Source organism: Plecotus auritus (assembly GCF_963455305.1).
Source record: "Plecotus auritus genome assembly, chromosome: 4".
Lineage (NCBI taxonomy): Eukaryota > Metazoa > Chordata > Mammalia > Chiroptera > Vespertilionidae > Plecotus > Plecotus auritus.
In genome coordinates this window covers 10,591,983-10,880,340 of record NC_137775.1, presented here as the reverse complement: position 1 = coordinate 10,880,340, position 288,358 = coordinate 10,591,983, and the positions used below count along the sequence as shown (strand labels likewise).

Sequence of the window (288,358 nt, the reverse complement as noted above, 5' to 3'; positions counted from 1 at the left end):
CAGGTATTCAGCACATCCTTACACCAGGCTGTCCCCCTGAGGGCTAGGACTGCATCTTCCACCCTAATAATGAGAATGGCTCACATTTCACTTCCCTATTTCTCTGAAGCTAATCAAATTGATCTGACAAAATTTGCTTCCTCAGATAAATTGAGTCCTACTGTACATAATCTTTACAATATGGTTAACAGGTGCTTATTCCTGTGCTAGGCACTGTTCTTATTGCTTTACAAATATTCTCATGTAACCCTCATCACAACCCAGAGGTAGATGTATGCTATCCCCATTTTACAGAAGAGGAGTAGAAGCAAAGAGAGGTTAAGTCACTCACCCAAGGCCACACAGCTCTTTAGACTTGGGGCCAGAATTCAAGGTGGAGCAGTCTGACTCCAGTACGATGTGCTTGTAACCACTATGATCTTCTGCCTTCAGCCTCTCCTGGGGCCTGCAAATAGATTTTTATTTCTATTAATTCCAAGGTAGCTCATGTACGTTACCAACTCAATCTCTAAAATCATCTCCATTTGAGGAGAAGTTTTACATTTCAAGCCTTGCTACTTCCTCCTTTTGCTAGTCTTCCTACTCGTATTCTTATGTGTGAGGACAGGGTCTCTGATTTTGTTCACCACTGCATATCCTGCCCCAGTATGGGCCTGGCACATAGTAGGTGCACAACAAATTTTAAGTTACCATATAAATTTGTAATCTAGTGTAACTTTATTTTTTTGATCATTCCTCCCATAGTCAGTGTGGCAGACAACACAGGAGATAAAGCAACCACCTTAGAGAGCTTACAAGAGGGAAATCACGCACATCCCAGCAATTCTCATCCTCGGATTCCGTCGTTTGAGTTTGCCTACTCACTGCAATCATTCACGGGTTCATGGACATGCACAGCATGTGAAAACCTTGAGTCCCCTTATGCTCATGTGCCCTCTGAGGTCAAAGAGGCTGACAACATGGCCTTCTGGTTTCAGCTGCCTCTGTACACAGTGCCTTTCTTACGGTCTGTATACTGCCACGTTTTCTGCATTTCTGTACTCTTGGTTGGTGATTTTGCTGTTTAAAATGACCCCAGCCCTGCCATTGTGACTCAGTGGTTGAGCATCGACCCATGAACCAGGAGGTCACAACTCGATTCCCGGTCAGGGCACATGCCCGGGTTGTGAGCTTGAGCCCCAGTAGGGGGTGTGCAGGAGGCAGCCGATCAATGATTCTAATTATTGATGTCTCTATCTCTCTCTCCCTCTCCCTTCTCTCTGAAATTAGTAAAAATGTATATTAAAAATTTGTTTTAAAAGGAGGTCTAGGGGAGGAAACATCTGATACGATCCAATACATACCCCATCCTGATGAACAGACATGAAAAAGGCAAAGAGAAAAGCAGAAACAAAACAAGTTACCAACGGGATGCTCTCTTAGTCATTATCAGAAATAAGGTAAAACCTTGCCATATCTAACGCCAAAGACTCACAGACATCATTCCATTTGAGAACTTCCATTTTCTATACTGTTGCTAACTTGTATTTTATTTACAATTTCAAATTAGCTGTATATATACAAATTCCTCTATAATATACCACCATTTGTATCTAGTGACCAACGTTTCTGACCAATGTTCTTCTCAAACCATAACCCTGCTGAATAATGCCGGGACGCTAACTGACTGATGAGGGCCATCCTGTGTTTAGGAGAATTGTGGGGCCACCCTTTCCTCCCAGCCAGCACTGCAGCATCGGTGCCCATCAGTCCACTGTCAAGTGGCCGAGCGAGCTGTGCCACACGTCCAAGATCAGCACTCTCAGTCCTTTGGTTCTGCTAGTCCTTCCGAAGGATCATTCTTCCTCAGGAGGAGAGCCGCTGCCCTGCTCGGCCGGTGCTCACGGTCCCACGCAGCCACCACCAGGTGGGCCATAAAGGGTCCAGAGCGTCAGGCGTGGACATCCTGTGGGCACAGCCTCCGGCCTCGCACCTGCGTAGATGCTCTCAGGGGAGCGACCTATCTCTAGTGGTCCCCAGTTTTGAGTGCCTTTTCATTGAAGTTTATGTTTCATTCTCATAATTCTCTTGTATGTAATACTGATATCTCTGGTTACATTCGCTATGTAGCATCTTGTGCTGACAAATCCCAAACAATGATCAGATGTTTCTACTGCCTAGAGTTAAATTGGCATTTTGATTAAAAAAAAAAAAAAAAAAAAAAAAAGCATCCTATGTGCCAAGTGCTCTCTGGATTCTGGGGATACAACCTCAAAGAAGACCCAGTGCCACCCCTGTACCCGTCTGCTCCCAGGCCCCATGGCCTTGGACTGTCACGCCATCGACCCTGTCATGTCCCTTCTGTCAGGTTGCCTGATTGCTTTGAGGGTGGGCTTGTTACACAGTATCTTGGCTTCAGATTCTGATGTTCAAATCCAGAAGAATAAATTTCTAAATGTGAGCACACATCACCTTTGCTGAAAAACAATAAACTGTACCACTTTTCTGCTTCTGTAATGCTGTAGAGAACCTCATTAGTCAGCGGGTATTGCTGAACGCTCAAAAAACTAGCTCCCCTCACTTCAGAGCTGGTTTGCGTTGTGAAGCCGTGAGATGGGGTGGGAAGGGGAATGGGGTTATTAAAGTTTGGGGCAACCTTTGCTCTAGACACTGCACCAGGTGCGTCTCACACGTGCTGTGCTTAGCAGCCTCGGTTTTTCTTCAAGTTGGATGGGTTTCCAAGTCGGCCATCATTTCCTGTTTCTTTCCCGTGTTCTTTCTCTAAATGTCCTCTTCGGTAAGGAAGACAGCGTATCTCAAAAGGATTCCTCTCCACCTTAAACGCTGTGCTGGGGAGGGAACTGACACGTGTGGTTTCTCTCCTTGGGCTCCACTTTCTTGCTTTCTAAGCACATCCTGAGCCCTGTGTGGCTCAGCTCCTAGCTGCTGAGTCAACAGGATGGAAGTCAAGCACAAGAAAAGCAGTAATACACACAGAGGCATAATTACAAGGGACGTTTTCAAGTTGAAAACATTGCTCACCCGGAAAAAACTTTACAGAGAAAAGTTCAAGCTGTTTTCAGTTTTCTCATCAGACAGATTTTCTTACAGAGTTCATATTTCCATAGTTCAAAAAACACCATCAAGCAGAGGATTAAAGTTTTGATTGACTCTAAAAGATGACACAAGTGTGGTCCGTGGCCCGGCAGGCTTCAAATCACCTGATGGTAGGGAACCAATACCAAGCAGAGGATGGGCCATGGGGACTTCTGGGTCAAAGGAAGCGGTCAGCACCCAGACCCCCCGACACACTCACCTCTCAGCTCCACCCCAGAAGGGACAGAAAGTCCATGTGAAGCCCTCACCTGGGTGAGAAGGAAGATCTTTCTACAGCAGGCCTTTACCGACCCATGTTAGCTCTGTTAGGGACTGAAACTTGAGTAAGATCATCTCTAGCCATCTTCACAAAGCACTCATGGAAAAACACGCAGGGATCTCATGGAGGAGTCCAGCTATGCAGAGGAAACCAGGTGAGCCCAGCGGGGTGACTTCTGTGGCCCCAAAATGCCAAGCTTCAAACCCACCCCGATCCTTAACTGTGGAAAAAAAAAAGAACAATGTGCTGAATTTTCATAAAGCAAAATTGATTTTGTTTTAAAGGCTGCCTTTTATTCTAACATGTTAAACTTTTTTTTCATTCAGTACACTTATTTTGATATTCACTTTTATTTGTAGTATGATCAACAGTGCATTCATTTTTTTAAAAATATATTTTATTGATATTTTACAGAGAGGAAGGGAGAGGGATAGAGAGCTAGAAACATTGATGAGAGAGAAACCGATCAGCTGCCTCCTGCACACCTCCCACTGGGGATGTGCCCGCAACCAAGGTACATGCCCTTGACCGGAATCAAACCCGGGATCCTTCAGTCCGCAGGCCGACGCTCTATCCACTGAGCCAAACCGGTTTCGGCACATTTTTTAAAATATATTTCTATTGATTTCAGAGAGGAAGGGAGAGGGGAGAGAGAGACAGAAACATCAATGATGAAAGAATCATTGATTGGCTGCCCACAACCCAGGCATGTGCCCTTTATGGACCAGCACCCCCTTGAGAAATTCCCAGTAGAGCTTTAAAATCCAAAGAGCATCTCTGTTAGTTCACACCCTCCAGGAAGCAGACCCTGAGGCCAATTAAAGAGGCAGGAGATAAGGGGGAGCGTGGTGGGGGGAGGGGGAGAAGGAGGGGAGAGCCTGCCGGTGCTGCAGCTCTGACGCTGGGAAGAAGGGGTGGGAAACTGGGTGGATGGATCGCAGACCCCGGCACAGGTCTAAGTTCCAGCCGGAGCAGTGGGGCGTGGTGGTTGAGCTGTCCGAGGACCCTGTGTCTTCGGGGGATGGGCTTGAATTACCACCCAACCTGGGCCACTGCTGTAAGTGACCTGCAGGAAATCCCCAGGACAATGTGATGGGGCCAACTGCACTCCCACCACAGGCCCCGGGTCAGGGCTCACGCTCACAGCCCAGCCATGCACTGCACAGATGTGTCTCTGTCCACAGAGGTCCCGGGAGCAACTCCACAGGTCCCACAGGCCTCTTCCTGAGGAGGAGGTTGGTGGGAGAGACTGCAGCCCCGTCACTGCAGGGGGCCTCAGGCCACAACTGGTACCCCTCTCCCTCCTCCCTTCTAATTCCCCTGGCCCTCAGCTACCACCTCAGCAGGTCTCCAGGGCCCCTGGCAACCACAACCGTCCCAGGCCAGGGCCCGCAGATGTCTCTGAACAATTATCCTGAGGCGGGGCAGGAGCGGGAGGTGGCAGCAGGATCACCTGGGCTCACGCACACTCCTCCCTGGTATCTTTCCCGACACAGCTCCTAGGACAACGGAAACTAAGGACAAAATCAACCAACGGGACCACATCTAAATAAAAAGCTTCTGCACAGCAAAAGAAACCATCAACAAAACAATAAGAAAGCCCACTGCATGGGAGAACATTATTTGCCAATGTTATCACTGATAAAGGTTTAATCTCCAAACTTTACAGAGAACTCATACAACTTAACAAAAGGAAGATAAACAATCCAATCAAAAAATGGGCAAAGGACCTAAATAGACACTTTTCAAAAGTGGACATACAGAAGGCCAAGAGACATATGAAAACATGCTCAAAATCACTACTCATCTGAGAGATGCAAATCAAAACGACAATGAGGTACCATCTCACACCTGTCAGAATGGCTATCATCAAACAACAAACAACAAACAACAAGTGCTGGATGGAGCTGCCTTGCTGGGGGGGTTGGGGGGGGAGTAGCTGCCTTGCTCCCAGGACAGAGGGGCGGGTGGAGCTGCCTGCTGGGGGTGGGGGGTAGCTGCCTTGCTCCCGGGGCGGGTGTCCTTGAGGATGCGGGCCAGCTCAGGGGCGGGGCATGGGCCTGTGCAGACAGGTGGACGGTCAGAGGCAGGAGGAGCGAGCTTGGCCTTGGTGAGTGAGAGGCCGGGCCGGGCACTCCGCGGCCTCCAGCACTGCCTCCACGGCCACTCCATTCATCAGCCCACCGCGCCGAGGGCCGTGCGGCCTTACGCAGGTCAGGACACCTCCCGGCTCAGCTTCTTCCTCTGCTGACGTCCCGGCAGAGCCAGAACTTGGAGCTGCTGGGCCCTGGCCGGCCTGGAGGGCGTCCTGGTGGAGGAGAATCTCAGGAGTTGGGCGGGGGCGTGGGGCAGAGACAGCTGAGCCTCAAAGACGCTGCGACCGGAAGGAGCCTGGACCGCTGAGGAGCCGACCAAGTCCCGGGGCCTGGAGCCCAGAGAGCGGCGGGAGCGAGGCCTGCGCAGGCGCCGCGCGGGGAGGTGGCAGCAGAGGTCAAGTCCAGCGCTCACCCACGGGGTGGGCCCGGAGCAGCCAGGGCCGCTAACAGCGGTGCCGGGGAGCTGCCTCCCCACGGCCGTCCTGGCCACAGGTGTGGCCCAGGAGTGGGGGGCGCAGGAGCCAGGACCGCACTCCCAGCAGGCAGCTCGGGGTCGCCCGCTGAGGCGTGTGGGCCAATCAGGGGTCCTCAAACTTTTTAAACAGGGGGCCAGTTCACTGTCCCTCAGACCGTTGGAGGGCCGGACTATAGTTTAAAAAAAAACTATGAACAAATTCCTATGCGCACTGCGGCCCCAGCCGAGTGGGCTGCTAAGCAGGACAGGCAGCGGCACCCGGCGGGCCGGATAAATGTCCTCGGCGGGCCGCATGTGGCCCACGGGCCGTAGTTTGAGGACCCCTGGAAGATGCTGAGCCTCACCTGAGACCAGGAAGTGCCCACTCAGACCACCTGCCGTTCACGCCCCCCAGCCCGCAGCAGTGGAAAAGCTGTCCGAGCCTTTTTGGGGAAAATGAGCTCTGACACCTTTCAGGAGGACAAGTTTACAGAACCGAGTGAGGCTAAGGATGTGTCCACTCCGCAAGTCAACTCCCAGGAAGGGGCCCTGTGGACCCCCATCCACACGCCGCAGTCCTGAGTGTAAACGTCTGTTAGCCTGGCTTCTGATGAAAGAAGAGAAGAGAAGAGAAGGGGAGGGGAGGGGAGGGGAGGGAAGGGGAGGGGGCAATAACCTGAGTGTCCTCCCCCAATAGGGGAGTAGATGTGTGACTTGGTTTACTTTCATACCGTGGAATCTATACAGCAATTAAAATAAACTGGAGCCACCTGTGCTAACAGAGCTACATCCCAAAATATAAAGTGAAAAAAGCACATTGCAGGCAGGAGGATTATATGGCATTTGGTACCACTTATTAACATTTTAAATGCAAAGCAGTATGTATTCTCAGACTCCGATGCATGTGGCCGAAGGATAAAAGCAGAAGGGATGAGAGACCGCTGGGGAGAGAGGGGCATGACAGGACTTAGTCATAAGAGCATTGGACTCTATCCACAGCCCTCTGGTCCTTTGAAAAGTCTGAAGCGTTCAACTGCCATCATTCGCATGTATAAAATCAGAGCGGTGCGGCAGATGCATGGGTACATGTTATAACAGTTTCTGCACTTGTGTATGTTTAAAGTATTTTATTGGGCAAATTTGGGGGTGAGGGGAGAAGATCTGAGTAACCCAGGAGACAATGCCTCGGAGGAATCCCAGTGATGAAGAAAGGGCTGGTAGGGAGCAAAATGGATATCTGAGGTCCAAGTGGAGAGGGCAGGGCAGGGTGTCCCCAGCCTCGGCAGGGCCGCCAGGTGGATGGAGGAGACGCTCGGATAGAAGGGGTTGGGAGGAAGTTCATGACATCAGGTTGAACGTGTTGAGTCCCAGGCACCAGTGAGTCATCCAAGTGGAGCTGTCAGAGGGCGGCTGACCCTGAGGTGTGTTCTCACAGCAGAGGCAGCTTGCTGTCCGTGATGATCCAAGCCAGGAGTAGTATCGCCCAGGGAAAGGGAAGCGGCAGAAAGGGTGGCCCAGCCAGCACTCCCGTGCTCCACGGACAGGCAGAGCCCGACAGAGGGGCATGACAAGGAGAATCGGAAATATGTGTAAATCAAAACAGCTGTATTCTATCAAACCAACAGAGGGCATGTTCACAACAAATAAAACAGACAAAAGAATACTGTTTTCAGCATGCATAGGGTGCTTACAACTAATAAGCTCTAAGACCTTGCTCATCAAGCAGGTAAAATGCTCGCACAGACAATTCACCGAAGAAGAATCAAGCGTGTTAACAAGCACATGGAAAAAATGTTCATCAAAGATGTGACTTTTCAGCCGCCCTCCTATCAAACCACTGGTGTGGCGCTGCTGATGCTGGTGTGGGGTTCTGTTTTTAATGAATTCTTGCTGGTGGGTAGGTGATAAAGTGCAGAGTATAAATTTACATGCCTTTTTGGAAAGCAATTTGGCAATAGGCTGCTGAGGCCTTAAAATATCAGTTTCTTTGCTTGCTTCCAGTAACTCCACGCTGAGTAAATTCTGAAAGGGTGAAAATGCTTTGTGTCAACGATATTTATATTTGCAATAGCAATAAATAAATGAAGTTCAATACATTAAATAAATTGTAGCTCTCCACTGGAAAATATTACATAGTTCTAACAGATGGTGTTCACAAAGTTTGTAATAAGATGATAGAATGCTTATGTTGTAATTTAAAAAAACGATATTTTTAAATTATATGGGGAATGATCTCGCTCATACATCTGCAAACCAACAAATAATAACAACAAAACTTTACATATTGAAAACATATCAGAGGCAATACACCAAAATATTGTGTTTGATTTATTTTCTTGTCATTTTTCTGTACTGCCTGTGTTTTCTATAATGGGTATTTCTTTAAAAATGAAATACACATGCACATTATTTTTCAAAGAAAAAAATGTAATGTTAGGGCTTCTCACTCACCACGCAGGCGTGTGCAGTGTTTGGGTGCAATGAGGTGGAGTAGAACGCCCCTGCTTCTGAGAAGGAGTGTGGGGCGGCAAAGCCTGGGACGGCGGCCGTCGTGTGATTTATTCACTGCATCATCTGTAGGTTCAGCTTCAGTGGCATTTTTATATTTCCCCAGGGAAAGCAATCGTCTTGCATTCTTTATCACATTTTCTGAAGAGCCCCTTTCGTGAGGAAAGGAGAGGATATAAACTCGGAGCAACCTCACAGGCAGGCCAGAGCCAGGATCACAGCCGACTCTGTGCAGACGGCAGCCACGAGCCATGTGGCTGTCCACGTTCATAATTCAATAAAGTGAAATGTAAAGTTCAGTGCCTCGGTCACACGAGCCACATTTCAAAGGCTCCGTGGCCACCTATGTGCAGGGAGCTCTCTCTTGGACAGAGTAGAACATTTCCATCCGCACAGACACTTCCAACAGTTAGCACCAATGGAGACACTTACCTGGCTTTTTCCATCTGCAAAGATGGCTCACCATTCAAAAATTAGGGAAAAAATGCACATTAGCGGATTAAAGGGGGAAATATGATTATCCCCAGAGACGTAGACAAAGCATTCAGAGAATTCTTGATGCAGAAAGCCAAGGGCACGCAAACTTGGGAGAGTAGTCAACAGCGGAGCCCAGGTCGACACATGTTGTGTGCAACAGTGACACCTAATGGTCAGTGTAGGTACTTACATGCGCTCCTGGATCTGAAGGGCTGGGAAGCGGGGTGACCGGTTCCTCCAGCTGCTCTTAAGGGAAAGAGAAAGGATTCCGACTGGAGTGGGTTACAGTTAATGAACTCCCTTCTCAGTTCAGCTGAATCAGATGGATGCCCGTCGCCCCCCAGAAGACCTGAATTAGTTCTGAGAATTCCAGGAGTTAAGTGAGCGTCCTGAACTAGCATCAAACCCTCCAGAGTTAGTTATTCTGGGGACACATTTTCCATGTAGGTTTTTTCTCTTTTCCTAAAGAGCTTTACTAAGGTATAACTGACGTACTATAAACTGCGCCTATTTAAAATGTACGGTTGATGAGTCTGGACATTTATTTACACCCTTGAAACCACCGCTACAATCGGGATGATGACACATTTATCCCCCAAGCTTCCTCATGCCCCCTGGAAACCCCCTCCTGCCCCTTCCTTCTTCCTTGTCTGCAGGCAACCTTTTATCTGCTTTCTGGCACTAGAGCCGAGCTCACATGTTCTAGAGTTTTCTGTAAATGGAGTCATACAGTATGTACTCTGGGTTGGCTGGGTGCTTTCACTCAGCATCATTATTTTGAGGTTCACTCATGTTGCGTATACCAGTCGTTCCTTCCTTTATATTGCAGGCCCTGGCTGTGTTCAGACTCTGTGAAGAGCTAACCCATCAGAATCAATATTAATAATTCATCCATCTCTGCCTCAGGCCCCCCAGCAAGAGAGGAGCCCAGGCCGAGAAGACGAGGAGGAGGCTGGGCTGTAGGCAGCAGTCAATGGGACAGGCCTCCCTGGGGGCTTCTTAAAGGGCTACAAGCCAGAGAATGTGAGTGATGTGGCCCAGGGCATCCAAAGGACAACTGCCACTCTGTCTAAAATATGAGGCTGAGCCCCAACCAGGGTGTGAGCCCTGAGGGCAGGGCCGCGAGGTCGGTTCTGGGGCTGAAGGAACAGGGAAACCTCCTTGGCCCTGCTGCTCCTAAATCACTCTGGGTAAACAAGAGAAGGAAAACCTCCCCAGGGCCAGGCAGTGCGTTGCCAACCAACCAAAAGGCAGCAGGGTCATAAATCACTTGCATTTGCCCCAAACAGGTCATGGAGAGCTATTTTGAACATGACTTGACAAAAAAAAAAAAATCCCTGGAACTGAATCAACTTAAAAACATAAATAGAGAGAATGGGGAAATGTTCATTTCCCTCCTCTCCTGAGTGATAAGGCTGTGAGGCCGCAGGGCTGGGGTCTCCACGGGGAGGGCTGCCTCTTTTCCCCTGCGATCATGATCCTAAATGTAAGTGTTCAAGGCCCAGCATGCCACAGGGTGATGGGTCTTCCGCGGAACAGCCGCTGCAGCCAGCGGACATGGGTCTTTTGGAGGGTGAAGAGGTGGGGGTTGGGGGCCTCTCAAGATCCTCCAACTGCCCAGGAACCAGGGCCTGCCGGGAAATTCTGGCAGCACAAGCAGCAGGATGCTCGCCTGGACGGTGATGCCACTGAATCAGCCCCGGCCTGTGAGGGTTTTTTCAATTAAATATGCGTTCATGTATGCAAAGAGGTCTGGGGGGACCTAGCCTTCAATATTATCAGGTGTCCTGATGTTTCTGAAACTTTTATAATGTCTATATATTATATTATTTTTTAAAGGCAGCATTGTTTAGCAGGGAATTCTTTTCTTGTTACCAAAATTATTAACTATAGAGAAACCAAAAGGGGGAATCACCTATAATTATAATCCCACTACCCAGATATATTCTGTTATCTTTTAGAGAACTTCCACTGGTTATATTTTATAAATATAAAATATATTTTTTAACAAAAAAGAGATCATATGGTACATTCTTTGCTGGGGCTGACCAGCAGACCCCAAGTGACGGATGAATGATTGCTCTGACACACAGTTTCCGTGAAAGAGAGGCTAAGGGGCTGTTTTGCTTTAGGAGCAAATACCCTGTTCGCCCGCCTCCTTTGGCTTTTATCGTCACAACAGCTTAAACCAAAATTAACCTGTAGATACAACCAGCAGGGTAAGCATCCTTGAGCAAACACCTGCATCTGTAGTGTCTTTCAAACAAGGACGTTTTGAAGTCTAAATGTAAAGATTCTAGTAAAACACCCAGGGGCTCAGACTTGTTTGGAAAAGTCAAGGTGGGGTCAGCTGCCTTTGGCAAGGTCCCCCAGAGGCCCCTGGCCTTTCAGAGAATCCTCTTTACAGACTTTTTCAAACAAGTCCCATACTTCCCCACAATTCTTTTTTATCATCTACTTTCATACTTCATAATATATGCTCAACGTTTGTACGTCATTAACATCCTCCTCCAATATCATTTTAATAGCTTACAGGATTCCATTAAATTGATGTACTATGCTTAACTATCTCTCTCTAGTCCACCACAGGCAAATTATCATATTGCCATTTTCCCATTATGCCTGCTCTGTAGAGACGCACAGTAGGACTGCACTTTCTGGACCCTGGGAGTTGGGCGTTGCCATGGCACTAGTTCTGGCCAATGGAACGTGAGCAGTGATGCTATCCACACAGAAGCTTTAAGAGCCAATGTTCTCTTTTCCTGCCTCAGCCCAGTGCAGAGATGAAGACAGCGCCTCCCTCAGCCTGGTCTCTGCATGTGCAGCCTTAGCCAACCTCCAATGGACATGGAGCACAATGGGGCAGCAAACTCTGGTCTTGGCCACCGGGATTGGGGACTGTTTTGTTCCTGTGACATTACCTAACGGTCCTCAGGCTGATGGAGATACAAGCTCAAAGAGTCCCAGGCCTCCAAGTGTTGTGGTTTTAAGTACAAGCCTAAAATAAATACAAAGAAAGGGTTCAATGAGGAGCAGCTATTAGCCATTCAGAGCAAAGCCATGTCCAGGGAGCCACGGAGCAGTCGGACCTGGCCGGCCCTGACAGGACAGCATTGGGAAGGACAATCGAGCGGAAGGGTGGCTCACAGGGTCTGAGCAGACTTCGTGGAGGAGAACTGAAGGGCAGGTCTTTGAAGGGTGGGGACATTTAAGGGCAGGGGTGTGGAGAACAGGAGAGCTGGAGGCAGGCTCAAAGAGCGAGACAGGGGCCAGGCTGGGAGAAACCATGGCTGCACGGAGAGGAAGCTCGCCTCCGTCCGGGGCTTCCCACCCTTCCCGTGGGGCAAACGCCTCTAGAACCTGCCTGGTCAGGAACGGCAGCGCTGAAACTGCCTCCGGAGGCCGAATACGTCTTGTTTTAATCATGTGTGGGCTATTTCCAAGAGTAGGTTTTGGGGGGTGGGGGTGGCCAGGGAGAAGTCAATGGGGAAAAAAGGGGACATTTGTAATACTACATGTAATACGTTAAACAATAAAGAATTAAAAAAAGAGAGAGAGTTTGACTTCGGATAAAGTGAAAAACTATTGTGGCTTGCTAATGCTATTTAAGCATGACTCCCAACAGCCACAGGTGTAGGCCATTCTTTCAGTCTGTTAGTCCTCCAGTCGGTGTCGTCCAGTCGGTATCTGTCAGTCTGCCCACCCACCGGCCAGTGTCTCTCAGTCAGTCACAGTCAGGCAGCCCGTCAGTGTCTGCTGGTGTCTGTAGCCGGTGAACCAGTACCTGTGGGTCAGTCACTGCCCATTGTCAGCCAGGGGCTGTCAGCCAGTCGGCCGGGCCATACGCAGGGCATTCGCTGGCCCTGAGACCTGCCGTTTCCCTTCCTGTGTGCTCACCCAGCTCCTTTCCTACATCTGCACACTGACATGCGTGTGTCACTCCTCCGTGAGGACAGAGAGCTGAGGTGCTGCCTCGGGAACTCAGAACAAGGTGATGGCCACGCTGGGTCAGGCCCTCGGCCCTCCTTCCTGCCGCTCTGTCAGCTGCTGGGCCGAGCTGCTGTGATCCCCCGAGCTTCCTGGGCTCCAGAGGACATCCGGTCAGCGAGTCACAGGAAACATGGCCACCGCTGGACTCTGAAGAGACGCTGCCTCCCCTCCAGGGGCGTGTGGCAGTTTCCGCCTCGGTGCTCACCTGGGCACAGGCCCAGGGCGGACAAGATCAACACGAGGATACCTCCGGCACCACAGCAGCTGTCCCTTCCAACTTCCCCCCAGAGAGCTCCGCCGCAGACACAAGGTTCTTCCTGACTCAGGGAAAAGGGAATATACACAGCAACTCCTTTCTCAGGGAGGTCCAGAGTTGGGGATGGGATGGTGGAGCCATCCTAAACCCTGGCACAGTCCCCAGGTTTGAACATTATTGTGGGCATTTATTTTGTCTGGACACTGTCCCTTCTTTGCTGGAACTACTCACCAGCCCTATCAACCCCTGAACCACCACTGCCGCCCCCCACCTCCCCCACCCCCCGCAACTATGTGGGTGCAGGTGGGACCTGACAATCACAGTACAGCCCTCATCCTAGCCAGAGGCCTGGGCACCGACCCAGCTGTACCCATGGTAGTGCCTCACAGTGATTGGTCCAGGGGCGGGCACATGACTCAAGCCAGCCAATCAGAATTCTCCCCAGGATTTTTCTGAGGCTGCTTCTTGAGTCCTTTAGCTAGACGCATGTGTGCCCGGTCTGCCCACAGAATGGCTCTCATTATGTAGGGAAACCCTTAGAAAGAGCCTAATCTCACACGCGGGAGAAAACAGATGAGAGTCCTGACAGAGTTCAAGCCCCTAATTCCAGCCAGCCCCGCAGCTGCCTCCACTCCTCACCCCTGGCCTCCCGCCACTTGGTTTGTGAGCCAGGCTTGTAACCGAAGAGCCTTGCCTAATACAAACCAGCGTGCTTGCTGCCTGGGTAGAGCTACCCCCACCCGCATCTCACACCCTTTGGAAGTGGCCGATTCAGTGTGTGGTTTGCCCAAGCCCCTCGACTTCTCCTTTTTAGCTTCTTGCATCAGAGATGGGCAGGAAAAACCAGGGAGGCCACTCAGGGCTCTGGTGGATGCAGTGGGTATTCGGCCAGAATGGTGGGGGATTACGAATTTATTCAATCATCCGCACACCAGGTGGCTGAGCCTGGATGGCTCCAGCCCCCAGTGACGGGAGTCAGTGGCTTTTAAAGGACTTTTGGCGGGCTTTTTCTGGGCGGAGACTTCTTTGTGCATACCCGGAGGGGAGAGAATGGAATGTGGTCGCAGCAAAGGGAATGTCCTTAGTGAAATAGCCTGAAGAGCCAGTTCCCAGGGGAGGGGTATCGATTCAATTATTTGATCAGACGTAACAGTGGGTGGTCCCTGAGGGTGAGGCCCAGGGGGCCCAGCACCTGCCCTCTCCCAGCTATAAAGTGTATGTGGCTTCTCCTGGGCTCCCACTCCTGCTGTTTCGTTAGGACACACTCAGTTCGGAGAATGCTCTTGCTTGTCCAGTCGGTACCTACACACAGGGCGGCTCCATGGGCAGTGACCTGTGCGGTCCCACAGGGTCCTGCACTCAGAAGGACCCCACGTTGGTTGAAGGCTCTGCTGTCACCCTCTTGAAATTCTTGATCCCTTTTGAACAAGGGGCGTTGCATTTCCATTTGGCCTAGGCCCAGGGCCCACAGGTTATGTAGCTGGCTCTGGCTCTGTGCATTCTCTCAGGGTGGGATCTGTGATTCCAATTAATTGCTCCAGTTCCCAGAGTCGCCCTTCCCATCCCCCATTCTGTAATACCTCTTCCCCTCTCCCTCCCACCCCCACGCTCTTCTTCCCCGCAGGGGACTTCTCTCCCAGAGGCAGGGAGCCATGCCGTCACACAGGGAGCCAGCTGGCAGTCAGCTCACTGCTCCCCCTGAGTTCTCTGTAAAATCCCGAGAGCTGGGATTCATTTTCTCTGGAGCAGTGCCAACTCGAGTGGCTTCTCTGGCTTCTACCCCCGGGGCCTTGGGAAAGCTGCGTCAGCGTGACCGTGGTCCAGCACCGGGCTACTCAGATCTGAGCCATCAAGGACCCGCTGCAGGTCCACACACGAAGAGCAGCTTTTATGAGGACACTTCGTCGTTCTGTAATGAGGACTTGAAAAGTCTAGCAAACAGGTAAGCAGCCCGTGTCCTTGGGAACAGCCTGCTGAACAGCCAGCCAAGGCATGTCCTTGCCTGGGGCCTCGCTGCCTCTCCTGGAGAAGGCAGATTCCAGCCCCTCCCCCCCCCCTCCTCAGGGTGGAACAGCACTGCATAAAGCAGCCTCAGTCTTCACACCCAGTGTTTAACGTGAAAAAACAGGCGAGGGGGGCAAATGACATGGGAGAAACCCGTCTGCCATTTGACAGCGCGGAGCCCAGGTGTGGGTAAAAGTGATTTATTTGGGGAACATGTTAACAGCTATGCAACTAGGAACATTTCATTCACCCGGCCCACCCATGTTTTGTGTCACAAAGACATACCAAGACTTTGGAAAAAATTCCAAAGGGGATTACATTGAAATGTGCTGTTTCTTCACTTGTGAGTCCTGTGCTTGTCTTAATCACAGTGCGTCAAGTGAAATAGCTTTACAGCTTACTAGCACTCAAACCTGTCCTCCACGGAAGCCGCTGAAACACTTCCAGCCACAAATCAGCCATGCAGTGATGCCATGGCACGGGGCAGCCCAGGAGACAGAAGCCGCTCTAACATAAAGCTTGTCTTGTCAAAAGAAAAAACTTAAAAAGAAACACCAAAAAGATAACATGAAATAAAAAGCCCATTGCCAGAAAGAAAGACAGACCAGGAGGGAAATTCAATTTATCTAGGAAGAGTGGGTCCTCTCCAGGACTGAGGTCCCAAATGATAAGGTGCCGTGTCCTCTTTCGGAAAAAAGAGGCGAGGAACAGATCTGTCTGAAGCCAGGCTAAGAATCTGGTTTAAAGAAAAAATGGGCCCGGCCGGTGTGGCTCTGTGGTTGAGTGTTGACCTATGAACCAGGAGGTCAAGGTTTGATTCCCAGTCAGGGCACCTGCCCAGGTTGTGGGCTGGATCCCCAGTGGGGAACATGCAGGAGGCAGCCGGTCAGTGATTCTCTCTCATCATTGATGTTTCTATCCCTGCTCCTCCCTTCTTCTCTGAAATCAATGAAAACATAAAATTAAAATTGAAAAAAAAGACGAAACGGATCATAGTCAGGCACGTCACGGTACCTCCAGTGGCGGCACTGACCATGAATTAGAGGGCCAGGAGCACATTCTCCCGGGGTGCACCCTGGGCTGTGCCAACAGTGCAGCCGGTAACGCACCAAGCAGAGTGTCCCCTGCTCTTGCCAGTCTGCAGGAAGCTTGCAGGGGTGGCAGCTGGCTTTCCACTGAGAGGCGCCTCACTGCCTCTGCCATAGCCACGCCACCAAGTCCCTTTAGGAACAAATCAGCCAAGACCTGCAGAACTGGACTTGTAATCCAGAAGGTAGACACCACTCAGAGATGCCTGAGGACACAGGTCCATGCTCGGGCAGCATCATTTGCCATTGTCCTTTCTCGTCCATTGCGAATAGGTGGACCACTTGTGCCCAAAACTCAAAGCGGTGGCTGGCTGGAAAAGCAGTAACTGTGCAAGGTGGCAGTAAGCCTCCATGACTGAGGCTCATCCCAGCGCCCCGCTAACCAGCCTGGGGGCTTCTGAGCAAAAGGGCCGGGGCTGGGACGGGTGGTTTAGAAGCCTCGGCCAGTAGAGGTCCTGTGCTGGGCCACTTACCTCTGAGTCAAATGATGTGTGTGTGTACGTGTGTGTACCTGTGTGTGTCTGTGTGTGTGTGTACCTGTGTGTGTCTGTGTGTGTACCTGTGTGTGCACGCGTGCGCTGTGTGGAGGGGCTGAAGGCCCTGCAGGCTGGGGCTCAGGACAACGTGCCCCTGCCACACCTCCACAGACCAGCACACACACACACACACACACACACACACACACACACACACACACACACACACAGCTTCAGCGTGGCCAGTGGAGCCCACCATCCAGGCTAGAACTCTGTTGCCCTCATGAGGCTGTAAGAGAAACAGCTCATAGGAAAACCTCCAGATGCCAAAACCTCCGCTGGCCAGCTGACCACGTGTTTCAAACACGATTGGATGCAATGAAATTCAAGCCCATTTGCCCGGATTTCTCACCCCTATGCCATGACCCACGTTAAGTTTACCTGGGTACACAAGCACACACACAGGCCTAGCTAAGAAGCGGGTTTCCTGTGTACTTAGCCGGATTGTGTGGGGTGTGCGCCGACATTCCCTGTTCCACTCCATTGCTGGTGTGACCCCTACATGGACCTTGTGACCCATTTGTGGATCCCAACTGCAGTTTGACGAACAGCCCTGGAGTGTTCCAGACACACCCCGGGGAGCCGAGGGGCTGTAGTCTTGCAGGCAAGAGAAATCACGCCCTGCACGGAGGTAGCCGCCTTCCTGGGCAGGAGCGGACCAGCAGCCTGCATCTTCGGGAACAGTCACGAGGTGCCCCCTGAGGCTGCTGCGGTGAAGAGGCGGCTTCCCTGGCCATCTTTAACGAAGAGGGAGCCCCCCACAGGAGGGCTGGCCCAGGTGTACGGCAAAGTGGAGACACCCCCGCTCCTTAGGGGTTTCCCACGGGCGCACCGGACCTTCGGAATCTCTGGATGAGGAGGAGAAGCCTGGTGACGTCAGAGAGCGCGGGGAACAGGGCCATGACGCTGTCCACCTGGTGGGGCGGGAAGATGCTGCAAAGCTCCGTGCGCGCTCGGGCGCGTGCGTCCCCCTCGCCGGCCGCGGACCCCAAAGGACCCCAGAAGGCGCCTTCGCCCCAGCTCAACTCCGCCCAGGCCGAGCGCCCGGAACCCGGGCGGCCCCGTGCTGGAGGGACCACGGGTCGGTGGGCGGCCTTCCCTGGGGTAGCAGGTCACTCTGCGGGTCCCCGAGGCGGTCCCCAGCCCGTGGCCGAACCGGTGGGCCCGACTGGCTCTGGGGGTTTGGGAGGCCGGGCGGAGCTGGCAGAGACAGGGGAGCTGCGGGCGCCACCCAATCGGGGCAGCGTGGCCGGGGTGCGAGGCCGGGAGGGGGCCCCCCAAAAGTGCCCGGGTCGTCGCTGAGGGCGAGCCGGGAGAGGCCCCCCTCGAGGCCCGCCACGTCAGACCCCCGCCGCGCCGGGGCAGGCTGCGCGCGCCGGGCTCCCGGGGGCCGGGCCAGGCGGCGGCGGGGGCGCTCCGGGGGCCGCCCTGCTCCGCCCGGGCCCTCGGCCGCTCCTCTTCGGCTCCCGCGCCCCGCCAGGTGCGCGTTTGGGCGCGAAGCTCGTCAGCCACCGCCAGCTGCGTGTGGTGCGGCCTCTCCGGGTGGTAGAACTTGCACTTGATGCCGTAGGTGCATTTCTTGTCTGGAAGGGGCAGGGGGGAGAGAGGGCGCGGGGTGAGACCTCGGGCGGGCGGGGGAGGCTGGGTGCGGGTACGGTGGGCAGTGCCTGCCCCTCGGCTTTCTCCGGGGATATTGCTAACGGAAAGTGCCCAGGATGCAGTTAGCTGGATCGGGGCAGGACGAGGTGGGGTGAAGTGGCCGGGGGCGCAGGAGAGATGCACAGGGGGCAGCACCCGCCTCCCTGGGGTATAGGTGCTGGGCACAGTCACCCCGGTGTCCGCCAGGAGGGTGTCCGCCAGGAGGGTGTCCGCCTGGGAACTCCTCTTGGCCAGGGAGTGAGACCAAATCTCTCCATCCATGGACCTCAGAGTCCATGTTCCCAGGAACCCTGTGGACGGGGGGGGGGGGGGGGGGGGGGGGGGGGGCTCGGGAGTGGTGGGCAGGGGGTACTGCAGCTAGGCTTGCACCCCCAGGGCTGCCTCACTTTCCGCCATTTGCCCACCTTCCTGTGCTCACCATGGCCCTCGCCCTACACACTGTCCTACCAGGTGATGAAATAATGTATCACCACAACCTGGGCACCTCTGAGAGTGAAAGGGAGCAGAACGCGTCAGCCTGACTGTTTCGCCTTCATTCTAACATGAAACGACTCCCTGTCACCTACGGCTTCTTGGACTGCTCTGGGCGTACAAACCAAGGCCTGGGATATTGGATAACTTCCCAGGCACGTTAGCGAGAGCTGCCTGGGAGACTGGCGCCCTGGGGGCTCTGGATAAACCCCTAACTCTTCTTCTTAAGGTTCTTGTTTAATTTTTTATTGATTTTTAGAGAGAGGAGGGGAGAAGGAGAAGGGAGAGAATCATCCATGAGAGAAACATCAACTGGCTGCCTCCTGCCCACGCTGTCCTGGGGATCAAGCCACAGGTGCCCTGACGGGGAAGTGAACCAGGGCCTCTTGGTACGAGGGTTGAAACTCACCCACTGAGCCCAAATCCCTAGCTCTTAATGATAGCATTGACTGCAATCCGTAACGGTCCAGGGGTGGGGGGTGGGAGGCAGGATGGGACACAGCATGCCAGGTGCCAGGTGAAGGCACTGATAAACGGGAGCTTGGGGGACACAAAGCCTCCCTGCTTCCGGGACCAGCTTTGTCCTATGTGTGACCCCTGCATCCACCTCCCCCCCAAAATACTCCCATGCGACAGGCAGCCCGGATGTCAGTTCATTCCCACAATAACCCCGTCCGGAAACTGCCATCGAGACACAAGGCCCTGGACTGGGCCCAGGGGGCGCGGGGTGTCACCCACCGTATGGGCAGCGCTGCCAGGAGGGCTCTGGGGGCTTTGGCTTCCTGCTCAGGAAGTTGCTCAGGGTGGGTCCCCGGCGGCCCAGGGGGTCGTCAGGAGGCATGAACCTAGAAAGCAAGCACAGAGGGGCCACTGCAAGACCAACGGGGACTCCACAGTTCCACCCGCATGGCGAGCACCCAGCAGGAGGACGGCAGCCTCTGGCAGGACCTGGGCCAGCGCACCGGCCAGCCCTCTGCCTGCACCCAATGGTGCACAGGGTGTGAAAGCAGCACAGCCCCGTCTCGCACTGCACGCTGCGGAGCACAGCACGGATCCCTGGAGAGCAGCCCTGGGCCGCTGCCAAGTCTCTCCTGCTGAGGTTCAAGCCAGCGGGACCAGAACCATCTAGCAACTCCTTTCCAAAGGCAGGTCCCTGGCTTCCTACCAGGCGCGCTCAATCCGAATCTCAAGTTGCTCGGGAACGTGCATTTTAACAAGGCCCCGGGTGACTTTTATCCACTCAAATTGAAGCATAATTGCTCTCGACCCCCTCCACTCCGGCTCTGAAAGCGGCTCTGAGCTGCCTTCCCCTTGTCCTCAACAGAGAACGTTAGAGACCTCCGCGGGGCCACAAACAGCCCTGGTCCACGGAGTCCTTGTGGCTCAGATCCCATTCCTGCAACTGCCCCCACAGCCTGGGCATGGACATGAACGGCGAGTTTGGAACACCCGCTGGCGAGTCAGCAAAGCTGCGGATCCCAGGTGCGGCCCGCACACTCCGCCGCCGTGCAGGTCCAGCCCTCCTCTGCCAAGCCGGCTTCTGGGTGGGTTTGGTGTCAGTTCCACGTTCTCTGCCCCACCCTGCCCCGCACCTGCCCCTCCCCCTCCCCCGGCATTAAGTCTAACAAGGAAGGGAACGCATCCTCAGGGTGCTAACAGCCCAAAGGGGAAAACAACATTCCTGAGAAGGAAAACTCTGGTTTAGCGCCATCCAGTGTTTTATATGAATACTTTTGTTCCCAGGAGACACTTCCAAGTCACAGAAAGGCTCCGCTGGAGGGGCTGTGGGTTCTAAACAGAGGGCCTGTATTTACACGTGTGTGGCCCCTACGAGTCAAGGGCCATGCTGAGGTCCCATCCTGCAGACCACATCCACCAGGCCGGCCGGAGCTGGGCCATCCCCGGGCAGCTCAGATCCCAGCTACACAGCCGGCTTCTCAGAGCTGGGCCCTGACCAAGAATCCGGGGAGCGGCCCACTGCGGTTATTAAAAGTTCCCAAAGGCTTCACCTCCTGCTCCCTCCCGGCCTCGCAGCTGCTAGCTGGGCCAAGAGGGCCCTACGAACGTGCCCAGGGCACTGGGGTGGGCATCCTCGCCCACAGGCAGCGGGCAGGCCCTGCCTCTGGCAGCCAGGCAACCTTCTGGCAGACCCTTAGCAGAGGCCCGTGTGTCAAAAAAAACCTGGCCTGGGTCCCAGGCTGTCACCAGGCCAGAGGCAGCCATGATCCGTCAGACCTCAGGGAGGATTTTCTGGAACCCACAGTGACCAGACTTGCCAGATTCCTCCAGGCCTGGGCCGGAGAAAGGAGCCGCTGGCCTTGCGTATGTGGAAACGACCAGGGGGCTACTGCAGGGAGCTGCGGCGAGCATCTGCCCTGGGGCTCAGGAGGGTCCTGCCCCCCTGCGGCTGTGCCAGGTGGTAATGGGGGCAACAGCGTCCCCTGGCAGCACCGTGTCCTGGCCTGTCCTGAGAATAACGGTACAGTTCTCTCCCGTCCTCACAACCATCTCAGACATAAATCTGATTAATCCAAGTACACTAATTCAAGGTAAAGAACGTTCAGCTGAATGAAACTGAGTGATTTCCCCAGGACACACGCTCTGTAAATCGCACAGCTTCAGTTTAAAACCTCACCTCCTGGGACCCTTCAGTCCGCAGGCCAATTCCGGTCAAGGGCACATGTCTGGGTTGCAGGCTCAATCCCCCCACTGGGGATGTGCAGGAGGCAGCCAGTCAATGATTCGCTCTCATCTTTGATGTCTCTCTCTCTCCCTTTCCCTTCCTCTCTGAAATCAATAAAAATATATTTAAGAAATGTACCTCCTGCCTCCCAAAGCCCCAGATCTTCCCACCACACCGCACCACCTCCCCGGCTTCAGGCTCAGGGACTGGTCTGCCATGTGCAAGCGGGCCGGCCAGCTGACATGTTGCCTCCTCTCTCCCCATTCTCCCTTCCCCGACTGCAGCCACTACTCACTCATCTACAGCGAGCTACTGAGTGCCTGTGGCGGGAGCCCAGGCCCCTAAGATGCAGCGCCTGCCTTCACAGAGCTGGGGAGCTTGTCTCAAACCACATTCCTAAAAGCCAGTTGGAGAGCCCAGAACGAGGACTGAGCTATCATTGCCTGGAACAGAAACCGAAGGGGAGTGAAGTCCCAGCCTGCGGTGCCCTCCCCACACCATCTTGCCCTATGCTAGTCTCAGACCCACACCCACATTGCCAGGCCCCTAGCCTGTGCCCTCAGCATGCCGGAGCACATTTGCCGAGTGAGGATCAGCCATCGCTGCCGCCCCAGCTTAGTTCAGTCTGGGGGCCCTCGCTAACCTGCTAATGGGTTTGTGCCTTGTGACCCTCGTGTAGCTGGTTAGTCTAAGATGGGCCTGACCCAGAGGAACCAACCTAGGGGGTAGATGAACCAAGCAGATTCTCTTGAAAATTTCAGCCAAGAGGTACTGAGACAGAGTCAGTTCCAAGACTGTGGCAGCTGCAAGGCCATGCTGCCCACTCCCCCATGTGATTCAAAAGAACAGCAACAAAAAGATGAAAACAGTGAAAGGAAGTAGAGCAAAGTCCAGATGCCCCTGATGACTGTTCCAGTGCTCTTATTAAAATACTACACTCTTTAAGCCCTAACCGGTTTGGCTTAGTGGATGGAGCATCGGCCTGCGGACTGAAAGGTCCCATGTTCGATTCCGGTCAAGGGCATGTACCTTGGTTGCGGGCACATCCCCAGTGGAAGGTGTGTAGGAGGCAGCTGATCGATGTTTCTCTCTCATCGATGTTTCTAGCTCTCTATCCCTCTCCCTTCCTCTCTGTAAAAAAGCAATAAAATATATTTTTTAAAAAAATAAAATAAAATATTACACTCTTTAAAGAGAAAAACAAAACCGTATGGTGCCCCAAAGCCATGCTTGGCCCCCTGCTGGATGGCCCTATGCCGGGTCCGCTAGATGCGGACACGGGGACAGAAAGGCCGTGGACAGCAGGGCAAAACAGCCCTGTTGGAGAAGGTGGTCACAAAAGAGAGGCGTCGCAGAAGCGCAGAGAGACTGTGCTGCTGTGGGAGCAGAGAGGCTGCCTCAATCAGCTGTCTCCGGGCCTGGTGTCCTGTGACCTCAAACCCCGCTGGGAGTGGTGTTCTCCCCCTCACCCCAACCCACCCGTGCCAGGCCCCCGCGGCCACCACGTACCGGTCGTTGACAAAGGAGAACATGAGCAGCCTCTGCTCAATGAACCACTTCCACTCGGGGTTCTCGCTTTGCAGGTCACGGTAGTTGTCATTGGAGACGATGACGCCGTCCCGCTCGTAGGCCACTTTCACAATGTAGCGGTCGTCGTAGCAGACCACGCGCTTGCCGTTCACCTTGCGAGACGGGGTGTACACGAGCACCGCCTGGCGCTCCAGCTCCTCCAGCACATGCTGCTCTGGGGGCCACAGGGACGGGGGACGGCATGTAGCGGCTTTCTCAGAATGACTCCCTCCCCCCTGAGATCATCCTGAGATCACGGAGCACATTTGACAACTCAGGGGTCCCCTCTGAGCCAACTGCCGCCTCCCCCTCCCTCTGGCCCAGCACATCAGGAAGATCGGGGACGTCTTGAGCAGAATAAAGCAGCTGCCCCAGGTCAAGGGGCTCTTGGCTTCTGTCTGCCTGAGTCATGAGGAGTCCAGAGTAGGGTACCCAACAGAAAAGAGTCCCTTTGGACACCAGAGGCCTTTACGGGAGAAAGACGTTCACATTACAACTGGAATCCTGGCAATGCCTTCGGAGCTACTGCCCCCTCGAAGGCTGCTGCCTGGGCCCGCAGCGGAGAGCCACTGTGCAGACACGGGAACCTGCTGGGGCACCTTCAGGATGGAGCATCGCATAAGTGACAGCTCCGAGGGCCACAGGAATGTCAAGGGAAGAGTCCAGGATTAAGAATCTAGCAGGGGTCTTCAAACTACGGCCTGCGGGCCACATGCGGCCCGCCGAGGACATTTATCCGGCCCGCCGGTTGCCGCTGCCTGTCCTGCTTAGCAGCCGACTCGTCCCGGGCCCGCAGTGTGCATAGGAATTTGTTCATAGTTTTTTTTTTTAAACTATAGTCCGGCCCTCCAACGGTCTGAGGGACAGTGAACTGGCCCCCTGTTTAAAAAGTTTGAGGACCCCAGCCTGGGTTCTGGTCTTAGCTCCAGCTCTTGGGCGCCTCTCCCGTCTTTGAACCTCAGTGTTAGCCTATATGAAACGGAGATAGTAACTCTCCTGCCTCCGCGTGTCTGTGAGTCGACTGGATAAGCTCAGCACTGGCAAGGAGGGGAACGTGCACAGATGTCACAAGGTCTCATGAGGAGCTGGATTCCACGTCCTAGAAGGTCAGCTCTTTGACCTTAGTTTTGCCTTTGGAAACATACATACAAAGCAAACCCCTGCTACACAAACCAGTTGCTCCGAACTGGAAGAGCATTAGCATGTGCTTCACTAATGAACTAATGAACACAGGCTCTTCGTTTAGTGGTTTTTCTCTCAAGTTGAAGTCCTTTCCTCTGTAACATAGATTCCAGACTTTAAAAAAGGCCCATGGTGCATATAGAGGACAAAGAACCATTTATTTAAATGCCGCGTGTGAGGCACTCCCTGAGAAAGAGAACACGGCCCATGCTTTTGAGGTCCCCCTTGCCCCTCCCGGTTGGCATCTCTCTTTGGCCCCCTTAAGATAACCCAATCTTTAGAACTTCGTGTTTAGAACTTCCCTTGCTTTCACTTTTCAAAAATGCATATATATGTGTCCCCCAAAAGGACTATTTTCCATGTGATTATGAACCTCTAGACTTTACACCAGTGGACTCATGTACATAGTCTGGTGCAACTTGCTGTCTTCATTTAACATGGCGCTGGTGAGGTCTGGCCATGGCGACATGGTCACTGCTGTCAGCTTCGCACGTAAGTCTCTGGGTACAGAAACGCAAGGGTTTCTCTAGGGTGTGTCTCCAGGAGTGATATGGTTGAGTTGTAGGAAAAGGCACTATAAAGTTACTAATTATTTTGTAAAATAAGATAAAATTATATAGGAAAAAAAAGTGCCAAATTGTTTTCCAAAGTGGGTATATCAAGTTACTACTCAACAACCCAGCACAGCTTACTAAGGCAACCTTGTCAACTAGGCATTTTCAGGCTTTTGAATTTGTCAATTTGGTGGCCGTAAAGTAGCTTCTTGTGGTGGCTTTCTTTTACATTTCTCTAGTTACTAATGAGATTGAGCATCTTTTCATATGTTTATTGGCCATTTATGTTTTCTGTGAAAGCCCTATTATGCATTTGGCTTCATCTTTCTGTTGGTTCTTTGTCTTACTAATTTGGAGACATTCTCTGTAGATTCTGGGCAGTAATCCTTTATCAGGAATAGTGATGTAGAGCCTCTCCCAGTTTGAGGCTGCTCTTTTCATTTTATTGTTCTGTGGCATCCACTAATGAACACAGGCTCTTATTTTAATGTAGTCAAATTTATGAATCTTTCTCCCACACATTTGCACGTATGTGGCTTGTTTAAAAATTCCTTCCCTACCCCAAAATGATTTCCCTACGCTTCACCCAGACTCGATTTAAATATTACACAACTGTTGAAAGCCACCATTCTCCACGTTCAGACCATAAAGAAAAATAGGGGGTAACCAGTTCATGATGGAGAGCTGCACACAAGTGGTTATGCCCCTGTTTCTCATAATCCCATTGAAATGGCAGCAAAGAAGCACAGAAGGGGAGGGGATCCCCAAACACATTAAAAAATGTTCTTGGGGACAGCAGCAAAGCCAGGATTTGGACAGATTTTAGGAAGACAGAAAGCAGACTGGATCACACTGATGCAAAATGTGCCGAGGGAGCCACAGGCCAGGATGTGCACAGAAGGCTGCGTGGAGGTGGGGCTCCAGGCACGAGAGAGGGAGGGAAGTCAGGATGGCTAACGAAGGGCTGCTCATGGGGCAGCTGCATCCACCCTTTCCCTATGCCTAAGCAAAAGGAAAATGAAGCCCAGCTAGGAAGAGGAAGTTCCCCTGTGGCCTTTGACTTCCTACAGTAAGACCATCATCATTGTGGCCCAGCTGCCTGCCTGCTCGTGCAGGGTATGCTGGGTGAAATCTGCCCGTCACCATCTGAGGCCAGCCCAGCCCTTCAGGGAAAGATCCACACACTAAGAGAGAAAGCCTGTGGCAATCACAGATATAATCTGGTTTTTTATTCACAAACTAGAGGTCCAGTGCATGAAATTCATGCAGGGGGCCCTCAGTCCGGCCTGCACCCTCTCACAGTCTGGGACCCCTCAGGGGATGTCTGCCTGCCGGGGATCGGGCCTAAGCCGGCAGTCAGACATCCCTCTCGCAGTCCAGGACCCCTTGCTCCTTACTGCCCACCTGCTCGCTGCTCCTTACCACTCAGCTCGCTGCTCCTTACCACTCAGCTCGCTGCTCCTTGGTGCTGCCTGGGAGGTGGGAGCGGCTCCCACCACCACTGCTGCGCTCACCAGCCATGAGCCTGGCTTCTGGCTGAGTGGCGCTCCTCCTGTGGGAGTGCACTGACCACCAGGGGGCAGCTCCTGCATTGAGTGTCTGCCCCCTGGTGGTCAGTGGGCATCATAGCGACTGGTCGTTCTGGTCGTTCTGGTCATTCCATCATAACAATCGCTTAGGCTTCTTGTATTATATAGATAAAAACTGACAACCAAAGGATCACCAGACTTTTGAAAAGAGAGAGAGAGAGAGAGACAGAAGAGAACAAAGAGAGCTGACCACAGGAAAAACTACATATGATTTATGGAACTGAAGAGAATTTGTGACAGTCTATAGAAATAGTAAAGAATTATTAAAGATATACTGTATCCCTAAGACAAGAATAGCACTTTACTTAACAATTAAGGAGAGAATTCTTAATTAAGAGAAGTAGAAGCAATTGGTAATCGATAGAATTAAAAACAAAAGCTTTTGGGAAATAGGCTGAAAGACAAAGTCAAAGAAATCTCCCAGAATCACCAGGAGGTCAGCCCTACCATCAACTTGGCTGAAACAAGGCCAATGACTTAGCATTTGGCTTCTTGTTATAAGAAAGCCAAACAAAAACAAAGCCCTGTTTTTGTAGCTTAAAATAAACCTATATAAGAATTAAAAATGAAGAATTCCATGGGTCCAGTGTCCTTTTTTTTAAAAGTCAGAACATATGTTGTTGTGTTTTTGTGGTGTGTGTGTATGTGTGTGTGTGTGTGTGCGTGTTTATGAAGAGACAGGACTAAGGACTCAATAAATATATATCACCAGACTGAATGAATGTCTCTCTCAGATCCTACATTCTATGAGGGGTGGGATGCAGATCCAATCTTTCTGCAGAGTGTTAAAAGTTGTGAAACACAATTCTTTTTGGCACTTAATCATTCACACTAAAAGATGAAGTAATTTGTTCATTCATGTATCCAACAACCATCTAGTGAGCACCTACTCAATGCCAGGTGTCAGGGCTGTGGCAGTGAGCACACACAGTCAGTGCCTGCATGGAGCTCAGGAAGGCTTCATCAGACAAACAGCTCTGCAGATCCCTGACTGCAAACAGCAGCAGCGGGACTGCTGCGGACAGTGCAGAGTACCTGGTGAGCATGCGTCTGCTCCAGCATACCTCTGATAGGGGTGTCAGCTCTTGGTTGTTCCTTCCTCCAGGATGGGACAAAAACTTTGATGTAGGTGTGTCCTCTTTCCCTGAACCAGTCCACAGCCAGCTGGATTCCCCGGCAAGAGAAGACTTCTTTATTTCCATGGCTATAATGGGAAAACAAAGAATCTGTAGAGACACAGAAAGGGTTTCTAAAGAGTGATTTCCTCTGGGAATATCATGGATTGCAGTCTCATAATCAGAGGGAATCAGAAAAATCTATACTTTAAAAATATAGTTCATTCTTTGCACAAAATATATCTCTTCACTGGAACCACGTAGCTTCTGATAGTTTGTAGAAGGTCTCAGGCTCCAAGACATGTGCATTCCCAGGATTAATAGACCAGATTCTCTTATTAACTGAAGCTAATAAAGATCAACATAAGCTGGATGGGAGTAGTCATCTGCAGAATACTGTCACCCTAAGAGAGGGCTGTAACTATGTTATTGGGCTTCCCAGGTCTAAGCAAGGAGGCCAGCGTTCCCCAAAAATTCCACCAAAGACATCAATGGTGGCAGGAAGAACAGGGTGGTATGAGAAGAGGCTCAAGACCAGGCCGAGCCTTGCAAGCTTTATTGAAGATTTTTCTTGCTCCTAAGAGGAATGAGAAGTCATAAAAGGGTTTAAGACTGGGGGTATATGTGATGTGATATGATGTGATCCGAAGTATGTTTCAGAAAGTTCAGTCTGGCAGCACAGAGGACACTAAATTGGAAGGGGGCAAGAGTGGGTGTTGGGTACCAGTTAAGAAGCTATTGTAGTCACCAAGGCAAAATGGATGGGGACTTTGACCGAGCAGGTATTGGTGCATAAAGAAGAGTAGGTGAACTTGAGAGCTATTTAAAAGGTAAAATCTCTAAAACATGGTGATCAGATATAGGGTGACAGAGAGAAGAAGGCAGTGAGGAAGCTTCAGATCTCTGGCTTGTATGATTGGCTATTTGCTGAGACAGGGAACTCTAAAGGAATACAGAGCTTGGAGGGAAAGATCACGAGTTTGGTCGTGGACACATGCTAAGCTGGAGGAGCCTTTGTGACCTCACAGTGAAATGTTAAGTAAGTAGCTAGGGTTCAGAAGAGAGGTCTGGGTGATGAAATGTGCGGGTCCTCTGTATTTAAGCAGCAGATGAAGCCACCGCATGGAGAGAATTGCCTGATTGCCTGGGGAGAGAGAGCGGCCTAGAGCTGGAGCTGGAGGAAGTCTGGAACTCAACAGCTGGTTACAGGGAGAGGAGGACAGTCTTACAGAAGAGAGAAAGGACGTGAACCAGAAGAGAGAGAGCCGCATGGTGGAGGCCATGGGAAGGAGGCAGCCGAATGCTGCTGTGAGGGACCAATGAGGCCAAAAACAAACCTCAGGCTTAGTCGTGGAGGTCAGTGGTGCTTTGCTGGAGAGGAGATACGTGGACAGATTTGAGATACTGGGAATGCAAACCAATTAGACTTAGTTGTGATGGGACATGCCTGGCTTCAAGGTGAGATCACTCTGTGCTCCCTGCTTCCGGCTCAGCCACCTGCACTTCCTTCAGCCATTGTCCTGCCCATGCACCTTCCTCCCCTCCCACCACAGAGCCGCTCGCCAGCCATTCCTCTCCTCTCGGCCAGTCCCCTCCTCTCTTGGGGTCTCAGCTTTATATCTGCTTCCTCAGGAAAGCATCCCCTGACCTCTGAACTCCGTCAGATCCTGAGTATGAGGCCTCACAGCATCAGACTTCTCCTTCCTGGCCTTGGGTTCCAGCCTAAGTCTGCACACACCCTTCCATTGGTAAGATGAGGGATGAACCGGGTCTTCCCTTCTCTAAATCCTACGTTCCTTCTGGTCCCCATTGAATTCCCAGCGCCTAGCACAGTGCCTAATAATTGGTAAGGACTTAATAAAACGTGTTGAGTCAGTAAATGACTGTGAAGAACGGTCTTATGAGGAGCTGGAGGAGGAGCAACCAGGCAGAGGGAGGGGTTGGCTGGAAAGACCCGGCTACAGGAAAGACGTGGCATGTTTGGAGACCAAAAAGGGAGAGTGTGACTGGAGCATGTGGAGTGAGCAAAGGGGAGAGTCGTAGAAGGTAGGAGGCAGGGCTAGGTTCTTGGGGAGCCAGGGGTCACCATGACACGCACACCCTCCCCTGAGGGGCCAGGCCTGAGAAGTGCCCCGTGTCCAGATGAGGGTGACATGATGGTGCTTTCTGTGGTCCCAGGCCTCTCCTGCTATCTTCTCAGAGGGGATGAGGATAGGTTCAGGTTTGTAAAGAGGAAACGGGCGTGTTTGGAAACATGAATCACCAGTATTGGAAGTCGCCCTTTGTGGAGGCTCAGAACTCTCAGTTCTTTTAGCTCCAGTGACGACCGGGAACCAGGCCTGGCGCCCAGATCTGTGGTGTCTTCCAGGTTAGAGCAAATAGCCCTGCGGCCATTGCAGCCAAGCTGTGAGGCTTATGCAAACAGTCAGGAGAAAACATCAGTGAAGCTGTCTGGTTAAAATAATCAGTAAGAAGAGGAAGTGGAAAGCTGGCCCCTTCCTCCCAGTGGACGTTGAGAAAAGAAAGAAGAGGGAGGGAGAATGAGGAGGGGTCGTTCACAGGGGAGTCTGAGCTGACCCCCAGGGCCCCCAGACCCCCAGGCTTGTCTCTGCGGAACACAAGACCCTCATTCAGGTCTACTGCTTTGCAGGACTGACTCCCACACACCCGCTCCAACTTCCCCTCATAAGCCTTGGTCTCTTCTGAGATGTGAAGATTGTCTGTGTTTCCATCCTGGCCACATTTGTTTACCAACCTCAAAATGCCACCATGGCTGCCCTATTTCTGGCCACAGAAAGCTCTGGGCAATCGCAGGATTGATGCCATAGCAGGAGCCAGCTCCTCACATGGGGATCTGTCTCTAAGAGGAGTCAGCAGAGGCCCCAGTCAAGCAAGGAAGCCCATGGTCTCCCCGGAAGCCCACTCCCCACCTACAGAGAACAGCACCCAACCAAAGGCACCCTCCGCTGTGCTTCCTCCATCCACTCAGCATCAGTGCACGAGCATCCACTTCAGCGAGGCTCTGTGCTGGGGCTCGAGAGTGGAGCGCGGCAGGCCTCACCCTGCTTCTTGGAGCTCACTTTATATTCGTGGAGAGCCCCGTGTGCCAGGCCACATTGCACGGGAACCGCATTTAATTGTGACAACGAGCCCTTGAGGAAGTGACCTTTGTCCCGTTTTGCCCTTGAGGAAACTGAAGCAGAGCAGTGTGCCCGCTCGCTGATCTGGCGGATCTCAGAGCCTCCTTTGCTGGGCTGCAACCGCTTCCTCCCCGTCTCCATGTATTCCCTTTATCCCTGGCCCTCCCCGGCCTCTGCCCCTGAGATCCAGACCGCAGCTCCTGTGGAGCCCGAGTTACTCGCTGCTAACATCTTGCACTGGGGAGGGGGCTTGGCGCTTATTATTAGACACTGTGGACCAGTTTCTCAGGCACCACGCCGAGAGCAAGCCCTGGGAAAAGGAAATAGGAGGGTAGGTTTTGAATAAAGGGAGGGTGGTAAGGGGAAGTGGGCTGGTGCCTGAGACAAATTTTGCCTACATGACAGCCGTGCATGAGGCAGCCACAGTTAGCATGTAGCCCCGAACGGGGACAGGACCATCTAACTGGGACACCACTGTATCTTCAACTATTGCCCAGAAGGCTCCGCAGTCTCTGTGGCTCACAGCACAGGCCTTTGCGGTGTAACATGGGAAGGGCACCACTGTTTGACTGTTCGGTATTTGGGGTTAAGTTGTAAACACTCTGAACCTGGAGTTACAACCCTTCTCGCCCAGGGCTCACCCCCAGCTCAGGTCTGAAGGAAGAGGGAGGGGCAGGGGGCTGCTTGGAGCACCCTCATCTTACCAATGGGAGGGTGCATGCGGACTTAGGTCGGAACCCCAGGCCTGGGTTTGTCTGAGGGAATTGCCCCCGGCTGTGGGAACCCACTGATAGGGGCCTGACCAAGACCTGAGCTCGCTCTTAAAGATTCCTTCCTCCTAAAGAAGCCAGATCCTGCTGAGGTTTCTAACAGTTTAAAAACATAAACAGCAACACCTCAAACCAAAAGCCCTGTACCCCAAAATGAGGACACAGTCAAATGAAAGCCTTGCCTGGGGCAGTAAGAGGATGTGAAATTATCAGGTGGATTTCCCCCAAGCTGAAGTCCTTCAAATCACGCCTCTGCTAAATTTGCCTACAGAGTGAGCTTGCCGCTCGCAGTGGTTGTCACGTGAGTTCCTCCCAGTCACCACGGGCAGCTTTCAATCTGCTTTCAATGAAAGCGGCCTTCTTTTTAAAACCTGCTGGGCAGCCCTGATCGGTTTGGCTCAGTGGATAGTGTCGGCCTGCGACTGAAGGGTCCCAGGTTCGATCCCCGTCAAGGGCAGGCACCTTGGTTGCAGGCACATCCCCAATAGGGGGTGTGCAGGAGGCAGCTGATTGATGTTTCTAACTCTCTCTCCCTCTCCCTTCCTCTCTGTAAAAAAATCAATAAAATATATATATTTTTAAAACTTAATAAAAAAATAAATAAATAAAATAAAACCTGCTGGGCATTTTTCTAAAGGCCAGGTATATTGTGACTCAGGTATTCAACTCACATCTCCCGCTCTCACGTACATACACACACACACACATGCACACATACACGCCCCCTGAAGGTTGGCAGCAGCAGCAGAAGCATCCCGGGCACCAGTCCTGCAGCAAGCACCTGGGGCCCTGGGGAGGGGCTTAGCACATCCTATCTGCCGTGGACAAGTCCAAGGCCGGGACTCACCTGGGCAGGCCCTGGCCCAGGATAAAAGCCGTGGGGTCAGGGTCTCCCACCCTGAGAGCCTTTCCAAGACTGGACATGGGGAAAGGCAGAGGTACCTGGTGCTGGAGGAAATGTAGGGCTTTGGCAAGAGCATGGAATCCAGAGCCTGGCACTTAGGGCTCTGTGACCTTGGGCAAGTTACTTACTTTCTCTGAACCTCTGCCAAAGAAGAAAAATTCCTTTATTGATTAAAAAAAAAAAAAAAAAAAAGCATTCATTTCTTTCAAGCCATGCATAAAAGAATCACCTTGAATCTTAGACTGTTAGAGATGAAAAGCCGGTGAAGATTATTATGTAGTCTAACCTCTTCATTGTATACAAAGGACTCAAAGAAGGTGATTCCCACCAAGGTCACGTAGCTGGTCAGATGGAAGGCTAGGGCTGCACAGGAGGCACTCACCACATGAGGCTATTTGCACTTAAATGCAAATTAATCGAAAAAATTAAAATTCAGCTACGTGGTCACAGCAGCCACATTTCAGGTGCCAGGTAGCCACAAGCGACAAGTGGCAACCCAATGGACAGGGACAGCGCAGGTACAGAGCTTCCCAACATCACAGGGACCTCCTGGTTTTTCCACATGAAATACAAAACTATGGGGCAAGCATGAGGTCTGGCTTCTCGGTCCTGACATTGCAACTTACAACTCTCATTGAAGTTAACCTATTACTTATGAAATGCTAATGAGGCCATCAGTCCTGCTTGTAAGAGCCAAATGGAATCCCTTGGCTGTTACATTGAGGAGATGAAAGGTGGTGTGGATCTATTTAAATGACTTGAGGATAGTATGTGTTTTGTGAAACAGGCCAGGCTCTCATGTGCTTTGAGCAAATACATTCCCACTTTTTAAAAAAGCACCTGGGGTGGGGGGAAGCACTTGGGGCCAGCATGGGCATGGCTCAGTGGTTGAGCATTGACCTATGGACTAGGAGGTCATGGTTTGATCCCCAGTAGGGGGTGTGCAGGAGGCAGCCAATCAATAATTCTCTCTTATCATTGATGTTTCTATCTTTCTCTCCCTCTTCCTTTTTCTCTGAAATATATTTATATATCCATAATAATAAAAGGGTAATATGCTAATTAGACCGGACATCTTCCGGATGTCCGGACATCCTTCCTGACCAAGCCGGGGCCGGAGGGAGGCCAGCCCCGGTCCCAGGTTCCTGCCGGTGGCCAGAGGAGGAAAGCCAGGGTCCCGGGTGCCGGAGGGAAGCCAGTGCCGGCACCCGGGGGGAAAGAAGGCCTACTCTTGCACGAATTTTCATACATCGGGCCTCTAGTATATTTATAAAACCTACAGCTTTAAAAAATAAATAAATAAAAAATATATTTTAAAATACAGATTTCTACTTAGGTAACTAAAAAAAAAAACCTCACACCCACACACAGAATGACAAGGTCTGCAATACTACAAAACCTCAGTAAAGGAGAATTTTGAGAAACCATGTTTCTGAGGTTAACTGAGTTTTGAGGTCAAGAGATAATAACTAGACACCGCGTTGGGTTTCAGCCATCCGCTCCCTCTGAAGGGCAAGCCCCACGCTGGGATCTGTCCTGAGGATCTGCCAGGGCCTGGGGCCTAGTCCTGCTGAAAGTCTGGTTGGAGGACACACTGGGCATCATTGTAAGAGAGGGAGCTGCACCTCAGACCCCACTCTCCCCCAGACTTGCCTTAGACCAGGTCAAGTCCCACCTGCCCGGTGGTGGCTGTGCAATGTGTCCTTTGTTTCCTAGCTAGTGAGATGCAGGGAGTCGGGGATGTGTGTGCATGTGTAGACCTGTGTGTGTGCATACATGTACGTACACACGCTGAGAACACACACAGATGCATGTGTTCCGGTTCACTGGGGTGATTTTCAGGCAGCACGTGTCTGACACATTTTAATTGATAGCCTGAGAGGTGGTTTGCATTTGTAACTCGAAGACTGAGCTTGAAGGGATTAAACTGCCACAACTGGAGGGCCGAGGGTGGGACTAAATGGATGTAGCCAGGACACATCATGGTCACGTGCAAATAGAGGACGTGGTTCCAATTTGAATTCCAAGCAGTAACAGAGACTTCCATGAAAAGAAAACCCTCCACCACCCGCCTATCAGAACAATTCCTAAAACACGTCCGGTCCCGGAGAGAGATGCCTGCACTTCCCTGCGGCCCCTGAAGGCTTTGTGTCCCACAGCCTTTCTGCTCCTTTCATCTGGACGCTCGGGGCTCACAAAATCTTCCGCCTGGAAAGTCTGCGATGTACGTGATGTCATCTTGTATTTCTATTGATGCCCAAAGGGAGCGGGGCCTGATCAGAAGGAGGCCAGGGTCCCCTCTCACCACCCCTTAGGCTTTCTTTCTAGGACCCTCAGAACCTACTGGATTCCTAAAAATCCCATAACTCCCCAGAGCTCTTGCATTAAACAGGATTTCACAGGCTCGCTGGGAGCCTGCGGGGAAAATGTAATAGACACCCCCCCTCCCACGCCCCGCGAGGACCAGCCCCTGAGCCCTGGAGAAAGGGCTCCATTACCCTCTCTGATCTAATCGAGTCTAGGAAGCCCCCCTCCAGCTACAGCTTGACCTCCCACACACCAGGCAGGGCATGCAGGAGCGGCCCCTGAGGCCCGGCCGTCTTGGCTTGAGCCATTCCAAGCTTGGGTCCTGCGGTTCCAAATGCCAAGGGAGACCAAGGCCCCAGGGAAAGCCCCCCCGGCCTGTCAGCCAAAGGGTGCGCTGTTGCCACCCAGCGCTGCTGATAGCACAGTCTTTCTCCATCCCCTCCCGCAGCTCGGCCTCAGAAAAGGGAAGCCTATCTATTTGCAGCTGTGAGGGACTGATTTCCTATGGCTCTGCCCTTTGCCCCGCTGTCACCAAGCCAAGCAGTAGGATAATGCACTTGTGTGGACAATGCCTCCTCCTCGCCCAGGCCAGCGGGGAGTGTGGGGGAGGCTGCAGAGACTCTCTCACAGCTGAACTTGGCCTCACCAGGAACAACAACAAGGCGGGGCCTGTCGCCCTCATCACCGAAACGGAAGGTGCCAATACCCAGGTATTAACAACCATGTCCGCAGCCTGGGGCCATGAGCTCACCTCTCACACGGAGCTAGGGAACCACACCCCACCCCATAGCCCCAGCAGAGGGCTTCCAACGAAGTTCAAGTTCATTTTCCCATCTGATTCTCACACCCTCGAGGGAAGCAGAAGAGGAAACGAGAAACACGGCTTCCCCAGAATCACACAACTGGTTTGGGACAGATTCCCGAGAAGAAGCCGCTCATCCCCCATTACCCACAGCCTTCCTCACAAGAGGGCCCTCTCGGGGTCAATGTGATAACAGCGGCCAATTGTTGAACCCTTGCTGCGTGTCAGGTACTGTCCTCAGCATTTCATGCAGCTCCCTTCTAGGGTGGTTTCATACATTACAGATGGAAAAAGTGAGGCTCAGAGAGGGTAAGTGACTTACTTAAGGCCACACAGCCACTAAGCGATGGAAAAGGATTCAAAGCCCCATCCATGGGCTCTAAACTGTTTGGACCAAACCACTGAAAAGAGGGACAGTTCTCCCACCCAATCCCGTCACCCCTACTACAGAATGAGGGAAGCTACCTCATTGCCACGTTGCTGCCGTCGATCACGATAGGTCTCAAGGAGCTGGCTGGGTCTCCGCACTCTTCCTCGGGATCGGCCCCCAGCCCGCGCTGGATGGAGTCCGGGGTCCCACAGGAGCCCCTGGGGACCAGCAGGGGCGCAGCACTGCTCTGCTGGGCTCCGGGGCGGCTGCCAGTCTGGATCAGCTCCTGCAGCACGTCGTTGACCAGGGCGTCCTGGCCCAGCTTGGCCAGTACCCGGACCACATCCTCCCGGTCGTAGCCTAGCTTCTGGAAAAACTCCATCTTGCTTGAGTGCTCCATGCTGTGCCAGCCAGGCCCCTGGCAAGGGTCCTGCCCCCGGCTTTCTCCTGGCAGAGCCCCACCGGCATGAGCTAAAGAGAAAAGGCATCCATCAGGCGTTTTCTGGGCAGCCTGGCTGGCTGTCAGGTTACTGAGGGCAAATGAACTACACTCCCTCCGCGCCTTATCTGTCAGGAAATCGTGTTGAGGACGCCTGGCCCCCTTGGGGATTTTCAGTTGCTTGGTGTGGTTGGGGAGCCACAGATGCAATCACACTGCTCAAGGCCCCACACAGCACCCCGGCAAGGATCCCCAGCCAGAGGCACCCGGGGCCGCTGAGAAAGCCCCCAGGACCGGGGACACTGGCACACAGGCCAAAGAAATGCTTCTGAGGCTTGGTCATGGGGTGAACTGGGTCCATGCCAATTCATATTTTGAAGCCCTAGCCCCAATACCTGAAAATGTGACTAAATTTGGAGATGGGGGTCTTTAAAAAGGTAATTAAGTTAAAAAGAGGCCCTTGATCCAATATGACTGGCGTCCTTGTAAGAAGAGGAGATTTGGACACAGATGGCTACAGAAGGAAGATGATGTGAAGACACAAAGAGAAGGCAGCCATCCTCAAGGTACGGAGGGAGGTCTCAGGAGAACCAACCCTGCCCACACCTTGATCTCAGACTTCTAGCCTCCAGCACTGACACAATCATCATAATAAATAAAATATTATATAATAGCATATATTATTACATAAAATATTATTGTAATATATAACACATAACATGTATAATGTATATATAATCAAGAGCACCTGATCTGTGGTATTTTCTTATGGCAGTTCTGGTAAACTAATACAGCTCCTGAGCTTAAACAAGGAAAAATCCCCCTGGCAAATTCTATGCCCAGCAAGTGCACCCAAACTCAACTCTATGCACTGGCTCGGCTTTCCCTAGCAATTAATTCAGACCATACCGAACCTCTAAAAGGTCCTAATCCAATGTGATCCTTTCCCCCCAAGCGTGCCTTACACCTCTCTGGGGAGGGGTGTGCTGGTGGGGGCCTGCAGCCAGATGTTTACAAAAAGATGATTAAACCAATAGGACACTCTGGACAGACTGGGTCCCTCTCTCATCTACTCACAAAGACAGACATCTTTCAAAAAACATCTTAGAATACAGACATAATCCTGAAAATAAATTAACCGTGAAAAGGTGAAACAATGCAGAAGTGTAAGAATAAAAAGATACACTGTCTCTTCGTACACACCCCAAATCCCACTTGCCTCTCCTGCTGAGTATTTGTTTGCGCTCTTCCAGCATTTTTTCTATGCATTTACTTGCATATCTAATAGACACACAGATGTATTGTCCTGGGAGGATGTTTTTAGCATAAATAGTGCATACTGTATGTAATGTTCAACAATTTGCTTTTCTTATTAAAAATGAGTTATGGAAATCTTTCCATGCCTGCTTATCTGTTCTGCTTCCCACTGCATCTCCAGCATTTTGAACGGGGGCCTGGCACAGCTGAACCTTGATGCATATTTGTTGGATGGATGCATAGATGGATGGATGAATGAATGAAGGAAGGAATGGTGTTTAACCATATGCCAAATGATGACATTTAAATTGCCTTCCATTTTTTCCCGTTACAAATCACGCTCAATGGAACCTTCCTGCCTGTTGATTTTGGTCTTGACCTTCGGTTTAGTCTCCCACAGGAGTCCCCTGCAGGATCCACATCTCTCTTCTAGTTTCCCAGCTCAGCTTCTCATTCTCATGCTAGGCCTCTCCCTGTAGTGCTGGAACCCGAACAGAACCAACAGTGACAGGGTCTGGCAGGTGAAGGGCATTTTCCAGCCAGACTCCTGGACAGAGAGGCCTCTGCTGCGCCCATTTGTCACATCACCCCCCTGCCTGGGCCCATATCACCCTCTGATTATAAATATCCTCCGACCTCCTGTTGACTACAAGAAAGGCACTGGATTCTTGAGCAGGCTGCTGAGCTGTCACTTGTCGACCTCACCACCCACCACTGGCCCACCAGCTCTTTCTCTAGAGCCACGCTGAACCCCTCCCGGCTCCCCAACTATTCCAGAACATTCACATCACCGTGTATGCTTTCCTCTCCACCTGGAATGCCGTTTGGTTTGACAAACGTCAAGATTCAGCTCAAATGCACTCAAAGCGGTCACCCTTAACTCCACAGACAGAATGAGAGGCTGGTCATCTCATCCACTAGGCACTTTGCTCACACCTGTCATGACACACTGAATTCTTTAACTATTTCTCAGGAATCTGCGAACTGCACTCTGATCTATTTGTCTCAGAATCACCAATACCCGGCATAGTGCCTACTCCACCTGAGTTTAATAGATTTTCCTTTAATAAATGTCAAAAGCTGAAAATATCTTCTCTCCACATGTTGTTTTTTTTTTTTCCTGGTTCTGAATCTCATTGAATGGCTTCTCCCAGAGGCCCAAAGAAGAATCTCAGCCACCTTTAACTCTTCCCTTTCTCTCACATCTACATTCAAATGCCATTACTTCTACTTCCTGGACATTTTCCATAACCATCCTCTCTTTTACACTCACAGCACCACCACTCTAGTGCGTTCATTTACTCATTCATTCATTCATTCATTCATTCATTCATTCATGTAGCAAACACTGATCACCTACTGTGCTGCAACCCAGTTCTATGAAAACAAAATAAAACACAGTTTAACTTCAATTCATTCAGAACCTATTCAGGAAAACAGACAACAAATGTAAGCAATAAGCCCTAAATCATGATGATAAACACAATAGTTTTGATTAGAAAAATGTGTTTTAAAAATACAGGTGAGGAATGACTCATCTTCCTCTGAGGGAAAGGAGAGACCAGAAGGGCCCTCACAGACCCGGAGGACAAAGGAAGAACGGGCCTTTCCCAGTCAGAGCCGGCCCAGTTGTCTCTCCCAGGGGCTCCTCTCCAACCTGTCACCCACAGCTCCAATCAAGTGAGTGCACTGACTAAAGACTTCCTGGATCTTCTCCAACACGTCTGTGTGCCTCCGTCCTGTACAGAGCAAACGTCAAAACTCTGCAGCATGAGCCTAAAAGCCCTTCCCCACTGGCCAGGCCCACCTTCCAATATGCTTGGTCATGTACCTCTAGTCCAGCCCCTCCTTCTACTCTTAACTAGTGACCAGTCCCCTCTCAGGACGGCTGTTCCCTTGGGCTGGGGTCCAATCTCCATGGAGGAGGAGGGCACTCACCCAGCCTGGCAGCCCAGCCTCACTCACACCAGGAGCCGCTCACTGTCCCTGAAAGGCCCTAGTCTCCCAGGCCAGCAGGCCTTCTCTCCGCTCTTCCCTAGCCTGCAGCACCCGCCCCTCCACCAGGCCCAACCCCGCTGTCACATCCTCTAAGGAGCCTTACCAGTCCCAATAGCTCCAGTTCCAGTCCCACCCCAGCCCTCCCTGCTAATGCATGCACTGTAGCACTTACTTTGGTTTGGAAGAAAGAGAGAAATGGAAGAGAGAGGAGGAGGAGAGAAAGATTAGCAGGGTGGGACTAAAGTCAGAGAGAAGAGAAGAAAGACAGAAACAAGCAACACGAACATAAAAGTCCTTTTCACGTAGCTCCTCATTGTTTCCACATCACTTTCACGTAGAGGCTCTTGCTCGAACTTTCCATGATCTCTGGTGGGGGGGGGCGGTAGATGACAGTACTCTCTTTGCCTAGGTGAAGAAACTGAGGCTCAGAGGGGCACTGAGTAAAGGGTACAAAGCTCATAAATGGCAGAGACTGATCACAGGTACATGCTGTGTTCAGGGCGGAGGCAACACCTTGTTACTGCAGAGGGGGAAACCCAACGATGACAGGTCAGGTGACCTCTCTGGCCACAAGTAATAGCTACGAGGAGAGTCCGTGTGAGCTTTGTAACCTTGCATTCTGGAATGACAGAAACTTGAACATTTTCAAGATAAAAAACCTCGGGGCTCTCACCCCCGGGGGGACGAGGGGGAGTGAGTGGCCACGCGAGGCCCTGCCCCCAGCAGCTCTCTGCAGAGCTCTCAGGTCCCCACACAGCTGCTTTCTGAAGAGGCTTAACTGAAACATCTGCCCACTTAGAGGCTTTTTCCCCCTTGAGACTTTAAAATCAATTTCATTTCCTTTGAAAATTTCCAAATAAGGAGAAACCTGGGCTGGGTGCTGTTCTCGGGCCCTCGGGTCCCAACGCTCCCTTCAGATGGGACGGTCTTTGAGCTGCAACACGGCTGGCTTCTCTTCCTTCCTATTTTTCAGACCTGAAAGTGTGAACGAGTTCACTTGAGCTTTCTTCCTCAATCTTGACTGGAAGTCACAAACAGCACCGCTGATAGTAACACTGACAATCTCCCACGTCTCCTCAGGAGCTCCCACAAGGGTCAGCACCGCGACCCTTTCATGCGGTGAGCAGTGCGGTGACTGTTGCTCGGGTAGAAGCCCAAGTCAGCGGTGACCCAACTAAACTGTGGAAGGAAGGGGGGACGTGGGACCTCACAGGTGGGAAATGGGAGTCAGATCAGACCTGGCCCTTCTAGAATCAACCAATCCATCCCAGTGGTCGGGAAGGGCCCCTGCGGACAGGAATGAAGGGGAAACTTGAGGAGGAAATGAGGGGGAAGACCTGTGGTGAACCAGTAGCTCACAGTGTTTTATAGTTAGAAGGCGCTTCCTTGTGTATTATCTTTGGAAAGGCTAACATGCCTGGGAGGTAGAAAGGGCTGCTCATGTTGCAGGTGAGAAAGCGGAGGAGGAGAGAGATATTGCTGACTTACCCAAGATCCCGCAGCTAATAAGTGGGAGAGAGAGACCAGACTCCCAAGAGCACTGATTCCCACCATCTCCCAGGTCAGAGGCTGCTCCCCAGGGCTGCTCAGGGCCTCAGGGCAGAGTTGAACCCACACATCGGCCCCAGAGTGAGCACATCCAACACACAGCCTCAGACCCCCAAGTCCATCCCTGGTCACCTCTGCCAGCTCCACTGTGATGGGGAGAAAGTTTTTGTGGGAGCCCAGGCGGAAGTTGCCCAGTTCAGCTCAGCTCTAGAGCTCTCAGTGGAGTCAGTTAGATTTTGGGGAAGTCACAGAGAGGCAAGGACTTCAGCCCAGGCCTGGCCACCCCCCCTTTTTTTAAGGGAGTTACAGTTTTTTTAACTGTGGTGAAATATACATAAAATTTATCATCTTAACCATTTTTAAGAGTGCAGTTCAGTAGAATTAAGCAAGCATCACTACCATCCATCTCCAGAACTTTTCCGTTTTCCCCAGTGGAAACTATACCAATTAAACACTAACTCCCTCTCCCCTTCTCTCACCCCTGGCAAACACACTTCTACTTTGGGTCTCTCATGGAATCACAGCATTTGTCCTTCTATGATGGCTTATTTCACTCAGCACAATGTCCTCAAGGTTCACCTTTGTTGTAACATGTGTCAGAATGTCCCTCCATTTTAAGTTTGAATAATATTTTATTGTGTGTATGTCCTGCATTCTGTTTAGCCTTTCATCGGACAGTGGACACTTGGGTTGCTGCCACCTTTCGGCTGCTGTGAATTGCTGCTGTGAGTGTGGGTAGACTGGCCTGGCCCTTCGTTATCTCCTTGAACTTGTCTCTTGCTACAGGCTACTATGGGTGTACATGTGAGTATGTACAGCCCTGATCCATAGCCCAGGGCAACTCGGAAGCAACGTTTCAAAAAAACAAAACCCTCTCCTATCCTCCACTCCCAGCCTCTTCACATGTCAGGTGTTGGCACTCCCGAGCTGGCCTCCCTGGGCCTTGGAGAAAACTTTATAGTCTTGGGGGCATGGCTGAGGCTTCTAATGGGGGCAGAGAATTAGCCAACATTGTCTTCACTGCCGTCAGATTAAAATGCATTTCAGCGTCCTCATAGGCTTCTGGAAGCCCACAGAGCCACCCTCCAGAGGAGACGGTGTTTGAGCTGCTGCCTTCTGTCCCTGGTCGGCCAGGAAACTGACACCCACACATCAGTCTCCAATCTAGAAGATGCCTCCCAGAGCGTGGCACAGGTTTAAAATGTGTCCGCGATCCTGATCCTTCTGATTTCATAAAATTAAAACCCTCCCAAAGACTACAGCAGAAGTTTTTACTGAAACCAAGGAGCTTCCTCTGATTCATCTTTCTCCCACAAAAACCATCCTGAAATCAAAGACAATTTTGCTGAAATAAACAAAGGTTTCACCCAAAGGAAATTGAAAATGCTTACCTTTTTTTTCCCCCATCTGAGTACTTACAATGATTTAAGGTGTGAGAAAATAGATTCCTCATCCAAGAACTGCTCTCCAACCTGTGCCCCCTCCCACCCCTTATGCTCGGTCACTCTCCACACAAGGCTGCGCGGTGTCTGTGACCGACTGCCAGCCAGGGGCCGTCACTCACCAGCACAGCCTGTCGCTGCGGTCTTCGCAGTGGACTCCAGGGGCCTCCGTTCCTTAGGCTGTCCAGCTGTCACACTGCCCTCTTCTCCCCGCGACCCAGGTGTCACTGAGGCCACGTGGCTGTTGGGAGACTTCTTATGCCCGAGCACCACTTCCTGGATGCCACGGTCCCGCTCAGCTGCAAAGGTACTTTTGCTTTGGTTAAAAAAAAAAAAAAACAAGGAAAGGAAGAAAGCAATCAAATGAGGGAGGCATTCAAGCCTGAGCCTCAGCATGAGTCACGAATCAAAGTTTAACAACCACATGCAAAAGAGCTCTGGGTGAGGGCCCTGGCCGGCAGCACGGGAAAACCAGGAGGGACTGGGGCGGCAGAGGCGCTAATGGGTTGGGGGGGAACTTCCGCTCCAAGTTCCCACCCAGGCTGCAGCTGAGCCCACAGGCTCCAGAGACCAGTCAGGGCTCACAGCTTTACACAGAGAACTACAGCACACAGAAATGGCTGTGCAGATGGGGTGCACAGGGGCCATGGGCCTGGGGAAGGACCCTGTCCCTTCCGTCACAGAGTCCCAAGGAAGTCCCCACGTCCTATGGGCTGGGGGACCAGGCTACTTGCCTCTGTCGGGGATATGACCCTGGGCGCAGGTCCCTGCAGCCCTGCAAGGGGTGGGAGACTGCTTCTCTGTCACTGAGGCTTGGGAGCCTGACCCCAGACCCCCCTGACCACAGCATTCTGCTGCCTCAGTGGATATGGGCAAACAGGCCCCAAACTCTGCGTTTATTTCCTGCACTTGGGGAAGCCCATCAGGGATCAGATTAAGACAAAGAACAGGATCAAACCACACAGTAGCCCACCTCCCGACAAAACACAATGCCTCTGCAGTGCCCAAGACCAGAGAGGCTGGCCATTCCATCCCTACCTCGAGAGTTTATCAAGGGACCTTTCGAGGAGCATCATGGCAAGATGAAGGAACATCCTCCTTCCCGTGTGGCAGGCACTAAAGAATGATCTAGAACAGAGCAGGTACTGGGCGTGACCCGCCCCAGATAGGGGCAAAATGCCTTACGTACTTGCCTGGGTAGGGCAATGGCCTGTCCCAGGAACCAGCACGCCTGGCTGGGGCACAGGTGAGGGGTCGATCAGACAGTCCCCGAGGGGATGTACAGGCGGCAACCTCTGTTTTGGCCCTGAGCTAGCAGGGCCCCTGCAGCAGACACATCATGGGACAGACTCTCCTCCAGGGTGACCAGGCCAAGGACGCGCAGTCAGCCAGTGGGTCGGGCTGGGTTAGAACCTGGGAGCGGTGCTGAGGAAGGAAGAAAGGCACATGGTAACTGGGATTCGCCTCTCTTCTTTACTTACTCCCCATTTGTCTCCCAGAGAAGAGTTGAGGCCATCTAGGAGATTAAAACACATACAGAATGGGACTGTTGGCATGGAAATTGAAAGTACCATCTGAAACCAATAGAAAAAGGGACATTTTGCTAGGAACCTAGATTAAGATAGTCACCTGGAGCACTAATTCGAGCTTCAATGGATTTTCTAACAGCAGCTACCATTTGTCAACGTAATAATGAAACATAACTTTCAAATGCATTCCTGCCGTCTGCTGAGGCTGCAGAATTTGCGAGACCAGTTTTCCACTCGGGAGGTGCCCTCCACGTGCCAGACGAGGGCCTGTTCTCAGGACCGCAGGCCAGCCCTCGCCACACTTCCTACAACGCAGGGTAAGGGGAGCACCACCAACGAGCCAGTCTTCATTCTGACCCTACACCATGTCAGAGTTTTCCTAAAAGCATGTCCATCCATGACCAAGATATCTGCATTACTTCCTATAATGCCCAATGAGTGATTATGTAGCAAAGATAGCAACACGTTAAAGTTTTTTATTGTTGTGGTGCGCGTTCCACCTTCTAGTTCTGCAGCAACGTGGCTACCAGTGCACAAGGTTTCAGCTTCCACATCATCGCCCCTGGGAAGCCGGCTTTGATAGGACTCTGGATTGGGGCTAGCCACAGAGAGTGAATGAATGCAAGGCAATGCCATCTGAGAACTGAGGGCTGGCCCTTGGGGAAGAGCTTGTATACAACCCCCAGAGTAACTTTTCTCAGCTCCCCAATGCCACCCATATCTTTTCCCAGGAATATGGTCTCCTTTCCTGCCGCCTGGAAAAGCAAACCCATGCTTCTCAGCTCTGCATTCAGGGCACGCCCTTCCCTAATTTCCTCCTCCCCTCCGACGCTCACCACTCTTCCGTCCTCTCTTCAGTCACACCATCACATTGTTCTTCTTTCCATCTTGCCCCTGCTCTTGACTCACGTTTTCTGACTCAGAATCCCAAGCTCTGTCCACCAGACCGAGCTGCCCTTGGAGAAACAAAACAAAACAAAACTCTTCTCTTTTTCAAGAACCACAGGTGAGTGTGGTCTTATTCTAGATCCACGACAACAAAGCCACACTTTCCTAAGTTCTCTTTTTATACAAGCTCTCTTGCTAGTGCGTTGCCACATTTGCAATCCTTTAGGTGTCTCGAGCTTCCTAGTGTCCTAAGCAAAATAAAATAATAGCAATACAACTTTTTAACTGCACATAAAACACCTCTCAAAACCCCTGCCCATCTGCCCATTCAATACACAAGGAATAGGAGAGGTGGCCAACAATATTAACCCTAATTAGCAGTCCGCTATGGGGTAAGCTCGGGTAAGAATAAAGATTGCCCCAGTAGCAAGAATTGAGATTACTTGCTTAAAAAAAGAGAGAATTTTTTTGAAAATTAAGGGGATCTCCATATTCTATCGTTTAATAACAGGAAGCACAAGCTTCTCTGAAATTTCCCATCAAAACAGTTTCATAGCAACAGCCGCTGAAAGGTAAGGCCTCTGTGATTTCGATTTTACTATCTATTATGCATTCTTTGTGACTCAGTCTAGATGGGTAAGAAATGTCAAACTTGAGATTAAAATTTTTTATGATCAGTGGAAAACAGATATGAAATATATTTCAATAACTAAAAAGAAACAAATATATTTAAAAACATTTGTGTGAGTATAAACTTAAAGTTTCTCTACTTTGAGCCTTTAATAGTTCAGACCAAAATCTTTCAAATTTCAACTGGTAAAAGAGATTAACCCAGCCCGGCCGGCATGTCTCAGTGGTCAAGCATCAATCTATGAACCAGATCATGGTTTGATTCCCGGTCAGGGCACATGCCCAGGTTGCAGGCTCAAGCCCCACTGTGGGGCATGGAGGAGGCTGCTGATCAATTATTATCTCTCATCATTTATGTTTCTATCTCTCTCTCTCCCCCTTCATCTCTAAAATTAATTTAAAATATTTTTTAAAGAGATCAACCTGAAACCTTGCAGCGAGTTATAATTAGTGAGCAATTTTAATTTCAAAATCACATGGTCACTTTAACTTAGATGTTAATAATAGTAACAGAGCACCAGACTGCCCTGTAAGTAAGTCAAGGGTGCCTGATGGACACTGTGGTTAGAAGCCATCGCCATTAAAATCACTTCCTGTTAACAGAACTTTGTTTCCATACATACATCTCTTGTTAAAACGGCAGTTTTTCATACCTAAAATGTCAGCTTTTGCAATTAAGGACAATTTTTCCTTGAAATGCTAGGTACAGAAATTTTTACTATTTTTATTTTTCCCACTAAACCTACTGAATTCAAGTTTCAGAAATCAGTAAGTTATTTCTTCTCACTACTTCTATTGCATTCAACCATTATTTCTCCCTTGCTCATTGTTTAAGGCCACATTTTAGAGTCTTCTGTATGGACAATGTTTATCTTTCTCTATTGAGGGAAATATATTTTTTAATATATTTTTATTGATTTTTAGAGAGAGAGGGAGAGGAATAGAGAGATAGAAACATCGATGAGAATTACTAATTGGCTGCCTCCTGCATGGCCCCCACTGGGGATGGAGCCCATAACCTGGGCATGTGTCCTGATCAGGAATCGAACCCGCAACCTCTTAGTTCCTGGGTCGATGTTCAACCGCTGAGCCACACCAGCCTGGTGGGGGTGATAGTTTCTTATGTAATGTCATTACCATTTTCTCTATTGATGGCTCAGAATTATGTACAGAACAGAGGTTGGGGGCTAAAGGCCTCAGGCCAACAGTGAGGAGGGATGCTGATGAAGACTACGCTTGGGGCCTGAAAGAGTTGGGAAGCTGAGTCTAAAATCTTCACATAAGCCCTGGCCAGTGTGGCTCAGTTGGTTGAGCATCATCCTGTGCACCAAAAGGTCGCCAGTTCAATTCCCGGTCAGGGCTCATACCTACATTGCAGGTGCATGAGGGAAGCAACCAATCAATGTTTCTCTCTCACATGGATTTTTTTTCTCTCTCCCTCTCCCTTCCTCTAAAATCAAAATATATTATTAAAAAAAATTTTTTTAAATAGAACCTTCATATACAGCCAGGTGACTAGAAGGGCTAACCTCAGAGAAAGACTGGGCTAGAATAAAACATCTGCAGGCACCTTCCCAGCTCTGCAATGATGGAGGTCTTAAAAGTAGACTTGTTTTCCCTGATATTTTTACCCTGTGCATGTATACGTTTTTTAATAAATTTTAAAATAATGAAGAAAAATATTATTTGCAGATATTATTTATCGCTCACATAAAAGACCCCCCAAAACCTTACAGGTTTTAAATTTAGTAAAATGGGTGGATGTAAGAACAGTAATGAAAAATATAACTCACTTCAGCAGCACAAATACTAAAATTGGTATGCTACAAAGACGATTAGCATGGCCCCTGCACAGGATGTTACACACACTTTTATTTTTTTAACCCTTTTGAAAATCTAAAATTATCTCAAAATAAAAAGTTAAAAATATATATGTAACTTCATAGATCAGGAAAGAGAAAATCATATTTTTAAGTGATACTATTTATAATAGAACATAAGGATATGGAAACCAGGAGTAAATTTAACAAAGAAAGTTCAAAAGCTTTATAAAGGAAATTCTACGAATTTAAATAACTAAATAGAAGGCTATGCTATCTTTATGAACAGGAAAATTCAGTATTATGAAGATTTACCCCCCACAAAATGATCAACCATTTGAATGCAAAGGTAATCAGTCCCAAGAGAATTCTTTGGAAAACCTGAGAAGTTGGTTTCACAACTGCCCAGAACAAAAGGTAAAGGCATTCCTAATGAAACAGGTGGGGGATTTGTGTAAATACTTTCTATAAAGCTACAGAAATGTAGATGTTTGGTATTGGCAGTAGGATAAACAATAAACCAATGGAATAGAGAGCCCATAAAACAAAACCCAAACATATATAGAAACATATATGAGAGAAATAGAACTGTAGGTCAACCAGGAATAGATACACCAGTCATTAATGGGGTTTGGACAGTTGGACTACCCATATGTTAAAAAAAAAAAAAAAAGTGAATTTGGATCTCGATATCACACCATACACACACACACACACACACACACACACACACACACACACACAATTTAATGAGGATTAAATATTTAAATGTAAAAAAACAAAGCTTTATTTATACCTTTTAAAATATAGAATATCTTTATTAAGGATTTCTTAAACAAAATACAAAAGGCCCAAAACACACAGAGAAAAGCAAATAAATTTGACATTAAACTAAAAAATTTCTGCCTAAAATATAAAACCCAATTCTAATCAGACACCTAGTCCTAACTTCCAGTTTACAGGAAATAAAGAGGTTAGAAGACACCATGATGCTACCATCAATTCCAGAAGTGGAACATTTTACAAAACAACTGGCCTGAACTCTTCAAAAAGTCAATGTCAAAGGGGACACCTGTAATACTTTCAACAATAAATTTAAACATATGTCAACATCATTATAAAGAAGGGAGGTGGAGATGGATGGATGGGTAGGAAACTCTTATAGATTAACATAATAAACTGACAAGAACAACATGCAGTGCGTGAACTTTGATTGAGTTTATATTAAAAAACAAACCAACACCTAAAAGTGACATTCTTGACACAATCAGAGAGTTCATACAGGGCTTAGAATAGCTTTCATTCCCAACAGCCAGAATGGAGAAACCTCATACCAGACCAGGCACAGGGCAGATTATACAGAAAGGTTATTACCTAAGGCTTATCTGGAATTAGCCCTAACTAAAGGCTTTTCTAGTCTTACCTCATTAAGCTTAACAGGAAGCTATGAAAGGATCAAACTGCTTCCAAGTAACTTAATTATGTCCCAGAATAAATCTCAACATATTTAAAGGAATATAAAAAAACTCCAGCACCTAACAACACAAAATTTAAAAATCAGGCATGTAGAGGAGATTATAATCCAATGAGGGGGCAGAGGGGAATCAACCAACAGAAACAAACCAAAAATGACAAGATGACAGAATGCACAAGAACATTAAAACACCTATTACAAAGATACTCCAGATGTTCAAAAGATAAAACAATGCACAAGCATGTTAAGGAAAGACATCCTATCTAATAAAAGAGTATTATGCAAATTGACCATCACTCCAAGACACAAGATGGCTGCCCCCATGTGGTCAAAGATGGCTGCCCCCATGTGGACACAAGATGGCCTGCAGGGGAGGGCAGTTGTGGGCAGGTAGGGGTGACCAGGACAGCAGAGGAGGGCAGTTCGGGGAGACCAGCAAGGGTGGGCAGTTGGGGGGGGGGGCAGGCCTGCAGGGGAGGGCAGTTGTGGGCAATCAGGCCAGCAGGGAGGGCAGTTAGGGGTGACCGGGCCAGCAGAGGAGGGCAATTGGGGGAGACCAGGCCAGCAGGGGGGAGGGCAGTGGCGTGGGGCCAGGCCTACAGGGGAGGACAGTTAGGGGCGACCAGACTGGCAGGGGAGGACAGTTAGGGGTGACCAGGCCCAGGAGGGGAGGGCAGTTAGGGGCAATCAGGCTGGCCGGGGAGCAGTTAGGCATCTATCAGGCTGGCAGGGGAGTGGTTAGGAGGTGATCAGGCTGGCAGGCAGAAGCGGTTAGGGGCAATCAGGCAGAGGCAGGCGAGCGATTGGGAGCCAGCAGTCCTGGATTGTGCGAGGGATGTCTGACCACCCTCAAGGGGTCCCAGATTGGAGAGGGTGCAGACTGGGCTGAGGGACCCCCCCCCTTGCATGAATTTTGTGCACCGGGCCTCTAGTGGTAGATATAAAATAATAAAATGAGCCCTAGCTGGTTTGGTTCAGTGGATAGAGCATTAGTCTGCAGACTGAGGGGTCCTGAGTTTGATTCCAGTCAAAGGCACATGCCTGGGTTGCGGGCTTGACCCCCATTGGGGGAGGTACAAGAAGCAGCCAATCAATGATTCTCTCTCATCATTGATGTTTCTGTCTCTCTTTCCCTCTCCCTTCCTCTCTGAAATCAATAAAGATATTTAAAAATAAAAAATAAAAAAAAAAAATGAAACTTCTAAAAATATTAAAAATATAATGTCAGCCCTAGCCGATTTGGCTCAGTAGATAGAGCATTGGCCTGTGGACTAAAGGGTCCCAGCTTTGATTCCAGTCAAGGGCACATACCTCAGTTACAGGCTCGATCCCTGGCCTTGGTTGAACCTGTGATATATCTCTCTCACATCAATGTTTCTCTCTCTCTGTCTCTCCCCCTCCCTTCCACGCATAGGCCACCAAGGAGACAGAACTGAACCTCAAATCACCCTGCTTGGCCCCGGAGGATGGCTGGTTAGCCAGAGATTGGTAAGATTCCTTAGGGAAGGAACAACCTAAGACAGAAACAGTCGCAGAGGAGCCATCAGGAGAGAACTTGGGAGTCAACAGAAGTGGGGCACAGACCCTCACCCCCCCAACTTTGCAGGGGACTGAACCCTCACCCCTTCTGAGGGAGGTCTCCTACCCCCATGGCTGCTTCGCTTCCCATGCCCAGCTCAAATCAGGACCCAGGTAACAGACAGAGACTTGGCTGACAGCAGCTGCCCTCTCACTGCAACAAGACTTATTTGAGTTGTCTTGTACCCATGGTGTGGGGAAGTGGATTTTTGATATCTAAATCCAGCCTAGCACCAGGAATGCTCAGGGCCTACTCAAGAAGGCAAATAATCCTTCCCACTAATATTTACAGGGTAAAATAAGATTGTTGATAGAATATTAAATTTGACAGTAAAATAGTAGTCAAGTTCTCAGACTAATTTAAATTGGTTAAGTGAAATAAGTGAATATTCTAGAAAAATTAATGGTACTGGACAAAAAGCTGTTCCTAAAGTGTTAACTAAAATTTTTATTGGTAGTTCATCTCATGGTAAAATTGCGTAACATGTAATGAACCTAAAGCAGTTATATTTTAGTGCAAAAAAATTAAAATTTAAAAGCTATCAAGACTACATTATAAAATTTCCAAAAGCCTCCTAATATTTAAATTAAAAAAGGGGGGACAGTAGAAGAATATCATGTAAGGAAAAATATCCTGTAAGTAAATTACATCTAGAAAATTTTTACTTTAGAAAATTAACTTTCATTTGTAAAGCTAACAGCAAGACACCCATGAAAAACACACATGGTGTCAAAACAAGCCAAAGGAAAATCGTTTGGGCAAAAAAATGAAAAAGGATCCCAAGTCAAATTTATAGAAAAGATTCCTTTATTAACTTTTTGTCGAGAATATGTTTGTATATTTTCAGAAAACAACTCCAAGACCATGTGGATTCCTGCAACAGAGAGGAATTTCTCCAGCCATGAAGACAGAAGAGAAACAGTCCAGAGATGGAAGACGCTGATGACGCCTTGCCATACCAGCAGTCAGCAGCTGTGCGTCATTGAAGGTTGCCCAGGACCAAACCAGAGAGGGTCGGACCTGCATTACCACCATTTGTCCACCATCCAGAACTGAAATATCATTGCTGACATGTACACATAAGGAACTGTTTGACATTGAAATTGGGACTCAAAAGAACTGTTGGCCCAGAAAGAAACTCACTACAGACTGATTCATTTGCCTCTCAGCATAACCATTATTGCTTGTCCCATTTTCGGTTCTTATAAGTGTATTTCTAGTATCACATGATCTCACTCATCTAGGGGAAATAATGAACAACATAAACTGATGAACAAAAACAGACCCGTAGACAGAGAAGCATCGATCAGACTGTTAAACCTCAGGGAAGGTAGGGGAGGGTAGGGGTAAGGGGGAGAAATCAACCAAAGGACTTGTATGCATGCATATAAGCCTAACCAGTGGTCACAGACAACAGGGGGTGGGGGCATGCGTGGGGAAGGGTTTGGGAGGGGAATGGGGGGATGAGCACAAATATGTGATACCTTAATCAATAAAGAAATTTTTAAAAAAATCAATGGAAAAATATCCTCAGGTGAGGATTAACAAAAAAATGTTTAAAAATGTAATGTCCAAGGTAAAAAATACACTGAATGGGATTAACAAGACATTAGATACTTCAGGAGAAAAAATTAATGAATTTGAGGACATAATGGAAAATGTCTGACTTGGCATACAAACAGAAAAGACTTTAAAAAAACCCACCAGACTATGAAACAATTTAATGTGGCCTAACATACAATTGGAGTCCCAGAGGGAAAGCAGTGAGAGGACAGGAAAGACAATAATAATAATAATAATAATAATAATAATAATAATAATAATAGAAGAAGAAATTATAGCCAAAAATGTTCCAAATTTTATGAAAACCATAAAACCACAGGTAAAGAGCCCCAGCAAAAGAAACATGAAAAAAAAACTACTCCAAGCACATCATAATCAAACTGCTTAAAACTCAAAAAGGTAAAAGCAGGCACATTACACATAGAAGAACAAAGATAGGAATAATAGTGCTCTTGCTGGACACCATAGAAGAACAAAGATAGGAGTAATAGTGCTCTTGCTGGACACCACAATAAGATGCCATTTAACCTCCACGAGACTGGCAAAACGAAAAGGCCTAGAATTAAGAAGTGTTGGAGAAAATGTGAAAGAAAGGTAACTCACATAGTGCTGGGAGGGCATAAACTGGTACAGCCACGCAGAAGAGTTGCATTATCTTGTAAAATGAAGACTTCCATACCACATGGCCAAGCAGTGTCCCTCCTAGATATACAATATTCATAGCAGCATTGTCTGCAATAGCAAAAACAAAACCAACAAAACCCAAACATCCCTCCGCAGCAGAATGGATATGCTGTGGTCTATTCATAGAACTATACGGCAATAAAAATGAGTAACCCCCAAAAAGTACTAAGTCAAAAAAAGCAAGTCATAGAACTGAGCATACATTATGCCATTTATATAAAATTCAAAAACATACAAAACTTAACATTTCATTTGGGATACATATATTGTAAAACTAGAACAAGTGAGAGAATAACAAACACAAAATTCATAATAATTACTTGAGAAGGAGAGGGACTTCCAAAATGCAGGTAATACTCATTTCCTAACCTGGCTGATAGGTACAAAGATAATTATTTTTAATACCTTATATATACATGTGTGTGTTTTTGTAGGTATGAAATACTTCATTTTTAAAAAGTGGAAAATGTGAAAGACTTGAAAAATGAAGACTACTATTTATGTTTAACAATAAAATTAGTGTAAAAAAATATACAAAGAAAATGTTCAATTCTTTATTGTCTTTCTGTGCCCCACACAATCAATATTAATCTATAAAGGGGACACTTAGAATATAGGAAAAAACCAAGCAGAGTCTTTAACTGTTTTGACACAAAATCTGAACATCTATTACTCTAGTTAGACAAGAGTAAGTATTTTAGCCACTCATGTCTGATTCTTCATGTTTCATCTGTACTTAGATTTTTCTTTATCTTTGGATTTCCTGGGACTCCTGCTTCGGTCTCTCTTCCTACTCCTTTCTCTTTCATAGGGATCTGTTTGGTATTTGGATCTGTGGCTATTACTGTAGTGACCATCCCTTTCTCGAGATCGGCTACGACTTCGGTTTTGAGGTCGGTCCTTCTTTTCACTCTTTTGTTTCTCCCAACAGCTTTCTTCTTCTTCATAGTGACCGAACCCCATTTCTCTGTAGATATCCTGTCAAAGGAATAAAGAGAATTACAAGTGAATTCATAAAATCACTGTCAGTTAATAAAACTTACAGACAAGCCCATCATTAGCAGGCAGTTGTAATGGCTCAAGTTTGAACACTACCACTAATGCCAGACATTTTGTAAATTAAAAAGCAAAAATAATTCAGAAAAAGATTTGACCATTTTTCTAATCAGTCTCATTGGTTTGTATCTATTTCAGCCAAACTGAAGGAACAGAACCAAAAACAAAAAACTGAAATTGCCCAATTGAAATTAGAACAGGTCTTTAGAGCAAAACTGCAATACTAAAAATTCTGGTTATGTACGGTTACCTCTCCACCTCCCCCTTCTCTACTCCCCCAAAATGTTCTATTCTTCATATTGAGTAGCAGTAGTACTTTTCCCATATAGGAGAGGGCTAATTATAATTCTATTTCTGCTTGTATTCTGCCCTTAATTAAAATGAGTTCTCTCAACAAGAGGCTGAAATCTAAAGTGACCAGAGCCAAAGCTCTTTCAAGAGATAGTGTGTAAAATTCAACTTTCTTAAAAGATTTCTCAGAGGAAAGGCAAATCCTAAGGATTGAACTCCCAAGGGTCTCGCCTCTATCACCATAGATATTATTAAAGTAGATGTAAATGTCAAGGTTCAAAATCTACAGTATACCCCTGGTTAAAGACTGAATTTTAAGCAAATGACTCATAGTTATTCCATAGCTGTCTAGAGACTGTACATTATGCCTGGCATGGAGATTGCAGTATGTAAATGGAGATCTAATATGATCACTATAATCAGTGTTTATGAAATACATTATAAACCAATTCATCATTTCCCACACAATCCCTATGGTTCTTATCATGAATCGGTATTTGGTTTAACCCTTTACTAATTATTTCCTAACAAAATATTCCATCCTTAGGTAAAAGAATTTTTGTGCTTCCTATAACATATACAAAATGTAGCCATGTACAATTCTGTCTGTACACCTATTTTCTGAATTGGTTGAGACAATAAACTTTTAACATAAAGAGACAGCTGATGTATAACTCTGTAAAACCTCTAGCACATTATTACATACTAGAGATCCAGTGCACGAAATTCGTGTCCCTCAGCCCAGCCTGCACCCACTCCAATCTGGGACTCCTCTCACAATCCAGGACTGCTGGCTCCCAACCGCTCGCCTGCCTGCCTGCCTGATTGCCCCTAACTGCTTCTGCCTGCCAGCCTGATCACCCCTTAACCACTCCCGTGCCAGCCTGATCAATGCCTAACTGCTCCTCTGCTTGCCCGATTGCCCCTAACTGCCCTCCCCTGCTGTCCTGGTCACCCCTAACCGTCCTCCCCTGCAGGCCTGGTTTCCCCCAATTGCCCTCCCCTGCAGGCCTGGTCACCCCTAACTGCTCTCCCCTGCTGGCCTGGTTCCCCCCAATTGCCCTCCCCTGCAGGCCTGGTTGCCCCTAACTGCCCTCCCCTGCAGGCCTGGACCCTCCCAACTGCCCTCCCCTGCTGGCCTGACTGCCCTCAACTGCCCTCCCCTGCTGGCCACCTTGTGTCCACATGGGGGAAGCCATCTTTGACCACATGGGGGCGACCATCTCGTGTGTTTGAGTGGTCAATTTGCATATTACTCTTTTATTAGATAGGATATTGGCACTTAAATGCTTTAAGAGTTTAAAATGAGAGAAAGAGAGGGGGGGTATGTAGTACTTAATTTTTTGAAAAAATTGAGGAACCTGAAAATCTGAAATGGACTGAAATCTTAAAACCTCTCCAACTTGGAGTAATTTCAAAGCTACACAAGCTTTGAAGTCACGCAGCTTTAGGTTCCGATGGTCTTTGTCATTTTTTGAGATTAGGTTTATCAGAGAAGGTTTTATAGAAAAGTTAGAACTTGAGATGAGCCTCAAAGATTAAGAGGGTTTGGGTTGGATTGGCAGTGAGAAGGCTAATGCAAGCAGTGTCGGTGAAAACTGAAAAGCAAGGAAGAATCAGCACTGAGAGCATGAAGGAGAAAAGTGCAGGTGCCTGGAAGAAGCCACATTAGAACAGGTCCTCGAAGTACGGGCTAGCACAGTGCTAAGTGCTTTTGGAGTATAAGACTGTCCTCATTCCGGAAATAAGAAAACTGACACTTGAGGTCTGTCCAGGTTGGAAGTAATGATTTAATTGATCAATAATTGGAATATAAAATTGAAATGGGGGTGATAAAGAAAAAATGAAGACAACCCACACCTGACTGAATCAAAATAAACATTAAACTTCCAGCTTTCCCACTAAGCTATAAGGTCCATGGCCTGTGGGGCCAGGCTCTCATATCTAAGGTGAAGGAAATGAATTAGATGAGCTCTAAGTCCTTTCTAGTACAGACTTTAAACAATTCTATCATTTTATACGTTTAAGACATAAGACAAGATGATTAAACTAGCATGTGGCTAAAAAGAAAAGAAAACATAAAGTGACCAATTTAAAGTAACCAACCAATCCATGATTTCAAAGTAAAAAAAAAAAAAAAAAAAAAAAAAAGTCTAATCTAACTAAAAATTATCCTTGCTCTGGTCACTGGAATTAAATCAAAGATTTAGCTAAATCTAAATCACTAAAATAACATTAAAGGATTAAAATGACAGTAAAAATAGAGTCCGAAATTATAAGACTTCTAAACACCTATGAAAACCACAGAGGACTGACAACCAGTATGAATATATCTGAGTCAGGCAACCCACAGCTGAAGACTCATTTCCTGTAAGTCTAGCAAAACCCAAACCTCAACAACACAGAAACCACCTTGGAATTAAGACACAGGTGGAAAATTTAAATAGAGAAGTTTTCAAATTGAACAATAAGGTTGTCACTAAATAAAAAACAAAGAACTTGAAGAAATACGTTAAAACATTCTTAGGAAATGAAGCTCACCAAGCAAAATGGCAACAAATAGAAAAAGTTGAGCTATACACATAAATTACCTAGTATTGAAAATTCCCTTTAATGATTATATATTTTTTTTAAATATATTTTATTGATATTTTACAGAGAGGAAGGGAGAGGGAATAGAGAGCTAGAAACATCGATGAGAGAGAAACATCGATCAGCTGCCTCCTGCACACCTCCCACTGGGGATGTGCCCGCAACCAAGGTACATGCCCTTGACCGGAATCGAACCCGGGACCCTTCAGTCCGCAGGCCGACGCTCTATCCACTGAGCCAAACCGGTTTCGGCAATGATTATATTTTTGAGACTGAAATCAAAAGGATGAGAATCAGAGTAATAGAAAAAATTGGGGCCCACTTAAATCTTAAATATGGATGTTGTTTTATTATAAAAAATAGTAAGAAAAAGTTAGTATAGCTATATTATTATATGAAAATATAAAATAAAAAACATTTACTGTAACTCAAAGATACAGACAACAGATTACCAGAGGGGTAGGGGGTGGTGGGGGGCAAAATTGGTAAAGGGAGTCAAACTTACGGTGACGACTAGAAACTAGACTGGTGAGCCCACTATAGTGTACACAGATAGCAAATTACAATGTTGTACACCTGAAATTTAAATAATGTTATTAACCAATGTTACCTCAATTAAAAAACACGCATCTGCTTTAATACACTTTAAAGGAAGAATAAAGTTAGGAGATTACTATTTGGAATTTAACAATTTTATAGTTGGCAACTACCTTAATATTCTCTAAAAAACAACAACAGTATTCCCCCAAAATATCACTTGATGCTTTTTACTCTGTGCCAAATGAGGATATTTGCTAATGTAAAGTCTTAAGTGAAACAGCAGGATAGAAAAGATTCATAAGCCCTGGCCGGGTGGCTCAGTTGGGTGAAGCGTTGTCTCATACACCAAAAAGGTTTCAGGCTCAATTACTGCTCAGGGCATAGATCTAGGTTGTGGGTTCAATCCCCAGGTGGGCACCTACAGGAGGCAACTGATCCATGTTTCTTTCTCTCTCCCCTCCTCCCCACCCCCCCCCCCCAACCTTCATTTCTCTCTCTAAAATCAATAAGCATATCCTTGGGTGAAAATTTAAAAAAAAGATTCATAATAAGGGGAAGAAATAACAGACTTAAAATGCAGCCTGTCTTTGGATTTTCTTTAAACCTCATCTCAGACACACCAGTGTGTATCTCAGGCCTAGATTCATTGACGATTCCATGTACAAGTGCAGGATGGTGAGCTGTAGCTGAAGGATACATGGGGTGGGAGCGATAATTAAGGGTTTTTAGTGAAAAACATTACATATTCATAGAAATATGATATAGCCACCATTTAAAAAGCTAAGTAGCCTGGCCAGTGTGGCTCAATGGTTGAGCCTCGACCTATATTTGGGCTTGATCCCGAGCGAGTTGGGGGTGGCAGGAGGCAGCCCATCAATGATTCTCTCTCATCATTGATGTTTCTCTCTTCCTCTCTAAAATCAATAAAAATATATTAACAAAGAAAGCTAAATTTATTAACAGAGTACAAACATTAGGAGGGAGATGTTCCTATTAGATCACACTAAAATATTACGCTATGGGACAAATTATATTAGACTAACAGTAAGATTTAGAAAAGAAAACTGACAAATACTAGTATATTCTAGGTAAGAAGAGCAGCAGTAGAGTTGTGAGGAGTACAAGTCTGAATTGAAATTGTGCTCCACTATTTATTAGCTGTAAAACTATGGGCAAGCTGCTTCACCTCTTCCGTGTTCACTGTCTGTATTGTGAAATGGGGCCAACAGTATCCACCTGACTGTAAAGACTCTGAAGATGTTAGCGATTACTGATTCATGTGTGGATCATTTAAAGGACTGACAAAGGTGTAACTTAAAAACAGAAGCCAGGGCATGAAGGAAGGCAAGCTTTAAATAGCTAAAGGGCTGTGGAAAGGAGAAGGTATACCTCTGGTTAGACAACAGCAAAGAATAAGAATATCTGCTATCTAGAAAATAGGGGGCTAAGAATATATATAAAATATATGCTTGCTGAAAAATTTTTAAATGAATAAAACACATTAAAATGGTTAACTACAAGTGGGGAGGAGAAAAGGTAGAGAAGGCAGGGATAGAAGCTCAATTCTGTGCATGTACCATTTTGTAGATTTTATTTTGGAACCATATAAATGATTTTTAAAACTAACAAAAAATTTTAAAGCAATCCTTAAAAAAAATTTGTGACATGAATCCAATTAATGGCATTACCACAGAGAAAGTACTCCAACTGATTTAAAACATAGAAATTTGACTATATAAGTAGTAACAAAAGCCAGTGTCGAAAATGATTGCACACACATTTTTCTCACTTAGTCTGAAGAACATGCCTGTGAAATAAGTATTATCTCCATTTCACAGAGAGGAAACTGTGGTTCAGAAAGGTAAGTAACTTGTTGAGGTCACATCAATGACGAGCAGTGTGGAAAGTTAAACCTGGCTTCTCTGCCAACCATACTGCATCTCTCCATAGTGTCTCTGCCTGACATCCTCCCCATCTTGAGTTCCTTCTCACCTGGGCCTAGGACACCTCCTCCTCCACCAGGGCCCAGATGCCTTCACACGGTAAAACAAAAGCAGGAGCTGTAGTGTAATTTGTTTTTCATTTAACTAAAAGCCAAAATGCAGGTTGGAAATGCTTTCTTCTCTTTATAATCAATTTTCTTTGGGGAATTTTTACTATTATTGTCTTAGAAAATGCATTGTTAAAGAAAGCTTTCGGATGCTCAATTATGAGTACTGTTTTCATATCATATATACAATACAAAAGGGAATAAACGTTTTACAGATCCTAAACCCTCAAGAGTTTTAAGTGGCCCTGGCTGGTTTGGCTCAGTGGATAGAGCGTCAGCCACTGAAGGGTCCCAGGTTCGATTCCGGTCAAGGGCATGTACGTTGGTTGTGGGCACATCCCCAGTAGGGGGTGTGCAGGAGGCAGCTGATCTATGTTTCTAACTCTCTATCCCTCTCCCTTCCTCTCTGTAAAAAATCAATAAAACATTTTTTTTAAAAAAGAGTTTTAGGTGCAGCACACAACACTTGGTGATAAAACGGTAAGTGAGAACTGTTTGAGCACAACCACACTTACTTTCATGGGAACAAAGGAGTGTCCACAGGTGGTATGGAAATCACTCGCTCCACAATGGGAAGCTACATACTAAGTTAATTCAAAAGCAATCTTTATAATTTGTGATATATATTCTTGAAAATTAAAGTTCATTGCCCAGTGAAACCATTCTACACTTTAGACTTAGAACATGCTCATCACTACGATGTAATTTATAAAGGGATAAAATATTTACTTCTCCACAGCTGAGTCTGGACATTAGCAGTACCTGATTAGTATTTTTGATTGGCATGTAGTTCTCGTCTTCTTTTTCTTCAGAGCAGTGACGGGTTTTCTTCTTGTGTTTTTTACTTGTGTGTGAGTGACTTGATTTTGAGTCTTCTGACTGCTCCTCTAATATAAGATCATACTTTGCACTGCAGCAGCTAGTTAAGGACAAGCGTGAGAACGAATACTGGTAATACATCAAAACCTAAGAATCTGGTGAACAAAGGAGACCAAGAAGTTAAAGATAACTTTTTAAAATAAAAGCATCTTACAAGTATAGTTTATTTCTAAAATAAAATGGATTCATTTTTTTTTCATTACATAGAAAAAAATGGAAAAAACCCTGATTGTACATAGGCAGTTAGCAATTGTAAATGGGCAAAAAATATGGAGGGGGACATAAAATATCCACAAATTAAAATATGAGCATCTAAAAAATAAGGAAACATTTGTCAATAATGAGAAAACCTAAACTTAGAAAATGAGGCACATGTTTAACTAGAAAAAATTAAGATAATACAAACTCCAAAGCCAGAAAAGCTACGTAAGATAAAAGGTACATTCATGTAACTCTTCTTCTGAGGAGCAAATTAGCTCACCTGCTAGGAGGAAATTTAGCAGTGCATGTCAACAGTTACTATGCTTAAATTCAAATAAGAATTTATAAAAATTCTGTGGCATTTCAGAGGGAAGGAGGGGGTGGGTGGAAAGAGAGCAAGCAAATAACTTGTATGCATATATGCATAACCTATGGACACAGACAGTAGGGTGGTGAAGGCCTGGAGTGGGGGACTGGGGCGAGTAGGAGAGGTTAATGGGAGGAAAGGGGGAACATATGTAATACTTTCAACAATAAAGATTTAATGTAAAAAATTAAATAACAAGTCAAATGAACAAAGGTATACATAATAGGATTATTTTTAATGATAAACTAGGAACAACAAATAGCCTAGTAATAACTATAGATTCAATTATATTGTAGTACTTCAACATGATATTTTATAAAAGAAGTTATTAACAATGATAAACTAATGCTATGAAAAACCTGGGAAAGTGTTTCTGAAAAATTAAAAGTGAAAAAAGCTCAAAGCAAAAACGATATATACCATACAGTGATTATAAGTTTACAAAGATCAAATCTTGAAGGAACAAGGGAAAATAAATATCATTTGTCTAGATGGTAGAACAATGACTGAATTTGTTAAAATTCTACATAAATATGTTATAAAAATAGTGGTAATGTTTTAATTCAGTGATAGGTATTTTCTCTAATATAAATAAAACTAACCCATGTCTTACAATAAGAGAAAATATAAAACTACTACAACCTCTGCTGAAAATAATCTCAATTTCTAAAACAGATTTTGAGGAAGGCTAGAAGAGTGGTTTTCAAAAGAAAGCTTATGAGGAAGCCCCGCACGCAGAGCTGTTTTAGCGGCATGTGGGCCTAGAGCAATCGCAGACACACTTCCCTAGGGACCAGAGTGTCCTATCTGTTTCCACAATGCCACAATCTATGCCAGGGGTGGGCAAACTTTTTGACTCGAGGGCCACAATGGGTTCTTAAACTGGACCGGAGGGCCGGAACAAAAGCATGGATGGAGTGTTTGTGTGAACTAATATAAATTCAAAGTAAAGGAGCGGAGGGGAGAGCAAGAGAACCGGATAGAACAGCCGGATCCAGCCCGCGGGCCGTAGTTTGCCCAAGGCTGATATGCTTTCCTCCGTGATGACTCACGTCTACCTCAGATTAACCAGGAAACCACTGCACCTTTTCACTTTCATAAGATGGCTAGTCAGCCTGTACTGTCCTATTATTACTCTATTATGTCTAACTTCTTTTCTCCTTTATACTATGGCACACCATATCACACGGTTTCCAGGATACCTTCTGGATCTTCTCCTTTTTCAGATACAAATTCAATAGCCCTTGCCTATGATTTCATCTTAGCGTGTAGCTTTTCACATGTTTCTCCCTCTGTCCAAAAGGCTTTAGAGAGATGTTTTTCAAAATGCTGGTCATGATCCAGTAATGGAGTGCAAAGTCCATTTAGTGGGTCACAGCCAGCATTGTTTTAGTAACAGAATAGGAAATAGAGTGCAGGGTCAGACTCATGAATTTCCTTTTTCTTGTTCAATATTCCGATTGAGGATAATTAGCAGTGGTTTACACCAGGACATGTCTGTCTTTTCCATCAACTTCAAAAGCCTAAAGCAGGTGCTGTTCACTGTAATTGTTTATATTTAAATTCATTAAACACGTGGTTAGTAGCTATATAAGGCAGTGGAGATATAGTAGGTTTCCATCACTGTACAAAGTCTTATTGGACAGGACTGGACTAGAGGTTTATTCTCAAACATGCCTCGTTTCCTTTCTTCACTCTTAGTAATCTATCATCTTCAATTCAAAACACTGTAATACTACATACTCTTTCTTCTGAGCCTGAGCTAATTCTATGGAGGAAGACACCTGCTTCTACTTTATACTCTATGACTGTACTTCCTTTGATTTGTCCTACACACTCCTCTTCTTGCAGCTGCAGTTACTAGTATTTATCCTAAAATTAACTATAGTTAATTTTAAAGATTTGATAAATAAATCTCAACTGTATTTCATCCATACCTTTTATGATTTTAAGATTTCAACCATATCCTCTCTGATGTTTATCTTTTCAGACTAAATCTTAGCTTACTGTTTGGTCTGTTTGCAAGTGAAAGCCTCTCCTCATGCTGATTATGTCGGCATACATACTGCAGACTTTACCCACTCTAACCCCTAGAATGCTTTATGTATTGTAAACAATCAACACTGCTTTAAAAATCTATCCTCCTAGCCGAAACCGGTTTGGCTCAGTGGATAGAGCGTCGGCCTGCGGACTGAAGGGTCCCGGGTTCGATTCCGGTCAAGGGCATGTACCTTGGTTGCGGGCACATCCCCGGTGGGAGGTGTGCAGGAGGCAGCTGATCGATGTTTCTCTCTCATCGATGTTTCTAGCTTTCTATCCCTCTCCTTTCCTCTATGTAAAATATCAATAAAATATATTTAAAAAAAAAAAAAAATCTATCCTCCTATATAATAAAAGGGTAATATGCAAATTGACCCTAATGGCAGAATGACTAGGAATGATCGGTCACTATGACACGCACTGACCACCAGGGGGAAAATATTCAACGCAGGAGCTTCCCCCTGGTGGTCAGTGTGCTTCCACGGAGGACCATTGCTCAGCCAGAAGCTGGCTCATGACTGGCCAGCGCAGCGATGGTGATGAGAGCCTCTCCTGCTTCCGCGGCAGCGCTAGGGATGTCCAACTAATGGCTTAGGTCTGCTCCCTGCAGGCCTAAGCCATTAGTCGGACATCCCCCGAGGGCTCCCAGGCTGCCAGAGGGATATCTGACTGCTGGCTTAGGCTTAATCCCCCGGGGAGAGGGCCTAAGCCATCAGTCGGAAATCCCCCAAGGGGTCCCAGACTGTGAGAGGGTGCAGGCCAGGCTGAGGGACCCCCCACAAGTGCACGAATTTTCATGCACCAGGCCTCTAGCCTATAATAATAAAAGTGTAATATGCTAATTAGACTGGATATCCTTCTGGATGACCTTCCGGACGAAGCTGGGGCTGCGAGGGAAGCCCAGGTCCCGGGTGCCTGCCAGCAGCTGGAGGGAATGACCAGATGACTGGCTGGTAGCTATGACGTGCACTGACCCAGACCTTGCTGCTGGGGCCCTGACATTCCCGAATCTGGTTCACCTGCACCCCGGACCCAGACAGGAGGGAGGAGGGAGCCCGATTATTCACAGAATTGGCCGTTGATTAGCTTGCTGCTGGGGCCCTGACAGCCACGAATCTTGTTCACCCGCACCCCAGACCCAGACAGGAGGGAGGAGGGAGCCCTATTCCTCACAGAATTGGTTAGCTTGCTGCTGGGGCCAAATCTCCCACGGTCCCACCCCCCAGCCAGCTGGCTTCCCCAATCAACCCCAATGTGGGGGGTGCCAGCCAGCCAACCTCCTGCAGTGCCTTCCCCGGCCGGCTGCCCCCCACCCCCCCATTGGCCCCAATTGCTGGCCACGCCGAGGGACCCCTCCCGTGCATGAATTCGTGCACCAGGCCTCTAGTAAGTACTTAACAGTCAGCCCAAAATTCATCTTTCCTTGATGACTACTTGGAAAAGAAATGTTCCATGTACGTATGGGAAAAGAGAACCCCTAAAACAGCAACAGAAACTAGAAAACAAAGAAACCATTTAAAGAAAGAATCATAAAAGAAGTAAGCTTTACAATGTGTGGAGTGATAAATTTATAATAAGAACATCAATGAAAAATTAAAATGACATAATATGAACAGTATGTTTCATTGCTCCTTACTTGTCTCAACCTAAAACTTGGAAAAACCTAAATAAAATGGTCAAGTCAATGAATTTCTTTAATCCTATAAAAGTCAACTCTTGCACACAAGAGAAGCCCAACAGTATTTGTTGCTAGACTGACAATGTACTAAGCAGAAAGAAGCAGCCTAATTATGTAAAGGAACAACAGGATTTTGCTGTCTACATATTTACCATCTCCAAAGTTAAACATACGAGGAAGGTTAGCACAAAGGGTTTGGTTAGCTATAATAAAGAAATTTCTGACTATGAAGAATTTGAAATATTGCAATTATATAGAGAATATATGAATCTTACCTGAAGATCTTCTGCGAATAAGTATTAACTTTAACCTAAGAGTAGGGAGGGAAAAGAAAGCTAAAGATTTGTTTCAACCCTAACTTTCTCCACATAATAGAGAATACACTGAAAAAGCAAAGTATATATAAGACAGTGAAAAGAGATAAACATAATGACTCCTTCACAAACCATCTGGCTTAGGGACATTTCTACGACCTTTGTGACCTTTTATAACATATCGCAGAGTACTCTACACAGAGTGCATGGTCAACACATATTGACTAACTGCTTCCTGTGAAGGATACTCCTGTTTGGGCTTTACTTTATCTTTCAGAACCAAATTAGATGATTTATCCTGTTCCTTTTCATACTCCTTGAAATCACTCTTGGTATATCTTCCACCTATTTATTAAAAAAATAAGAAAAAACTTAGTAAGAAAAATCCCCTAATTAATCAATAACAGAAATTACTTTATAAGAGGTATAACATACAAGAGCGATTTTATAAGTGGCAGATACACTGAGTGGCCAAATTATTATGATCTCTGAACACATAATCTGGCCACTCAGTGTGTGTGTGTGTGTGTGTGTGTGTGTGTGTGTGTGTGTGTATACATACATATATATATATATATATATATATTAGAGGCCCGGTGCATGAATTTGTGCATGGGTGAGGTCCGGCCAGCCTGGCCAGGGAAAAGGGACATGGGCGGTTGGCCGCCCTGCCTGCTGGTCGAACTCCTGGTCGAGGGGACAATTTGCATATTAGCCTTTTATTATATAGGATATACACTGAGTGGCCAGATTATTATGTGTTCAGAGATCATAATAATCTGGCCACTCAGTGTATATCAGGGGCTAGAAAAAGGCTGAGAAGAGAACAAAAGAATCATAATAATTCATTCTCCATTACTATTTTAACTGGTAGCCATATGCTGCCACCTAATGAAATACATGAATATTACAACACCATACTGTCAAATTCTAAACGACACAGTGCATACATAAGTTCACTGGAAAATAATGCAGTGTTTAAGTGAAGCCATTATATCCATGAGAACATTAGATCCAAGGGAAACTAAGAGTTTGGGACTTGAGTCTGAGATGCAAGAAACTTACAAGTTTGGAAGAAGTGAGGCTTTAAAGACCTGTGATCTGTCAAAAGAAACATTGTCCCCTGCCGAAACCAGTTTGGCTCAGTGGATAGAGCGTCGGCCTGCGGACTGAAGGGTCCCGGGTTCGATTCCGGTCAAGGGCATGTACCTTGGTTGCGGGCACATCCCCAGTGGGAGGTGTGCAGGAGGCAGCTGATTGATGTTTCTCTCTCATCGATGTTTCTAGCTCTCTATCCCTCTCCCTTCCTCTCTGTAAAAATATCAATAAAATATATTTAAAAAAAAAAAAAAGAAACATTGTCCCCAAATCTCAACAGAGCACCTAGCAGACAGGGGACAGCAGGATGTGTGTAGAAGTTTGCTGAGAGATGCGAGATGGGAGGGTTGGTGTCTCTGCTTTAAAATTTTTGCTTAAGAGCACCTTTATTCCTCAACAATGATCTCTTCAGAAAAACAGGACCTATTATTAAATCCTGACTGGCCTACAGTGGCAGGGCAGGAAAGGAGAGAGCATTCCATACAGCCTCTCTACTCTCAAGCCTAGTCTCCTGCCAGATGAGGATTCAGTTCCTACCCATGGCCCAGACCTGCTGCTGCCCTGCCTTTCCTGTCTCCTCCACACAAATGAGGAAATGCTCCTAGTGCAGTGGTCGGCAAACTCATTGGTCAATAGAGCCAAATATCAACAGTACAACGATTGAAATTTCTTTTGAGAGCCAAATTTTTTAAACTTAAACTTCTTCTAACGCCACTTCTTCAAAACAGACTCGCCCAGGCCGTGGTATTTTGTGGAAGAGCCACACTCAAGGGGCCAAAGAGCTGCATGTGGCTCGCGAGCCGCAGTTTGCTGACCAATGTCCTAGTGGGAGGGCTTCCTACAGAAGGGCCCAAGACTGAATGTACAAGTAAAGTAAACTGGAGGTACACAGGGAGGTGTTCTGATTGTATATAAAATATATACAGGGAAAGACATGAAATGAAAGGAAATTCTAAACATAAAACAAACTTTAGGCAAAACGTATTAAGGGTTTTGCATCTAGAAGAACCAAGCCACCACAAACATAATAATTACTTTGGAAAAATGTCATGCCTGCAGTGGGTAATTACAAGTAATTTATAATATAGTCAAACATAGAAAATATATTAATCATCAGTTTAAAATACACACACACACACACACACACACACACACACAGCACGGAAAACAGAACAGAAAAAAAGAAAAGAAATAAACCAACATACCTTTTCCTTTCCATTTAACCTTTGCAACAGACTGGCTAAAATCCACGTGTATTCTTCTGTCATCTATAAGTACATTGTCCATTTTGAAGAATGCTTTCTCACAATCTTCTTCCTATAGTTATAAAAACTAAGCATAAATGTTCCTGTGCATTGGGATCCCGGCTTTAAAAAAATACTGATACCTGAGTTCCTTTTTTCCTTCTCGATCTCAATGTAATTGGTCTGGGGTGCACATCTGGGCATCAGGATTTTTCAAAGCCCTCCAGGTAGTTCAAATAAGCTAGAGCTACTGCTTTATATACCACACTTGGTGCTAAGCTGATCTTGTATCTTGTGTGGTTATCATCATTTTCACACATGTTCTGTGTCCCCAACATGAATGTATTTTATATGTCAGCTTTCTTTCCAGGGTGCTTTCTAAGCACCCAGTAAACATTTTCTGTGACTGCTGCTGTCGAAAATGATGGTTTAGTCGGTCTGCAGTGGGGCTCAGGTATCGGTATTTTTGAAAAAGAGCCTCATGTGACCTTACTGTGCTATCAAGGTTGAACATCACTGGGTTGGCTCCTACAGCTCCAGCTGACGGTTGCTATGGAGAAATTGGGGTGGGAGTGCCAAATGTTCTGATTTTGGCAGAAGAAACTTAAAACCCAGGTTTTTATAAAGTGTTGTCAATAAATTTAGATTTTTGAAAAAACTGTGTGCAAACAAAATAAACCACATCTGCAGGCAAAAAACAAACAAACAAACAAAAAACTAAGCATAAATCTTTATGAAAAATTTTCACAATACTGAAAATACAAAATGTTGTTACAAAATGAAGATTTGAATGCTTACTACAACCAAATGCTATTAAATGATTTGTATCTATTACCTCAATTAACTCTGATGACAACTGTATGAGGTACTATCTATTATTACCTTACATTTTCTCAAAGAGAAAAGAGAAGTTTACAAAGGTACCGAAGTTGCCAAAGGTCACACAGTTGGCAAGGGTGAGCCCAAGATTTGAACTGAGGCAGTTCAATTGTAGTGGACATACATATACTTACCAATTGTCTTTTTTTTAAACATTTTTTTTTATTGATTTCAGAGAGAGGGATAGAAACATCAATGATGACAGAGAATCATTGATTGGCTGCCTCCTGCACACCCACTATGGGGGATCGAGCCCACAACCCAGGCATGTGCCCTGACCAGGAATTGAACGGTGCATGACCTCCTGGCTCATGGGTTGATGCTCAACCAGAGCCTCACCTGCCAGGCACCAATTGTCTTATCCAAATCCACAAGCCCTTTTAGTCAAAACCCATAAATATCCTGAAAATTTAAAGTTGTTTTTATAAATTTTGGTGTTAAAATCCATTTGACAGCAAAACCTGACCTAATGGGAGGCCTTGGCCTTAAGTTATCCCACTTATATGACTATTCATTTGTTTCAATGAAGAACTATTTTTGTGATTGATTATGGATGCTGACCTAGAGGAGTATTCTATAATTCACAGATTGTGTCAAACACACACACACACATTTATTACAATAAAACACCATATGTCAATAAAAATTAACCAAAAATGTTAAAACTACATGCAGTAACATATATAAATCTTGCAAATATAACACTGAGCAAATAAAGCTGAATACAAAAATACATACGTGTTGACATTTATATCACGTTTAAAATTAGACAAAACCAACCTATGCTGTCAGAAGTAGCAGTGATGGAGAAATTATCTGCAGGGGACACAAAGAGGGCTTCTGGGATCCCGATAATTTTTTTCTGCTAATGTTTTATTTCTTGACCTGAGTGATGGTTCTACATCGGTACAATAACTGCGGTAATTTGTCAAGCTGTTTACCCATGAGCTATACATTTTCTGTATGTGTTTTACTCTTCAGTTTAAAAAATTGGGGGATCAGATTATCCAAAACATATAGAACTTTCCGTACATGCAAAAATACAAACTAAATGATGAACACTTACAAAAAGGCTACGGGCCATGAGAAATTATGAAGCAGAATGATGTAGCTTAATCTGATTTTCAAGAAATGAAAAAGGTCACAAAAGATCCACCTCAAAAATGGAAATGCTGAATCATGATAAAGAACTCATAGATTCTATAAAGTTGAACTGCACTACATATTCATGGAAAATGGTATATTTGCAGAACACTGAAAAACATAGGCAGTCAATAGTCTATGTGCTATAAATGAGCCCTAAGCGGTTTGGCTCAGTGGATAGAGTGTCGGCCTGTGGACTGAAGGGTCCCAGGTTCAATTCTGGTCAAGGGCATGTACCTTGGTTGCGGGCACATCCCCAGTAGGGAGTGTGCGAGAGGCAGCTGAATCGATTTTCTCTCTCATTGATGTTTCTAACTCTCTATCCTCCTTTCCTCTCTGTAAAAAAAATCAATAAAATATATTTTTAAAAAAATAGTCTATGTGCTATAAATGAAATGAAATTATGTGAGTAAATAAATAATATATCCTATAGTTTCAATGATGGAATGACACTGTCAGGTCTATAAGAAGTATCCATAGCAAACCAAACCACCAATGTACCTGGTAGATACCATTTCTGGTACACCCGACAATATCTAGGTAAAATTTGTTAGGTGCCTGTCTTCCCAACCCTCCATTATTCATCTTGTAGTCCTAGGACTTATCACACTGATATATAAAAGGGGTTCAATAAATACTTTGGGATAACTATAATTTAGAATGAGTTACTATTGGACACACATCAGTTCAAAGCTGCATAAAAAAATAGCCTCACCTAACATAGTGGCAAAAAGCAATGTGAACTTATTTAAGTTCACACATATGTAAGTTCAGATCCCAGGTATGACATGATTTTAAATCCCAGGTATCACTATGTGTCTCAATTTACTTATTTGGAAAAGGAGGACAGTACCTATCTCACAGATTAAATGTAAAGATTAAATGCATGTCAGGTAGTATAATGCCTGGCTAAAAGAAAGTTATTTGAGTAACCTAAGTTATCATTATTATTTTAGACCAAGAAGGTACCATCTAATCCAATACACAAGCTTTATTTATAAAGACGTTAACACCTGGAAATAAGAGTTCTAAACCGCCAAACGTCATACAATAGCTGGTCAGTGACAAAGCTCATATTAATATCTAGAACTTAACACTCAGTCCAGTTCTCTTTCTTTACTCGATTATATCTATCTATCTAAAAACACTGAAAAATCATTCATAGAGTGTGAAGGACTTTACCTAAAACTTTGAAGTTTTCAAGATTCATGAACACAGACTGCACCTGAATCTAATGTAAAGGCACATATATTAACATCAACAAATGTTGAATTTATCACCTATCCCAGTGGTCGGCAAACTCATTAGTCAACAGAGCCAAATATCAAAAGTACAACGATTGAAATTTCTTTTGAGAGCCAAATTTTTTAAACTTAAACTTCTTCTAACGCCACTTCTTCAAAATAGACTTGCCCAGGCCGTGGTATTTTGTGGAAGAGCCACACTCAAGGGGCCAAAGAGCCACATGTGGCTTGCGAGCAGCAATTTGCTGACCACGGACCTATCCTATCTAATAAAGAGGGAATATGCTAACTGGCCATCACTCCGTCACAAAGATGGCTGCACCCACAGCTGAGGCCAAGTTCCCATAAGGAGCCTTAACAAGCAATCAGCAGGGACCTGAGGCTATGCCCTCCCCCGCCCCTGTGGGGCTTGACAGGGGACCTCAGGCCGTGTCCCCCACCTGGCAGGGCTTGACAGGGGATCTCAGGCCTCACCCCCCACCTGGAAGGGCTTGACAGGGGACCTCAAGGTGCGCTTCCCATCCTGTTGCTGGGCTAGGGAACCTCAGGCTGCTCCCCCCGCCCTAGCGCCAGGCCAGGGGACCTCAGGCCATGCCCCCCACCAGGTGGGGCTTGACAGGGGACTTCAGGCTGCGCCCCTGACCCCGGCACCAGGCCTGGGGACCTCAGGCCATGCCCCCGACTCGGGGGTGCTTGACGGGAACCTCAGGCCTCGCCCCCTGCCCTGGCGCCAGGCCAGGGGACCTCAGGCTGCAACCCCTGCCCCTGTGCCAGGCCAGGGGACCTGAGGCCATGCCCCCAACCTAGCGGGGCTTGATGGGGACCTCAAGGTGCGCTTCCCGTCCTGGTACTGGGCTAGGGGACCTGGCTGTGCCCCCTGCCTGGCAGGGCTTGACAGGGGACCTCAGGCCATGCTCCCCACCCAGCAGGGCTTGATGGGGGTTCTCAAGGTGCACCCCCAGTGCTGGGTCGGGGGAACTCAGGCCGCGCCCCCCACCCAGCGGGGCTTGACGGGGGACCTGAGGCTGCACCCCCCCTGCCAGTGGGGCTTGATGGGGAACCTGAGGCTATGCCCCCCTCCCAGGGTTGGGCCGGGGGACCTGAGGCTGCGCCCCCGCCTGGCGGGGCTTGACGGGGAACCTCAGGCCATGCCCCCCCACCCAGCGGGGCTTGACAGGATTTCAGGCCATGTCCCCCACCTGGTGGTGCTTGATGGAGGACCTCAAGGCACCCCCCCCAGGTCTGGGCTGGGGGACCTCAGGCCACACCCCCTGTCCTGGCGCCGGGCCAGGGGACCTGAGGCTACGTCCCCTGCCCGGCAGGGCTTGACAAAGGTGGGACTGGCTGGATCTGGATCTAGCCCAATGGGGGGGGTGCCGGCCGGGTCTGGGTCTCAAGTGATTTTGAGGCGCATGTGGGTGGGCGGGGACTTGACTCTGGGTCCCGAAGTGCACCCCAGACTCTGACAGGAGGAAGGTTTTCATATACATTTTACTAATTTTCTTTCATATCTGACACTTCTATTATAGAGAAAGGGCAAATAGCAATATTAAATTATTTCCTCTAATTAATCCCCTTTTAATGTGCACAAATTTCGGGCACCAGGCCACTAGTTTGACTATAATACAGTTAGTTTTTGTTGGTGCCTAAAGAAAGGGCACAATCATTTCCTAATCTTAGGGACTAGAATGAGTTCTATAATTTTCACATTTTAAAACCATATAAGAACAAAAAAATACCAAACTTAATAGATCTATATTATGACCTACCTTTTCAAATTCAATAAAAGCATAACAGAGGGATTCTCCTGTCTTCCAATCTCGAATAACTTCACAACTGAAAGAAAGTTTGGGAGAAGTGACTTTTTAAAAAAGCATTCACTCTCACACTTCATAAGCGAAGAACAAAATAAGACAGTTATTAAAAGACAAAGTTAAATTTTCCAATAACAATTTTTTTTAACTAGTTCACCAGCCTAGTAATCACATAATCTAATTCTACTCTAAATGCCCTATATAGGCCTGCAGCCCTAAATTCCCGAAGAACTGAAGGAAGAATAAGATAAAAATACTTAATTTGCCTGTAGCAAAAGTAAACTACTGCTAAAATGTTTTTAAAATCATAATTCATTTCTAGTCCCTATATGTAAATTATAGAATATCTAATGTTACTGTTAGAATAATGTATGCACATTCATACATATATAGCACATGTTTAGTAAGTTTATGCTTTGGAGTTTTTGAATTTTAATATAAAACAAGCTCAAATTTAACCCCACAAGTATAGCTAGTCTATAGAACTAATCCACCTTAACAACCAAGAGAAAGAGCTAATAAGGTTGAGCTGAAACGACTGGCTTGTCCTTTTCCTAACATATCCTAAGTATCATTTTACATTAAATGAAACAAGAAAATAAAACACTGTGAGAAAAAGGAAAAATAATCACATTAAAGAAAACGGTTCAGCTGTTACAGTAGTTACATACACATTAAAATGTAAATATTGAACAATGACCTAACCAAAATTATGACATAACCAAAGTAGTTGGAAGAAAGAATGAACATGGGAAATTAGTAATAGAGTTAAAATCTCCATCTTGCTTAGCAGGAAGTCAGCATATGTCTAAAATTGAAAAATAAAAAGCAGCAGTATAGGAATATTTTTTATAAATATGATATATTGTAAGTAGGTGAAGGAATAAATTGGGTAGTCATTTACAGAAAGATTTTTATTTCAACAGAAAGAATTAAGAATGGCTTCAAGGGAGAAAATCATGAAATGAAATTCTAAACATAATAATAATTTTTTAAAATTGATTTTAGAGAGAGAGAGAAAGTGAGAGAGAGAAACATCGCTGTGAGAGAAAAACATCAATTGGTTGCCTCCTGTACGCATCTAACTGGGATCTAACCCGCAGTCTTTTGGTGTATGAGACGATGCTCCAACCAACTGAGCCACCCTGCCAGGGCCATAAAATAATACTTTATAATTAATTATAAAATATTTCCCTTTCTCACAGGAACACTAACTTAGTAGACTTTTGCATTAACAATGCAGAGGAAATTAGCCAAAAGAATATCTGGAAAAATTTAGATTCAAATTAATTTTGATACAGATTGCTGGTAATTCTAAGGAGAATATAAATGAGATAAAACGTTTTCAATACTAGATTTAAACTGTTCCATCCACCTCCAGTGAAAATGTGTTGTAAAATCACTAAATTATATATATACACTGAGTGGCCAGATTATTATGATCTCTGAACGCATAATAATCTGGCCACTCAGTGTGTGTGTGTGTGTGTGTGTGTGTGTGTATGTATATGTATGTATATATGTATGTATATAAATGTGTGTGTGTGTGTGTGTGTGTGTATATATATATATATATATATATATATATATATATATGAGGTCCGTTGCATGAATTCGTGCATGGGTGGGGTCTGGCCAGGGGGAGGGGACATGGGCGGTTGGCTGGCCTGCCTGCTGGTCGAACTCCTGGTTGAGGGGACAATTTGCATATTAGCCTTTTATTATATAGGATACACACTGAGTGGCCAGATTATTATGTGTTCAGAGATCATAATCTGGCCATTCAGTGTGTGTGTGTGTGTGTATGTATGTACGTATATATATATATATATATTTTTTTAAATATATTTTATTGATTTTTTACAGAGAGAAAGGGAGAGGGAGAGAGAGTTAGAAACATCGATGAGAGAGAAACATCAATCAGCTGCCTCCTGCACACCCCCTACTGGGGATGTGCCCGCAACCAAGGTACATGCCCTTGACTGGAATCGAACCTGGAACCCTTGAGTCTGCAGGCTGACGCTCTATCCACTGAGCCAAACCAGTTAGGGCTATATGTATATATTCTTATACAGTATATACTCACACATACATACATTATTTTCTTCCCTCTGTCCCAAAGATTCAACTGTAAAATTCACCTGTACAAAATTCACCTAGATTCATAGCTTCATCAGAAATATGTCATTAGAAAGCCACAAATTAATACCTAGTTTTACTAAAATCTTTCACTAATTCTAGAGATTACCTTCTTATTGGCCCAAATCTTGAGAATATTATCTCCAAATCCTCATCTGTGGTCACTGGATTCAATTTACACACAAACAGGACATTTTCTGGAGGTTTAATATCTGCATCAGGTAAGTCTCCCACCTAAATTATAAACAAACAAAAATATAAATCAATTCCTTTACTTATTTTCCATTCTAAATACTTTACCCACATCAAAATGCCAAATTTCCTAAAACATCTAAATTTACATTATAAACTGCAGGATCAGAAAAAGAAATCTAAATAAGACCTCAAAATTCATTACTGACAATTCTTAAAATAATGCTTAAAATAATAATCCATTTTGTCAAAGTGAAATTCAAAAAGGTTAAATAACTAACTTGCCCAAAGCCACACAATGATAAGCAACTGAGTTGGGATTTGACTCCCAAGTTTATTTGGGTTTTATCTTCACTTTTTCCTATTTGATATATTAAAACAGAATTTATGTAAAGTATATCTAAGTTATGAAACATAAACATAAAAAACAGCCATGATGACAATAGCTAAGAACTAAAATGTCTCCTGATCCCATTATCCCTCTGCCTCGCTTACCAGATATAATGATACCCTGCTTCTTGTTTTTCCTTTTTGGCCATCCCCTTGCATATCTTTAGAGTTTTACCAGATAGGTATGTATTCCTGAGCAATATATTATTTAGTTTTGCTTGATTTTAAGCTTTTGAAAAATATTATCTTACTAAATCTAGCCTTATGTGATTAGTAATACCAGTTCTTTCCACATTATTGTTCAATATGAACAGCAATAATTCCTGAATAGTGTTTCTAGCTTTTTACTCTCACCCTCACTATCATCTCCTTCAGTCACATTGAGTCAACTTCACAGTCAACCACTGCACTGAGCAGAGCATTCCACTTCTCACTGAAGAAGCAGTGAGGGCAACAGTGAGAGAAAACCATGGTGGTGTTGGTTTCATTGTGGGAAAATTATTTTCCCATGGCCTTTAGATGGGGAAAACAATATTCCTTCATTCAAAAACTCTCAGAGATGATTTCTTATAACATTATCACATAAAGCATCTCCTTTTCAATAAACATGCTAAAACAAAAAGAAGTCATGAAAATCAGAAACAGCAAGAAGAAACACCACCAATAATATCTGCTCAATGTCTTCAAAGCCTATTAAAAACAAGCACCACCTATGTCCAGTAAGAAGTATCACAGAACATTTGGGGAAGAGCAAATCAGTAAAATTGCCAAAAGCACCTACAGTACAGAAATATCACATATCAAGGAAGCACAAATAAAAAAATTTAATGTTAGGAAAATACTTACTATACTACTTGTCAAAAATAACAAGGAAATTTAAAATACTCTTAACAGTTATGAAGTTCAAAACACTGGTTGATAATGCAAAACACTAGTTGAATTATCATTATATTACTTACACACAAGTAAGTAAGAGAAACGATGTGCTTAGAAAATAGAAGATAATAGCGAGGACCAAAAAGGACAGGCTCATGTATTAGAATGGTTAAAATCCAAAACACTGACACCACCACATGCTGGAAATGAGACAGAGCAACAGGAACTCTCATTTATTGCTAGTTTGGCAGTTTCTCACAAAGCTAAACCATACAACCCAGCAATTGCACTCCTAGGTATTTATCGAAATGAGTTAAAAAATGTCCACACAAAAATATACACACAAATGTTTACAGCACTTTATTCATACTTGCTAGAACTTAGAAGCAACTGGTATTTTAATAGGTAAATGGATAAACAAACTGTGGTACACTAACAATCGAAAGACATGGAAGAACCTTAAATACATAATGCTAAATGAAAGAAGCCAGTCTGAAAGTAACATACTGTATGATTCCAATTATAAAACATTCTGAAAAAAGGCAAAAATAATGCAGTCAGAAAAGATCGGTAGTTATCAAAGGTTGTGGGAGATAGGGATGAAGAGGTGGAACGAAGAAGATTTAGGGGAGTAATGAAACTATTCGGTGTGATACTATAATGGTGGATACATGGCATCTGTCAAAATCCACAGAATGTACAACACAAAGAGTTCATCCTAATGTAAATTATAGACTTTAGTTAATAATAATGGGCTTTATACCAATATATAAATTCCACAAAGGCAAATCTTTTTTTCACTGATGTATCCCATTAAACACAAAGATATGCATCACCCTTCTGGGCTTGACAGGTTTTGAAAGTTGGATTCTAGACTGGGGAGGGGTGGGGAGAGGTAGAGCTATAAAGAATATTACCGAAATAACTGACAAGATTGGAGCATGAACTGCAATTTCTATCAATATTTAATTTCCTGATTTCAATAACTGTACAGTGAATATGTAGAATAATATTGTTGCTCTCAGGAAATACATAGTGAGGAAGTTTGCAATTTAATTTCAAATGGTCCAGAAAAAATAGTAAGTGCATGTACATATATCATCAGAAACATAAAGAAGGAGAGAACAGAGAGAAAGAGAGAGGAGAGAGAGGAGGGAGAGGAGAGGAAGAGGAGAGAGAATGAATGATCAGGCAGATGTGACAAATTTAAAAATTGGTAAGTCTGGGTAAAAAGTATATAGAAGTTCTCTATACTATATTTTTATAAATTTTCCATAAATTTATCTGCAAATAAAAATTAAAAAACACATTAGCCCATTTTCTTCAGGCATGAACTTTTTATACTTTTGCTGCTGAAAATTCTGATGATAATCTAATGTTCTTTCCCTTATATGTCACTTACTCTTGTTGCCCAGTTTTTATAATTTTTCTTATAATTTGACTTGGTGTTGATTGTTCTGGGTCAATGTTCTCTGACACTGTGTGCTCATTAAAATGTATTATTTTCCATTTTTTTAATTCAATAAAGTTATTACTGAATTATAGTCTTTAATACTTATTCCTTCAGACTGATGATGCTATATGAATTTTACAATAGACTATGAGCCCTGGCCGGGTGGCTCAGTTGGTTGGAGCATCGCCCCATGTACCAAAAGGTTTTGGATATGATTCCTGGTCAGGGCACAAATCTAGGTTTCTGGTTCGATCCTGGTCAGGGCCGAGGCAAGCAACGTTTGTCTCATATCGATGTTTCTCTCTTTCTCTCTCTCAGTTCTACGCAGGTTTATTTTATCCTGTAACTACTATTCTAATATTTAATCTCAATACTTGAGTTGTACAAAAAATTATTTGTTAATATATGTAAAATTTAATCAAGAAACACTTTTAAAATGATGAGTATAACAATTAAAATTTATAAATATTTGTAAGTTGGATATCCATTACCCATTTTTTAAAAAGGCACTTGGCACTTTATTAATAGTGGAATCAAATTTGTTTACTTTCATGTGTTATTATTTTACACAAAATCTAATCCAGAAAAATACTCTTAGCTAAATTTTTATATTTTAAGACTGTCAAAAAGCCAGAAATAGATAAACCAACAGTAAGCATGTATTAAATATATTACTGAACAACTATTTGAACAAAGAAAATTACTTACCATTTCTAATAAAATAGCTTGAGTTTTGGCCTCTTTTTCTGCCTTTATTTCTTCTACTTCTTCAGCTGATCTTCCTTTGAAATCATCTATTTCTTCATCTGCTCCTATTCGACCACTCTGTAAGACAAAAGTTTATCTTATACTAGTATATGTGTATATATAATTTTAAAAAACAGAAAAATCTGGGACATTACGCTTTATTCTTAGTTCCATCAAATGCATTAGAATAGATTAACTTCATTTGTTTCACGTATGTGAAACTTACCTCTGAAAATTGATGTAAATTAATTCAATAATATTAGCCAGACTAATCTTCTAATTTATTGTTACTTCAAAATAAACATTTACATAGAAACTATCTGTATCCAACTAAGTGTTGAATGCAGAAGACAAATGATGTTAGAAACTAAGCATCAAATCCAATTATAAAGATAAAGTTAGCTTTAAGGGAAGTCTCATAAGCAGAAATTTATACTTTAAAATATCTGAGGAAAAAGTGTGCATTATTCCACAGAAATTTCTGGGTTCTAGCCTGGATTCAGAATATGTCCCAGTTGAAAAATTATTTTAAAGGATGATAGTTTAATTTAGCCTAAAATTCTTGAAATTTTAGTGAGGATATTAAAAAAAAAACAAAAACATTTTCCCAAAGTAATCATATAAGCTTCCAGAGCTAAGGCTCTTCTGGTGGAACAGAAACTAAAGAAAGAATATTATCACAAAAACATAGCTAGAAAAATGAATTGCCTCCATAGAAAAGAAAAAGAACTCTACACTTATCCTAGAATAACTGATCAAGCAAGATAGGCATTCTGAAGAAATGTTTTAATAGGCTAAAAAGCAAAAGCTATGCAAAGCATTAATATGCATGGACAGTCAATCACAAAAGGACTCAACTTGCCGAAACTGGTTTGGCTCAGTGGATAGAGCGTCAGCCTACGGACTGAAGGGTCCCAGGTTCGATTCCAGTCAAGGGCATGTACCTTGGTTGCAGGCACATCCCCAGTGGGAGGTGTGCAGGAGGCAGCTGATCGATGTTTCTCTCTCATCGATGTTTCTAACTCTCTATCCCTCTCCCTTCCTCTCCGTAAAATATCAATAAAATATATTTTAAAAAAACCAAAAACAAAAACAAAAGGACTCAACTTACATCTAGTTGTTCCCTGGTAGGTTCTGGTGATCGATCAGGAATTAATAAATCCGGAGGGTCATCAAATGGATCATCTAAAATCACTGTATGATTAATCCTTACAAAATAAATCCATGTCAAATGTTACGGTTACATTGCTTCAGAATCTATGTTTTACTTTTTACAAATATTTTAACAAATGTCTACGTATCCCTAGAGCCAAAAAACCATAAGCTCCTAAATTTTATTGCACCAGGATGGTAACTAGAGTACACTGTCACAATTAGTGTTACTGTTTTTGATTGTTTGATATTATATTTATTACTCTGCATTACTCTAAAATAATATGTCTAATTCTTAGTACTTTTGCCATATTTCTCAATAATCTGCATTTTTAAATACTAAATTAAAGGCTTAATAATTCCTCCCAGCATATGCAATTATAAATAATTAGTACAAGTGTAAAAACATAAAAGCGTAAAAACATAAAGATTCTTATAGTCTTGTATTAATTCACATTTATTCAAAAAAAGTCTTTCACATAACATCACCCCTACCATGTCAAACATCACAGTATTAAAACATGCTAGTACATTCAGATAGTAAATTGTAACCACACCTGATATCTTGATATGGTACAAAATCCTTGTCAACAAAGGTCTCATTAATTTTCTTAATTATGTCCATGCCTTCTGTCACCTCACCAAACACTGTATGAACACCATCAAGGTAATCTAGATTATCTCCTGTAGTAATAAGAAACTATAAAGAAAAACACAGAACACAAATGCATATATATATATATATATATATATATATATACACAATTCAAACTGAAATTAGTTAACAGACTGACAAAAAATACACAAAGGATTCTACATTAACTGCATGGATTCTTACCCACTTGTTACTAGTACTAAAATGTCAACAAATACATAGATGTTGCTCTGATTGTTTAAAACACTTGGCCAAAGCAAAGCTCAGTTTCTTCACATGTAAACTGTGAGGGGGAAAAAGCATCCTCCCCAAATGGGGTTTCAGTGAGGATTAAAGAAAGCAAAGAATGAAAAGTGCTCAACATGGCCTGTTTTGAAATAAGTAATAAATACAGAAAGGAAACGGGCCACAATGTTATCGCAGTCTTGGTCTTTCTCTGCTGCTGTTAGGGTTCAAAATATCTGGAGAAGGGGCTGCTGTAAATTAATCAAGAGACTAGAAATATAAATTTGTAATCCGTGGGGGAGGCAGAGGAGCTTAGCTATAGGAACCAAGTTCTGTCTGTCTCAGGACCCCTTGGCTCTTTATTAACACAAATTGTCCTAAAGCAAAGTAGATATACATATCAAAGGCCAAGGTTTAGTATACGGAGGCATTGTTGGATTGGGGGAACTGCCTTTGGCTGTTCAGATGTTTGGCCAGCAGGAGGCAATAACATGTAGATTAAAATGCCCTCAGCTCTCTGGTAACAGGCAATAATATATGCAAATCTTTAGGTGTGGGGGAATGCCCTTCAGCCAGTACAGTAGGTAATAATGTGTATTCAGCCCTGCTGAATCCCCAAATTCCATCAACCTTTTGATGAAACTTCTTGCATTTATGACATGCTGGAATTAGCTTCTGGCACAATGTGAACAGTGATGATCCATGAATGGTGGGATTGGGGGTAATGTTATTTTCTTCTTTGTACTTTTCAGTGTTTTCTAAATTTCTCACAATGAACATGCCTTGCATTTAAAAGAACAAAATAATTTTTTCTTTTTTTGTGATGTCATATCATTTTTGTTATAAAGAGAAAAGAGTGTAATATTTTCCCTTAACAAATATCTTTGATTGAAATGTTCTCCTTACTGGGTAATTCTAACTTTGTAGGATCCTTACAGTCCCTCATTTTAAAGCAAAACTCATCTTTTCACCCACTTCCTAACCTGAGATCCATGCTGATCACTGCCATTGTTCACCATGGACACAGTGCCTTTCTTCTTGTGCTTAATTCTTGGCACTTTTTCTGCATCGAAAAACCTTGCTTGATCACCATACAGTTGACTGAAAATACATACAATAAGTAATAAAATATAAGTATTCTCACCATGAAATATAGAAGTACTAGTAACATATATGGTTGCCATTTCTTTATAGAAATATCAGTATGATTCAAAATATTCCTCATTTCCAGCAGTTGCCAACCAGTGGTCCGTGAGGTCTGAAAGGTTGGAGACCACTGCAGGAACTTGGAAAAACTCTAATTTGAACCATATTTTAAAATGCAGATTGAAATAAGCTAGTTAAATGCTATAAAGAGGCAATTCTATTTTACTCATTTTAAATAAAAGAACTTACCCAAAAACAGACTCTCCTCCACGGCCAGTCCCTGTAGGATCACCAGTTTGGATGATAAAATCTCTCTATAATATATAGGATATTTTATTAATTCACATAATTTGCTTGATGGTTCCAATAACAAATAACATGACTAGTATCCACCAACTCACCTGTACATTGTGAATAAGGCAATAATTGTAATATTTTATTTTGCACAACTTCAGGAAATTCAAACAGGCTGAAAGAAAACAAATAATAAACGTATCACAGTAGTTCACAAATACACTTTAAGTAAAAGCACAGTTGGTATAATTTAATTTCTAAATTACTATACAAAACCTCCCCCAAATGGTCAAATATCCAAAGCCATAAAAAAAGGCAGTGAGCTTAAAAAAGAGCAATATATTTTAAATTATCTTTTTATTCTCTTTTTCTTAGGGTTTCTTGGGCAGGTGAGCTAATGCAGGAAACTGACACATCTGAGATAAGCAATCATTTATTAATTGATTTTATAAGAGAAAAAAAAGTTACAATACTGCCCATATCTGAAAATACCATTTCTGCCACTTAAATAGTAAAATAGTAAAATGTGGGTTAAAAAAATGCCACAAGAGTTCAAAAGAGGGATTGTTTCTGGCTAGAGAAATTAGAAGACCTTGTGGAGGCTTTTAAAAGAACTGGATTGGCAGAGAACAAAGAATGTACAACATGTACAATGTTACAGCCTATATAATAAAACCCTAATATGCAAATCAACCGAACAGCTAACGACAGGTCGCTATGACGTGCAATGACCACCAGGGGGCAGAAGCTCAATGCAGGACTGCCCCTGGTGGTCAGTGTGCTCCTACAGGGGGAGCACCACTCAGCCAGAAGCCAGGCTCATGTATCTTTTATGATACAAATTGAAGTAATTACAGATTAAATAAATCCCACATTAAGAATTTATTACAAAAAAATCCAATGGAGGAGGATGTATAAATGAAACAATCTTGGTTACGTGTTTTTTTTTTTAATACATATTTTTATTGATTTTTTACAGAGAAGAAGGGAAAGGGATAGAGAGTCAGAAACATCGATGAGAAACACCGATCAGCTTCCTCCTGCACACCCCCTACTGGGGATGTGCCCGCAGTCAAGGTACATGCCCTTGACCGGAATTGAACCCGGGACCCTTCAGTCCCCAGGCCTACGCTCTGTCCACTGAGCCAAACCAGTTAGGCCTTGGTTACATATTGACAACTGTTAAATGAAGATAGTCATCGGCACATGAGGGTTCATTTACATGATTCTACTTCTGTATATGTCTTAAATTTTTTATAATAAAAAGTAAAAAAGTAAAGAAAAAGAAGGGAGGGGGAAAAGGAGGAAGAAAAATAAATCTGGATATGTTTACTATGGATTGATTAGTTATACATATAAATAGATATCCAATCACATGCTTACAAATAAATATAAACAGAGTTGGCTTATGTTTTTAGTGTCCCAAGTATCTTTACAGAACCCACGCTTGTCTGTTCTGTATGTGTTAGTTAGGTGGAGTAACCCTATCTCTCCTTAGTTCCTCATAGCTCTGGGGAAAGAGGCCCACTCATTTGCTAGGTGCTGCTCCATGTGAAAATTGGCAACCAAACTCAAAGGAAAGCAAAACCAAAATATGACAAATACAATTCCCTATAACATCCTTTGATTCCCCTGGATCCCACCATCCTTATAGCCAAGCTTACTCCAGTAACACAAGACAATCAATTATTTTCTTTCAGCCAGTTCGTGTTGAATTTCTACCACTTGCACAAAAAGTCCTAATACAACACACGTATATAGGTTAGTCAATATAATGAACCTTCAACCCTAACCGGTTTGGCTCAGTGGATAGAGCGTCTGCCTGCAGACTGAAGGGTCCCAGGTTCGATTCCGGTCAAGGGCATGTACCTTAGTTGCGGGCACATTCCCAGTAAGGGGTGTGCAGGAGGCAGTTGATCGATGTTTCTAACTCTCTTTGACCTGAGCTCTGAACAGGAAGCAGGAAGTCTGCCAAAAGGACAGGAGAGAATGTGGGGTTTAGCCATGGGTATACGGTTGAGTACTTAGTGGTGGGGGTGGGGGAGACAGCCGAGTGTGGGAGTTTCATCCTCTCTGGTAGACTCTGCAATCATGGGGGCAGGACCCTGACTGTAATAATCTCCCCTGGCCTCCAGATGGCCCTTATTCTGATACATTCTCCACACTGCTGCCTATTACCTTCCTAAAACAAGTTTGCCATGCCTCAATCCTGTTTTTTAAAACCTTCGAAAACTCTGGTCATCCGTAGTGCTCACAAGACCATTCACGATCTCACGTATACCACCAGACTCGCAGTCTGCCATTCCATGTCACATACCATTCCTTCAAGCCACGCCAGACTACTTGCTGTTTCCAGGAAATTCCAAACGAACTCCAAGGAACCTTCATCTCCACTCATCTTTGAAGAGCGAGTTCAAGTGTTCTGCATTCTTTGCTTGCTTCACTTCTCCCCGCCCCCAACCAGAAAGAATTACTCTGGTTTCCATAGCAACTCACACAATCTTCCTCTACACTTAAAAGTTCACTGGGTTCCAGCGTAGATCGCCCCCCGCCCCCCATAGAAAATTACACCCTCACGGGAAGGCGCGTATCCCAAGGCTTGGCAAAATCTTGCCTAGTAGGCGATCAATGAGCGTTTGCTAAGGCTCCAGGCACACCTCCGGACAGCCCTTCCGCCATCCAAGCAAGATGTCCACGCCCACTTACCGGAGCACACCCTCGCTGCTTTCACCGAGACTTACAGATTACACACCAAGGAAGACTGGTTGTGCTCCTGTCACCAGTAAAGCGCAGTAAAGCCGCTAAAACTTTGTGGGCACTGGGTATGCGCCCCCCTCGGATATGCCACACACACAAACACACACACACACACACACATTGAAAGACCACAAGCACCCGCCACCCGACTGGCCAGCACCAGACAGCGGAGAAGGGCTGCGCCTCATAAAAACTTCTCTAACCAAGGCCCGCTAATCAGAGCCGGGTCGCGGGCACCAGCAACCCAGACACGGCGACGTCGGGGACCAGACGGCAAAGGGAGAGTGGAGAAAGGACATCGCCGCCCGGCGAGAGGTGAGCGGGGCGGGCCTCACCGCGCGGCCGCTCCTCGGTGTACAGGTCGATGACGACGTCGCCCAGAGTAGTCTCCAGCAGAACCGCCATGGCGCCCGCTCCTCCCCCGCAGCCAGCCCCGCGGTGACAAGCGCAGTCCGCGTTGTCCACGCCACGCGTCACCCTCGGCGCGACGCCTTATGACGTCATCCCTTCGGCGACACCGCCCCCTTCGGGCAGCACTGGAGGCCTGCCCCTCCCGTGAGCCCCGCCCCCGGCGCGGCCCTTTTTGAAAAATCTTACGTCCCTTGGCTGCGACGGAATCCTGTCCCTCAAAAGGGCCTCTGTAAAGGATTTGGCGTCCTATTTATGTCCATCTCAAGAACGGGGCGGGCCTCCAAGCGACCCTTTCCTGCCCCTCAGGCCGCCTCCGTCGTAGCGGGCCACCGCGGTGCCACCTACTTCCGCGTTCTGGTAGGGGCCGACGACTCGGGATTTCCTAATCAGTGTCAAGTTGTCCCTCTGAATAAAAAACTTTAGGCATTAAACGTACAATTTGCTACTCAGAAAGATGGTTAACAGGAAGTTCTTTCCTGTCTGATCGTGTCTATGTCAGAGACTACACTTGTTCCAGCAGCAGATGGTGGATCCTTAGTGCCACAAGCTGAAAACGTAGGCTTCACGCCCGGCAGGTGTGGCTCAGTGGCTGCGCATAAACTTAGGAACCAGGAGATCACGCTTCCCAAACGGCACGTGCCGGCGGGCTGGATCCTTAGGGGATGTGCAGGAGACAGCCAATCAATGATTCTCTCTCATCATTTATGTTTCTATCTCCCTCTCCCTCTCCCTTCCTCTCTGAAATCAATAAAAATATATATTTGGGGAGAAAAAACAACACGTAGGCTTCAGCCCCAAATGTCTACTGATATTGTCAATAATCTTTAACTTAGAAGACATACAAACTACTTTTGGCCTCTGTAGAGAGTTTCTATGCAAAGCTTATTCCCCAAACTCCCCTCTACAAGCTGATCACTCTATTTATGCGATTTTTTACATACTTATAACCTCCAATAACGTCATACCTGACAATGGAACTGATGCAAATACGCTGGTACTCATGCAGCTTGCTATACTGTAATAAATGATTGGCTCTGACCCAGGGGTCTCATATCTTACACCAGCACCCATGAAACTGGCAAGCTAATTTGTTAATTTGAAAATAGGTGAAAATCTCAGACTTTTCACGGTTTCTGACAATCATTTCCTAAATTCCTGTCATTATCTTACTTACATTATTTCGTTTTTTAAAAAATATATTTTATTGATATTTTACAGAGAGGAAGGGAGAGGGATAGAGAGCTAGAAACATCGATCAGCTGCCTCCTGCACACCTCCCACTGGGGATGTGCCCGCAACCAAGGTACATGCCCTTGCCCGGAATCGAACCTGGGACCCTTCAGTCCGCAGGCCGATGCTCTATCCGCTGAGCCAAACCGGTTTCAGCACATTAACATCTTATTAACATCTTATAGCATTTTTCTCAGACACTAATTTACAATATGCTTTTTAACAACCTTGGGTACAGATGTCTTCTTGCTTTTAGAAACTTGGTGGCCTGGAAAACCCCAGACAGTAATTTTTAAAATTGCCCCAGGCGATTCCCCATGTACAGCTAAGGGTGAGAACTGCCGACTTGATAAAATTTCCCCGCTAAACGTGATATATCTTCTTTTTAGTGTATAATAGTGTTCTGATATACGGCAGTTATTTTCACTTCATAGACATGGGTAAATACATATACACACAGAGATATAGCTATGTGCATATACAGTATAATACTAACTTTAAAATAATGGCAACGAAAATGCTTACCCTCAGTAGGTGGAGAAATCCTCCAATCCAGAGCGCCCGTCTAATGACGCCATAGGACCTTCTCTGACTTGACTCCGCCCCTCGGCATTGTGCGGCGACGCGCGTGCGTGGTCCACTCTTCCCGAGCCGTCGGAGTCCCGCCTCTACCTTGCCCCGCCCCCAAGCTCCACCCCGCCCAGCCCTCCTCGCACCTCGCCGGCCGTCGTTGGCCAGTCCAAAATGGAGGGCGCTCCGCTGGCGCCATTCGCACTCCGTCTGCTCTTGCTCGCGACATTGCCGGCCGCAGGATGGCTGAAGACGGGCACTCCTGAGCCGTCGCCGCCCGGAGCTCCGAAGGTAGAACAGGGCGGGCGCAGCTTGGCCGCTTCTGCGTCTGGACCTTCCGGGGAGGCCAGGGCCGGTGGACCGCGGTGTCCGCAAAGACGTATTCCACCTCAGGCCGGCTGGCCGTGGACTGCGGTCCTCACTCCCAAAGGAGGAATGGGGAGAAGCACCCAAGGAAATGGAAGGGGCGTGGAGGGGGTAGTGAGAGAGCGAACGGGGCTCTTGAATGTGTGGTTAAGCCTCGCAACGCGACACTTGGGGATCTTACGCAGTCTGAACTGCTGCCATCTCGATGGGGTTTCGCCGTCGAAAATACGTGGTCGCTAGTGACCCCAGCCTTTGTAATGGCTCCTCTCTCCGTAGAGCCGGGCTCTGGGGCAGGGCAGTGTTTCTGTGCTCGGGAAATTTGCGAGTTGCTCAATAAGAGAGAGCGCCAGAGCGATTCCAGGTACTGTTTACCCGGCCGGCGGCGGGGATCGCCTCCCCCGTGCGCCGGGGCCGCGGAAGGAGAGATGAAGACCCTGCCGCGTCCCTTTGGCAGATGATGTTAGCAAAGTGGTTCTTGGTGGGACCAGCTGCCCCAACATCCCCTAGGGGACCTAGTAGAGATGCACGAATCAGACACTGCGGGGGGGGGGGGGGGCAAATCTGTTTCAGTGAGTGATTTTGTAGGTCAGCTCCAGTGTGAGAACCCCCGCATCCTTGTATTAAAGGGTGTTTGGTTCCCACGTTGTTGTTGTTTTTTGGGGTGTGTGTGTGTGTGTGTGTGTTTTGCCCTAGAGTCATGCTGAACTAAACCAGTATTTGCCTTTCATCAATTGAATGTAGGTTGGGAAAAGTTTTCCCAGAATGGAAAGATACAATACTGTACACCTTTTCTTACTAGTCAGGGTTTGAATACTCTGAATTCAGAGACAACTGACACTATGTCACTTTTAATTAATTTTTTGGAGTTATGATATTACTCTCCCCGGTACAAACATATCTCAGTTTCAGTTCTGCTGCGGCATTCCGAAAAGCCACCACACTGCAAGCCCGGAGAACCCCTTACAGCTGAAAGTATATGTGGACCACAGTTGCAACTGGTCAAAAATATGAATGTGGTGGGCGATCACTAAGACAATACATAAAAGTGAAATAATTTCTGAAGTTCAAATAAGACATTGTTGTCCCCCTTTCCCAATTTTAAAGATTATAGTCACTTTTGAACCCAAAAGACATTTGAGTCTTCGCTATAATCGGAGAAAAATGCATTTTGACTGCAAGCTGAAAATACTCCATACTGTGGTCTCTTAGTTAGTTCATCATTTCAGTTCTCTATTACTACCCACCCCTTCATTCCAGTTTTGGAAAGTTCATACCTAAACTTAGAATTTTGTAGCTTAAATGAATGTGGAATCGCTAGAAGGAGAATCTCATTCTGTGGAAATGTTTATATGGGAAGCTGACATCTGTTGACCTAAACGTTTTCATTGTTTTATTCACCGGGAATCAAACCCTCGACCCTTTGGTCTGCAGGCCGACGCTCTAACCACTGATTAAACTGGCCAGGGTTTCGATGTTTTATTGTAAAAAATTTCAAATGTACAAAACATTTGAAAAAATTTTACAGTGGTCACCCATATTACCTTGTGCAATGATGGTGTATGGTCTGTTTCCCCATGACAGTAGCCATTGGACTACTGTGGCTATTGAGTATTTGAAATGTGGCCAATGAAACCGAGAAAACAAGTTTTAAAATTTTTACTTATTTAGTTTTGATTTAAATGAAGAAAGCTACATGTGGTTAGTGGGTGCCATATTGAATAGTATAAACTTAGACTACCATTAAGGTTTTACTATACTTTATCACATATTTGCTCATCTCTTCACTTTTGTGTCCACCCTGACCTAAATGTAAGAAAATTTGTTGGGGAGTGGGAGTGGGCGGGGAGAGGTTAATGGGGGAAAAAGGAGATATATGTAATACTTTCAACAATGAAGAATTTTAAAAAATTAAGATAAAAGAAAATTTGTTAAAGTCAGGAATATTTTCCCTATTTCCCCTCAGTGATTCAGATTTACTGGATTATAAACACTTCTGTTTATATATGCAGTTGTCAGAAGTTGAGGTTAAATAGATTATAAAACTAATAACATTTTTTATAGTATATTCTTCTAATATTAAAATACATGGTCACCAAAAAGAGGCATCCAGAGGACACTTATTTTCTTATATGTGTTAATATTTATTTTATGTATTTCCCTCAAGAGTTACTCATTTATTTTAAACTAGGTATCTATTATCTTGGTTCTTAGGAAGTGGTTATGTCCCTGAGGACTATCCTACATAGTAAAAGCCTAATATGCTAAGTGTCCGGTCATCTGTTCAACCAATCAAAGCGTAATATGCTCATGATATGCTAAGGCCCCTCAACCGCTCGCTATGATGTGCACTGACCACCAGGGGGCAGACACTCAATGCAAGAGCTGCCCCCTGATGGTCAGTGCGTTCCCACAGCCAACCTCCCATGGCCAGCCAACCTCCCCTGGTCCCTCCCTCCAGCCAGCAAACCTCCTGTGGTCTCTCCCGCCCTGTCCAACAGGCCCTGTCTGGCAGTCAGCAGGCCCTCAGGCCCCAGCCAGCAACTCCAGCAGCCCCGCCCAATGGGACTGGGTGAGACAGTCCCCTATAGGCCCTGATCTCTGGCCAGGCCCAGGGAGGGACCCCACCTGTGCACAAATTTTGTGCACCAGGCCTCTAGTCTTGTGAATAAAGAAATTAGAGGAAGAGTTGAAAATGGGTGAGGAGAAATTTCAGTTCTGCCACCCACTTTCTTTTTTATAATAGACTAGAGGCCCAGTGCACAAAAATTTGTGCACTTGGGGGGGGGGTCCCTCAGCCCGGCCTTCGCCCTCTCTCAGTCCAAGAGCCCTCAGGGGATGTCTGACCACTCCTGGCCTCCCTCTGCGGGAGGCGACTGGGTGGGCCAATCAGGGGATGGCACCAGCTGCTTGCCATCGCCCCCCCATCGCCCCTCCGCCATTGGTCGTCCCCCCCATCGCCCCTCCACCACCAATCGCCGCTGCCCCATGATCGCCATCCCCTCCCTCTGCCTGGCCGGCCCCACCCCCCACCAGCCCCACTCCCCGCTGACTGGTCATTCCGAGATTCGGTCGATTTGCATATTACACTTTTATTATAAAGGATTTTTATTGATTTTTTTAGAGAAAGAGGAAGGAGAAGGATAGAGAGATAGAAACATTGATGAGAAAGAAACATCATCTATTGGCTGCCTCCTGCACGCCCCTGGGCATGTGCCCTCTGCCACCCACTTTCTAAGTATACACCACTCTGGCTGGTAAACCTGAACTTCCAGTTCAGTTAGGTTCTCAGGAAGAGTAACAAATATGACCTAGCTCTGAACTTTGCCTCAGGAGGCAATAAGGGATTAGAATCTCTTCTGAAATGTAATCATTCAGAAGAACCCCCAAAATTGAACTTGGTTCTTTAAAAATACACTATGCTAGTGTCTGTTAATTGTCTTTTACAAATCCCATCGTTTACTAGGCAAGTGATATATGTAAGTGCAGTTAATTATTAACAATACAGTGTATGTTCACTACTGAAAGGCAGGAGCTATAAAACAGTTTCTTAGATCATCATCATTGGAGAGTTATCTTTGGGCTATAAGAAGAACAACAGTCTACAGTTAACAGGTCCTCTAGTTTGAAAACAAATTTTTTACTAGAATTGTACATATACAAAACAGTATAGCCATTAACTTGATGGCTTATTGATTATTGGTTTGTTATAGAGATGAGTTTATTGATTCTAGCTTAATTCTAGTGTAGGGTGGGTTAAGAGAAAGCTGGGCTGATTCTGAGGAATCACTAGTACAAAAGCTTCCTAGGTTCCAATGGGAGTTGGGACGTATACCAAAGTCAGCTTTAGTGTATGGTGTGGGCCTTACCATGTTAAAATCCTGTTCTGCTATTGGAATCAACTCAACCTCTTAAAATCACTTCAGTCTTATTTGTTGGAAATATAGGAAGTATTGGGGACAGTCACAGTACTAAGAAATATATATTACTTTGATATTTAAAGAATTTTCTTATTTTCAAAGTTAAGAATACCTCAAGTAAAAAGTATTTTAGAGGAGTATTGTATAGGATAGCAATATGAATAAACTTAGAGAAGAGTATGATTTACAAATGAGAAATTGTAATTCCTGTGGCCAGTGGTGAATACTTCTTATAATATTGCTTTCTTATTATAGAAAGCATGTCATTAATATACTTAACTATTGGCGTAGACTGCTTTTGAGCATATCTTGGGAGGCACTAAAACTGATTGTACACTACACATACTTGTCCACGGGTAAGGGACAATTTTAAAAGGGTTAGAGAACTTTGTTTATGAAAACAAAAAGTTGGAAACAATTCAAATGTCCATTGATAGTGGAATAAATAAGTAGCGTTGTAATCATTTGATGGAATATTATGCAGCACTGTAAATAACACTACATCTGCATTCATCAACAGTTTTAAATAGGTCAATATCTCTGATGAACATAGGTGCTAAAATCCTCAACAAAATATTAGCAAACGAGATCCAATAATACATTAAAAAGATCATACACCATGATCAAGTGGGATTTTTTTCTGGGGATGCAAGGTTGATACAATACCCACAAATCAATAAATGTAATAACATCACATAAACAAAATGAAGGATAAATATCACATGATCATATCAGTAGATGAGGAAAAAGCTTTTGATGAAATCCAGCACCCATCTATACTAATAAAAGGTAATAAGCTAATTAGACCGGGAGACATTCCAGACGTCCTTCTGGACAAAGCCATGGTGGCGGGGCCAAGGCAGAGGCGGTTAGCAATCAGGCCAGGAGGGGAGGGCAGTTAGGGGTAATCAGGCCAGCAGGGGGAGCAGTTTTGGGCAAGCAGGCTGGCAAGGGGGGCAGTTGGGGGTGAGCAGGCCAGCAGGGGGGGCAGTTGGGGGCGAGCAGGCTGGCAGGCAGAGTGGTTAGGGGCGATCAGGCAGGCAGGCAGGTGAGTGGTTAGGAGCCAGCGGTTCTGGATTGCAAGGGGGATGTCCGACTGCCGGTTTAGGCCCATTCCCTGGGATCGGGCCTAAACCAGCAGTCAGACATCCCCCGAAGGGTCCCAGATTGGAGAGTGTGCAGGCTGGGCTGAGGGACACCCCCCGCCCAATACATGAATTTCATACACCGGGCCACTAATGTACGATAAAAACTATCAGCAAAGTGGGAATAGAGGGAACATACTTCTATGTAATAAAGGCTATATATCACAAACCCACAGCCAACATCATCCTCGATAGGCTGTCAGAGGGGAGGGGGTTGAGCGCAGAGTGAAAAAGGTGAAGGGATTAAGCAAAAAATAAACCCTCATAGACACAGACAGCAGTGGGGTGATTATCAGAGGAAAAGAGGGGTGCAGAGAGCAGAGGAGGGTTTAGGGAGGATAAATGGTGACGTAAGAAGACTTGACTTGGGATGGTGAACATACAATACACTATACAGATCTTTTATTATAGAACTAACAGCCCGGTGCATGAATTTGTGCATGGGTGGGGGCTGGCCAGGGGGAGGGGACACGGGCAGTTGGCTGGTCAGCCCCGCCCCCTGGTCGAACTCCCAGTCCAACTCCTGGTCGAGGGGACAATTTGCATATTAGCCTTTTGTTATATAGGATTGCACACCTGAGACCTATATAATTTTATGTCACCCCAATAAATTCATAAAAATAGAAATATTTTTAAAATGTTATGTTATGGTCCAGCTGGTGTGGCTCAGTTAGATGAGCATTGGCCCATGCACTAGGAGGTCGCTGGTTAAATTCTTGGTCAGGGCATATACCTGGGTTGCAGGCTCTATCCCCAGTAAGGAGTGTGCAGGAGGCAGCCAATGTTTCTCATTGATGTTTCTATCTCTCCCTCTCCCTTCTCTCTCTGATATCAATAAAAACATTTAAAATAAATAAAATGTTATTTTATGAAAAAATAAAAATGCCAGGTGTAAAATTGAAGAAGAAAAGGTATATAGATTTGAAAAATTGGAATTATAAATAAAAAAGGCAGTAAAATGAAAATGATGTGTTTTTACAAATGTTGTTTTAATGTTATCATAAGTGACTATACCATAAATATAATTGAGGGGGGGAAAAAACAGTTAATTTCATTTTGTGAAATGCATACCTATTCAATTTATATCATATTTGATTTTCAGAACAGCATCAGAATTAATGTAACTACCCTGAAAGATGATGGGGAGGTTTCTAAAGAACAGGTTTGTCCCCTTTGATTGTTTTTAATATATCACTTAGCTAAATATTATACAGCCTATTTTAACTTAAATAATGTATTTCTTATATGAAGAGTTGTTGTCATTTATAAACCATATGTATATGCTGCTTTATTTTAAGGTTGTTCTTAACATAACCTATGAGAGTGGACAAGTATATGTAAATGACTTCCCTGTAAATAGTGGTGTAACCCGAATAAGCTGTCAGACTTTGATAGGTGAGTACTACTAAATTATTTCCATAATTTTGCTGTTTTTAATAATTGTAAATTAGTAAAACACAGTTCTTTGATATATATTTTCATTTTTAATAATATACATTATTACTAATGTGTTTTAACACTGTTTTCAGTTTACATTGGTTATTTCTGGCATATTCAGATTTTTTCATGAGATTGGCATTGATGGAACTGCATTTGTAGTAGGTTGATAGCATGTAAGAATGTCCATAGAGGTAGTAAATGGAAATTTATAAACAAGAGGCAAAATCTGGATAAGTGGCTTTTCACAGTTGTGAAAAAGAAAAATTGATTCTTTAGTTTTCACTTTCTTCTACTCCTATGCCTGCATAACGTTTTTCTTTTTAACTTTTAAATTCTTTGAGTTGTTGAAAGACAAAATTTGTTACATTGGAATGTACCATATTATTTGAATGAAATAAAAAATATGAGAAATATGTATATGTATATTTAAATGTATGCATTTAAGATAGTAAGTTTTTCTCTGAGCACTTATAGCCTGTACTTGTTATAAATTTTTATTATCATTTAGTTTGTAGTGTTTTCTAAATTATTTGTTTTGGTATTTTCTTGTTCTATGAATCATTACAGAAATAGATTGCTTAATTTCCAAATACTTGGGGTTTTTTTCATTATTCTCCTTCATCTGATTGGTTTTTATAATAATTTACTGTTCTTTTAATGGTTACCCTTGAGATCAGTAAACTAGTACTTTTCTCATTTCCCAAACAATGCAAGAACCTTAGAATACTTAAACTCCATTTATTCTCTTTTTGGTTTTGTGGTGTCATTGTCATGCATTTTAACTCTGTGTACAACATCATGATTGCTGTTGTTTCCTATGGTCCAGTACTCATTTATGTTTACCCTCACAGTTACCCTTTCCATCGCTCATGCCTTCCTGAATCTCTGTGTTCCCCTCTGGGGTAATTTTCCCTTTGCCTAAAGAATTCCCCTTACTAGTTTTTTTAGTGCAGATTTGTTAGCAATGTAAACTTTTGTTTGTCAGAAAACTTCTTTACTTTGCCTTTAGGAAATATTTTTAGGGGATATGGAAGCATAGCTTATAGCAGCACATCAAAGACTAAGTTCCGTTGTCATCTTCTGTAATTTCTGCTGAGACTCAGTGTGTCATTGCTCCATTGAGGATAATATTATTTTTCTGTTTTTTCCTGGTTACTTTAAATATTATTTTTCTTTGTCTTTGATTTTCAGTAGTTTTACTATGATGTGCCCAAGTGTGGGTTTTTTAATCTGTGACTTACCAGTAATGTCTCTTGTCAGTTTGTAGAAGTGTGGGGCCATTATCTTTTCAACAAATGAAACAGCAAAGTCAGTGAGGAAGTTTTATGAAGACTTAGTCAGACTGAGCTAAAATGCCAGGTTCTCAATAGAAATGTCTGCACCTATTTAAAAAATTTACAAAAGTGGGTCTATACCATCTAGAGATTTTGATTTAGTAAGATTGAGATAAGGTTCTGTTACCCTACTGTTCAAGGTGTTTCTGATGCATAGTTAGAATTTAGAACCAGACCAGGTGTTTGAACATTTATATTTACTTTAAATTAAGTGTTTATAATTGTGAATGGAGTCACTGTTTAACAAAAGCTATAGAACAAAAAGCTTGATGCATACTCCCAAGGAATTTAGCCTAGTCCCGGAGGCAGGTTTATAAGCAAAGAGCTACCATTAATGCTTTAAAAATCAGAAAAGGTATGAACTCAGCATTGTAGGGATACAGTGCTAGAACTTCCTAAGTTGGAATTTATGTTTAAAATGTGTTTGGGGGAGAGTGAGAAGTACAGAGCATTCCAGATAAAGGGAATGGCCCTCTAAAGGCACAGAATCAGTTTAAACCACTGGGTCTGCATTTAAAATAACCTTCTGTGTTACTTTTTGGCAAATAATCCTCAGATGGTAACATTTGAGGGACAGAAACTAAATGTTCATTTGCGCCAGTTTCATTGGTATCTGTTGATTTATCCTTTTTGAAGCACTTCCTGCCTTAGTAAGGTAGCCACAAGCTCTGTAAACTAGCTACAACTGCCACACCCCATCTCTACTTGGGCAGGAGTGGGGTTCTTAGCTAGAGAGGAACATGGTCAATAGCTAATCCTATCCTGTCATCCATTAATAGGGAGCAGTTACAGGGCCTTCCTACTTTCTTCCCCTTTCCTTCCCTTTCCAACAGTAACATTGTCTTTATTGTCTGAGCCCTGTCTATTACTGGATTTTGTGAGTGAATGAATGAATGAATGTGCTTACTTTGTACATGCATTGACTGTGTCTTCTGACCTGCTTTGTAAATAGTTATGCCATGTTGGTTAGGAAGGATGTTGCCAGTGTGGTGTTTCCTACAAAATCTACAGACCATCAAGCAGTTTCCCCTTTCAAATTACTGTAAGCATTGTAATGATCCTCCAGGTCGTCTTTGTTTTCATAAATCTGAAATATCAATGAGGTCAGAGATGAAGAGAGCCTAAGAAATCAGCTTACAACTGTCTTGTTCCATGTAAATGTTATCAAAATAATCAAATTCAATAGCAGATTTATAGGCATTTTTTGTTCAAAGCTGTCACTTTTTTTTTTATATAGTGAAGAATGAAAATCTAGAAAATTTGAATGAAAAAGAATATTTTGGAATTGTCAGTGTAAGGATTTTAGTTCGAGAGTGGCCTATGACATCTGGTTCCAGTTTGCGACTAATTGTCATTCAAGAAGAGGTAGTAGAGATTGATGGAAAACAAGTAAGATAATATGCTTATTAATTGAGAATTAAATTGTAAAGATTTGTGCTAGTTTTTATGCATGTGTTCAATTATTTTATTTTTTATTTCTGACTTCATAGAAAGAAAGGTACCCTTAATGTTGCCTATATCCAATGTTAGAATTTTTTATTTGTTTTAGCATTTACTTATTTAGTATTTTGAAATCTTAATTTTTTAAAAAATGACCATATTCATACATGTCTATATCACTTTAAAAACATTATAAACAGAGCAAGTAAGTAAAGAGATTGAATTTGGCTCAGAACTGCTACCATTTCCTCTGGCTAAGTCCTTCTAAGTAAATGAAATAGAACTAAAAGCAAGCATATATTAATGAGTGCTACAGCACACAAGAGTATGATTAAAGTTGCAAATTAAATGCTTCAGAGTGGGGGGGAGGGTTAGGTTAATAAAAAGAAATTGTGTGAATATGACAAGTTTCTTAATTACAGAAATTAGGAGGTAAATTTCAGTTTTGAATTGTTAGGGGATTGTACCATTATTTAAAATAAAGAGTAATTGCTTTTTTTTTTTTTTTTTTTTTTTTTTTATAGGCTCAACAAAAGGATGTTACTGAAATTGATCTTTTAGTTAAGAACCAGGGAATACTCAGACATTCAAACTACACGCTACCTTTGGAAAAAAGCATGCTGTACTCCATTTCCAGAGATGATGACATTTTATTTACCCTTCCGAACCTTTCCAAAAAAGGTACTTTAAAAGGCCATTATTGATTTCTTTAGTTGGTAGCTTTTAAATCATAGTTAATATGTTTGAAATAATCTTCTTTCAGAAATGCTTTATAACATGTATTACTTTATATATCCATTTGATGACTGTTTTAAGTCTTGATAGTGTATTATCAATGCTGATTGTATAGGGATATTTTGCTGTAATTATTTACTCTTACTCTGGATAATCATATAACATGTAATAAGATTATAGTTTATTTAAAGGAAGAAGTACTCATTTTTTCCAATGAAGTGGAACTTTTAAAAATTTGACTATGTGACAGAATCATAACTGCTATAGTTTCCTTTTAATGGTCTTAGTTTATGGCTCCTTTCTTGTATTTAAATCTGAGTAACCAAATATGTTTATTTTTCTCCCATGGAAAGATTTATATTCTTGCTATCTAAATGTTATCGGCATAGCAATCTTAGGACTGGTAGGAGAGACACCAGCATGCACCTAGCATTTTGGTAACTTGGCTCTTCCTCCTCAGTAGAAAGTGTTAGTTCACTGCAGACCACCAGCCAGTATCTTCTCAGGAATGTGGAAACCACCGTAGATGGCGATGCTTTACCTGGCAAATTACCTGAAACTCCTCTCAGAGCAGAGGCTCCATCTTCCTATAAGGTAAAGTAGGTATTTTGGATTATCTTCACATTATAAACGCTTATGGTTTTTAAGAAAAGAGCATAATGAGATGAAAAGCATGTGGATTGGAACCATGGGACAGGGTTAATAATGAACTCATAACTGTTTTAATGTGGTATTTTTAGGTACTTGTTCTTTTTCAAGTTTCATTTAATAATAATATAGTCAGATGATTATCAAAGCACTGGATTTCATTTTGTTTTGGATTTTCAGTTCCTGCCTTTCTCACATCCCCATTTGTCTGTTTATTTTATGACTCCCACCTTGCTGCACACACATGCACGGTGCCCTCAGGATCTTGCGCAGTGACTAAGCACACTTGGGTAAGAGTGCACTTTCTGGAGTCAGACTGCCTAGGTTTGAATTCTGGTTCTGCCTGCCACTTACTAGTTGTGTGATCTTGGACAAGCCTGGTCTCTGTTTATCTGTGCAATGGGACACCACTTAAGCAGTGCCTATTTGATGCAACTGTTGAAAGGATTAATAAATGGGTAGATGTAAATATGCATTGGCACCTACTAAGTACTCATATATTACAAATGACATTCTGCTGATTGGGAAATATTCAGGGTTCAGAGAGAGTATCCTGATATCTCTGTATATATATGGTCTAGGTCCTTTACTCAAAATAATTTCCATTTAAATGAGCAGGGTCTGTGGTTAGTCTTAGGATTCCCGAGATGATTATTGGAAGTTCTCCCTCAAGATTGGGGTTGCTGAAAAAACCCAGGTCACTTTTTGCTGCCTGAACTCTTATGTAGTATCTTTACCCTGCCTACCTCACTTCCCTCAGAACAAGATAGCCCAAGAACAGACTGCTTTCAAAGCCCAGGCCATTGGTGCTGCCTTAGTATCTTTTATCTTCTCTCACTCTTTACTATAGCAACATGTTTTGCACACAACAGATTCCCCATGTGTTCCAAGAGCTAATACTGTGATTCTCTTTCCTTTTCTCTTTTCCTTTTCTTGTCCTCCAACTATTGAAAACACATAGTTGACTCCAGTCCATTTTGTATAAAGTAGACTAGCCTAACCTCTGGTTAGTTAAAGGATAGCAATATTTCTGTGTCTTAGAATTTTAATTTTAAAAATTATAAATAACTTCACTGAGGTAAGTTTAAAATGAAACACACTCATTAAAAAGAACAGTTAAGTTTGACAAGTGTAGACATCCATGTAACCACTACCACAATCAAGATACAGAATATTATCACCTCAAAACTAGAATATGATTTTTAAAGTTTCTTAGAACTCAAATGAAACTTGCATATCTAATCAAAAGTCTTCTTTTAGGTGATGTGTCAGTGGATGGAAAAGTTCAGAAAAGATCTGTGCAGGTTCTGGAACAGTGTTTTCCCAGTATTCTTTATGTTTTTGAACGTCATGGTGGTCGGAATTATAGGAGCAGCTGTGGTAATAACCATCTTAAAGGTGCTTTTCCCAGTTTGTGAATACAAGTAAGTATTTTTTACTTTTGAAACATTAGTATTTTTAGTGATTAATAACTGAGTTGTAGCTACTGTATTTTTCAATTACAGTTGACATTCAATTTCAGGTGTACTGCACAATGATTAGACTTTTATGTAGCTTGCAAGGTGATCCTCCCAGTAAGTCTAGTACCCACCTGACACCATACATAGTTATTACAGTATCATTTACTATATTCCCTAGGCTGTACTTTACATCCCTGAAACTATTCTGTAACTCCCAATTTGTACTTCTTAATCCCTTCACCTTTTTCACCCATCCTCCCCAAAGTCTCTCCCTTCTGGCAACCATCAGTTTTTTCTCTGTATCAGTTTGTTTCTGTTTTAATCATAGTATTTTTACATTGCACATGTAAGTGAAATCATACAATATTTGTCTTTCTCTGTCTGGCTTATTTCACTTAGTGTAATACCTTCTAGGTCCATCCATGCTATTGCAAATGGTAAGGTTTCATTTTTATGGTTGAGTACTATTCTGTTGTATAAATGTACCCCATCTTCTTTATCCATTTGTCTATCAGTGGACACTTAGGTTGCTTCCATACCTTGGCTATTATAAATAATGCTACAGTGAACATAGGGAAGCATTTATTTTTTTGAATTTGTGTTTTGGAGTTCTTTGGATAAATACCCAGAAGTTGGATTGCTGGGTCATATGGTAATTCTACTTGTAAATTTTTGAGGAACCTCCATACTGTTCTACATAGTGGCAGTATCAGTTTACATCCCCACTAACAGTGCATGAGGGGTTCCCTTTTCTCCACCACCTCATCTACACTTGTTGAGTTATTGATGATAGCCATTTATCAGGTGTGAGGTGATGATCTCATTTTGCATTTCTCTGACTAGTGATGTTGAGCATCTTTTCATATGTCTATTGGCTATCCATCTGTATGTCCTCTTTGGAGAAATGTCTGTTCAGATCCTGTGCCCATTTTTTAATCAGGGTGTTTGGGTTTTGGTGGGGGTTTTTTGGTGTTAAGTTCTATGAGTACTTAAATGTATTTTGGATATTAACCCCTTATCGGATGTGTCATCGGCAAATATCTTCTTCCATTCATGTTATTTCCAATACTGTAGTGTTCATTCGTTAATGTACATGTATATCTTTGCACATGTGTATTTATGTGGATTAGATTCCTAAAAATGAAATTACTAGATGAAAGAGTGTATGTAATTAACACTTCCTCAACACTGGTAATAATTTTTGTTTTTGCTGTGTGGCCAAAAATATAACCTAATTTTAATTTGCATTTTCTTCTTTTTTTAAAAATATATTTTTATTGATTTCAGAGAGGAAGGGAGAGGGAGAAAGAGAGAAACATCAATGAGCCCTAGCAAGTTTGGCTCAGTGGAGAAGAGAGCGTCAACTTGCGGACCAAAGGGTCCTGGGTTCGATTATGGTCAAGGGCACGTGCCTTGGTTGCAAGCTCCTCCCTGGCCTGGGCCCTGGTCAGGGCGCATGTAGGAGGCAACCAATCAATGTGTTTCTCTCACATCCATGTTTCTCTGTCTTTCCCTCTCTTCCACTCTCCCTAAAAATCAATGGAACAATATCCTTGGGTGAGGACTAACAACAACAACAAAATAGAAATATCAATGATTAGTATTATTGATTGGCTGTCTCAGACATGCCCCCTACTGTGGATCAAGCCACAACCCAGGCATGTGCCCTCACCAGTAATTGAATTGTGACCTTCTGGATCATAGGTGGATGCTCAACCACTGAGCCACACCGGGCAGGCTGCATTTTCTTTCTTTTTTTTAAAAAAAAAATATATTTTATTGATTTTTTACAGAGAGGAAAGGAGAGAGAAAGTTAGAAACATCGATGAGAGAGAAACATTGATCAGCTGCCTCCTGCACACTCCCTACTGGCATGTGCCTGCAACCAAGGTACATGCCCTTGACCGGAATCCTGGGACCCTTGAGTCCGCAAGCCGACACTCTATCCACTGAGCCAAACCGATTAGGGCCAGGCTGCATTTTCTTAATAGCGTCTTTGCTAGTCTAGGTGTAGGTAAATCTAGCATCTTTGTGATAATTAGCTATATATATATTCCTCCTGTGATATGCCTGTTTATAGCATTTGCCTGTTTTTTCAATTGTATTGCCTTTTATAATCATTAATATGTAGGGGTTCCTTTGTCTGTTATACATCCATAATATGTATTGCAGAAATATCTTTTTTTTAAATCCCAGACTACAATTTGTCTTTTGCTCTTGTGTATGGTATCTGTATCATATGGAAGTTTTAAATTGGGAGTGAAAGCAATTCATGTTTTTCCTTTGTGACTTCTAGGGTTTTTAATGTTCCTGAGTAGACCTTTCCTATCTTAAAAGAACATGTTTTCTTAACACTTATTTTTTTACCATCACTTTTGTGTATAGTTTAAGCTAGAGTAGTAATTTGCCTATTACTTGGAATATTAACTTATTATGAACTAAATTCCGATATACATTAGTCTTGTTTCTGGACTCTCTTCCACTGATCTATTTAACTATTCCTATGACCATGGCACAGTTGTTATAATGGTTTTTTTCTTTGTTCTTATGATTCTGCACTCTCTTATTTTTTTATTTATTGATAGTATTACAGATGTCCCCCATATTCCCCCCTTCCCCCCCGCCTCAGCCCCCATAATTATTATATTTCAATAAAATCTTTGTTAGCTGTTTAGGGCAGCTGTTTCTTCTCTCCACTGTTCTGTCTAAAAAATTGTTACAGCAGTTCTTGCAGTTTCTCTCCTGTGAACTTTATAATCAGCTTGTTCAGTTTTACTAACTAACTTCTGTTGATGGTTTGATTAGGATGACATTGAACTTGCAGTACACAGGGTCTTGGATCCAATGCAAAGATCTCCCTTCTGGTCAGGGATGTTAGTAGCAAAAGGAGAAATGCTGTCTAAAGACCTAAGGTTCCATTCAAGCAGTGAGTACTGTTTAGAAAGCTGCTTGGGCCTAGTCTTTTTGCCCAACTTGTGCAAGTCTAGGGCTCTAACTACCTGTCTTGGAGATCTATTCTTTATCCTTTCCTTTCCTACAGTACCAAGTAAGGGACTTCCTCTTAGACCTTTATATTTTCTCAATTTGCTTAAAGTGAACTTTGGACTCAAGAGTTTGTACAATCATTATAAACTAGATAAAATGAAGCAAAGCACCTAACCCCAGGTGTATATCTTACCTAATAATAGACAGACATGTAAATTGACCGTACCTCCGCTACACCCACAGCCAATCAGAGTGAGTATGAAAATCAACCCAACAAAGATGGTGGGTTAACTTGCATATGCAGGCTATGAGGGGGAGTGGGGGTGGCGGAGGGAGCTACAGGAGCGGTGCTCCGGACAGAAGCAAGGACTTGCCAGCTCCCGGGCGGGCCTGGAGCGGGGATGTGCCGGCTCCCGGGCGGCTGGGAGTGAAGCCAGGAGAAGGAAAGACTATTCTTGCACGAATATCATGCAACAGGCCTCTAGTTTCATTATAGCCTTTAAGTTGCCCTATCTTACTACCAATTTTAATTTTTGTATTTCAGAGGAATTCTTCAGTTGGATAAAGTTAATATTATACCTGTGGCAGCTGTCAACTTATATGCAGATGGTCCTGAGAAAACAGCAGAAATCCTTGAAGATAAAACATGTATTTGAAACACCACCTCAAATCATGGACTCTGAATTAGTCTATTGGCTCTAAATTTGCCACTTGAATGTTTCTTTAAATCATTAAGAATCAGTTTACACACTAGAGAAATTGCTCAACTTCTAAAACAGCCTAAAACTTGACCTTTAAAATGTCAAGTTAAAGTTCACCTTATTCTTTAACAGGGCTGGCTATTCAGATGATGAATTGTTAAGGAAATTTTAAATAAGGTGGAAGAGAAGACAAGTGAAGAAAACTTTGAAATTACCAAAAAGGGGGAAAAAATGGGCAAGACAAAATGCCATGTGCCAATACTTTACAAGGTGCCTTTGTTAAGGAAGTTATATCCACTTAATTACTATAATATATAAGACTTTATGAAAAGCACTTTATGAAATTCTAATTTAAAAGCTCAAGAACTTAACACTTATTTTTTTATTCAGTAAAATGTGCCTTTATATTGTCTGTGACTCAGTATAAAAATCACTGAAGTGTATCATGATTTCATTGTACCAAGTCCACTTGCCTTGAATGCACTAGGATTTAAAAATAATAGTGACATGTTCTCACTCTAAAATAAACTTCTTTTGAGGAAAAAATAGTCTTTTTGGCATAAAAACTTTACCCAAGTGAGAATTACTTCTGTATAATAGCTGCTTTCATGTACACTGGCTGAAACCAACGTTCACGTCAGTTAAAAGGACCATCAGTATCATGGAATTAGAATAGACCTTATGGTTCCAAATATAGTGCTATTTATCCTACAGTAATGTTTGGCCTTTTTTTTCTTTTCTTGGTCTTTTTTTAACCATTACCCTATTGACTTATATTTTACTGTGTGACCTAGTACACAGTATTTATCTTTACTCCATGTGATAGATACCTTCTATTCTGTTTTATCAATAAGGTTTTTATTGCAACCCATCATTTTAAACACATTGTCCCAAGAAAGTTACGGCAGGTTTTTAAAGCCACTTCATGTTTACACTAAATAGATATGGATGTATGGGAGAAGCATGGCAGGTAGAGAGTGAAGGAGTGTTGCTTCATTTTGCCTGTTTTTAATAAGGAATAACAGCCCTGTGAAATGTACTATCTCCATATTATAAATAATAGCATATAATTTAGACCCTAAAGTCACCCAGTTGGTCACACTATTTTTTTTCTGTCCTTCCTCACTAAGTTGCTAGAAATCACCAATTCTGACTCCAAATGATGACGGTCTTATTTCATCCATTCAGCATAAGCTTGTAGACTCTGGTGAGAACAATGTAGAAGGCTACGTGGCCAATTGGCGTGTACAGGCTTTGCAGTCAGTAGATCCCTATCCTGCCTTTTCTCCTTACCAGTGAGAAGGACCACAACAAGGCACTCAGGATTCTTGAGGCTCTGTTTTCTTTGGGATGATACAGTAAGTTTTTTGGGTTTTTTATAAGTAATCATAGAAATATTAAAATTTTATACCATTAACTTGTATTTCACTTAACTTTTACTTACATCATCAACTGTTAATTATGCTTAGTATCCTGAGTTAATGAGTTTCATTAGAATACAGTGAGCAGCATAGGCTTAGAAGTATCTACTTGCTTAATAGTGCAGTCTCTTATGTAGGCAGAATAATGTCAGGCAAGGCTGTATATAGATATATGTTTTTTCATTTTAAATGCATAGTGAAATGAGATCTTTAAAGATCTCCCAGGAAATGGAGGGAAGGTACCATAACACAGGCAGGAAGGCACACTGGGCTTGGTTCATGTTTCAATTAGCTACTTGTGTAAAAATGTTCTGGAATTTTCAGTTTTCCACTGGCACCCGAGGAGCTAGAGCCAGTCTTACTACCTAGAAGAAAGAGCAGCCATGGACGTGGAAGGTGCTATACTTAGAAGTGCACATAAAGACAGTTTTCCAAACTAAGTAACAGCGTCTGTCTTACACAACATTTGTAGTAAGTGAAAGAAATCAGGCAATGCTAAAGTAAAATAAATTGCTTACAGCTTTAAAAAATTGCCTTTATTCAGAATCATATGGTTTTTTAAAAAAAATCTTACCATTATGAAAGTTTAAAAAAATATAGCACTCCGTGCAATGAAATACTACATTTAATTATTCAAATACTTAAGGCAGGTTTCTCACAGTTTACATGTGAGAATTAGCATGATCCAAATTCTAATATCCATTTCTCATATCTTTCAATGTCTGCAGCAGATACTGACTTAGAAACCTTTTTTAAAGCCATTTCAAAATCCTCCATGGTTGTGGGCATGTGCATTTCTTCTCTTGAAAGATTTCGGATTTCTTCTGGGGTCAAACCTTCAATGCGCCTTCTCATTGCCATCAAGGATGCATCCCTAGGTTTAAAAATTTTTTTAAGTGATATTTTGATTGAATGAAAACCTATTAACTAGAAAAATATATTTCCTACATGTTCAGGAAAAGCTACCTGATCCAATTAGGTGGTTTCTCCTTTCCCCCTCGTATTTTGTGGAGAAACTTTAGATTCAAGCCCCTCTTTCCTATCACCAAGTTTTATTCTTAATAGCAGCCACCACTTACGCAAAGGGATGGCAACATATGGCTTTTACACACATTATCACTAATCCTCACAAGAGCCCTAACCTGACAGGCTCACTTCTGAGAGGAGGAAACTAAATCAAGCACCTTGCTAAATCATCTGAGTTAATACTTGGACTAGAATAAAATTTATGAATAAGCTGGGTTAGAGGCAGTCTTTTCTCTTTTTTACTGCTATTCCTGTCACATTTAGGACATTTTCACTGAAACTGAGATTGTACTCTACTTCGGTATGCCAAGTCAATTTATTTCACAATTCTATTTCCTTCATGACAGTATACTAAACAACTGCACCAACATCATTTTAATCCAAGACAATTACAGATTTTCTATTTTACACTCACTGTTCTAACATTAGCTTCTTGAACCTGTAGTTTTCAAATGAACTGTAGACTTGACCTGTAAGATATACCAGTATTTTACCAGCACCTGCTAACACTAACTAAATACCAGAACTTGTGTCTTTGACTGTAGACTATAAAGTGTGTCTTTATCTTGGCATAAACACGTCATAAGTTTAGACCCACAAAAACCTATGCTTCCAAAATAATTCATACCTGCACACGTTGGTAATGTCCGCACCTGAATAACCTTCCATGTTTTCTGCTATACGTGCAAGGTCAACATCATCAGCCAATTCCAGCTCACGGAGACTTATTCGTAACAGCTCCTCTCTGCCTTTTGCTAGTGGTAGAAACAAATTTAAAAATATAAGCCTTCCACATAAACAGTGTATTATTTTTCTTCAAGTCCACTTTGTATGAGAAGTTGTTTACCAACTCTTAGAGCTCATTTGCTTAAAAACTTAAGAGCTATTACTCACTGAATTTTACATTTCCTAATACCAAGGCTTTCAGGCTCTAGATATAGCCAAGCCAGTTAATATAAGGAAAAACATCCCACTTTTGTCTCTTGAAAGTTAATACCAAATTTTAAAATTCCTAAGAAAAAGAGTTAACATGAGCTTTCTGATAAGATTCACATGAAGATACCTGATGGTAATGGAATATAGATTCTTTTTTCAAGACGTCGTCTTAAAGCCTCATCAATATCCCAGGGAAAATTAGTAGCTGCCAGAACCATAACCATTTTGGAAGGGTCATCATTTTCAGAAGCACCTCCAACACCTAAAAGAAGGGTGAAGGGAGAGTAAAAAGATAACTCAGATATATAAAATAAAGTTCAATTACTTAAAGATCATCAAATATTTAGCACAACGTTACAAGGTAGTATAATGGTCAAGCCTCTTTAAAACTTCTAAAATAAACTGGTATATATGTAAACTTTGGTCCAAGAAAAATAAGTTCCTGTGGTATGCAAACAATATGACTCAAAATATTCAATCAAAAGACCAGCTCAACTACATACCTATTTTTTTATTTTATTTCAAAAGCATACATACCCCTCTCAGGCAAATTTACCTGCATTTATTTCAATTGCATGGCTAAAAATAAGAGAACAGCATATATGCCAAAGGGTGCCTGTGAAGAGCCATCATTTCTGGCATGACTCCTCTGTCAGTGTACCAACTTAATGCTGTCACACTGCAGCCCCCTCTCGTCATGGGGAGTTGTATGGGCTAGCACCACGAGCAGAGCTTGGTCAACTCGCGCATATACACATGCCTACCATCCATTTGAACCAGCAGCTCGGCTTTCACCCTCCTGCTTGCTTCGTGCTCTTCAGAAGTCCCTCTGCGACTACAGATGGAATCAATCTCATCAATAAATATGGTGGCTGGAGAATAAAATCGAGCCTAAAGAAAGAAACCATGCAACACCAGGTTCTTATTTCATTTAAAAGTAATTTATAGTTTAGCAACCACAAAATGGCTGAGGAGTCTGTCACACTGTGTATCTTTCCCTCTTGTCCTAATATTGGGGGAGAGGATAAAACTGGAACAGCTAAAATATAGTTTCTAATACAGACTTAGTTACTCAAATATTATACGGCAAACTTTTTTGCCATTCAATACTATAACGATACATATTTACTTAGGAGTGATATAAATACAGGATTGTCCTGTGTACTACAAAAATATTAACTGGTGGGAAAATATTTACCGATACTGGTTAAGGGTTCTAAAGTTCTAGAAAAAAGTTGGTTAAAGAGAATCATTATCTTAAGTAAAATTACATAGATCCCCTCTAAGGAATTCTAATTGCCATTTTTTATTTGACAAGTACTTTTTAAAATCCTCTTTAGTGAACTAGAAGAGTAAATTTATATGGCCCAAGTTTTTTTGTTAGAGATAAAAATTCATATAAAATTTACCATTTAAACCACTTTAAATTGTACAATTTAGTATATTCGCAATGTTGTGTAACAATCACCGCTATCAAATACCAGAATATTTTCATCGACCCAAAAAAACAGCCCTATTTCCCTTACCCCAACTTGCAATCACTAATCTGTTTTCTGTCTCTATCCATTTGCCTATTCTGGACATTTCTAATAAATGGGATCATACAGTATGTGGTCTTTTGTATCTGGCTTCTTTCACATAGCACAATGTTTTCAATGTTCATCTATACCAGTGGTCGGCAAACTCATTAGTCAACAGAGCCAAATATCAACAGTACTATTATTGGCCTCTTCTTATACTAGTAAATGAAGTAACTGAAGATCAGGAAAGGAATTTGCCCACAGTTAGCCAGCTAGGAAAGTGACAGTGGTGGGATCTGAACCCATGCCATCCGACTCTAACGACCCCCACGTTTAGTCATTCACTCCTTGTAACATTTTTAAAGGCCTGGTTATTCTGGAATACTGGCAATATAATTTCCCCCACCACCCTGCCCCAGAAGCTAAGGGAAAACTAATTTTCCAAAATGATCTCAGAGGTTCATTAGATTCCTACTGTGGAATGGGCTATTAGTAAGCCATTGAGAACTTCTTAGAATTTGCATCCTGCCTAATAGATTTTCAAAATTGAAGAAAAAATAAAACAGGAATTGAAAACAGAAGAAGCCTTTATAAGAAAATAACCTGAAATTATGAGGATGTTTGCTGTTTTGTTTTATTCTGAGCCTAGGAAGGAAGATCTGGTATAATATTAGCATGGTCCCAGGTTCTGTCCACCAAGAGTAAAAATGCAAGTCTTTGTCACTATCTACAAATAAGAATGTGTCCTCATACTTATAGCAGCACCACTTCTTAAATGCGGCAAGACTGAAATAGTCAGTAAAGCTTAGCAAAGTCTACTGAATTCAATCCAGAAGCTGTTAAATTACATTTCTCCTACTGATACTAGATTAGTGGGAGTGGAAGAACATAAAAGAAACTCAAAGTATGGAGCAAAGACCTTAAGCCAAAGACTGGGTCATTAAACCTGGGATATTTGGTATATCTCACAGATTGGAGGTCATCTAAGTTCCACAACTACTTATGGTTTTCACCTTTTTGCATTAACATACTGCATTTACCATGTTATGACTAAGCCTACTGATTTTAAAACCACCATTTCAAATTCCTATAGCAGATTAGTAAGGCAGATCCCATAATGTGAGCATGCCCATAAGCTAACAGAGGTGGCTTTTCCTGCAGAGGAAAGGGAATGAATTAGAGCAACTCGTTATTCACATCAGTAAAGGATTCTAGCTTCAGGGGCACAGGAATCATACTCTGGGCACAATGTCATTCTTCCTAGCTATTCTACACACTGGAGACAGTGACAACTCACTTTCTCCCCTTTTAGAGGTAAAGAATCAGAGTTGTCTCAAACATTCACCATTTCGAACAGAAGGCGAACAAGCTTCTCAGACTCTCCTCTGTATTTAGAAGTCAGCGTTGATGAAGAGACATTGAAGAATGTTGTCTTGCATTCTGTAGCTACTGCTTTAGCAAGGAGGGTCTTTCCCGTGCCAGGTGGGCCAACCATCAACACTCCCTGTTGGGAATGTAACAGCGTAAATGAAGGATTTATCTGTCATTGTTCTAATTCATAAGAATTCCATTACTAAGGATCACTTTTCAACCAACTTACACATAATATTAAGACAAAAGACAAATAGAAAGGTAAACAAGTATAATTTATCACAAATTTATTTTATCTATTACAAAAGTATAATAGCATTATTTAAAATATGTAACTCAGAACTGAGAAAAAATATAATCAATATTATAATACTGATATTACAATATATCCTACCACAGGTATTGTTATAGTATCTGGATGTATTTTCTGCTACTTTTTTTGCTCAAATAAATTAGTTGTTGTTTTTTACATATTTATACTCAAAGAATGTTTATAATTTTTATCTTGCTACCATTTCACATTTAAAAACTTAAAATTGCCCAGCCGGCCTGGCTCAGTGGTTGAGCGTCAACCTATGAACCCGGAGGTCACCGGCGATTACCCGTCAGGGCACATGCCTAGGGTTGCAGGCTGGATCTCCAGTGTGGTGTTTGTGGGAAGCAGCCAATCAATGATTCTCTCTCATCATTGATGTTTCTATCTCTTTCTCCCTCTCCCTTCCTCTCTGAAATCAATAAAAATAAGTAAGTAAATAAATAATAAAGACTTAAAATTAGTGCTTAGCTATTAGCATATTTTCCAAATCTAAGAGTTTTTTGACAGTCTCTTTTCAGATCGACCCATGACCTTAAAAAGTGCTTATTAGATATAGATATGTCTCATTTCTTAAGAAAAATATCCTCAATAGATTCAAATATGTCTTAATTTCTTAAGAATAGGATACAAGTTTGCAACATGACACATAAAATAGTGTTTTTACATTAGGCAACTTGTTTACATTTGCAAATACAAGCTCATTCTAAATCTGCCATGTGTCCAACTTTCTAAGATCATATTGTACTTATTATTCTGAGAACCTAGAAATAGCTTTTGGTCTAAACCAGTGGTTGGCAAACTCATTAGTCAACAGAGCCAAATATCAACAGTACAACGATTGAAATTTCTTTTGAGAGCCAAATTTTTTAAACTTAAACTTCTTCTAACGCCACTTCTTCAAAATACTCGCCCAGGCTGTGGTATTTTGTGGAAGAGCCACACTCAAGGGGCCAAAGAGCCGCATGTGACTCGTGAGCCGCGGTTTGCCGACCACTGGTCTAAACAAAATTCTGAATAACACAACATACTGTTTTTAATTTAAATTTTCTTTACTACTCTACTACTTTCTCTCCTCATCTCACCTAAAACAGATAAATATTGACTTTCTATAGCAATGTACTGGCCATTCACTTTGACCATGCCATAATAAACTTACTTTCCACGGTCTCCTGATGCCCTTAAAGAATTCTGGCATCCACATTGGTAATACCACGGCTTCCTTAAGCAACTTTTTAGCTTCTACCAAATCAGCAATATCATCCCTGAAACAGAAGATATTTTATAAACCACCTTTTAGAGTATATATTTAACTCTATGGAGTCGTTCTTGAGAACCCCTGGAAGCTCGGGATTTGACATTGCTGACAGAATGCTCTCCTTTGGCTCTAGTGAACTAAGACACTGTAGTGAGGCCATGCCCACCATATAAAGAGCACAATCTACTTTCAGTTTTTGTCAGTGATGATTCTCAGCATGGCGAATGAGAACACAGGTCGACAGGCCCACTCAAGTGTTATTATGTCATCTCATTTTAAATTCTTGCTCTTACTGATGCTCATTCCATAAACTTCATGATTTAAAAACAATGAGCCCATTAGAAAAAAACCATAAAAAATAAAAAGGTCATAAAGCAGAGAAAGGTTGCAATACTGCTGCTTTGCCCCCAACCCTATTAAGAGGTAGTTACCAAGGATAAAGGGTATCATAGAAATTGCTATGAAGTTGCAACCACAACATTACCACCACCTCTACTACACACATAGTATTTTTTGTAATATATTTTTATTGATTTTAGACAGGAAGGGAGAGGGAGAGATAGAAACATCAATGATGCGAATCATCGATTGGCTGCCTCCTGCAACACCCGCTACTGGGGATCCAGCCCACAACCCAGGCATGTGCCCCGACCAGGAATTGAACAGTGACCTCCTGGTTCATGGGTTGAGGCTCAACCATTGAGCCACACCAGCCGGGTCACACATATTTTGAATGAAATTTCTGTGATCTTATTCCCATTTTGTAATTAAGATTTTTTATTTAATAAAAATTATTATTTTATTATTTTTTATTAAAAAGTCTCAGATAGCCCTGACCGGTTTGGCTCAGTGGATAGAGCGTCGGCCTGTGGACTGAAGGGTCCCAGGTTCGATTCCGGTCAAGGGCATGTACCTGGGTTGCGGGCACATCCCCAGTAGGGGGCGTGCAGGAGGCAACTGATGGATGTCTCTCTCTCATCGATGTTTCTGACTCTCTATCCCTCTCTCTTCCTCTCTGTAAAAAATCAATAAAATATATTAAAAAAAAAAAAAAAAGTCTCAGATAAAAACTTGGGACAGCCTGAACTGGAGTTTTGCATTATATGTAACACTCTCATTGCATGGACTCTGGTTCTATTCCCAAAAACTGATCTTCAGTGCATGCCCACATCTGCTCCATTTTCTATCCCAAAAAGCATCAACAGCACACCCAATTATTATAACTTACCATCGAACATTGGGATTCTGAGAAATTATATCTCTTTCCAAAGCTTCTACTAAGTCCTTATCATATCCAGTACTATCAAATTTATTGGTCTCTGGTTCTGTAACTGCGGCAGGTGATTTGTTCTACATCGGGACAAAAAAACAAGAGCTTTTGATTGACTCAAAAATTGTATTTTGTTTCTGTGAGTCAGAAAAAAAGATTGGAGTCAAGTGATATTTTTATTTTTATTTATTTTTATTTTTTTTAATATATTTTATTGACTTTTTACAGAGAGGAAGGGAGAGGGAGAGAGAGTTAGAAACATCGATGAGAGAGAAACACCAATCAGCTGCCTCCTGCACATCCCCTACTGGGGATGTGCCCGCAACCAAGGTACATGCCCTTGACCGGAATTGAACCCGGGACCCTTGAGTCCGCAGGCAGACGCTCTATCCACTGAGCCAAACCAGCCAGGGCTCAAGTGATATTTTTAAAAAAGCTAATGTAATAGTACAAGTAATAAGGGCAGAATCAAAGACTAGAAGTCATCCTTCTACATCAGAGTTTCATCCTCAATATTTAATTTTTATACAAAAAGTATGACAATGGTGTTAAAAACAAAAAGATTATGCACATGAACTGATGAAAATAAAATATTAATAGTGAGATTAACTGTGGTCACTAGTGAACATCAGATATGTGTGATATTCGTCTCAAAGCTTCAGAGGAGATAAGGTTAAAGACAGATGGATTATTCAACTAAGACTATGGCTCAGTCTTTAACCAGTCCTCGTTAATGTTCCTTAACACGTTAAGTGCCCAGCTTGTTTTGTCTTCTGGATGGAAAGTACAGTGTCAGTCACCGGTGACTCCCACCCACCCTCCAAAAGAGACATCTCAGTCCTTAGGTGAGATCCGCTCCCATCCTGTGATGTCAGTCTTTAGGGCCATAGATCCAAAACATATACTAAAGTATTCCAGGGTACGATGGCAAACTCATAGGGCACTTGAAAGATAATGAAAACAAAAATGTTTAAGTTGTTGACTGTATTACAGATGCCCCCACTTGATATTTTAAATTTTTGAGGGAAGCATGGCAACAACTGTTGAACACTGGATGAACTATCAACTCAAAGTAGTTCAGTTTTCTACATGAAGACCACTACATTCCTTTCAGAAATGCCATATTTTAGAAAGCTAGGTTTTTGACTATAGCTGTGATAAGAGATATAATGGGAAAAAATCGATGTGGAAGAGGAATAGCAATGTCTACTCTGCCTCCAGGGTCTGAGAACTCGACAGTGTCCAATAGGTGTTGATAGGACATAAACAAAGTTCTTTGAACCTAACCCCCTCATAAATAGTAGGTATTCTTTTTGTCCTAGGAGTGCTGTGAAAAAAATTATTGAGACACTCATGAATTTTATGAACCAAAAATTTATGAAGCTCTGCATTAGTGTAAATAATCATTTACTCGATCTTGTATTAGGATTATTATCCCATCTCCATAACATTTCATTGCCCATAACATGATGATTTGTCAGTGATGCTCTCTACAGTCAACATTAATGTCTAGACTTAATCCATATTTATGATATTCATAGTCTTACACTAGATGATTAAATAAGTCTGTTGCACAATTTACAGACTATTCAGTATCCAATACTAACATAAAAGGTATAAGGAAAGCATTGTTTAACATTTAAAAGAGGAGGTTATTTTTTCTTCTAAGTATTTATGAAGTTGTTATTCACTCAGAGATTATCTACCAAGAATCTGTTCTGTGCTAGCAGCTGTGGGGGTAGAAAGAAGACACTGTCCCTGACTATTGGAAAAGTACACGGTAAGCCCAGGAAGATACATATGGAAGACACTTTCTAGTTCTCACTTTCTTTTCTCCCACAGAACACAGTGCTGAGGGAATGTTTGTAGCCAAAGCAAAACAAATTTAAGCTAAGGAGAAACAATTTTATAATAGGTCAGGAAAGAGAAGTTATGGCATTTCAAATTTTGACATTTTTAAATGGATTTAGCTGAACTAGTACAATTCTCTCTAAGTATACACCTATGCAATAACTTGCTCTAAATTAACATACTAACAGCTACCAGGAGGTAAAAGAAAGCAGCAGAGAGATTTTAAAAAATGTAGACTCCTTTTGGATGCTCAAAATGAAGTTGAAGATGGCCAATTAACCAGGATATAAGTCCCTGGGTTTAAAAACAATTATTTTAAAAGCTGACAAAATTATAGACACAAAATCCAAATCCACTGTCTCAATTAAAAGAGTTAATTAATCTGGAGAGTGCCTGGAAGCTCTGTGTCCCTTCCCTCATTCCTCGCCCCATGCATCTCTTCCATCCAGCTGCTCCTGAGCAGCATCCTTTTAATAAACCAGCAATCTAGTAAGTGAACTGTTTTCCTAAGTTCTGTGAGCTCTCTAGTGAATTATCAGGTTCAAGGAAAGAGCTGCCATAGTCTGGCAGTTTTAATGACTGAAAATTATTAAAATCTGTACAGTCATCATTTTTAAAGTTAAAAAATAACTTTTTCATTTATGAAAATCAGTAACATTTACCTTTTCCTCTCTTCCTTTATTCTGTTCTTTCTTTTCCCGGCAACGCACAGCTTTCCCTCTGTCATTTTGAAGATTGTGTGCAGATGGACGGTGAACTCTGACAGTTGTACTTGGACGGTTACTGTGTGCTTTAGGGTCACTGTTTTGAGAAGACTGGCGTTTTCTAGGACCTGGTGAGGGTCTAATCAAACACAAGATCATGAAAATCATCATCAACCCCTGGAGTTGGTCCAAATAGAGATGAACACAAATAGTGTATAAGAGTCCATGAACTGAAGAAGCCAAGGAATAACTGCATACAAGATAGGAGTGAATTCCCCCCGACCCCCCCGCAAAAGGCATGCCTTTCTTAAAAGATCTCTACTTACCTTCGTTCAACAGGTACAGGCAAGGACCAGACTTCTCCCTCAGAAGCTGGAAGCTCATGCTGTGCAGCTTTCAATGGAGAGCTGTCTAATTTAAAGCTCTCTAGTGTTTTCATGATATCCTTAACATGCTTAGCTTCCACATTTATTTCCTGCCACACCTGATGAAAGGATAATACATCTATTTATATTTTTATAACTAATAAATCACTGTCAAGATTAAACTAGTGCCTTTTATTAGAGATGTCAGAAACCTCCACTTTTGCCCTGGTCGGTGTGGCTCGGTTGGTTGGAGATGATTCAGTACACCAGAAAGTGGTGGGTTTGATTGCCGGTCAGGGCACATACCCAGGTTGCAGGTTTGATATCCAGTCAGGACACATGCAGAGGTGGTCGATCGATGTTTCTCTCTTTCTCTCTCTCTCCCTCCCTTCCTCTCTCTAAATATCAATTTTTAAAAAAGAAACCTCCATTTTGACATCAAATATTCAATAAATCACACCAAGATATTCTGTTAAGATTTTAATAATGGTTCATTAATTCTTTGTTTTCAATTGCAGAATTAATTCTGATGAAATGAATTAAATATTCTGGCTAATTAAGCCATGTTACTGACTTACGGCTTTTATTCAAATTGCATAACAAATTAAAAAGTTAGATGTAACTTTAAAGTTTGGTAAAATAATATTTTTGTAAGCTGTACTTTGATGGGTTTTTGATGCTATTTGACAATTTTTAAATGCTGATTAGAACCCACTAATTTCATAACTCACTAGTGGATTGCAATTTGGCTTCAGAAGATAAATGGCTTGATTCACATATAACCAAGATGTTTTTTAAAAGCAATCTTGACTCAATTTAAAACCTATACATACATACATATATATATATATATATATATATATATATATATGTATATATATACATATATATATATATATATATGTAAAACGCTGAAATGAAGTTGGTAATGTTTTGTCTTAAAACTAAATGACTTAAGTATCTTTACAAAAAAGCTTAGACTTTTAAAGTAAAAGTATCTGGCCTAAGAACAAAAGTTCTTACAAGTCTTTCAGTGACAAGCAAAACTCCTTATGAAATACTTTGCCCTTCCAGTAACGTCAGAGATATGCAGAGGCAGATTTAGGAAAAGAGGTTACATTTTTAAAAGTAGGATATTTTCTCTTTTAAAGAAATTAAGGACAAATATGGAATACTATAAAAAAAAAAGCAGTTCAGTAGAGTCCAAGGAATACTATTCTACCTAGAAGACCAGCTCAAAAATACTATTAATTTCTGTAACATTTCTTTCCTCTGTGACATAGTTGAACCTTATTATAAATGCCACCTTCAACTGTACCTATAAGTTCTACAGTTTCCACCTGTGAATTTCTATTGGTCTTCAGTGACTAATGTTCCTCAAATGGAATTCAAATATGGTCTGTTTTATCCTGTTCTATAGAAAATATGGTATCCATGAGATTCAGGTGTCATCTGCAGTTTTGAAAATGGCTTAATAAAGTCAACTCTAATTTTACCAGATAAAAACATGATCTAGGAAAAAAACTGAAAACTATTACTTAAAAAAATATTAGATTCCAACAATTAAAATAATTAAATAGAGCTTATAATACTGATGATGGTGAATATATACTATTACTAATATAATAAGGTTTCAAGTAACATTATATACAAATCCATGTAACAAATGATATACTCTCAATGTGTAACTGCAAAAAGCACTGATAAATGAAATCTCCTGAGTTCTTAAACCATTTAAAAGATACATAAGTCGTGATTCTCACCTGTTGCCATTTCTGCTGGAGGTACGTATCTTTGACTGAGTATAGATACTTGTTCATTTGGTCAAGAACTCCCTGATAATAGACCATCGCAGAGTCATAGTTTCCCAGCAATGCATATTCACGAGCCAATTTTACATTCTCACTAATCATAAGAAGACTCATGCTCACATGTAAGCTAAAAAAAAAATAAAGAAAAAGAAACATTTGATATTATATGTCTCTTAAAAGTAAGTATTACAAAGAATTTTTTTAAAGTATACTTTCTAGGGCTCCCTCCAGAAGCTCACAAGCTCACTGCACTTTCCATCTCTATACATCTGCTCATGCTATTTTCAATCCTTCAAAGAAATTCCTTAGTTCCCAAAGCCAAACCCTACCTATGTGTCAAAGCCCAGGTGAGATGGCAGTTGTCCCTGTATGTCTACCTCTGAAATTCTCCGTTCAACATAAACCCTCCCCCTTCTAAAGTCTCCTGGCACTTTTTTGGGACATTCATCTCAAGGCACTTGTCTACTTTGAATTATAGTTACTGATATGTCTAATCTCTACTAGACCGTTTTTGGGAGTAGGATTAGCATCTGGAAGGTGTGAGGCTGTATCCTCGGTGTACGGCAAATAAGTATTATTGAATATCTGTAGAATAAATGTAGAATGTTAGATAGTTTTTGGAAGGCAATGTAGAACAGCAGAAAACGTGTGTTTTGAAGTTAGAAAAATGTTGGTTCCAATTCTAATTCTGTCAACTTGGTCAAATCAGTGGTTGAGCATTGACCCATGAACCAGGAGGTCACAGTTCAATTCCTGGTCTGGGCACATGCCCAGATTGCCGGCTCGATCCCTAGTGTGGGGAGTGCAGGAGGCAGCCACTCAATGATTCTCTCTCATCAATGATGTTTCTCTCTTTCTCTCTCTCTCCCTTCTTCTCTGAAATCAATAAAAAGAAAAAAAAATTTTTTAAGCAAGATTAATGGGAAATGTTGGTGGGTAGAAGAGCTAAAAATCAGCAATGCCATACTAGAGAAGAAGGGAGTGGGTTCTATGCTCCTTAGAACAGAGATTAGAGTGAGATGGGATCACAATAACCCCAGGGAGAAGTAGGGATGTCAAAATTACGGCAACCACCTCAGGCTTCTATTTTCTGCCAGTCTTTGATATTTCTCATTCTTTAAACAATTGTTGTTCCTTTACCCAGTTAGACTTGATTAATACCTGTCACGTATTATGTATTAGGATATGTATTAGGAACTTCAAACTCAAATATCTTTAATCTCAGCTATTAGGTTCAATTCCGAAATATAAGGCAAGACAGATGCCAAGATAACTAGTGGCCCCCTTCCTGAAAACCAATCCTAGAAGATTAACAATTACTTCACAGAAGGATGATGGGTCCCAGAATTAAACATAAAATTCTGAAAAACAACTGATCTGACAGATGGTGATGGGGTCTTGGTGTGTGGGAGGTCCAAGGCAGCCCACAGGTAAACAGGGCCAGGTGAGAGTTTTCTAGCTGAGCCCTTTCTGACTTGCACTGTCCTGGCCAATCCTTGCTCACCCTTGCAAGTGCAAGTCCAGCACCCTTTTCTTGTTCTCTAAGTGCATAGAAAAGGAAATTTTATTAAAAGACCTCCCCCTTTAAAAAGCTCCAGGCCCAGAGGGATTTTTTTTTTTTTTTTATGGGCGGGCTTTTACCTACCTTCTAAATAGAAAAGATAATTCCAATCACATAAAAGTTGATCCATAAAAAAAAGAGAAAAACTGACCAACTCTTTTTTCTGAGGCTGGGATCACCTCAATTTCAAAACTGAGTAAGAATACAAAGACCATTTCAATTATGTATGAAGAAGTGGGAATCTATATTTATCTTACCTAACAATAGACAAACATGTAAACTGACCGTACCTCTGCTACGCCCACTGCCAATCAGTGAGTATGCAAATTAGAAGGCCAAAAATGGCAGCCTCCCAGCTGCTCCAGGTGCAGAGTGGCCAGGTGGGGCAGGACGCCTGCTATGAGAGGGAGGGCGCGGGGCGAAGGGATCTACAGGAGCGGAGTGCCGCAGCAAAGATAAAACTGCAGACTCTGGAGTCTGCAGTGAAGACAAAGGTGGCAGACTCTGGCTGGAGTCTGCAGCGAAGCAGCAAAGACGACGATGGCAGACTCCGGCTGGAGTCTGCAGCGAAGACGACGATGGCAGACTCCGGATGGAGTCTACAGCGAAGACGAAGATGGCAGACTCCAGTCGGAGTCTGCAGCGAAGACGAAGATGGCAGACTCCGGCCTGAGTCTGCAGCAAAGACAAAGAAGGCAGACTCTGGCCAGAGTGAAGGCCTGGGTTGCCGGAGGAAAACCGGTGCTGGAAGCCAAGGGAAGGAAGGCCTATTGCACGAATCTCTTCATGCAACAGGCCTCTAGTATATATAAAAGGCTAATATGCAAAGTGTCCCCTCAGGAGTTCAATCGCTCACTATGACCACCAGGGGATGGCACGAAACGAAGGAAGGCCCGGGCCAGCAGCCAGGGAAGGAAGGCCCTGGCCGGCAGCCAGGGAAGGAAGGCCCTGGCTGGCAGCCAGGGAAGGAAGGCCCTGGCTGGCAGCCAGAAGGCCCCAACTGGCCCTGATCACCGGCCAAGTCTAGGGACCCTACCTATGCATGAATTTTGTGCACCTGGCCTCTAGTTCTAAATAAAATGTTAGCTAACAGTGTCAACTAACTCTTTTCCCCTCCCTCCTCCCTTCCCTCCCTCTCTTTTTCTTCCTCCTCTTCCCCTTCTCCATGATCAGGAAGATTTATCCCAGGAATTCAAGAATAACTTAAGATCAGAAAATCCATCCTTACAATTCCTCACACTAATGGACAAAGGGACTTCACACAAGAATGGGTAGAGAGCATTAAGGACAATTCACAGAAGGGAAAACTCAAGCTGGCTAAGAAGTACAGATACTAGTAACAGATGAATGCAAATAAGAACAAGAAGACACCCCTTTTACATTTACCAGATTTAAAAAAATAACAATAAATCCAATAATATTCAGTATTTCCAAGGATTTGGGGGGGGGGGGAATCCCTGCACATATAATTTGTGGGTATAAACTGATACAGTCATTTTGGAGAGCAATCTGGCAGTACTAAGGAGAATTATGTATGCATACATCCGATTGCCCTGCAATCCCACTCTTCTGTAAATATCACAGAGAGAAAGTCTCACACAGATCCAGTAAGGGACTTGTTTGGGGATGTTAATGACATTAATTGTTTGGGAAATCAAGGAGTTGGAGGCAATCTACCTAGGGAAATGGATTAAAAAAAAAGTGGTGGATACATGCAATGGAATACCACATAGCAGATGGAAGTAAATTTTACAAATAGCATCATGGATAATTCATCAAAATACAAGGTTGGACAGAAAAAAATCTCAGACATAGAACAAGATGTAAATTCTAATACATTTTATAAATTAAAAATAAGCTACATCTGCCCTGGCTAGGTGGCTCAGTTGGTTGAAGAAGTGTCCCGAAAACCAAAGGGTTGCGGGTTCAATTCCCAGTCAGGGTACATACCTGGGTTGAGAGTTTAATCCCCAGTCAGAGTGTGTATGGGAGGCAGCCCAGCGATATTTCTTTTTTCACATGGATGTTTCTCTTTCTCTCTCCCCCTTCCTCTCTCTCTAAAATAAAAAATCCATGGGTGAGGATTTTTAAAAACACTATTATTTACTTATATGTGCTATATAAAACACTTTTTTAAAGGCTACATACACATCTGAGAATATATATATATTAAGTATATATTAAGTATATAGTGTCTGTGAAGGATAAGATAGGGAAATGTGAGTGGAGAAAGAAGATGAAGAGTAGGAAAGAAAAAATAAATAAATACAACAAGAGAAGAGCCTTCTATCCATTGATCATCACAGAAAGCCTCTGAAATGGTTCGCAAGGACCTCTGCCTCCCAGTATCCATACCCATGTGTAATCACCTCCCCTTGAATGTGAGCTTATAAAAAACAGAACATGCAAAAATAACAGAATGTCATTTCTGAGATTAGACTGTGACTTCCATTTTGCTCTCTTGCTGTCTCTTGCTCTCTTGCTGGACCACTCTAAGGGAAACCAGTTACCTTGCTGAGAGCTGCCCCGTGCAGAGGCTCTACATGGCAAAGAACTGAAGGAGGGCCCAGGCCATCAGCCAGTGAGGCATTGAGGGCCTCACTCCAGTAGCCCAGAGGAACTGAATCCTGCCAAGTACTACGCGCCGGGAGCCTGGAAACGGATCCTCCCCATTGAGCTTTGAGATGACTACAGCCCAGATACCTTGATTACAGCTCGTGAAAGACTCTATATCAGAAGTACCCAGCTAAGCAGGCCCAGAGCCTGACCAAGGAAACCATGAGTAATAAATGTTTGTTTTAAATCACTAGGTTTAGGGTAATTTGCTGTACAGCTATGAAATGAGGTCTATAAGTAACTCAAGATTGGGCATCTGAGATCCAAAAGAAAAAGAAAAAAACCCCATGACCTAAATAACAACTCTCTGGAGTCATTTAGGTAATATTCTATCTTAATAAAAGCTCCATGACCAATGATCACGGCTTTCTGTTACCTCTGCTTGGCACACAGCAGATAATTAATCTTTAAATGACTGAATAGTGCCAAGTTTTTGTCTTAACTATTAAAACTTCCTACCTTTGTCCAGCTCTTTACCCTCAGCACTGGCATTCCTTGACCCTCAAATCAGCCCTGTCAGAGCTGTGACTGCCTCTGCCCTGAAACTACATGCCCTACAGTGACACCTGGTCTAGGCAACAGATAGAGGCCAGCTGAGGCCAGCTGCACAGATCTGGATGAGCTTGTCTATCAGGCTTCTCATGCCTTTTCTCTGCTCCCTCCCTCTTTCCCTTCATAGACTTTCTCCTGATCTTTCTTCCCTTTCCCCATTTAAAATAATAAAAATCTAAATTAAGTTGTTACTTATATATGAGTGGTCCTCATTTTTTTTTTTTTTTTTAGGGCCATGAGTCAATGGCCTAAAACACACAAACGCACTCCAGGCCTTCTCTGAAGGTTCTCAGTGTTGTGAATATTTCCTTCTAGTCAGATAAAATTCCTTAGGAGCCAATGAATTGACTCTTTCTCCCAAACAAAAATGAAAAGTCAATCCAAGGCCACATTAACAAATGACCTGAAAAATTCTTGGTTATCAAAGAAACAACATGTTTACTGAAAACAGTATCTAAATATCCTTAGTTGACTAAATGTTAGACAAAAATAATTCTCCCTGTTCTTTTAGTAGTCTCTAATCCAAAGACGTTATTCTTCTCAAATAAATATCAGCACTGTAAATTTAAGATTCTCCAACTTTCAAGAATATATCCTTATCATTACTAAAATTACACTCAGGAGGACAGAAATTGGGTCTAACGAGCACAATATCTGGTAATAAATGAATTAATATATTTCAAGAAAAGCCTATAGACCAAAATTTAATCACCATGAACTGTAAACACTACCTACTGGTTCAATTAATAAAACACTTATAAAAATGAGACTGCCCAGCCCTAGCTGGTTTGGCTCAGCAGATAGAGTGTCAGCCTGCGGACTGAAAGGTCCCAGGTTCAATCCAGTCAAGGGCACATGCCTGGATTGCAGGCTCGATCCCCAGTGGGGGGCGTGCAGGAGGCAGCCGATCAATGATTCTCTCTCCTCACTGATGTTTCTATCTCTCTCTCTCTCCCTTCCTCTCTAAAATCAATAAAAAGAACATTTTTTAAAAAAATGAGATTGTCCAAAAATTGAGACTCTTGATTTACAGAGGTCATTAAAGAGAAAAATAACCTTAAGTGGTGATGCCTGGTTTATCTCACAACAAACTTTTCCTTTATATAATTCTATCAGAACCACCCTTTTTCTTACATGACTTGAGTATTTATGATTCAGCTAAACTCATTTTTTTTAACTAAGTACGATGCACCATAAAATTTTAATTCAAGTAATAGAGTCAAATTTTTAAAAATTAAACACTCACTGCAAAATTTCTAGCAAACTTAATTCTGATGTGGTATAGTGTCTCCACAAAGAGACTTAAAGTGTCTTTTTCTCCTCTAGGATTAGGGAAAAGAAGTGATCAAAGACAATGAAAAACAGGCAATAGACCCAAATATTTAAATTCTAAGATTTCTCTTCTCTTCCAAAACAACAAACTCAGGGCCTTCCCTATTTCACATCTAAAAAGGATACCTTAATAATAAAGATCAGAGCAGAAATAAATGACACAGAGACTAAAAAAAAAAAAAAAAAAATGTAAAAGATCAATAAAAAGGATACCTTATTCACTTAATCTTTAAAGGAATCTTAGACAGGGCTCCACTTATACTGTAGTTTTTACCATAATGTGCATAGGTCATTCAAGAAATATTTACAGAGCACCTACTGAATTGCAAGGAATTTAACTGAAGACAAAAATAAGACGAAATGAGACCCTTACATCCTTGTAGTTTAGTGAAAGAGGTATCATTTTATTTACTCTAGGTGTTTTTTCTTTGCTTAGCACAGATTTTAAAAATCAGTATCAATTTTAAAAATATCTGCCTAAAATAAAAACAGATAAAGTTCAATCATGTATTTTCCTAAGGCATTTCAGTGAACCAAATGTATGTTAACTTTAAATGTGACAATACAATATTAAGCAATTTTCAGTATGTTCATGCCTAGAATATGAAAGCAACCTAATTGCTAATTGACACTCAGTCACTGATGATTATGAATAAGCAATAAATGAGCAACCCATGACCAATTATAGCATGACATACATTTTTCTTACTCTTATAATCATCATATGATAAATACCCAAGAAGCACAAGAAAGTTTTTGGTATATAAAAAAAGCACTGAAGCCCTAACCGATTTGGCTCAGTAGATAGAGCGTCGGCCTGCGGACTGAAAGGTCCCAGGTTCGATTCCAGTCAAGGGCATGTACCTTGGTTGCGGGCACATCCCCAGTAGGAGGTGTGCAGGAGGCAGCTGATCAATGTTTCTCTCTCATTGATGTTTCTAACTCTCTATCCCCCTTCCTCTCTGTAAAAAATCAATAAAATATTTTTTTTAAAAAAAGCACTGAAAAACAACCTGCTCAGAAAAAAATACCTATATTAGATACGTATTTAGTAAACTCTCTTTACATTTACCTTGAACAATGCAAAAATAAATCAGTAAACATAATTTTAAAATGTAATTTAAAAGCCATATCAATAAACAATACCAGCATAATCTATTTAGCATATTATCAACACTGACCATTTTGATCTGATACACTATATTTGTTTGTTTGTCTGTTAATCCTCACCTGAGGATTTTTTCCATTGATTTTTTTTTTCCAAAGAGAGTAGAAGGGAGGAAGAGAGGGAAGGAAGGAGGAACATCTATATGAGAGAGACACATCCAGTGGTTGCCTGCCCTGCATGCGCCCTAACTGGGTCTGAGAATTAAAATGATACACTATCGTTTTAACCAGTTAAGTAGCTAAGAAAAAAAAAAAAAAGGAAGAAGCAAACATGGTTGTACACAGAAATTCAACAGTTAATATAGTAAATTCTACAAGATTCTCTAATCCCGGGTACTTGTCAGAATTGTGATACCAGGTTCAAAATGAGATGCAGACTACACAGTATGTCTAGTACTGAATCTACAAAAGGCAAGCGCTTCTTGAATAACCAATGCCATAAAGGAACTTGATGAAGCTTTTCATAGCCTAGGATTGTTGGAAAGTTGATGGGCACTGCCTTTTGTTTAAAGCCATAAAACGGGCCAAGAGTTACTAGTATTAATACAAGAAAAAGAATGTTGCTGCTATTTCTGTGTGAGAACTCTCTGATTACAAAGAAAGCAGGGCTGCATTGACACCCGTAGGCATGCATGAACACTGCATGAACACTGCGAGAATCTTTCTTGACACCTTAGTGTTCTAGCATTGTTACTATGTGGCAGCGATCTATGGCACATTCCAAAACGCTTAGGAATGTTTTCAGCAGCGATGAAAGGTCTGATTTCAAAGAGGAAGACATAAATAAGTCTTTCAAGAGAGAAGGATGTAATACTGTGCTGCTGGAATTTAGTAACTGACATAAAATTGGCACTTCGCAGTTCAAAGGGAAAATTACTGTAGATCAAATAAGGGCTTGAGAGTAAGGCACTTACCGATCCACGTTTATCTCTAACTTCGACGTCGTCATGTACGATACTATATGAACCAAATGTTTCGAGGGATAACATTTTTAAAAGATACCAACTCTAAACAAAAAGGGCTATGATCTTCCCCGGCTCCGGGATAAACTAAGTAAGAAATAACCATCTCAACGATGTCACACCAACCTATTCGCAGTTTTTCTAGGGTGAGGATTTCGGGGACGGGAGCGTGGACGGATTCGGGAGAGGATCCGTCAACAAGAGAATAAAAACATGTTCTCCTGGCCAGAGACTCTCTAATGGCACAGGTCTAGAGATGGGATCCTCAGGAGCGCCCCGAGTCCCTGCTGGACAGAAGTGCTCAGGTGAGGGGACCGTCACCTAAGCCACAGGTGTCAACGACAACAGCAAGGACCTAAGACCTCCGTGCAGACAAGGGCTGGCTCACAGCAGGATGCGCAGCGGTCTCGCACCCAAGCCCCGAAGTCCCTCACCGACTCTGCCCCAGGGGTCGGGGGTCCCCACAGCACCAGGCGAGCGAACACTCACCTGTGGAGGCCGAGGCTCCTGGGAAACCGCCCACCGACAGGTGGAGGGACAGGGTGGAGCGGGGCTCCGGGCGAGGAAGGAGGGCCCTGCCCAGCCCCAACCACTCTGATCGGTGCTCACCGTCCCAGCAGCGCCGGGTCCAACCGTCGACAGCCCCCTGCGAAGCTTCAGCTAACCAAGAATTTGAAGGCAAACTCGCCAGGGTCACTTCCGGTGCCAGGGGTGGCCTCGGCGACTTCAGCGCACGCGGGGCGACGCCCCGGGAGCGAGGACGCCGGGCGGCGTGCGCGCGCCGGGCGCGGAATGGGCGTGGCCGACGGAGGCGGGGGCGGGGGCGGGACGCGCCTGCGCAGTCCTCGTCGCCTCCTCCCGGCGGGGTTGGGATGACAGGTGGGATGGTAATGGCTTAAGCAAGTACCACGTCGCGTACTTTTTCTGAAGTATTTGCTCATTTTTCCTCCCATTTGATTTTCATCATATTCCTCAGAAAGTAAGAAGTCAAAGTGTCTTTTTTTGCGGGTGAGTGTCTAAGGTCATACAATTCGTTTGTGACAAATTCTGTTTTAGAACCAAATACTCAGAATTTGGCTGGGGCGCTTGTCACGACATAACATGGATAAAATAGGGAGTAGGTAAACAAATATTCAGACACGCTGCTTGGTGGAATTTTATTCTCGTGGTTTTTTTTTTTGGTCAACGTTTTTAAATTATGATGTTTCACGATTTACAGATACGCACTGGACAGAACTGTGCTTCCTCCAATTTGTCTCCTGTTACGATAGGTTTCCTTTAGGAGTGCCTGGAAATTAAAAGTCTAATTTTAAAACATCCCAGTAATTTAACAGACTTAAAGGCGATTCAGTCTGCCAATATTTGAACAATTACTATGTGCCAGGCACTGTTGTAGGAACGGGTATATAGTAGTCAGCAACATGCTGTATTTTGTTTTTAAAGTCTTATAAAATTATCAACTAAGTAGAAAATAATAGTTTTGCTATGGTGGATATGACCTCTATTGTAATGGAGCACAATACATTATAATTAATATATTTTTGAAATAAAAAGCATTTCACGGAGGTACAAATGAGGGTATCAATAAAATTAGTAACAAACAATGGGGATGAAGATGATGGATTAGAGAAAAATGTATAAGATAAAAATAGCTGAATTTCATGACTGATTGCATGGGAGATAGTCAAAGTACAAAATGACCTCCTTAAATTGATTTGCGAATTAAACACTGGTACATATTATACACTCTATTAGTTAGGGTAAGGTTCAGCAGCGGTAACAAATGGGTTTAGTGTTTGTTTTTTTTCTCTAACATTCTGCGGTTGAGATTAGGCTGGACAGACAGCTCTGATTCACACAATCTTGCAGGTAAGCGGGTTCTATTCATTTTGTTGATCTACCACCACTATGGTGTTTTCCTAGTTTTTATGGTCAACATGAAGTCCCAACTCTGTTCTTGTTCCATCCTGTGGGAAGAGGGAAAGGACAAGTGGAGGGCAAGCAATATCAACTTTAAGTGTACAGAACAGAATTTGCACACATCACGTCTGCTCATATCCCAATGGCGAAAACCTGTACTGTGGCCACACCCTTTCCACCAAATTTAACCTTTCTCCAGGAAAAATAACTCAAAGTCCCAAGGAGATTCTGAATCTAGCAAATCGTTTAGGATCTCTAGGTGACTCTAAGGAAGGAAGGAAAGACTGAATACTAGGGAGGACAATAACTATGTTTCAAATACAAATTTAACATCCTCCCTCTACCCTTCGCACACATAAGCAGATATATTGTTTTGCTTTGGCATAACAAGGTATAGTCACAACTTTAAGCATGCCCAACTTTGGTCCCCACGGTAGTAAAATGCATCATAAAAATAATGCAGTTTCCATCAGCTATACAATGCTCATGGAGACCAAATATAATTTTACAAGGGAATGCAAACAAGAGGATAAAAAGAATGATGGTAATGCTTAAAGAAAAACCCTAAATATCTGTTCCTTGGTGTAAAGTTAACTTAAAATATAACAACATATATATTTTCTTGTAGGCAATTCATATAATAAAGGATTATTAAAACAGATTAGGCCCTGGCTGGGTGGCTCAGTTGGTTGGAGCATCATTCCATTCACTAAAACGTTGAGGGTTCAATTCCCAGTTAGAACACATGCCTAGTTTTTTTTTTGTTTTTTTTTAAAATATATTTTTTATTGATATTTTACAGAGAGGAAAGGAGAGTGATAGAGAGCTAGAAACATTGATGAGAGAGAAACATCGATCAGCTGCCTCCTGCACACCTCCCACTGGGGATGTGCCCACAACCAAGGTACATGCCCTTAACCGGAATCGAACCCGGGACCCTTCAGTCCGCAGGCCGACGCTCCATCCACTGAGCCAAACCGGTTTCGGCCACATGCCTAGTTTTGATTCAGTCCCCTGTGGGGAAATGTAGGGGAGGCAACTGATTGATGTCTCTCAAATCAATAAAAATAAAAACACATTAGCCAACAACTTCATATTTTTAAAACTGGACTCAAATGATACTAAATGCAGATTAATAATTAAAAAGGTTTAAATTTGTGTTCTAAAGGAAGCCTTTAACATGGAATATTGTATTTATGAAGCCATTTTACTGGCTCATACTAACTCTGTTCAGTTTGCCTTAACCTAACTAGGTATTATTAGTTTTATATATTTCTTTAATTCTAAAGCATAAAATTTCTAATGATAAATTTTCTGAGAATAAAATGATGAAAATAAACTTTTGAATAAAAATAACAACATACTTAAGTGGCTTAAAAGTTAGCTTTCCAAACATAATTGAAAGATTTAAATTTTGTTTTTTTTTATTATCCCAGCAAATGTTACACTAGATAAAATGATTGGGGAAATACAAATAGATTCATTAAAAACACAGGCTGATTATTCATATCTACTACATTTAAAAGTATGCAAAACAATTTATATTGCAAAGCTGTAATTCCTTTTCCTAACAAAGCTTTATTTTATAAAATTGTAGTGTTGTACTGATTCAATTTTAATACAAAATACTTATATACACAATACAATATAAAAGTAAACTGTGGTACAATGCCTTCCACGAAGGGATATATTAAGGCGCTTTACAAATATACTAATAGGTTGACCCACATTACTTTAGATTAAAACAAATAGGCTATTGTTTCACTTTAAATACCAAATGGATTTTTATTTTTGTTTATTAAAGAAATTGTCTAAAAGTACCTTAGGTAACAGCAGCAGCAATATCTAAAAATCCTCCCATTGTATTTTCTAATTTCTAACATATTATTAAGTCAGAATAAAACATTTCCACTCACAGTTTTGCACTTTGCAACAGCAGAAGGTAATCACTTTTTTAAAAAGTCAATCTCAAAGTGACTTCTTAGTCATACATTCTATAGTTTCTATTACAAATAAGATAGAAAAAGATACAGCAATAGGGCCTGCCTTAGGATGTCACGGAACAATACATAACAGTATCTACAATTACATAATTATAGAACACTTTATAAATACTATTGATATGCATAAAAGTGTTAAGTATAACAAAAACAGATTTTAATGAGTGGGAAAATTTTTAAAAAAGAAAACATGTATAACCAATGTTTTCACTCCATTTCAATTGAAAGCATATAGAATTTTGATGTTGTTCTCATCTTTTTGGTCAGGAAGCACCAGATTCTATACTGGAAGAACTGGATATAATTTGGGAATAAGATAACTAATCAGTATATCCAAACTATTAAAACTACAGATACTAAAGGTTTGTACATGGCTTCGGATAAACACAAACAGTTTATTCTGTTAGGAAATTTCAAAAGAATATAAAATTTGTAGTGTCTGTTACATTTGAGAAATAAGGGCAAACCGATTTTGTGGGCAAAGAGGGGAAGGAGACAGCACCTTAGTTTTCCTATTACATAAATTTAACAAAGTTGGTTTTGTACTGTATTACACCATAGTAAAACAACTAAGTGGAAATTTAAATGTGACTGAGAAAGCCCAAGAGCAAGAGGGATGTCTTAAAATTTTGAGTACTGAGCTAAAAATTCTTGAACTATTTTGTTTTTATAGAACTAATCAAATGTTCCATGAAATGCAGACCGCCACCTCATAGTGCATTTTCTTACAATTGTCTGATTAGAAGTCCTTCGGAAATATTTCTATGTCAAGTCTGTAGAGCCAACCATGTCAGTGCCCTTAAAAGGGTGTGTTTAAAATGTCTCAGTGCTGTACCAGGCATTCATAGGGTTATCTTATCACATGGTATAGACCTCTTCCATCACAAATTATCAGTGTTTATACAAGATGTGCTAATCTGAACACTAACCAGTAAATTTAAAGCAAAGTTCTTAGTTTAATATATCAGTGTTCTTATAGGGCAGAGGTCTTTAACCAAGAGTTTATGGTATGTTTCAACATGTCCAGAGCCCCTAAAACTGCACACATTTTATGCATTATGTGTTGATGTCCATTATTCTGGAAAAGAGTCCACAGCTTTCATCACATTTTCAAAAGATCAAAATGATCCCCAAAGACCCATCCATTACATAGCGTGTTGTGCAGTGGTTTACAAGCTGAGCTGAGAAAGCTACCTATAGAAAGATGAGAACTGTGAGCTAATAAATCTTCTTTGCCCTCCCCAGTTCAAATGGAATAGCTTTGACTTGATTTTACTTACGTATATGATTTCTATTAGCTTTCATATAAAAAAAGCTAAAAAGTCTGAAAATCACTAAAATTATGCCTCTTATCCACAATTATTGTTTTGATAAAATTCCTTATCAGTGGAGCTTAAGAAAAAGAAAATATAAATTTTACTAATATAAGAATAGAACCCTTTTCCCCATCCTAAAAGATAAGTTAAATATATTTTGGTATGAGAGCACAAGTCTCCTTGTAACCTAAGCCTATATAATAGGAATGTTGAAAAACATATTATTTAACCTTAAAATAGGTTAGGAGGACTTGAATTTCTACTAGGACCATTATGTAACTTTCTCTAATTACTAATGGCCCCTAAATTAAGAGTTAAGTAATTTTTTCATCAATCAATAGCCCATAGGGAAAATATTGCCAAATAGCCAGCTTTTCCTTTGCCAATAAACAATCCATATATGCAGCACTGTTCTGAAAGAGGAAACCTGCAACATTAGTGATGACATAATCAAAACTGTCACAATATAGAAAAAGTACCATCCTAGTGAGTATCCATAATTTCTAATCAGTTTCATATGAAGCTGAAAATCTCTGCTTAGGATGGTAGAAATTACTTTTAAAATTTCAAAGCAAAAATATGGAAAATCTTAGCTTTTAGTATAAGAAATTTTGATTCATGGCAGCTTTGTTCCCCTTTTAAAACTGGAAGCAGCACAAACAGCAAATGTTGTAATTTTTAATAAATAGATGCAAATAGACATGTAGTAAATAAGATGAAAAGAACAGCCCTCATACTTAATGAAAATATATATCCACAAATATAGTCAGGCTCCTTTTCTAGCAACATATTGATGTCTTTTCCAAGATAACAATGGATAGACTGCAGAAGAATATGCTCCTGTTAGTGGTTTTAATTTCAATAGCAAACTAATTTCTGAATATAAAGAAAGAAGACCAAAAAGTCTTCTAAGAGTAGTAATCTAAGATGTACAGGAATCTCCAGAACAAGAAGAAAAAAAAAAATTCAAGGACTGGTATTCTGTGAAATAACCTTCTGACTGTAATCATGTAATACATCAACCCAAATAATAAAAATTTCATATAAGGCAAAAAACAAACCAAAACACCCACCTGGAAGCAGCATTAAAATTACCAATATGTAAGAAAAACGGTAGTGCTTTGTTTCCTTTAATGACAATAATTCTTGAGAAACAAATGCTAGATTAAATATTCCACAGTGGGAAGTAAATGAAGTTTATCTATTTTTCCCTTCTGATGAGCATCCTGTTTCAACCCTGTCTCCCTGTATTTCTTAGTTCCAAGACGTGAATTATACAAATTATCATTAGCCTAGGAACACTCACCACCATGATGGCTTAATTTGTACCAAAAACAAGGTTATGGGAGTGGGGAAGGGGGGGACTTTGTAAATGTGGGGTATATTTCATATTTGGTTAAAGCAAAATAAAACTAAAACTGTCTTTCCAAAAATTTTCAAAAACTCTTGTCTTTTAAAATGATTTAGCATATGTACAAATAGATACCAGGCTTCTCCTTTTAAACAAAGCAGACTATTTTTATTATTTTCAGTACTTTAAGTACCAAGAACTGACTATACTATTCAGTTCATAATTTACTTTACAACCATTTTTTTCTAAATTACTGATTATAAAGGCTGGAATAAATTAACATTTTAAAAGGATTTTCCATAATTTAGGAACATAAAATATTGTGCAGAGCACACACACACACAGCTCTGTCACATTTGCATAATTTTACACTCAGAGCCTCAAAACTCCCTGCATTTCAGGCCTTTTTGCAAATCCTCATTACAGTGATTTCCTAGTGTGTTAAACATACACTAGATCACGATTTTTGATCTCTGAGCCTGTGTGCTGATCATCTTCATCTGACTGTTGCCCTGAGCCTTGCGAATTAATATATTCATATTCAATAGGCTTTGGATAATTATATGGGTAGCCATTGTCATCAAAAAACCTCCTAAAGGTAAATTCATAGAAAGCATGTTCGGGGTGCTTTCCATTTTTATACCATCCGTTGAGAGTGTCATTCACATTTTCTTCCTCTTTATCATCACTCCATAATTTGTCAGGATCAACAGGATCAAAATTTGATGTGTCTGTTGGGTGTGTGATTTTAGGAATATATGAAGCAGGTTGTTGTCTCAGGTCACTGGAGAAATCAATTGTTTTAAAAAATGGATGAGCTTTTATTTCATCAGCACCATTCTTGCCTAAGCGATCATCTGGTCCTCGGCAAAGTTTGATTATAAGATCAGAAGCTTCAGGACTCAATTTAGCTTGAGGAGGAATGTGAAGAGATGTTTGCCAGTTGATAACCTTTAAAGAAGATTTTTAAAAATTAGAAGGGAAAAGGTAAATAAGAAGTCCAAAATTTTCTCAAAATTTTATACCAAAAGTCTTACCAAACTATATGTAAATTTTTTAAAAAAATATATTCTTATTGATTTCAGAGAAGAAGTAGAAACATCAATGATGAGGGAAAATCCTCAGGGGGTCAAGCCTGCAACCAGGGCATGTGCACTGACTGGGAATTGAACCCAGGACCCTTCAGCCTGCAGACCAATGCTCTATCCACTGAGCAAAACTGGCCAGGGCCTATTTGTAAAATTTTACAATAAATTGCTTGGTACTTAACCTGCCTTACCTTTAATAATGAATCATTGGTGGGAAATAACCTTTCCTTTCATCCCCTCCTTTTCAGGCAACTTCATATTAGAAGACTCACTGTAAGTTTTAGCACTACTTGTAGAAATGACTTTCTATTGTGTCTCCCCTGTTCTATATATATTTACTTGTATCATAACATCTCTAATACTCTGTGGTACCTATTTATGCCTGTGCTCTTCTACTACAGTATAAAATTCCATAAGGCTATATAGAGCATAGCCTTTGTATTTGTATTTGTCTTTGTATTTCCTAGTGCTTGGCAAATTGCCTGGCACATAATAGATGTTCAGTAAATACTTATTATGGTTTTGAAGAAACAAGAATGAGGAAGGAAGGAAATGAGGAAAAGAAGGAGGGAGAGAAGTGTGAGGAGGAAGGAAGGGAAGAAAGGTAAATAATTATCTGTTAAATAAATGAACCCCATTCTTCCTTATTTATATAGGACTTTATCAACTAGTGAAGAAGGAAGAAAAATAAATAACCTCTACTAGTGTCTGTTAATCTTAAAGTTTTCTCCTAGGTTAGAAAAAGGAGATGCCTCAAGTAATAAAATGTCTTCTAATTTTTTTGAGAAAAAAAAAGCATGATGCAGTAGTAGTTATTATGCCTGGTTCCATAATGTACTTCAAATAAGGGAAATTAATATATATAAGCAGCTGGACAAGTACTTCGCTTTAAAGTTACATTCAGGATTATTTATTTTTTTAAAAATATATTTTATTGATTTTTTACAGAGAGGAAGGGAGAGGGATATAGAGTTAGGAACATCAATGAGAGATGGGTATGTGCCCGCAACCAAGGTACATGCCCTTGACCGGATTCGAACCTGGGACCCTTGAGTCTTCAGGCCTACGCTCTATCCACTGAGCCAAACCAGTTAGGGCACATTCAGGATTATTTAGTTGAAGGTAAAAAAAAAAAAAAGACTAGATATAGCAAAAAAAACCAAAAAACGTTAATTCCAAGATTGGTCAATAGAAATTAATATAAACTGAAGCACAGAAAGAAAAAATGGAATAAAATAAAGCATGACACATGTAAGACAGTATCAAATGTCTACTATATGTATGAATACGAAACTAAGCAGAGTCCCAGAAGGAGAGACGAAAGCAGAAGAAATCTTCAAAGAGTAATAACAGGGAATTTTCCAAACTTGATGAAGGTCACACGAGTACATAATGGTGAAATTGCATAAAACCAAAGTGACAGAGAAAAAATTCTAAAAGCAGCCAGAGAGAAAGGTTCCAGTTCCGAATAAAATGTAATAGGAAAACTCCACCCTGTCTTTCCTACTGAATGCAGCTATACAACCTGTGCAGAATGCATGGAGCAGCTACTTAGGTCCCTGTAAAGGGTAACAGGCAGACTGAGGAAGATGATAAGAATTTGAAGTACCAATGAAATGATGGTGAGTTTACCATTTTTTTCCATCTAGAATCCCCTGGACTAGACTCAAGAATCCCAAATCCTGAAGATGTGTAATACAGAGTGAGCTCTAAGAAAAGTCCTTCTAGTTCAGGCCCAGGGATTGGGAAAGGGGTTTCCTGACCATAACAGAGTTGCAATAAGAGTCACCTGAAACTCTGAGAGAAGGGACCCTTCCTCTTCAATTGGAAATTAAAGCATGTAGTTGCAAGAAGACAGATGGAATCCCTGGTGCTTTTTCTCTCTGGTGTGCTCTTGCTACCCTATCATGAGATGTGTGTGGCAGAGTAGGATAGTCTCCCTTTCTAGTCAAGGAACTGAAAAAGGAAACCCGAAGGAAATGAAGAGGAGGAGAAGATAGTAAAGTTATTTACAAACAGCTGGGCTCACCTCCCATCTGTACCTGTATGGATCTAATCCTAAAGAACACATCGAAGTCTGAGAACTGAACTAAGTAGAAGACCACAGCTGCTTTGACAATGAAACTGACACTGGAGTCACAAGCCACAGAAGGCTGGTTAGAACTTGTGGACTGAATCCAACCAGGTTTAATGCCAAAACAATATCAACATTCTCCATAACTTTTAAACAAAACCCTAAGTCTCATAACATAAAATGTCCTGGATATAATCCAAAGTTACTTGGCATACAAGAACCACGAAAGTGTCAACCCAAATAGTAAAAGAAAATCAACAGTGTTGAGATAACATAGATTTTAGAATTACCTGGCAAACACTTTAAAGTAGGCATTATTAAAATGTTCTAAATAAGGCCCGCTGGTTTGGCTCAGTGGACAGAGCGTCAGCCTGCAGACTGAAGGGTCCCAGGTTTGATTCCGGCCAAGGGCACATGCCCGAGTTGTAGGCTCGATCCCCAGTAGGGGGCATGCAGGAGGCAGCCGATCAATGATTCTCTCTCATCATTGATGTTTCTCTCTCTCCCTCTCCCTTCCTCTCTGAAATCAATAAAGAAATATATTTTTAAAAAATTTTTTAAAATAAAGTAAAATGTTCTAAATAAGGCCCTAACCCAGTGGTTGGCAAACTGTGGCTCGCGAGCCACATGCGGCTCTTTGGCCCCTTGAGTGTGGCTCTTCCACAAAATACCACGTGCGGGCACACAAGTACAGTGCAATTGAAACTTCGTGACCCATGCGCAGAAGTCGGTTTTCGTCTCTCAAAAGAAATCTCAATCGTTGTACTGTTGATATTTGGCTCTGTTGACTAATGAATTTGTGGACCACTTCCCAATCCAGTTTGGCTCAGTGGATAGAGCGTAGGCCTGCGGACTCAAAGGTCCCAGGTTCAATTCTGGTCTAAGGCATGTACCTTGGTTGCGGGCACATACCCAGTAGAGAATGTGCAGGAGGCAGCTGATCGATGTTTCTGGCTCTCTATCCCTCTCCCTTCCTCTCTGTAAAAAATCAATAAAATATATTTAAAATGTTCTAAATAAGGATGAATACTCTTAATTAAATGAAGACAAAGTCTCAGAAAAGAAATTGAAGATATGAAGAGGTACTAAATATACATTTTAGAACTGAAGAATGCTACAACCAAAATAAAAAACTCAGTGGGTGGGCTCAATCAAATGGAGATGTCAGAGGAAAGTGAACTTAAAGACAGATAGAAATTATGCAACCTGAACAAAGACAATAAAGAGTTTAAAAATAGCGCCCCCGGTAATCTGTGGTGCTTTACCAAAGGTTTAACATTGGTGTCATTAGAGTTCCAAGGGGAAAAGTATGTGCTATAGCAAAAATATCTGAAGAAATTGTGGCTGAAAACTCCCCAAATTTGACAACAGATAAATTCAAAAAGCTCAGTGAACACCAAACAGGATAAACTTCAAGAAATCCATGCCCAGACATTCCATAATTACAACACGGAAAGCAGCCAGTGAAATGATGCATTCTTAATGGAACAATGATTTGAATTGAATGACTGTAGATTTCTCATCAGAAACTATGGAGAACAAAAAGAAATGGCTATTTTAAAGTGCTGTTAGAACTGAAACCCAGACTTCCATACCAATGCTTTTTTTTTTATTTTTATTGCTTTCAGAGAGGAAGTGAGAGGGAGAGAAATAGAAACATCAATGATGAGAGTCACTGATTAGCTGCCACCTGCACGCCTAGCCTGTGCCCTCTCGTAATCCGGGACCCCTCAAGGGATGTAGCAGTGCACCAAGCCGCAGGCGGCCAGGGAGGAGTCAGGCCAGGTGCCCTGCTTGTGCTCATCCTACTGTGCCTGCTGCTGCCTCTTGGTAACGCTGCTGCGGCAGCTGCACTTGCCAGCCCAGCCATGAGCCCAGCTTCTGGCTGAGCGGCGCTCCCCCTGTGGGAGCACACTGACCACCAGGGGGCAGCTCCTGTGTTGAGCATCTGCCCCCTGGTGGTCAGTGCGTGTCATTGCGACTGGTCGACCGGTCATTCAGTCCTAAGGGTCACTTAGGCTTTTATATATATAGATAGTAAGTCTTAAAATCATGTAGTTGATTCCTCTTTGTTTTTTTTATTATTATTATTATTTTTAATAAATCTTTATTGTTAGATTATTACAGGTGTTCCTCTTTTTTTCCCCCATAGCTCCCCTCCACCTGATTCCCCACCCCACCCCACGCCCTTACCCCCGCCACTGTCTTCATCCATAGGTGTACGCTTTTTGTCCAGTCTCTTCCTGCACCCCTCACACCCCCTCCCCCCTGAGAATTGTCAGTCCACTCCCTTTCTATGTCCCTGATTCTATTATATTCACCAGTCCATTCTGTTCTTCAGATTTTTTATTCACTTGATTTTTAGATTCACTTGTTGGTAGGTATGTATTTGATGTCATTTTGTTGTTCATAATTTTTATCTTTACCTTTTTCTTCTTCCTCTTCTTAAAGAACACCCTTCAGCATTTCATGTAATCCTGGTTTGGTGGTGATGAACTCCTTTAGCTTTTTCTTGTCTGTGAAGCTCTTTATCTGACCTTCAACTCTGAATGATAGCTTTGCTGGGTAGAGTAATCTTGGTTGTAGGTTCTTGCTGTTCATCACTTTGAATATTTCTTGCCACTCCCTTCTGGCCTGCATAGTTTCTGCCGAGAAATCAGCTGACAGTCGTATGGGTGCTCCCTTGTAGGTAACTAACCGTTTTTCTCTTGCTGCTTTCAAGATTCTCTCTTTGTCTTTTGCCCTTGGCATTTTAATTATGATGTGTCTTGGTGTGGTCCTCTTTGGATTCCTCTTGTATGGGGTTCTGTGTGCTTCCTGAACTTGTAAATCTATTTCTTTCACCAGGTAGGGAAAGTTTTCTGTCATTATTTCTTCTAATAGGTTTTCAATATTTTGCTCTCTCTCTTCTTCTGGCACCCCAAAAATTCGGATGTTGGTACGCTTAAAGTTGTCCCAGAGGCTCCTTACACTATCTTCATATTTTTGGATTCTTTTTTCTTCTTGTTTTTCTGGTTGGGTGTCTTTTGTTTCCTCATATTTCAGATCTTTGGCTTGATTCTTGGGGTACGTTGATCTACAGTGGAGTTTCTGTATATTCTTTATTTCAGACAGTGTATGCTTAATTTCTAACTGGTCCTTTTCCATTTTTTTTGGCATTCTCATTAAGATCCTTAAAGGTCTCACTAAGTTCCTCAGCGGTTTTCAGAAGATTCTTGAGTAACCTTATAAATGTGGTTCTGAACTCTATGTCATCCAGTAGTTTGCTTTCCTCCATTTCTCTCATTCGTGACATGTTTCTTTGTCTCCGCATTTTGTTGCTTCCTTGTGTTGATGGAGTGGATTTGTGTGGTAGGTGACCTATAGGGGCCAGTAGCTCAGCCTCCCCAATCACTTGAGGTGGACGCCTTTGATACACCCCTTTGTGGGCTGAGTGCAAAGTCTTGGTGTAGTTAAGCCTTGATTGCTGTTGGTACACTGGGAGGAATTGACCTCCAGGCCAATTGGCTGTGAGGACCCGCTGTGTCTATAATGGAAGAACTGCTGCGCTGGAGACATGCTTATGGTGCAGGACTTGTTTCAGTGGGGCTTTGGTGCTCACTGAGTCTGCCTCTTGAATGTGTCACTTATGGATGTGAGGAGTTGAAATCTGGTGTCTCACACTGACCACTAGGTACACTGGCTTCTGGATCTCCAGTGGGGTGCAGGTCAGCTACTGTCTGAGGCCACCCAGCAGGCGCTACAGCAAGAACTACAGTTTTCTCCTCTTTGCTTGGGGTTTGGAGGTTTTGGAGCTGTTTGACCTGGGCTGCAAGTTTGCTAGGTTAAGCTGCGATAAGGCAGGTCATTCATATGCTAAAGCCACTGCTTGGAGCTTGGGTGGGTTTGTAGATTGTGCAGGGCGGGGTCTCAGGGCGTGACTAGGCTAGGGCGTGGCAAACAGCGATGGCTGCCAGTAAGCTGGCTCTGAGTCTCCGACCGTGTCCCGTGTCCTGCGCCCCAGCACAGAAAACAATTATTCCTGCCCTCAGCCCTGCAAGCAAGCCACCCTCACTTTCCGACCCCACGGCAGACAGTCCAGCTTCTCCCCATAGGAGTTTGGGTCCCCCACGTCTCCCCAGAAACTGGAGTTCAGAGTAATCGGGAGCTTATCTCCCTTCAGGTTGAAAACAGCAGCGCTCCCAGTCACCCGTCGCTAGCCCGTTTCGCGTCTCCGTACCTCAGCTTTTCAGCGCTTGTGCACCCCTCAATGCTGTTTTTCTTTCCTTCTAGTTGTTGAACTTCCACTCAGCCAGCTTTCCTGTGGTTCTGGGTGATAGACGTTCTGTCTTTCAGTTGTAGTTTTGAAATTGTTGTGCGAGGCAGCAGTTTAGGTGTTTACCTATGCCGCCATCTTGGATCCTCCGATTCCTCTTTGTTTTTTTTAAAAACTGTTTTCTTTGTCCAAGTTCTTTTGTCCACCCATATAAATTTTAGAATAAGCTGATCTATAGCTACAAAAATTCCTGTTGGAAATTTTTATTGCAATTGAGATAAATATATAGATTGGGGGAGGGGGATTGATAGCTTTACTATGTTGAGTCTTCTAATCCATCAACACAGTGTGTATCTTCATTTATTAAGATTTTCCTTTCATCAATTTATAGCTTTCAGCATACAGATCTTATTTGTGTTCTATTAGATTCATACCTAAGTATTTCATTTTGGGGAAGCTATTGCAAATGGTAGTTTTAAAATTTCAGTTTCTGATTAAATACAGGAATACAATAGATTTTTATGTATTTTCCTTATATCCTACAATCTTGCCAAACTCATTAATTCTATGAGTTTTTCCTGGGATTCTCTATATAGAAAATTGTGTTATCTTTTGAGTAGGGGAAATTTTTATTTCTTTCTAATCTATATGCCTTTTATTTATTTTTGTTACTGCATAGCACTGGCTAAGACTTCCTGAACTATGTTGAATAAGACTGGTGATAACAGACATCCTTGCCTTTATCTTGATCTTAGAAAGCTTTCAATTTTTCACACACATATACACACTTACTTATATATATACATATTAAAATGAAGTTAAAATAAAGACATTTTTAGACAAACAAAGCTGACACAAACCTGAGAGAATGCATTACCAATAGCTATACTAAAAGAAATTCTAAAGAAAAATTTAAAAATAATATATTAAATGCAATGACAGAAGTAGTTACAACTTGGTGGGGAGTATTATAGAACAGATGATATCTCAAGACACTCTCAAAGAATGATTAAAAACAATCAGAAAATATAAACAAAACCACAACCAAGAATTAACCAAGCTTCAGAAAGAGGGGAGAGCTGTGGCAGATAGGAGAGAAAGGGCATTTCAGACAAAGGGAATGGTGTGAACAAAGGTGCAGAGGAAAAAGTGGACTTTAACCATGAACAAAGGAACCACTACAGGATTTTTAATGGGACAGTTTATGGTAAAAATTGTGGGAAACTTCTCATTTAAGTGCCAGAGGTAATTTCAAGTGGAGGTATAGTACTCCCCTCTTATTTGTGGGGGATATGTTCCAAGACCCCCAGTGGATGCAAGAAACCATGGATAGTACTGAACCCTACATATACTATGGTTTTTCCTATCCATACATACCTTTTCTCTTATAGGAAGCACTTTACAGCTCCTCTTTGTTGTATCTGAATTGCCAACATCACTACACTTGCACTTGGGGACCATTACTAAGTAAAATAAAGGTTATTTGAATGCAAGTACTGAGATACAACAGTTGCTCTGGTTACTGAAAAGGCTACTAAGTAACAAGTGGGTAGCATATACAGCATGGATATGCTAGACAAAGGGATAATTCATGTCCCAGGTGGGACAAAACAGGACAGCACAAGATTTCATCATGCTCCTCAGTATGGGGCACAATTTAAACCTTACCAATTGTTTGTTTCTGAAATTTCCATTTAATATATTCTTACTGTGGCTGACTGCAGGTAACTGAAACCTCTGAAAGTGAAACAGTGAATAAAGAGCAACTACTTTATAGACATTTGTTTGTAGTGTGGGACTAGAATGTGCATGGAAGGAAACAAAGCCAGAAACCAACAGGTAACAAAGAGTAAACTGAAATAAATCTTCAAAAGATACTAAAGAGCCCAGCAGGTGTGGCTCTGTGGTTGAGCATCAACATATAAACCAGAAGATCACACTTCAGTTCCCGGTCAGGGCACATGCCCAGGTTGTGGGCTCCATCCCCAATAGGGGGCATGCAGGAGGCAGCTGATTGATGATTTTCTCTCATCATTGATATTTCTCTCCCTCTCCCTCTCTCTGAAATCAATAAAAACTTTTAAAAAGGTACTAAAGATTTTGATGAGAATGAAATATGAGTATAGTTTATAAATGAGGGAGAATATAAGAGTGTGATGAGGGGATGAAGGAGATTAGAGTTCATGTATAGAATCTTAGTGGGTTCCTATATCCTTTCAAGTTCATTCACTTAAAAAATTTTAATTGATTTTAGAGAGAGTAAAAGGAGAGAAAGAGAGAAAGAAAGACATCAATTTGTTGTTCCACTTATTTATGTAGTCATTGGTTGACTCTTGTATTTGCCCTGACCAGAGATCAAACCTGCTTGGCATATCAGGACGATGCTCTAACCCAGTGGTCGGCAAACTCATTAGTCAACAGAGCCAAGTATCAACAGTACAACGATTAAAATTTCTTTTGAGAGCCAAATTTTTTAAACTTAAACTTCTTCTAACGCCACTTCTTCAAAATAGACTTGCCCAGGCCATGGTATTTTGTGGAAGAGCCACACTCAAGGGGCCAAAGAGCCACATGTGGCTCACGAGCCGTAGTTTGCCGACCACGGCTCTAACCAACTGAGCTACCTGGCCAGGGCCAAGTTCGTTCTTTAATTCCAGAATAAGATGCTCTATGTAAAGGACTGATAAACATATGTAATGTAAAGGACTTTGTGACAATTCTTTTGGTATAGATTCTATACCTTACCTTCATTTGTGTTTCTAATGGTGTTTGTGCCAAAAAAGGAGGCTGTCCCACCAACATTTCAAAAAGAATTACACCAACACTCCACCAATCACATAACTGTGTATAGCCTAAAATAAGATACCAAAGTTATAGTTATTTATAAGCACTTTAATATAATCATAATATTAAGCCACCAATTATACTATAAAATTAAGTTTTATTATAAACCTGAACACTAAGCTATATTCTAATCAAGTTTCAGCTGGAGATTGTTTATAAAACAAATATTTTACCTGTTCGTAACAACACTTCAGGTGCAATATAATTGGGAGTTCCAACCAAAGAATGTGCTAGACATCGCTGGTGCTGGCGTGCAGCTCTGCGTTCTAGTGGCTTCAGTCTATCTCCACATCGACAGTTAGAAGGGTCACCCCATTCATTACTGAAATCCATGCTATCTTGCCGTGAATGGTCACCTATAAAGTAAAAAGAAATAAAAGCAATAAGAACAAGAGTAAACCAAGAGTCTGTTTAATTTTTTGACATCATGGTTTATAGTTAACAACACTCGTCCCTTATGACAAGCTAAGATACAATATATATCAAATCACTGATGGTGTTTATTAATGACTGCAGCTTGTGATCCGCGGTATCAATAGGACAAATGTTACACTAAGAAAAATTAGCCCAAGATTCAGAAATGTATTCAATGTTAAATGATGACAAAGTCAGGAGTAGGTAGGATTAAGAATTTGTTACTCAGACTGCTCCTCATTACTATTCTGGACCAAGTTCTAAACAAATTAGATCAGTGTTTCATTCATTCAACAAGTGATAATGATAAGAAAGACAGGGTTGTTCTCTCAGGCAGCTTCTCTGTAGGGAAGAAACACAATGAACAAATACATATGTAAGAAACAGGGCTTCTGGTCAAGATGGCGGCATAGGTAAACGGTACTCGCCTCCCACAACCACGTCATAATTTATAACTAAAATACAGAACAGCCATCATTCAGAACCACCTGAAATCTACCTGAATGAAAGTCCTACAACTAGGGAATTAAAGAAGGAGCACATCAAGACTGGTAGGAGGGCCCTAACCGGTGTTGCTCAGTGGATAGAGCGTAGGCCTGCGGACTCAAGGGTCCCAGGTTTGATTCCGGTCAAGGGCATGTACCTTGGTTGCGGGCACATACCCAGTAGGGAGTGTGCAGGAGGCAGCTGATCGATGTTTCTCTCTCATCAATGTTTCTAACTCTCTATCCCTCTCCCTTCCTCTCTGTAAAAAATAAAATATATATTTTTTAAAAAGACTGGTAGGAGGGGCAGAGATGTGAGGAGGAATCTCGGGAATCCTGCTGGTCCCACATCCATGTGTGGAGGTTTAAAATTGGGAGGGATATCTTGGCTTTAGAGGCTTCCCTGAGGACCATGGGGTCCCTGCCCCATACCGGCTAGGTTCCAGTACCAGGAAGAGAAACTACCACAACTTCTGGCTATAAAATCCAGCAGTGATTGTGGCTGAGTGACATGGAGACTGCAGGAGTCCCAGGCAGTTCCTTTTAAAGGAAATAGCATGGGATTTACTCAGTCTCACTCCCTCTGAACTCCAACACTGGGGCAGCAGCTTGAAAAGAACATGGGACATTCAGGGAGGAACTAACTTGACTCGAATCAGGTTAAGAGATGGAGGGACAGTTTTCTCCCAGGCAGAAGTGTTCCTTTGCTCAGTCCTTCCTACCACAGAGGTGACAGGCTGTGCTATATCTGAACCTCCATCATACTAGCTTACACTTTTCGCCCCACCTGGTGATTCTGAGACCCTGCCCCTCCCTACTTGCAAGCTCATCCAAGGCATTTCCAGTGGCTTTACCATACAACTGGCCTCTCTTCCATCAGGCTTTGGACTTTCCTAAAATCTCTCAAACAAACAGCAGCTGGCATCAGCGTACCCAGTCTCTCTCGATAAATGGCCCCAGGCTCAGCACTAGCAGCAGCCTACCCTGGTTCACAGCTTGGCATCTCCTGGGCACCTCCAAGCTCAACACAAGTAGCAGCCATCTGCAGATTGCTTTGTAGCTCATGCTGGGTATCTCCAGGCACAGGCAGAGGCTGACTTTGCACCTCCTGGGAGGCCCCAGAGCCAGTGCACCCAATGGTCAACTTCAACCATGCCACATTACAACCCTACCACATCCACAAGTAACACATTCAAGGGGAGGACTCAGTGAGCACCAAAGCTCCACTGAAGCAAGTCCTGCTCCATAGGGTTGGCTCCTGCACAGCAGCTCTTCCACTATAGTCACAGCTGGTCCACAGAGCTGATTGGCCTGGGGGTAAATCCCTCCCAGTGACACCAATATCAATCAAAGCTCAACTACAATAGGAGAGTGCACGTAGCTCACACAGGGGCTCATCTGGAGTGTCCAGCTCAGGTGACTGGAGAGGCTGAGACATACCAGATTCTACCAAGTCTGGAGACATACCAGATTTACCTAATACAGAGAAACAACACAGGGAAGCAACCAAAATGCAGAGACAAAGAAACAGGAGAATGAAAGAACAGGAGAAATCTCCAGAAAAAGAACTGAATGAAATGGAAGCAATAAAACCACCAGATACAGAATTCAAAGCAATGGTTATAAAGATGCTCAAGGAACTTATGAAAACTTCAAAAAACTTAGTAAGAATTTCAAAGAAATTAGTGAGAACAGCAACAACATAAAAAAGGACCAGACAGAAATGACATGTACACTAACTGAAATAAAGAATAATTTACAGGGGATCAACAGTAGAGTAGAGGATGCCAAAATCAAACCAAGAGTTTTGTATACAAGGAAGCAAAGAACACCCAATCAGAACAGCAAAAAGAAAAAAATCCCAAAATATGAAGCTAGTGTAAAGAGACTCTGGGATAACTTCAAGTGTACCGACATTCACATCATGGGAGTACCGGAAGAAGAGAGGGAGCAAGAAATAAAACATCTATTTTAAAAAAGAATGACAGAAAATTTCCCTTACCTGGTGAAAGAAATAGACATACAAGTCCAGGAAACCAACTGTCAGCTGGTTTTTCAACAGAAACTTTGTAGGCCAGAAGGAAGTGGCAAGAAATATTCAAAGTGATGAAAAGCAAGGACCTACAAGATTACTCTAGAACAGTGGTCGGCAAACTGCGGCTCGCAAGCCACATGTGGCTCTTTGGCCCCTTGAGTGTGGCTCTTCCACAAAATACCACAGCCTGGGTGAGTCTATTTTGAAGAAGTGGCGTTAGAAGAAGTTTAAGTTTAAAAAATTTGGCTCTCAAAAGAAATTTCAATCGTTATACTGGTGATATTTGGCTCTGTTGACTAATGAGTTTGCCGACCACTGCTCTAGAAGGTCACAGGACTTTAGAACTGAAGGTCAGATAAAGACAAGGAAAAGCTAAAAGAGTTCATCACTACCAAACCAGTATTACATGATATGTTAAAGGGTCTTCTTTAAGAAGAAATGAAAGATCAAAAATTTGAAAAATGGCCCTAGCTGGTCTGGCTCCCTAGATAGAGCGTAGGCCTGAGGACTGAAGGGTCCCAGATTCAATTCTGGCCAGGGTCACATGCCTGGGTTGCGGGCTCGATCCCCAGTGGGGGGCGTGTGGGAGGCAGCTGATCGGTGATTCTCTCTCATCATTGATGTTTCTATCTCTCTCTCCTCCCTTCCTCTCTGGAATCAATAAAAATATATTTTTAAAAAATTATAAGAAAAATGGCAATAAATGCTTATCAACAATTGAATCTAAAAATCAAAATAAATGAACAAGGAATCTAATGAACAAAATAAACTGATGAATAAAATAGAGCCAGAGGCATGGAACATGGAACAGACTGACGAATCTCAGAGGGAAGGGGGGAGAGGGCCCAGAAGAGATTAACCACATAACTTATATGCACATACGCATTACCTATTGAACACAGACAATAGAGTGGTGAACGCCTGGGAAGAGGTGGGATCTGGGTGGAGGAAAGCAATGGGGTGGAAAAAGGGGGACATCTGTAATACTCTCAACAATAAAGGTTTAAAAATAAATTAATTAAAAAAAGAAACATAGTGATGCATCCCATACTGAGAATCAACTGGGGTGATGTGACAAATTGAAGTGACATATGTAAAAAACAAATGGGCCGAAACCGGTTTGGCTCAGTGGATAGAGCGTCGGCCTGGGGACTAAAAGGTCCCGGGTTCGATTCCAGTCAAGGGCATGTACCTTGGTTGTGGGCACATCCCCAGTGGGAGGTGTGCAGGAGGCAGCTGATCGATGTTTCTCATCGATGTTTCTAGCTCTCTATCCCTCTCCCTTCCTCTCTGTAAAATATCAATAAAATATATTAGAAAAAAAAAATTAAAAAACAAAAACAAATGGGAATCAACCATTTAAAAACTAGGGCAAGGCATTGTATATAGAAACAACATTAATAGAGAAAAGACCAGTGTAATTAGAAAAGAGGAGAACGATAGGAAATGGGAGTGGGAACCAGTGCACATGGATTTTTTTTTTTAAATATATTTTATTGATTTTTTACAGAGAGGAAGGGAGAGGGATAGAGAGTTAGAAACATCGATGAGAGAGAAACATCAATCAGCTGCCTCCTGCACACCCCCCACTGGGGACGTGCCCGCAACCAAGGTACATGCCCTTGACCAGAATCGAACCTGGGACCCTTCAGTCCGCAGGCTGACGCTCTATCCATTAAGCCAAACCAGTTTCAGCAGTGCACATGGATTTTGTAAGCAAAAGACGTGGTTTGCCTTTTATTCCAAGCACAGTGAGAAGACATTGGAGAGTATGAAGCAAAAAAAAAAAAAAAATGACAAGATTTGATTTACATTTAAACAGATAATGGAGGACAAAAGTGAAAAGAAACCAGTTAAGAGGCTATTACCCCAAGTATATAGCTTAACATACAAGTTAAGCTTGGTGACTGGGGAGGCTGAGCCCAGTCACTGATGGTAATAGTGGTGATGGAGAAAATTTCAGGGTATATTTATAGGTGGAGTAAGCAGGACTTACTGATGAATTACATGTAGAGGGTATGGGAAAAAAGAGTCATGGTAGCCGAAACCGGTTTGGCTCAGTGGATAGAGCGTCGGCCTGTGGACTGAAGGGTCCCGGGTTCGATTCCAGTCAAGGGCATGTAACTTGGTTGTGGGCACATCCCCAGTGGGAGGTGTGCAGGAGGCAGCTGATCGGTGTTTCTCTCTCATCGATGTTTCTAACTCTCTATCCCTCTCCCTTCCTCTCTGTAAAAATATCAATAAAATATATTAAAAAAAAAAAAAAAAAGAGTCATGGTAATGTTAAGTTTGAAAGGTCTATTAGAAATCCATGTGAAAGGGAGACACCAGCCGAAACCGGTTTGGCTCAGTGGATAGAGCGTCGGCCTGCAGACTGAAAGGTCCCGGGTTCGATTCCGGTCAAGGGCATGTACCTTAGTTTCGGGCACATCCCCAGTGGGAGGTGTGCAGGAGGCAGCTGATCGATGTTTCTCTCTAATCGATGTTTCTGGCTCTCTATCCCTCTCCCTTCCTCTCTGTGAAATATCAATAAAATATATTTTTTTAAAAAAGGAGGAGACACCATTTCTGGAGAGATTTGAAAGTCACTGACATGGAGATGGTATTTAAAGCCATGATTAGATGATATCACGTAGAAAAATGTATCTAAAATTAACCTAGCTGGCCCTAGCCCGTTTGGCTCAGTGGATAGAGCGTCGGCCTGGGGACTGAAAGGTCCCAGGTTCGATTCCGGTCAAGGGCATGTACCTTGGTTGCGGGCACACCACCAGTAGGAGGTGTGCAGGAGGCAGCTGATGGATGTTTCTAACTCTCTATCCCTCTCCCTTCCTCTCTGTAAAAAGTCAATAAAATATATTTTTAAAAAAATAAAAATAAAATAAAATTAACCTAGCTGTAATAATCATCTGGGATGTTTGATTAAAACACAATTTGTATACTCTGAAGATTTTCAACCAGTAGACTGGAATAGAGTCTAAAAATCGTATTTTTTAGACAAACCCCAAGTAATTCAGGTGAATCTGGAAGACATTATATTACATTAAGCTGAACATTAAAGTAGATACAGGTGTCCCAGTTCTATCCATTTACTGTCAATCTACTCTTGTTCACAGAAGGCTAATATTACTTACCTCAGAGGATTGCTCTAAGCATTAAATTAGGATATTATGTAAAGCACCTAGTCATAGTAAGTATTCAACAAATGTCAGATCGACTTACACTTCCATTAGCACTTGAAGGGATCTTGGTGAGGCACTGTGGTGTAGTAGAAATAACATGGGCCCTGTAATCAGACAAACCTGGGTTCAAAGCCTAGCCCTTACACTTATTTTCTGTGTGACCTTGGGGAAGTTACTTCATCTAATTCAGCCTTTGTTTCTTTATTGTCTTACTAGAGGCCCGGTGCACGAATTCGTGTACAGGTGGGGTCCAGCTGGCCCACCCCAATCAGAGCCCATCGGGCCGGACCAACCGGGGGGAGGGGCTGAGGGCCGTTGGCCAGCCCTACCCCCAATTGGGATGTTGGTGGCCGATTGGGGGCGGGACCTGCCGGGGCGGGGGAGGGGGGAAGCGCGGTGATCAGGGCCCAGATCAGGCTGGTTGGCTGCCACAGTGCATGTCATAGCCACTGGTCATTCTGGTCGTTATGCCTTCCCAGTCGCTGGGCTTACATATATAGATTGCATTAATAAATCATATTAATATATACAAATTTTTATGATTTTACTCACCACTCTGGTAGTACTTAGAATCATGTGTCCATCTGAAGCCAGTGCAGAGGCCGAAGTCAGTCAATTTAATATGACCATCACGATCAATCAAAATGTTATCAGGTTTAATATCTCTATGAATAAAACCCATTTTATGAACACTTTCAACTGCACAGGTAAGTTCTGCTATGTAGAATCGTGCCAGATTTTCTGGAAAGATGCCCATTCTAATTAGTAGGCTCATCATATCACCCCCAGGAATGTAGTCCATTACAAAATATAAATTGTCCTTATCTTGGAATGAATAATATAGACGAACTACCCATTCATTGTCAGCTTCGGCCAGGATATCTCTCTCAGCTTTAACATGAGCAACCTGATTTCGAAGTAGAACATCTTTCTTTCGAAGAGTTTTTGTTGCATATAATGCCTTAGTATCTACTTTTCTTGCTAGACAGACTTCACCAAATGCTCCTATTCCTAGTGTCTTTATCTTCACAAACATAGACTTGTCCATTTTAGCCCTCTTAAGACGGATGTAATTAGACTCTTTTTGGCAAAGCATCTTTCTCATTTGATCCTGGGCTTCTTGAGATAATCCAACCTAGGTAAATAAACTGTATGTTAAATGAAGAATTATTTTCTATACAAAATATTAAAAAATAGCTTGGAAAAATTCAAGCATATATTTAAAGGTTAAGTGCATACTTTTTAATAAAGCATGTTAGAAATCTAAAATATATTTCAGAGAAAAATCAATTATCAAAAGTGCAACTTAAGGGATAGTTAAGAGGATATACAAGGTGAGTATAAGATCCTACTATGGAGAGCAAGAAGATGATACCAATGGTCAGCTTTCTACTCCTCTCTAATGTACTCAAAAAAATGTTCCCAATGTGCAATAACCAAACATCTGTTCACATGCATCCTCATCTATCTTTTTATGCATATTCATTCCAAATTACATGATTACTTTGCGTTTAATATATGCTTCTCTTTGAAAATACCTGGTCCTCAAATATCCTCCTCCCATTTTACCCTTCATGAAAAGAAATTCTATTTCAAGTTCATTTATTCTAAAAAACTGATGTATCAAGAACAGAAGAATATCTTCTCTAACCTAACTATTCATTAATAGTATTTTCTTTATTTTTCTCAAAGCATTAGAATTAAGGGTAGGACTCACAGCCATAACTAACACAAAATGCAAAGAGTTTCTCCTACTTTATTTTTCTTTCCTATTTTGTTTTAAACTAACAACTTGTGTGATTACAGGGTAGCTTTAAGATATTTTGGGCCCTAACTGGTTTGGCTCATTGGATAGAGCGTCGGCCTGCGGACTGAAAGTTCCCAGGTTCGATTCCGGTCAAGGGCATGTACCTTGGTTGCGGGCACATCCCCAGTAGGAGGTGTGCAGGAGGCAGCTGATCGATGTTTCTAACTCTCTATCCCTCTCCCTTCCTCTCTGTAAAAAATCAATAAAATACATTTAAAAAATAAAATAAAATTTTTTTTAAAAAAAAAGATATTTTGGAACATTTCAAAGAATAGTCAGTGTGACTTATTAAGATACACAGGTCAAAACCAACTTCTAACTAGATATGAAGTACCTAATTTAGAAGGAAAAGTTTATTTTTGGCTAGCTAATAACTAATGAAAAGTAAAGTCTAATTCTAGAAATGTAAGACTAATTAAAATATAGCAACCTCATGCTTCTGTTAGGATGTGTATTTGCATGCAAAATATTTTAAGAAGGGTGGCATGCCAGTAGTATAGAACTGTTTCTCTTAAAATCTTACTTGCCTACACAGTAATGGAGGCTACAGAAGTCAGCAAAGCTTCCAACACCATAAAAGTTTAAATCAGCTATTAGTGAAAGTGAAGAGGAAAAAGGAAAAATAAACTAAGAAAATACATATAGACAGACTTTAGTAAGAAATCTTAAGAGCTAAAATATGGATAAATCATATAACCATGGTATTTATCTAACAAAATTCAATTTATAGCAGGAATAACAACACTGTGAAATCAGATTTAGAGAAATAATTTTAAAAGAATGGCTTTCTTAGATTGTGTGAGGAAATTTCATTACAAATTTAAGCCTCTTGGACTTTGAGCGATAGATGTAAGATTAAGAGTCAAACCTTTGAACTGTAAACACATGATAAAAATAATAGTACCACTATATCTAGTGAAGGCATCTATATGGAATCACAATAGAGATTAAATTTATTCTGATCTCCTTTTAAGTGGACTTTGATTTAATAATTTCAGCACATTTATCCAGTACATTATAATAATGAAATTAGATGGGTAAATAACTGGAGGAAGATGTCTCTGACACTCTCAAATAAGACCACAACCTGGTGAATAAAAACACAAGCTCAAAATTACTAAGTAAAGGGGGGCATGGCGGGCTAGAAGGGCTCAATGGGGGAAAAAAGGAACATATGTAATACTTTGAACAATAAAGATTTTTTAAAATTACTAATTAAAAATGAACTTTTCATAAATGTAACAAGAGATGAGACCCAGATCATTTTAGCTCATTTAAAAAAGTTGTAAGATAACTTTTGTAAAACCTAAAAAATAACCTGTTTCAATTTCCAATTACACCTAAACCGTAAATTATATTTTTAACTCATTAGAAGAACTTTATTACAGGAATTCAGAGTAAATCTTAAAATACTAAAATGAAATGCTATAATTAAAATACTTTAATGTTTACTGACTTAAATAGCTGATATTCTGCTACAAAAAGAAAGAAAAATACTGAACCACAGTATTTTAAAATAAACGCCAAGGAAATAGATGATCAAGTATAAAAATGGACATTTTAAAAAGTTTTACCCGCATCATTTCATTCTCTAATTGTTTTTTACGATGTAGACGTTGCTGATGAGATTTGAGAACATTTTCTACATGTTGCTCCATAAAGAATTTAAATGCCTGAGGAGAATAACTTTGAATACGAGATTCCCTTCGCTCTTCATCTTTCTTGTTTTTCCTAACGGTGATAGGTGAAGTTGTAATCTGTTTCTTTTCTTTATCCCCACTATCAACATTTTCATAACTTTTTTCACCCTCATCTTCCTTGGGCACAGCTGACTGATCCTCTTTGTTAGATTTATTGATTGATTCATATGGAGGAACAGACGGGTTTTGGTGTAGCAGATGTTTTGGATAAGGTGGTGGTGGACCTTGATAGTTTGGAGCTTCAGCAACAGGCGACATAACAGTCATATTTGAAGTGGTACCCTCAGAAAAAGGACTAGGTTGAACAGTTTGAATTGGCTGTGGTATCCAAGAAGGATGAGTAGGTGCTAAAGCAGTCTGTAGCTCTGGTTTTAACACGCGTATGCTTTTCACAGGTTGTTGTATTGGAGCTGGTGTAATTGCAGTGACTGTTGTGGCTGAAGGCTGAGAATTAGCAGAATGACTTGTTCTATTTCCTAGTGGGTTATTAAAAGAATTTGACCTCACTGGTATGTTAGGTTGCCAAGTAGGGATTTCATGTCCAATGCTTGGGGATGACTGGGCTGGAGCTGAAGACGACTGAGGCCAAGTTGTTTGAAGTCCAGGAACACTAATGTTATAAAGTTCCATATTATGACTATTTCTATTTGGCACCATCATAGATTGAGGAATATTTCCATTTGTATATGATGAAGGAGCAGCAGATCCCCCTGTTTGTAAAGCAGAAGGGCTTTGTCCATTAGTTGGGGTCAGAGGATATGGAGGGGGTGGCTGCCGATTCACTGCACCAGTAGGGACATTTTGGTGTATCATAAAATCAGTTTGACCACTACCATTCTGAATTCCGGGTCTCCCTGGTGGGTAGTTAAATTTGTTAGAACTCTGCATGATGATTGGTTGTCTGCCAACAGGAACAGAACTAATGACTCTCTGTCCCTGATTAGGAGGATTCATTGGGGACATGTTCAAAGGTGGTGGAGGATAGCCCTCCTGCCAGGCTCCAGGTGGAACAGGAGAGATTCGAGAGATTACATATTCCATATTCCCAGAATAGCGCTTTGTTTGAGAGTTTGGTTCCCATGAGGGGGGAGGTGGAGTTGTACCTCTTGGAGGAGGAGTCTGGCCTCTTGGGGGTGGTGGAGGAGTGACACTCCTTACTTGAGGAGGTGGTGGGGGGTTCACTCTCTGTCCGTTGCTAGGGTGAGCTTGAGCAAATGCTGTGATACCAGATCCTGACAAAGGTTTTCCTACATCTGTTTGTGAGTTGGGACTTTCGGAACGATAGGCCCCACTTTCTCCTAGTGGTGGGCCATGTCTCTGAGGAACTAAGGATTCTTTAGAACCTTTCCAGCTTTGTCTGCGGTTAACTGATTGTTGCACACTCCCTATGATCATAAAACAGAGGGGGAAAACATTTTTAACTTCTTATTTTTGAAAAATTTAGCTTGGAATTCTGACACTACTAAATGATAATTCTCTTTCAAGAATCATACAAATCAGGGAGGCAAAGGGGGGAATATGGAGAACATCTGTAATAGAGTCAACAATAAAAAAAGAATTATAAAAATCAAATTTCAGTAAGTGGTTTTATTTTACCTTTTAAAATTTTATTTTTGACTAGGCAATATATTATAACTCAAAATTCAAAAGGTACAAAGGAATACCCACTTCTGTCCATAGCCAACCAGTTTCCTTCCTTGAAGGTAACCAATCTCGTCAAATATTTTAGGGATACACAAGTAAACAGTATACTTCCTATATATAATATAGTACCTTGCTCTTTTCATTAAAAAATTGAAGATTCTGCCCTAGCCGGTTTTGTCTCAGTGGATAGAGCGTTGGCCTGTGAACTGAAAGGTTCAATTCCAGTTAAGGGCACATGCCCCGGTTGTGGGCTCAATCCCCAGTATGGGGCTTGGAGGAGGCAGCTGATCAATGATTCTCTCTCATCATTGCTGTTTCTATCTCTCTCTCCCCCTCTTCCTTCCTCTCTGAAATAAAAATGTATTTTTAAAAAATTGAAGATTCTGTATCAGTATATAAAGTGTTTCCTTACTTTTAAAAATGTTATCGATTTTTTTACTGTATAGATATATCCAAATTTATTTAATCAGTTCCTTTATTGATGGATATTAAGGTTGTTCCTAGTCTGTTGCTTTACAAAGAAAAAAAGCCATGAAAAAATTTCACTTCAGCCTCACAGGTTTGGCTCAGTACACCAAGTGGTTGTTTGCTACGGCACATGCCCAGCAGAGGGCGTGCAGGAGGCAGCCAATCTATGTTGATATTCTCTCTCATCAATGTTTCTATCTCTCTCTCCTTCTCCCTTCCTCTCCAAAATCAATAAAAACACATTTATTAAAAAATTTCATTTCATGCCCTAGACGGTTTGCTCAGTGGATACAGCATGGACCTGCGAACTGAAGAGTCCCAGGTTCGATTCTGGTTGCGGGCTCAATCCCTAGTAGGGGACGTGCAGGAGGCAGCGGATCAATGATTCTTATCAATGTTTTTATCTCCCTTCCTCTCTGAAATCAATTTTTAAAAAAATAACATTAAAAATTTTTTCATTTTATAAACTATTAGAAGTGGCATTAGTGAGCCAAACATGTCCATTTGTAATTTTATTAGATACAATAACTAATTTTAAATACATTTCAATATGGCTTTTAAAACAAACAAAAAACCCAGCAGGGCATTATTAGCTGAACACTAAATAAAGTATGGATTTAACAGAATCTCTCTTTAATGGAATTTCCAAATAAATGAAGTAGGCAAGAAAAAATATGTTACAAGAAAAAGGGACTTAAAATAGTCTGGTTACTTGGCAAAAGATATATATATTTTATATATAAAGAGAGTTGTATAAAAAATAATATAAATTAATACAATCCAGAATAATTAAACATTTAAGTGTTAAAGATGAAAAAAAAACAAATACTAGGAAAAAACAAGTGATCACTGAATAATATTGGGATACCTCTTTGGAAGGTCTTCCCAAGTATGACAAAGGTAGCGAGCATACAGTAAAATACTAACAGATGTAAACATATAAAACACTTATCACCATTAAAACAAACAGAAACGTCCACAAATTTGAAAGGTTATCATCATCCTGGGAGAAAACATATCTAATAACACATGAGAAAAAAGTAGTAAATGTTCAGAATGTACAGTTTATTTCATCTAGGCCGGCCAGCATCTTGGGTCTATGACTTCAGGAGAAGTCATCACTCTGGGCAAGCTAGGTAAGTCCTCTGGCCACCTTCCTCAGATAACCAGCTGAGGCTAAATATACCACATCACTCACACAGCTTTTACCAATTAAAATGTAAGACACTGCAACCCTCAAGTAGACTACCATCCCTGTTATTCTGTACCTCCCATAAAGCTCTGTGCTCTCCCACCTCCCAAACCCTGCCACACAACTGCCCTCTAGACATGTTCTGCTTTACAACCAAATGCTCCTATATCCCTAACCTCTTTTCCAAACTTTCCTACCACTCCTTACAGCTGGTTATCTTCTGACACCACTTTCCTTTCAGCCCTTTGCAATTAAGGTTTTCATTAAAAGTAAATTGGCTAAAATGTGGAATTCTACGTCTTTGCTCTCCAATTATGCTTCCAAATCATCACTTTCCTTTATATTCTTTTTTTTTTTTAAAGCCAGCTCTTTGGAAATTCACGCCATCTAGGAGGCCAAGTTCATTTCTCTTCATGAACTCTTGCTTGCTCGCCCCCAATCACCCGTAACTTTGGTCTACCTACGCCTTGCCAACATTCTATAACATCCACATGGACAAATCATCCATAAACCCTCACCTCTGTTTCTCCATTCAACCTCAAATATCACTCCCAAGATCACATTTCTAATTTTGATACCATCCATGTTTCTTTTTCAAAATCACTAATTTAAGGTTTATACTCTTAGACAACTTCTGTTTATTCCTACTGCAAATGTTCTTCAACCTAATCAAGACCTATTAACCTCCTACATCATCAGTCCTCCTCTTTCCTTTTTTTAAACGTATTTTTATTGATTTCAGAGAGGAAGGGAGAGGGAGAGAGCGAAAGAAACATCAATGAAGAAAGAGAATCATTGATTGGCTGCCTCCTGCACGCCCCCACTGGGGATCGAGCCTGCAATCCAGGCATGTGCCCTGCTGACCAGGAAGTCTGAGAGTAATGAAGCCATGGAGAGGAGTTTGGAAGGAATGAGAAGCCACTAAAGGCAGAGAAACAATGTGCTCTGATTAAGGAATTAAATTACCCTTCGGCAATATCCTGAACTCCCTTTATCTCTCTTACTTATTTTGTACTTGTTTAGTAAAGCTCCAGTTATGAATTATTCCTTCCTAGAGAAGGTGATGTCAAGAGCAGATTGATTCTACCATAAATTCATGATCAGCATTATCAACTAAATGGCTCAGCATTGCCAGGAAATCCTGTTTCCTTTGGTCTCCCCTATGACTCTTGCCAGTCTCCTCAAATTGCCTGCCCCATTCCTCACCCATCACTCTTAGCAGATGATCTGATTTTTCTACTTCAGAGAAAACTAAAGACATTGGAAAGTAATTCCCTGATCTTACCTACATAACCTAAGCCAATTTGCCCATTAGAGCTAAAGGGTTGTTTCGCTAATAAGCTCTCATTCCATGCTTTAGATCCTTTCTTCTGGATTCTCAAGAATCCTACCTGATCCTTCTCTCTTGAACATTTAATGTCTTTATATATATTGATTTCAGGGAGAGAGAGAGATACAAATATCAATGACAAATGGGAATCATTGATTGGCTGCCTCCTGCACATCCCCACTGGGGATTGAGCGCACACCCAGGCATGTGCCCTGACCGGGAATCGAACTGTGACCTCCTGATTCATAGGTTGACACTCAACCACTGAGCCAGGTCAGTCAGGCTTAAGTACTTAATTTCATCCTCTTAACTGGAATCTTCTAATTATCTTTTAAACTTGCCTAAGTCATTGGTACTAAGAAAAATAATAATAAGGCTCTCCATCCACTCCAATATAGACCACTTCCTCAAAGTGTTATTTGGTGCTGGTTCACAAACTGATATTGACATGATAGAAGGTAAGTATGGAAGCTGAGAATAAGAATTTAGAGACTTACAGAAATTTGACAAAGTAATTTTATGTCTGTTAAAATGTGGTAATGAAATATTTGGACTTGTATTTGGCATGTCATTTAAAATTTTCATTTTTCTAATAATTCATTGGTAATGTATTTTATAAAATTACTAATCCATAATAAAATTAAAAATGAACAAATAAAAAGATCTTCATCACAGATAGGAAGCACTATTCTTCCTAATGTCCTCTCTACCTTCATAGAAAAACTTCTCAGAAAATTGTTTATACTTGAGTTCTTTTTACTTCATATCCATTTATTACTCAACTCACACCAATCTGAATTATGCTCCTATGACTAAACAAAATAAGTTACTCATGTCTTACGAGCTGCATTGTGCCCCCCTAAAATTCAGTAAGTTCTGGTAAGCCTTAATCAAGTATGACTGGGAACTTATAAGGAAATCTGGACACAGAGAAAGGCACCAGACACATGTGCATGCAGAGGGACGACCATGTAAAGACCCAGTAAAGATGGTCATCTGCAAGCCATGGAAGGAAAAACCAAATCTGCTCTCTTTGACCTCAGACTTCTGGCCTCCAGAACTGTTAGAGAATATGGCTATTATTTAAGCCACCCAGTCTTTGGTATTTTGTTATAACAGTCCTAGCAAATTAATATACCATGTCATTAAAGCCAACAAGGTACTTTCTAGTTCTCACCTTGGTCAACCTCTTTCCCTCTATTCCTTCCCCTTCTTTAACATGCTCTTCCGTAGGCTTTCAAGATACTAGAAACCATATTGGTTTTTTAACTCCTTTTTAGCTAAATTTTCTGTCTTCTTTGCAGGCTTATCCTCTCCTATCAGCTACGAAGCAGTAAGCTTGGTTATAGTCTATATTATCACTTTTGTCTATGTTACCTCCTTTAGGTGACCTATGTAAGGCTAATACAAGAAATGTATATATCTAACTAGCTTCCTACTTGACATCTTCACTTTGAGCTTAACTCAAACGCATGTCTACAACCAGACTTATGATCTTTCTCCCCCAAATCCTATTCTCTTAGTATTCTCTTTCATAACGTAATGTATCACCATGCGTTTCCACACCAAAAGCCCAAGAGTCATCCCTCTCTAGTATCATCGCCCATATGCAATTACCAATCCTTGTCAATTTTACTCTTCCCATCTCTCTTAATTCATTCACTTTTCTCCACTGCCATTGCCCCAGTCCAGAATACTTCCATTTCCTGTGAACAGTCTCTTATCAAGTCTATCCAGATACCATCTCTTGCTCTCTCTAATCTGTTCTTCGTCCCCTGCAGCCATGTTTTAAAAACACAAATCTAATCTTGTCATCACCCTACTTGAAATGTTTCCTTAACTGCCTACTGCTCTTACGATAAAATCAATACAGTCCTTCTCCAGTCATATCTCATACTTTTGTTGTCAGTGCTCTAACCACTTTCATTTCTTCGAATGTGGTATCAAACCTGTCAAACAGGCCATGCATATGCATAAGGATATTCTTCCTCACTAAAGCCATTCCCTTGTCTTTCTTCAGATATTGGCTCTATTAATAATTAGTTTCACAGGAAGGTTTTCTCTGATCTCCTTGATTACATAAAAAAAAAAAAAATCACTCTATTATATGAGTCCATAGTACCATGGAACTCTCTCTACCCTCTTCATTCACACTTATGCAGTTACTAGAGGCCCAGTGCATGAAAATTCATGCACTGGAGTGGGGGGGGTCCCTCAGCCCGGCCTGCCCCCTCTCACAGTCTGGGAGCCCTCAGGGGCGGGAGGCAACCTGGCGATCAGGGGAAGGCAATGCCCTCATCACACCCTTGCTGCTGCCACTGCCAGCAGCGCAAGCCTCGGGCCAGCCCTGGGCGGCTGAGGGTTGAGGGGATTCCGGAGGCAAGTGCGAGGAGCAGCCGGACCCGCCTGGGGGGGCGAGCCCGGCCGTGCCACATGCCTGCCTTCCCAGCGGGGCTGAGGGGACTGGGTGCCGCCATCTTGTGGCTGTGAGTGCCACCATCTTTGTGAGGGCAATTATGGTCAATGAGCATATTCCCTCTTTATTAGATAAGATAATTCCACATGTATTTGATCTTCCTTACTAGAATGGCAACGCCATAAAAGGGCAAGAACTTTATACCCAATGCCCAGCAAAGGGCATGAAACAGTTGTTGATTAATAAAAATGTGCTGAATGAAAGAAAAAATGAATAATAAGGCCTCTTATCTATATATATATAAAAAGCCAGAGACCGGAATGCAATAACAACCAGAATGACCGGTCACTATGACGCCCACTGTAGCCAGCGAACCAGCCTGATCAGGAGGTGGGGCCAGCAGCCAACCTCCTGCGGCCCCTCCCCCCAGCCAACCCGGCCCTGATCAGGCCCCAAGTGGGGCAGGCCGGCCAGCCAACCTCCTGCCATCTCCTCCTCCCGACAGGCCCGGCCCCAATCCACCCCGACTGGGGCTGGACCTGCCCAACCCCACCCATGCACGAATTCGTGCACTGAGCCTCTAGTAAATTAATTTAAAAAAAAAAACAAGATTAACAAAGAATTAAAATGCCAATTCAAAAATAACCTATAAACAATGTAAAATGAGATAGTATTTCCACAGCCATTAAATATACAAAAATGAGCCCTGACTGGTTTGGCTCAGTGGATAGAGCGTCGGCCTGGGGACTGAAGGGTCCCAGGTTCAATTCCGGTCAAGGGCATGTACCTTGGTTGCGGGCACATCCCCAGTGGGAGGTGTGCAGGAGGCAGCTGATCGATGTTTCTCTCTCATCAATGTTTCTAACTCTCTTTCTCTCTCCCTTCCTCTCCATAAAGAAAATCAATAAAATAATATTTTTTAAATAAATAAATATACAAAAATGATAATATTGCCCTGCCAGTGTGGCTCAGTGGTTAAGTGTTGACCTATGAACCAGGAGGTCATGGTTCAATTCCCAGTCAGGGCACATGCCCAGGTTGCGTGTTTGATCCCCAGTGAGGGGTGTGCAGGAGGCAGCCAATCAATGATTCTCTCTCATCATTGTTGTTTCTATCTATCCCTCCCTCTTTCTGAAATTAATAAAGATATATTAAAAAACAACAAAAACCAACAACAAAAAATCCTCCATTTAAATAAAACAATTTGGACAGCCCATCGAGTTCATATTCTTTTTAAAAATAATACCTAGGATTTACAAATATAGGAATTCTCATATTAAACTGATTGGGAGAATATAAGTTGGTAACATCTTTCTGACAGCAAAATCTAAGAGAAACCTTAAATTTTTGCAAGTTTTAAAAAATTTAACAAAATCATCAGGAATGTACAAATATTTAGGAACAATGCATTTATAATGGCAAAAAAAGGGAAACAAGATAAATGTCAAAATTGAGAGACTGGTTAAATAAAGTATGTGATAAATCTATTTTAATGTAGCTATTAAAATCATTCCATTTAATAACAAGAAAAGTTATGCATGGTATATTAAATGAATGAAGTAGGTTTCAGTATGACCCATTTTGCTTAAACAAAAGAATCAAAATACACATGTATAAACCTACCCAAGTTTTCCACAGGAAAAAAAGACTAAGAAACAAAACACAACAAAATCTGGTGAGTATAAATAGTGTTTTCTTTTTGCTTAATACTTTCTACATATTCTATGATAAACATGTTTTTACTCTTATAATAAAAAATAGTTTGAGTTATATTTGTGGTTAAAAAGAAATATCTCAGTTGCAATATAACTAATTAAGTAGTTCTTAACTACTGCTGCCTATCAGAATTACCTATGGAACTTTAGGGCCCATCCTCTCATTCATTTTGGTCCAGTGTAACACTGTAACGTTGTTACCCTAATTTGAGACTTTCACTTACTGTGATGCTTTTACCAACTTCTGAGACTAAAGATTTGATATACTTATATTTTAAAACAATGCTATAAAATAAAAGAGTAGGGGAAAAGTGTGATTAATCACCTGGTTTCAAACTGGCATTAATAGGTCTGGCAGCTGCTGTAACCATCTGTTCCCGTCGAGGATCTTGGTAACTCATTTTACTAATGAATTCAATTGCAGCTTCTATACTTCTGTTATTAGTTTTCTGAAGAGCTTGTATAACCATATCCTGACATGAAATTTAAAAAAAAAGAAACAAAATTTAAACCTTATAATTAATCAGAGGGAAAGAGCACTATGAGTTCCACTAAAAAATCCAATTATGAAGAACAGGACCCCAAATCATAATATTCATGTCCTATTTGTAAAACTACTATAAAAATCCATACATTTTCAAATTACTAAAGAAAACAAAACAAACCCTCAAATCCTCCAACTATTTAATATTTTCACCTCTCTGTAACAATTAGTTGGGTTTTATTTTCTAGGCTTAACTTCTTCCAGGTAAAATCATAGCAATATGATTCTGATTATTTCTCATTCTTTTTTTTTTTTTTAATATTTAGAGAGAGAGAAAGGGAGAGGGAGAGAGAGAAACATTGGTGGGAGCGAAATATTGATGTGCTGCCTCCTGTATGGCCCCCCCGCCCCAATCAGGAATCGAGCCTACAACCTGGGCATGTGCCTGACCAGCAACCTTTTGGTGCACAGGATGTCACCCAACCAAGCTACACCAGCCAGGGCTATTTCTCATTCTTTTTTTATTTTTTTTTAAATATATTTTATTGATTTTTTACAGAGAGGAAGGGAGAGGAATAGAGAGTTAGAAACATCAATGAGAGAGAAACATCGATCAGCTGCCTCCTGCACACCCCCTACTGGGGATGTGCCCGCAACCAAAGTACATGCCCTTGACCGGAATCGAACCTGGGACCCTTCAGTCCACAGGCCGACGCTCTATCCACTGAGCCAAAAGCGGTCAGGGCCTTTTTTTATTTTTATTATTATTTTTTTAAAATATATTTTTATTGATTTCAGAAACAAGAGAGGGAGAGAGAGACAGAAACATCAATGATGTGAATCACTGATCAGCTGCCTCATGCATGCTCCCTAGCCCCACAATGGGATCGAGCCCAAAACCTGGGCATATGCCTCCACCAGGAATTAAACTGTGAAATTGTGAACATTCTACGCTGATACAATACACAAATTTGTATACATATTAAAAGAAACATTTAGGCAGGAAGTCAGTAAAAATGTGTAAGAAAAATCTTTTGTTTTTAAAAGTACTTACCTCATCAAATCCAGCAGCTTGTAAATCTTGAAGCATTTGTGGATTAACCTCTAAAGTACTCCGACTTGTTTCATTTGCGAATGGCTGTAGAGAGTTTCGAATTTCCAGCAAGGCTTTATGATGAGTCCCAAATTTGGGTGGATTTCTGACTTGTCGAGGATCTTCAATTGACATTTTACTTACGTTATGCTCAGCCTTTGCAGCATCGGATGGTTTGGATAAATTCCTAAGGGATTCCCGAATTTCTTGCAACATTTGCCGGCTGCTGCCAGTATAGTTACTGGCAGGAAAGGTCTTAGGCCTCATTTGTCTATATCCTTCTGGCTTTTCACTTCTCTTCATGAAAACATCTATATGTATAACCCACACAAAGTACTTTAAGGGCCACTTGACAGATTCAGCGCCTTCTCTTGAGAAAAACTGAAAAAGGTCCTTTGCAGAAGTACCCAGGAATGTTAAACTTCTTTACAATTTAGATAATTAACCCTATAAAAGAAAAATAAGTAAAAGCTATAAAGTGATTTACTGATAAAGCAGTACCCTGAATTAGGGAAGGAGGGGGAAGGGAGGACACACTGATTTAGGAGGTAGAGTCCTAGGTTATAGTTCTGGCTCTACTATGGATTACTGCATGATCAGGACAAATTTAGTTAACTTCTCCATGCCTATGTCTTAATCTATAAAATTACATAAAGTAGTGGTTATAATGATAAAAAATAATTTTAAGAGTGCTTTAGTGCCGTAGCCAGTTTGGTTCAGGCGATGTGGCTCAGTTGGTTGGGGTGTCATCCCATACACCTAAAGGTCGCAGGTTCGGTTCAATTCCCGGTCCCGGCACATACCCAGGTTTCAAGTTCAATCCCAGTTGGCACATACTAGAGGCAACTGATTGATGTTTCTCTCTCTCTCTCTAAAAATCAATAAACATGTCCTTGGCTGAGGATTAGTTTATATAAAAAATATAACTGACCAGATGAGTTAATGGATTAAGAGAGGTAAGGTGGCCTGCCTAGGGTCATGTAGCCAGTTGAAGATCATACTAGGAATCGACTCCACACATCCTGAACCAGCCCAGTGTTGTTCTCATTATACCTACATTTTGAGTTTCCTAAAAGCAGGGATTAAGACTCTCTCATTCTTTGAAGAGGTACATATATTGGTTAGAGTGAATAGACAAAACTTCAATTTCTTTAAAAGTTCAAACCTTCATCAATTATGCAAATATCAGTAAATCCAAACAAATACTGTTGATATTTTGTCCAACTTAAGAAAAAATAGGTATCATGACCTAAAGAGATTTTGGAGTGTTACCTTGGGTTGAATTAGGTTTATAAAAATTATGGCCTATCTCAATGCTGGGACTAAAATCAATTATAAGAATAACAACAGTCATATGTTCCGTTTCTTTCTTTGCAGCATAGTCTTAGTTGTTTAATCAGCAATATTCAAGAATCTCTGCATAATGATAGCATTTCTTTCAATTAGCTTTCTAAGAATTAACTAATCAAAAGTGAAGAGAATCACTATAATTTACCTTCATGCTGAAAAATTACTGCCATTTCTACTCAATAAAAAAGTTGTTCAATGACTAAATAACTGTTGTGGTCTACAAAAATCCCCCACTAATCTAAATCTAACATTTAGAATGAAAACTAAATAACCAGAGCTGGAACAGTTCCAAGGCTATGTTTATATAAAACATCAAGGACTAGCATTTAAAAAATAAATAAAAACTCAATCTATAGAAGGAAATCTAGATATCATACCAAAAAAAAATGTAGCAGTATTTTTTGTATTTGCTTTTAGAGATTCACAAGGCATGTTCAATAAATACTCAGGCATGGAAAGACTGCACTTTTCCCAGCATGTACCATGATCTAGTTTCTGGCAGTAGCAGCTGATCAGAGGAACACAATGCTACTTCTTTTGCTGTTCAATCAAATTCTTCCACTTGCCCATTTTACCTGTCAACTTATTAAAGGAAAAGAAATGAACTTAGTAAAATCACAAATGTAGATACCTTAGCAGAGAACATTCATTCTCATTATAATTTACTCTTCCTGGAGGAAATGTGATTAAAAAAAATTTAAACTTCATAAATAATCCACAAATCCTGGCAAACTTCATGATCTCAGGCATTCAAATCCGTCTCCCAAACTGGACTGATACAATATTACTTGTGTGTGCAACTATACTTATTTCTCACTAGGTTTTCGAATCACTTGTACACAATGACATCTTTTAAGTCATATTAACATATGGGTCAACAAACTTTAAACTTTGTTCCCTTGGAAAATAACTTTCAATTGGAGACGTCAGAGAATAGAGTTAAATCAAGTCGGCTGAGAGCCATTCTTTAACATTCAAGTTCTTCTTGAAGTTAAAATAAACAATGTTCCTTAATTTTCTTTCCTTCATTTTCTGTATTTACACCTACTCTCACTACGTAAAGATCGCTCCATCTCTCCCACTCCTTGTGACTATGAACAGCAACCTAGCCTTACAGTGGACTGTAAATTGGAATTCCCAGGATTTCTCCCAGGTGTATCCGGGATCCGGTCCCTCTAGGTTGCCAAGAACTGCAGCTCTTTCACTGCAGTTTTCCTTCAGAACCACTTTCGCTTTCCATCCTTCCTAACCACCGCTGACCCGTGCGTGTTGCGGGGACGACAGTGGAGGTGAGAGGCAGTCGCCGCAAGGCCTCCAGCAAAGCAGGCTCATCCCAGCCTAACCTGCACCTCCAAGGCCGCAAAGCCTGGGGCTCTCCCTCCAGCCCCGGGCGCGGCCAACCCTCGCTTCCCCAAGGCCGGGCTCAGCTCGGGTCCCTGCCACCAGCCCCGTCGGCCGGCCACCCGCCGGTCCGCAGCAGCCCCTGGAGCCCCGCCAGCCGGGATGGGCGTGGGCCCGGCGGCCACCGCCCCGCCAACTCCGGCTCCGAAGGAGAAAGTGCGCCCCTCCCGCTACACCAGCCCCGACCTACCTGCGAGGGAATGCGGGGCTCCTGGACAGCGGCCGCGGGCCGAAGGCGGGCGCCGAGGCGGCCGGAACCCCTCCCAGGGACCCCAAGTATGCCGGGTGGGGCAGGGCGGGGAGAGACGCCAGGGGGCTGCCGCGGGCCAGCCCGGCCCGTCCCGAGGGTCGCGGGGACCTGGCTCTCCCCTTAGCACCAGGCCATTGCCGCCGCCGCCGCCATTTTGCCTTCCACTCGGTGTCGCTGCCGCCGTACTCCGCCGCAGGTTTCCCGGATGTGGGCATTTCCCGGCGTCGCTTGCGCGGGGGCCGAGGACTGGGGGCTTCTGCCAGCCCGGCCGCCTGCAGAGAGCGCCGCCCGCGGCCTCCCGCCCTCCGCCCTCTGCCCTCCGCCCGCTCCCCTGCTTGGCGGCCAGCGTAGCCCCGCGCCGCCCCCGCCCAGCCTGCTCAGGTGACTCGCCCCGGCTCGGCTCGTGGGACCGAGCTCTTGCTCGCCAAAGCCCGCGCGTGGCCTTCAGCCTCACGTTTCTTTTTTCAGTTGAGCTCTTTCTAAGGGCGAGTATAGAATAAAGATGCGCCTCTCCAGGAGCTTTATTCTCAGAAGGAAACAGCAGTGAGTTGCTCTCTGAAACCTCGCTGTGGACATCAGGATTCGGGATTTTTAAAGGCTTTGAAATAAAATGATTTTTGCTTTTTTATTTTTTAGGTCTCGTTTCCCCGGTAAATCCGTGAATTTAAGTATTTTCCAAAACATATTCCAAAATATATTCTTGAACCAAGGAAGATTAACAGAGTTGCGATATTTTTATGTCAACCAACTCAGCAGAAAAGTCTTTATTGCCATAAAGGGAATAACAATGACTGTGAGGTTTTATTTTCTGTTAAATTGGAAATTTGGGATTGAATCATTGGGCATATGTTTGAAAGTACCGTTTGTAGACCGCCTTTGCCAGTTCTGCCTCTTGAAAATGTATGCAAGCTGGTGTTTTTAAATTCCCTTTCATCATTTTTTTACTAGAGTTTACAAGACTTCTAGAAGAAGTCTAGAGTTTTAAGACTTCTGCCCTAGCCGGTTTGGCTCAGTGGATAGAGCATCGACCTGCGGACTAAAGGGTCCCAGGTTGGATTCCAGCCAAGGGCACATGCCTAGGTTTCCGGCTCCATCCCCAGTAGGGGGCGTGCAGGAGGCAGCGGATCAATGATTCTCTCATCATTGATGTTTCTGTCTCTTCATCTCTCTTCCTCTCTGAAATCAGTAAATTAAAAAAAAAATTAAGACTTCTTTCTCTGGTGTTAGTTACTGGCTACTGTATCCAAAAAATTCAAATGTGAAAAGAAAAGATTATATTAAAAGATTACATTCTAAGAGCACTTGGTTGAAAATCAAGGTTCCAGCCAAAGCCAGTTTGGCTCAGTGGATAGAGCGTTTGCCTTGGAACTGAAGGTCTCCGTGCGATTCCAGTCAGGGACACATGCCCAGGTTGCCGGTTTGATCCCCAGTAGGGGTGTGCAGGAGACAGCCGATAAATGATTTCATCACTGATGTTTCTCTCTCTCCCTCCCTCTCTGCATTAAATGAAAATATATTTTTAAAAAGGAAAGAAAATCAATGTTTCACAAACACAGAGTTTGTACAAGGCAGAGGATTTGACCCAAGGTGGTCACTCAATAATACTAGTTTTTACTTTCTTCTACTGGAGGACGAAATAATCTCTAGGTCCCTTTCAGCCTCCACATTATATGAATCTATGTTCACAGGCCGGCCTGTGTTTGGAAGAGTGTACTACCCACAGTTTTGTCACCTGTCATCAACTCATGGAACTTCTTTTTTTTTTATATATATATTTTATTGATTTTTTACAGAGAGGAAAGGAGAGGGATAGAGAGTTAGAAACATCGATGAGAGAGAAACATCGATCAGCTGCCTCCGGCACACCTCCTACTGGGGATGTGCCTGCAACCAAGGTACATGCCCTTGACCGGAATCGAACCTGGGACCCTTCAGTCCGCAGGCCGACGCTCTATCCACTGAGCCAAACCGGTTAGGGCAACTCATGGAACTTCTTCATTTAGTTTCTAAATTCTCTCTGAGCATAAAGACAAGTATCTCCATAGACTACTGTCCTTGGGAAAATTCCTCAATAATTCACAGAGGTGGGTGAATTGCTCTAAAACTAGGAGATTGACTGTATGAAGTAGCGGGACAGAAGAGCAGGGAAAGGAGGAGTGATCCAGAGAGAACTTATAGGATTAAAAGTGGCTGAGACTGCAGGTGGGAGTGGGGGTGAAGGTGAAAGACCAGGAAAATGCTTACCAGGGGTGCTGGATGTCTGCGAGTGGCAGTATCGGCCTTCATTTGAAGGTCTTTGCGTTGCTGTAATGGAAAACCCTTGGTCCAGCCAATGGTTTCAATGCTTCATGGAAGTGGCAATTTTATTTTTCATTTTTTAATAGGGGCCAAATTTCATATTTGGATGAATGTAGGAACTGGGCATCAGGAAGTCTGGAGACCAGTTGTGGTCCTGAGAGAATCAGCCCTCCTAGGAATTCAGTCTTAGGGGAAGGCTATGAGCAGCCTCCTTGAGGGCAGAGAATCTGTATAAATTATTTGGAATTCTGATCAGATTGGTCTCTTCTTCCCCATTTGTTTATTCCAGCATTTACTTATAGTATTGTGGACTCATAGGTATTTTATATTTTGGGTATTTTATTTTGTTGAGCAATTGTTCCAACTTTGGCTATTGGGAACTTTTCCAGTTGGTTTCTGTGTCCCTTTGACCTACTCCCATTATTTTTTGTTGTTACTATTTTAGAATTTCCTTACTTTCTGGCACTACAAGGTGCTGCAAACTAACTTGTATTATTTCCAAATCCTCCAAGTAGCCCTAGTTCCTTTTATTGGAAAATTGTATTAGAAACCAAATCTGGGGTCTGAGTGTGCTCATTGCTACGGTACTAGGGTATCATTGCTTGTATGACCTCTCTGGTAGAAGTTTTTAAATTTAAGTTCATTCCATACTATGTGTAGGGGTAAAAACTGTTTGGATTTGTTATGGCTATTATTTTTTTTTATATGGCTATTATTTTAAGAGTCTAGTATTAATTACAGTTTAGCTTCATACATCTATGGCCTGCACAAAAATTGTTTTGACAGTGAATTCATTTCTGGTGGCTTTGTTAAGCTAGACAGCTACTGTCCTCCAAAGTTGTCATGACACTTTGGAATTGAACATTAGATTATTTTTAATTAATTAAAAAATTTTAATTAGTGATCAGCTAGATTCTAGTCTTTCTCCTTTTTCACCATGCCCATCCCTCCATGGCTTCTTCCCTCTATGTATACCTCTATTTTAGTGAAATGTTGGAAATTACTTTGATGCTAAGATGACTGCAGTCCAGGATGTAGCTGCTAGTTGTTCTACATTGCCACTAAATACTAGTCATGGTTTAGAATGATGCCAATGAAATAGTTTAAACAGTTGCATGTCATAGTTTGGAGCCCCCTAGGTTTCAGATCTATAAAATAAGAGCACTGCTATTGCTTCAGACCATCTAATTCATTGAGCGAGATAGCACACTGAAACCACAAGCTTAAATGATACAAACTATGTAATAGTGAATTTACACACTTCTTGGACAAGATTCTAGAATGGATAATCCATTCTTGAAAGGATATTTCCACAGTACTATGAAACAGAAGTGTAATTCACCAAGGACAGAGTGTTTCAATTATGCCAATTTTTGATTGGATAGCTATAGCAGAGATGTTTTCTCAAAATAGTCTTGTGAACAAGAGAAATGGGGCAGAATGTCAACAAATTAGGTTGGTTTATAAATATTTCAGTGACTGTAACCAAATACCAGTGATTCATGTGTCACCGATGATTGAGAGGACTCTAGGAGTGGGACGAAGCACTTCAGTCCATTTAACCTATTTCCTAACCAATGGGATGAGAGTACAGAAAGCATGCTGGGTAATTCTGAAAATAATTTGTTTCTCAAGAAAAGATTCCAAGGGGATCGTTAATTCTTTCCTATATTGAAGTCAAATTTGTCTTCTTAGAACACGAAGGATGGACCCATAGCAAGGATCAAAACCACCTGCATTAACTCAATATGGGAAGTATGGCTTAAGCATATCATGTGTAAAAACTTAAGGGTTTAAGTTCAATAGTCAGCAGTCTAATTGAACAAATGTCAGAATTATTCAAATAAACTCACACAGCATTACAAAAGAGTACTGTGCCCAAAATCAGGATAAGATTTCTATCATATTCTCAGGTGAGGCAGACACTCCCTGGAAAAGTATTCATTTTAGAAGTCTCACTTTAAAGCTGGCCTTTGGAAAATGGGAGTATTTTTTTTAAAAAGGAAAACAAGATTAGGATTTAGTTCAGTTTGCACTGAGGCAATACTTACTATGGGCCAGACATGGTATTAAATATTGTCAATGTAACACCCAAACATGGGTTCTGCTCGTAAGCTTGTGGTCCAGCAGAGGGAGAAAGGCTGCTTAGCACACTGCTCTAAGCACAATGGGCTTTAGAAATAGAGTACAATTTAGCCCACATTGTCAGAGGTCAGGGAAGGCTTTCTTGAGAAAATGACACCTAAAAGGAGTCCAGAAGAGTAAGCAGGATCTAGCCAACTAGGGCAAGAAAGGCTGGGAAGGGAACCTTGCCCTCAAGAAACCAATGAAGGGGTAGATTAAGAAGTTTCACCCTAAAGTAGCTATAGTATGTAGCTACTTGAATATGAGAAGAATTAAAATTTTTGTGGCTCCTGAGGAAAGAAGACAAATGGAAGCCTATTTCAATTCAGTATATGAAAAATCATTTATTTAATGAAACCTTATGGTAAAGTACCCCAACATAATGCAAATTCAATAAATGGATTGGTGATGGGCTTTGTCTCATAGCAGGTTCACATGATCATTTTATTAACCCACAATAACATTCTACCTTTTTTTTATAGGACCATTTTGAGTCCCACTCACACACTAAAACCCTGCCATCATGGCTGGATCAAATAGAGCTGTCCAAATGGTGAGAGGCTGCACAGAGTATTTTCAAATATATGGATGAGAATTTGTTGGGACTGCTGTGGAAGGGATGATTAGATGTAGACTGGAGATAGATGTAGACTGGAGATGCCCTAAAGAGCCTCCCACCTCTGAGACCCAGCAGTCCTCAAAAAAACCATTTTATAGCTTCATACTAGTAAAAGGCAGTAAGTGACAAAGAGCAAATTCATATATTAGTGTTTAATTTATATTACATAAAACTTGTTTCTTATTAAATGTATCGAATGTAATACTATTCAAATGTACTTTCTTTTACATACGGTTATAAATATCCTTAAATCACAGCAAAGCTTGAAACTTAAAAATGTTTCCAGTCCAAGCAAAGCAAAGCTTGAAATTTAAAACCGTTTCCAATCCCAGCTAATATTTTAAGCCTAGACGTCTGGCTCCTTCCCTCTACCATCATTCACTATAATGACCCAGTGAAATTGTATACATTGCTGCTGGAAACTGAGAAGAGTGCTAACATGTATGAAACGTTCAGACTTTACAGCAGCAGGTAATACAGGTGAAAGCAGAGGCACAACAAGTGTGCCGTTTACTGTGCATGGAAAATGTGCCACCAGAGAGCTAGCTAGGGTCTTCGTCTCAGAGCGAGGTTAGCCTCCTGCCCTAGCTGGTTTGGCTCAGTGGATAGAGCGTCCGCCTGTGGACTGAAGGATCCTGGGTTCAATTCTGATCAAGGGCACATACCCAGGTTGCAGGCTTGATCTCCAGTAGGGGGCGTGCAGGAAGCAGCCAATCGACGATTCTCTCTTATCAATGATATTTCTATCTTTTTCTCCCTCTCCCTTCCTCTCTGAAATCAATTAAAAAAAAATATATATATATATATATATATATATTTCAAAGGAGGTTAGCCTACTAACTGTAAAGGCAGGGTGCTTGTACTGGGTAAAGAGGGACAATGTAGCTTAGGCTGCAGCACGACATTCATACAAATGGAAATAAAAAGTCAAAGGAAAATTCATAGCTATGTTTATATGATTGAACCCATGTGTTTACTGGTAGGGAATGTGCATCTATAAATATGTATTTCATTTTTACAAAACAAATTATATACATTGATGAATAAAAGGAATATAAAAGACTATTAATTGAGGTTCTAAGTATTTAAAATGTTTTTCTGTAATGAATTGCTTTTGTAATAACAAATTTTTAAAAATTGATCCCAGCAATAACATTATAAACAGATTAAAAATTCCTATCAGCAACATTTTCTTTCCTTGTATTTCCTTGGAATTCAGTCACTAATTATCTTTAATGAAACATTTTTGAGCCAAATATATATAAAAAAGCAGATTCATATACATATTCCATTTTTAAATACTGACAAAGAAACAAAAATAAAAAAACCCTGAGATAAGGTAGCATAAAATTTTTTGAAAATATTGAGAAAAGCAAAACTTTACCATAATTACTATTATTGGAATTATAAATTACATGAACACACTTCAATAATGCATTTAATCTAACAAATTATGGAAAGACAATGTCATACTACTGTCTTAAAACACTACGGAAGGTCATCATTAGCATTTCAAATAAGGATAAAGACAGCAAAATTCTTTACTCTTACCACACTATCACACTAGTCTCATACATGTTACCTACCAAATTTTAGTTTCAAAGTCGGCTCACTTATCAATGTGAAATTCTATTTTAAATCATAATGTCCAGTTCAGTAATTTTCAACTACACTATGAAACTAAACAAAAGCAAAAATCCTTAGGGAAAATGCATTTTCTTTTTTCTTTTCAAGAAAAATAAAGTTGCCGAAACCGGTTTGGCTCAGTGGATAGAGCGTCGGCCTGCGGACTGAAGGGTCCTGGGTTCGATTCCGGTCAAGGGCATGTACCTTGGTTGCGGGCACATCCCCAGTGGGAGGTGTGCAGGAGGCAGCTGATCGATGTTTCTCTCTCATCGATGTTTCTAGCTCTCTATCCCTCTCCCTTCCTCTCTGTAAAATATCAATAAAAATATTTAAAAAAAAAAAAAGGAGGGAATTCCACCTCACCCCATTTAAAAAAAAAAACAAAAAAAAAAAGAAAAAGAAAAATAAATTTGGGTATAAGCAGTTGACAGAGTTCTGTTCAAACATACTCTATTAAAGGAACCTGTCAAAACATTTTCCCCTTTAAAAAAAATTTGTCAGTTTTTTGTTCTACTCAATTCTTTCTGGAAAAGTTTATTAAAATTATTAAAGAAATAAAATGTGAAAGGACTGAAGAAAACATTTGCAATAAAAAGAATTAACGTTAACACTGGCTAATGCCACATACTGCTGATAAAAAGGATAGGAACCCGTCGGTGATTTGACAGCTCACATCAGAAATGAAGAGCAGCTTCCACGAGCTGTCCAGGAGGGTGTTTGAAGGCAGTGTACTCTTCAACACAAGGATCCCTCTGACATTCTTCCATAAGTTCCTGTTCTTGTGCCATCAGTCACCTAACAGATTCTGCAACTGTTAGAAGAATAGCCAACTAACAAAATCCAAACCTGGGCATTGCCATTAATGACAGTTTACTACAAATGTCACATATTTCAATAATAAAAGTTTGCATAGAAGTTGGAATTTGAAAAGCTATTTGTATGTTTTTACCTGATATCTTATAATTACAGTATTTTCATGAAAAAAGTTGTCTAGTAACATAAATTGCTTCTGAATCAGTTCCACAAACAAGACAAGGACCTAAAACATCCAAACTGTTCACAGACAAAGTCCTGTTGGGAAGCAAGCTTGTGATCTCAATCCGGTCTCTCGCAGGATCAGTGCTGAGCCAGGAGCTTATAAGAGACTGGTGAACATTAGCCTGGTTACTAATGCTATGAGACAAAAACGTACTATTTCTTCCTCCTGGGAGAAAAAAAATAGGGGGAGGGAAATCTTTCAAGACTAATTTTACTAGTATATTAGTGAACATCCAAAATTCTAGTGATATTTTTTAAAGGCGATGACTTAAACTTGTTTAATTCTCAGAATAACAGGTTGATTATTCATGATTACACATCACCATTTTTTACCAAAGGCCTATTCCGTGACATTAAAACTCAAATATCCGTGGGATAATATGGACATCAAACTTTAGGCAAAGCAGATTTATGTGGACCCTGTCTTTCTGTTCATTCTTTAATGGAAAGTGTCAGAAATGTAGCAAAATGGCCAGAAGAAACATAGAATAAATAAGGAAAAAAACAAAATATAGTCAACTTACTTTAGTTTTTTATTACCCTTTATTTTAGGTAATTTCTCTTAAAAGCAGAATTTTAGAACATTACCAGATTATAAACTTTTATCTCTAATAGTGCTCTGTATTTAATATAGAAGTGAAGCGGTATATTTCAGTTTAAGCCATTATTTGAAATTTTCTTTCCTCTCAACTTTTTGCCTAATCAAATAAAGACAGATTTCATTTATTCAAAACGTGGCCGAGTAAACACTACGTGCCAGGCTCTGTGCTTGAGTGTGAGGAATACAAGGCCAAGTCCCTGATGTCTTCAAGCTTAATGACTAGTAAGGTTTAAATCTTGCTGATTCTTTTTTAAAATTATTTTTAAAATATATTTTTACTGATTTCAGAGAGGATGGGAGAGGAAGAAAGGGATAGAAACATCAATGATGAGAGAGAATCATTGATCGGCTGCCTCCTGCACAACCCACCCTGGGGATCAAGCCTGCAACCTGGGCATGTGCCCTGACCAGGAATCAAACCTGTGACTTCCTGGTTCATAGGTCGACGCTCAACCACTAACCACGGACCAGCAAAATCTTGCTGATTCCTGAAAGCCCAGTCAACTTCCTTCTCTAAGCTTTTGAAGGCAACACTAGTTCATGCTTCTCTCTTCCTTCCAGGAACCCTCAGCACTGTATGTACACCACCAATTTACTAGTTATAGTATTTCTTATGATTTAACTTCCCATGCTCCTGTCTCTATAAGTATTTTCAATAGGTTGCACAGATTATATGTTTTACCCTTTCACGGTGTCTAATACTGTGCCCTGCAATACTAGACACAGAATATAGTAAATTATTTTATTTCTAGCCTAACAAAGGTTCTTCAAACAGTGAAATTTCAAATGTTAGATAGTGGGGGCAGAGGAGGAAGTAAGTAAAAACCAAGTGCTTAGTTAATCCTTAGTTATTTTTCTCCATAAATAAAGTTAGCACAAACATGCTAAATGTTGGGAGGAGGGCGGAGGGGGTTGATGTGGGGGCGGGGGGCAGGAAGGGATATCTGTAATACTTTCAATAATAATGATAAATTTAAAACAAACAAACAAAAAACCAACACTACATGATCTACACAATCCATACTTCTCCACATTTTTTTTTCTGGAGAAGTTTTAGATTTCCCCTTGGTTTTTTTGTCTTTTACTGCTCCTATATTTTACATCAAACTTGAATGCTGTGAAATTAACATTAGAATCACTGTGATAAATCTCCTACCTGGTCTCCCTGCCTCCACTTTTACCATCCCTCTCCCCATAGTCCATTTTCCATACAATAGCCACAGTGACCCTGGCTGGTGTGGCTCAATTAGTTGGAGCATCTTCCCATACACTGAGAGGTCACAGGTTCCATCCCAGGACTAGGTGGAGGCAACCAATCCATGTTTCTCTTTGACATCAATGTTTCTTTCTCTCTTCTCCCTTCCCCCCCTCTCCCGCCCCTCCCGTCTCCTCCCCTCCCTCCCTCTAAACCTCTCTCCTTCCCTCTCTCTCTAAAACCAATAGAACCTGCCCTGGCTGGTGTTACTCATTGATTAGAGCATCGCTCCCCGCCCCCCCCCCCCCCCCCCAATTCCTGGTCAAGCACATGCACCTGGGTTTCAGGGTTCAATCCCTGTTCCCAGTCAGGGTGAGTGTGGGAGGCAACCAATCGATGTGTCTCTTTCACAGTGATGTTTCTCTCCCCTCCCCTCCGCCCCCTACTTCTACTCTCACTAAAAATCAATGGGGAAAAAATATCCTTGAGTGAGGATAAACAAAAAAAAAACAAAAACTTTTTACCCTGGTGGAAGAGTGATGATTTTTCAGGTACATCTGTGGAGGCATCCCAGTGCCACAGGGATCCATCTTCAGAACAGGTAAATAGATGATCTGGGTTGGATGGGTGAAAGTGAACTTCCCACACTAAAAGATAAGAACCAAGAAGCTTATGCTGTGCAGATTAAACAAACATTAAAAAAGCCCTATCTATAGGCATCATCTTCCATTAATCTTCATCACACACCTTCGAACCCCAAATCTGTGAAAAAAATCAAAGGCTTCAGAATTAAGCCATACTATAACTCTTCATACTATAGATAGGATAAAGAAGCCAAGTAGATCTACATGTGTATCGGGCCAGCAAAAGAATGAAAATATGTGCTCATCATTTGACCTATTACATTTTTTTTAAATGTAAAAGTATGGCAATGGGATAATTCTGAAAAAAATTTTCTAAAAATTAGTTTAGGTTCTCTTATTTCAGTTCCTGTGTCATTAACGTGTGCAGGTTATATTACTAGAAAGACTGAGAGAGAAGACCTAAAAGTAATATACAAATGAAATTCAAAGAGGCAGATTCCAATCTGGTGCATGCCAGGACTCTGAACACTTTTCTTCTGTATCCCAGAAATAGCTACTAGCTCCCAGCAAACCAAAACCTGGAAATACTCTAAGAATCTGGGGTCCAGTTTCAGATGGAAGGCTTTTAAGAGGCCAATTTGGGACTGAGGACTCCTCAAGCTCTAAACTTTATGAGAACATTGTGTGCCCATAGACATCTGGGAGCCAATGTCTGGCCAGGGTGCCTTATGAAGTTCTCTGCAGCATGCAGATAAAACAGGTAGTCTGTGGACACGGGTTTTGTGATTCTGGGTCAGATGACCTTGAAAAGGCAGCATATAAACAAAATTTTAAAAAGCCCTTCCCCCACAAAAAAAAAAAGGGCAGCATAGAAAGTGCCTGAGGTATGACATAAAAAGTACAAGGCACATGTTTGCAAGTTGGCAGTTTTCATTCTGACATTTACCACAATTAAACATCATGTCACAAACCATAAAAAGGTCACCTTCCTTAGCAGGAAAGGAATGTGTTCTGGGTGAGTTCCTGTATAAAGTGCATTAATACTGCTTCATTAAAGTGAAACAAAACAACCCATAGAGCCACAAACAAATGGCCAAATATAGATTCTTTTGTTTTAAAAAAAATATGGAACGCTTCACAAATTTTCGTGTCCTCCTTGCGCAGGGGCCATGCTAATCTTCTCTGTATCGTTCCAAAATTTTAGTATATGTGCTGCTGAAGCGAGCACCAAATATAGACTCTTAAGTATTTATTTATTTTCAAATTAGAAAACAAAGCTCCACAAAACATCTACTTCATTTCTAGCCAAGAGTCAGGATGAATTTGAGGTAATACATTACAATACACTACACTTGTATGTTTATTGCCTAACAATATAGTTAAAAAGGGGCTAAGTTATAAGGGCCTGTTAAGTCAAATAACAGTTAAAACGGGACTGGTAAGAAGAGATCTGAAAATTTGTAATTCTACTACTACTGTGTTAGCCAACATCAGACTCTATGAGGGCATACCCTATTACTTTTTATTCATTTTCCTGGGCACAACTATAAATGGAAGAGACAAAAACTTTTCTATCCTTTTATTTGCTTTATTTTAAATATAATCTTAAAAGCCATTTATCTTTCCAAGGTAATAAGGTGAAACTTATTAAACAGAAATCACAATACTAGTATATCGTTTGTCCTTTCGTACTTTTATTCAGGTGTTAATACAGCTGACTGAAGCACAGTCCACACACCAAAAAGGTTGCAGGTTTGATTCCCAGTCAGGGTGCATAAGGGAGGCAACTGATTGATGTTTCCCTCTCATATTTAGGTTTCTCTCTCTCTCCCTCCCTTCCTCTCTCTACAATCAATAAAACATATCCTTGGGTAAGGATTAAAAACAAGATTTCTGTTCAGCCTAAAAAACGCCCCCATCAATTTTCATTCTGACAGTTACCACAATTAAACATGTCTCTCCTCCTCCCTTTCATTCTGTCTAAAAGTCAATGGGAAAAATATCCTCGCGTGAGGATTAACAAAAAATTAAAATAAAATCAATAAAAACATACTTTAAAAAAATTATCATAAAAAATAAGTACATAAAGATGAACAAAAGCAGGCTAATCACTGGTTTTGGATATAATAATGAAACATATTAAAGAACTTAAGTGTCAAATAAAAATAGATAAGTTAATTATTACATATTTATATAATTCAGCAAAAGCTATAATGCAAAACAATCCATATGTACCATTGGAGAGCTGTTTACAGTGTATCATATAACTCACCCAACAAAAACTTACGTATCTCCATAATACTTACTTTCAGCTTCATGAGCCTTCAGCAGAGACACAGGCATAGTACCTTGTCTAACATCCCAAATACTCAACATTCCATCCTGGCCACCAGTAGCTACAACATGCTGCTGGTTGGGATGTCTATCCACACAGTGGAGTGGCACTCGGTCACCAGTCCTTTTATGGGAGATACAATAAAATCAAATGTTGTAAAGGATACTTACTTTGTATAACCCAAGAAATATGTTTTATTCTAGTAACTAAATGATAATTTTGTGGCTAGAGCTGCTGGCTGAATTTAAATCATGTCCAAAACCCGACTACATTAAAATATACTTCTGCCCTAGCTGGTGTGGCTCAGTGGATAGAGGGTCGGCCTGCCAACCAAAGGGTTCTGGGTTCGATTCCAGTCAAGGGCACGTACCTTGGTTGCAGGCTTCTCCCTGGCCCAGGCCCTGGTCGGGACATGTGCAGGAGGCAACCAATTGATGTTTCTCTCACATTGATGTTTCTGTCTTTCCCCCTCTCTTCCACTCTCTCTAAAAAATCAATGGAAAAATATTTTTGGGTGAGGATTAACCAAAAAAATAAATAAATGAATTATATATATATATATATATATATATACACACACACACACACACACACACACACACATACATACATATATATATATAAACTATTAGAAATTGGGGGAGGGGATGTTTAAAGGCCGAAGTTACTCATTCTCTCTTCAATTTGAGAGGCATAGGGAGCAAGATAATCTGATGGAATGATGTGCAAAACACATTTCCATTTCTTGGCTTTTAAAAAACATTATAGCATAGGCCTGTGTGGTGCAGTTGGTTGAAGTCGTCTTGTACATCAAACAGTCTCAGATTTGATTCCCAGTCAGGGCACAATTGTGGGCTCAATCCCTGGGTCAAGGCAACTGATCGATGTTTTTCTCTCACATTGATGTTCATTTCTCTCTCTCTCTCTCTTCCCCTCTCTCCAAAATCAATAAAATACATCTCCTCAGGTGAAGATTAAAAGAAAACAAAAACCTGGGATTTTTCTCCCAATCATAGCTAGAGTATTATACTATTTTTTAAAAATATTTTATCAATTTTTTTACAGAGAGGAAGGATAGAGTTAGAAACATCGATGAGAGAGAAACATCTATCAGCTGCCTCCTGCACACCTCCTACTGGGAATATGCCCGCAACCAACGTACATGCCCTTGACCGGAATGGAACCTGGGACCCTTCAGTCCGCAGGCCGCGCTCTATCCACTGAGCCAAACCGGTTAGGGCTATACTCACTATTAATAGAATCATTTGATGAGCAAAAATAAATTCCCCATTAAATAATATAAACTTCAAGGAGATAAAGACTCTGAATCAAGATACCAAATACTAAACGCAGCATGGCAGTATCAAACCCATCAAATTATACTTGTTTTATCAAATTTAAATGGGGATTATTCTCTTAAAATGCAATATGGTTTAAAGTCAATTGCTATAAATGACTGAACAAATTAATTTTACATTACACTAATTTGAAATTACAAATCAAAACTTACAGTGATAATATTTGAGAAGGCTCATTTCCTTGTTGTCTGAAATCCCATATTTTTAATTGTCCAATTGAATTTACTGTAAGAATCTCAGGAGTTCGAAGGAAGGTTACAGCATGCAGTGTACTGCTATCTGCATTGTCTACAAATTAAGAAAACAGCAGTGTGTGTTAATGGGTCCCCGTGCCATGAAAATCTTAAATCATGTTCTTTTTCAAAATTATTATTTTTCTATTTTTTAAATAGCATTCTTTTTATGGAAATATTACATAGGTCTAATGAAATTTTAAATAGGTCAGTTTCATTTCTATAAAAAATGTACAGTCTTATTCTGCTGACTCAAATTCATCTTTCCTCATCAACTAATTCTCATCTCTGTGAAGCCCTTCCTGATTGTTATATGGTCCTTTCCTTCTTCCTACAGTATTTAAGCTTAAGCCATATAATACAGCATATACTTATAAACTTTGTCACACTCCTCCAAACTGCCACCAGGCAGTGGTTCTTAAACAAGTGGTGCTTCTCAGAACTAAAATTGATCATAAACCAGCTAAAACGCTGATTCATGAGCACAATCCATAGAGCAGTGGTTCTCAACCTTTCTAATGCCGCGACCCTTTAATACAGTTCCTCGTGTTGTGGTGACCCCCAACCATAAAATTATTTTCGTTGCTACTTCGTAGCTGTAATTTTGCTAATGTTAATGAATCGTAATGTAAATATCTGTGTTTACTGATGGTCTTAGGCTACCCTGCTAGCGACCCACAGGTTGAGAACCGCTGCTGTAGAGCCTAAGACCATCAGTAAACACAGATATTTACATTACGATTCATTAACAGTAGCAAAATTACAGCTACGAAGTAGCAACGAAAATAATTTTATGGTTGGGGGTCACCACAACACGAGGAACTGTATTAAAGGGTCGCGGCATTAGAAAGGTTGAGAACCACTGTCATAGAGGTTCTGATTCAGGTCTAGGTTGGTGGGCTATTAAAAATCTCCTCAGGCAAGTCTTTGTGAAACATAGAGAACTACTACACTAGAATAATCCTTCTAAAGCACAATAGGGAGTATATCACCAGCTTACTCAAACATTTTCACCAGCTCCTTAGTTGTCCACCCAACAAAATGTAACCTCAATGGCTATGCATTAGACTCTTCACAACCTGGCCACAATATCCCTTCCTTGCTTTCTCTCTCACCTCTCCTACATAAATATATAGTCAAACACTCTTTCTGTCATTCTCTAAATGGCCCTATCAAGCCTCCACACTATTCCCCTTGTCTGGTGTGCCATCTTTTAGTTATTTATGGTCTAGAACCTTGATTAAATTATCTGCCACTTGCCCCTCAATTCTTTATCCAATAACCCACTCCAGCCAAATATCCTCATAAAGGGATTCTGCTTTGTACGTTTCTATATCCCTGAAACGCCTAGCAGTGTACCTACTTAGCACAAGATGGGTGCTCAATTTTTCTTACCTATAGTTCTCACAGCTTCCTTGTGATCAACTCTGAAGAGATTTATTCGACCATCTTCTCCAACTGTGACAATCTCCGGGCTGTTGCACACAACACCTGTGCATGGTGCACTGCTATAGGAAGGACTGCCTGGACCCGTGTGGTAGTGAGCTGTGGTCCACTGCTGGCTGACTGACAGAGTCTAGGAGTCAGAAATGAAGATATAATCCATCAAAGCAAAGTTCTAAAAAACTAGCACTTTTTCCCAACTAAAGAGTGTTTTAAAATTTTCTAACACTCTTCTAGGAAATAACTCTCTCCTTTTTCCTTTGTATTTCCAAATACGAAAGTCTAGAACCTACTTCCATCAAAACTCGGTATACAATGGATTAGGTTCTAAAGGAACACTGTCCAAAAATATCCCAAACTTATTTCAAACTAAAGAAATGATTTTTAGGTATCTGGTAGTAGTGTGTTCAAAAGCAACTTTAAATTCTTTTTAATTATTATTTTTATTGATTTCAGAGAGGAAGTGAGAAATAGAAACATCAATTATGAGAATCACTGATCAGCTGCCTCCTGCAGACCCCCTACTGGGGATGAGCCCACAACCTGGGCAGGTGGCCTGACCAGGAATGGAACTGTGGTTCATAAGTCAAAGCTCAACCACTGAGCCACACCTGCTAAGCAAAGCAACTTTAAATTCTTTAGGGCATTAGCCTAAGAAATAAATCTCTATAGAGCTTTCTAAATTGTTCCATTAAGAAAAACAGTAAGAGCTTGGTCTTATACTTACTAGGCATGCTTATAAGGAAGGTGACCTTTATTAATTCCAAAATCTAAATAAGCACTCTCTTACAGGAACTTAAAACTGTTACTAAAAGCGAGGCCATTGTAAAGGATTGCCCTCACCACTATGCAGTGAAGATCAGCATTCTTGGGCTTTAGTACACAAGAAAGACATGGATAAAATGTCAGTGGTGATGGAAGGAGACTTGGCTTGGGGTGATGAACACACAATAGAATGTACAAATGATGTACTGTAGAACTATACCCCTGAAACCTGTATAATTTTATTAACCAATGTCACCCCAATAAATTCAATTTTTAAAAAGGGAAAAAAAGGAAAAAAATGTTAAGTCTTCATACAGTGTATCCTCTCTTCTAATTAAAATCGAGATTCTAGCCACAGAAGCAAAGTAGCTGTTCCTGTTCTAATTCATGATACCTGACCTAGAAGGTTCTCTTTCTTCAAAGTCCAGAGTAAGAACTTAAAAGAGAATTACAGAAAAGTGACTTGCCAGATACTATATTGTAGAACCAAACGAACAGAATTTAAGACTATCCAATTTCAATAAAAATTCAAGCAAACATGCCGAAACCGGTTTGGCTCAGTGGATAGAGCGTCAGCCTGCCGACTGAAAGGTCCCAGGTTCGATTCCGGTCAAGGGCACATGCCTCGGTTGCGGGCTCGGTCCAACATGCAGGAGGCAGCCAATCAATGATTCCCTCTCATCATTGATGTTTCTCTCTCCTCCTCTCCCTTCCTCTCGGAAATCAATAAAAATATATTTAAAAAAAAAAAAAAAAATTCAAGCAAACATAGCTCTAGAGTTAATCTACTAAAAGATGGTTAATGTAACAATTTTTCTCCTGAATGTTTTGAGATTTTAAAATCTTATTATTTGTGTCATTATTAAGTACAGTCTTCTTTAAGCCTTCCTAAAAGTAATTAAAATACAAATTCAGTTTCAAAGAGCATTTCTTTACCTGGTTGTTGGGATGGTGAAGGAAAACTGTTACACAGCCTGTTGACGAAGCAGCTACGATTCTTTCCTGGTCGAAAAACTAAGTAGAAAATTCCTGCTTGTTAACAGATTCAGAAATATCAATAGGGAGAAAGCTCATTTGTTTATCTTAATTAGCAGTGATAACAACTTTAAGATGCAAAGAGCCTGTCAATGCTAAGCAAATAAAATGTGATGATAAATCTGAAAGTCAAAACTCCTATTCAAATAGAAGTATTTTTGTGAAGAAAAAATAAACTATTTCCTCCCCCTAAACTCATTAATCTATAATTGATTTAATTAATTTTGGACCACTACCATAAAGCTTTAGAAAAGGACCATTCCCACGGTTAGGCAACCTTCTATAGAAGAAAACGCAGGGACTTAAAGTCACGCAGACCCAGGATTTGAACACTTAAGTCCATCCCACCGCTTATTAATTGCCTCGAGACCTTAGCCAAGTTAAACTTTCTAAGCTCAGGTACACCTTTACAAGGGGAGAACGAATGCCTACTAAGGAGGTTGTGAGAATTCAAAGAGCAAAAAACACGTAGATTCCCTTTCAGAGCATTCCTCATATAGTATGTGTTCAAAAGATCTTCGTGTCAGTTTTCTCATTGATAAAACAGGTAACAATACTTGATTCACAAGCAAACAATGAGAATGAACTTATGTGAAATTCCCAAAACAGTGCTTGGCACACAGAAGATAGTTAATTAACTTTTTAAAGCTAAGATTAAAAACTAATATTAAATCCACATCCCCTGCCCCAGTCCTGATTCTGTCATCGAGCAGTAGGCTGTATGCTCGCAAATAATAACCTATAGAGAATTCAGTTTCCTGTGAACCCGGGGTGAGGCTAGCTAGACACACTTTAAGGCTCTTTGCATCTCTACATGTATTCCTCTCCGTTTTTAAACACTTTGCTTTTGGATACTACACAGACTTACTTGTAAATCCATAACGTCACCATAGTGCCCGGTACCGCACAATAACTGATGGTCTCCTTCAAACCCTCCATCAGAGTCCAAGTTCCCCAAATCTCCAATAGACCACAATAAAACACGATTTTCCTGTAAAGCAGGAAGTTTTATCTGGAGATGTATACGTTAAACTCTCGAAAATTAAAACCTGCATTGCCTTCCAGCAATCGTGCTTTAAAAGCAGCTCAGAATAACGAGGGCAGTTTGAGCACACCATTGATGGTTCGGAGACACAGGGCAACCGAGCCCGAGACGGGGACTCGGGGGACGGAGAAAGGTGACGGGATCCAGAAGGCGAGAGAATTCGCGGCGGGGGCCGGGAGGGAGGGAGGGAGGAAGGGAGGCAGGGGCTCCCTGGCCCGGGGGGTGCGCTACCTCGTTGTCCCAAGAGCCCGTAGCGAAGGTCTCCGCGGTCTGCAAACTCCCCGAAGGTACCGGTCGCCAGCGGGTTTTGCTGATTTTCTGAGACACAAACTTGGCATAAATTTCCTCCATGCCGAAGTCACCCGCAATACAGCAAGCAGCACAGCGCGCGCCACTCAATCCCGCCTCTTCCCGCGGAGCCCTGATTGGGCGGACCTTACGGTGGCTGCGGAGGGCCAATTCTCTTCCGCCGCAGGGCGGACACCACCAGCCCTCCCTCTCCTAGGAGTTTATGAGCAGGTCCTCGTACTGTACGATCTGCTCCTAATCTGCAAAATCAGGTAGGAACACTGACTCAATGCATTTGTGCAAAAATTGTGCAATGTAAAACAAATTTAAGAGCAAAAACAAAACAAAATCAAGTAAGAGAAACCACTTGGTAGCTACGTCTGAGCATTGTTTTACATTTCAGGGTGCATAGAAGAGTCCGAATCCTTAAATTCTCACGGAAGTACATTCCATTAGCATACTAACTTCCTATTCTAAACTTCTCCCTCTTTGTTTCCCAAATAAATCCTTTGCTTTAAAGTTAACACACACTGTCAGTGTCTACAGTTGGAATTCTGAAGACTCCAGTTCTAATTTCAACGACCATTGCCTAGTTATGTAACATTCTTCAATTCATTTATGTATATAATATGTATATAATTAATAATGAGTTTGATAGGTAGCGTTGATGCCCAGAAGTCTGTGCTGTAGGTTCCTCCTATACTTTTGATTACACCTTTAATAGCCTTTTATTCCTCTCTTCTCAGAATCCTACCCCTTTCCAGGACCAGTTCCTTCCCATATCTTTTCCTGATTAGTTCATGATCTATCTAAATAAAAGAGAACTTTATATTTAGACCAACAGCACTTAAGTTTTGCCCTCTGTTGCTAGTTTTCTTTTGATGCAGATCCCCAATTGGAATGTAGATCCTATTGCATACAAGAGGTATGACTTATTCATCTTTTTTTAAAAAAAAAAATCTCCTTTATACAGTACTCATAATGGTGTGTTGGTTGTCAGCTTTAGAGAGATACCAGGTCTTATTGAACATTGAGACTGGTTTTGTTTTGTTTTAAATGGAAGACCATCAGGAAATCACAGAAATGAAATGGTAACTATTAGTCCCAAACTGACCATTTTATTCCTAATATTGAAGTAAAGAACACTGTTTTGAGTGTGGTTTCATTTATGGTCATAGAATCCCAGAAAATAGGTAATGTATATTTCGGATTGGAAGTAGGCTATCACATATGACAAAACCTCGTAAGAATTAGAATTTGAAAATTGCTGACGCAATAGCATAAATGTCTTGACATAGCTTTTTCTTCCTTAAAAGTTTGTTGGGCTAAATGATGATTGGATTCTGTCAGTCTCAGTTCTGATTAGGAGTCAGCAAGTTCCCTTAAGGGTTCTCGCTCATCGTCTTGCACAGCTGACAGCTATAAAGCTGGTGTCTAGCGGTAGAATTTGTGAGGCTTAATTTGCTGAAAACGCACACTTGTGTTGGGAGAATAACACATTCCACATAGGATACTGTGGTATTTTTAACCATTTACATTGTTCTAACAAAGCATTCCCTACGTGCCCCCCTATCCCACCCCCTCACCCCCCACACACCCATATGTCCCGGTATTCTTCCACTCTCTGAATTTGTGCTTTAGGATCTCAAAAGTCTCTGCTAACCAAACACTGATGTACTTGTCACAAAGCCAGAGGCTGGAGAACTCGGGTTGAAGGGAGCCTTTGCTCTCCGGTGCTTCAATTAAGATTATTCAGGCTCCACCACAGGGAACTCGGACTCGAATCAACCTAAATATTAGTCAACAGGGTTGGGTGAGGCAGGATGGAGAAAGCCCACCATCCAACAATCTGAACAGCTATAGGAGCAGACCCGCGGCTCGCAACAGCTGACCCATCGGCGACTGCAGAGCCACCAGCAGCGGAGGAACCAGATCGGCCCCGCCATCCCGCCACCGCGCGGGGTGAGCGCAGCCTCAGCCAGGCACGCGCCGGGGCCCACCCTGCCTGGCCGCGGGGCAAACCCAGCAGGGAGGCGGCATGCAGCCCGGGGCCTCATAAAGGGACACACTGCAGCGGCGGCCGCGCTGACCCTGCCTAGCAGCCTCGGGTCCCCGGGAGCCGCAGCAGCCACCGGTGCGGGCGGCGCAGCTCCAAGCCGCCCCCGCCCGCGGCCCCACCCAGCCGCACCCAAGACCGCGCTGCATCACAGAGCGCATGCGTGTCGCGGGGCATGCCGGGAGCGCGCAGTGGCGGCAGCGGTGGCGACGGCACTCACAGCGGCGGCAACAACGGGGACGCGAGTGGGGCGGTGACCGTGTGGGAGGTGGTCTCACTCTTGGGGAAGCTGCTGGGCACCGTCGCCGCGCTGAAGGTGGTCCTGTACCTGCTCCGGGTGTGCTTAGCGATGGCCTGGAAATCCGGCGGCGCCAGCCACTCGGAGCTAATCCACAATCTTCGCAGTAAGTGCCACCCCCGCCGGGTGTGGGGCAACTGGGGCAGGCCAGGCCTCGACCCGGTTCCCCCGGGCCGTCGGGAATGTGTCCCCCGCCTTGCCCGCTGGAGGGCTTCCGCGCAGGGTTGCACCAGTAGTCCCGAACGGCATGCGCTTGCGATCGCGTCCCCCGGGACCTGTCACTCATCGGCGACGTGGACTGGAAGGAGAGGGAGAGAGAGAGAGAGCTCCCAGCCGCTGCCGGCGGGGCCAGGGCCAGCGTCTCCCCGGAAGCCTGGGGGAGGGGGCGCAGTACAGGTGGTGGGGCTGTCACTCGAGTCCACCCACTGGTTGTTCGGAGGGGCGTGCACTTAGGGTGGGGGGATGTTAGCTAGGCCTCCAAGAGACGGAGGGAACTCCACCCTGGCCCCTCGCGTCTTCTCATCTACCTCCTCCATGACCGACCTCGCTGCAAGCTCTCTCCTAGCCTTCCTCCCCCGCCCTCCGTTTTTTCCTGTGGAGGGAGATGCCGCGGTCTGATACAGGCCAGGGGAGGGAGGGGAAGAGGAGAGTATTGTCATTGCGGATGCTGGGAGAAATTCCTGGGGCGGCTGTCCAGTGGAAAGCTTCGTGGGGGGCAGAGGAGGAACTAATCAGGGGTTGCTGTTCCTGAGAGACCGGTATTTCAGGAGCCTTTAGAGATCCCGGGGTTTTTAGAGACTATTGTGTGTGTGTAATGTTCTAACTTCTTTCAGGACTACCATATGCTTTGAAAGCCTTGTGTGGAAGTTTTCTGTATATCATTCTCTTTAGTTATTGTATTCCTTCCTCTGATGGTAATTTTAGGGTGGGACGGGTGCTGTGTCACTTTCTTTTTTTAAATATAGTGTTGCCTTGGCTCAGTGGTTGAGCGTCGACCTATGAACCTGGAGGTCAGGGATCAATTCCGTTCGCAGCACATGCCCGGGTTGTGGGCTTGATCCCCAGTGTGGGGCGTGCAGGAAGCAGCCCATCATGATTCTCTTTCTTCCTCTTCCTTCCTCTCTGAAATAAAGAATTTTTTTTTTTTTTAAAGAGAGGAGTAAAAAGTTAACCTTAAAAAAAACCCACAAGAAATACAGTGTCGTCGTCTGGTCGGGAGATCTGGATGGAGGACTCTCACTCTAGTTAGAATTTATTTCACTCTCTTTGCCACTAACTTTGCAAATAATCATATCCTGATATGTGGTATTTTTAATTGTCATAGGTTATTTAGCTTATTATGTATTTGTCATGTTTCCTAATTCAATTTGTAACCTCTGGGACTTTTAAAAATATATATCTGAATCCACTCAAAGAACTTAATACTAATTTCTTTTTTTCCAATTAAATGTACATTATATGCTTGGATTTGTGCTGGAAATACCAGGATGAGTGAGAGAAATAACACTAGCTGGCACACGGTTAGTACTTAATATTAGCCATTTGACGTTTAAAAAAAAACATTTTTTTATTGATTCCTAGGGAGAGGGAGAGGGAGAGGGAGAGATAGAAACATCAATGGGAGAGAAACATGGATTGGCTGCCTCCTGCATATCTCCTACTGGGGATGGGGCCTGCACCTGACATGTGCCCTGACGGGAAATTGAAACAGTGACCTCCTGGTTTATGGGTGAACCCTCAACCACTGGGCCACACCAGCTGGGTAGCCATTTGACTTTTTAAAAAAAGAGTATTTAAAATTTGGAAATTGTGGCCTTAGTGTTTAGTAATGGAGAATGTTTAGATTTTAAAACTCTGCCAAGCATTGTCAGTATTCACTTTATGGAAGAATATTTGATTGAAAGTGGACATTTACATGCTGAGGCAGTATTAAGTGTGATTTAAGTTCCCCATGCACATAAGTTCAATATATTGTAAATGTTTTTGTAAAATTTCTTAAAATGATCTGCTTGCTATTGCAATATATACACCTGAAACATTCTGTATACAAATTGTGTTTAAGTAATTTTCCACTGGTAAGTTATCTTAGTAGACACTTGGCTGTGGCAGAAATTTGTAATCAATCAGGCTTTTAATGTCTCTCCTTTTTGGGCCACATTTGCAGTAAGCCAAGACTAGATCTTTTCCCAGAGGTTTTATCATCACTTTAATGTATTGCATTGCTCTTCTTAGTTGAAATTTCTGAAGATGTTTTTCTATCAGCAAATTTGGTAAAATATTTAATATACAAATTAAATGTTGCAAAGATTTAGTTTTATATTAGGTCTATGGTAAGAAAATTAGAGTAATGTAATAGCTTAGCCTTTGTGTAACACTTGTGTAACTTTAGTTTCAGCTTCTTGCTGAAGTAATTCTAGCTAATGGATTTTCTTTTTTCATATTAATTTGTTATAAAAGTAATAGTTGCTTATGCAAAAATTTCAAATCGCATAAAATTTGGAAATGTCTCCCTTTTTCCTGGTTATTCCACTGTTGTGTATTCTAATTAAATTTTTAGAAAAAGACTAAAATGTGATTATATTAATAGGGAGTGAAAAGGGATCGGCAAACTGGAAGAGGAAGCAAATTACAGTGTTGATTTTTTTAAAGAAATGAAGTTCATGGATTGGTTTTGTCTTAATATGATAATTGAAAATGCTGAATTTTTCTTTCATAAGATGTGCTAGAAACATGATTGTGTACGAGTTCATAGTTGACATACCATTTATAGGTTAGACTGTAATGGCGTATCTCATCATTAATGTTGTGATGGCAGCTGCTCTTAAGTAACTTAGAACAGTGGTCTAGAACCTAAGCATGCTTCACAATCTCCTGGGTCACCGGAGAGCTCATTAAAAACCAATTAAGGCAGATTGCTGAGGCTCTCAAGAATTTGTACAGCTGACCCGTGAACAACACGGGTTTGAAATGAATGGGTCGACTTATAAATGGATTTTTTTTCTCCAGCAAATATACAAGCAGCCCTTCGTATCCCAGATTTGGCATTTTCAGATCCCTGATTGAAAGCAGTATTTCCCATCCGTGGTTGTGAATCCGAGGATGCGGAGGGCTGTGTGCATTATTTTCCGTCATTTTATATAAGGCACTCAAGCAAAACATCCACGGATTTTGGTATCTGAAGGGGTTTCTGGAATTAATCCCCTGACCATACTGAGGGACAACTGTAGTTACGTTTTGGGGGAATCAAAAGTTATATACAGATTTTCAGCCAGGGGTGGGGGTGGGGTAGGGGGCGGTATCAGTGCGCCTAACCGCCACGCTGTTGTAGGGTCAACTGTATTTCTAACGCGTTCTTAAGTAATGCTGCTGCTGGTCAGGGACTGACCACATTTTGAAACTCTCTGGCGTGGAGAATTTGTGTGTAGAGAATTGAAAATTACAAGATTAAACTCCGCCAATATTTCAGTTGAATCAAAGTTTTATACTTGAATAAAATAAAATTTTAAAAAACGTCTATAGCAGTCCTGCCCAATTGAGTTCTCTGTCCTGACTGTTTCTTTTCTGTTCAGTACTGTAGCCACTAGCTACATGTGGCATTGAGTATTTGAAATGCGGTCAGTACAACTGAAGAACTGGATTTTCGTGTTATTTAAATTAACAAATAGTCACGTGTTAATGGTTACCATACTAGACAGTGCAAGTCTGTAGAAATGAAAAATATAGTTATTTTATAATTATGGGCTAAAAATGTGCTCATGAAACAAATCGATGTAAAACAGCTGTAAGCGTGTTTAATCTAGAGAATGTGACAATTTAATGTTTATGTTAGTTTGTTTTCTATTTTATGGGGATAATTTCAAGCTATGGTAAAAATGAGGAAGAGAGAAGGGGGCAGGACTGGATGAGGTTGAGAGAGAGGTGGTCTCCTAAAGCAGGTCTCCAAGCCAGAATGTTTGTGGAAGGTTAACTCTCCCCGCCCCGGACTGACATGTAGAGCAGTGAATCACTGGGGGAGAGACTTTTCAGCGTCCCCACTGAAGACCCAGGGTATCCTCTGTTAGGGATTATATTAATGAAGGTATGTGTGGGGAGTAGGAAAACCCAAGAAAAGGTGCGGGAACCGCAGCTAGACACAGCTGACTCCAGCCAGGTGTTACTAAGCCCTTACAGCTGAGAGATTGTGCCTGCTGAGGACCCGGGGGAATAACGCCCCTGCCCTCTCCTTTTAACCCTGGCAACTGCCTGCCAATCATGTTGTTTGTAGACATTTGATTTTTATCACACTCATCATCTCCATCTCCCCCCAAGCTTCTTAAGCCCCCAACATATAACTTCCATAGAGCCTAGCATTCTCCCGAGGGTTTGGGAACATTTTACCCAAGTTTGCTTTTGTGTCTCATTTTGAACAGCATTACGTCCAACACACCTGCATAACGGTTACCAGTTTGCAAGAGCTAGAGGTTGGTGCTTTAGTTTTACGTCCAAATTAGTATGTCCATCAAATAAATGCTCTGGGGGTGAACTTAAAGTTGTCACACCTGCTCTTAACCACAGTCCCATTAAGGTCTGATTATTAAACCCAGGCTTCTCAAAACAGTCACAGCCCCACTTGTTTTGCATTTCTGTTTTGTAAATCACATCACTTTGTACAAAGACAACATTTCTAGGGTCCTTTTTATTTCACAAACTCCCTTCACATCATTGCTTCTTGATTGATTGCATTTGCATTGCTGAGTCATCCATTGGAGCATCTACCATGTGCCAGGAATACACTCCAGACAAAAATCAGGGAAGGGAGTATCAGAAGTGTTTGCAAGGGCTAGAAGGTTGTGATTTAAAATAAGGTAGTCAGGGTAGGTGATGTTTGTCAAGAAATTGTTGACACTTGAGCACTTAAGTAGTTTTGGACACATAATTCCAGGTAGAGAACAGTTGTCACAGAGGCCCTGGGGCAGGAACAACTAGGGTAGTGTTTCCTGGAGCACCAAGGTAACCTTGCAGGAGAAAAGCAAGTAGAGAGGGTACAGCTGAGGGTAGAGGGAAAGTATAGATGGAGTCTGAGAATCCCTGAGACTTACCAAAGGCCAGGTAGGCCATTTCAGGAACTTTAAGCTTTTCCTTTGAGTCTTGGGAGTTCCTGTAGGTTTTAAGCTGAGAACAGTGAGAGATGATTTTCAACCTCTAAAACACATACTCAGGCTGCAATCTGGAAAACAGACTAAAATGCAGGTGGTGGTCAGGGGCCAGGAGTACAAGCCAAGAGATCAAATTGGACACACCCGCAATCAATAACCCAGAACTTGCTTCTGCAGAAGTAATAGCCAAGGGGAGACAAAGAATGATTAACTTGGGTACATGTTGAAAAATAGAGCCAACTGAATTTCCGTTAGATTAGAAAGTCAAGGGCCACTCAAACGTTTTAAGCCCAAACTAGAAAACAGTTAAGTACTTTACATATTCTCATTTACCCTCTCTCCCAACTCTGAGTGAAAGACAGTAACACTCCCCATCCCCGCCCCCCCCCCCCCCCCCGGAACACACACACACACACACACACAAATATACATCCACAGGTGAGGCTCATAGTAGCACACCTCAGAGTCCTTGTTTTTCCCCTATAAGCCCCCAAAGCTTCAGCAAAGACCAGCCTGGAGCAGCCCACCCTTCCTTCTCCCTGCAGCTCTGCAGCCCTTGCCTTCCAGCTCCCAGAAAAATTTGGATGGGAAGGTTAACTCGTAACTAACAGACTTCAAATGCTGTACTAGCCACTTAAAACAATGCTAACAATTGTTCTACCTAAAAAATTTCAATCCACTGCTCTAACAGTTATTTTTACTTTATTTCCTTTACATCCTGATTGTGTCATTTTGTGCATATACTGTAATGTATTAGAGTTTGTCATTCAGCCAACTGTTTGACTGTCTTACTGTAAGCCAGGCACTAGGCATGCAGCAGTGAACAAATCAAACATCCATTCTCTCCTGTAGCTTACTTCTAATGGAGCAGACAAGTAAAATATACGTCACATGGTAAGTGATAAAGGGGAGGAGAATAGGGAGTGTGGCATATTAGGCTTGCAGTTGTAGGGGAGAAGGCCTCACTACAGTGTCATTTGAGCAAAGATTTGGTGGAGGGGAAGAAATTCAAGCCATGCACATAGAGCTGGGAGCTGAGCATTCCAGGCAGAGAAAATAGCAAGTGCTAGATTTGGATTTGGGGTGTAGGAGAAAGATTGGAGTCAAGGATATGACACCAAGGTTTCAGGCCTGGGCAACTTAGAGTGATTAGCCATTTTCTGAGTTGGAAATAATAAGTGGGCAGCAGGGAGAGTGTGTGTGTGTGTGTGTGTGTGTGTGTGTAGGGAGGAGGTGCAAGGAAGTGTGGGAAAGCAGTTTATTTTGGGGAATGTTCCGTTTGAGATACTTATAAGACATTTAAGTGGATACCTTTAGTAGGTATTTGAATATGTAAGAATTATGATAACTTGTATCTATTTCTGAAAATAAATTGTAATTTAAAATTCTAGTTAGAGTATCATGTGCTAGCTACTAGTAGCAAAACTATGGAAAAGAGAATATTCTGTTAGTTTTATCATGTGCATCCAAGGGCCAACTCTAGCCAGCTAATAAAATTCTAAGGGACTGTTTTCAGAAATTGGAGCCTCATTTAGAATCCAGAAGATACTTCCTCATTTTAACTCACCTGAGGATATGTTTCATTGATTTTTATAGAGAGGGGCAAGGAGAGAGAATGAAACAATGATCGGTTGACTCCCGTACATGCCCCAACTGAGCATCGAAACCACAGCCTATCCCAAGTAAACTCTTATATTCCCCCAACTCACACTTGACTTATGATGACATGGCTGAGGAGGGCCTGGCATGGATGGACCTTATTGATGGTACTCTGTGGTCTCCGGTTGTGTGGGGGTCTGGGTGGGCAGTCCTGGGGAGGCCGGTCTTCTGCCTGAATTTGTGCCCACAGCCCCTCTGATGGGGTAAGTGTCGACGGAAGGTCCTAGAAGGTCGAAGAAGTTTGTTGGTATACGTGGCTATTCCAGACAGTTTTAAAAGTGTTATGTCATTCCTAGATGTTTGACCCTTCCTATGTTTGGGCTATTTAAAAAGATAAAATTATGCACAAGTTTTCTTGTTATTTTAGATATACATAGATGGTTGGGGTATTTTAACATTATCAAAGAAGATCATTGAATTGATATTTTTATATAGTTATGGTATAATGAGCCTTGATTTCATAATTCAAAGGAATCAATAAAGCAAAGTCTAAAAAAAAAAAAAATAATAATAATAAATAAACCACAGCCTAGGTGTGTGCCCTGACTGAGAATCGAACTGGTGACCCTTCGGTACATGGGATGATGCCCAACCAACTGAGCCACATCAACCAGGGCTGAACTATACATATATTTAAGAAAGATTAATAAAAACAAGTAAGATCTCCCTGGCTGAGTAGCTCAGTTGGTTAGAGCATCATCTCAATATGCCAAGATTATGAGTTCAATCCCTCACCAGGGCACTTACAAGAGTCAACCAATGAATGCATAAATAAGTGGAACAACAAATCGATGTTTCATTTTTCCTCTCCCCCTCTCCCTCTGCCTCTCTCTTTCTAAAAATCAATAAAAACTTATAACAGTAGCTTGAACAAAATCAGTTTCTGTCTCCTGTAACAATCCAAGTGTAAGCAGTTCAGGGCTAATCTGGTGGTTCCATGGTGTTGAGGACCTGGGCGCCTTCTGTCTTGTTGCACTTCCTAAGGTCTTTCCCTCAACTGCAAGGTTGAAGATGGTTTACCTCTATCATTTCTATGTTCCAGCTGGTGGGGAGAAAAATGAGAAAATTCCCCCCATTTCTTTGAAGGGCATGATATGGAAGTTGTATACATAACTTCTGCATATGGTCCCTTGGCAAGAACTTAATTAATTATAAGGCAACACATAAGTAGATAATGCACCCAATTAAGGTTCTACTGTGAAAGAAAAGGAGTCCCTGCCACACCTACATTTTGCTAAATGGAGAACACTCACACACGTGCGCATACGCACCCTGTAATACATTTATATAACTACATACTATCTGTGATAAGATTAGGAGAATTTAAAAGATGTTTAGTTAAGTAATATGGTTAAAAGACAATACAGAAGGGCTTATGATGAATAATAATGGTTAATGCTGTGTTCCACCCCCTGACTCATTGTCTAGAGTGAACCATTTTTAACTGTTTTTGATTCTTGTAATTATCTTCATGTCTCTAAATCATATGCTTAAACTGCTCTTTGTTTTATCAACTTTAGACATCATTTTACTGACCTCTCCTGCTAAGATGATGAGTATTTTTACCCTATCAGCCTACCCTTTCCTCATATAGTTAACATTCGTCCTCTTTTGTGGTTACTTTTGTAACTTTGAGTAATATACTTTAACCTCGGTTTCTTGTTGCGTAATTTATAAACTGACACTGCTTCTTAACCCTTCCACCTTGTAGAAAGGATATTAGGGATCGCTCATCTCATTTTCCAACTAATTAGCAGCTTTAACATGGTCAAAGTTAACATTTACATTTTGTTCTGAGTAGTAAATCTTTTGTACTTTGTTGATTTTTAAGTGTTGAAAATCAATAACCATCATTTTTTATTTTTTATTTATCTATTTTTTTAAATAAATCTTTATTCAGATTATTACAATTATTTCTCCTTTTTCCCCCCATAGCTCCCCTCCACCCATTTCCCACCCCACCTTCTGCCCTTACCTCCCCCCCACTGTCCTCATCCATAGGTGTATGATTTTTGTCCATTCTCTTCATGAACCCCCCATACCCCTTTCCCCCTGAGAATTATCAGTCCACTCCCTTTCTATGCCCCTGATTCTATTATATTCACCAGATTATTCTGTTCCTCAGGTTTTTAATTCACTTGATTTTTAGGTTTGCTTGTTGATAGATATGTATTTGTTGTTCATAATTTTTCTCTTTACTTTTTTCTTCTTCCTCTTCTTTAAGAATACCTTTCAGCATTTCATATAATACTGGTTTGGTGGTGATGAACTCCTTCAGCTTTTCCTTATCTGTGAAGCTCTTTATCTGCCCTTCAATTCTGAATGATAGCTTTGCTGGGTAGAGTAATCTTGGTTGTAGGTTCTTGCTATTCATCACTTTGAAAATTTCTTGCCACTCCCGTCTGGCCTGCATAGTTTCTGTTGAGAAGTCAGCTGACAGTCGTATGGGTGCTCCCTTGTAGGTAATTAACTGTTTTTCTCTTGCTGCTTTTAATATTCTCTCTTTGTCTTTTGCTCTTGGCATTTTAATTATGATGTGTCTTGGTGTGGTCCTCTTTGGATTCCTTTTGTTTGGGGTTCTGTGGGCTTCCTGGAGTTGTAAGTCTATTTCTTTCACCAGGTGGGGGAAGTTTTCGGTCATTATTTCTTCAAATAGGTTTTCAGTATCTTGCTCTCTCTCTTCTTCTGGCACCCCCATAATTCTGATGTTGGTACGCTTGAAGTTGTCCCAGAGTCTTCTTACATTATCTTCAACTTTTTGGATTTTTTTTTTGCTTTTTGCTTTTTCGGTTGAGTGTTTTTTGCTTCTTTGTATTTCAATTCTTTGACTTGATTCTTGTGTTCCTCTATTCTGTTTTTGGGTCTCTGTATAATATTTTTTATTTCAGTCAGTGTATGTTTAATTTCTAGTTGGTCCTTTTTCATATCTTCGAGGGTCTTGTTATATTTATCGGCCTTTTCTAGGATATTCTTAAAAAGCCTTATAACCGTGGTTTTGAATTCTATATCCAGTCGTTTGTTTTCCTCCATTTCTTTCGTTTGTGATCTGATTCTTTGACGCCGCATTTTCACTGCTTCCCTGAGTTGGTAAGGTAGATATTTGTGCTAGGTTTCCAATATGGCCCAGTGGGTCTGCCTCCCCAATTAACCTGAAGTGGACACTCTTGGTGCACCCCTTTGTGGACTGTGTGTACAGCCTTGTTGTAATTAAGTCTTTATTGTTGTTGGTATCACTGGGAAGAATTGACCTCCGGGCCAGTTGGCTGTAAGGATCAGCTGTGTCTATGCTGGGAGAAGTTCGGTGCTGGAGACAGCCTTATAGGATTAGACTTGCCAAATTGCAATAGCCTCTGTGCTCAGCTTGGATGGGGTGGAGTCTCAGTCTTGGCTTCCTGTCAGCCTTGCCCTTGCGCACATGTGCGCTTTCAGTCCTCCGCCTTCCCCAGCTCGAGTCTCCGCCTGGGAGTCCAGACTCCCCCCACAAGAGCGTGGGTCCCCAGGGGCTCGCCTGGAACTGGGGTTCACTGCAGTCAGAACTGGGGCTCAGTGCCGTCAGGAGCCGCTGACTCCCTTCCACTAGGGAAAGCCTGTGGCAACCTCCACAGCCTTTGTGTGCACTGGCACACGCGCACGCTTTCAGTCCTCCGCCTTCCCCGGCTCCCGAGTCTCCGCCTGAGAGTCCAGACTCCCCCCACAAGAGCTTGGGTCCCCAGGGGCTCGCCTGGAACTGGGGCTCACTGCAGTCAGAACTGGGGCTCACTGCAGTCAGGATCCTCTGACTCCCTTCCACTAGGGAAAGCCTGTGGCAACCTCCGCAGCCTTTGTGCGCACTGGCCCGCGCGCGCCTTCAGACTTCTGCCTTTCCCAGCTCGAGTCTCCGCCCGAGAGTCCAGACTCCCCCCGTAAGAGCGTGGGTCCCCAGGGGTTCGCCCTAACTGGGTTAAGTGCAGTCAGAACTGGGGTTCAGTGTGGTCGAAGGCTTCCTTCTCCCTTCCACCAGAGAAAGTCAGCCAGGCTCTCAGCCGCCCTTCCTCTCTGCGCGCACAAAGCCCCTTTGCCGTACCTCCAATTCTCTGTGAACTTTTCTCTTTCCTTCTAGTTGTAGAATTTTCACTCAGCCAGCTTTCCTGTGGTTCTGGATGGTGTCCGTTCTGTCTTTTAGTTGTAGTTTTGAAATTGTTGTGCGAGGCAGCAGTTTAGGTGTTTACCTATGCCGCCATCTTGGTTTCTCCAATAACCATCATTTTTTATATGACTATGTTAGCACTTTGTTGAGCTATATAATGTGCTATGTGTTTGTTTATTCCCTGCTATTGTCTAATACCACAGATTCATTTATTGTTGAAGAGGAATAGTCAGAATTTTCCCCCCTTTTTTACACTTCCTCAGTTGCTTGAAATTGTGCCATTTTTAATTTTCTTCATATCTAAATAATGACTCTTGTGTAGTGTGTTTTTGTTTTTTTTCTTGGAATTAATCTTCTGTACCCTTCCTCGCCCCTCAAGTAAGAGAAACAGATACCTTCTTAATGTGGCTCTATTTTTTTAGGATTTTTACTAGAGGCCCAGTGCATGAAATTCATGCACTGGGGTGGGGGCAGCGTCCCCTCAGCCTGGCCTGCGCCCTCTCGCAGTCTGAGACCCCTCACTCCTTACCACTCACACACTCGCTGCTCCTTACTGCTCGGCTCTCTGCTCCTTAGCGTTGCCTCGGAGGTGGGAGAGGCTCCTGCCACTGCTGCTGCGCTCACCACCAGCCAGGAGCCTGACTTCTGGCTGAGTGGTGCTCCTGGGTTAAGCGTCTGCCCCCTGGTGGTCAGTACACATCATAGCGACCAGTCGTTTCGCTGGTCATTCTGCTGTTTGGTCGATTTGCATATTAGGATTTTATTATATAGGATTATATGGCTTATAGCTTGCATTTGATTGCATTCTCCTTTTGAATCTTACTAACTTCTCATCTGGATCAATCACATATTTGAGCCAACAGTAGCCATTGTTATAATTATTTAATTAGAGTCCTTGGTCTCTAGGGTGCAGGAAGATTGGGTATGTATGGTTCTAAAGCTGTTCACTATTTCAGAAAACCTAGTAGTAATTGCACGTTTCCTCATAATTAAGGCTATACACTCAGAGTGAAACATTAAATTACTTTGCTGTTTGCCAGAAATATTTCAGGGCATTGGCAGTTGTATATGTCAGATTACCAAAAATGGGAAAATTATTTAATAACTTAGTAAATGTAGCTTGGTTTAGGCATCTTTCAAAATATGGAATTGTGGGCAAAAATAAATAATAAGAACATTGTGGTGAAATTTTTGGAAAACCCCTGATAATGGCCTATTGAAGCTTATTCTGAGCCATAATGTGTTCAAACTTTTTCATAAATAACTTGTGACATGCTTTTAAAAACCATTTAGGGCCCTGACCGGTTTGGCTCAGTGGATAGAGCGTCGGCCTGCGGACTCAAGGGTCCCAGGTTCGATTCCGATCAAGGGCATGTACCTTGGTTGCGGGCACATCCCCAGTAGGGGGTGTGCAGGAGGCAGCTGATCGGTGTTTCTCTCTCATCGATGTTTCTAACTCTCTATCCCTCTCCCTTCCTCCCTGTAAAAAATCAATAAAATATATTTTAAAAAATAAAAACCATTTAGGGTTTTTAGTAAATTCTATATTCCTCTATAGATTGAGGAAGCAGCCAAAGAAACTCACATGAGTTTGGTAGAAATATATTAACTAGCTTAAGGGAAGTAATATCTTTAATTTACTTTTATTTTTAGAATATGTGTGGAGCAATATGTTTGATTTTAGATGTCACACTACAAGTACCCATCTAGAGAAAAATGAATAAGTGAATATGATGATGGTTTTAAAAACTGATGGATAATTGGAATTATTGAGTGAGGCTGCTTAACATGAAAAAGATAAGGCTTGAAGTGATCCTGATAGGTCTTTAGATGAACATTGGCTGGATAGAAAATTCAATATATTCTTTGTGGCCTCAGAAAAAGAGAGTAGCACTGAGGGTTCATGTAAGTGAGTTATAAAGAGGGAGATTTCATCTTAATGCAGAAAAGTGTTCTGATAATTAGAGTGGTCTGAAGGGCTGTATCACATTAGTGGAACTCTTCAAGTAGAGATCCTGGTATTGATTTATGAAGTTAGACTTGATGGCTTCTAAGGCCTCTATGACCTGGAAAGTCCATGAATCACCTCTCTAGAATTTGAATTGCATTCAGGGCTAATGAGCCACTCAAGAATTATTTTGGGCCCTGGCTGGTTTGGTTCAGTGGATAGAGCGTAGGCCTGCGGACTGAAGGGTCCCGGGTTTGATTCTAGTCAAGGGCATGTACCTTGGTTGCGGGCACATACCCAGTGGGGGGTGTGCAAGAGGCATCTGATCCATGTTTCTCTCTCATCGATATTTCTAACTTTCTACCCCTCTCCCTTCCTCTCTGTAAAAAATCAATAAAATATTTTTTTTAAAAAGAGAATTATTTTGGGAAATGAATTAGAAGTCACTAAGCTATTTGAACATGTCAGTAGCAGAACAGTAAAGTGGTCAGTAAGAACCTAATATCTCATTTTGAATGGCCATACCCCTTATTTGCTCTGTTATTTTGAACAACTTAGTTTATTTTTGTGTGTGTGTCATATTTGTATTGATTTCAGAGAGGGAGAGAGAGATGGAAACATCAATAATGAGAGAGAACCATTGATTGGCTGCCTCCTGCATGCCCCTCACTGGGGGTCAAGCTTGCAATCTGGGCATGTGCCCTTGACAGGAATCAAACCCGGCACCCTTCAGTCCACAGGCTGATGCTCTATTCACTGAGCCAAACCAGCTAGGGCTCACAGTTGTTGTTTTTTTGTTTGTTTGTTTTAAATATATTTAGTTTTATAACTCAATCAGTGTAGTACTCTTTTAAAAATATATATATTTTTATTGATTTCAGAGAGGAAGGGAGAGGGAGAGAGAGATAGAAACATTAATGATAAGAGAGAATCATTGATCAGCTGCCTCGTAGAGGTCCCCTACTGGGGACGGAGCCTGCAACCCGGACATGTGCCCTTGACTGGAATTGAACCTAGGACCTTCCAGTCTGCAGGCTGACGCTCTATCCACCCAGCCAAAGCAGCTAGGGCTCACTGTTTTATTTTATTTTATTTTATTTTATTTTATTTTATTTTATTTAAAAAATATATTTTTATTGATTTCAGAGAGGAAGGGAGAGGGAGAGGAAGAGAGAGAGATAGAAACATCAATGATGAGAGGGAATCATTGATTGGCTGCCTCCTGCACGTTGGACCGAGCCTGCAACCCAGGCATGTGCCCTTGACCAGAATTGCAACTGGGACCCTTCGGTCCGCAGACCGACGCTCTATCCACTGAGCCAAACCAGCCAGGGCTCACTGTTTTATTTTAGTAACCTTTCAGGTAGCTTGCTTAAGCTCATTTGTGTAGAAATACTTTCTATTTGAGTTACTTTATCCAAAACTTATAATATTTTAAAATGAAGAGATGATATGTGTGTCTGTTTACAATGTTTCTCTATTTGGTGTGCCTACATTGTTTGTAAATTTTTATTTTATTTATTTATATATTTTTTTATATTTTATTGATTTTTTACAGAGAGGAAGGAAGAGGGATAGAGAGTTAGAAACATTTGATGAGAGAGAAACATTGATCAGCTGCCTCCTGCACGCCCCCCACTGGGGATGTGCCTGCAACCAAGGTACATGCCCTTGACCAGAATCGAACCTGGGACCTTTTAGTCCCCAGGCCGACGCTCTATCCACTGAGCCAAACCGGTTAGGGCTGTTTGTAAATTTTTAAAATTACTCTGTTATTTGGAGGATTTGTATTTATACCTTTTATAGTATCACTTTAACCTCCTTTTTCTTGTTTACCACCTGGTCAATCAATAGTAAATGGCAACCTTTGATTCCTTCCATTACCTATATGACAGTGATCTAATTCTACTTTTGCCCTTTTTTCTCCTTCCATTGTTGTTGTTATTGTTGTTTTTTTAATCCTTACCTGAAGATTTTTTTTCATTGATTCTAGAGAGAGAACAAAACATTGACGGGAGAGAGACACATCAATTGGTTGCCTCCCACACCCATCCTCACTAGGCCTGGGGAACCTGCAATCCAAACTGGAAATTGAACCCGCCACTCTATGGTCTGCGGGCTGACACCAACCACTGAGAAAAACTGGCCAGGGCCTCCCATTGTTTTTCATTGCATTCTTTCTACTTTTAAGTATTACTATTTTACCCATGTCTCCCCCTTATTTTAGTTTTTACTGTACAATTGCATATATGTCCTTTGCTCCTGTATCTCCGGTTATCGGTTGGTTAGATGGCACACATCTTCCAGAATATTCCTTAGGAAAGGCTTGTGTGTACAGCATTCCCTGAGTTCTTGCACATGCAAAATGTTTTTCTTTTTATAACCTTGATATTTGAAGGACAGCTTGGCTGGGTATGAAATCCTTGGCTTACATTATTAAAAAATCAGCTTTAGCCCTAACCGGTTTGGCTCAGTGGATAGAGCGTTGGCCTGTGGACTCAAGGGTCCCAGGTTCAATTCCGGTCAAGGGCATGTACCTTGGTTGTGGGCACATCCCCAGTGGGAGGTGTGCAGGAGGCAGTTGATCAATGTTTCTCTCTCATCGATGTTTCTAACTCTCTGTCCCTCTCCCTTCCTCTCTGTAAAAGAAATCGATAAAAATATTTTTAAAAATCAGCTTTATTGAGGTAGAATTTATATGAAAATTCACCAAATATTAAGGTTACGATATTAAAAATTTGACGAACAAATATAGTCTTAACTACCACCCTAATGGTTATAGGACAAAGGGTCAGCAAACTACAACCCACAAGCCAAATTGGCCTGCTGTCTCTTTTGGAAATAAAGATTATTTTAACACAGCCATGTCCTTTCATCAGTGTTGTCTGTGCTGTTCTTACGGTACGGTGGCAGAGTTGAGTAGTTGCAGTGAAGACTATCTGGCCTGCAAAGCCTAAAATATTTACTATTTGGACCTTTACAGACATTTGCTGATATTTGATATAGAAAATTTCTTTCACTCACCAAGTTCCCTCATGCCCCTTTGCAGATAATCTCTTTTTGCCCCCAATACCTAGCAACCACAGGTTGGCCTTCTGCCACTAGAGTTTTGACTTTTATAGAATTTGATATAATTGGAATCGTATAGTGTGAGTTTTGACTTTTATAGAATTTGATATAATTGGAATTGTATAGTGTATAGTCTTATCTGGCTTCTTCACTGAGATTAGAGCTCTTGAGATTCATCCATGTTGTTGGATGTATCAGTCGTTTGCTCCTTTTAATTGTGGACTTGCACTTTCCTTAAATTTCTTGAAAATGCAGCTTCATTCTTGTTTTTCTTTGTATGTTCGTGGTTGAAACCTTAAGAAACCTGACTGCCTAAAATTTTTTTTTACCCCTATTAGGTAATTTAATCTTTTGCTTTGAAGTTCTGAAGATATTTTTTCTTGCCCTTAAAGTCTGATAGTTTTATTGGTGGATGTCTTGGTGTTGTTTCTGGTAATACTTTTATTCACTTTCTGCTAAGCTTTCTTAGAACATAGTTTTAAATATTAGATTCTGTTAAATCAGCTGAAATGTTTTTATTTGCCTTTGGTTTCCCATAGATTTGAATGGAGTTTTTTCTTTTTCCTATTTTTACAATCAAGAGCAACTTTTGTCAGTATGGTAACTTGCAGTTTCTTTAATGACTGATGATGATATTGATAGTAGTAGTGGGAAAAGGATAGGAGTTGGCGGATCTTGCTCTTTTGTTTCTACAGGATCCTTAATTTTCTTGCTTCTTTCATTTCATTACCACTTCGAGAGGCACCATCCTTTCCCTGCTTACCAGATTGTCCCCCAGAAATAATGCTTCTCCTGGTTGCTACCTTTAGTCCCACTAATTTTTTTAAACAACTTTTCTAAAGTATAATTCCATACCATATCATTCACCCATTAAAATTTTTAAATTTAGTGGTTTTCAGCAAAACCTGTTTTGGTTAAAAAATTTTATTTCTGGATTATTAAAATCAAGTCTTATAGATTTTATATCTGTGAGTACAGGGATGATGCTATGTTATTTATTCTTACTAGAGGCCCAGTACACAAAATTTGTGCGGGGGGGGGGGGGGGCCTCAGCCTCACCTGAACCCTCTGGCAATCGGGACTGCTGGCTCCTAACCACTTGCCTCCCTGATCGCCCCTAACTCCCCTGCCTGCCTGATCGCCCCTAACCACCTCTGCCTTGGCCCCTGCCACCATGGCTTTGTCCAGAAGGATGTCCGGAAGACATCCAGTCTAATTAGCATATTACCCTTTTGTTAGTATAGATAATCCTAAGCATGTCTGTGTCTGGTGTGTACTAGATAGTCAATAAACATATTGAGTTAATAAGGGCTTTATTGAAATGTTAACTATGTGCATGCTACCATGAGGGTTATTGAAGTTTAACATACTATATATTTAACCTTAAAGAATTGATACGTGGGGGAGACAAATATATATTACTAACCTTGCTTTACTTTTTGAAAATTTTGTTTCTCTTGGATTCTGTATTTTATCTGCTTGATTTTTATCCACCTCTGTGGTTGCTCTTTGTCATAATCTTTGAAGGCTCCACTTCCTTTGCATTTCTCTTAAATGTTTACATTCGTTTTTCTTCTCTGTGTGATCTCTTCTGGCCACTTTAGTTCACTTCCATTGCTTCAGTTGCTGTCTATATAATTAGAAATCTATATCTCTCCTGGATCTCCTTCCTGAGCTCTAGATCCATGTGTTCAACTGACCATTGAATATCTCCATTTGTGTGGTCCATAGCCCCTAACTGTATAAATCAGTTATCCTTTTCCTCCTTAACTCTGGTCCTTCTCCCGGATTTCTCAAATCAATATATGACAATATCTAAACCACTTTTCCCTCCCCCTTTTCCAAATTTAGTCAGTCATTTGTGTGTGTGTGTGTGTGTGTGTGTGTGTGTGTGTGTGTACGGTGGGGTAAAAGAAGGTTTACAGTTGTGAGTACAGGAAACAGAGTTTATTCTTATATTATTATTTCTTGATTATCTTCCATATAACAATTGGAAACCTACCTTTGCCCACCCTATTACCTTCCAAATATGACTCAAATCCTTCTACATTCTTACTGTTGTCATTGAAGACCAGGTTGTGATTACTGGACCATTGCAATAACTTCCAATCTTGTTCTCTTCCAATTCAGCCTCTACAGTGCAGCCAAAATAATTATTCTAAAATACATCTGATCATCTTTTTTTAAAATATATTTTTATTGATTTCAGAGAGGAACAGAGAGGGAGAGAGCAATAGAAACATCAATAATAAGAGAATCATTGATAACCTTTCTCCTGCACACCCAGTGCAACCTGGGCATATGCCCTGACCTGGAATTGAACCGTGACTTCCTGGTTCATAGGTCGACTCTCAACCACTGATCCACACCAGCTGAGCACATCTGATCATCCTATTTCCAGCTTTAAATATTTGCCTCATTCATTTCAGAAAATGGAATCATCAAGACAGATAAAGTATTTGAAGTAATGCTGGCTACAGACCGTGCCCACTATGCAAAATGTAACCCTTATATGGATTCTCCACAATCAATAGGTAAGCTTTGAATTTCTGAAAATGTCAGTTTTTACTCATTTACTCTATAATTTTTGTAAGTAAAAATAGACTAGGACACAGGTATTTATTATTGCCTGGCTGGTTTGATTTTTATGCCTTTATAATAAAGTATTACATGTTTATGAAACATCTTTTCTATTTTCTCAAATGTATAATATATGTAGAGAATTTTAAAAACAATTTTTCTGAAAATATACTTTTAATGAAAATTTATGCGATTAAGCTGAGTGCTGGGTTGTCTTTAGGGGCCTTAATGTTGACTAAGGTGTTTTTTTCCCATTAGCATCAATTTTAAAAATTAATACTAAAGATGAGTGTACTTAAGTTATCATTGACTTCTCTGCTTCACTTTCCCTGAATTTTTTGACTTGTGCTTGATTTTAGAAAGTTCCATATTTAATTCCTTCTCCTGAAGCAGGTTTTTTGCTGAACTGCTGAGCCTTGGCAGTGGGCGCCTTTGAGGCTTAGAAGTGCCTCAGGATTCTGTCGGCCAGCTGCCATGCTTTCTTCTTTTGAAGCACTATGACAGTCAGCAGAGAAGATCCTGGGGGCTTCTGAACCCGAAGGCACCTGCTACCACCGCTCAGTGAAAATTGCTTCAGAGGCAGAAGCAGGTAAATACATTTTGCGAAAGCAGTCCCGGAAGAAACAAATTGAAAGCTGAAAACTAAGAAAAGATTGTGTGAATTTACATCAGGTGATGGTATAAGAGTAAGCTGAAATAGTTTATTAGTCTCTTAAGCCACTTTTCTGGTTGCTCTAGTTTATTTTTAAGTTGCCAGAAATATGAAGCAGTTTAATTTTGCAAAGATTTTGCATACCTATTATATATAGAAGCTTATTTTATTTTTATAAGTCTGAAGAGAAAACAAGTTATAAACTTACCGACTCAACTTACTGAAATTCTTCCTTTCTTAGCCAGGAGAAGAAATCTTTAAAAATAGTGGGCCTGTTGTATTAGAAGAGCACAGTAGCGTTTGGCATGATTGGATTTCCTAATTTTAACTGCTGCATGACAAAGTACAAAATAAAAGTTTTGTTCTCTTGTGATCATAAAAATGAAAATTATTCTGAAAACTAACTTATGTTAGGTTAGGAATTACATGGAGTATTTGGTATGATTGTACAGCCGAATGTATCAGTAGTTCTCCTCTTTTTTTGCAGGTTTCCAAGCAACAATCAGTGCTCCACACATGGTAAGTTAACTTTGGTCATTTTGACTAACCAAGTCATTTCACTCTCTAATCAAGCAAAAGAGCAGAGTGAAGCCACTGATTGACAGTTATATACCAGATTTTCTAAGAGTTTACCAAATAACACTAAATAGAAGTAAAAGATCAATTAATTGTTACTTTTATCTTTATAAATGACTATGAAGTACCTTAAAGATTAACGGCAACAAGTCATTGTGCGGTAATGGTTGACTTTTTTTAATGTAAACAGTATACATTTCATTTGTAAATCCTTTAGAATTTATAAAGTACTTTTTTAATGCATCATGACTTTTATTCACAATGATACTTCTGTGGAGAAGGCAGGATAGGAACAACTGTTTTTCTCTCCATATTAATGATATGGAAACTGAGGAACAATGAGCTAAAAATAATTCCAATGTCATGGGACTAATAAATTCAGAACCAGTAGAATCCAGTACTTATGGCATTTAATCTAGAAGTCTTTTTCATAGTACTGGTTGTTGTCAGTCTTTTTTTAAAAAATATATATTTTTATTTATTTCAGAGAGGAAGGAAAGAGGGAGAGAGAGATAGAAACATCAATGATGAGAGAGAATTATTGATCGAGCAGGGGATCGAGCCTGCAACCCAGGCATGTGCCCTTGACCGGAATCGAACCTAGGACCCTTCAGTCCGCAGGCCAATGCTCTATCCACCGAGCTAAACTAGCTAGAGCTGTTTTCACTCTTTAGACAAGAATATTTGCAAAAGATTCTATATGATTTCTTTTTGCTGAACCATTTTAAAGCAAATTTTAAACATAATATTTCACCCCTAGATACTTTAGTATAAATATGAAAAACTTTAAAAGCACAGCTACAATTCCACATCATACCCAACAATATTCCTTAATATTATCTTAACTGGTAGTATTGGTTGTCTTTAGGGAGTGAAACTGGTTGGGGATGGGGATGGGGATGGTTCGAACAGGGCTGTGATAGAGATTTCACTATAAGTCCTGTTGTAACTTTTGACTTTGAAGTAATTACATTTTAAAATCCACACACTGGAGATAAAAAGTTACTGAAACATTTTAAATAAATGGAAGAATTTAATCAGTGAGAATTTTCTTAAGTAATTCCTGTGTAGATATAACTACTGTATGTTTTCATTGTCTTGATAGATGACATAGTAGTAACATTGGTATGAAGTTGGCAACTTTATTCATATGCCATGGTATATACACATTATATTCTTTTTAAAAATATATATATATTTTTTATTGATCTCAGAGAGGAAGGGGGAGGGAGAGAGAGATAGAAACATCAATGATGAGAGAGAATCATTGATCAGCTGCCTCCTGCATGCTCCCCATAGGGGATCAAGCCCACAACCTGGGCATGTGCCCTTGACAGGAATCAATCCTGGGACCCTTCAGTCTGCAGGCCGACGCTCTATCCACTGAGCCAAACCAGCTAGGGCATCCTATATAATAAAAGAGTAATATGCAAATTAACCATCACTCTGCTACACCCACAAGCCACACCCACAAGCTAATCAGGAACGAATATGCAAATAAACCCAACCAAGATGGCTAGGGCCACAGAGAGCAGGAGGGAGGCTTGGGTTTCCCCGGCAATGGAGGAAGCCAAGCTTTCTGCCTGCCCTTGCAGGCCCAGGCCTCCACTCAAGGCTACAAAGTTTCAGTGATAGAAGATAAATAAATCCAAACAGAAATGGCGGCAGTCATGGAGCTGGAAAGAGCAGGAGGCTAGGGTTTCCCCCAATGATGGAGGAAACCAAGCTTCTGCAGCCCTGGCCGGCCCAGGCCTCTGCTTAAGGCTACAAAGTTTCAATTATAGAAGATACATAAATTCCAACAGAAATGGCTGCCGCCTTGGAGCAAGCAGAAGGCTTGGCTCTGCTCCAGGCTACAAAGTTTCAATTGTAGAAGATAAATAAACCCCAGATACCAGGGCCTCTGCTTGGGTCGCTGGGGGGCGTGGCTGGCCTGCAAACCACCACAGGCCCCTTGCCCAGGCCGCCCCACGCCCCAAGGGAACAACCACCCTGATCCGGGACACCCTTCAGGGCAAACCAGCTGGCCCCCACCCGTGCACCAGGCCTCTATCCTATCTAATAAAAGAGTAATATGCAGATTGACCATCACTCCAACACACAAGATGGCTGCCCCCATGTGGACACAAGATGGCCACCACAAGATGGCCAGCAAGGGAGGGCAGTTGGGAGGGACCAGGCCTGCAGAAGAGGGAAGTTGGGGGCGACCAGGCCTGCAGGGAAAGGCAGTTGGGAGGGATCCAGGCCGGCAGGGGAGAGCAGTTGGGGGAGACCAGGCCTGCAGGGGAGGGCAGTTAGGGGTGACCAGGCCTGCAGGGGAGGGCAGTTAGGGGAAAACAGGCTGGCAGGGGAGCAGTTAGGCATCAATCAGGTTGGCAGGGGAGTGGTTAGGGGGTGATCAGGCTGGCAGGCCAAAGCGGTTAGGGGCAATCAGGAAGGCAGGCAGGTGAGCAGTTGGGAGCCAGCAGTCCTGGATTGTGAGAGGGATGTCCGACTGCCCGTTTAGGCCCGATCCCACTGGGTCCAGATTGGAGAGGGTGCAGGCTGGGCTGAGAGACACCCCCCCCCCCCAGTGCATGAATTTCATGCACCGGGCCTCTAGCATACTTTATATTCTTGAAAAAAAATGAATGTTTGTTTTCTTTTGGCAGCATGCATATGCACTAGAACTTTTATTTGATCAACTGCATGAAGGAGCTAAAGCTCTTGATGTAGGATCTGGAAGTGGAATCCTTTCTGCATGTTTTGCACGTATGGTAAGACCTTTATTTTTCATTCTGGCCCCAACAGAAGCATAGTTCCACATGTCCTACTTATGATTTTACTGTATATTTTTTTCATTACCAGTTTCTCAAGGTTTTTTTTAAAAGAAATTCTGCCGAGAAAGCAGTTGAAATATATATCACTAGGATTTTTTTATTGTTCTTGCAAGTGACAGAACATTCTATCTAAAGTGGCAGAACTAAAAGGGAATTTATTTGGTTTATATCATGGCTTCTTGTGTGGCTGGATTCAGATAAGATATTGTTTTGACAGTGATTTTCTCTGTGGTTCTTGGTTTGGCTTTCCTTTTCTCCACATGTTGGCTTCATTATCAGACCTGCTCTTCTCTTGTGGTCAAAGATGGTATGGTAACCAGCAGTTCCCAGACTACATTCTTCCAAGTTTTTCGTGTTTTTTTTAAAATATATTTTATTGATTTTTTTACAGAGAGGAAGGGAGAGGGACAGAGAGTCAGAAACATCGATGAGAGAGAAACATCGATCAGCTGCCTCCTGCACACCCCCTACAGGGGATGTGCCCGCAACCAAAGTACATGCCCTTGACCGGAATCGAACCTGGAACCCCTTAGTCCACAGGCCGACGCTCTATCCACTGAGCCAAACTGGTCAGGGCTCTTCCAAGTTTTCATCTGGCAGAAAATAAACACTCCTACAGGTTTATTAGGAATGGGGTAGAGATTCCTTTACAGTAAGAAAAATACTCTTAGAAAAATGCCTTGTTTATTATACTTCATTATTCACCAGAGGCTTATCTGGTAAATGACCACCAGAGTGTAAGTCTGGAGGTCCATTCACACACCTTGAGGAAGAGTTCATCTGCACTCAGATAATCAAATCAAGTTAATTATGGAAATCTTGTCCCTGGAGGCCAGATTGGAAGTTTCTGGTTTAGTTAAGTTGGGATTTATGGATTCATCTTGGACTAGAATCCATTTCACTTGCTATAAATGTATAATCAGCAGACCACTAGCATGTAAGTTCCAGGGAGCTGGTAGTTTTGTCTGGTTTTTCTCCTTGGCGTATCTTAAGCATCCAGAACAGTCTCTTGTACATAATAAGGATTCAGATAGTTCAGTATTTTTAACTTATTTTGTAGAAGTTAAGCATCACCAATGGGATGTAAGGGACTATTTTTTTTAAAAAGCTTAGGAATATTTAGTGAGATATTTTCTATATTTGACATATTTATGGTTTCAGAGGAAAATTTATCTTTTTTAAATCATTACATTTTTGAGTTTCCTTTTTAATAATGATATTAATTTAAGTTAATGATTTTTGCACATTTAGGACGTGCTAGTCAGTGTTCTAAATCCTTTTCTTATATTCTTTTATTCAATCCTCACATCATTTATGAGCTATGTATCTTTTACTTCTCATTTTACAAAGCTGAGGAACCTGATTCATAGAATCACTTGCCAAGGTTATACACTTGTAAGTAATGAAACTTAGATGTGAACTCAGGTAGTCTGACATCAGTCTTTATTATGTTAAAATTTTTTAATAATTTTTATATTGGGGCCTTTTTATAATTTTTTATGTATTTTATACTTTCCACAAAATGGCAGTAGAATCAGGTATAAAAATCCCTATTAAAATTACTTAAATCCCTATAAAATGTCATGTAACATTTATATATATTTTAATATGTATATATTTTAACCCTCACAGGAGGATATGTTTATTGATTTTAGAGAGAGGAAGAGAGAAACATCAATCAGTTGCCTCCCATACTCACCCTGACAGGGGATCGAACCCACAACCTTTTCGGTATATAGGACAACGCTCCAACCATCTGAGCCACCTGGCCAGAGCTGTAATTTTAATATTTAAAGTCACACTTCTAGATTTATTATGAGTAAAAATGATTGCATTAACTACTATTTAATATTGGCAGTTAAGTCTTCCATCATGGTGCAGGATTTAAAGATTATAAATTGAAGAATGATAGCATTTTTCTTAGTATTATAATTAAAATTTATTCTAGCTTTTTAATTACTGAAATATAATTATTCATTTGTGAGTTATAGTTGAGAAGGTTGTAATAGCTAAATAATTTATAATAAACCGAATTGTCTTCATTTCTCATTGCACAATATAACTTTACATTAGGAAGCTATTTAATGACATTTAGAACGACAAATTTAGACCAGTGAACTATGAATTATTCTCATTTCCAGGTTGGAGCTAGTGGAAAAGTCGTAGGAATTGACCACATTAAAGAGTTAGTAGACGACTCAATAAATAATGTCAGAAAGGACGATCCAACACTTTTGTCTTCAGGGAGAGTGCAACTGGTTGGTGAGTATCAGAAAACTTAAAAAATTCCCTCTCTGCAGAATTTTTATTTTCAGATGTTCCCAATGCAAACTAAATAACAGAGCTAATCATTTTTAAAACATTTACTTCAAAGTACTAAGTAAGAAAAACAGTTACTTGAAAATATTATGCTAGTTCTACCTTGACCATGGGTGACATGACTGTTAAGTGTTTCAGAAAGTGCCATGTTGAGTTCTTTCTTCACTGCTTTTTAAGAAGTAATGCCAAAGTAACAAATGTTTATTATAAAAAAATGTAAACAGTGCAGAGATGTGTAAGATAAAAAAGAAAACCCCTGCTTTTCCCTTTTAAGTTTTCTAGACATATAAATATATGTATGAATAAATTGCACACACACAGTTTTCTTTAACTCATACATATTGACCTATAGTTTGCTTTTTTCCATTCAGCAATATGCAATGGACATATTTACATAGGAGCACATTTTGTATTGTGAAAAATAAAAAAACATTTAAAATGTATAAAGCATAAATGTGAAGCTTAATATTTGTTAAATCGCCACACTAATCAAGAAATGGAACATATCCTCAACTTCCTTTTTTCCTCACCATAACTCCCTTCCTTCTCCCTATTGGTAACCAATATTATTATTATTTCCATGCATTTGCTACCTAATTGTATATCCAAAAAAAAGAAATGTTTCCTTTAATTTTGAACTTTAGACAAATGGAATCATGCAGTTTACATTCTATGATGGATGACTTCTTTCATTCAGTATTATGTATGTAAGATATACTTACCTTTTTGCATACAGTTCATTTTTATTACTATACAGCATTCCATTTTAAGAACATCACCAAAATTTGTTAATTCTACGTAGATGTGTATTTTAGTTGTTTCTAACTTGGGGATATTCACTATGCTGCTGTGACCACATGTATACCTAAGTCCAGATTTTATATACTCATTATACAGCACTCATTTCTATAGGAGTGTTATGGTATGTCCATAGGGTTCCCATAGATATTGCAAAACTGTATTTTAAAGTGATTGAACCAATTTACATTCCCACCAGCAATGTATCAGGGTTTCTATTGCTCTACAACACTTGGCATTACTAGGTTTTTCTTTTTGCCTACTTAGTGAGTGTATAGCAATATCTCTGTGATTTTAATTTTGTATTTTCCTATTAACCAGTGAGGTTGAACACTTTTTCATATGTTTGGCCATTTAGATTTTCGTTTTTGGGAACTGCCTATTCAGATACTGAGTTGTTTATATTTTTCTTTGAGTTGTAGGACTTCTAGAGACTAACTCTTTGTCTATTTGTGCATATTATAAATCTCTTCTCCCACTATGTGGCATTCCTTTTCACTCTCGTATTGGTACTTTTTTGATAAATAGAAATCTTAATTTTAATGTAGCCAGACTTAACAATTTTTTCCATTGCTTCCTGTGTCCTGCTTAAGGCTACTCTGAAATCATGAAAACATTCTTCTATATCATTTTTCAAAAGCTTTGTTATTTTAGCTTTTCACACTTAGGTATTTGATCTTCCTGACATTGTTTTTGTGTATGTATGAGGTGTAGGGGTACAAGTATATAGTTTTTCCATATGCACATTCATTTGTCCAGCATTATTTATTTAAAGAAACAAAAAACCCAAAACAAACAAAAATTGTTTGTTTAAAAACAAACAAAAACTATCCTTTCCTGCTGTAAAATCTTCACACAAAGTCGTTCTATCTGAACAGGTATTGAAAGCATAATGTTTTTCTTTCAGTCGGGGATGGAAGAATGGGATATGCTGAAGAAGCCCCTTATGATGCTATTCACGTAGGCGCTGCAGCCCCCGTTGTGCCCCAGGCAGTGAGTTGTTTCTGTGTTTGTGTGCTTTATTCAACTAAAACTCTCAAAGATTTATAAATGACTTGTAGACAATGTTAAAAACATAGACTTTTATGTCATGCATTTTAGTTACAGTTAGTAGATAATACTTTTTCCATATGCAAATCCTATATAATAAAGAGGTAATATGCAAGTTGACCATCACTCCAATGCACAAGATGGTCGCCCCCATGTGGTCAAAGATGGCCGCCACAAGATGGCTGGCAGGGGAGGGCAGTTGTGGGCCATCAGGCCAGCAGGGAGGGCAGTTGGGAGGGACCAGACCTGCAGAAGAGGGCAGTTGGGGGTGACCAGGCCTGCAGGGTAGGGCAATTGGGGGCAACCAGGCCTGCAGGGGAGGGCAGTTATGGGTGACCAGGTCGGTAGGGGAGGGCAGTTAGGGGCAATCGGGCTGGCAGGGGAGCAGTTAAGCATCTATCAGGCTGGCAGGGGAGTGGTTAGGGGGTGATCAGGCTGGCAGGCAGAAGCAGTTAGGGGCAATCAGGAAGGCAGGCAGGCGAGCGGTTGGGAGCCAGCAGTCCTGGATTGTAAGAGGGATGTCTGACTGCCCGTTTAGGCCCGATCTCGGGCCTAAATGGGCAGTCGGACATCCCTTGAGGGGTCCCAAATTGGAGAGGGTGCAGGCTGGGCTGAGAGACACCCCCCCCTTGTGCACGAATTTCGTGCACTGGGCCTCTAGTAGTTGTATAAATGACATCAAGGTTACTAAACCCCAGCTCATGGCTGTCTTTTGAAACAGTATTTGATCCAGCAAAGAACTAGTCTGCCAGTGGAATTGGGAAAATACCTTTGGAGTTCATGACCTGATAATCACTTGGCATTTATTAAATACCAGAATATGAAAGATTATTAGGTGCCTGGGAGAGACCAGGAGTATTTGTCATACATTTTACCCTCACAAAGCTTTTTATCCTAGAAGAGATGTGTCATACATGTAACAGGGAGATTCGTGATGTGATAGCATATCATTAGCATGTGACATATATTGAATGAAAAACAAAATCCTACTGTAGGAGTTCAAGGTAGGAAAAAGAATTTGCATAGAGTGGTCAAGGAGACTTCATACAGGAATGGAACTTGAACAGATCTTCAGAATGGGAGAATTTGCATTGCTGCAATGAGAGGGAAGGATATTGCAGTATTGTATATTACAGTATAGTCAAGGAAATATTTAAGTACAAAATTGACTTTTCATTTTCTAAGACTCTGATAAGCTTGTATCAGCCCTTAATAATTCTTGGTTAAGCTCACTGAAATCTTAGGTTTCTATTACGTAGGAGTTTTACATAGTTCTTGACTAGATAACTAGTCACATTGTCTTTTCTGCCCGGTCTCATCCACTCTCCAACCTGGAAAGGGTTCTTTTTGTATGTTTATATCAGTTATGAGAAGCTAAAAACTGGAGAATTTATTCTAATCATTGACTTCTACTTACTGGCTAAATGACTGGGAAAATCACTTATTCTCTCTGGCTCTGTCATCTGTTTTTTGTGTGTGTTGTGTTTTTTTAAGGCAAAACCAGTGGATTTTAAACACATTTTAATTGAAATAGTAACAGTGTAGAAAAGTATACAAGTCAAAAAAAACACACTATACATCATAAATGAATAGCTCAAAGAATTTTTATATATGAACACACATGATCAGTAGTTTGATTTTTTTAACTTAAAAAAGAATATCAGCTGCCTGGTACAAACAATTAAAATCTCAAATAGAAATGTGTTTAAATGAAGGGGCTTGGGTACAGGACTCATGTTCTCTACTAAGACCCTGAGATGATCTCAGGACGTTTCTAGCTTTATCGCAATATGATTTTAAACACAGTAGCACTTGTGAGTATTATAAGGATCTTTTATACATGCTGAAGGGGCTTTCCAGTTTTAAGATAACAGAGTAAAGATGTTTATGCTCCTTTTGGATGTCACCCCAAAACAACAACAGGAACATAAATTTTATGTTCAACTATCTAGGAGAGTATACTTGCAGTCCTGAACTCTGAAATGCGTGAAGATAGAAAAGAAATGGAGTAATACTTGACCCAGGAAGGTGGAGGAAGTGAAACCAAAGAGGCAGCAGTGGGCTGTCAATGCCGAAGTAGTTTGCTCTGCAGACCTCGGAAGAAGCTTAGAAATTGGAGACAGTGGTACCTGGGAAATTAAGAGAGGAGGCCTGGGTCTGAAAAGAGTGGCTTGAATTTCTTATAAGAAACAATTAGCGCTAAGTCTGAAGGAAATTTCCAGGAACTAAAGGACATGATTCTATAGTTTGAAAAGAACTGAGTGTCCAGTACAATTAATTTTTTAAAAAAGAAAAAGGAAAAAAGAACCACAGTATCACTATGAAATTTCAGAATACTAAGTACAAAGAAAAGATTCTAAAAGTTTTCAGAAAAACAAAAAGGATAGATCTGTTAAGGATTGGTAATCAGAAAGGCACCCGACTACAAAATAGCAGCATTAGAATCAACAGGACAAGGGAACAGACCATCACAGTTCTAAACAGAAAATGATTTCTAACCTTGAATTCTGTACGCACACATATTGCCAAATATGTAGACTAAGATAGTTTTAGACTTGCAAATCTCAACCACTCTCTCTTAAATATTCCATGCACTATTTCACTGAATACTTCTGGAGGAGTTGCTTTAATTAAATCAGAAAAAAGTGAGGAAGGAGAGAAATAGTAGCAGAAACCAAAACTAGGAAGCCAGAGGATCTAGAAAGCTGGGACATCATTTTCAGGAGAGAGGTGATGAGTAAATGAGTAAGTGGGAATTGAGTGATAAGTTTAACAATCAAAGTATGTATGTACCAAATAAAGTACATGTGTACTTTCTGCCCAGGGACACTGAAGGCTGTTTATAGAGATGAAAAAATCTATAACTTTGTGTGTATGTGTTTTTTCTTTTTCTTTTTTTTTTCTTTTAGCTAATAGACCAGTTAAAGCCTGGTGGAAGATTGATATTGCCAGTCGGTCCTGCGGGTGGAAATCAGATGTTGGAACAGTACGACAAGCTGCAAGATGGCAGTGTCAAAATGAAACCTCTGATGGGAGTGATATACGTGCCTTTAACAGATAAAGAAAAGCAGTGGTCCAGGTGGAAGTGATTTTACCTTCTGCTCTTTCTTCTTCCACCCATGCAAGGTGAAAGGGTGTGGATTTTAAGACGTTAGCCTGCAAGAGCTGCTTTTTCGGTCATTACTTTTATGCTGCTCATTTTAACATCAGAAATTCACTACATTAAAAATGTAGAAAAGTTTTGCATGGTCTGCCCTTTTTTTGGTTAAACTCACATCTTTGGGGAAGGGAGGGTGAGACTTGGTTGGCACAAAGGTGTTTTTTTTAAACTGCAGTTTAGTGCTGTCTAAGGAAATTTCATCATCCGCCACTCTGTTTCTATATTTTCAAATCATTTGTATAGATGCTGTGTGGTCATGGAAGCAAAAGCTTCGCTTTAAAGAGAAGGGGCCATCATTTCCTGCCCCGTCCACTCTCTGTTTTGGCATTGTCGTAAGAGAAAGAAGGGAAGAGATATTCTTGTCCCAGTTTTCCAAGGTGTCAGTTTCCCAGAGAGGACATTCATCCTCTCAGCTTGACTTCGCTTCCAGTCAGGTTCCTAGATGTCGGGCAGCCTGTGCCTGTTTTATATTCAGCTGTTGTTTAAGAGCCACTGTAACAAGTAAACTTATTGCCGTTCTAAAGAATGGGCCAGCCCGTTTTTAACCTACTTTAAGTTCCTGGGGAAGGGAAGGGATTCTGTCAACTCAAAGTGAGTGCCCAGGTCTCACAAACCCTCCCCCAAAGGGCCAGCAGCATGCAGCATAGTCTCCAGCACAGCATGGCTCATTACGACGCCCATTTTGTTGTACCTCTCAGCGTAATTGGAATATTCTGTTTGAAGCCATGATTTCTTCTTCTCCCCACTCCCTCCCATGGGGAGGAGTGCGGTCAGAAAGTGAAAGTGACATTAGCTAAGACCACTTGGAATTAAATGCCAAAATAAGAAAGGCTTTACAGTTACCTTGTTTTAGAATCTATTTTTATTTGACAGAGGTATTTATTTTAAGACCATTATTTTCTTAATAAGTAGCATGGTGATTTAAGTATAATAGATATCTCAATTTTGTTTTTGAATGGATGTTAATTGCAAAAATGGTAATGAATGTAACTCAGTTTGTTCAAACTGAGTTTTACTTTTAACTAAATTCTGATTGGCCATTTCTGGGATATCTTACTAGGAATTGCATTTTATTCTTCGCCTAATGTAGTTATAAAGTTGTTTTCTTTGAATTCTAACCTGGAGCACAGCCACTTCTTAAAAACAAACTAAAAAGCTATCAGTCTTGTCAGTTATAATCAGATGTAGTTTAACAACGAATTACAACCTTCCTTCACTTTTCTTTTAGTATAGTTATACCATTATATATTTGCATGATTGTTATTGTATAAAGGGGGCAAATGTATCATTGAAATTCGATATTAAATAAGAGTTCCAATTTTTAATTATGTTTAAAATTTTATAAACAATAAATATTAGTATTGAGCATTCTGTCTATAATTTAATGAAGGAAAAAGGTATTTTGTTTTTATAATCATAGGTGGGTTTTTTTATTTTATTGATTTCATAGAGGAAGGGAGAGAGGGAGAAAGAGAGAATCATCAATGATGAGAGAGAATCATTGATCGCCTGCCTATTACATGCCCCACTGGGGATCAAGCCTGGAACCTGGGCATGTGCCCTGACCGGGTATCGAACAGTGACCTCCTGGATCTATGAGCCACACTTGGCAGGCCAGAGGTGGATTTTTTTTTTGTTAATCCTCACCTGAGGATATTTTTCCATTGGTTTTTAGAGAGAGTTGAAGGGAGGAGGAGAGACAGAGACTAACACCAAGAGTAATTTGTTTTGTTGTGAAACACTTTTCAGTTTGAGGACCTTAATATATTTATTCAATAAGTATGTGTGTGCCCACTATGCCAGGCACTGTACTAGTTCAGGAATATACAGCTGTGACTTTGAAACTGACCATTCATAGTCATATGGGAGATCCAAAAAAAAAAAAAAATCAAAAGACAAACAGGCAATTACTGGCATACCTTGTTTTATTGTGATTTGCTCTATTGCGCTTTGCAGATACTGTTATTTTACAAATTAAAGGTTTGTTGGCAACCTTGGGTTGAGCAAGTCTGTCGGTGCCATTTTTCCAACAGCATTTACTCATTTGTGTCTCTGTGTTACATTTCAGTAATTCTTAAAATATTTCAGACTTTTTATTATTGCTATATTTGTGATGATCTGTGATTTTTTTAAATTATTGCTATATTTGTGATGATCTGTGATTTTTTTTTTTTAATCTGTGGTTTTTGATGTTGCTATTATAATTGTTTGGGTTGCCACGAGCCACACCCATATAAGATGGTTAACTTAATTGTTAATTGTTGTTTGTGTTCTTACTGCTCCACCAACCGGCTGTTCTCTCTCTCTCCTTGAGCCAATTAATCCTACAATGGCCTCTAAGTGTTCAAGTGAAAGGAAGAGTTGCATGTCTCTCACTTTAAATCAAAAGTTAGAAATGATTAAGCTTAATGAGGAAGGCATGTCAAAAGCTGAGACAGGCCGAAAGCTAGGTTTCTGTGCTAACAGTTGGCCAAGTTGTGCATGCAAAAGAAAAGTTCTTGAAGTAAATTAAAAGTGCTACTCCTGTAAAACGTGAGTGATAAGAAAATGAAACAGCCTATTGCTGAGATGGAGAAAGTTGTAGTGGTCTGTACATAAAAGAACAAACCAGCCACAACATTCTCTTAAGCCAAAGCTGAATCTCTGGGAAGATTCTAAACCTTTTCAATTCTCTGAAGTCTGAGAGAGGTGAGGAAGCTGCAGAAGTTTGAAGCTAGTAGATAATTGGTTTACGGTGTTTAAGGAAAGAAGGTAATCTCCAGGTGCAGTAAGTGCTGATGTAGAAGCTGCAGCAAGTTATCCAGAAGCTCTAGGTGGGGTAATTAATGAAGGTGGCCACATTAAACAATAGATTTTCCCCCTAGCCAGGTTGGGTCAGTGGTTAGAGTAGCAGCCCAGGGACCCAAGAATCCTGGGTTCAATTACCCATCAAGGGCACATACCTTGCAGGCTCAATCCCCAGCCCGGGTCAGGGCATATGTGGGAGGCAACCAATCAATGTGTCTCACATGGATGTTTCTCTCTCTCTCTCTCTCTCTCTCTCTCTCTCTCTCTCTCTCTCTCTCTCTCTCCCTCTCTTCCTCCCTCCCTCCCTCCCTCCCTCCCTCCCTCCCTCCCTCCCTTCCACTCTCTCTAAACACACACACACAGTAGATTTTCAATGTATACTAAACAGCTTTCCTTAGATTGAAAGAAGGTGTACCATCTAAGACTTTCATAGCTGGAGAGGAGAAATCAATGCCTGGCTTCAAAGCTTCAAAGGACAGGCTGACTCTCTTATTAGGGCCTAAAGCAGCAGGTGACTAAGCTGAAGCCAATGCTCATTTACTATTCAGACAATCCTAGGGCCCTTAAGAATTACACAAAATGTGGATGACAGCACACCTGTTTACAACATGGTTTACTGACTATTTTAAGCCCACTGTTGACCTGCTGCTCAGAAAAAAAAAAAGATTCCTTTCAAAATATTACTGTTCATTGACAATGCCTCTGGTCACTCCAGAGCTCTGATCAACAAGATTAATATAGTTTTCATGTCTATTAACCTAATATCCATTCTGCAGCCCCTGGATTAAGTAGTAATTTTGACTTCCAAGTCTTATTATTTAAAAAATACATTGTGTAAGGCTATAGTTGTCACAGATAGTGATTCCTCTGTTGGATCTGGGCAAAGTTAATTAAAAACCTGAAAAGGATTTATCATTCTAGATGCCGTTAAGAACATTCATGATTCATGGGGAGAGCTCAAATGTCCACATAAACAGGAATTTGGAAGAAGTTGATTCCAACTCTTGTGAATGACTGTGAGGGGTTCAAGGCTTCTGTAGAGGAAGTAGCTCCAGATGTGGTGGAAATAGCAAGAGAACTAGAACTAAAGTGGAGCCTGAAGATGTGACTAAATTACTGCAATATCATGGTAAAACTTTAATGGGTTAGGAGTTACTTCTTGTGGATGAGCAAAGAAAGTAGTTTCTTGAGATGGAATCTCCTTTTGGTGAAGACGCTGGGAAGATTGATGTAATTACAACAAAGGATTTAGAATATTACAAAACTTACTTGATGAAGTATCACAGGGTGGAAGAGGATTGACTCCAATTTTGAAAAAAGTTCTGTGGGTAAAATTCTATCAAATGGCATCACATGTTACAGAGAAATTGTTCATGAAAGGAAGAATCAGTTGATCTGGCAAACTTCATTGTTCTTATTCTAAGAAGTTGCCACAGACACCCCAGCCTTCAACAGCCCACCACCATGACCAGTCAGCAGCCATCAACATTGAGGCAAGATGCTACCTGCAAAAAGGTCATGACTCACTGATGGTTACTATTTATAAACAACTAGAGGCCCAGTGCATGAAATTCGTGCACAATGTGGGGGTGTCCCTCAGCCCAGCCTGCACCCTCTCCAATTTGGGACTCCTCAAGGGATATCCGACTGCCCATTTAGGCCCGATCCCCTAATTGGGCAGTCGGACATCTCTCTCACAGTCCAGGACTGCTGGCTCCCAAATGCTCGCCTGCCTGCCTTCCTGATTGCCCCTAACCACTTTTGCCTGCCAGCCTGATCACCCCCTAACCACTCCCCTGCCAGCCTGATTGATGTCTAACTGCTCCCCTGCCAGCCTGTTTGCCCCTAACTGCCCTCCCCTGCAGGCCTGGTCACCCCCAACTGCTCTCCCTTGCAGACCTGGGTCCCCCCCAACTGCCCTTCCCTGCAGGCCCAATCACCCCCAACTTCTCTCCTCTGCCAGCCTGGTCATCCCTAACTGCCCTCCCTTGCAGGCCTGGTCCCTCCCAGTTGCCCTCCCTGGCTGGCCATCTTGTGGCCACATGGGGGCAGGATCTTTGACCACATGGGGCAGCCATCTTGTGTGTTGGAGTGATGGTCAATCTGCATATTACTCTTATTAGATAGGATAGAGGCCTGGGGCACGGGTGGGGGCCAGTTGGTTTGCCCTGAAGGGTGTCCCGGATCAGGGTGGGGGTTCCCTTGGGGCGTGGGATGGCCTCGGCGAGGGGCCTGTAGTGGTTTGCAGGCCGGCCACGCCCCCCGGCGACCCAAGCGGAGGACCTGGTATCTGGGGTTTATTTATCTTCTACAATTGAAACTTTGTAGCCTGGAGCGAAGCCAAGCCTTCTGCTTGCTCCATGGCGGCAGCCATTTCTGTTGGTATTTATTAATCTTCTATAATTGAAACTGTAGCCTGGAGTGGAGGCCTAGGCCGGCCAGGGCTGCAGAAACTTGGCTTCCTCCATCGCTGCGGGCAACCCTAGCCTCCTGCTCTCTCCAGCTCCGTGGCTGCCGACATTTTAGTTGGGATTTATTTATCTTCTATCATTGAAACTTCGTAGCATTGAGTGGAGGCCTAGGCCAGCAAGGGCAGACGGAGAGAGAGAGGAGAAGCAGAGGGGGGAAGGAAAGGCACTGGTGCGCTCCCTAGAGGGAGAGCACCGAGATATTTTAAATTATGTACAGTGTTTTTTAGACATAATGCTATTATTGTACACTTAATAGACTACAGTATACACATAACTATTATATGCACTGGGAAAACAAAAAATTTTTGTAACTCACTTTATTGTTATGTTCGCTTTATTGCAGTTATCTGAACCTGAACATACAATATCTCTGAGGTGCACCTATAGAGCAGTGATTTTTAACCTTTTTCATCTTATGGCACACATAAACTAATTACTAAAATTCTGCAGCACACCAAAAATTATATTTTTTTGCTAATGTGACCAAAAAATAGTTATCATTTTGATTCATTCACACTGGATGGCTATTGTATGTTGGCTGTTGTCATTTTTTAATTTGAGAATCTAGGGGAAAGAAGGTCAGTGCCCCTTGACTAAATAGTCAAGTATTCCATGTTTTAAAAATTCTTGTGGCACACCGGTTCAAAATCGTTGCTATATAGTGGGTTTAGACTTTGCCTTGAGGGGAGTAGAGAACAATTGAAGTACTGAAGCCAGGCTGTGGTCAGAATTACATTTCAGAAAGATAACTGGCTGTGGTAGAATAGATTGGAAAAGGACAAGACTAGAATCTATAATGAGGTGACTGTAGCAAGTTATGGTAGAATGATGGTGGCCTGAATTAAGGCATTAGTAGTAAGGATAGAATGTGGTTAAAAGGTCCCTTAGAATTTTCTAAGTGCCCACCCCACAAGAATCATTGTCTAAAAAGCTCCTTAGTTTTTTTCCAGGCTAGATGATGTTTGTTACTTCAGATTTTCTTTGGGATTAATTTAGCAACTCATCCTAGCACTTCCTTTTTTTTATTTTTAATTTAATAAATCTTTATTGTTCAGATTATTACAATTGTTCCTCTTTTTCCCCCCATAGCTCCCCTCCACCCGGTTCCCACCCACCCTCTGCCCTTACCTCCCCCCTCACTGTCCTCATCCATAGGTGTACGCTTTTTGTCCAGTCTCTTCCCGCACCCCCCACACCCTTTTCCCCCCGATAATTGTGAGTCCACTCCCTTTCTATGCCCCTGATTCTATTATATTCACCAGTTTATTCTGTTCATCAGATTTTTTATTCACTTGATTTTTAGTTTCATTTGTTGATAGACATGTATTCGTTGTTCATAATTTTTATCTTTACCTTTTTCTTCTTCTTCCTCTTCTTAAAGAATACCTTTCAGCATTTCATATAATACTGGTTTGGCAGTGATGAACTCCTTTAGCTTTTTCTTATCTGTGAAGCTCTTTATCTGACCTTCCATTCTGAATGATAGCTTTGCTGGGTAGAGTAATCTTGGTTGTAGGTTCTTGCTATTCATCACTTTGAAAATTTCTTGCCACTCCCTTCTGGCCTGCATAGTTTCTGTTGAGAAATCAGCTGACAATCGTATGGGTGCTCCCTTGTAGGTAATTAACTGTTTTTCTCTTGCTGCTTTTAATATTCTCTCTTTGTCTTTTGCTCTTGGCATTTTAATTATGATGTGTCTTGGTGTGGTCCTCTCTGGATTCCTTTTGTTTGGGGTTCTGTGCGCTTCCTGGAGTTGTAAGTCTATTTCTTTCACCAGGTGGGGGAAGTTTTCTGTCATTATTTCTTTAAATAGGTTATCAGTATCTTGCTCTCCCTCTTCTTCTGGCACCCCAATAATTCTGATGTTGGTACTCTTGAGGTTGTCCCAGAGGCTCCTTACACCATCTTCAAATTTTTGGATTCTTTTTTCTTTTCCGGTTGAGTGTTTTTTGCTTCTTTGTATTTCAAATCTTTGACTTGATTCTTGCGGTCCTCTAGTCTGTTGTTGGGTCTCTGTATAATATTTTTTATTTCAGTCAGTGTATGTTTAATTTCTAGTTGGTCCTTTTTCATATCCTCGAGGGTCTCGTTGAATTTATCGGCCTTTTCTAGGAAATTCTTGAAAAACCTTATAACCGTGGTTTTGAACTCTATATCCAGTTGTTTGCTTTCCTCCATTTCTTTCGTTTGTGATCTGTTTCTTTGTCTCCGCATTTTTGCTGCTTCCCTGAGTTGGTGGAGTAGCTTTGTGTGGTACGTGTCATATAGGGCACAGTGGTTCAGCCTCCCCAGTTACCTGAGGTGGACACTCTTGGTGCACCCCTTTGTAGACTGTGTGCTCAGCCTTGTTGTAGTTAAGTCTTGATTGTTGTTGGTATCACTGGGAGGAACTGACCTCCATGACAGTTGGCTGTGAGGATCAGCTGTGTCTATGCTGGGAGAACTTCTGTGCTGGAGACACCCTTATGGGACAAGACTTGCAAAGTTGCGAAAGCCTCTGTGCTCAGCTTGGATGAGGCGGAGCCGACAGCCTTGGCTTCCCATCAGCCCTGCCCTATGAGGCCCCTGGGTCTCAGTGTCCCTTGGTAATCGCTGAAAGCACCTCTGAGAGAAAGCCGCCCTCGAGTTTTGCCCGCTGCCAGGCAGTCCACTTTCTCCCCGAATGAGTCTGGGTTCCCAGAAACTCGCCTGGAACTGGAGTTCAGTGCAGTCAGGAGCTTCTGTCTCCCTCCTGCTTAGAAAGCCAGCTGCACACTCAGCCGCCCGTGCATTCAGCAGTCAGTCCTCTCTGCATGCGTGCGTGCCTCTGGACCTCTGCCTTCTGCAGCTCCTGAGTCTCAGTGTGCTTTCTTTTTTCCTGACAGTCCAGATTCCCCCCGAATAAATCTGGTTTCCCAGAGTCTTGCCTGGGACTGGAGTTCAGCGCAATCGGGAGCTTCCATCTCCCTCCCACTTTAGAAAGCCAGCCGCGCACTCAGCCGCCCGTCCTCTCCACGCGCGCGTCTTCGTTCCTCAGCCTTTTGCAGCTCCTCTGAGTCTCAGTGTGCTTTCCTCTTTCCTTCTAGTTGTAGTATTTCCACTGAGGCAGCTTTCCTGTGGTTCTGGATGGTGTCCATTTTGTCTTTTAGTTGTAGTTTTGAAATTGCTGTGCGAGGCAGCAGTTTAGGTGTTTACCTATGCCGCCATCTTGGTTTCTCCCCTAGCACTTTCTTATGAACCTTTTCTTGTTTCTCACCAGCTTTCATCCTTCTTTTATGGAGGAATCCAGAGCTAGTTGCAGTGCTCTGAGAGCATGAGATCTAGTATTTGCTGAGGAGATGTGATAGAAACTATTTAGAAAAAAAAACGGAATTAGTGGGCATGTCAAATTCTACTGCCAGATATGCCCTGGCTGATGTGGCACAGTTGGTTGGGCATGGTCCCATGCCCTGCAAGGTTGCCAATTCAACTCCTGGTTAGGGCACATGCCTGGGTTGCAAGTTCGATCCCCAGCAGGGGGCATACAAAAGGTAGCTGATCTATGTTCCGCTCTCACATTGATGTTTCTCTCTCACTCTCTAAAAAGAAAAAATTAATAAAACATATTTTAAAAAAGGATAATATTAAATGTTAGGACATATAATACTAAATGTTAGTAGCTTGGAGTTAACTTAATAAATTATGTATAATTATATATTTTAAACAAAGTAATGTATATAATTATTTTTTTAAAAATATATTTTATTGATTTTTTACAGAGAGGAAGGGAGAGGGATAGAGAATTAGAAACATCGATCAGCTGCCTCCTGCACACCCCCCTACTGGGAATGTGCCCGCAACCAAGGTACATGCCCTTGACCAGAATCGAACCTGGGACCTTTCAGTCCACAGGCCGATGCTCTATCCATTGAGCCAAACCGGTTAGGGCTAAATGTATGTAATTATTAACCTGATGAAATATTTAGCACATATATAGCCATTTTTTAAGAGACTCTCTAGAAATTTAGGACATGCTACTTTTTATTATAAATGAGCTATATATGTAAGTCAGACAAAGATATGATAATGTAGAATTTTGAACATTAGGAAAAATTAATAACTTGAAAGTTACACAGATTTTGGAGTATTAGTTGTGACAAGGTTATACAATGATGGGCAAAAAAATTTTTGGTTTTCCTTGGTGCAAAAATGTTAAAAATCATGTCTATAAACTTAATTTACTTTTTTCACTTTAGTGCTATACATTTTCTTCTACTTGTTTTTAACAATACTGTTACTGACACCAAAGTAATACATACATGTGCATCATAAAAAGAGAAAAAAGTACAAAGAATAAAGTAAAATCACCCATAATCCCAGAACCCAGAGATAACCACTATAAATATTTTGGTAATTTTTTTTTACTCTTTTATCCATAACTCTATGTACATCTCTTTTGTATTCCTGAGTTCACTCAGCAGCATTATTTTGTAATCTTTTCATTTCATAAAATATCAACATTGTTGCCATCATTAAAAATTGTTTTACGGTATTTTTCTGGTTTTATTGAGATATACTTGACCTACAGTGTGGTGTGAGTTTTAAGTGTACAAAATGATACTTTGATATATGTTTATATTCTAAAGTAATTACCACAATAAGGTTAGTTTTATAGTTTCAGGTTCTATATCCAAGTCTTTAATCCATTTTGAGTTTAATTTTTTGTGTGCATGGTGTGAGATAGGGGTCCAGTTTCATTATTTTTCATGTGGCTGTCCAGTTTTCCCACCATCATTTATTGAAGATACTGTTTTCCACTGTGTATTTTTGGCTTTTTAATTAATTGACCATATATGTGTGGGTTTATTTCTGAGCTTTCTATTCTGTTCCATTGATCTATGTGTTTTTATGCTAATACCCTATTGTGATAACTATAGCTTTGTAATATAGTTTAAAGTCAGGATGTGTTATGTCTTCACCATGTTCTTCTTTCTAATATTATTGCTTTGGGGTTTTGGGGTTTTATACAAAGTTTAGGATTGTTTGTTTTATTTCTGTGAAAAATGCTGTTGGAATTATGATGGGGATTGCATTGAATCAGTAGATTGCTTTGGATAGTATGGACATTTTAACCCGATTAATTCTTCCAATCTGTGAGCATAGAATATCTTTCCATTTATTTGTGTCTTCAGTGTCTTATTAATATCTTATAGTTTTTAGTGTATAGATCTTTTACCTCGTTAAATTTATTCCTGGGTATTTTATTCTTTTTGATGCAATTGTAAATGGGATTGTTTTCTTAATTTCTCTTTCTGGTAGTTCATTATTAGTGTATAGAAATACAACTGATTTTTGTATATTGATTTTGTGCCTTGCAATTTATTGAATTAGTATATTCAAAAATTTTTTTGGTGGAGGCTTTAGGGTTTTCTATATATAATATGTCATCTGCAAAAAGAGACAGTTTTATTTCTTCTTTTCCGATTTTGATGCCTTTTATTTCTTTTTCTTGCCTAATTGCTCTGGCTAGGATTTCCAGTACTATGTTGAATAAAAGTGGCAAGAGTGGGCATCCTTGTCTTGTTCCTGATCTTACAGGAAAAGCTTTCAGCTTTTCACCGTTGAGTATGATGTTAGCTGTGGGCTTGTCATATGTGGCCTTTATTATGTTGAGGTACGTTCCCTCTATACCCAGTTTGTTGAGAGTTTTTATCCTTTTTCTTTAAAAAAAATTTTTTTTCTAAATGGAGAGGATATTTGGAAATGTGCTATGTTATTGGGCAATAAAGATATTTATTTATAATATATAATATCCTTAATGCCTTGTAACAGGTGAATAAAATGTGGTTACTTATTTAAAAAACAATAGTGGAATCTTCAATTCATATATAAAAAGCACAAGTTAATTTATGAATTGAGCACTTTGCAAGTACTCATAATTTAATGCTTGCATGATATTAAGTAAAAGCTATTCTATGAGAAATAAAGTACTTAAGTTATTTAGAAGAATATATTAAGTGGAACCAGAACTGATGATTTATTGTTTAAAAGGTAACACAGTACTGTATGACAAAGGTAGCTTATGGGAGAAGTAATTTTAAAAATATTTTCTTGTACAATTTACCAAATTCAATAAAAAAAATATTATCTAATAATTCCTTAATTCACCACTTACCTGAGAAATTTTAGCTCTTTATTTACCTTCCTTTTAAATTTATTTTAATACCTTTAAAAAAAAAACTTTTCTATTACAGAACAGTTGTACAAATGGTACAAAGAACTCCTGAATCTCTTCACCCAGAGTTACCAATTATTAACATTTTTCCACGTTTGCTTTCTCATTCCTTCTCTCCCTGTATACCCATATATGTAATATTTTTTTCCTGAATCATTTGAGAGTATTGCAAACATCACATTTCTTTACTCCTGAAGTACTGTTTTGGTCACTTAGAATATCCTGAGAGATGAAGCTTTTAGACTTTCAGGTAGCTTTATTTTTTCACTTTAAACAGCTTTATTGAGGTATAATTTACATACCGTACCATTTATTTTAGATTGCATTTTTGTTCCTTCCTTCCTCTCACTGGCAGTTGCTGGTACAGTGCTACACCTGGCTGAGCGAATGGTTTCTTTTGGAGCTGATAAAGCTGCCTTATGAAATCAGCTGACAGGTATATTATACCTACAGATGATGCTTTCCCCCCAAAAAAGTTTGGGTTGATAATGACCCACTCAACAACTCCTAACAGATATTCTAAGAAAAAGCTAAATTTTTGTACAATTCTGTGACTGTAACTGTAAAAATTTACTTGAACTCAAATACTCGTCATCATTTTACAATCAACAGTATTAGCAAGATCCTAGATCTAAAACTAACTTCTCTGAATTTTTGGTCTTGAAAGAAGAAGGTTATCTTTAGAATTAAAAAGAAAAGAAATCAGGTACTTTAGGTTTCACACTTCATTCTTAATTTGCATGAGAGATGTTTGAAATGGCTGATTTCCATTTTTGCTTTGACGGGACCATTTGCTCTTTTTATTTTAAATAATATATTGCTTGGGGATCAGTGTATTTTTACTGGTTTAATAGTTGTATCTGAACTATTATAAAGCCAAGTTTTGCAGTATGTAACTCCTACTTACACATTTCTCTCTTTTTCCCTCCCCCAGGGACGAACTGTAAAAGCAACATCAGCTTGACCAGTATATAATATTACAGTGGATTGCTCATCTCAGTCCTCAAAGCTTTTGAAAACCACAGCATCACAGCTTGTTTTGGACTTTGTTACACTCTTTTTTTCAGCATGAAAATGTGTGGTTTTGTAGGGTTTCTAATTCTTCAAAGAGGCACAAAAGCCAAATTGGTAGAGAAAGGATGCAAAGTATACATTTTACTTTTAAAATACTAAGCGGAGGCGTTCTGCAAAATGGGAAAGTTAGTTTTTTAATTGATTTGGAAGAGTGGTTTTTCTTTTCTTAGACACTTAATTCTGTTCCAGTATTTTTCAGATTGAGTTTGTGTATCAGGTAACACCACCATTCACAAGTTAAAATTATTATTATTTTTTTTATGTCTGTGAGATGCTACTAATAAAATAGAGATGAGCTTCCTTTTTAAAGCTTTTGATGTGGTGTCATAGAATAGCATGTTGTAGATACAATCAGCTGCTTTGGTACCTTAAAACTAAGCAATTGTAAATATTAAAATTTAAGAAGGTGGAAGGTGATGTTCCTTAACACTCAGCAGTTCAGATTGGACATAACTGACATAGTTCTTCATTTCTCTTTAAAATTATATTAGACTTGTAGCTTAGTATTATTTCTTCTGTTTCTAACTTGCTGCTGATAATGTATATGAATTTAACGTGCTGTGTAAGCTGTGTCTTAGTCACTGAACAGTTTATGCAGTGCTGCTTTGCCAAATAAAGTTAAAAGTAAAGAGGCATTGGTGGTGTTTGAACATAGAATAAAGAACACCATGTCCGCCAGATACAGAATGCTGACTAAGATCACAGAAAAATGATTGCTCTGATGCTCCATCTTGTGAAATATGAGTGGCATTAATTCAGTTGTACATTTGCAGAATGAATGTGACTACTTGAGAACAAGGACTACACTTATTTTTCTTTGCTTAACACAGGGTTTGTCCTCTTGTAGATGTACAATAAATGCAGGATGAGTGAGCAAATGAATTGACTGAATGTCAGGGAAGAAAGAGCTGGGTTGAGGATAAATTTACCGAAACCCATCTCTCACCTATAAAAAATATAATGACTATAAATGAATTTCAAAAAGTCAGTAGCACTTTGGAATCTTGTTTAATGTTGTGGCTTTATACCTTTCATAGTGGGATCTTGGTTTTTCTCGGGGTTTCAGAGCTCGAAGCAATATGAGCACTAGAGCTAGCAGAACTAGCACTCTCAGCAAAGCCCTTCCGACTGCTGTGCCCAAATGCGTATGATTCTGACAAGTGGATGCTGAGCGAGGATGCAAGGCACGCCCCCCCCCCCCACCTCTTAATGTCCTAAACATCTCTTCCTTAAAAATGGCTTTAAAAATTATGCATACATCTTTTCACTAGTGTCTCTTTGGGGGAAAGATCTTAGACACAGGAAACTGGCATTAGTTGGTGGCCAAACCTTACAAGTTTCACTTCTTTATTGGCTTCAGTTTGCTGTTGTTAGTACAGCTTCTGGACGTAGGCCATGAACCCTCATTTGACTCAGTGTCATTTGAGTTAGTTTCAAAGGTGAAGTCACGGAGAAAGATGAAAAAATTCTGTTATTTCCTAGGAAGAACATCCTATATAATAAAAGGGTAATATGCAAATAGACTGAACAACAGAACTGAACAGCCAATCAAAGCGTAATATGCTAATGATATGCTAAGGCTGCTCAACCACTTGCTACAACATGCATTGACCACCAAGGGGCAGATGCTCCAACCGGTAGGTTAGTTTGCTGCTGGGGTCCGCCGATCGGGACTGAGCAAGATGGGCCACATGCCCTGGAGCCCTCCTGCTGTCTCTCCCCGGCCTGATCGTGCACCAGTGGGTCCCTCAGCCTGGCCTGCGCCCTCGCAATCTGGGACCCTTCGGGGGATGTCAGAGAGCCAGTTTCAGCCTGATCCCGCAGGCCACTCCCCTTGGGAGGGTGCCAGATGCAGGGGTCATGGCTGGTGAGGGCCACTGTGTCAGCACAAGCCTCTCTCAGTCTATCAGGACTGATTGGGCACCAGCCCACAGCAGGCACAGTGGGGCCGGGATGAGTGGGAGCCGCAGGTAGGAGCTGCAGGCAGCGTTGGACTGTGGGTTTTGGCCCAATCCCTGCAGGCCACCCAGAAGGACCCCACCTGTGCACAAATTTGTGCACTGGGCCTCTAGTATTTGATATTTGGATGACTTGAAACGTTAAAATGCTTGTGGAAGGATGGAGGGGTAGCTGTAGTCTACTTGCACTGAAGATGGAGGGAAAGAATTTCAAGTTTTCAGAAAGCTTGTTTCAGTGGGCCTTTTCTCAGGAAAAGAGATGTGAAACACACGAACATGTTTGAGAGGTAAATTGTGGACAACTTTCCCTTTAAAATTATTTTAAAATGGTCTTAGATGCAGAACTCTTTCAATCACATAATGAAAAGGTAACTTGACTTTAAAAAGTCCTGTTCAGTCCATCTGGCAGTGTATTTTGAAGATCTTGATTCTGCTTCTCTAATCCTTAATTTCCCTCTTTGTAAAATAGGGTTGGTATGGTTCAATCCAGGTCCGATAGTACAGCTCAGTAAATATTGGCAACTTATGATTATATTAAAAAGTTGTTAAGGCTTAAGAATAAAGTATAATTTATTAACAGCCTATTGTACATGGGACATCTTTTCTCAAGTATTTTCAACATCATAGCAATACTAAATTGTGTTTAATTTCTTCGTGGATAAAAGATGTGCTGAAAGACATGCCTTGACAATTTTATTTTATTGGGTATGGCTATAGGTGACATCCTTCCTTAGAAAGCAAAGGGCACAGCATCCCGTAGAGAGTACAAACAACTTACGTTCATTCACAGACATTTCTCTAACCTGTCCTTGAGGAAAAATTAAATCTTTGCTCAATTCTAAACTCAATAAAATGCTTGACTTTTTCAGGAAATAAAAAGAACCAATTTCCATTTTTGTTAATTTGTTAATGTATTCAGTTATATCTCCAACCCAAATTAAGCTCTTTGCTAAAGGAACAACCTGTCTCGGGTTCATTCTGAAAACGTGTCCTAGAATTTGAAAAGATTGGCCACTTACGGTAAAAAACAAAAATACAAACACATATGTAAAAAGGAACATCATGTGAGTACAGACAGGCATCACACGGCATTAGGTGATGATGAGAATAATTTGCCTTTAAAATCCTACCCAAAAAACAACAACAAAAACAAAAAGAAGAGATGCTAAACTACATGCCAGTTTTCTATAAAGATGAATTTGTGCAAAACTGCTTTATGCTCTGAGAATACATAGCCTGGCGTCAGCTGATTGCACATTGTAACATTAAATAAATAATGGGAAAAACTGCTCATTCCAGTGGATGAAACAACCAGCTAGTATGTAAAAGTGACATTTTTACCAAAGCAGCACCCAGAAATCCACTCATCATTCTGCTTTTCAATTTAAATGCACTTTCCTCTCCCATCGATACAGGCTCATGTTGAGCACTGGTGACTATAAAAATGAGCTGCTGTGTGCTGGACCATTGAGCAGTGTGGAGTAGGCGCAAGAAAGTACTAGTAGTCGTCCTTGCTCACTTCGCCCTCAGCGAAGTTGGCTAAAATTTTTGACCTGCCAGGTTCTCTCCCTCCACCTTGATTTCCTGTATCACTTCATGCCCATGTTAGAGCTGTTTGTAATTCCGTCTGAGTTTTTCCTCCCAAAGATCAGCCTAATAAGGCAGCCACTTACATGACATGATGTCAGAGGCGGTGGAAACATCTCACTTGAGATCCGTTCTCAGAAATAGGTTTTGCAGGGGAGAGAAGGGAGAGCTATGGAAGGGTAAAGTGAGCAATAGGAGGGCCACAGGACGAGGGGGAGCCGTGCACGATGTGGCACAGGGTGGCCAGGGGCCCATGGCTTCTAAAAAGTACGGAGTAATTAACACTGCCGTTCTAAGGCCACCTCTTGGATACTTAATTTTCTGTCTTGGCTAACTACAAATTTCTGTTTTCAGGAACAGCTTACATAAGTCAGAATTAGATTGTAAGTCTTTAACTGTATGGACTCCTCTAAATTTCAAAATATTTCACATACTTCTAAGGAAAATATTTCTACAATAAACAAGAACAAAGGTTTGGGGCTTGTAGAATCTTCTGGGTTTTCCATACTTAGCCCAGTTAAAAAAAAATGTTCTAAATATCCAAAACCCAGTATACGTATAAATTATAAGTGAAACGTCCTTGCCCCAGCTATTAAGTTACACTTATTAGAGATACATCCCATTGATGAGGTAGTCAGATTCCTCAGACGTAATGGGACGAGCTTTCTTCAGTTTCTGTTTGAGCAGGCGTAGTCGGCAAGCAACCATGAGAAGCAGCAACGCAGTGATGGCCAAGCCCAGTGTCAGCGGCAGCACAGCACCTGTAAACAGTGGAAGTAAAGAGGGTGGGCAGTGTTTTTATTGATTTTTAGAGAGAAAGGGGAGAGAGAAACGGATCAGCTGCACACTTCCTACTGGGGATCAAGCCTGCAACCTGGGCATGAGCCCTGATTGGGAATTGAACCAGTGACCTCTTGATGCATGGGACAATGCTCAACCACTGAGCCACACTGGCCTGGCAACCTGGTGGTGGGTCCGTGATTGGATAAGCACTTGGTATGCGCTATTTCATTTAATCTGAAGAACTCACTTAAGTAGACAGATAACTGTATTACCAGCATTTTGCAGATTAACTGAGGTGCCAAGAGATTAATTGACCTAAGAGCACATAGCTTGTACATGGCAGGTTGAGGTCTCAAACCCAGACTTCTTTATACCCAAATTTTCTACCAGGTTCCTACAGAATTTGATGGCATCAGTGGGTACAAATGGTGCATTCAGATCAGCCTCATGTCCACTGTAACGGACACCCTGTCAGCAGGCAAGTGTAGACACTGTGACCACAGGAAACTTCACTGCAGTCAACAGGTGACATTTATGGATTCACACATGATCATTCCCTCTGAAAAAAAGGATGGACAACTGATTTCTGGTTAAAACTTTACATTTTTATTTTTCTAAATCCAGGGAACCTAGTTTCAGCCAGTAGAACCCTGGTTGAGAATTAACTTCAAAATATGCTGGTGTAATTCTGGCTAAGGGTAGTGGAGGAGAACAGGGTTTTCCTGTGGGGTTGTTCCTACACACCCAGACTAGAAGCAGCCTTTAGAGCAATGGTTCTCAACCTTTCTAATGCCGCGACCCTTTAATACAGTTCCTCATGTTGTGGTGACCCCCAACCATAGAATTATTTTCGTTGCTACTTTATAACTGTAATTTTGCTACTGTTAATGAATCGTAATGTAATTTTCTGTGTTCTTAACCTTTCTAATGTTGCGACCCACAGGTTGAGAACCGCTAGCAGGGTCGCCTAAGACCATTGGAAAACACAGATATTTACGATTCATAACAGTAGTAAAATTACAGTTATGAAGTAGCAACGAACATAATTTTATGGTTGGGGGTCACCACAACATGAGGAACTGTATTAAAGGGTCGCGGCATTAGAAAGGTTGAGGAGTCTGGGAGGAACATGGTGTGCCCTGGATCAGTCTTTCTTTAAAAAAGAAAAAAGACTGATAAATTTGATACGTTACACTTGATAAATTTAAGATATAGAGCCTGTTACTTGGATACATTTATATATTGTTTTTTAAAAATTATATTTTATTGATTTCAGAGAGGAAGGGCGTGGGAGAGAGTTGGAAACATCCATGATGAGAGGGAATCATTGATCGGCTGCCTCCTGCACGCCTCCTACTGGGGATCAAGCCCACAACCCGGGCATGTGCCCTGACTGGGATTGAACCGGGACCTCCTGGTTCACAGGTCAATACTCAACCACTGAGCCATGCCAGCTGGATGATACACTTATATATTGTTATATAGTGCATTGAAGCAATATTTATCACATTACATCATTAAAGTACAATATTACTGTCCATATTCATTATACCGTGCATTAGCTCTCTACGGCTTATTTACTAAGATAAGACAAAGACCATTACTATATATCACTTACATGTGGAATTTTAAAAAGTCAAACTAAAAAAAAAGCAGATCAGTCTTGTCAAGCGCAGGAGGCCTTATTTTTAGTCTGACCTACTTCCTAGTCAGCCCAGGCTTGCAGATGAGATGGTGGAGCTATTTTTAGCTCTAAGGGTCTTGCCAACTGGTGGCACTAGAGGAGCAAAATCTCCATTGCATAAGCCGATTCTATAGCCTTTTCTTCCATTTATTCATTCTTTCTGCATTAGTTAACAGCCAGGTGCCTGACACTGAGCTAAGTGCTGCTCATCCAGGATAATAAGCTGATGCTGAAGAGTGCCAGCACTGTTCTCAGTGCTTTATCGCTTCACTCATTTAATTCCCACAGCCACCACATGAGCTGGTAGAATTCTTATCCCCATTTTACAAATGAGGGGACTAAGGCACCGAGAGTTAAGTGACTCGTCTAAATCTGTATGCTAAGTGGTGAAGCTAGGACACAGCCCCAGACAGTGCAGCTCCAGGACCACTGGGGTCCAATACCGCTCCAAAAGGTAAAGAGGGTCAAAGCCTAGTGACCTCAAGTCTGGGGAGATAGACATTAAGTGGAGAAAGCAGGTGTAAGAGGAGTGGTCCGTGCATCTAGCTCACTGGATCTTTGCTGGAGTGACCTGGATGGATGATGGATCTTTTTGGGTGGGCAAGGGAGATGTTTATTTTTTGACATTTTCAAACTGAGATTCCTAGAGGTGACCCGGGTGGTTTTCTAGTATATTTATGGGTTATTCGGGCCTAAATATGTGGGAGCCTTTAGCATCAAGGTGGTGGTTGCAGCCACGAAAGTGGGTGAGATTGCCAGGGAGAAAGGAAGTTGGGAATAAGGCCCTGAGAAACACCACCATTTAAGGGGGCAGACAAAAGGAGAGAATGGGAAAGAAGAGGAAAAGACAGGTCAGAGAAATGGTAGGGCAACCAAGAGAAAGGGTGTCTTAGAAGCAGAAGGAAGAGACTATGTCAAGAGAAAAGTGCTCAGCTGCATAGGTGCTAAGGAGAGGTCTGGGGAGGTGAAGCCTCAGAGGCCACTGGGCTTAGCAGTTAGAAACCCAGGGACACCATTGTATTGGGAGAGATCGGAATGTGGCTGCAGCTGTTGGGAATGAGCCAGTAAAGAAACAGATTAAAAACAGGAGGGTTGCTCTAGCTGGTTTGGCTCAGTGGATAGAACATCGGTAAAAGGTCCAGGTTCGATTCCGATCAAGGGCACATACCCAGGTTGCGGGCTTGATCCCCTAGTAGGGGGCGTGAAGGAGGCAGCCGATCAATGATTCTCTCTTATCACTGATGTTTCTGTCTCTCCCTCTCCCTTCCTCTCTGAAATCAATAAAAAATAACAAACAAAACCCAGGAGGGTTAATACATGATGGAGAAATGTACCTGAGAAGGGGCTGCATCAGGGTTGGGGGAGGGACTGACCTTGGGAGAGGGAACATCTCGTTAGTACTAGAGGAAAGGAAGAGATGGTGGGTGCAAACAGACAAGACCTTACAATAGGAGGGAGCTGAGGAAGTTCACTCCTGATAGCTTTGATTTTTCCAGGCTTAAAACTGGTTCCAGGTAGAGTGGAGGACCTGGAGCCGAGTACATACCAACGGCGTTTCAGCTACTGGTATATTTGTAGAATCGCACTGAGGAAGATTGGGTCTGGAAGTGTCTGGGCACAGGAGGAGGGGATGTGGACGCTGAGGTAGTGACTGTTGGGTACCAAACAAAGGCTGGTATTCCGTAGAGAATTGTGGGAGATAAAAATCTGTGATAAACCAACGGTCTAGCATTGCCTCTAGAGCTGGCTCATACATTCCACGTACAGCAGCCCCTCCGCAGGACTCTATAATCACGGCAGAATTTCTCCACGTGACAGCTGAGCTTTGGCTACTAAAGTTTCCTAATGGCCACCCTGAAGAAGGCAGTTCTGAAATGGCCAAGGGCCATGAAGATATCGGTTCCCCCTGCGTCTGCCAGTACCAGCCACGTAGGTTAGAAACGTTACAAAGGAATGGGACAAAGGAGAGACGGAGCAACCTCTTGTTCAGGGCAGGAAAATGATTAAAGGCTGCCCTTAAGAATGAGCACCAGTGTTTAGGCTACAGGGAACAGTAAAACGGACATACAATCTAGGGCAGAGGTCGGCAAACGCATTAGTCAACAGAGCCAAATATCAACAGTACAACGATTGAAATTTCTTTTGAGAGCCAAATTTTTTAAATTTAAACTTCTTCTAACGCCACTTCTTCAAAATAGACTCGCCCAGGCCGAGGTATTTTGTGGAAGAGCCACATACAAGGGGCCAAAGAGCCGCATGTGGCTCGCGAGCCACAGTTTGCCGACCACGGATCTAGGGGCATTTTCTATTGGCTAAGTCAGACAGGAGGCTGCTGAACTGTCAAATCTGATTCCTGTTTACTGCTTTGATGACAAGGACAATGAAATCTCCCAGAAAGTGCTTGCTAGAATACAGAAAATTCTTCTGGACTTTAAAGTACTTCTTCAATGTTTTTAGTTTGGGTTCTTTGAGATTTAAAACTTTCTAACCCCCTTTAAACCACATCATGATATTTTTCTCAGAAACCAGCTAAGGGGGCGAATTGGGTATTCTGTTCATATGACCAGGAGTGGCTCTTTTTATTCAAGTATCTTGGGTCAGCGTGAGTCAGCAGGACAGCAGACTGGGCAGCATCCATGTGTTTGACATCTGGAATATTTTGGCCATCCATTGTTTAAAAATTATACTTTAATGTGGAGAGCGGCTACAGCGTTTGCACAGGTTCAAGCCTGGGACTAATGAGAGGGCACGATCCTCTCCTGGCAAAGCCACGTGCAAGTCCCAGCACAATTAGAGCCAAAGGCTTCAGTTGTAAGCTTGACCTTATGGTCGGAACCTGTGGCCCCACGTGGCTGAGTGATATGGGCTGCGGGAGGTGCAACAAGTAAACAAAGCTGGATCAGGTGCATGTAACTGAGTAGATTCAAAACCCGCGAGAACGTTGTAAGCACGCCCTTTGCCTTGTGGGATCAGGCTATAAAATACAGACTCGCCTTGCAGGCGGGGCGCCGTTTCTCCATCAGAGAGGGCAGCGTCAGCGTCTCACTTACACCAGCTTTTTTCTCTGGTCTGTCTTTTCTAAATCCTTCACCGCCTGCCCTCAGCTTCACCCATGGCCGTGCTAGCTCGGCACACCTTTATATTGTCCAAATATTACAAAAGATACTCTAAGGTAAAGAAAGTTTTCTCAACTTAGATCTATAACTTAAGAATCATCTTTTGGCCGAAGCCGGTTTGGCTCAGTGGATAGAGCGTCGGCCTGCGGACTGAAAGGTCCCAGGTTCGATTCCGGTCAAGGGCATGTACCTTGGTTGCAGGCACATCCTCAGTGGGAGGTGTGCAGGAGGCAGCTGATCGATGTTTCTCTCTCATCGATGTTTCTAGCTCTCTATCCCTCTCCCTTCCTCTCTGTGAAATATCAATAAAATATATTTAAAAAAAAAAAAAAAAAAAAAAAAAAGAATCATCTTTTGGCCCTAGCCGGTTTGGTTCAGTGGATAGAGCGTCAGCCTGCGGACTGAAGGGTCCCAGGTTCGATTTTGGCCAAGGGCACATGCCTGGGTTGCGGGCACATCCCCAGGGGGGGTGTGCAGGAGGCAGCTGATCGATGTTTCTCTCTCATTGATGCTTCTGGCTCTCTGTCCCTCTCCCTTCCTCTCTGTAAAAAATCAATAAAATACATTTTTTTAAAGAAAAAAAATATTTTTTAAAAAAAAGAATCATCTTTTCCCCCTAAATTTTTACTAATTAGTTTGGGGATTTAGGACTAAAGCCTGAGTTCCTACAGGACTATGTAGGAAGTGTTTCTAGTTAAAAACAGCCAAAATTATGGAATGATGAGACTTTTCTTCCATTTACTAAATATTCCCCTACTTCCTACAGTTTCCCTGTTCCTATTGGCTCTGTCTTTGTCACCAGAACACTTGGAGAACTGGGTACTCGAAGAACTTTACTCTGTATCACAACTCAGTAATAATAACCATCATTGTATAAGCCAAGCACTGTGCTAAGTACTTTGTATTTACTGTCCCGTGTATTCTCCCTAACAACTCCGGGCACGTGTAGTTATCAGCTCCATCTTACACTGAGGAAACTGAGACCAGAGAGAGAAGAAAACCTGCCCAAGGTGGTGGAGAAAGATCCGAACCTGCCATGTTGTTCTTAACCACTATGCCACGAACATAACTCTTCACAGAAGGTTACACCTGGTAGGGACTATGGTGATTATCTAGTCCAATCAACTTATAAAAGAGGAAGCTGAGGTTCAAAATGTGAGGTGACTAGTGTAAGTGCCCAAAGGTGAAGCTTGATATAGGAGATGATGAGAAATCAGTTCTGATCCACAAAGCACTGCTCTTGTCATGAGCTGTTAGAAGTTGTTTCTGGTATCCTCAGCTAGAGGGTATGTGATTCTGCAAATCTTTATACTCTGCAATGCATTTTCAAGGTATATATTTACCTATTTCTGGGGCTGGGTGTTCCCCTCCTCCTCGATTGCTCTTTGACTCAAAAATATAATTTTCTTCTTTTTTGTTCTTCCCCGAGGAATCGCTATCTGTGGAAAATAAGTAGAACACATATTGAGGGTACATCAGAAACTTTAGAAAAAAGACATGAATATACAGCATCTATTTCTCTAATGAGCATAGGCCTATGCTTATCACCATTACACTAGATAAGTAATGTGACCGATTTAACCCAGCAGAATGTGTGGCTAGTACAAAACCACTGGACAGAGGGAGGGGAACAAGCATATTGTGCCAGGACTCCCACCTCCACCTCAGAGAAGGAAGGAAGGGACTCAGCCAGAGGAGTCCAGGGTAGTCTCTGAACTTCACACAATGGAAAGCAGAAGCAGTCCTGAAAGACTTTTCTTCATTAAAAAATGAACAGAGCATACAAAAGGCACAGGGACATGCTATTTCACTTTCTCACCTGACCCTAAGTATACTATTAAGAGGAGATATTAAGAAAGATAAAATCTTAGAATTTTTATCCCAGGTTCTTCTAATGAGCAATGGCCGGTCCATTCTATCATTTCCTCTCTAGTAATTTATAGCATTTGTGTGCTTGTTACATTGACAATAATTATTGAGTTAGTAACGTTACCCTCACGCTGTGGTGTGATTTCAAGTGCGATTTTTTGGAAATATAAGGCTTAATGTCTATGAATTAGAAATGATCAGCTAACATGAGGAATGTTATGGGGAAACAAACATTTTAAAGCTTCCTTACTCATATGGCACCAACAGAAATGTTCAGGACACCTGAAACTGAAACAAGACTATTTAAAGGGACTCTATGCATTTATTTGGTAATTTGTATTAAAAAATATACGTGAATTTACTAAGGATCATATGTCATCTGGATAGTGGAAAATTATAAAGTTAATCCCACCAAAAGTGCATGAGACTTGCTTCTCTGTACTCGTTTAAGCAGTAATTGTTACACTTTTTCACCTCTGCCAATGTGACAGATGAAAGACTGCCTCTCCTACTTTCTGTGCTACATTACTAGCATTAATCTTGGTATCGCCTCAGTATGTATAAAATGAGTTAATTTTTCTTATCCTCAAAACGTGTGTGGGGGAAGGAGGCAGCAGAACATTTAACTTGTTCATATTTTTTGTCCTAGCTGTTGATTCTTGTAAAACAGGCATAGGTCAGGAACAACAATGTATTTTTAAATCTATGTTATGCTGAATATAACATCATTTCAACTCACATAAAATTGGAAGCTGAGAGAGGGCTGCTGTCTAAACAAAAGCCACGCGCTGTTGAGGGCCCTCTCCGACACTTTCGAAGTTCCATCCTTCCCATTTCTTTGACCCTGGATTTTCAAACGTTGTGTTTTTTGATGGATAGTTAGTCACACATAAAAATGCTCGTAAGTAAGAAAAGTAAGTTTTGTAAAAATAATATCCTAATTTTGTTAAAAGCAAATAAATGTGCGTGCATATGTGTATAAATAAAAGTAACCAGCCCTGACCGGTTTGGCTCAGTGGAGAGCGTTGGCCTGTGGACTGAAGGGTCTCAGGTTCGATTCCGGTCAAGGGCACATCCTTGGTTGCGGGCACATCCCCAGTGGAGGGTGTGCAGGAGGCAGCTGGTGGATGTTTCTCTCTCATCGTTGTTTTTAACTATCCCTCTCCCTTCCTCTCTGTAAAAAATCAGTTAAAATATATTTTTAAAAAAAGTAACCAGAAGAAAATGTAACAATGTTAACAGTGAACTTTGCTAGATTCTCCAAATTTTCTACTATAAACACATCACTCTAATAATTAGGAAAATACAATATGTATATTATAACAGTATCTAATCTCTCTGCATCTCTGAAACTTCATTCCTTACATCTTCATAGCCCAAGTCAAAGGCTTCATTATATGAAACAGAGATTGCAAATATATCTCAAACTGGGTGGCAACTCCCGCCTACGGGTGGTGGCAGCCTGGAGCATTATTTTCAAAATGATTCTGAGGCTGAGTCCGCACTCCCCAGAAGGCGGCACTGGGAACATAGTAAGAAGGTAGGAAATTCCTTGGCAGGTGGAATGAGGGGAACTGAGACAAGTAGTTAAACAAGGCCAAGCAATTAACAGCCTGCTAATAAATCGCAAGATCTTATCTTCCCTAACCAAGAACAATTAGGAGCAGATGGTTTACATCTCTCCTCCCAACCAGAAAGCAGGTAGCTTAAATCACCTGGTCCCGGGAGATAGATAACAGGCCCAGGGGTGCCATTAGTGCCAGCCAAACCTCAGAACGGATGCAGTAAAGGGAATAACAACAACCAGAAAAGTAAGCCAGACAAACCCAAGATAAAAGTAAAGAAGGCAGTGACGCTGACCAGGGAATGATCCCCAACTCCCCTACACACTCATCCTGATGCATTAGCATAGTAAAGTACACACCTGGAAAGCTGTGGAATCGTCTGTTGAGACCCCCCCCCCTGAGACCTATCCTGAAACTCCTGCCTTTATTTTTTTTACTACTGTTTTTTTAAAATAGGATTTTATTGATTTGAGAGAGAGGAAGGGAGAGAGAGAAACATCAATGATGAGAAAGATTCATTGATTGCTGCCTCCTACATGCCCCCTACTGGGGATTGAGCCTGAAACCCAGGCATGTGCCCTGACCAGGAATTGAACCGTGACCTGCTGGCTCATGGGTTGATGCTCACTCAACCAATGAGTCACACCAGCCAGGCTAAACTCCTGCCTTTAGACAACAGATTAAAAACCCTAAGACCAAGGACCCGGTGTGTGCGCCCTCTGGAGCACGCCATGCCCCCCTTTCCTCGGGCATGTACTTCTGCTTTCTTTCTCCTAAGCTCTAAGGGTCCCCAGTGACAGGCTCACCGAGCAATATCTAGCACAGATTAGGGCTGATGAAGTGCTGTATGAACTTCAGGCTACTTAACATCCCTGAAACAGGCTCTCAGTGCTGGATGGGGCCGTGGGCATCTGGTTGAAATCCCTTATTAACTGATGAGGAACTGCTTTCACGTGGGCCTAACACAGTAACGTAGCAAGAGTTCCTCTACCTTGGTCTCTGAAAACTCATTTCTCTCCGTCAGCTCTTCATGCCTCCTGCCAGAAACACCTGGTTTCCCTTGATTGTTTCTTAGGTGGCTCCATGTAGAGAAAACAACGAAAAATTCCAAGGCAGGGCTGAAGTGACTAATCTGCCCATTAGGTGGCAGTATCAACAAGGAATTGACCAAAGCAATTCTGAAGGGCACATAAGCTAAACAGTCAAAGCAAAAAGCCCTGCCAGCATGGCTCAGTGGTTGAGTATAGACCTATGGACCAGGAGGTCACGGTTCAATTCCCCATCAGGGCACATACCCAAATCAATGATTCTCTGTCATCATCGATGTTTCTATCTCTATCTCCTTCTCCCTTCCTCTCTGAAACCAGTAAAAATGTATTGAAAAAGAAAGGCCCCCTATGGAATTTTTGCAAACATATTTGTATGGAAGCACTTAAAATCCACAAAGTATATAAACAAATTATTGGAAGCAAATATACAAAAACATTAAAATTTGTTTTCAATAAAGGGTGATATTTAGTCATTTCCTTTTTTCTTATTTGCATCTTCTGTACCTTCTGCAATGAACAAAAAATTGTCACAAAGAAGTTAACAAACTAGTGATAGATTATTTCAGTTTAATTAATGTATGCAGAGTTTGAGTATGGAAAAGATATTCACAAAAGCATAAATGTGATGGTCTATATTTCTTATATCATACAATGGTGCACATATAAATGAGTAAAAATTAACCTAAAATGATAAAATCCTATAATGCTTCAACAGTGTGGATGTATTTAAAAATCTTATTAGCCTTATTTTAAAAATTAAAAGTTACAGATTTAGTTAGATTGGAGGCATAACACTGAATCACCAGCACATGCAACCATTTCAAAATGACATATATATATTTTTTAATATATTTTTTATTGATATTTCACAGAGAGGAAGGAAGAGGGATAGAGAGCTAGAAACATCGATGAGAGAGAAACATCGATCAGCTGCCTCCTGCACACCCCCCACTGAGGATGTGCCCGCAACCAAGGTATATGCCCTTGACTGGAATCGAAACCGGGACCTTTCAGTCCACAGGCCGACGCTCTATCCACTGAGCCAAACCGGTTTCGGCTCAAAATGACATATTATTTCCTTCATTTTCACTTGCTTAGTGTGAAGAGGATTACATGAACATATAAGTATTATACTGCTTCATTTCAAAATAACCTAGAATTTAACACTTAGGGCATTAGCTGCCTGAATATAGGTGTTTCAATCTCTAACTTTTTACAAATAAATGTATTGATTATTGATACCCCTGGAGTGTGTATCCAGGTATGAATGTATGTTTGTATTTAGTAGGTGTTTCTTACTATCTTCTCTACCTAATAAAAGTGTAACATGCTAATTGACCGTACCTTCCCTACACCCACCAGCCAGTCAGGAGTATGCAAATTAACCCAACAAAGATGGTGGGTTAATTTGCATATGCAGGCGCTGAGCGACCGGGGGTATTCCGCACCACCCTGCAGGCGTTCCGCACCACCCCAGCCGCTCTGTGCCTCTGAGCAGCGTGGGAAGGTGGAAAGGCGGCTCCGGGCCAAAGTGGAAAGGCAGTTCCGGGCCAGAGCAGAAAGGTGGCTCTGGGCTGGAGCAAAGGCGGTGTCGGCAGCCAAGGGAAGGAAGGCCCATTCTTTTTTTCTTTTTTTCTTTTATTTTTTAAATATATTTTATTGATTTTTTTACAGAGAGGAAGGGAGAGTGATAGAGAGTTAGAAACATCGATGAGAGAGAAACATCGATCAGCTGCCTCCTGCACACCCCCCACTAGGGATGTGCCCGCAACCAAGGTACATGCCCCTGACCGGAATCGAACCTGGGACCCTTGAGTCCGCAGGCCAACGCTTTATCCACTGAGCCAAACCGGTTAGGGCAGGAAGGCCCATTCTTTCACAAATCTTCGTGCATCAGGCCTCTAGTAAAAAATAATCAGTGCAAATGGGAGGTTTTATTTTTTCTTTTGGCCAAATTCTTCATTGTAATGCTTCTTCTTTCTTTTAAGATAGTTCCTCATCACTCTCCAAATATAACCTTAATTTTGAGCCAAGTGTCCTTATAGAAATCAAAGCTCTTTGTGGAGAACCTGTCTCAAGCCCTTACCTGGCATCACAGGACCAGTTTGAATCTTTGGTCCCCAGGAGGTGGAATGATTCCTCTCCGTGTCTGGTAACGCAGGTGGCCGGTGTGGGGCAGCGGCTTCCTGAGACTTTTCCAACAAGTGTCCTGCTGCGTCTCTGCTCATTGCTATGGTTCTAGGCTGGGAAGTCACCGTGTGAGGCTCCGTCTTCCGGTCAAGGCTCACTGAAGCGTGCAAGAGCTAGTTAGTTGTTTATTGGGCTTCTTTTCTGAGCTTTAACTAAAACTACGAAATCTGCGGTAGATTTGAAGTCATGGGTATTTGGGAATAATAACATACCCAGTTAAGACATGTCAGAGTCTCATAAAAACCTCTCTCTCGTTTTCAAATGAGTGATCTTTCTTCTAGTAATTAACTTTCTGTCACATATAAATTGACAAAGAGAAAACCTTTAAACTTTGTGAGATTCCTCATCCTTCCTCAAACCAACACTTCATTAATTTTCTGCAGCTTTTCTTCTTTCCTATGGTTCATGTGTATGCATACGACATGAGACTGCTTTGCAGATGACTTAGCCACACCACAGTCTGTCATGCATTTTCTAAAAAATTTATCCAAACAAAATGTTAACTCACTTCAGTTTTTTAAAAAGCATATAGTATAGAGCATTTTTCCGATGGCGAAGAATCTTTTGGAAAAGTGCAAACCATTTCTGAAAAATGTAAGCAATATAGACTATTTGACCTTTGTAACGAGCATTAGAGACTCAATAAACGCTGCTTCATTTACGGCAAAGCCTGTTCATAAAGTTATACCTGAAACCGGGCAGAAAAAGAGTTATATTGACTAGCATGTTATCATGAGAATACGGGCATCCCTTCTGCCCCAACAGGCCACGCAGCCGACTCACAATTTTGACAGAAACCTTCATCAGATCCGTCAGGACACTGCGCGACTCCATCACAAGCCAGCGTGATGTCAATGCAACAGCCGTCGTCACAAAAGAAGTGGTGGCGTGAGCACACCTTCGAGCATCCTGTTCACAGACAAGACTCCAGTCACAGGACTGCAGGAGAGCGACTTCCACCTCAGGATGAACTGACGGCGTCGTGTGGTGAAATGCATGTGGGTGAAGAGATACAGAGAAGGAAGCACCTAACAGTCGGAGCTGGAGCAAGAGGCCCCTGACTTAGTTCTCAGGAATCCCCCGGCCTTCACTTTAGGGCTGTTCTCCACGCCGACATTGCCACGAGGTGGGATGGGAGAGGAAGCAGCTCTGGTCCTCCCCATCCTGACCTGGGCCTCCTCACTTGGGCCTCACTCTGCGTTAGTTCCTTCATCCCATCACCTTCTTGGTCAGATGCACCCCTGCACGGCACGTGGGTGGCTGACCATTGTATTCGATACACCATTTTACACATGCTGTGTCTTACAGTCTCGTTTCCTAAGCAATGACTTTTACTGAGATTAACTTTTTACTACTGAACCCTATTTGGTGACTACCATACCTCCTTGGTGCTGTAAAGAATAAACAGAATCTTAAGATACTGGCTGGTATGAATGTATTTTCTCTAAATAATGAAATTCTCTCCTTTTTGGAGCTCCTAGGTGTTTTTAATCCGCAGTCTAATTCATAGGAGCTACAATGTATTTCCCAAAAAGGCATTTCCCCACTCCAGAGTAAGCCCACTCTACTAGACTCAGCTACATAACAACTGGGGGGTTCCTGACACTGGGAATGCAGACAAAAGATTTCAGGCTAGAAGCCTGCAAAGGGTGTACCCTTGACCAAAATCGAACCCAGGACCCTTCAGTGGGGGGTTAAGGCTCTATCTTCTGAGCCAAACCGGCTAGGGCTGATTTGTCTTCAATGTACTCCTTGCTGCACGCTTGAACGTACATATCAGACAGACCACACACCTTTAAACTAGATCCTCTCCTGGAAAAGCCTGATGATGGTCTTTTATGAAATCCGGTAAAGAACGATGGAGCCGCTCCGGGTCCCACGGCCCTCAGTCTATTCCCACCTCAGCCCAGCGGTGTGGCTGGCCTGAAGCATAAAGGGGCTACTTTTGTGATCACTTTTTTAGTAGAGACTCTCTCAGTCCACAACAGCCAAAAATAAAAGGGAAGAGCCCGCGGAATGCGTAGTTAGAATATAAAATGCCACCCTGGTCCCACCCTTCTTTACAAGTCTGGTTTCTGTTGGCCTCTGTGAATTCCAGGGAAAAACTTCCTTCTCACCTCGCGTGGAGAAGGCCGGGGGCAGCACGGTCACCGAGACGTTGTCGGCACTCCTCTGGCCCGCAGTGTCCGTCACGGTGAGCTGAAAGGTGTACCTTCCTTCCTGCAGGTGGGACAGCTTCAGCGTCCCTGACTGAGGCACCTGCCGCCCAAACAGGAAGCATCACATCTGGTTAGGAGATGTGAGGCCGAGTCCCGCGTCGTCCTGAACTGGAGAGCAGTGTCCTCCTCGTGGCAGCCCCATGACCAGCCTCTCCCTTCCCTGTCCAGGGCTGCGGGCTACTAAGCCATACCCCACTCTGGCACGTTGGCCCTACTTTGAACTCCCAATTCCCAGTGCTATCTGGACTGACAATACCCTTGACTGACAACCCTTCACTTGTCCTCAACAGCCACTGTTCCAAACTTGCACCTCTTCCCAGCTCTACACCCAACAGCCAGCCCCTCCTTCTCAGCAGGAGACCCCCTCTAGTTCCAGAAGAAAATTAGGACCGTAAGTATGGTTATAATCACGGCTCCTCCAGTCACTGCCACGGTACCTGTACCTGTACCGTCATCACCTCCTTTCCTCCGTCATTAGGGGACCTGTCTCCGTCTCACACTCCACCCTCCATCTAGTCCCTGACCCCTTTCCTTCTAAGACCTCACTGCTATTAGGAGGCTCAAGTTTCTCTTGACCTAACAAACAACGAGAAATAAAAACTCCCCAGATCCTCTCTAGCCACAGTGTTATTTCCTTTTCACTTCAACTCAACTTTTTTTTTTTTAATTTTTTAAAAATATATTTTATTGATATTTTACAGAGAGGAAGGGAGAGGGATAGAGAGCTAGAAACATCGATGAGGGAGAAACATCGATCAGCTGCCTCCTGCACACCCCCCACTGGGGATATGCCCGCAACCAAGGTACATGCCCTTGACCGGAATCAAACCCGGGACCCTTCAGTCCGCAGGCCGACACTCTATCCACTGAGCCAAACCGGTTTCGGCTCAACTCAACTTTTTTGGAAGGGCTGTCCATGCAGCACATGCTGTTTCATTTGCTCATTTTCCATTGATTGTTTGTCCTACGCATCTGGCTTCTTTCTCCACCATTCCCCAGGCACTGTGCTGGTCAAACTCGCTAACTGACCTGGTAAGGGTCCCCTAGCGTCGAGGTCAATACTTATTCCTCTTGACTTTGTTTTTTCTTCAGAAAATAAAACTGGCCGCCTTACTGTATTTAACAATGTTGGCCACTCCTGTCTTCTGAACTGCCTACTTCCCTGGCTTCTGTCTCTGTGTCTGAGTTCCCCTACCTACTCCCCGCTGATCACCCTCATGGGCGTCTATTCACCGTGCTCACCAGGCTGGGCCAGAGCTCTCTCTGAAGGGGAGCGAGTTGCTGGGCCTCTGAGGTCAACGCTCAGCACACCAGTGTCATTCTGAAACGGTGGGCCTGTGGTTGGCGGGAAGCCTTATCCAACTCAGGGTGGAGGACAGAGCATCCCCTGTCCCTGGGCTATGATGCCTTCCCAGGCCCCTCCTCTCCAATGCGGGAAACACCAGGCCTGGAGCCAGACCTGGGTAATGACCTTCAGCATCCTGGGTGCACTGGAACTTAGCATGTGCCCTGACTGGGAATTGAACCGTGACCTTCTGGTTCATAGTTTGACACTCAACCACTGAGCCACACCAGCTAGGCTATTTCTATTGAGATGTGAAAAGGGTAAATATTAGGTCCTGCACTCAGGTTCGATCAGTCAATTACACAACAAGATGGGGAGGCCACCAGGGCAGCTGTTCATGTAAGAGATGAAGCAGGTTCCAGGTAATCCTGCCAATGGAAAACTCCACATGCCCATGACGCAGCTACTAAAACAGTTTATGTAAGTTAAGCTTCACTAATAGAAGTAGAGACAATGTCGGGATCACAGGAGCTGACGTCTGTGTCAGGAAGATACACACACCTTCAGTCGACATACGGGGTTTAAATAGGGGTGTCAGGTTTTAAGAAGCGTGTGGATGAGTCTGAGAAAATACAGAAGAGTCTGGGTGGTGGATTGTCTGGAAATCAATTCATCTGAAAGAAGGGGGAATATTGTGTTCTGAGGAAAGCATTCCAAGTGGTGACATTCATTTTTTTTCAAAGAGTTAAAGGGACTCTTAAGAATAAAGGAAGATGTGTCCAATGCTTTTCCAAAGAGAACACCCAGCACCAATACACAGAAGTAACAGGGAGGCCTATCCTGTGTGCCCAATAATTACAGCTGATTAAAGATGCCATAGGACCTGAGGTGAAGTAGTGAGCGTGCATATCTGGAAATATCTAGGCAGATAGTGGGAGACCTCTGGAAGGTATGTCACAGAAGGGGCTCTGGATGGGATATGGATGGGAGGCTGGGTACCGTGTGGAACAAGGGCCCAGCCCAATTCTAAGACTGCATAACCACTCAGTAAATCAGTATACATAAATCAGTCTTGAAAGACCAGGTGATTGTTTTTGTTTCAATCTCAATAGAATACAAATCAGTGGCTCCCCACAGAGGGGACACCACATGAAGACACAGGAAGGAAAAACACAGCCAACTCTAAGTCAAGAAGAAACTATAGGCCTTAGGAGAAACCAACCCTGTTGGAACCTTGACCTTGGACTTCTCCCCTCCAGAACTGTGAGGACATAAACACAGGTTGTTTAACCCAAGCAGTCTGGGTTACTTTGCTGTGGCAACCAATACAGATTCCCCCCACTTCCTCTAACTGAAGTGGTTTGGAGGAAGTTTATCTGCCCAAGCCAGGAAATACTGCATACTGGTCTGCAGCCGCTGACATGGAGCTCAGTCCCACCGGTAGCAATTGCAGCGGGGCCCAGCCCAGCCTGATGAAAGTCAGGGTGGAGCACCTGACTTAGCCACTCGTCTCCCACTCGTGGTCACTCATTGTCTCAAACAGGCCCAAACTGCTAGGTAAAATGTTTGCTTTCTGGATCATGTGAAGAATGGGCTCGTTCTGCTGTTATTTTCCTCTTTATACTCCTTTGTAATTTTCAAATTCTCTACCTGGATCTTGAACTAAGAAAAGAAGAAATAAAAATTTTTAAGCAGTAATCTGAGTCATTCAAACAAAGCAGGAGTCTCTTTTCCTCGAAGGTTTTTGGTATTCTGGGGAAGCCAGCAAAAAAGCAGCAAGAACAAAGCTAGCTTCAAAACAAAGGATCAGGAGCACTGTTGACTCAGTAGAAAAGTAAATTTTTAGACCAAACCATTTTTTGGGCTGTCACTTTGATACGTCCTCCATTTTACACCTGTTCTGCTAGCTAAAAGGCGTTTTGGGAGCATAAGTGGAAGGACATTACCAAAGACCACTTCCCTGAAACATCAGTTTTCATGACAACGATGACATGGATTACCTTCATGTCCACTGACGGGTCACCCTGCAGCAGTGTCCACTCATACTGGACGATGGCGTGGTCGTCTGTGCTCTCGCGGCCATCCAAAACCAGCCCGTCGGTGGGCAGACGCAAAACCACATCCTCCCCGGCATTGCTAAGTGGAGGCTCATCCTTTTCTGTGAAAGAAAAGAATTCACAGGAGAGATGGTGCCCTCGTTTTTATAATTTTAATTAAGAGGCATCTCGTTTGCTACAAGAGATTTAGTCCAGCAAAGAACTGCTAAGAAAATATATAGCAACTGAAAGTTATTTTTTATCGATTTTCATTGCATTCCCTTTACATAATAAATAAAACAGCAACAAGTTATGAATCTGGAATTTGGCTGTAATATAAGCAGAACAGTGCACTAGGCCCTCCAATGTATAAATCGGTAGTTTTATTCTCTAGACTGAAATTTTCACTTAATTTATAAACTGCCTATGTTCAAAGTTGTTAAATGAATTAATTTTAAACATTCTGGAAATAAACCTTAAAAAAACACAAATCCACCTCTGATATAGAGGTTCTTATTCGCAAGTTCTTAAAACAGGAGTGACATAAAGTGTTCAATGGACGCAAAATAAATTTGGAAAGTTAAGGCAAGTTCTTGGGTCCATACAAAATAAAGCCCACATAGAATGGTATAGAGCAGCCGTGGGCAAACTACGGCCCGCGGGCTGGATCCGGCTGTTCTATCCGGTTCTCTTGCTCTCCCCTCTGCTCCTTTACTTTGAATTTATATTAGTTCACACAAATACTCCATCCATGCTTTTGTTCCGGCCCTCCGGTCCAGTTTAAGAACCCATTGTGGCCCTCGAGTCAAAAAGTTTGCCCACCCCTGGTATAGAGTCTAATTTTTCACCTAGGAAATTCACAGCTTCTGATAACTAATTTTTTACAACAGGAGCCAGCACACTGAGTTTCTGAGCTGTTCCCTAATAGCAAAACAAGTATGTATTTACCTGCGATCTAGAATGGAACTAAATAATTTAAGGCTACTGACATAGGTGTCCCCCCAAAATGTATACACATGCTTTGAATAATTATGAAGCCAGTGCGTATGGAAATACATTTCATTTTCAAAATTGAGCTATCAGCTATTAAAGTGTGTATACATTTTTTGGGGACACCCTTACTCAAATAGTAATCCTAACTAAGGGTGGCTTCAGTGAAGACTGATGGGAGAAGCTGCATTTCTAAGAGCAGAGTTGTGAATATATTCATTGGTTTAAGCTTCTTTATTTTTTAATATGTTTTTATTGATTTCAGAGAGGAAGGGAGAGAGAGATAGAAACATCAATGATGAGAGAGAATCATTGATCAGCTGCCTCCTGCCCGCCCCCTACTGGGGATGGAGCCCACAACCAGACATGTGCCCTTGACTGGAATCGAAACAGCGACCCTTCAGTCTGCAGGCCAAGGCTGTCTCCACTGAGCCAAACCAGCTTCCTATTAGTAAGCTGACCCAAAGGCATCTACTATTTGCTCTGTCCTCCAGTGCCAAAGCTCCGATCCAAATGCTGCCCTGGACTTGTTCCTCCTTAACTTAGTCTGAATGATTGTGGAAGGTACTGTCTTTCTTCCTCCACAGCCAAAGTTGTCTCCTAAGCAAACTTCTGAGGGTCCTAGAGGTTCCAGTGCCTGAGGTGTGAGGATGGCTGCAGTCCTAATAGTTTCCCAAGAGGCAACCATGCATAGTCACTCAATACATGACAGCTAGAAAGATTCTTCTGGAACGCTAATCAGAAAAGCCCCCAACAAGCTGCCATTCCCTCCGGGATGTTCATAGACCCACCACCTGTCCGGCCCTATCTTCTCATCTAGTGATCCTCTCAAGGCCCAGAAACAGGGGGCTAATGTGAGGGACTGTAGCTCTCTGAGCTCTGACTTTTCCGAATGAGAATGCTGCTGCCAGCCGCAAGGGGAGAGGCCTTTCTTAATGAGCATGTTACAAGGAACACCCACACTTGATAGTGCCAAAGGGCACATATGTCTACTGAGAACATAATGAGTCCCATTTTTACAGTCACTTAAAACAATGAGGACTTGTAACTCAGATCCACGCCTGATGTCTTTATTCTGCTTCTCCCAGGCAAGGGGAGAGTGACAACTGCATTACCAATGGGCCCTTTCAGGGAGGTTTACAGAGAACTCCTCTTTGGTTCTGGAAGGTTCATGGCTTTCCACACGACCGTTTACCACGTTCCAATTCTGGAAAGCATCATATCGTTCAGCAGTAAGACTTCAGGGTTAGCAGCCAAATGCACTGAAATTTATCTTAAAATACTGAAATATAACTATATGCCATAATAGTTATGGATGCTAATGATATACAGATTTTAAACCCGCAAAAATTTAACCCCAAAGATTTCAGATGGAAGAATCAGGAAAGTGCTGAAATATCACACATATTATAAAACTAGTTAATCTTGCCTTCCAGGAAGGAAAAAAAAAGTCATTTTTTTAATCCTTTAGGTGAGCTGAGAGATGCAAAATCCTCATAGCCTCTAAACTGATCCCTGTTATATTTGAAATAACAGAGACAATGCCCCCTCAGTTCAAGTCCAGGCAAATCACATTGTACAATGTATTTTAAAATGAGCCAGAGCTTATCTACCCAGAAACAGGCCTTAAAATAAACAAATGATAAGAAGAGGACAGGTTCATGCTACTTAAAAATATTTGACTTGCGGAGAAAGAACAAGATAAATGTAATTTTGAATTTGTATCATAAAAATGTAATAAACCAATGTTAAGTACCATGGTAACATTGATTTCTTTTGAAAACTAAGCTTACTTGGTAAGACCTACAGAGGTAAGACACACCAATTTTGATGGAGCATAGCAAGGCGGCATTTTATATAAAGAACAATAATACTGTTCACTCATCTGATTTATAACACTGCTGCAAACAAATCCTGAATGACAAGAGGTTCTGGAATATGAATCAATACTGTGCGGGTGGGTGCAAATGATATAGCTGAGGTTGAGAAATTAGTAGGGCCTCCTAGTCAAGATTCAAAAGTGAGGTCAGACTAAAAAAGAGGTTTAGATATTATGGGTAAAAAAAAATTTTTCCCCTCTGAGCTTTTCTCCTTTAAATTGCATTTCCGTGAATCCTCTCCCAGTGCAGCCTCTATCCCGAAGCCTAAAAAATTACAGAAGCAGCCCACCGTGCCTGCTTCTGCCCAATCTGCTGGTGCCTATTTCTGCTTCATCAGCTGGGATTTTCCCGAAACCATCCCTATGGCTGAGAAATGAAAGCCACTCTTCCGGATGCGTGCACCTAGGCTAAGTTGGAACAAGGTGTTTCCTGGTTGAGGAGTGCCCAGAGGTCCTGCCAGGCGGGTCTGCCAGAGGCAGCCACCCAACAGGTGCAAGGACAGCAGGGCCCCAGCGGTCTGGCCCCGGCCTCCCCAGTGGCCTGCTTACCCAGCCGCGGCGAGGCCCGGGCGGTGGCCGCGAAGCCTGCTCCCAGGTCTCGCTGCCCTTCCAGCGCGCGGCCGAGGCTGTAGCTGCTGTAGCCGCGGTGCAGCGCGAACCTGCAGACGTTGCGGCCGCGCGCCGTGCAGTTGAAGAGGTAGCAGCCGAGCGCGGCGGCCGGGGGCGCGGGCCGGCGGGGCAGCTCCACCACGGCCACGGAGCAGCGCGGCTCGGAGCAGCAGGCCGCCACGCACTGCCGCCAGTCCCGCACGGCCGCCGGCGCGCTCAGGAAGCTGGCGCCCGCCGCGATGGAGTCCTTGGTGCGGATGATGGCGTCGGGCATGGCGCTGTAGCCTCCGCCGCCCGGGCCGGGGCAGCCCGGAGGAGGGCCGCCGCCCGCGCGCAGCTCCAGCTCCAGCTCCTCCTGAGGCCGCTCCTGCTGCAGCTGCCGGCGGAACTCCCCGAGCAGCTGCTCCACGCCCGAGAGGGGCGCGGGGAGAGGGCCGGCGGCGCGACCGCTCGGCAGCCACAGGCAGAGCAGCAGCAACGCGCGCAGCCCCGGAGGCGGCGGCCGCCTGCGCTCCGAGCCCGCGCCCTTCCGGGCGGCGCAGGCCATGGCGGCCGGCGGGAGGGGAAGCGAGCCGAAGCGGGGCCGCAGAGCGCAAGGGCGGGCGAACCCCGGCCCTGTGCCCTCCTGCGCGGCCGCGGCGGAAGGAGGCCTCCGAGCCTCAAAGCTCGGCCTCCTCGGGGCCCGGATGCGCCCCCAAGGCCGGGGGCGCTCGGTCGCCGGAAGAAATCGCAGCAGCGGGGGGCATCGCCGGCCCAGCCTGGCACTGCAGCTAGTCCTTTCCAGGGTTTCCTCGCGGTCCTGCGACCCTCTGTTCCGACCCTGGTTGCGCACGGCGCCACAAGCTGCCTCCCCGCGGATCAGCACCAGGAACAGCGACCGCAGCTCCGCCCTCCGTCCTCCGCCCTCCGCCCGCAGCTCCGCCCTGGCTCCTCCGGCTGATCCTCCCCGCCCACCCTCTACCCGCGCCGGGAAAGGGAAGCTGCGCTTGAGTAGACTTCTGGCGCGCCTCCCCTGGCTGAGTGTGCTTGTCCTGAGCTAGGGGCCGTCCCGCACAGTCACTCAGGCGTTTGCGTGTTTCCAAGATGCCAGGTTTGTTAGGGGAGACCTCCCCGGTAAGCCAATAGAATCACACTCAGGTCACACACAGAGAGGGGGAGCCTTCCGTAAAAGCGATCATCAGGCGCAGACTCCCAGCCGCTGGCGGGTCTGCAGGTGGAGAGAAAAGCGGGCGGGGGTCGCACCGCAGGCGACCGCACCCGTCTGGCGGGGGAAGTGCGGCAGGGCTCCGAGCATTGCCCGCGTTGCAGACAGGCTCCAGCATTGGGAGGTCGGAGCCCCAAGTCCTTATTGCCCACCAGGAGCGGAGGTCCCACTCATATCGGTGTCCAGATGGAGTCCTTATGCAGGTGTCCGGACTTGTGGTTTTGTGTGGTGCGTTACACGTCATTCCCTCGGTCTTGGCACAGTACTTGACATGACTGTCCTGGCGTACAGTGACTCCGCATTAGATGGTCAGAAGTGCCCAAAAAGCCCACTCTGCTCTTGTTCTAAACAGTGGTTCTTGGCCAGCCACACCTGAGTCAGGGCAGCTGACTCAATACAACTTATTCTATTATATTTCTATATTTCAGTCTTTATAAATTAATAAGGGGAATGACGACTATCAACCTACCAGGGCTTCTCAATTTCACTCCCTAATACTCCTCACCTCAACACAACAGATGCTCCACTGCTCTCGTCTGGGGAATAAACCCACTGCAGACATATTTAACATTATGACATGTAAAACTGCGTAGGTCAGCACCGGCTTTTCATGTATTCATCTTGGCAGTTCCACTAACCAGATGCATGCTGACTCTCACTGCACTTCCACGGGTGGCGTGCAGGGGTCTCGCCTGTTCATTTGCAGCATCAGCATTCTAGGATCCAAAAGGAGAAAACAAGGTTTGAGGGAAAATAAAGTTTGTATCAATCCAGAAAGGAAAGGATAATAGAGAACTCTGGAACTCTTAGTGTCTTCACAATATTATACTGAAGTCTCCAGTTAGCCACTGCCTGGCACAGTCAATAAAGCCAACCTTTTTTTTTTTTTTTTACTAACCAACTGGACCTGCTGAGGGCATCCATTCAAAGGGGCATGAGCTCTTGGGGAGAAGGGGCTCTCCACAGATTCTTGTGACTTCTGGGACTGCTCCAGATGAATGGACTAGCTCAACTGGAGAACCAACAGGCACCATCCTCAGTCCTTCACCTCCAGCATCCCTGATTGTTTCCACATTAGGTTCCTGAGATGTTGTACTTGGGTAACACAGTGCTGTTGAAAAATATAAAAATCAGTAGTCACATTTACTCAGGTTTCCACAAACAAAACTAGAAATATGAACACAGCCCAATATGGGGACCTGATGAATTATCTCTATAGCCTGTGGAGTGGCCTTCAATCTATCTATCTATCTATCTATCTATCTATCTATCTATCTATCAAGCTTAAGTGACCGTTCCACAGGTATCTATGATGCACACTTATCACCAGGGGGCAAATGCTCCAACCGGTAGGTTAGCTTGCTGCTGGGGTCCAGCCAATCAGGACTGGGTGAGACGCCTGTACATGTCCTGGAGCCGTCCAGCAGTGCCTCCCCAGCCCCCATCATGCAGCAGTGGGGTCCTTCGGCCTGGCCTGCGCCCTCATGCAATCCAGGACCCCTCGGAGGATATCCACAGGCCAGGCTGAGGGACCCCACCAGTGCACGAATCCATGCACCGGGCTTCTAGTTAGAGTATATGACACCAAGAGGAGATGTGTTTTACTGACATAACAAGGCGTATGAAAATGCCACCCAGAGGAGGCTACACTGGAGAGTCCTAGCTGCCTATGAGCAGCTTCTGAGTCGGCGCTTACTGATGCATATTTCTTCTTGATGGTGGATCACATTTTCTTGCTTTTTAGCATGTCCGGAAAGTTTTTGATGGCACACTTGAATGTTCTGAATTGTACACTGGTAAAGGTATCTTTAGAAAGACAAAAATAAATAAATAACTGGATAGAAAAATGGCAGTCTCTACCCTCATGTTTTATTTTCAGAGCTGACATTTAGGAACCTATAGATTTCAGATCCAGAACTGAGGTGGAGGAAGAACTAGAAGGTCAAAATTGAAGAAAGGGGGAAACATTAGCCCAATGTTTCTTGTCATTCAATGAAAAGGAGAAATTTTTAAAAAATGTAGGGTCTGTATCTGAGTGACTTTGAGGCTGAGAAAAGTGTCCTCTTAGCCCTAAAGGCTACCACCACGGGCTGCAGGTTCCCTCACCTCTGAGGTCTTTACCCCAACAGCAGTGGTCACTGTGGGCTGCCCTGAAGCAACGTAAGGATTTCTCTTTGCCTTAGGCCTCAGAGAGCCTAAGGAGGCTGGTTATGAGGAGGAACTTTCACTTGTGAAAAGAATGGCCCCTGAAGGTATCATCAGACTTTTAAAATACTAGTTATAATAACTATGAATGTTAAAAATAAACACAGTAATATGATATAAGGCTAACTAACAATTAGGTATGATTTTAAAATTTGCCACTTTTGTAGGAAAAGCATTGTTTTTGTTTTTATTAAATCTTGTTGAAAGTATTACATATGTCTCCCTGTACCCCCATTGACCCCTTACACTTTCATAGACATGATTTCCAATGGCTACTGTGGAGTGTGGGGGCTCAGCACTAAGAAAGTGAGTGCATCACTTCTATGTAGAGATGGGCCAGGGGACAGGGGCTTGGGGAGACCATAGCTCACCTCCCCCAAGTCCTTAACAGACTATGTCCTGCCCTAGAGCCAGAGGCCAGCCTGCTTCTCACCTTCCACGATGCCTAATTTCCAAAGGACCAGGATGACAATGCAGATGCAGAAGAAGACTGAGATGATCAATATGATGATCTCTGTGTATGTCAGGATGGCTGAGGACTATAATGGTGGTACTAAAACAAAGAGAAAAACAAAAGCCCTGTCGAATAAAAAAGACACCTCCCTCAACACCTACTTTGTCCAGGCAGCACGTCGCCCTCATATTTACTGACTCACTATGTGACAGTCACTATCAGGTACAGGGGTGTAAAGATTAACAGGGGTTGTGCTGTGTCCTTATGGAGCTCATATTGTACTGAGAGAGACAGCAAATGTACTGAGGGAGACAGCAAATGTCTGGTTATCATTCAGTTAGACATGTTGACTTAGGTAGACCATTTTAAGGATGACAGAATTGGGGGTGCTTAATTCAGTCTGAGAAAAGAGGTGAAGGCTTCATAAGAAGTGACCTTTGGGGGGAGACAACCCAAGGACTTATATGCAAGCATAGAGGCCTAACCCATGGACACAGACAACAGGGGGATGAGGGCATGAGTGGGGGAGATGGGGGGTAATGTGGGGATAAGGACACATATGTAATAACTTAATCAATAAAGAAATTTTAAAAAGTGACCTTTGAACTGGTTAAAGGTTAACTAAAACACAGGAAGGTGAGAAGGCCTGGAATGCTTTCAGATGCCTAGACATTTGGAAACCATCTAAGAGTCCAAGAAGACTGAATCATTGCTTAGCTTGGGTGGGGACTACTGCCCTGAGGGAGGTGGGATGGGAAACGAGGATGGTGGGATATCTGATGCTGCCATTGACTCTCAAGATAGGAAGTTCACTAAGAAATTAACCCATCCATCCATCCATCCAATCTTTAATTACACACATACACCCACACAAGGAAGGCATTAGACCTTTAATGAGCTACCACGTCCTCACACCCTAATCAGTTACCTGTGGGCTCTGCACTTTCTCCCAATGTTCTTAGAATTCCCTCAGCCCTCCAGCCCCCTTCCTCCACCTCATTCTCCTGGCCACCTATCCCTTTCTGTTCCTTTCCTGATTTCACAATCATTCCTTCTTTTCCTAAAAGACTCGAGATTTTCATTTCTAAGAGCACTTCCGTCTTTTTTTTTTTTAAATATATTTTATTGATTTTTTTACAGAGAGGAAGGGAGAGGGACAGAGAGTTAGAAACATCGATGAGAGAGAAACATCAATCAGCTGCCTCCTGCACACTCCCCTCTGGGGATGTGCCCGCAACCAAGGTACATGCCCCCGACTGGAATCGAACCTGGGACCCTTGAGTCCACAGGCCGACGCTCTATCCATGAGCCAAACCAGTTAGGGCAAGAGCACTTCCGTCTTAATAAAAGGGGCAGAAGACATTCTTAGCTGTCCTGTCATCAATGATGTTTTTCTAGCCATTTCTAACCCAGTAGAGCCCAAGGCCTTTTAAAAAAAAATATTTTTCTTGCTTTCAGAGAGGAAGGGAGAGGGAGAGAGAGATAAAAACATTAATGATGAGAGAGAATCATTGATTGACTGCCTCCTGCACACCCACTGCTGAGGATCCAGCCTGCAACCCTGGCATGTGCCCTTGACCAGAATTGAACCTGGGACCCTTCACTCTGCAGGCTGATGCTCTATCCACTGAGCCAAACTAGCTAGGGCTCAAGGCATTTTGTTAACAAAAATAATTCCTCTTTGGAATACGTTTTATTTTTATTATTATTTTTTTAAAAGGTCTCACACAGCCGAAACCGGTTTGGCTCAGTGGATAGAGCGTCCGCCTGCGGACTGAAGGGTCCCCGGTTCGATTCCGGTCAAGGGCATGTACATTGGTTGCGGGCACATCCCCAGTAGGAGGTGTGCAGGAGGCAGCTGATCGATGTTTCTCTCTCATCGATGTTTCTAGCTCTCTGTCCCTCTCCCTTCCTCTCTGTAAAATATCAATAAAATATATTTTTAAAAAAATAAAAATAAAATAAAAGGTCTCACACATTTACCACTGAACCAACCTACTACTGCAGGAAAAAAAAATCAACAGAGCAGAATCATGAGTCCACTAATTTTCCAATTAAAGTGCTCCAACTGTTCCGACAGTAGCTATCTTTTCAATCATTTAAAGGTGTAGGTAACCTGGATACAGCATAAATATGTGAGTCATCTCTCATGTGTGATTCGTCATAGACCCAGGTTGGTTCTTCTCCAATGTCTCCTCTTTGAGTTGTACCTGATTTTATTACCAGTTTTCATCGAGTCCATTATGGAATGGGCCGGTTCTGCTTTTGCTTCTTGGCCAGGAACCTCTTGATCCTGAAACTCTTGTGGGAAGACATGGTGAAGGAGAACGGAACGCACCTTGATGATGGAGAAAGAGCTGGAATATGTTAGATACTGATTCAGGATTTTTATTTCCAAGCTTGTTCTGCAGACAAGAATGGAAAGACCTACAGTGCCACCTGGAGGCCTCTGATAGGGGTCAGGGTACTTAAGGCTTTCCGTTCTGCAAATGGTTTTAGCCTCTTTAGCCTTTTCATCCTCACACTGGTCTCATTCATTCAACCATCCACACAGCACCAACCCTCATTGAGGTAATGTGGGAGTACTCTGGGGATAATCATCCTAAACCAGGGTAAAACCATGGCCTCTTGAGTCTGAGAAGCTCTCCCGATTCTTGTTCAGAGGGTCTTGTGAATGGTTTTAAACCCACACATTCAAAGGCAGCTCAAGTGACAGAGGATGTGCAATGGACTGCAGTGCATGGCCCATCTCTCTCATCCATGGAGACCCTGGCCCCCAACCTCCAGGAGGGCAGCACCAGGCTACTTGCATGATCTCCTCATTTAATCTCAGTCCATCAGGTAGCATTTCCTATGTCACAAATGTGAAATGGGATCATGGAAAGATGAAGAAACTAGCACAGGCACGTCAGCCAGAAATTCATCCAGATACCTGATTCCCGTGTGTAGACATGTGGGCTATAGTCCCCATCCACTAATATAGCTTCAGGAGCCAATTCCACCAGCTCCTGGGGTCTGGTGTGAGTCTGGGGGCCAGGAACAAGCATTGAGGTGAACCAGGATGTGCAGGTGTCCAGAGAGGTCCATCCTTCTCCCACCTGGCCTTCTTGCCAGGTCTTTCATGCCAGCCTCCTTCCTCCCTCCTGTTGTCCCAGTCACTTACCTCCTTAACCCAGCCTTGAGGGATGAGCCTCCCAGGCCCTTCCTGGTTGCCTCCTCCCAGGGATTAAATCCAGGCTTCTGTCCCCCAGCCCTATGCATGGAGTCTCTTGTTACACACAGATCACCTGGATCCACCAAGGTCTAACCCCAACCAAGCCTGTGTCCTGCCCACCCCTACATGTCTCTTGTCTTCCAAAGCACACAGCACAGGCCCCTTTTGCATAATGGCTCTAGTGAATCAGTCCAGAACCTTCTAAATCTTTTATATCTGTTAGTTCATAGAGTTTGCTGCTATTCTATGTCCCTCAGTTTAAGTAGAGAGAGGCCTGGCATAGGCTTCCTCCACCTGCCTTCAGCCTCAGGACAATTGAACTTACTGTCACAAGGATCTCATTGTCTTCACTAGGTGAATATGCAGAGCAGGAGGCCTTGGTCTATGTTGCTTATTTAATGGGGAGAAGGCTTATGGATGGGGGCAGAGTGGGACTCAGGACTTCCTAGTCCTTACACCAAGCTAAGACCTCCCCTCATCCCCTCAGCCGGAGCTACTGGACACCAACCTCCTCCCTCACATTTCTGCCCACAATACCTGCTGCCCTCACAAGAGCCAAGGCAAGAATGCATTAGTGTTTCCCTATTGGGGATGGCCAGAGTGATCTTAGTGATGAAGTGAATAGAGGTGGGGTTGCAAGCATGGAGTCAGGATGGGTTGCCAAGGGTGATTATGTTTACGGTGAGACCCACACCTGAGGAGAACCCTCCTCCAGCTCCTGTTCCCCAAGGGAATTCAATTTAGCACAGAATGATCGAGTACCAGCATGTCCTAGACTAGTGTACTCTGTTTTATACAATTGCCAAAGGGACACATTGCATTTCCAATGACCACATGAAGTATGGGGCACAAAATATACAAGCCCCTCTCAGCAGGTGTGATATTCTGACTGTGGACTATGGTGTTAGGACACAGGGGAAGGGAGAGGAGATGACTAATGTAGCCTGGAGACATATAATAAGTTGGTGAACTTGGAGTTAAGAGAATTGTCCTCCACATGTTGGTAGGCCTTGTCAAATCAGTTGAAGGCCTGAAAAGGATGGGAAGACTGATTTCCTTCCACCCTCCAGCCACTCCCCCACTAAAAAACAAAAACAAACAAACAAACAAACAAACAAAAAAAACAACGAAGAGGGAATTCTTCAGCAGACTGTCTTCAGAATTCATGTGCACCACTGGCTCTCCTGGGATCCAGGATGCTGGCCTACACTGCAGGTTTTGGGCTTGACAGTTACCATATCACATGAGCTAATACTTTATAATAAATCTGTATATCTATCTATTATCTATCTATCTATCTATCTATCTATCTATCTATCTATCTATCATCTATCTCTCTATTTATCCATTCACATCCTTGTGGTCTGTGAACAGAAAGCCTAGTCATGATGGTGAGGAAGAGCAAATAGGGCAGTGACTTGACCTTGGGGTATTGGAAATTTCAGGATGTGAAATGGGACAGAAAGGGAGGATTACACACACACACACACACACACACACACACACACACACACACACACGACTTGGCGGGTCGAAAGCCCTTTTCTGACTTGGTTACCTGGAAGCTCCTGCATCACAGTGGGGTCAGGATCTGTAAGAGAGAGTCTGCACACCTCCCATTCCAGGCCTGAGCTGCTTTCTCTCTAGAAGGCCGGGGCTGGCCATGCTGATGAGGTGGAGGGGGGAGCAGCTGACAAGGCTGCAGCACAGAAAGGTGAGAAGGGAACAAGGCGGGGGCGGGGGAGTTCTTCCTTTGACCAAGCAGCAGGACCTGTACTGTATTTGTTGAGCTAGTTATTTTCTTGCATCAAATTCTGAAAATCATGGTTTTCTTAAATTCCCATTTTTAATAACTATAAAACCTTCTCAGACAAGCACAAACTGATACAGAAGTTGTGGTACTGTACAGAGAACTTCTCTTCCTGAGCCATAAGTCAGGAACCTGTCACACTGAGGTCCCCATTTTTCATGATGTCCTCTGATGCCATATACATTTGTGTGTATCTCCTACAAATCAGGACACTCTGCAATATCACCTCAACACAATCACAAAAGTAGATTTGATTTCACATCAACACATTACTGCAATCCAATCCTCAGACCCCATTCAAGTTTCAACATTTGTTCTGATAATGTCCCTTAGACTGAAAGGAACTGATGGATTTAGGTATTTTTCATTTCTTTGATATGCGGAAGATATAGGTTATGGGGGTTTTTTTGCCCTTTTTGTTGATCAGTATTATTTTTAAATATATGTGGACAGATTTAAACTTATGTGGCTAATATTATTGTAAGTCAACCAATAGTCCTCAAATATATATATGAAAAGTTTAAGAGCATTTCACTAGACATTTTGGTTATTTCATTTCCTTTGAGAGTTCAGATTATTCTGCCTCCAGTAGGGAGAAATAGAAATCTTTAAACAATGTTGAAAAATACGTTCTGCTTCAGTAGGGTATCTTATTGTTCATCCTTTGCTCTGACACATAACACTAGAATAAACAAACACATACCTTGATGCTTTTGGTCCACATTTGCCAGCCTAACTAACACTGGCACTTCTGAGTAGCAGGAGAAACTCTCATCCACTGTCGGGATGTGGTGACATATATGTGAAAGGAGTGATTCAATTATTCTCTTACTAACAATGTAAGAGAATGGCTGGCATTCCATTTCGTGCCTACCACTTCTTACAGAGATACTGAGATTTTGTCAATGTTATGGGTGTGCAGAGTATCCCATTGTTTGTTTTATCTTGATGATCTGGGGCACGTTCAATCTTTTATTTTTTATTATTTTTATTATTTTTTGTTAATCCTCACCTGAGGATATTTTCCCATTGATTTCTAGAGAGAGTGGAAGGGAGGAGGAGGGACAGAGAGACATCAATGTGAGAGAGACACATGGATTGGTTGCCTCCTACCCACCCTGACCAGGGCTGGGGCTGAAACTGAGGTACATGCCCTTGACCAGAATCAAACCCAGAATCCTTCATTCCCCAAGACTACCCTCTATCCACTCAGCCAAACTGGCTAGGGTTTTTTTTTTCTTTTTAAATCCTCACCTGAGGACATGCTGTTCTTAGAGAGAAAGAGAGAGCAAAAGAGAGAAACATTGGTGTGAGCGATTGGTTGTTTCCCCCATGCACTGAATATACTGCTCAACACCACAGGTGTCCCCACCTGGAGTGAACTCCCAACCCAGGCATGGGCCCTGACCTCTCCATCCATAAGACAATGCCCAACCATCTGAGCCCCACTGGCCTGGCACGTTCAATCTTTTTACAGGCTTATTCACCATTGCCCAAATTTAGGAGAATTAGACTGATCCTTATTATTTGTAGGCATTCATTACATGTTCTGAATACTGATCCATTGTCTGTGGGGAAATACAACAACTTTGAGAAGTAGAGATGTTTCTGCCCTGAAGACTTACTTCTCACTGAAGGAGGCGAGTTGGGGGAGGGATCACAGGAAAGTCACTGTGTTGGGTGGGGGATTTGGAGAAATCATAAGATTCTCATTGGTTAAGTCCCAGATCATTTGTTTGCATCCACAGCATCAGGGTAATGTGTGAGACCAATACAAAATGCCTGCTAACTGAAGAGTGACCCTTACATTCTCTGTTTCCACAAGAAGTTCTAGCAGAATCACTGGTAATATTTACCCCTAACATAGAGGAACAGTGAAATGCTGTGAATTCTCTGCTGGGTTATAAAATAAATCTCCATATCGCAAACAATTAAAAGTGGAACTGCCTTATAAGCCAATGATTCCACTTCTGGGAATATATCCGAGGAAACTTGAAACACTGGTTGGAAAGAATGTACGCACCCCTATGTTCATTGCAGTGCTACTTACAATAGCCAAGATTTGGAAGCAGCCCAAGTGCCCCTCAGCACATGAGTGGATAAAAACATGTGGTACACTTACACAATGGAACACTGCTTGGCCATAAAAAGAAGGAAATCTTGCCCTGGCCTGGGTGTCTCAGTGGTAGAGCACTGGCCTGAGCACGGAAGGGTCACAGGTTCAATTCCTAGGTTGCAGGTTTGCTCCCTGGCTCTGGTTGGAGTGCATGCATGAGGCAATGAATTGATTGTTTCTCTCACATCAATGTGTTTCTCTCTCTCTCTTCCCTCTCTTCCCACCTCCTTTCCACACTCTCTAAAAATCAATAGAAAAAAATATCCTCTGGTGAGGAATAACCAAAAAGAAGAAGGAGGAGGAGGAGAAGAAAGAAGAAGAAGAAAGAAGAAGAAGAAAGAAGGAAATCTCACCTTTTAAGACAGCATGGATGGACCTGGAGAGCATTATCCTAAGTGAAATAAGCCAGTCAGAGGAAGACAAGTAGCATATATTTTCACTTATATGTAGAATCTGATGAACAAAATAAACTAAAAAAGTAAAGACAGACTCATGGATACACAGAACAGAGAACAGACTGACAGCTGTCAGAGGGGACGTGTTGGGGTACAGGGTGAAAAAGAAGGGATTAAGCAAAAGATAAACACAAACAAAAATCTGATAGAAAAAAACACCTTGCTATTCTCAGGATTTGAGATCTTGCTGTTGGTATTTGTCATGTTTGGCTCAGATAAACTAAAAAGTTCTCTAAAAAAAGAATAACACAAAACTCCAAAGTAATTAAGTTTTTAAGAATATAAACATGTTTATTTAAATATGATACTGTTATAAGCTACTAATGAAACTATTGTAAATATAATTTTGTTCTTTTAAAATACATAATTATTTTGTGTACAGAAAGAAGGCCTAAGGTTTGGCACTTTTTGGCAATATCATTTGCATGAAAAGTCATGATGCAGAGATGTGTCTGATCTTCCACATAGAAGATGGAAAATGTCCTCTTTGAGAAACCAAGATGGAGGCATAGGTAAGCACCTAAACTGCTGCCTCGCACAACAATTTCAAAACTACAACTAAAAGACCGAACGGACACCATCTAGAACCACAGGAAAGCTGGCTGAGTGGAAATTCTACAACTAGAAGGAAAGAGAGAAGCTCACAGAGAATTGGAGGTACGGCAAAGGGTCTTTGTGCGCGCAGAGAGTAAGGGCGGCTGAGAGCCTGGCTGACGTTCTCTGGCGGGAGGGGGAAGGAAGTCCCCGACTGCACTGAATCCCAGTTCTGACTGCACTGAACCCCAGTTCCGGGTGAAACCCCGTGGACCCAGGCTCATACAGGGGGAGTCTGGACTGTCAGGTAGAGAGAAAGGCACCCGCAGACCTGGGGGAGACCCAGGGGAGCCCCGGCGGACAGGGTTCTGGAGGCACGCACGCCAGTGTGCACAAAGACTGCGGAGGTTGCCACAGGCTTTCCCTAGTGGAAGGGAGTCGGAAGCTCCTGACTGCACTGAACCCCAATTCTGACTGCACTGAACCCCAGTTCCAGGCAAGCCCCTGGGGACCCACGCTCTTGCAGGGGGAATCTGGACTCTCGGGCGGAGACTCAAAAGCCGGGGAAAGCAGAGGTCTGGAGGCGCATGTGCAAGGGCAAGGCTGATGGGAAGCCAAGACTGTCTGCTTCTGCCCTGAGACTCCACCTCATCCAAGCTGAGCACAGAGGCTTTTGCAATTTGGCAAGTCTAATCCTATAAGGCTGTCTCCAGCACCGAACTTCTCCCAGCGTAGGCACAGCTGATCCTCACAGCCAACTAGCCTGGAGGTCAATTCCTCCCAGTGATACCAACAACAATCAAGACTTAACTACAACAAGGCTGTACACACAGTCCACAAAGGGGTGCACCAAGAGTATCCACCTCAGGTTAACTGGGGAGGCCCACCCACTGGGCCATACAGAAAACCTAACACACAAAGCTACCCTACCAACTCAGGGAAGCAGTGAAAATGCAGCGACAAAGAAACAGATCACAAACGAAAGAAATGGAGGAAAACAAACGACTGGATATAGAATTCAAAACCACGGTTATAAGGCTTTTCAAGAATATCCTAGAAAAGGCCGATAAATATAATGAGACCCTCGAAGATATGAAAAAGGACCAACTAGAAATTAAACATACACTGACTGAAATAAAAAATATTATACAGAGACCCAACAGCAGACTAGAGGAACGCAAGAATCAAGTCATAGAATTGAAATACAAAGAAGCAAAAAACACTCAACCCAAAAAGCAAAAAGAAAAAAAAAATCCAAAAAGTTGAAGATAGTGTAAGAAGCCTCTGGGACAACTTCAAGCGTACCAACATCAGAATTATGGGGGTGCCAGAACAAGAGAGAGAGCAAGATACTGAAAACCTATTTGAAGAAATAATGACTGAAAACTTCCTTCACCTGATGAAAGAAATAGACTTACAAGTCCAGGAAGCGCACAGAACCCCAAACAAAAGGAATCCAAAGAGGACCACACGAAGACACATCATAATTAAAATGCCAAGAGCAAAAGACAAAGAGAGAATATTAAAAGCAGCAAGAGAAAAACAGTTAATTACCTACAAGGGAGCACCCATACGACTGTCAGCTGATTTCTCAACAGAAACTATGCAGGCCAGACGGGAGTGGCAAGAAATTTTCAAAGTGATGAATAGCAGGAACCTACAACCAAGAATACTCTACCCAGTAAAGCTATCATTCAGAATTGAAGGGCAGATAAAGAGCTTCACAGATAAGAAAAAGCTAAAGGAGTTCATCACCACCAAACCAGTATTATATGAAATGCTGAAAGGTATTCTTTAAGAAGAGGAAGAAGAAAAAAGTAAAGATAAAAATTATGAACAACAGATACATATCTATCAACAAGTGAACCTAAAAATCAAGTGAATTAAAAACCTGAGGAACAGAATAATCTGGTGAATATAATAGAATCAGGGGCATAGAAAGGGAGTGGACTGATAATTCTCAGGGGGAAAGGGGTATGGGGGGGCGTTCAGGAAGAGACTGGACAAAAAGCATACACCTATGGATGAGGACAGTGAGGGGGAGGTAAGGGCAAAGGGTGGGGTGGGAACCGGGTGGAGGGGAGCTATGGGGGGAAAAAGGAGAAACAATTGTAATAATCTGAATAAAGATTTATTTAAAAAAGAGAAAATGTTCTCTTTGTTGAGATTTCTTATGGAAGCTATTAATGTTTAAATGTAGCAATTATATCTCTTAGCACCACAGAAAGTGACATGATATGTTTAAAAAGCCCTGAGGAGGATAATCAGCAAATGCAATAACGGACATGAGATGCTGCCTCTACTATCTCATCCTGATCTGACCCTGGTCTCTGGATGGAAGGTTTGAACTCCTCATGAGCAGCCGGTCATCCAGAGGCAGCCAAGCAAAGGCAGAGTCGCTGAGTTAGTCCATACCACCAGGGCCTCCTTGGTCGCATCACATAGGCAGCCTGCGGAAAAGGGCGAATGTTGGTCCCAGTGGCTGAGGAAATCCTGGGTCAGTTCTCCTGGGGCTACAGCACCCCAGTGACTCCCCATCTCCAGCCCTGCCCCCACCAGAGTCACGTCTTTCCCTGAACCTGCCACCCCTGCCCTGGGACCAGCCTCCTGTACCAAGCTCTGCCCACCCTCTGCACATCACAGCGTCACCCCAGCCCTGCTACAGATGTTCTGGGCTCAGGACTAAAGTAATGAGTCAATCTGCTTCCTTCACTCAGGTCGGATTCTCCTGGGGGTGGGAGGCTCTAAAGGACCTGGTGGGAGCCCTGATGGACAGGAAGGCCCATCCTGACACCTGACAGCTTGGGGAGGGTTGCATACAATTTCCTTCTTTTCCCTTCTCTCCCAGCCTCTTACTAGCAGCACACAGAACTCTTAGTATGATGGTCCCAGCCCTGCCCTAGTCATAGGGGCCCCTCAGTGGCTCAGGATCTGAAATGTGGAGGAGGCTGGCTGTCAGGTGATTACACCAGGGCTCAGCCAGGAATCCCAGGCCTCCTTGTAACCTTAAGGTTTGCCTTTTTAAATTGTCCTTACTGTTTGCCTCCTCCCTTACTGGGCCTTTCAAAGTCACTTTTTGTGAACTCCAGCCTTTTGAGTTGGGTCTGCAAGGCCTTCTACCCCTTCCTGGGATTAGAGCCAGGCCCTGTCCTCTCAGCACCCTGGATATTCCCTTCCCCTAGAGCAGGGGTGGGCAAACTTTTGACTCGAGGGCCACAATGGGTTCTTAAACTGGACCGGAGGGCCGGAACAAAAGCATGGATGGAGTGTTTGTGTGAACTAATATAAATTCAAAGTAAAGGAGCGGAGGGGAGAGCAAGAGAACCAGATAGAACAGCCGGATCCGGCCCGCGGGCCGTAGTTTGCCCAAGGCTGCCCTAGACACATTACATGGAGCCAGCATGCTGCTCTCACCTGAATGCGAGTACTACCCATGCCCTGTGTGCCTCTGTCCCCACACCACCCACACTGGGCCCAAAACACTCTCCCAAACAGAGAATCGGAGTCAGAACTGCAATCCCTAAACCCTTTCAGCATCTACAGGCCTTAAGCCTTGGTGTGGGCCTCTCCCTGACCCACTGGCATCAACAGTGAGGAGACAGCAGCACTCCGGGCTGAGCTTGTGCAACTTATTGCTGTTAAGTGGCAACATGTGTTAGTCTCCTGGTCTAATTTTTAGGAGGAGAAGTTTAAGGAGGGTGGGGTCAGGGGTCAGGCTGGAATTCATCTTTCCCTGTCCTCAGCGCAGGCCATCTGTCCTTCATTTCCCACATAATTAAGCCCTCAGTACCTGTTACTGTAAAAGTCCCAGGCTTACGTGTTGGTGCAGATGAGGATCACAGAGAGGATTAAAATGATGGACGTGTTGGCCTTGGACTGGACTGTGGCTGTGGCAGTGGTTGATGCACCTGTAATGGAACACAAGAGTGACATCCTTTGCAAAACCAAATTCTATGGAGATGCCTCCTCAGCCCATGCTGTCCCAGGTAATCCTATGATGCAGACAGTTTCACCTCTATGTGGCAGCCACGGTGACAGATCCATGGGTTGGAGCAAAGAGAGGAGATGGGCTCACACAGCTAATGGGGGAAGCAAAGGCTACAGTAATCACTCCTGCTGCGACAGAAGAGGAGGTGATACATGAGGAAGGTGGTAGAGAATCCTCGCAGGAGCTGATTTGAGGTGGTGTTAAAGGATTTCCAGAAATAGACCAGGTGAGTTGAAGAAGACAAGTGATGCTGAGGAGAGGGAACAGTGCCAGGAGCCAGTTCCAGCACGTCATAATTACAAGAGTTTTATCTAAAGGTTGATGAAACTTGGGGGCTCAATAAGGGCTGAGTTACATATGTAATTACCTGTTGGAGTGGCTAGAGGGCACTTCCCCCAAACCTGAATAGGATGATTGTCTGCTGCCAGAAAGCTCAGGGCATCTCAATCTACATGTTATTGCCTCCTGTTGGCCAAACACCTGAACAGCTGTAGGCTATTCCCCAATCTGACAATGCTTCTGTACCCTACCCTTTGAAGTGTATTATCTCCACCTTGCCTTAGGACAAATTGTGTTAATAAAAAGCAAGGGGTCCTGAGACAAGGAGAAAATCTTTAGCTCCTTTAGCTGAAGCTCCTCTGACCCCCAATGCCATTCAAAATTATCTTTCGTCTTTGGACTCCTACTTAATCTACGCACAGGCTTTCTCCAGATTGCTGAACCCTTTGTAATGCTGGGACAAGAACCCTGGCAAAACAGTTCAAGAAAAAGGTCTGAAACAGAACAATGACCTCATGTTTGCAGTCAGCCAGAAATGCACAGTGAGTCATCCAAGATTATGTGCAGTGAGGAAGAGACGTGAGGAAGTGAGAAACCAAAGGAGGGATCGCAGAACATATCTATGGCCCTTATTCTCCAAAAACCACTCACTGTGGTGGATGGGTCACTTTCTCAAACCACACACAACACCACACACAGTGTGAATGTCATTTCAACAGACCTACAACTTCATTTCCTCTGTAGAATTACCTTTTGTGCTCAGAATTTCATCCTGGAGACACAAAACTTGTTCAAGCCACTTCCTACAGTCTCCAACTGAGGTCCTAACAAGGAGATCAGTCATAGCTCTGTCACTTGCCAATGTTTTCTTTAACAGTTTGCCTTCACCATACAACACTGTCCAGTTTCCATTCTTTGAGTCCAAGAGGAGAGATATCTGTCCATCCAATCCAAACTCCCAGGATGCGCTGGTGCGTCCATTGGATTCCTTCTTACACATCATGCTGCCCTGTAGGGAGAGAGGATCTGTCCCCACCCCATGGGAAAGAGGTCAGCCTTGGGTCTTCTTGACAGAGCCTTTGTCGCCACCTGGTGTCCAGCCTTCTGCTCCCCTCTTATTTCCTGGTCCTGCTCTGTCCTCTGTGTCCTACACTGGCTCCCTAGTCTCTTGGGGGGGACCAACTTCCAATATTTACATAAACACCATTGATCCCTAATCCTACAACCCTGTTCTGCCTCTACCCTGGGTTTTGTAAACTTACCGCTAGCTGTAATAATCTCTGGTTTAATGTCAAGCAGGATCTTTTTGAGTTCTTCCACCACGTATAGCAGAGTGTCTCTCTGCTGATTCCAGGCCCGTGTGGCACTCATCTCCTGAACATCGATGAGTGTGACCTTGTTGCTACCACAGGTATAATGAAGAAATGTGTTTCCATTGACCTGGCCTTGAATTTCACACCATGGTTGTCCTTTAGGAGTGACTGTGAATTTATAGGCCAGAGAGAGAGGACCTGTGAGGAGAAAATGCAGGGGAAGGCTGGAGTTGGAATAAAAGTAACCCTAAGTGTCCCTCCCCCATCTCTGAACAGCAAGTGAATCACCTTGATGGCTGAGCGGCCCTTGTCCTGTCAGGGGCTCGGGCTTCCACTTTTTTTATTTTTCCATTAAAGGTATATCTTTATTAAAGTAACTGCAAGTAGGAAACCAGAGGCCCGGCTGGACGGGGGGGGGGGGGGGGGGGGGGCGCGGGGGCAGTGGGACGGAGCTGCCCAGACCCAGGAGGAAACTGCTCCTGGGGAGGAAGCAGGGGGCCGGTCACAGCTCCTCCTCGGAGGACTCCAGCGAGGTGCCCTCTTCTTCCTCCCTCTCCAGCTGTCTGGGTCTGCCCCTGGGTTTCCTCCCTGGCGTCGCGGCGGTTCTCCGGGTCCCGGCAGCGCCCCTGTTTTTGCTCCCCTCTGGTCTGCCCCAGGTCTCTCAGGGGTTGGCACTTCGCTGGGCTCCAGCGGAGGCCGCTTTGGCGGCCTGCCCCGCCCTCGCTGCCCCGCGCCGCCCTTTCCGGTTCGCAGGCCAAGGGCTGGCTGGATTCGAACTCGCCTCGCTCGTCTCCCCTTCTCTGCGGAGCAGGTGGGGGAGCGACGGCTGGGATGCGCGCGCTCCGCCGCCGGCCGGGGGTGCGCTCCGGGCTGCTAGGAGCGACCGTGCCGGGCGCGCAGGACCGGCCTGGCTCCGCGGCCGCCGCCGCTGGGGTCGCCGCCGGGAGCCAAAGCGGACGCCTTCTCGGAGCCGCGCCAGCGCCAGCAGCACCCGGGCGCGGAGTCCCCGTCTCAGAACTTGGCCATCACTTTGAAGAAGCCTTTGGGGAGGCGGGCGGGTGGGCCGTGCGTCGCGGCTCGGGGTGGGGGAGGGGGCTCAGCAGAAATCCCCGCAGGGTCCTCCTCGCTCGCACCCCTCATCCCCGGCCCTTCGCCCCGGACTATTTCTGACAGTCAGTCACCGGTCCTCCCCACCCTCTTGCCTGGAAAGAGGCGGCCAGCTAAGCAGACGCCCCGGACACTGAAAGGCGCCCGCAGAGAGGATCGCCGAGGGTCGGCGGGTCTGCGCCCCACCCGGCGGGAAGGTTCCCGAACCCCACCGTGGGCACCCCTTCCCATTCCATCCCTCAGGTTCCCGTGTGAATGCCCGTCCCTCGCCCCAGATCCCTGCCCCAACTCACAGCCGGGAGCAGCCGGTTCCCAAAGCAGAAGCAAGAGCAGGAAGACGGGGCTGAGCCCTACAGACCGCTCCATCTCGACCCACAGCGGAGGGCACACTCCCAGGGCCGGAGGGCTACCACCACCCGCGGCGCGCACGCAGGGCAAGTGAGTGTGGCACTTGGGAGTCTCTGCTGCCTGGGGCGCCCAGCTATAGGCCCCGCCCCGGCCCCGCCCCCGGCTGCGGGGAGGGAGGCGGTCCTGCTCCCGGCGTGAGGGAGGGAGGGAGGTGGTCCAGGTCCCCGCGTGGGGGAGGGAGGGAGTCGGGTTCGCGCGCTGGGCCTCTAGTGTCTCAATAAAAATAGAAAAAGAAAGAAAACAAATGCAGGGGAATTGATCATGACACCAGAAATGTTGCACCAGCAGAACTCAGCTCACACAAATAGCTTCAGGGGGTGTCCCTGGTGGCCTCCTTGGGGCAAAGCATCCAGTCTAAGCAGGGAGGGGAGCACTGGCCGTACCTGTGGGTCCCACCTCCTCTGGTGACAATAAGGTTGGCTTGACAAGGAAATCCTCAGGAATTCCCTGCTGACAAAGGGCGCACTGCCTTTACACACAGAGAGCAGAGAGCATGCTTACCAGGTAGACTGACCCGGTGAACACAGGTTTGCAGACAAGGGCACATTCAGGGTAGAGAAGGGGCAGCATTAACTCATGGGGGGGGGGGGGGAGATCCAAGATGGCGGCGTAGGTAAACACCTAAACTGCTGCCTCGCACAATTTCAAAACTACAACTAAAAGACAAAACGTCTATCACCCAGAAGCACGGGAAAGCTGGCTGAGTGGAAGTTCTACAACTAGAAGGAAAGAGAAAAGAGCATTGAGACGTGCACAAGCGCTGAAGAGCTGAGGTACAGAGGCACGGGAATCCGGCTGGCGGTGGGCAGCTGGGAGCACTGCTTTTTTCAACCCAAAGGGAGATAAGCTCCCGATTACTCAGAACTCCAGTTTCTGGGGAGACGCGGGGGACCCAAACTCCTACAGGGAGAAGCTGGACTGTCTGCCATCGGGTGGGAAAGTGAGGGAGGCTTGCTTGCAGGGCTGCCCAGGAATAATTGTTTACTGTGCTGGGGCGCAGGACGCAGAGACGCAGTCGGAGACCAGAGCCGGCTTACTGGCAGCCATCGCTGTTTGCCACACCCTAGCCTAGTGACGCCCTGAGACCCCGTCCCACACAATCTACAAACCCACCCAAGCTCCAAGCAGCGGCTTTAGCATATGAATGGCCTGCCCTATCGCAGCTTAACCTAGCAAACTTACAGCCTGGGTCAGACAGCTCCAAAACCTCCAAACCCCAAGCAAAGAGGAGAAAACTGTAGTTCTCGCTGTAGCTCCTGCTAATTGGCCTCAGACAGTAGCTGACCTGCACCCCATTGGAGATCCAGAAGCCAGTGTACCTAGTGGTCAATGTGAGACACCAGATTTCAACTCCTCACATCCATAAGTGACACATTCAAGAGGCAGACTCAGTGAGCACCAAAGCCCCAATGAAACAAGTCCTGCCCCATAAGCGTGTCTCCAGCGCAGCAGTTCTTCCATTATAGACACAGTGGGTCCTCACAGACAATTGGCCTGGAGGTCAATTCCTCCCAGTGTACCAACAGCAATCAAGGCTTAACTAAACCAAGACTTTGCACTCAGCCCACAAAGGGGTGTACCAAAGGCGTCCACCTCAGGTGATTGGGGAGGCTGAGCTACTGGCCCCTATAGGTCACCTACCACACAAAGCCACTCCACCAACACAGGGGAGCAGCAAAATGCGGAGACAAAGAAACAGGTCACGAATAAAGAAATGGAGGAAAGCAAACTACTGGACGACATAGAGTTCAGAACCACATTTATAAGGTTAAACTCATTCGCTTTCCTGTTGGTAGGAAGCATGTTTAGTGAGTGATCCATTTCACCACAGCCAGCCGTCATTTCAGATCTCACAGATGCTTGTCACAAAAATAAAACATCATTTTCACATCCATTAGCCACTCTGTCATATTTTCTCTTCAAGGCTGCTTCATCCCATGCTCTCCAGCCAGGACTGGCGGCAGTCACGTGACCGCCCCTCGCGTTGCAGGGCGGGGGGACTCGGGCCTTGGGTCATTAGCAGTTGTTTTTTTTTTTTTTAATTTCAGCTTGAAAACTTTCAGTAGTTCCTGCAAAGAAAGTGTAGTGATGAACTCCCTCAGCTTTTGTTTCTGTAGGAAAGTCTTTATTTCTCCTTCACATTGACAGACTGGGTATTCTGAAGGGTGACACTGACAGACTGGGTCTTCTGGTTGGGAAATAGTTTCTTTCACACTTTAATAATTCATTTAATGTTGCTGGCCTTGCTGGTTTCTGCTGGAAAACCGATGATAGCCTAGTGCGGCCTGTTTTCAGATGCACACTTCGTGTCTACTGATCTCTCCCACACCACACACACACACTCACACAGCTGCAGAGAGTGTGTGTGTGGCGTTAGCACTTGTGCTTTTGGGGAGCTCACAGACCTGGTAGGGAGGTCCTTGGGTGGGTGTTGTACTCCCTGCTTGTGGCAAAGTGCAGTCACCAGGAGCTACATCCTTTATGTGCCTCTCCCAATCTCCACTCCCCCCCCCCCCCCCAGTCATAGAGGTGCCCACGCAGAACTCTGGGCGTCATTGGAGAGAAACAGATTTCTCCAGCATCATCCCACACCACTGAGGTAGCCGGGGTACTCAGTCCCCGCTGCCATCCACCTCAGAGGGGTCCCTGCCCCCAGAGAGATCAGCAGTGTGCAGTGGGAGGAGGGAAGCTCCGGGAAGGTTTCTCTCACCACTGCTTGGCTGCGGCCAGAGTCCTACTTTTTCCTCCAGTGCTGTGCTGGAATCCCTCCCAGGGAAGGCTGGCCTTCTGCAACTCTCCCCTCCGTGGGTATCTGCACAGCTCAGCACTCGCCAGGTTTCCTTCTTCCACTGCAGAGGGAGGGGTCTTGGCAGTTTCCTCACCCTGAACAGAGTTCTGGTGCCTATTACCAGACTCATAGTTGAGTGAGACTTGTCCTGGTCCCTCAGCATATGGTGCTAGATCTCACGGCACCCAGAAAGCTACTCCCCCCCCCACATACTATCTAATTTATTGTTCATTCGTCACAATATTTTTCCATAACTCTATCTCCATCTCTATTTCTCATCTCTCTATCTACACTTCTACCTCTACCTCTACCTCTATCTCTCTCTATCTGTAGTCTAGCTCTATATCTCCTATTGATTCTGGTTCTCAGGAGAACCCTGACTTATACAATTCAGCTGACTTAATTTCCAGGATGAGATGGCCAGGCAATGGGGAAGGATTTGGCTGAGAATTCACCTTTGCCATCCTCATGCCAGTGTATCTTCTTCTTGATTGACTCTCAATGCTGCCCACAGTACCTATCCTCCTATCTAATGAAAGAGCAATATGCAAATTAACCATCACTCTGCTACACCCACAAAGCCATGCCCACCAGCCATGCCCATCAGCCAATCAGGAGCGAATATGCAAATAAACCCAACCAAGATGGCTGCAGCCACAGAGAGCATTCCTTCCTGCAATGGAGGAAGCCAAGCTTTCCGCCTACCCTTGCCCGCGTAGGCCTCCACTCAAGGCTACAAAGTTTCAATGATAGAAGATACATAAATCCCAACAGAAATGACTACCACCATGGAGCAAGCAGAAGGCTTGGCTCCACTCCAGGCTACAAAGTTTCAATTGTAGAAGATAAATAAACCCCAGATCCCAGGGCCTCCACTTGGGAAGCCAGGGGGCGTGGCTGCCCTGCAAACCACTACAGGGACCTCGCCCAGGCCGCCCCATGCCCCAAGGGAACCCCCACTCTGATCCAGGACACCCTTCAGGGCAAACCAGCTGGCCCCCACCCGTGCACCAGGCCTCTATCCTATCGAATATCTAATAAAAGAGTAATATGCAGATTGACCATCACTCAAACACACAAGATGGCTGCCCCCATGTGGACACAAGATGGCCACCACAAGATGGCCAGCAAGGGAGGGCAGTTGGGAGGGACCAGGCCTACAAGGGAGGGCAGTTGTGGGCGACAAGGCCTGCAGGGAAAGGCAGTTGGGAGGGACCCAGGTCTGCAGGGGAGAGCAGTTGGGGGTGACCAGGCCTCCAGGGGAGGGCAGTTAGGGGTGACCAGGCCTGCAGGGGAGGGCAGTTGGGGGGTACTATGCCTACAGGGGAGGGCAGTTAGGGGTGAGCAGGCCTGCAGGGGAGGGTAGTTAGGGGTGAGCAGGCCTGAAGGGGAGGGCAGTTAGGAGAAAACAGGCCGGCAGGGGAGCAGTTAGGCATCAAACAGGTTGGCAGGGGAGTGGTTAGGGGGTGATCGGGCTGGCAGGCAGAAGCGGTTAGGGGCAATCAGGAAGGCAGGCAGGGGAGCAGTTGGGAGCCAGCAGTCCTGGATTGTGAGAGGGATGTCCGACTGCCTGTTTAGGCCCGATCCCTAAACAGGCAGTCAGACATCCCTCGAGGGGTCCCAGATTGGAGAGGGTGCAGGCTGAGGTGAGGGACCCCCCAGACCTCCCGTGCATGAATTTCGTGCACTGGGCCTCTAGTTACCCTATATCACTCTACCAAGGAGCATTGAGTAAGTTAGGGAATTACAGGGGATCGAGGAACTGAAGTGATGGACGTGGCCTTGGATTGAGCTATGCATGGGCTGTGATTGGTGGTGCTGAAATGAAAACACAAGAGTGAAAGCCTTTGTCCAGGCATGAATCTGAGGAGATGCCTCCTCCCTTTCTGCTGCACCAGGTCATCCTAAGATACAGACAGTTTCTACCCCTCTACTTTGGGGCAGCTGCTGAGACAGGCCTTGGCGTGGAAAGGAGGGTGGGGCTGGATCCTGTTTTCATGGAGCCTGTACAGCTAATGGGGGGAGCAAGGTTTAATATAACCAGTCAAAGGTCTTTATTGTGGTTAGTTTGTTATATTCCTGCTCAAGAAGCTCCAATTTTCCAAGTTGGCTCTGAACATGTGTTTGATCATGTTGTTCTGTTTCTAGGGAAACCTGTTTCTCCAAGACAGATGTCCTTTTCTTTTTTTTTTTTAAATAAATCTTTATTCAGATTATTACAATTGTTTCTCCTTTTTCCCCCCATACCTCCCCTCCACCCGGTTCCCACCCCACCTTCTGCCCTTACATCCCCCCAACTGTCCTCATCCATGGGTGTATGATTTTTGTCCAGTCTCTTCCTGAACCCCCCCATACCCCTTTCCCCCTGAAAATTATCAGTCCACTCCCTTTCTATGCCCCTGATTCTATTATATTCACCAGATTATTCTGTTCCTCAGGTTTTTAATTCACTTGATTTTTAGGTTCACTTGTTGGTAGATATGTATTTGTTGTTCATAATTTTTATCTTTACTTTTTTCTTCTTCCTCTTCTTTAAGAATACCTTTCAGCATTTCATATAATACTGGTTTGGTGGTGATGAACTCCTTTAGCTTTTTCTTATCTGTGAAGCTCTTTATCTGACCTTCAATTCTGAATGATAGCTTTGCTGGGTAGAGTAATCTTGGTTGTAGGTTCCTGCTATTCATCACTTTGAAAATTTCTTGCCACTCCAGTCTGGCCTGCATAGTTTCTGTTGAGAAATCAGCTGACAATCGTATGGGTGCTCCCTTGTAGGTAATTAACTGTTTTTCTCTTGCTGCTTTTAATATTCTCTCTTTGTCTTTTGCTCTTGGCATTTTAATTATGATGTGTCTTCGTGTGGTCCTCTTTGGATTCCTTTTGTTTGGGGTTCTGTGCGCTTCCTGGACTTGTAAGTCTATTTCTTTCACCAGGTGGGGGAATTTTTCGGTCATTATTTCTTCAAGTAGGTTTTCAGTATCTTGCTCTCTCTCTCTTCTTCTGGCACCCCCATAATTCTGATGTTGGTACGCTTGAAGTTGTCCCAGAGTCCTATCTTCAACTTTTTGGATTTTTTTTTCTTTTTGCTTTTTCGGTTGAGTGTTTTTTGCCTCTTGGTATTTCAATTCTTTGATTTGATTCTTGTGTTCCTCTAGTCTGTTTTTGGGTCTCTGTATATTTTTTATTTCAGTCAGTATGTTTAATTTCTAGTTGGTCCTTTTTCATATCTTAAAGGGTCTCATTATATTTATAGGCCTTTTCTAGGATATTCTTGAAAAGTCTTATAACTGTGGTTTTGAATTCTATATCCAGTCGTTTGTTTTCCTCCATTTCTTTCTTTTGTGATCTGTTTCTTTGACGCAGCATTTTCACTGCTTCCCTGAGTTGGTAGGGTAGGTTTGTGTGCTAGGTTTCCTATGTGGCCCAGTGGGTCGGCCTCCCCAGTTAACCTGAGGTGGACACTCTTGTTGCACCCCTTTGTGGACTGTGTGTACAGCCTTGTTGTAGTTAAGTCTTGATTGTTGTTGGTATCACTGGGAGGAATTGACCTCCAGGCCAGTTGGCTGTGAGGATCAGCTGTGTCTACGTTGGGAGAAGTTTGGTGCTGGAGAGTGCCTTATAGGATTAGACTTGCCAAATTGCAATAGCGTCTGTGCTCAGCTTGGATGGGGTGGAGTCTCAGGGCGGAGCAGACAGTCTTGGCTTCCAGTCAGCCTTGCCCTTGCGCGCGTGCGCGCCTGCAGACCTCTGCCTTCCCCGGCTCCCAAGTCTCTGCCCGAGAGTCCAGATTCCCCCCCGTAAGAGCGCGGGTCCCCAGGGGCTTGCCTGGAACTGGAGTTCAGTGCAGTCAGAATTGGGGTTCAGTGCAGTCAGGAGCTTCGGACTCCCTTCTGCTAGGGAAAGACTGTGGCAACCTCCGCAGCCTTTGTGCACACTGGTGCGCGTGCCTCCAGGACCCTGCCTGCCGGGCTTCCCCGGGTCTTCCCCGGGTCTCTGAGTCTCCGGCTGCCTTTCTCTCTACCTGACAGTCCAGACTCCCCCTGTATGAGCCTGGGTCCACGGGGTTTCACCTGGGACTGGGGTTCAGTGCAGTCAGAACTGGGGTTCAGTGCGGTCGGGGGCTTCCTTCCCCCTTCTGCCAGAGAAAGTCAGCCAGGCTCTCAGCCACCCTTCCTCTCTCCGGGCACAAAGACTCTTTGCCGTACCTCCAATTCTCTGTGAGCTTTTCTCTTTCCTTCTAGTTGTAGAATTTTCACTTAGGCAGCTTTCCTGTGGTTCTGGATGGTGTCCGTTCTGTCTTTTAGTTGTAGTTTGAAATTGTTGTGCGAGGCAGCAGTTTAGGTGCTTACCTATGCCGCCATCTTGGTTTCTCCCTACAGATGTCCTTTTCATTTCTGCATGCTTTATCATATTCCAATTGTTTTTCATGTATTCCAATTGTTTTTCTAAAAGGTTGCATTTACTTTCTGCAGCTAACAACTGAGATATCAGTTCTTGATTATGCTTTGATTCCTCATTTTTTGACTTCTCCCTTTCTTGTATCTGTTCATTCAGTACTTTGTTATATTCAATTGTTTCTTTAGACAAGGTTTTCACACTTTCTTCTGCCTGAATCCTTTCAAGTTTTAAGTGTTTGGTCTTTTTCTTGAAGATTCTTCAGAGCAGAAAATATGATTCTGCTGTTGCTTACTGGATAGACAAGTGTAGGCTTATTTGGGGAGCATTGTAGATCACTATTTATCTAATGGACACACCACATATGAAGATGAGGAATGGCGAAGCATACCTCCATTAGACCTTGATGGTTCAGCTAAGATGTTTGAGAACTGAGACCCAGAAGTCGTAGAGACCGATGCTGCCGATATCTTCCCGCCTACCCAGCGGATCCCCACAGCCCTGGTTGGGTTCTTGTGCTGTCCTTCCAGATCAGAGAGCCACCCACCATGGGCAACCCTAAGCCGAGCCCCAGATGGAAGGGGCTCCCTTGCTTGAGGTGGATCAGGAAGCCTCTGCCTGCCAGGAAACCACACATCCCCAGATATGTCCTTTTTGTCCACTAGGCCAATACTCAGCATCCGTCAGTCTATAACCAACACTGGGACATGCCAGGCCAGCTAGGGGAAGAAAAGGTCTAGATGCCAGAGGATTGGCAGAAACATGCCAGGGTTCTGCAGGGAGAAGGTAGAGTGTGTAGGGTCTGATCCTGAGAAAGCTGAGGAAGAGAGAACCCAATGTTGGAGAAGGGAGAGTTAACAATGATGGGCCATGGAATTTAGCATGGCTCTCAGAGATGGAGCTAATCTTCTAGTAGCATGGGTCTTTGGAGTTGAAGACAGGGGTTGAGCACACACCATGGAATAGAAAATCCAGAACTTATGAGACAGGTTGGACCAGGTGTGTGATTGACATCATCCCTGGGCATTGAAAGTATCATCATGGTGGCCTGTTGTTCAAGTGGTGCATGGGGACAAGGGGCAGGCAATGAATATAAATCTGTCCAGATCCTTCTCACAGAGGTATCACTGCATTCACAGATCCAACAATGATCATTTTACATTCCCTATATTTGTACCAAGAATGGAGAAATCTTTGTAGTTAATGAATTTTCTATGGGGTGAGGGCTACCACAGTGGGGATGTACAAGTACTTCCTTCTCATTTTGTCGTCCCTCTTTCCCAAGGAGAATGTTAAAGCATTATAGTATTCTGCACGAAATGACAGAAATTAGTAGTAGCCTTTACCTAAAAGGATGCGGGTGCATGATCCCTACCCCATCTCCCTTTGATTGCAGCCTGGTCTGAGACTTCTGTGAATGTGTGTCTATTACATACTAGAGGCCCGGTGCACGAAATTCGTGCATGGGGAAAGGGTGTCCCTCACCCCAGCCTGCACCCTCTCCAATCTGGGACCCCTCAAGGGATGTCCGACTGCCCGTTTAGGGATCGGGCCTAAATGGGCAGTCGGACATCCCTCTCACAATCCAGGACTGCTGGCTCCCAACTGCTCGCCTGCCTGCCTTCCTGATTGCCCCTAACCGCTTCTGCCTGCCAGCCCAATCACCCCCTAACCACTCCCCTGCCAGCCTGATTGATGCCTAACTACCCTCCCCTGCAGGCCTGCTTACCCCTAACTGCCCTCCCCTGCAGGCATGGTACCCCTCAGCTACCCTCCCCTGCAGGCCTGGTCGCCCACAACTGCCCTCCCTTGCAGGCCTGATCCCTCCCAACTGCCCTCCCTGCTGGCCATCTTGTGGTGGCCATCTTGTGTCCACATGGGGGCAGGATCTTTGACCACATGGGGCCAGCCATCTTGTGTGTTGGCATGATGGTCAATCTGCATATTACTCTTTTATTAGATATTAGATAGGATAGAGGCCCGGTGCACAGGTGGGGGCCAGCTGGTTTGCCCTGAAGGGTGTCCCGGATCAGGGTGGTTGTTCCCTAGGGGCGTGGGGCGGCCTGGGCGAGGGGCCTGTGGTGGTTTGCAGGCTGGCCATGCCCCCTGGAGACCCAAGCAGAGGCCCTGGGATCTGGGGTTTATTTATCTTCTATCATTGAAACTTTGTAGCCTGGAGTGGAGCCAAGCCTTCTGCTTGCTCCATGGCAGTAGTCATTTCTGTTGGGATTTATGTATCTTCTGTCATTGAAACTTTGTAGCCTTAAGCGGAGGCCTGGGCCAGCCAGGGTGTGCGGAAAGCTTGGCTTCCTCCATTGCCAGGGGCAACCCTAGCCTCCTGTTCTTTCCAGCTCTGTGGCTGCCGCCATTTCTGTTTGGATTTATGTATCTTCTATCATTGAAACTTTGTAGTCTTGAGTGGAGGCCTAGGCCAGCAAGGGTAGGTGGAAAGCTTGGATTCCTCCATTGCTGGGGAAACCCAAGCCTCCCTCCTGCTCTCTGTGGCTGCAGCCATCTTGGTTAGGTTTATTTGCATATTTGTTCCTGATTGGCTGGTGGGCGTGGCTGTTGGGTGTAGCGGATTGATGGTTAATTTGCATATTACTCTTTCATTAGATAGGATTCCAGGCCTAAGTCTGTTGCAACTACTCAGCTCTGCTGTTGCACCAAAGCAGCCATATAGTTTTTTGGGACACCCAGGATATTCTGAATCCTTCGTCTGTGAAGAAATAAAAAATATTTGAGAAGTAGGGATGCTTCTGCTGTGAAGACTTACTTCTAGCTGAAGGAGGTTTCTCGGGGGGAGGTATCACAGGAAAGTTGCTGTGTTGGGTGGGGGATTTGGAGAAATCATCAGATTCTCATTGGTTAAGTCCCAGAACATTTGTTTGCATCCAGAGCATCAGGGTCATGTCTGAGACCAATACAAGATGCCTGCTAACTGAAGAGTGACCCTTACATTCTCTGTTTCCACAAGAAGTTCTAGCAGAATCACTGGCAATGTTTACCCCTAACATGGAGGAACAGTGAAATGCTGTGAATTCTCTGCTGGGTTATAAAACAAATCTCCATATCGCAAACAATTAAAAGTGGAACTGCCTTATAAGCCAATGATTCCACTTCTGGGAATATATCCGAGGAAACCTGAAACACTGATTGGAAAGAATATATTCACTCCCTAGGTTCATTGCAGCATTATTTACAACAGCCAAGATTTGAAAGAGACCCAAGTGCCCTTCAATAGATGAGTGGATAAAACAGCTCTGGTACATTTAAACAATGGAATACTACTTGGCTGTAAAAAAGGTAGGAAATCTTACCTTTTGCGACAGCATGGATGGACCTGGAGAATATTATGCTAAGTGAAATAAGCCATTCAGAGAAAGAGAAAAACCATATGATCCCACTTATGGGTGGAATCTAAAGAATAAAATAAGTTAAAAAAATAGAAACAGACTCATAGATACAGAGAACAGACTGACAGCTGTTAGAGGGGAGGGGAGCTGGGTGAAAATAATCAAGGATTAAGCAAAAACCCCACAAACTCATAGACACAGACAACAATATGGTGATGATCAGAGGTAAAGGAAGCTGGGAGAGGTAGACGAGGGTGAAGCAGATAAATGGTGATGGAAGGAGACTTGACTTGGGGTGGTGAACATACAATACAGTGCACAGATGATGTATTATAGAATTGAAACCTATGTAATTTTATTAACCTGCCACCCCAATAAATTAAAAAATAAAATATAAAGTTTTTTTAAATAAAATAAAATAAAATTAATAGCATATGTAGTACTTGCAACAATAAAGATTTTAAAAAAAAGGTAAATTAATTTATAAAAAACAGAACAGCAGGTCATCCAGAGGCAGCCAAGCGAAAGGCAGAGTCACTGAGATAATCCACAGCACCAGGGCCTCCTTGGTCGCATCAGCCGCCTGCAGAACAGGGTGAGTGTTAGTCCGATTGCTGAGGAAATCCTGGGTCAGTTCTCCTGGGGCTACAGCATCCCAGTCACTCCCTATTGTTAGCCCTGCCCCCACCAGAGTCACGTCTTTCCCTGAACCTGCCACCCTGCCCTGGGACCAGCCGCCTGTACCAAGCTCTGACCACCCTCTGCACATCACAGCGTCACCTCAGCCCTGCTACAGAGGTTTTGTCTTAATGAGTCAATCTGCTCCCTTCACTCAAGTCTAATTCACCTGTGGGTGGGAGGGTCTAAAGGACCTGGTGGGAGCCCTGATGGACAGGAAGGCCCATCCTGACACCTGACAGCTTGGGGAGGGTTGCAGACAATTTCCTTCTTTTCCCTTCTCTCCCAGCCTCTTACCTAGCAGCACATGGAGCTCTCAGTATGAAGGTCCCCGCCCTGCCCCATCCATTCGTGGTCAGCCCCACCTATGTCCTGAGTCACCTCTGCCTCTGCTCAGTGGCTCAGGATCTGGAGTGTGGAGGAGGCTGGCTGCCAGGTGACGGCATCAGAGCTCAGCCAGGAATCCCAGGGGTTCACTGAGAACTGACCTCCTTCTAACCTTACTGTTGCCCCCCTACACAGTCCTTACTGTTTGCCTCCCTCCTTACTGGACCGGTTCAAAACCACTTTCTGTGAACTTCAGCTTTTTGAGTTGGGTTTGCAAGGCCTTCCAACACTCTTCCTGGGATTAGATCCAGCCCCCTGGATATTCCCCTTCCCTGGACATATCACATGGAACCAGCATACTACTCTCACCTGAATGTGAGTACTGCCCATGTCCTCTGTCTCCACTCCACCCACACTGGACCCCCAAACTCTCTCCCAAACAGAGAATTTGGGTCAAAACTGAAATCCCTAAACCCCTTCAGCATCTACAGGCCTTAAGCCTTGGTGTGGACCGCTTCTTTTCCCACTGGCATCAACCGTGAGGAGACAGCAGCACTCAGGGATGAGCTAGTGCAACTTATTGCTGTTAAGTGATAACATGTGTTAGTCTCCTGGTCTAATTTCCAGGAGGAGAAGTTTCAGTGAGGCGGGATCAGGGGTCGGGCTGGGAATTCACCTCCCTCACCCCTGGCCATCTGCCTTTCACTTCCCACTCAATCCTGCCCTCAGTACCTGTTACTATACGGCCCCAGCAGAGGATTCCTGCTATGATTGAGCCAGTCAGGATCACAGGGAGGATCGAGGTGATGGGCATGCTGGTTGTGGCCTTGGACGGAACTGTGGCTGTGGCAGTGGTTGATGGAGCTGTAATGGAAACACAAGAGTGACATCCTGTGCAGAACCCAAATCTGAGGTGCTGTTCCAGGCAATCCTACAATGCAAACAGTTTCTACCCCTCTACATGTGGCAGCCAAAGTGACAGATCCTGGGGTTGGAACAAAGAGAGGAGATGGGCCCTGTCTCCTTGAAGCTCATACAGCTAATGGGGGAAGCAAGGGTTACAATATACCCAGTCACTCCTGCTGCAACAGAAGGTGATTGAGAAGTCCTCTCAGGAGCTGATTTGAGATGGTTTTGAAGGATTTCCAGAAGTAGACCAGTTGAAATGAAGAAGGAAAGTGATGCTACAAAGAGGAAACAGTACAAGGAAAAGTTCTAGAGCCAAATGATGCCCTTGGGGTTAGCAAGAAATCCACAGTGAGTGGTCTAGGATTATGTGCAGTGAAGAAGAGTTGACAAGGGAAAGGAGGTATTGCAGAACATACCAATGACTGTTAGACTAAAACAACAACAACAACAACAACAAAAAACAAAAACCTCCTCGATGGTTGGATCACTTTTTCAAACCACACACAACACACAGACACACACACAATGTCAATGTAAATTCAAGAGACCTATGACTTCATCCTCTCTACCCAGTTACCTTTTGTGCTCAGAACTTCACACTGGGCTCTGGAAGCTTGTTGGTGCCAGTCTATACAGTGAGTAGAGATACTAACAAGGTGACCAGTCATAGCTCTGTCACTCGCCAAGATCTCCTTTAATGGTTCCCCTTCACGTCGCAACACTGTCCAGCTTTTGTTCTCCGAGACAAAGAGGAGAGATATATGTCCATCAAAGCCAAACTTCCAGGATGCGCTGATGTGTCCATTGGATTCCTGCTTACACATCATGGTGCCCTGCAGGGAGAAAGACTCTATTCCCACCCCCCATGGGAAAGAGGTCAGCCTTGGGTCTTGATAGATCCTTTGCTACCACCTTATGTCCAGCCCTCTCTCCCATCCTATCTCCTAGTCTTGCTCTGTCTTGTGTCCTATCCTGGCTGCTGGGCCTCTTAGGTGGAACCAACTTCCAATCTATATATATAAAAGCCTAAGCGACTGGTACAACCTAATGACTGGAACGACTGGTCAACCAGTCGCTATGATGTGCACTGACCACCAGGGGGCAGACACTCAATGCACGAGTTGCCCCCTGGTGGTCAGTGCGCCCCCACAGCCAACCTCCCATGGCCAGCAAACCTCCCACAGTCCCTCCCCCGATCAGGCAGGCCCCGGCCCACCCAGCCCTGATCAGGACTGAGCAAGATGGCCCCAATAGGCCCTGATCACTGGCTAGGCCTAGGGATCCCACCCATGCACAAATTTTGTGCACCGGGTCTCTAGTATTTACATAAATGCAATTGTTCCCTAACCCTACAACAGTCTTCTACTTCTACCATGGGCCTTACAAACTTACGAATGACTTTAGTAATTTCTGGTTTAATGTCAAGCAGGTTCTTTTTGAGCTCTTCCAGCAGGCCTTTTAGAATTGTAATCTGTCTCTCCCAGGCCCCTGTGGCATTCTTCTGGCTATTACAGTTATAATCAAGACATGCATTTCCATTGATCTGGCCTTGAATCTTACACCATGGTTGTCCATGAGGAGTAATGGTGAATTTATAGCTAAGAGAGATAGCACCTGTGAGGGAAAAATGCAAGTGAAAGTTGGGGTTTGAAGAAAAGTGCCCATAAGTGCCTCTCCCTATCTCTTGACAGCAAGTGAATCCCTCTGAGGGGCTGGGCTGGGCTGGCAGAGCAAGAACTGACTCTGCCAGGCCCCTCTAATCACCATGTGAGGGCTAGTGGCCCTCTCTTGCTTGAGGAGGCCCTGGAGGCCACTGCCTGGCAGGAGACCACACAATCCCTGATATGTCCCCTCTATCCTCCAGGCCAGTAACCAGCATCAGTCAGTCTATAACAAGTCCAGGTATGTACCAGGCTTCATAGGGGAGAAAAAGGTCTTGATGCCAGAGGACTGTCAAAGACCAGCCCAGTGCCCTGTGGGGAGATGTTTGAGTGTGCAGGGGGCTGCTCCTGAGGAAACTGGATGATAGTGGGGACGGAGTGAGATGGGAACCCAATGTTAACGAGGGGGAGTTGACAACTACAGGTAACAGGATTTAGCACAGCCCTGGGAGGGGGTGCTTACCTGCTATTAGGATGGGTATTGGGAGTTTGAGGAAATGGATGGCTACACTGTATGGAAGAGAATATTAGGAGCTTCCAACACAGACAGTAGAGGGAGGGATTAAAAGACTCAGAGAAATGCATACACTCAGAATGGACATAGTATGAAAAGTCAGAACAACCAGAAAATGTCCATCAACTCTGCTCAAGGGAAGGCATGAAGGATTCTTTATCGAACTTATTATGAATGCTTGATGATGATGGGGTTCAAGTGTGTCACTTTGGCATATTGATAATTTTGAATTAAAGTTATTTAAGAAACAGCTGGTGCAAGAAGGCTACTTTGTCCCGCTGAAAGCAGGCAATAAATCTCCTATGTGAAATGCACTTTCTCAGGAGGTAGAGAGACATTCTTAGCACTAGAGATAGGGAATTTAGGGAATTCTTGCTTAGCACCAGACATTCTTAGCACCAGAGATAAGGAATTTAGGGAATTCTTTTTTCCCCCAGTAGGAATAAGTCTTTATTCATTCATTTTATTTTCCCAGGGAAAAGAGGGGAAGGGGAAAAGTCAGCATGTGTTTTACAAAATGATAGCAAGTGGAAGTACCTGGCACATCAAAACCAACCATCAAATAAACAGTCCCCAGTGACGGAGGTCACCAAAGCCCAAGGGGGCTCAGTCCCCTGCATTTGAGAAATGAGAAGGAATCAGGGAAAGAACAGACAGGTACATGCTTTTCTACCCTCCCTCCCACCCCATAAATTCAAGATTTCACACAAAGCTTTGGTTTCTAGCAGTAAACATGGAGTTACATTCGTCCGTCTCCTATTAAACAATCTTGTGGCTACTTTGACGTAAGTTTTTTTTGCATCGGCATAAAAGTTCCTGAGTGACTTGGATATACATTCATCTCCCCTTTCTTGGTTTCCCAACCCCATTTTCAAAATGAACGCCCCCTCCTTGCTGCTCTCTACCCTAGGATTAGAAATTAAAACATAGCAATCTGAATGTTTAGCATGAATCACATGTCAAAGAATGGTCTTCACTCAAGATATTGGGAAGAAGGGATGGAGTATCCTTAACTTCTTCAGGATTTTTGCACGAAATCATGTAAGAGATGGGGTGACACCCCACACATTAAATGTGTATGCATGTGGGTAAATGGGCTTTTGGGGGGTGCGGATAGAAGAGGGTCAGAGTCAAATTTTAAGGACAGGAGATCTGGTCCAAAGTAGGATATAGGGGAAGAGAATGCAAAAGAAAGGATGGTTCAAGACCCCCACTTCAAGAAGAGGTGTTCCCAAGGTTATGTTTCAGATCCTTTCTGCCTGGTGCAGAACCTTTGGTCAAAGATGCTTTGGCTATTTTTCTCAATACAAAAAAGAAGGTGGTAAGCAATAAAACCCCAAAAGAACATGGAGAAAGACCAACACATTTACACAGACTAGGCAACCTAGCAATCACCAAATCAGCTACTGTGAAATCCTACAAAGCCCAAACACAATAACTAGAAGGGGCAGCAGTTGTGGGGACAAGAACCAAGGATCAGACACACATCACCACATGCATTCTATTGCATTTGCCCTGTTTCAACACCGTGAGGTAGGTTTTCAGTGATCTCAAAGCATGTTAACGAAACCCGCTTTTCTCCTTTAGCTACTGGGACACTAATCATTGCTGCAGCAGGGAAGGACACGGGCTCTGAGCACCACAAAGAAGCCATTGCTTATGGTGTCTCTGGAAGCCAAAGAGAAAAAGCAAAGCGTTTTTAAAGGTTAAGGAATGTAGTCATTGCTTCCTATATCCATCCCTGGGCAGCTCAAGATGGGGAGAGAGGTAGTGTTCTTAAAATCTCTCTTTATCAACACACACATATGTGGGACCCAAGGGACCAAATCAATACGATTGTATTGGTCCAGAAATGGGGTGGGAGTGAGCTTAGGAGCAGCAGGTCCGCAATCATCCCTTTGGCCTATCGTCACAACCCATTGCTTGGGATAATTTTTTATCCCATTGCTTGGGATAATTCTAAGCAACTTATCCCATTATTTATCCCATTGCTTGGGATAATGCTAAGCAACTTATCCCATTATTTATCCCATTGCTTGGGATAATTCTAAG

The 288,358-nt window shown here is 42.8% G+C and overlaps 8 protein-coding genes and 1 pseudogene across 16 annotated transcripts; 2 read left to right on the top strand and 7 right to left on the bottom strand.

Moving 5' to 3' along the window:
• Positions 1–17,573: 17,573 nt before the first annotated feature.
• On the bottom strand, positions 17,574–36,279 carry ZC3H12D (zinc finger CCCH-type containing 12D; the record flags this gene model as incomplete). Its single annotated transcript, XM_080667165.1, is given in 7 exon segments — positions 17,574–17,818; positions 17,821–18,126; positions 18,129–18,347; positions 19,633–19,739; positions 23,087–23,321; positions 27,536–27,675; positions 35,975–36,279. Coding segments are annotated over 7 exon segments (1,557 nt in total).
• A 16,041-nt stretch (positions 36,280–52,320) lies between these two features.
• Positions 52,321–87,075, bottom strand: PPIL4 (peptidylprolyl isomerase like 4). Of its 2 annotated transcripts, none has more exons than XM_080665311.1 (13): positions 86,353–87,075; positions 81,537–81,604; positions 81,385–81,449; positions 80,973–81,090; positions 79,667–79,809; positions 79,069–79,165; positions 77,919–78,035; positions 74,409–74,533; positions 72,116–72,182; positions 67,042–67,153; positions 64,987–65,083; positions 60,022–60,169; positions 52,321–53,708 (listed from the first exon to the last, which is right to left on the bottom strand). In XM_080665311.1, exons 4-13 carry the CDS (start codon positions 81,006–81,008, stop codon positions 53,457–53,459), a joined length of 1,194 nt encoding a protein of 397 aa, XP_080521437.1. In that variant the 5' UTR covers positions 81,009–81,090; positions 81,385–81,449; positions 81,537–81,604; positions 86,353–87,075; the 3' UTR covers positions 52,321–53,456. The 2 variants fall into 2 exon arrangements, with proteins under 2 accessions (XP_080521437.1, XP_080521436.1); XM_080665310.1 differs by lacking the exon at positions 86,353–87,075 and adding an exon at positions 84,522–84,948.
• On the top strand, positions 86,546–103,281 carry GINM1 (glycosylated integral membrane protein 1). Of its 2 annotated transcripts, none has more exons than XM_080665314.1 (8): positions 86,546–86,688; positions 92,928–92,987; positions 93,124–93,220; positions 95,837–95,988; positions 96,564–96,720; positions 97,235–97,368; positions 98,683–98,846; positions 102,412–103,281. In XM_080665314.1, the coding sequence occupies exons 1-8, from the start codon at positions 86,572–86,574 to the stop codon at positions 102,521–102,523; spliced, it is 993 nt and encodes a 330-aa protein (XP_080521440.1). In that variant the 5' UTR covers positions 86,546–86,571; the 3' UTR covers positions 102,524–103,281. The 2 variants fall into 2 exon arrangements, with proteins under 2 accessions (XP_080521440.1, XP_080521441.1); XM_080665315.1 differs by having other exon boundaries at positions 86,556–86,688; positions 97,238–97,368.
• A 1,210-nt stretch (positions 103,282–104,491) lies between these two features.
• On the bottom strand, positions 104,492–125,398 carry KATNA1 (katanin catalytic subunit A1). 2 transcript variants are annotated; one of them, XM_080665313.1, is made up of 11 exons: positions 125,214–125,398; positions 116,367–116,541; positions 114,565–114,722; positions 114,197–114,377; positions 111,642–111,763; positions 110,315–110,420; positions 108,817–108,975; positions 106,716–106,842; positions 106,079–106,213; positions 105,644–105,770; positions 104,492–104,863 (listed from the first exon to the last, which is right to left on the bottom strand). In XM_080665313.1, exons 2-11 carry the CDS (start codon positions 116,526–116,528, stop codon positions 104,665–104,667), a joined length of 1,476 nt encoding a protein of 491 aa, XP_080521439.1. In that variant the 5' UTR covers positions 116,529–116,541; positions 125,214–125,398; the 3' UTR covers positions 104,492–104,664. The 2 variants fall into 2 exon arrangements, with proteins under 2 accessions (XP_080521439.1, XP_080521438.1); XM_080665312.1 differs by having other exon boundaries at positions 125,094–125,378.
• Positions 125,399–127,925: 2,527 nt separating this feature from the next.
• Positions 127,926–164,607, bottom strand: LATS1 (large tumor suppressor kinase 1). Of its 2 annotated transcripts, XM_080663630.1 has the most exons (8): positions 164,356–164,607; positions 161,376–161,861; positions 160,163–160,310; positions 150,947–152,457; positions 148,118–148,700; positions 141,626–141,808; positions 141,354–141,460; positions 127,926–132,142 (listed from the first exon to the last, which is right to left on the bottom strand). In XM_080663630.1, exons 2-8 carry the CDS (start codon positions 161,715–161,717, stop codon positions 131,633–131,635), a joined length of 3,384 nt encoding a protein of 1,127 aa, XP_080519756.1. In that variant the 5' UTR covers positions 161,718–161,861; positions 164,356–164,607; the 3' UTR covers positions 127,926–131,632. The 2 variants fall into 2 exon arrangements, with proteins under 2 accessions (XP_080519756.1, XP_080519757.1); XM_080663631.1 differs by lacking the exon at positions 160,163–160,310 and having other exon boundaries at positions 164,356–164,604.
• A 5,783-nt stretch (positions 164,608–170,390) lies between these two features.
• Positions 170,391–183,130, bottom strand: NUP43 (nucleoporin 43). The gene is made up of 8 exons (XM_080663629.1): positions 182,946–183,130; positions 182,538–182,660; positions 181,571–181,648; positions 179,822–180,002; positions 178,346–178,481; positions 176,807–176,958; positions 174,441–174,563; positions 170,391–172,286 (listed from the first exon to the last, which is right to left on the bottom strand). Exons 1-8 carry the CDS (start codon positions 183,063–183,065, stop codon positions 172,057–172,059), a joined length of 1,143 nt encoding a protein of 380 aa, XP_080519755.1. The 5' UTR covers positions 183,066–183,130; the 3' UTR covers positions 170,391–172,056.
• Positions 183,131–184,621: 1,491 nt separating this feature from the next.
• On the top strand, positions 184,622–230,309 carry PCMT1 (protein-L-isoaspartate (D-aspartate) O-methyltransferase). 4 transcript variants are annotated; one of them, XM_080663626.1, is made up of 10 exons: positions 185,114–185,462; positions 203,723–203,827; positions 205,013–205,044; positions 207,753–207,857; positions 210,062–210,182; positions 211,945–212,030; positions 214,997–215,166; positions 225,994–226,137; positions 227,054–227,134; positions 227,633–228,407. In XM_080663626.1, exons 1-9 carry the CDS (start codon positions 185,234–185,236, stop codon positions 227,079–227,081), a joined length of 1,020 nt encoding a protein of 339 aa, XP_080519752.1. In that variant the 5' UTR covers positions 185,114–185,233; the 3' UTR covers positions 227,082–227,134; positions 227,633–228,407. The 4 variants fall into 4 exon arrangements, with proteins under 4 accessions (XP_080519754.1, XP_080519753.1, XP_080519752.1 ...); XM_080663628.1 differs by lacking the exons at positions 225,994–226,137; positions 227,054–227,134 and having other exon boundaries at positions 184,622–185,462; positions 214,997–215,213; positions 227,633–230,309; XM_080663627.1 differs by lacking the exons at positions 225,994–226,137; positions 227,054–227,134 and having other exon boundaries at positions 184,909–185,462; positions 227,633–230,309.
• A 97-nt stretch (positions 230,310–230,406) lies between these two features.
• On the bottom strand, positions 230,407–253,502 carry LRP11 (LDL receptor related protein 11). Its single transcript, XM_080663624.1, has 7 exons — positions 252,532–253,502; positions 249,078–249,235; positions 245,691–245,832; positions 244,357–244,482; positions 243,470–243,670; positions 238,244–238,339; positions 230,407–232,078 (listed from the first exon to the last, which is right to left on the bottom strand). Exons 1-7 carry the CDS (start codon positions 253,136–253,138, stop codon positions 231,924–231,926), a joined length of 1,485 nt encoding a protein of 494 aa, XP_080519750.1. The 5' UTR covers positions 253,139–253,502; the 3' UTR covers positions 230,407–231,923.
• A 5,113-nt stretch (positions 253,503–258,615) lies between these two features.
• LOC308246989 (large ribosomal subunit protein eL39-like) lies at positions 258,616–258,770 on the bottom strand (annotated as a pseudogene). Its single transcript has one exon. The product of its transcript is annotated as a large ribosomal subunit protein eL39-like (transcript).
• Between the last annotated feature and the right edge of the window lie 29,588 nt (positions 258,771–288,358).

Excerpts from the sequence above, each read along its gene's own strand:
- PPIL4 (XM_080665310.1), bottom strand. The coding sequence starts at position 84,591 with ATGGCGGTTCTGCTGGAGACTACTCTGGGCGACGTCGTCATCGACCTG. Across the intron at positions 79,810-80,972 it reads GTGATCAGCATGGATCTCAG|TTTCTTATTACTACAGGAGA; the intron begins GTTAGGAAGTGG and ends TTTTCTTTATAG. Across the intron at positions 72,183-74,408 it reads AGATTTGGGCCAATAAGAAG|TTGTGAAGTTATTCGAGATT; the intron begins GTAATCTCTAGA and ends ACTTTCTTTCAG.
- KATNA1 (XM_080665313.1), bottom strand. The coding sequence starts at position 116,528 with ATGAGTCTTCTTATGATTAGTGAGAATGTAAAATTGGCTCGTGAATAT. Across the intron at positions 110,421-111,641 it reads CAGAATCCCAATGTTCGATG|GGATGATATTGCTGATTTGG; the intron begins GTAAGTTATAAT and ends CTTCTGTTTCAG. Across the intron at positions 106,214-106,715 it reads GCTGCTGGTTCAAATGGATG|GTGTTGGAGGTGCTTCTGAA; the intron begins GTAGGCATGTGT and ends CCCTTCTTTTAG.
- PCMT1 (XM_080663625.1), top strand. The coding sequence starts at position 185,234 with ATGCCGGGAGCGCGCAGTGGCGGCAGCGGTGGCGACGGCACTCACAGC. Across the intron at positions 185,463-203,722 it reads GCTAATCCACAATCTTCGCA|AAAATGGAATCATCAAGACA; the intron begins GTAAGTGCCACC and ends CATTCATTTCAG. Across the intron at positions 210,183-211,944 it reads AGGGAGAGTGCAACTGGTTG|TCGGGGATGGAAGAATGGGA; the intron begins GTGAGTATCAGA and ends TTTTTCTTTCAG.
- GINM1 (XM_080665314.1), top strand. The coding sequence starts at position 86,572 with ATGGAGGGCGCTCCGCTGGCGCCATTCGCACTCCGTCTGCTCTTGCTC. Across the intron at positions 86,689-92,927 it reads CGCCGCCCGGAGCTCCGAAG|AACAGCATCAGAATTAATGT; the intron begins GTAGAACAGGGC and ends TTTGATTTTCAG. Across the intron at positions 95,989-96,563 it reads TAGAGATTGATGGAAAACAA|GCTCAACAAAAGGATGTTAC; the intron begins GTAAGATAATAT and ends TTTTTTTTATAG.
- LRP11 (XM_080663624.1), bottom strand. The coding sequence starts at position 253,138 with ATGGCCTGCGCCGCCCGGAAGGGCGCGGGCTCGGAGCGCAGGCGGCCG. Across the intron at positions 249,236-252,531 it reads CCGGGCCTCGCCGCGGCTGG|AAAAGGATGAGCCTCCACTT; the intron begins GTAAGCAGGCCA and ends TTTCTTTCACAG. Across the intron at positions 232,079-238,243 it reads ACACCCAGCCCCAGAAATAG|GTGCTGTGCTGCCGCTGACA; the intron begins GTAAATATATAC and ends CACTGTTTACAG.
- NUP43 (XM_080663629.1), bottom strand. The coding sequence starts at position 183,065 with ATGGAGGAAATTTATGCCAAGTTTGTGTCTCAGAAAATCAGCAAAACC. Across the intron at positions 181,649-182,537 it reads GTGACGTTATGGATTTACAA|TTTTTCGACCAGGAAAGAAT; the intron begins GTAAGTCTGTGT and ends TTTTCTACTTAG. Across the intron at positions 176,959-178,345 it reads CCTTCTCAAATATTATCACT|GACTGGTGACCGAGTGCCAC; the intron begins GTAAGTTTTGAT and ends CTCCCATAAAAG.
- LATS1 (XM_080663630.1), bottom strand. The coding sequence starts at position 161,717 with ATGAAGAGAAGTGAAAAGCCAGAAGGATATAGACAAATGAGGCCTAAG. Across the intron at positions 152,458-160,162 it reads TAATGCCAGTTTGAAACCAG|GGAGTGTGCAACAATCAGTT; the intron begins GTGATTAATCAC and ends TTATGATCATAG. Across the intron at positions 148,701-150,946 it reads TAGAGAATGAAATGATGCGG|GTTGGATTATCTCAAGAAGC; the intron begins GTAAAACTTTTT and ends TTATTTACCTAG.